Source organism: Melospiza melodia, chromosome 5 (assembly GCF_035770615.1).
Source record: "Melospiza melodia melodia isolate bMelMel2 chromosome 5, bMelMel2.pri, whole genome shotgun sequence".
NCBI lineage: Eukaryota > Metazoa > Chordata > Aves > Passeriformes > Passerellidae > Melospiza > Melospiza melodia.
Genome location: NC_086198.1, coordinates 96,990,414 through 97,278,771, shown reverse-complemented (window position 1 = coordinate 97,278,771; position 288,358 = coordinate 96,990,414). Strand labels below are relative to the sequence as shown.

The 288,358-nt window shown below is 44.6% G+C and overlaps 4 protein-coding genes and 7 long non-coding RNA genes across 32 annotated transcripts; 3 read left to right on the top strand and 8 right to left on the bottom strand.

Annotated features, from left to right (window-relative positions):
* Positions 1-7,185: 7,185 nt before the first annotated feature.
* Positions 7,186-9,076, bottom strand: LOC134419113 (uncharacterized). The gene is made up of 4 exons (XR_010027982.1): positions 9,057-9,076; positions 8,935-8,975; positions 7,349-8,853; positions 7,186-7,237 (listed from the first exon to the last, which is right to left on the bottom strand). It is a non-coding gene; the product is annotated as an uncharacterized LOC134419113 (long non-coding RNA).
* A 22,322-nt stretch (positions 9,077-31,398) lies between these two features.
* Positions 31,399-53,372, bottom strand: LOC134418939 (uncharacterized). Of its 5 annotated transcripts, XR_010027892.1 has the most exons (9): positions 53,187-53,372; positions 35,478-35,542; positions 34,948-35,034; positions 34,796-34,859; positions 34,425-34,503; positions 34,030-34,105; positions 33,601-33,910; positions 33,143-33,260; positions 31,399-31,997 (listed from the first exon to the last, which is right to left on the bottom strand). It is a non-coding gene; the product is annotated as an uncharacterized LOC134418939 (long non-coding RNA). The 5 variants fall into 5 exon arrangements; XR_010027891.1 differs by lacking the exon at positions 53,187-53,372 and having other exon boundaries at positions 35,478-35,851; XR_010027889.1 differs by lacking the exon at positions 34,948-35,034 and having other exon boundaries at positions 31,401-31,997; positions 53,187-53,369.
* LOC134418940 (uncharacterized) lies at positions 42,311-49,911 on the bottom strand. 3 transcript variants are annotated; one of them, XR_010027895.1, is made up of 4 exons: positions 47,261-49,606; positions 46,880-47,139; positions 46,371-46,771; positions 42,312-45,227 (listed from the first exon to the last, which is right to left on the bottom strand). It is a non-coding gene; the product is annotated as an uncharacterized LOC134418940 (long non-coding RNA). The 3 variants fall into 3 exon arrangements; XR_010027894.1 differs by adding an exon at positions 49,639-49,911 and having other exon boundaries at positions 42,318-45,227; positions 46,371-47,139; positions 47,261-49,111; XR_010027893.1 differs by having other exon boundaries at positions 42,311-45,227; positions 46,371-47,139; positions 47,261-49,611.
* A 21,351-nt stretch (positions 53,373-74,723) lies between the features above and the next one.
* Positions 74,724-78,723, bottom strand: LOC134418938 (uncharacterized). The gene is made up of 3 exons (XR_010027887.1): positions 77,637-78,723; positions 76,733-77,516; positions 74,724-75,588 (listed from the first exon to the last, which is right to left on the bottom strand). It is a non-coding gene; the product is annotated as an uncharacterized LOC134418938 (long non-coding RNA).
* A 9,345-nt stretch (positions 78,724-88,068) lies between these two features.
* Positions 88,069-95,602, bottom strand: LOC134418936 (uncharacterized). Its single transcript, XR_010027885.1, has 4 exons — positions 92,939-95,602; positions 92,542-92,817; positions 92,034-92,151; positions 88,069-90,889 (listed from the first exon to the last, which is right to left on the bottom strand). It is a non-coding gene; the product is annotated as an uncharacterized LOC134418936 (long non-coding RNA).
* A 9,588-nt stretch (positions 95,603-105,190) lies between these two features.
* On the bottom strand, positions 105,191-114,202 carry LOC134418934 (uncharacterized). Of its 2 annotated transcripts, XR_010027877.1 has the most exons (4): positions 114,037-114,202; positions 108,100-109,949; positions 107,195-107,978; positions 105,192-106,050 (listed from the first exon to the last, which is right to left on the bottom strand). It is a non-coding gene; the product is annotated as an uncharacterized LOC134418934 (long non-coding RNA). The 2 variants fall into 2 exon arrangements; XR_010027876.1 differs by lacking the exon at positions 114,037-114,202 and having other exon boundaries at positions 105,191-106,050; positions 108,100-110,443.
* Positions 114,203-118,566: 4,364 nt separating this feature from the next.
* LOC134418937 (uncharacterized) lies at positions 118,567-126,114 on the bottom strand. The gene is made up of 4 exons (XR_010027886.1): positions 125,816-126,114; positions 123,040-125,286; positions 122,532-122,649; positions 118,567-121,387 (listed from the first exon to the last, which is right to left on the bottom strand). It is a non-coding gene; the product is annotated as an uncharacterized LOC134418937 (long non-coding RNA).
* A 10,163-nt stretch (positions 126,115-136,277) lies between these two features.
* TACC3 (transforming acidic coiled-coil containing protein 3) lies at positions 136,278-222,896 on the bottom strand. 10 transcript variants are annotated; one of them, XR_010027879.1, is made up of 20 exons: positions 219,098-219,551; positions 218,813-218,958; positions 215,388-216,470; positions 214,149-214,248; positions 213,503-213,695; positions 212,478-212,524; positions 211,496-211,629; positions 210,765-210,876; positions 209,915-210,064; positions 207,608-207,684; positions 207,474-207,517; positions 206,465-206,625; positions 205,023-205,129; positions 204,698-204,818; positions 192,731-192,793; positions 139,404-139,467; positions 138,638-138,713; positions 138,210-138,519; positions 137,752-137,869; positions 136,278-136,583 (listed from the first exon to the last, which is right to left on the bottom strand). XR_010027879.1 is itself a non-coding variant. In XM_063157964.1 (17 exons), the coding sequence occupies exons 1-16, from the start codon at positions 219,275-219,277 to the stop codon at positions 139,453-139,455; spliced, it is 2,733 nt and encodes a 910-aa protein (XP_063014034.1). In that variant the 5' UTR covers positions 219,278-219,551; the 3' UTR covers positions 139,015-139,111; positions 139,404-139,452. The 10 variants fall into 10 exon arrangements, 3 of the variants coding, with proteins under 3 accessions (XP_063014034.1, XP_063014035.1, XP_063014037.1); XR_010027881.1 differs by having other exon boundaries at positions 138,659-138,713; XR_010027878.1 differs by lacking the exons at positions 136,278-136,583; positions 137,752-137,869; positions 138,210-138,519; positions 138,638-138,713; positions 139,404-139,467 and adding exons at positions 187,725-189,524; positions 190,361-191,357; positions 192,054-192,117; positions 222,805-222,896 and having other exon boundaries at positions 219,098-219,278.
* Positions 222,897-224,432: 1,536 nt separating this feature from the next.
* On the top strand, positions 224,433-234,371 carry TMEM129 (transmembrane protein 129, E3 ubiquitin ligase). The gene is made up of 4 exons (XM_063157963.1): positions 224,433-224,834; positions 225,945-226,419; positions 228,603-228,762; positions 231,255-234,371. Exons 1-4 carry the CDS (start codon positions 224,630-224,632, stop codon positions 231,501-231,503), a joined length of 1,089 nt encoding a protein of 362 aa, XP_063014033.1. The 5' UTR covers positions 224,433-224,629; the 3' UTR covers positions 231,504-234,371.
* A 1,591-nt stretch (positions 234,372-235,962) lies between these two features.
* LOC134418930 (uncharacterized) lies at positions 235,963-253,432 on the top strand. Of its 6 annotated transcripts, none has more exons than XM_063157960.1 (19): positions 235,963-236,026; positions 237,539-237,655; positions 238,895-238,999; positions 239,375-239,494; positions 240,257-240,406; positions 241,220-241,354; positions 241,965-242,084; positions 242,483-242,590; positions 244,365-244,481; positions 245,720-245,824; positions 246,189-246,308; positions 247,071-247,220; positions 248,031-248,168; positions 248,779-248,898; positions 249,297-249,404; positions 249,803-249,898; positions 250,225-250,338; positions 251,081-251,271; positions 252,136-253,432. In XM_063157960.1, the coding sequence occupies exons 1-17, from the start codon at positions 235,974-235,976 to the stop codon at positions 250,328-250,330; spliced, it is 1,968 nt and encodes a 655-aa protein (XP_063014030.1). In that variant the 5' UTR covers positions 235,963-235,973; the 3' UTR covers positions 250,331-250,338; positions 251,081-251,271; positions 252,136-253,432. The 6 variants fall into 6 exon arrangements, with proteins under 6 accessions (XP_063014030.1, XP_063014031.1, XP_063014028.1 ...); XM_063157961.1 differs by having other exon boundaries at positions 241,217-241,354; positions 248,034-248,168; XM_063157958.1 differs by having other exon boundaries at positions 241,217-241,354; positions 251,130-251,271.
* A 3,002-nt stretch (positions 253,433-256,434) lies between these two features.
* SLBP (stem-loop histone mRNA binding protein) lies at positions 256,435-264,155 on the top strand. The gene is made up of 8 exons (XM_063158078.1): positions 256,435-256,679; positions 257,194-257,325; positions 259,446-259,550; positions 260,066-260,125; positions 260,372-260,503; positions 261,086-261,235; positions 262,386-262,470; positions 263,173-264,155. The coding sequence occupies exons 1-8, from the start codon at positions 256,636-256,638 to the stop codon at positions 263,287-263,289; spliced, it is 825 nt and encodes a 274-aa protein (XP_063014148.1). The 5' UTR covers positions 256,435-256,635; the 3' UTR covers positions 263,290-264,155.
* The last annotated feature ends 24,203 nt before the right edge of the window (positions 264,156-288,358 follow it).

Below are 288,358 nucleotides of genomic sequence, written 5' to 3'. Positions count from 1 at the left end.
TTGGGTCCGGGAGGGATCCTGCGCGATACAGAATTTCACCAGACAGCCGTCCACAAAGGGCCCCTGCGCCCTGGACACAAATGCCACCCGTTACCCCAGGTAAGTGTAACTCACCAGCTCGGGTTCTTCATGGAAGATTGCTGGGGACATTCTGAACCTTCAAACCAGCCTGACTTTGCGGTGCAGGCAGCTAGGGTCTGGGAGGCATACTGTGCGATGCAGAATTTCAGATGGCAGACAGCCAGCCCCTCTGGACCAGAGGCTCCTAAACACTAGTGCTGTCCCTTTTCCCAGCTAAGCAAAACTCAGCCCCCCAGGTTCCTTGTTGCAGATTAGTGGAGGCACTTGGGACTCTCAAATGAGCTCGACGCGAGTGAGGTGGCAGCTTTGGTCGGGGAGGCATCCTGAGCGATGCAGAACTTCAGCAGGCAGACAGCCGGCTGCTCCGGGCCACGGGATCCTTAAAATTAGTCCTGTCCCTTTTCCCAGATAAGGAAAACTCAGCCACCCAAGTTCCTGGTGGCATATTGTTCGAGGCGCTTGGGACTCTCAAAAAGATCAACTAGGCACAGGTGGCAGCTTGGGGCTGGGACGCATCCAGACCAATGCAGAATTTCAGGACACAGCAGGCCACTACGGGCCACTAAGGGCCCCGGACACCAATGCTGCCCATTACACAGGGAAGTGTAACTCAGCATCTCAGGTTCCTGAAGGAAGATTGCTGGAGCCACTTGGGACTCCCAAACCAGGTTGACTTTGCGGTGGTGGCAGCTGGGGTGCGGGAGGCATCCTGCCCAATGTGGAATTTCACCAGGCGGCCGGCCGCTAAGGGCCCCTGGGCACTGGACAAAAATGCCGCCCGTTACGCAGGGAAATGTAACCCAGCCACCTGGGTTCCTGATGGCAGATGGCAGGAGACACGTGCCGAGGACAAAGCAGCTGGAGTTGGAACTGGTGCCGGCTTCGGTCTGGGAGGCACGTTTGGCAAAGCAGAAATATCAGCAGGCAGCCAGCCAATCCAGTCAGGGCCTCCTGAACACAAATGCCAGCCCTGTCCCAGAAGAAGAAAACTCAGCACCCCAAGTTCCTGATGGGAGATTGCTGAAGCCATTTGGGAGCCTCAAAGCCTCCTCACTCTGCAGCAGTGGCAGCTTGGGTCAGGGTGGCATCCTGCGTAATGCAGAAATTCAGCACACAGCAGGTCACTAAGGGCCCCTGGGCCCTGAAAAAAGATGCTGCCCTTTACACAGGGAAGTGTAACTCACCAGCTCAGGTTCTTGATGGCAGATTTCTGGGCCCATTTGGGACCCTCAAACCAGCCTGACTCTGCGGTGGAGGCACCTTGGTCCGGCAGGCATCCTGCGCAATGCGGAATTTCAGCAGGCAGACAGCCACTCCAGGCAAGACCTCCGGAACACCACTGCCAGCCCTTTCCCAGAAGAAGAAAACTCAGCAGCCCAGGTTCCTGATGGCATATTGCTGTAGGAGCTTGGGAGTCTCAAACAAGTTCGACTCAGGTGAGGTGGCAGCCTCGGTCTGGGAGGGATCCTGCGCATTGCAGAATTTCAGAATGCAACCGGCCACTAAAGGCCCCTGGGCCCGGTATACCAATAATGCCCTTTACACAGGGAAGTGGAACTCACCAGCTCCGGTTCCTGATGTCAGATTGGTGGAGCCATTTGGGACCCTCAAACCAGCCTGACTTTTAGGTGGTGGCAGCTTGGGTCTGGGAGGCATCCTGTGCAATGTGAAATTTCAGCAGCCATCCGGCCACTCCTGTCCCCAGCCTCCTGAAGACACATGCTGACCCTTTACCCAGGTGAGCAAAACTCAACCCCCAGGTTCCTAGTTGCAGATTGGTGGAGGCGCTTGGGACTCTCAAACCAGCTCGACTCGGCTGAGGTGGCAGTTTGGGTCTGGGAGGCATCCTGCGCAATGTGGAATTTCAGAAGTCAGCCGGCCACTAAGGGCCCCTGGGCCCTGAAAACCAAAGCCGCCCTTTACACAGGGAAGTGTAACTCGCCAGCACAGGTTCCTGATGGCAGATTGCTGGAGTTACTTGGGACTCTCAAACCAGCCTGACTTTACGGTGGGGGCAGCTTGGGTCTGGGAGGCATCCTGCGCAATCTTAAATTTCAGAAGGCAGCCGGCCCCTCCGGTCCCCAGGCTCCTGAACAGTCATGCTGACCCTTTCCTCAGGTAAGCAAAAGTCAGGAGCCCAAGTTCCTGGTGGCATATTCCTCGAGGCGCTTGGGACTCTCAATCGAGCTCAACTCGGCTGTTGCAGCAGCTTGGGTCTGGGAGGCATCCTGCGCAATGTGGAATTTCAGAAGTCAGCCGGCCACTAAGAGCCCCCAGGCCCTGAAAACCAAAGCCGCCCTTTACACAGGGAAGTGTAACTCACCAGCTCAGGTTCCTGATGGCAGATTGCTGGGCCCATTTGGGACCTTCAAACCAGCCTGACTTTGCGGTGGTGGCAGCTTTGGTCGGGGAGGCATCCTGCGCAGTCTTAAATTTCAGAAGACAGGCGGCCCCTCCGGTCCCCAGGCTCCTGAACAGTCATGCTGACCCTTTCCCCAGGTAAGCAAAAGTCAGCAGCCCAAGTTCCTGGTGGCATATTCCTCGAGGCGCTTGGGACTCTCAAACAAGCTCGACTCAGCTGAGGTGGCAGCTTGGATCCGGGAGGCATCCTGCGCAATGGAGAACTTCAGCAGGCAGACGGCCGGCCACTCAGACCACAGGCCCCTGATCATTAGGGCTGACCCTTTCCCCACGTAAGCAAAAGTCAGCAGCCCAAGTTCCTGGTGGCAGATTGCTCAAGGCGCTTGGGACCCTCAAATGAGCTTGACTCAGGTGAGGTGGCAGCTTGGCTCTGGGAGGAATCCTGAGCCATGTGAAATTTCAGCAGGCAGCCGGCCACTCCAGGCCGCAGGTTCCTGAAAACTAATGCTGCCCCTTACCCAGGTAAGAAAACCTCAGCCCCCCATGTTCCTAGTTGCAGATTGGTGGAGGCGCTTGGGACTCTCAAACGAGCTCGACTCGGCTGAGGTGGCAGCTTGGCTCTGAAAGGCAGCCTGCGCAATGCAGAATTTCAGCAGACAGCCGGTCACTAAGGGCCCCTGAGTCCTCAACACCAATGCTGCCCTTTACACAGGTAAGTGTAACTCACCAGCTCAGGTTCCTGATGGCAGATTGCTGGACACATTTGGGGGCCCTCAAAGCAGCCTGACTCTCCAGTGCTGGCAGCTTGGGTCTGGGAGGCATACTGCGCAATGCAGAATTTCAGCAGGCAGACGGCTGGCCACTCCGGGCCACAGGCTCCTGAACACTAGTCCTGTCCCTTTTCTCAGGTAAGCAAAACTCAGCCGCCCAGGTTCCTTGTTGCAGATTGCTGGTGGTACTTGGGACTCTCAAATGAGCTCGATTTGGCTGAGGTGGCAGCTTACATCTAGGAGGCATCCTGTGCAAGGCAGAATATCAGAAGTCACACAGACAGCCACTCCGGGCCACCGGCTCTCTAAAACTAATGCTGACCCTTTGCCCAGGTAAGCAAAACTCAGCCCCCCAGGTTCCTTGTTGCAGATTGATGGAGCTGCTTGGGACTCTCAAACGAGCTCGTCTCAGGTGAGGTGGCAGCTTGGGTCTGGGAGGCATCCAGGTGTTCCCCCCGACCCTGTGAGAAGCTCTCGCAGTCCTTCCATGAGACAGTGCCGGGAGCGGCCCATAAACCCCTCCACTCAGCAACTCCATGCAAAAGGGAGCTGAGGCAAAGCCTCCCCCTAAAACAGCCTCACCCCGGCAGGAGCCGCCCCCTCATCATCCTCACACTCACACCTGGGCTGCTCCGAGCCCCCATCATCCTAACAGCTCATACCTGGGCTGCTCCCAGCCCCCATCATCCTCACACTCACACCTGGGCTGCTCCGAGCCCCCATCATATATTTTTCATATTTATATTCACATGTATATTTAGAATTTATATTACTGTATAATAAAAATTATATTATATATTGCATCTCTTCATGTTACTTACATAGATTTCTATTTCTATTTCTATTCATAGTTTGGTATTATATAATAAATATATAGAGATATAAAGATATATTTCTGTATGTCGATTTACATTTCTATAGTACTTATATTATTTAAAATAAAACCCCTGCCTCTAATGACATAAAAAGCTAAGACACCCCTTTCTTTAAATCACATTTAAAATTTTAAAAATAATTTTGTTTGTCATAATTCTATTCACATCTATATTTGTAATTTTCATTTGTTATATTTATAGATATTATATATATTGGAGAGAATACCTTTTTATATAATAATAGATACATTCTTTTGACACAATATATTTCTTTTACTTATATAAATATATATTAAATATTTATTGATATCGACATATATCTGATATATTTGCATTTCTAGTTTTATATTTTTTATGAAATCTCCAGCCCATACCCCAATAAAAGCCAAACAATCCCCAATTCATTTAAACTGTATTTAAACATAAATCCTGTCACAGCTGCGTTGCTCAGCAGTGCCCCAAGCTAATCTGACACTTGTTCATCTCCTGGACCTGAATCTGAACCCGCTCACCTTGATCGCACCTGGCAGAACCATTTTCGTACCTTTTTCTGGCATGTCTTGTTTTTGTTTTTTTTTGTCTTGAGTTTTTGTGCCCTTTATTGCCTCTCTTTCTTGCCTTGTTTCTTGGGGCTTTTACTCCCTTTTTCCTTGATTTTTTTCTGGCATTTCTTGGGGTTTTTTCTTCGTTTCTTCTTGCCCATTTTGGTGTTTATTCTGGTTTTTCCTTGCCCCCCTTGGGGTTTTTTTTTCAGTTTGTTTTTTTTTTTTTTTCCTTCCCCATCTTGGTTTTTTGTTGTGATTTTGTTTCTTGCCCATCTTGGGGATTTTCTCTGGTCTGTTTTCAGGGATTTTTCTTGCCCATCTTGGTTTTCTTCTGTGGGTTTGTTTTTTGTTGTTTTTTTTTTTCTTTTCTTTTTCTTTTTTTTCCCCCTAGGTTTCTCCTTGCCCTCCTTGTTTTTGGTTTTTTTTGTCTGTCTGCCTTCCTTCTTTCTTCCTTTCAGTTCCTTTCCTTATTTTCTTTTTTTCTTTCCCTGTATTTCTAATCTTGGTTTTCATTTCTAGCTTTAGAATAAAAAAGCAGCAGTAGAAACTTTCAGGCTATCTGGGATTAAAAAAACTCCAAAATGAAAATGATTTAAAGAAAACTATTTATTTCCTGGGAACCTGAAATTTTCTACTGCTGCACGTGACATAGAGCGTTGATTCCTTCTTATAGATAGTTGATATTTCATACTTACTTTATACAGCGCTCCCTGCTGTCTGCACAGGCGCACTGCAGGCACAGCGGTGCGGCGACGTTGAGTTCAGTTTAATGAAACTCGGCTTGGTTCAGCTTGGTTCGGCTCTTAGTCGAAACTCATTTAAGTTCGGCTCTTCGGAACAATTCGCACAGTAACGCTTTCGGCACCTTTTACGACAGTCGCGCTTTACGACACCTTTTACGACAGTCGCGCTTTACGGCACCTTTTACGACAGTCGCGCTTTACTGCACCTTTTACGACAGTCGCGCTTTACTGCACCTTTTACGACAGTCGCGCTTTACGGCACATTTTACGACAGTCGCGCTTTACGGCACCTTTTACGACAGTCGCGCTTTACGGCCGTATTTACGACAGTCGCGCTTTACGGCAGTCTTTACGACAGTCGCGCTTTACGGCCGTATTTACGACAGTCGCGCTTTACGGCAGTCTTTACGACAGTCGCCCTTTACGGCACCTTTTACGACAGTCGCCCTTTACGGCAGTCTTTACGACAGTCGCGCTTTACGGCACCTTTTACGACAGTCGCGCTTTACGGCACCTTTTACGACAGTCGCCCTTTACGGCACCTTTTACGACAGTCGCCCTTTACGGCAGTCTTTACGACAGTCGCGCTTTACGGCAGTCTTTACGACAGTCGCGCTTTACGGCACCTTTTACGACAGTCGCGCTTTACGGCACCTTTTACGACAGTCGCGCTTTACGGCAGTCTTTACGACAGTCGCGCTTTACGACACCTTTTACGACAGTCGCGCTTTACGGCACCTTTTACGACAGTTTTGCTTTACGGCACCTTTTACGACAGTCGCGCTTTACGGCAGGCTTTACGACAGTCGCGCTTTACGGCACCTTTTACGACAGTCGCGCTTTACGGCATCTTTTACGACAGTTTTTTTTCTTGCCCAGTTTGGAGTTTTTCCTGGGTTTTTTTGCCAGTCTTGCGGGGTTTTTTCCAGGTTTATTCTTGCCCATCTTGAATTTTTTTTTCTGGGTTTTTTTCTGGGTTTTTTCTTGCCCATCTTGGTGGTTTTTTTCCTTTTTTTTTTTCTTGGCTTTTTCAGGTTTTTTTCTGGTCCATCTTGCTTCTTTTCTTGCCCATCTTGGGGGGATTTTCTGTGATTTTTCTGGGTTTTTTGAGGATCTTCTCCTTGCCCATCTTGGTTTTTTTTTTTTGCGTTTTTTTCCTGCCAGTCTGGGGTTTTTGTTCTTGGTTTCTTTCTGGGTTTTTCCTTGCCCATCTTGGGATTTTTTTTCCGTTTTTTTTTCCTGGTTTATTTTTCCTGGTTTTTCCTGGTCCATCTTGTGGGGGTTTTTTGGGATTCTTCTTGCCCATCTTGAGGTTTTTTCCTGGTTTTCTGTGGGTGTTTTCTGCGTTTTTTCTTGCCCATCTTGGGGTTTTTTTCTGGGTATTCTCGCCCATGTTTGGTTTTTTTCCTTGGTTTTTTCTGGGTTTTCCTTGCCCACCTTGGGAGTTCTTCCGGTTTCTTTTTCCTGGTTTTTTTTTTTTTTTTTTTTCTGGGTTTTTTCTGGGCTTTTCTTGCCCATCTTGGGGTTTTTAGCTTTTTTTCCCGGGTTTGCTCTTGCCCCTCTTGAGATTTTTTCCCTGGGATTGTTCTGGGTTTTTTCTTGATTTTTTTCTTCCCCATCTTGCAGTTTTTTTCCTGGATTTTTGTGGGGTTTCTTTGTTGCCCATTTTGGGGTTTTTTCTGCTTTTTTCTGGGTTTTTCTTGCCCATCTTGGGTTTTTTTACTGGGTTTTTTGGGCCTTTTCTAGCCTATCTTGGAGTATTTTTCTGGGTTTTTACTTGGCCGGGACCAAAAAAAAAAAACAGCCAGGGTGGAAGGCAGCTGGGGATTTTTTATTCTCAATTTAACAATGAGTTGCAAAACCTGAAAAGCAAAAGTCATATACACAAGGTTAAATCCAGTCAGCATGCGCTCACACACGCAGAGACGAGCAGACAGACACAGCCACGTGCTCTCACACACACTCCTTCTTACACGCTCACTGTGGCCCTTCCCTGAGATGCTGAAGAAGGTGCTTTGACACATCTTCTGGCTGCCGCTCCTTGAGCTAAATGGCAGATCCTGGGGAAATCAGCAGCCTCGGCGACCTGTGAGACAACAGGAAGGGTCAACAAGTGGCTATCTGACAGCTAGGACTTGTCCCCACTCTGGACTGATGAATTTTCTACCCAAAATCCCACAAAAGACAGATGAACAGTAAAGTTGTTATAACTGTTCTACCTAACTGTGACTATGTGCCAGGGCAGGGCAGCTCCGATCATAAGTGGTACAGTCTACACACAATGTAAGCTGACGCATACAGTGCAAGTGTACACAGAGTGTAAGTACACACAATATAAGGCGACATGCTTACATGCAGTGTAAGTACAGACAATATAAGGCAATGCACTTACATTGCATGTACCTATGCTGGCTTATACTGTACGTACTTATACTGTATGTAAGTACATACAATATAAGCCAACATAGGAACATACAATATAAACCACGACTTAAGAAAACTCTCTGGAAGATTACTTATTGAGCCCTGTACCCTTTGAGAAGATGGAACCTATAGAACTACTGCAGTCACGTGAGGAGGGTGTAAGATGCTCCCTCTAGAAGTCCAAGAAAATGGAAAAAAAAGCACTACCAAAGCTGATAGTGAGAAGGAAGATGGATGAGAACATCTTGTCCCTGTGAGACATTCCTGTCTCAAAGAGTAAAAATGTAAAGATGCTGGAATAAGGGATATCCGGCAAGGAATGTGAGTAGAACATGGCACAGAAGAGAGCCGATAAAGCATTGAGATGTAACAAAGGCCTATGCCGTGGAAGACAATGGACACACACACCATAACATAGACACAGATGACATAACACAGAGACAAGTTGCAACTGCTTGGCACTTTCCCTTTAGGGACCCGAGAGTCCTAGCACAAGACGAGCCAGAGGCCAATGAGGCCAAGGGAAAGGAAGCCCTATGACAACAGCACGTGATGATGAAATGCAACTCATTAAAGGAAGTTAGGGCCAAAGCAGTTAGGAGGATGCTCGAGAGGCTCAGCAAGCCTAGAGAAGGAAGCGGACTGCCAGGTGACTGCAGCTACAGCTCCGGACCTGAAGGCGAGCTCCACGGGGGAAAGAGCCGTGACGACGTCAAGTCGAAGAAGGCTGATGACACAAAGTTCACGAGAATGTGGAGATGGGTAGGAATTGCCCTGCCTGGCAAAGGCTCTGGTGAGGCTGAGGAGAAACCCTCTCCCTTTACTTCCAGGGAGCCTGTCCCACTACAGACCTCTCCGCTAAGCTGACATCAGATTGCCTCCTGTGATAGTAAAGGCTTTTCCCCTTCTCCCAACCACTGGCCCCGACACTTAGCTTTTGGAAGACAAGCAGACAAAATCCATCCTCGGTCGGACGTGGACGTTGAGACGTTCTCAATGTGTGCGCTTCGGTGCTGCCGCTTCCAAGCTGTGGCTACAAGCCTGCCCAGGGTACCTAAGGCAAAACAGAAAACGTGACTATTGCCCTCAAAAACAGTAATCCCCGGGACTCCTTCGCACCCCTGCCCCAGCTCACCTCAAGTCTTGATTTGACTCCAGAGGCCGCCCGGAAGATACCTGCAAAAAGAAAATGTACACACTTAGCATGCTGCTGCATAACACTCACCTAGGAATCAGCCCGCCTAAACTCCGAGTCACCTGCCCTCCTCTCTTCCCCGCATGCCTAGGGCAGCGACAGCACCTGCAAAGAAACAAAGCAGAAAAGCATGCTGAGATACTGTGAAAACACAACCTCCCAACCCTGACAAGTATGCTACACTGATACCTTAAGCTTGAACCCACCTGGCATGGGCATGCTGGGCTAGGATAGATGGCAAGCAGTCCATCTAAAATAAAAAGAGGAATAATACGTACCTAGAGCTGCACCAGAAACTGAGACCTCAGCAATAACAACTGTTTCGGTACCCTACTCAATGCTCACCTTGCCCACTCAGCCTTGACAGCTGCTCTCTGCCTTGACTTCCTAAAAATAAAGACAAAGAGCAGAGCTGCAGCAGCCACAATTTATGCTTCCTCTGCAGAGACAAACAGTGACTGACCTTCACAGGGGAATCCCCTCACCCAGAATGGGGGGCTCTGCCCTGGATTTATCCTTCTGCAACTAAAAGAAAGTTAGGATGAAAGTGAAAGGGCTGCAGGATAACTTATGGGCTCCACGTATCCTGTGTCCATCTACAAATCCCATCTAGAATCCAACTACACATTACAAATTCCAAGTCCCTGAGACTTCTCATATTGCACCAGGATATGCAGCAGGGCAGAACAGCAGCTCCAGCACAAATGTGTGCAGACACCCGTGACACAGGACAGACAAGACGTGACAAACACTGGGGACACAACAGGAACGGAAATCTCTTAGCAAGGAAAATGGCTGCAAGGACTGAGAGAATGCAAAAGAAGAAGAGTTGAAGCTGATGGCGAGCTGATGAGGCTCAGAGAACCCTGGAGGAAGAAGATGCAAACAGAATGATTTATTCCAAAAACTGCAAAGATGGATGCCCGAGAATCCTACAGTCAGAATCCTCTCCCTAACCTCACATCCTTACAAGTCCTACTCTGCTATAATGGATCATTGCGCAGCACGGTTGTCCGTACAGCTCAGAACAAGACATGACAAGACATCTGACTGGACGCTTCTAAAGAGAGATGCATTTCTGATGCCTGTGTGAGCTCCCAAGTCAAAAGATCTATGGCATGGGTGCCAGGGCGAGGAATGCTGAGATCACGGATGCTAGGAAAGGGTTCTGAGAGGCCCCTCACAGGGCTAAGATAAGAGACATGAGATATCCAGGCAACACACAATACACAAAAGACGAGTGACACGAGACACACCGGGACTGCTCTGCCATGCTGCGCACCTCAGCACTGTGACCAAAAGGGAGACTTTGCTTTTATGGGGCCTAAGGGGCAACATCTTGGCTAACCTCATTGCCAGAGCCAACTCAGACCCCCACCTCAGGGAGTCCTGAAAAAGCACCCCACGTTCATCCCCTCTGAGGGTTGCAGCCCTCTGCTTATCTCTCAGACATCAGGGGATGCCTGTGTCAGGTGCAAAGAAAGGCCACCTCGTCACCTGGGAAGGTCCTGCTGGCACCGGGCTGGTGTCCCTCAGACAGCTAGATTAAAGAGAACCAAACATCAGTGCCTGACCTTGGCACCGCATCGGCCAAAACCCCACCACTCTGCTACTCACTATGCTCCTAGGAATGCCCAGCACCTCCTAACCCTGACCCTCTGCCATGGATGCAATGCATCCACACCTGAAAGAAAGTTAGAACATATGTCACGCACCTCCACAATAACTTTAACTTTCAAGCTGGAAACACCTTATGTAAACCTAGGAATAGCACCTAGAGCCCAAGTACAGCCCACATCACAAATTCCAACTCCCCAGGGTTTGTCCTACTGAAGCACGCCATGCAGCAGGGCAGAACAGCTCCGGCACAAATACCTGCAGACACCAGTGACACAGAACGTGACAAACAGGGGGACACCAAACACAACACATCATGCTTGTGGTGAGGGCATCGAGGGAAGAGGGCAAAAGGGACCCCAAAGACACACTAGGGAACACAGCACACCAGACAACAGGACACAGACCGGAGCTGTTCTGCACTGCCCGCCTGAAAGCTGCCATCAAAAGAAGAGCCTCTCCCTTTAGCTGTCCTAACAGGCCCTTGGAGAAGAATGCTTTTCCCTCTGCTGGTTTTTAACTCTGCCCCAAGAACTCCCAACCTGCTACACTCCCATCGCCAGGCCATGGCCCCAAACTTATCTTTTGGATGATTGGTGAGGGGAATCCACGCTGCACCTGAAATGAGTCTGCCTCGGAGGGCTCTGTGATGGCCTGTTAGCCTCCCAGTCAGCTACAATAAAGAAAACCAAAACCAAAGTATGAGTTCAGACTTATGTGGGCCAAATCCCTGCAAGGCAGCTACTTGCCCTTTCCTGAGCGTGCCTGGCTCCCTCAGGCTCCAGCTTCATCCTGATTCCAAGGATGTGGCCTTCATTAGGGGTGGTACCTGGGTTAGAGAAAGGCAAAGTTAAATGGCATTCCTGTGAGTGCAGTGGATGACCTTGTGTGCTGTAAGACATGGCAATGCCTCTGCTAGGCTTCTGAACAGCCTTGGGGGGAGGGGCCCTCAAACAAACAAATAAACACCCTTTCTCACCCTGCTGCCTGCAAACCCCCTCCCAAGAACTCCTAACTGGATACCTGAACACCCTCCCTCTCCCAGTCACAATCCTCAACTCACCTGAAGCCTCAATCTCAAACATCATCCTTGACACTGGGCAGATCCCTCTTGTGACATGATGAATCTCCTGAAAAATGGTTGTGCTTCAGAGCTGAGCGATAACAACCACTTCTCTCCCCTGCCCACCTTGACTGCTGGCATCCAGATTGACTTCCTAAAAAGAAAGACAAAGAACAGAGCTGTAACACAGTCACCATACACACTTCTGCTGCAGAAACAAATGGGGCCTCACCTGCTCGGGGCAATCCCCTCACCCGGGACGGGGCCCTCTGGCACAGATTTAATCCATCTGAATCTGAAAAAAAAGGTAGGACAAGAGTCAAACTGTTGCAGGATAACTGAGGAGCTCCAGATATGATGTGTCCATCTACAAATCCCACCTACAGTCCAACTACACCCCGCATTACACATTCCAAGTCCCCAGGACTTCTCCTATCGCAGCTGGCTATGCCGCAGGGCAGAGCAGCCCCGGCACAAATGTGTGCAGACACCCGTGACACAGGACAGACAAGACAGGACAGACAACGGGGACACAACAGGAACAGAAATCTCTTGGCAAGGAAAATGGCTGCAAGGACTGAGAGAACGCAAAAGGAGATGACCGAGCTGAGACCGATGGTGAGCTGATGAGGCTCAGAGAACCCTGGAGGAAGAAGATGCTAACTGAAGGATTTATTCCAAGAACAGCAAAGATCGATGCCTAGGAATCCTATGGTCAGAATCCTCTGCCTGCCCTCACATTTTTTACAAGTCCTAATCCACCATAATGGATCCAGGTGGGGCATAGCTGTCCGTACAGCTCAGAACAAGACCTGACAAGACACCTGACTGGATGCTTCCAAAGACAGAAGAGAGTCGGATGCCTGTCTGAGCTCCCCAGTCAAAAGTTCACTGGCCCAGGTGCCAGGCCAAGGAATGCAGTGATCACAGATGCTAACAAGGATGCCAAGGTTTCTGACAGGCCCCCCTAAGGTAAAAGACATGGGATACACAAACAACACATAATGCACAACAGACAAGTGACACGAGACACACCGGGACTGCTCTGCCCTGCACACCTCAGCACTGGGATCAAAAGTGAGACTTGGCTTTTATGGGGCCTAAGGGGCCACTTCATGAACACACTACCCCCCCCCCCCCCCAAATTGGACTCAAAAACCCCTCCCAGTCATTCCCAAACCAGCACCATGCCTTCATCCCCACTGTGGGTCACAGCCCTCTACTTATCTCTCAGACATCTGGGGATGCTGGTCCCTGTCAGGTGCATAGAAAGGCCACCTCGTCACCTGGGAAGGTCCTGCTGGCACCGGGCTAGTGTCTCTCAGATAGCTAGATTAAAGAGAACCAAACATCAGTGCCTGACCTTGGCACCGCATCGGCCAAAACCCCACCACTCTGCTACTCACCGCGCTCCTAAGAAGGCCCGGAACCTCCTAACCCTGACCCTCTGCCACACATGGAATGCAGCTGCACCTGAAAGAAAATTAGAACATATGTCAAACACCACCAGGGTAACTCACAAGCTGCAAACACCTTATGTCAATCTAGGAATAGCATCTAGAGCCCTAGTACAGCCCACATTACAAATTTCAACTCCCCAGGGTTTGTCCTACTGAAGCACGCCATGCAGCAGGGCAGAACAGCTCCGGCACAAATGTGAGCACACACCCGTGAAACGGAACGCGACCAACAGGGGGGACAAGAAACACGACACATCATGCTTGTGGTGAGGGCCTCGAGGGGAGAAGGCAAAAGGGACCCCAAAGACACACCAGGTAACACAGCACACGAGACAACACCAGACAGACCAGAGCTGTTCTGCACTGCCCGCCTGACATCTGCCATCAAAAGTAGAGCCTCTCCCTTTACCTGTCCTAAGAGGCCCTTGGAGAAGAATGCTTTTCCCACTGCCAATTTTATTTCTGGCACAAGAACTCCCAACCTGATACACTCCCATCTCCAGGCCGTGGCCCCAAACTTATCTTTTGGATGATAGGCGATGGGAATCCACGCTGCACCTGAAATGAGTCTGCCTCGGAAGGCTCTCTGATGGCCTGTTAGCCTCTCAGTCAGCTACAATAAAGAAAACCAAAACCAAAGTGTGAGTCCAGAGTTATGTGGGCCAAATCCCACCAAGGCAGCTACTTGCCCTTTCCTGAGCGTGCCTGGCTCCCTCAGGCTCCAGCTTCATCCTGATTCCAAGACTGCGGCCTTCCTTAGGAGTGGCACCTGGGTAAGAGAAAGGCAAAGTTAAATGGCATTGCTGTGAGTGCAGTGGATGACCTTGTGTGCTCTAAGACATGGCAATGCCTCTGCTAGGCTTCTGAACAGCCTTGTGGCGGGAGGGCCCCTCAAATCAACACCCTTTCTCACCCTGCTGCCTGCAAACCCCCTCCCAAGAACTCCTAACTGGATACCTGAACACCCTCCCTCTCCCAGTCACAATCCTCAACTCACCTGAAGCCTCAATCTCAAACATCATCCTTGACACTGGGCAGATCCCTCTTGTGACACGATCAATCTGCTGAAAAATTGTTGTGCTTCAGAGCTGAGCAATAACAACCACTTCTCTCCGCTGCCCACCTTGGCTGCTGGAATCCAGATTTATTTCCTAAAAAGAAAGACAAAGAACAGAGCTGTAACACAGTCATCATACACACTTCTGCTGCAGAGACAAATGGGGCCTCACCTGCTCGGGGCAATCCCCTCACCCGGGATGGGGCCCCCTGGCAAAGATTTAATCCATCTGATTCTGGAAAAAAAGTTAGGACAAGAGTCACACTGTTGCAGGATAACTGAAGAGCTCCAGATATGATGTGTCCATCTACAAATCCCATCTAGAGTCCAACTACACCCCACATTACAAATTCCAAGTCCCCAGGACTTCTCCTATTGCACCAGGCTGTGCGGCAGGGCAGAGCAGCCCCGGCAAAAATGTGTGCTGACACCCGTGACACAGGACAGACAGGACAGGACAGACAACGGGGACACAACAGGAACAGAAATCTCTTGGCAAGGAAAATGGCAGCAAGGACTGAGAGAACGCAAAAGGAGATGACTGTGTTCAAACTGACGGTCAGCTGATGAGGCTCAGAGAACCCTGGAGGAAGAAGATGCTAACTGAAGGATTTATTCCAAGAAGAGCAAAGATCGATGCCTAGGAATCCTATGGTCGGAATCCTCTGCCTGCCCTCACATTCTTACAAGTCCTAATCCACCATAATGGATCCAGGTGGGGCATAGCTGTCCGTACAGCTCAGAACAAGACCTGACAAGACACCTGACTGGATGCTTCCAAAGACAGAAGAGAGTCTGATGCCTGTCTGAGCTCCCCAGTCAAAAGTTCACTGGCCCAGGTGCCAGGCCAAGGAATGCAGTGATCACAGATGCTAACAAGGATGCCAAGGTTTCTGACAGGCCCCCCTAAGGTAAAAGACATGGGATACACAAACAACACATAATGCACAACAGACAAGTGACACGAGACACACCGGGACTGCTCTGCCCTGCACACCTCAGCACTGGGATCAAAAGTGAGACTTTGCTTTTATGGGGCCTAAGGGGCCACTTCATGAACACACTACCCCCCCTCCCCCAAAATTGGACTCAAAAACGCCTCCCGGTCATTCCCAAACCAGCACCATGCCTTCATCCCCTCTGTGGGTCACAGCCCTCTACTTATCTCTCAGACATCTGGGGATGCTGGTCCCTGTCAGGTGCAAAGAAAGGCCACCTCGTCACCTGGGAAGGTCCTGCTGGCACCAGGCTGGTGTCTCTCAGACAGCTAGATTAAAGAGAACCAAACATCAGGGCCTGATCTTGGCACCGCATCACCCAAAACCCCACCACTCTGCTACTCACCGCGCTCCTAAGAAGGCCCGGCACCTCCTAACCCTGACCCTCTGCCACACATGGAATGCAGCTGCACCTGAAAGAAAGTTAGAACATATGTCAAACACCACCAGGATAACTCACAAGCTGCAAACACCTTATGTCAATCTAGGAAGAGCATCTAGAGCCCAAGTACAGCCCACATTACAAATTCCAACTCCCCAGGGTTTGTCCTACTGAAGCACGCCATGCAGCAGGGCAGAACAGCTCCGGCACAAATACCTGCAGACACCCGTGACACAGAACGTGACAAACAGGGGGACATGAAACACGACACATCATGCTTGTGGTGAGGGGAGAAGGCAAAAGGGACCCCAAAGACACACCAGGTAACACAGCACACGAGACAACACCAGACAGACCAGAGCTGTTCTGCACTGCCCGCCTGACATCTGCCATCAAAAGTAGAGCCTCTCCCTTTACCTGTCCTAAGAGGCCCTTGGAGAAGATTGCTTTTCCCACTGCCAATTTTTAAATCTGGCACAAGAACTCCCAACCTGATACACTCCCATCTCCAGGCCGTGGCCCCAAACTTATCTTTTGGATGATGGGTGATGGGAATCCACGCTGCACCTGAAATGCGTCTGCCTCGGAAGGCTCTGTGATGGCCTGTGAGCCTCTCGGTCAGCTACAATAAAGAAAACCAAAACCAAAGTGTGAGTCCAGAGTTATGTGGGCCAAATCCCACACAGGCAGCTACTTGCCCTTTCCTGAGTGTGCCTGGCTCCTTCAGGCTCCAGCTTCATCCTGATTCCAAGGCTGTGGCCTTCCTTAGGAGTGGCACCTGGGTAAGAGAAAGGCAAAGTTAAATGGCATTCCTGTGAGTGCAGTGGAGGACCTTGTGTGCTGCAAGACATGGCAATGCCTCTGCTAGGCTTCTGAACAGCCTTGTGGGGGGGGGCCTCAAATAAACAAACAAACAAACACCCTTTCTCACCCTGCTGCCTGCAAACCCCCTCCCAAGAACTCCTAACTGGATACCTACTCACCCTCCCTCTCCCAGTCACAATCCTCAACTCACCTGAAGCCTCAATCTCAAACATCATCCTTGACACTGGGCAGAACTCTCTTGCGACACGATGAATCTCCTGAAAAATTGTTGTGCTTGAGAGCTGATCAATAACAACCACTCCTCCCCGCTGCCCACCTTGACTGCTGGCATCCAGATTGATTTCCTAAAAAGAAAGACAAAGAACAGTGCTGTAACAGTCACCATACACACTTCTGCTGCAGAGACAAATGGGCCTCACCTGCTCGGGGCAATCCCCTCACCCGGGATGGGGCCCTCTGGCACAGATTTAATCCATCTTAATCTGAAAAAAAAGGTAGGACAAGAGTCACACTGTTGCAGGATAACTGAAGAGCTCCAGATATGATGTGTCCATCTACAAATCCCATCTAGAGTCCAACTACACCCCAAATTACAAATTCCAAGTCCCCAGGACTTCTCCTTTCGCACCAGGCTGTGCGGCAGGGCAGAGCAGCCCCGTCCCAAATGTGTGATGACACCCGTGACACAGGACAGACAGGACAGACAACGGGGACACAACAGGAACAGAAATCTCTTGGCAAGGAAAATGGCTGCAAGGACTGAAGGGCCTGACCTTGGCACCGCATCGGCCAAAACCCCACCACTCTGCTACTCACCGCGCTCCTAAGAAGGCCCGGCACCTCCTAACCCTGACCCTCTGCAACACGTGGAATGCATCTGCACCTGAAAGAAAGTTACAACATATGTCAAACACCACCAGGGTAACTCACAAGCTGCAAACACCTTACGCCAATCTAGGAATAGAATCTAGAGCCCAAGTACAGCCCACATCACAAATTCCCACTCCCTATGGTTTGTCCTACTGCAGCAGGCCATGGGCAGGGCAGAACAGCTCCGGCACAAATGTGAGCACACACCCGTGACACAGAACGTGACAAACAGGGGGACAAGAAACACGACACATCATGCTTGTGGTGAGGGCCTCGAGGGGAGAAGGGACAAAGAGACCCCAAAGACACACTAGGGAACACGGCACACGAGATAACACCAGACAGACCAGAGCTGTTCTGCACTGCCCGCCTGAAAGCTGCCATCAAAAGTAGAGCCTCGCCCTTTAGCTGTCCTAAGAGGCCCTTGGAGAAGATTGCTTTTCCCACAGCCAAATTTTAATTCTGGCACAAGAACTCCCAACCTGATACACTCCCATCTCCAGGCCGTGGCCCCAAACTTATCTTTTGGATGATGGGTGATGGGAATCCACGCTGCACCTGAAATGAGTCTGCCTCGGAAGGCTCTGTGATGGCCTGTGAGCCTCTCGGTCAGCTGCAATAAAGAAAACCAAAACCAAAGTGTGAGTCCAGAGTTGTGTGAGTCCAGAGTTATGTGGGCCAAATCCCTGCAAGTCAGCTACTTGCCCTTTCCTGAGCGTGCCTGGCTCCCTCAGGCTCCAGCTTCATCCTGATTCCAAGGCTGTGGCCTTCATTAGGGGTGGCACCTGGGTAAGAGAAAGGCAAAGTTAAATGGCATTCCTGTGAGTGCAGTGGAGGACCTTGTGTGCTGCAAGACATGGGAATGCCTCTGCTAGGCTGCTGAACAGCCTTGTGGGGGGGGGGCCTCAAATAAACACCCTTTCTCACCCTGCTGCCTGCAAACCCCCTCCCAAGAACTCCTAACTGGATACCTGATCATCCTCCCTCTCCCAGTCACAATCCTCAATCACCTGAAGCCTCAATCTCAAACATCATCCTTGACACTGGGCAAATCCCTCTTGTGACATGATGAATCTCCTGAAAAATGGTTGTGCTTGAGAGCTGAGCAATAACAACCACTTCTCTCCCCTGCCCACCTTGACTGCTGGCATCCAGATTGACTTCCTAAAAGAAAGATAAAGAACAGAGCTGTAACACAGTCACCATACACACTTCTGCTGCAGAGACAAACGGGGCCTCACCTGCTCGGGGCAATCCCCTCACCCGGGACGGGGCCCTCGGGCACAGATTTAATCCATCTCAATCTGAAAAAAAAGTTAGGACAAGAATCAAACTGTTGCAGGATAACTGAGGAGCTCCAGATATCCTGTGTCCATCTACAAATCCCACCTAGAGTCCAACTACACCCCACATTACAAATTCCAAGTCTCCGAGACTTCTCCTATTGCACCAGGCTGTGCGGCAGGGCAGAGCAGCCCCGGCAAAAATGTGTGCTGACACCCGTGACACAGGACAGACAACACAGGACAGGCAACGGGGACACAACAGGAACAGAAATCTCTTGGCAAGGAAAATGGCTGCAAGGACTGAGAGAATGCAAAAGGAGATGACCGAGCTGAGACCGATGGTGAGCTGATGAGGCTCAGAGAACCCTGGAGGAAGAAGATGCGAACTGAAGGATTTATTCCAAGAACAGCAAAGATCGATGCCTAGGAATCCTATGGTCAGAATCCTCTGCCTGCCCTCACATTTTTTACAAGTCCTAATCCACCATAATGGATCCAGGCGGGGCATAGCTGTCCGTACAGCTCAGAACAAGACCTGACAAGACACCTGACTGGATGCTTCCAAAGACAGAAGAGAGTCTGATGCCTGTCTGAGCTCCCCAGTCAAAAGTTCTGTGGTCCGGGTGCCAGGCCACGGAATGCAGAGATCACAGATGCTAACAATGATGCCAGGGTTTCTGAAAGGCCCCCCTAAGGTAAAAGACATGGGATACACAAACAACACATAATGCACAACAGACAAAGGACACGAGACACACCGGGACTGCTCTGCCCTGCACACCTCAGCACTGGGATCAAAAGTGAGACGTGGCTTTTATGGGGCCTAAGGGGCCACTTCATGAACACCCCCCACCTCCAAATTGGACTCAAAAACCCCTCCCAGTCATTCCCAAACCAGCACCATGCCTTCATCCCCTCTGTGGGTCACAGCCCTCTACTTATCTCTCAGACATCTGGGGATGCTGGTCCCTGTCAGGTGCAAAGAAAGGCCACCTCGTCAGCTGGGAAGGTCCTGCTGGCACCGGGCTGGGGTCTCTCAGAAAGCTAGATTAAAGAGAACCAAACATCAGGGCCTGACCTTGGCACCGCATCAGCCAAAACCCCACCACTCTGCTACTCACCACGCTCCTAAGAAGGCCCGGCACCTCCTAACCCTGACCCTCTGCCACACGTGGAATGCATCTGCACCTGAAAGGAAGTTACAACATATGTCAAACACCACCAGGGTAACTCACAAGCTGCAAACACCTTATGCCAACCTAGGAATAGCATCCAGAGCCCAAGTACACCCCACATTACAAATTCCCACTCCCTATGGTTTGTCCTACTGCAGCAGGCCATGGGCAGGGCAGAACAGCTCCGGCACAAACGTGTGCACACACCCGTGAAACAGAACGTGACAAACAGGGGGACACCAAACACGACACATCATGCTTGTGGTGAGGGCCTCGAGGGGAGAAGGGAAAAGGGACCCCAAAGACACACCAGGGAACAGGGCACACGAGACAACACCAGACAGAGCAGAGCTGTTCTGCACTGCCCGCCTGAAATCTGCCATCAAAAGTAGAGCCTCGCCCTTTAGCTGTCCTAATAGGCCCTTGGAGAAAATTGCTTTCTCCTCTGCTCATTTTTAAATCTGTCCCAGGGATTCCCAACCTGCTACTCCACCATCTCCAGGCCGTGGCCCCAAACTTATCTTTTGGATGATGGGTGATGGGAATCCACGCTGCACCTGAAATGAGTCTGCCTCGGAGGGCCTCGTTAGCGCCTATGAGCCTCTCAGTCAGCTACAATAAAGAAAACCAAAACCAAAGTGTGAGTCCAGAGTTATATGGGCCAAATCCCTGCAAGGCAGCTACTTGCCCTTTCCTGAGCGTGCCTGGCTCCCTCAGGCTCCAGCTTCATCCTGATTCCAAGGCTGTGGCCTTCATTAGGGGTGGTACCTGGGTAAGAGAAAGGTAAAGTTAAATGGCATTGCTGTGAGTGCAGTGGATGACCTTGTGTGCTGTAAGACATGGCAATGCCTCTGCTAGGCTTCTGAACAGCCTTGGGGGGGGGGGGGGGGGGGGCCTCAAATAAACAAATAAACACCCTTTCTCACCCTGCTGCCTGCAAACCCCCTCCCAAGAACTCCTAACTGGATACCTGCTCACCCTCCCTCTCCCAGTCACAATCCTCAGCTCATCAGAAGCCTGAGTCTCAAACATCATCCTTGACACTGGGCAGATCCCTCTGAAGACATGATGAATCTGCTGAGAATCTGTTGTGCTTCACACAGCTTGGAATTTCAGGGAGTCTCACTCCTCCATTAAAGGAAAAAAAAAACAAAAAAAAAAACCAATAACAACAACAACAACAAAAAAAAACTAAACCAGAAAACAAAAATAAAAAAACCCAAAACACCTAAATCCCCCCCCCCAAAAAAAATACAGAAACCACCAAAAAATCAAAGAAAGCAACGAAAACCAACCAAAAACCCCAAAAAGAAAACCTAAGAAACCAAAATTTCCACCAAAAAAAAATCCAACAACAAAAAAAAAAACAGAGCAAAACCAAAAATTACAAAGGCACTTTACCACCCCTAAACACAAAACCCAGAATCACAAACCTAAATATCCCCTGTGTTCTATGCTGGTTTCTTCACAGAATCTTCCAAGCCTCTGTGCTTTAGATGCCCAGAAACACCTGCTGAAAAGAAGCTGAGACGAGCTGAAAAAGCCTCTTCGCTGAAATGGGAGGAGAGCTCTTACCCCAGCACATCCCCGAGAGGGAATGAAGCCCCTCAGCCACGGCTGGGGTTAATATACCCCTGATTGTGCCCCGCCTCTCGTTCCCATGGCACCCAGGAAAAGGGAGGGGGCGAATCCCACCAAGCCCTCAGAGCAGCTGCAGCTGTTTAGCTCTGACTCACATTCAAGGGCAGTAAAGGGCTTGTTATAGAAGAAAACTCTTCAGAAAAGTAACAGTGCTTTCTTTTTTACAACAACTACTTGGAGCAGAAGAACAGAAAACTGGCAAGATATAAAACTTTGTGGTAAGGTTACATAGCTGGATAAATTGGGTAATTGGGTAATTTGCTGTTACCTTATATAATTATTCTGTGTTTAACAAAAGCCATCTAATAAATTCACACCCAAAACTCCAGCAGCCCAACTGGCCCTACCAAATCTCTATGTTTATGCATACAGTAAACAAAACCAAAATCCCAGTAATACCGATCAGAAGTCTGTGAAAGAAACCTATTGAAATTGATCCTACCTCAAATACAAAACAACCCATCCAAAGTTAGCTTCACTCAAAAAACAATTTACACAGAGTTAATAACACCAAGAAATAAAACAACACACGATATACCACCAATGAATATAATAGTGAAGAAAAAAGAAACCACTTTTTTTTTTTTTTTTTTTTTTATTTAAACTAACTTCTTTTATTATCTAGAACAAAAGCTTTTCCCAGGACTGTAACAACTTCTTCTCCTTCTTCTTCTTCTAAAATGTCCCTTCTCATTCCCAAATTCCTTACAACTTCTGAATTTACATCCAAGCAAAAAGCAAAATTGGTGCACTTGTGCATTCGATGCTCCTGTCAGATTCTCTGTTTCTCTCCACATCTTCTTACACTTTCAGTCTTCACGCTGTCCTGCCGTGATGAGTTTGACGGACGAATTGGTAAACGTTAGGAGAGGATTTCCCTGCCTCCCTCCCCAGAGCTGGTTTCCTTAGTGCATTTCACTCAATCCCAAGCCGGCAATGATGCACGCTCACCTCAAGGCTCACAGCTGCTCGGCTAAATTCGGCTGTAATCAGCTAAACTCGGCCACTGTCATCTGCATTCGGCTGGACTCTACCCTTCGGCACGGCTCGGCTCGCTTCGGCCCAACTCGGAGCCGCTCTGTGCGCTCGGCACGGCTCGCCTCGCTTCGGCCGAACTCGGAGCCGCTCTCTGCGCTCGGCGCGCCTCGGCTCGCTTCGGCCCAACTCGGAGCCGATCAGTGCGCTCGGCGCGCCTCGGCTCGCTTCGGCCGAACTCGGAGCCGCTCTGTGCGCTCGGCGCGCCTCGGCTCGCTTCGGCCGAACTCGGAGCCGCTCTGTGCGCTCGGCGCGCCTCGGCTCGCTTCGGCCGAACTCGGAGCCGCTCTGTACAATCGGCGCGCCTCGGCTCGCTTCGGCCGAACTCGGAGCCGCTATCTGCGCTCGGCGCGCCTCGGCTCGCTTCGGCCCAACTCGGAGCCGATCAGTGCGCTCGGCGCGCCTCGGCTCGCTTCGGCCCAACTCGGAGCCGATCAGTGCGCTCGGCGCGGCTCGCCTCACTTCGGCCCAACTCGGAGCCGCTCTGTGCGCTCGGCGCGGCTCGCCTCGCTTCGGCCGAACTCGGAGCCGCTCTGTACAATCGGCGCGGCTCGGCTCCCCTCGCTTCGGCCGAACTCGGAGCCGCTCAGTGCGCGCGGCGCGGCTCGCCTCGCTTCGGCAGAACTCGGAGCCGCTCTGTACAATCGGCGCGGCTCGCCTCGCCTCGCTTCGGCCGAACTCGGAGCCGCTCAGTGCGCGCGGCGCGGCTCGCCTCGCTTCGGCAGAACTCGGAGCCGCTCTGTACGTTCGGCGCGGCTCGGCTCGCCTCGCTTCGGCCGAACTCGGAGCCGCTCTCTGCGCTCGGGGCGCCTCGGCTCACTTCGGCCCAACTCGGAGCCGCTCTGTGCGCTCGGCGCGGCTCGCCTCGCTTCGGCCGAACTCGGAGCCGCTCTGTACAATCGGCGCGGCTCGGCTCCCCTCGCTTCGGCCGAACTCGGAGCCGCTCAGTGCGCGCGGCGCGGCTCGCCTCGCCTCGCTTCGGCCGAACTCGGAGCCGCTCTGTACGTTCGGCGCGGCTCGCCTCGCCTCGCTTCGGCCGAACTCGGAGCCGCTCAGTGCGCGCGGCGCGGCTCGCCTCGCTTCGGCAGAACTCGGAGCCGCTCTGTACGTTCGGCGCGGCTCGGCTCGCCTCGCTTCGGCCGAACTCGGAGCCGCTCTCTGCGCTCGGGGCGCCTCGGCTCACTTCGGCCCAACTCGGAGCCGCTCTGTGCGCTCGGCGCGGCTCGCCTCGCTTCGGCCGAACTCGGAGCCGCTCTGTACAATCGGCGCGGCTCGGCTCCCCTCGCTTCGGCCGAACTCGGAGCCGCTCAGTGCGCGCGGCGCGGCTCGCCTCGCTTCGGCCGAACTCGGAGCCGCTCTGTGCGCTCGGCGCGGCTCGCCTCGCCTCGCTTCGGCCGAACTCGGAGCCGCTCAGTGCGCGCGGCGCGGCTCGCCTCGCTTCGGCCGAACTCGGAGCCGCTCTGTACGTTCGGCGCGGCTCGGCTCGCCTCGCTTCGGCCGAACTCGGAGCCGCTCTGTACGTTCGGCGCGGCTCGGCTCGCCTCGCTTCGGCCGAACTCGGAGCCGCTCAGTGCGCTCGACACGACTCCGCTCGGCTCCCTGAGGGCGGGCAAGCGGCGGCGCCTCACGTTAAACTCGCCCGGTTCGGGGCTCTCCTGCTGCCGCGTCCCGCGGGCGGCCCGGCCATCGCACGGACACGATCGGGAGCGCGGCGTGGCACAGGAGCTTATTAGGCTGTGACCGCACTCGCGCTAATTAGCGCGCACGAGAGCAGCGGGCTCGGTTCGGCTGAGCTCGGCTCCGTTCAGGCAGCCTCGCAAGCCTGGCCTCGGTTCGCTCGAGGCCGTCAGGTTCGGCCGGTCTCGCCTTGGTTCGGCTGAGCTCGTTCCATTCGGCCGAAGGCGGCGTCGTTCGCTCGTGTTTTTACAAATATCTTTCTATATTGACTGTATATTTCTATCTTTAGTTTTGTACTTCTATAATACTTCCATTATTCCAAATAAAAACCCCGTCCCTAACCAAATAAATAAAAAAACCCCTTCTTTTAAAGGATATTGAAATATTTTTTATTTATACTTTGTATAATTATACATTCATATTTTAATTTATCGTTTCTTTGGATGTATTACATTAATAATGATATATATTATATATATAAAATTTTAAAATAGATTTAAATTATTATTTAAATTATGTATAATATCTACTGCTACAATTAATTTTTTCTTATATTTTTAATTTTTATATTTATCTGTATGTATTTATTATATATTTCTAAACTTAGATTTCTACCTTTATTTGTATTTATAATTCTTACAATCAAAACCCTGCCTATGGACCAATAAAGAAAACCCGCTTTATTTAAGTATTTTTAAAATATTTTCCTGCTAATAATTGTCATATTTATATTTAAAATTTGTTCAATATTAGATGAGAACACACCTGCTCCTGCACCCCAGTGGGGCTCCTTCTCCTGGGGACCTTGGGGCGCCCCAACGGCATCAGAGCCCCGAGTCTTCACCCCCTTCTCCTCTATTTAGAAACTACACTGGAACTTCTTTCTGGAAACAAAGACATTACCTAAATCCTCTCCCCGTGTCCCAGACAGATAGATATTCAGTTATTAGTTGGCTGGGCAGCAGTTTCTTAAATAGAATGATAAACAAGATGTGAACATTTCAGCTACAAGCAAATAGGCAAATCTGAACAAGGTACTGATGGCCAGCCACTGAACTTATTTTGAAGCAATTTTTTAAACAACAAAATACTGATACCACAAAAATAAAGCAAAAAGCTAACTACTGGCTAAGAAAAAATTAACTTTTGACAGCAACAACATTCCAAATACACAGGCTTTTTCCCGATGTCATACCTTATAACTACCTCTCTTGGGAATTCTCATCATGTATCCCAAAAGGAATAAATACCTCAGAGCGTCCTAAAGCAAAAAGTAGCACACATGAGCTCCTCACACTCCCGGGAGGCCGGCACAGCGTGCACTGAGTCTGCAATGAATTCTGCTCAGTGAGGGTCTGCAAACAAAGGTTCAACTGATGAACTGAACTGATTTTAAAGGGAGGTTTTCTAAGCACAGAAGCACAACAAAGAACAAGCAAAAACAATTCTTAAAAAAACCCGTAGGAGAGCAGAAAAGAAGGGGCGCTCCCCAAATGAAAGCCTTCGACTGATGGGAAAGGACAATTTCGACCTCCATTCAAACCCTTGAAAAGGAGGGACACCAGGGCTGCCCCCTCCATTTAAACCCGAGGGTGTTGAAAATGGGGTGGCTGCCTTCAAATCAAACCCATAATACCACAAGAATACTTTTCCCATTCCCCTTAGAATAGAACGCAGGGATTCCCTGTCACCCCCGGGATACCCCGAACAGCCTGGAAAAGGCAGCTTTTCCTGCAATCAACACCCTTAAAACCACAAGTCAAGAGGGATCCCCTCAGTTCAAACACAGACAATAAGAGAAGAGGAGCTGCTTCCTTCTCCTTAATCCCTTTTGTCCTCATAAGCTCCACTTTTGTTCCTGGGGATCCGGGGAGGGACTGGCAAGATGAAATTGGAAAGGGGAAGGAGAAAAGTCCCCGCTCCGAACCCACACGGGCTCACCTGTTGGGCTGCTGCTCCCCGGCACAAAGATTCGTCCCTCGGCGCCTCCTTTAAGCGATGCTCCACGTACCCAAGCGCGGATCCAGGTGGTGCCCCCGACCCTGTGGGAAGCTCCCGCAGTCCTTCCATGAGACAGCGCCGGGAGCGGCCCATAAACCCCTCCACTCAGCAGCTCCGTGCAAAAGGGAGCTGAGGCAAAGCCTCCACCTAAAACAGCCTCGCCCTGGCAGGAGCCGGCCCCTCATCATCCTCACACTCACACCTGGGCTGCTCCAAGCCCCCATCATCCTCACACTCACACCTGGGCTGCTCCGAGCCCCCATCATCGTCACAGCTCACACCTGGGCTGCTCCGAGCCCTCATCATCGTCACAGCTCACACCTGGGCTGCTCCGAGCCCTCATCATCCTCACACTCACACCTGGGGTGCTCCGAGCCCCCATCATATATTTTTCATATTTATAGTCGCATGTATATTTAGAATTTATATTACTGTATAATAAAAATTATATTATATATACCTCTCTTCATGTTACTTTACATAGATTTCTATTTCTATTTCTCTTCATAGTTTGGTATTATATCTTTATATCTCTATATATTTATTATATATTTCCGTATGTCGATTTACATTTGTATAGTACTTATATTATTTAAAATAAAACCCCTGCCTCTAACGAAATAAAAAGCAAAGACACCCCTTTCTTTAAAACACATTTAAAAGTTTAAAAATAATTTTGTTTGTCATAATTCTATTCACATCTATATTTGTAATTTCCATTTGTTATATTTATAGATATTATATATATTGGAGAGAATACCTTTTTATATAATAATAGATACGTTCTTTTGACACAATATATTTCTTTTACTTATATTTTTATGTATTAAATATTTATTGATATCGACATATATATGATATATTTGCATTTCTAGTTTTATATTTTTTATGAAATCTCCAGCCCATACCCCAATAAAAGCCAAACAATCCCCAATTTATTTAAACTATATTTAAACATAAATCCTGTCACAGCTGCATTGCACAGCAGTGCCCCAAGCTAATCTGACACTTGTTCGTCTCCTGGACCTGAAACTGAACCCGCTCACCTTGATCGCACCTGGCAGAACCATTTTCGTACCTTTTTCTGGCATGCCTTGTTTTTGGTTTTTTTTGTCTTGAGTTTTTGTGGCCTTTATTGCCTCTCTTTCTTGCCTTGTTTCTTGGGGCCTTTACTCCCTTTTTCCTTGATTTTTTTCTGGCATTTCTTGGGTTTTTTCTTTGTTTCTTCTTGCCCATTTTGGTGTTTTTTCTGGTTTTTCCTTGCACCCCTTGGGTTTTTTTTTTCTGTTTTTTTTTTTTTTTTTTTTCTTTTCCTTCTGGGTTTTTCTTTGCCATCTTGGTTTTTTGTTCTGATTTTTTTTTCTTGCCCATCTTGGGTTTTTTCCCTGGTCTGTTTTCAGGGATTTTTCTTGCCCATCTTGAGGTTATATTCTGGGCTTTTTCTTGCCCATCTTGGGGTTTTTTTTGCGGAAGGGGTGTGGTTTTCCTGCCCATCTCGAGGTTTTTTTCTGTGGGTTTGTTTTTTGTTGGGTTTTTTTTCTTTTCTTTTTTTTCCCCCTAGGTTTCTCCTTGCCCTCCTGGTTTGTTTTCTTTCTTTCTTTCTTTGTCTGTCTTTCTTTCTTTCTTTCTTTCTTTCTTTCTTTCTTTCTTCCTTCCTTCCCTTCCTTCCCTTCCTTCCTTCCTTCCTTTCCTTCCCTTCCTTCCTTTCCTTCCTCCCTTCCTTTCTCCTTTCCTTCCTCCCTTCTTTCTTTCTTTCCCTGTATTTCTAATCTTAGTTTTCCTTTCTAGCTTTAGAAGAAAAAAGCAGCAATAGTAACTTTCAGGCTACCTGGGATTAAAAAAACTCCAAAACAAAAATGATTTAAAGAAAACTGTTTATTCCCTGGGAGCCTGAAATTTTCTACTGCTGCACGTGATATAGAGCTTTTATTTCTTCTTATAGATAGTTGATATTTTATACTTTATACAGCGCTCCCTGCCGTCTGCACCAGTGCACTGCAGGCAGAGCGCTGCGGCGTCGTTCGGTTCTGTTTAATGAAACTCGGCTGAATTCGGCTTGGTTCGGCTCTTGGTCTAAACTCGTTTAAGTTCGGCTCTTCGGCCGAACTTGGCACGGTTGGCTAAACTTGGTCATATTCGGCGCATTGTGTAAATGCGGCTCAAGTCGGCTACACACGGCTATCGGTTCCAGTCGGCTATGATCGGCTCTTGGTGTAAACTCGGCTTTTTCCAGGCACACTCGGCTCTTCGGGGAAACTCGGCTCTTTCCGGCCACACTCGGCTCTTCGGGGAAACTCGGCTCTTTCCGGCCACACTCGACTCTTCGGCTCTTCGGAACTATTCGGCCCGGCTCGGCTCCCTCAGGGCGGGAAAGCGGACGTGAGAGGACCCCGGCACAGCGAGGCGTTTACCCAGATGCCTCTCACAAACCCGCCAAAATACGCCCGCCCGCGGAGCCCCTGAGCCCACAGCATGTCTCGGGTACACATGAAGCGCCACAGAAAAATCCGTCGGGGCCGCCATGACGTCGGTATTCCGTGCAGGCAGTGCAGTTAAACACCCACACGGTCCTCCACTTCCCCGCCCTTTTCGCCGCCATGCTGAGAAGGTCAAACAAAACTCCGCGACATCGCCCACGCGCCACTCCCAAGCTGGCCGCCTCTAGCTGCACGGCTGCAGTACCGCGCTCTGCCCACAAGGCGGCAGCACTGCCGCCCGCCCCAGCCGGGGGCGCAGCGCGCCTCGGGGCTGCGGCAGCGAAGGCGGCAAAAAAGAACAGGGGCGACCCCCGCCGAAAACTGCTCTGAAATAAATGCCCCAAAACAACAGGGAAGAGGGAAAAAAACCGTCTGCCTCTAATCTAATAGGATAAAAGACAAAACAAAACAAAACACAACACAAAAAAAATTATTAAAAAAAATATTTAAATATTTTTAAAAATATTTTTTCATATTAATATTCACATTTCTATTTACAACGTATATTGATGTACACTGTCCATTTATACATTTCTTTTTATAAATACATTTCTATTCCATATTGCATATATCCCTAAAACTTAAATTTATTTGTATATTTTTATAAATATTTTCACATAGTAAGTATACATTTCTGTTACGATTTTTACTTCGGTAACACTTGGATTATTTAAAATAAAACCTTTGCCTCCATCCACATTAAAGCCAAAAAGAACCCCTTTCTTCAAAACTGTACTTAAATATCTTTTAAATTCTATTTTTCAGGTTCATATTCACATTTACATTTAAAATGTATACTTATGTATACTGTTATTTGTATTCTTCATTACATCTCTTCCTATTATTTGTATTTATTTATATTTTGTGTTTATATATATATTTATATCTTAATTGTATATCTCAATATTTAGAAATATATAACAATAATATCTACATTCATATTATTTAAAATAAAAACCCTGCCTCTAACACAAGAATAAAAAAAACCCAACCCTTTGTTTTAAACAATATTTAAATAGATTTTATCCTCATGTTCAATTTTTATATTCATATTTGTATTTATAATGTATATTAATGTATATTGCTTACTTATACACTTATCTTTACCAATGTCAATTTATAAATAAATTTATATTCTATATTACCTGCGGTGTGAGTAGGTATTTATATTTTTTATATATTTATATTCATATTTTTTATATTGATTAAATATTTCTGCGTCAAGATTTTTACTTCTGGAACACGTATAATATTCAAATTAAAAACCCTGCCTCTACTTAAATAAAAGCCAAAACATTCCATTTCTTTTAAACGATATTTACATATTTTTATATTTATATTCCCATTTATAATTTATATTGCCATTTAATGTTATTTATATTCCATGCCACAACTCCTCATATTACTTACATATATTTATATTTAAATTTATATTCATAGTTTAGCAATTTCTCTTTATATATTTATTATATATTTCTATCTTAAGATCCACATTTCTATATTGCTTATATTATTTAAAATAAAACTCCTGCCTCTAACCAAATAAAAACCAAGGACACCCCTTTATTTGAACCAGATTTAAAATTTACGAAGTAAATTTATTTTTCAAAATTATAATGATATTTATATGGATATTTTTATTTATTTTATGCATAGATTTTATCTATATTAGAGGGAATACCTTCTAATATAATCATAGAAATATATTTTCTGTATTATACATATTTTCTTACTTATATTTGTTTAAATTAAGTATGTATAGATATTTGTATTTCTATATATATTTGTATATCTGAATTTATATTTTATTGCTATCATTTAAAAACCCCAGCCTATACCCTAATAAAACTGCCCAATTTACTTTAACTCTATTTAAATATTTTTATATTTACAATCTATATTTATATATCTTTGTGTATATATATATAAAATAGACTATCATTTATCTATATGATAACATGTTACAATTATATACCATATATTATAGTTTTATGTATGTATCTGTTATCTATATTTATGTTTACCACTCTAATTTTATATTTATTTTTAAATGTATATTTATTTCTATTTTCATCTCTACATTAAACCATGTCAGTTCATTAACCCGACGCACCAGAGCCACAACAATACTGTACCTTTGTCAGCACCGGCACGCAGCACACGCCCATCCCATCGCAGCACAGCAAAACAAAACCTATTTCTGTTACTAACGGAACAAACATCCCACAACGTCACTGAACCCTAATAAAAACTCAAATAAACCTAACTGTAAATAAATTTTAAATCCCACTATAAAGTAGCCCAAAACCTCCGCACATGCTCATCATAAACTTCCTCCTAAACCAGTATCTCAAAAACCCCAAAAAACTCAAACACACCTTGAAAATGACACAACTGCTAATAAAAACAAACACCCATTAAAAATTAAATCAAACCAACGCACTAGACTCAAAACTGCACAACTGACCCTAAACATTACTAAAAAAAGTCCCCAAAGCTCTACCTTTATGTTAATGCACAAATAATAACATGTAATCTATAAAAGTTATTTCAAAAAATTAAAAAAATAATTAAAACCATGAAAATAAAAAACCTAAACTATTAAAATATTAAAAAATATCACTACCTAAATTAAAAAACATATTGCCTATAAAAACCCACCATATAAATGCCCCTGTCCCAAAAAATAAAAATAAAAAAAGCTATTGAACCACAAAGAAATCAGAACTTAGGAACACCAAAACCATAATGTTCAAAAAGTCACACCACATCCCTTATCATACACCAACTACAAACAACAGAAAACAATACAATGAATTCTTAAAAACCACCTTAAAACCACTACATTGAAAAACATTTCAAAAATTAAAAACTGCATCTAACAAAAGCCATCTAATAAATTCACACCCAAAACTCCAGCAGCCCAGCTGGCCCTACCAAAGCTCTAGGTTCATACATACAGTAAACAAAACCAAAATCCCAGTAATACCCATCAGAAATCTATGAAAGAACCCTACTGAAATTAATCCTGCCTCAAATACAAACCAACCCATCCAGAAAGTCAGCTTCACTCAAAAAACAATTTACACAGAGTTAATAATACCAAGAAATGAAACAACACACCATATACCACCAATGAATATCATAGTGAAGGAAAAAAAAAACACTACATTTTTTCCTTTTTGTTTTTTAAACTAACTTCTTTTATTAGCTAGAACAAAAGATTTTGCCAGGACTGTAACAACAACAACAACCTCTTTTTCTTCTTCTCCTTCTGAGATGTCCCTTCTCACTCCCAAATTCCTCTCAACTCCTGAGTTTACATCCAAGCAAAAAGCAAAATTCGTGCACTCGTCCCTCCGATGCTCCTGTCAGATTCTCTCTTTCCCTCCACATCTTCTTACACTTTCAGTCTTCACGCTGTCCCGCCGTGATGAGTCTGACAGAAGAATTGGCACATGTTAACAGAGCATTTCCCTCCCTCCCTCTGCTTTCCTCAGCGCATTTCAATCCATCCCAGGCCTGCAGTGATGCACGCTCACCCCATCGCTCACAGCAAGCGTGCAGCAGCTCAGGCTCACTCGGCTCCAGGGCCCAGAGCCTGCAGGCCCTGCAGCTGCCACACGGATGGACCTGGTTCCCTCCCCGGGTGCCCAGAGGGAAACCTGAGGGCAGGCGTCCACCCCGAGGGGGCACCCGCAGCCCCGGGCAGGCATGGAGTCGCCGGCTGCTCTCTGGGGACGACACCCTCCCTGCAGGCCACACTGCCTCGGCCTCTCCCTCCCTGGGGGACAGGCACCTCCAGGGTCTGTGACCAGCCCCCTTCCGTCAGCATCCAGGGGCTCTGTCAGAGCCAGAGGGCTCAATTCGTGGTGAGTACCGATGGCACACAAACGGCAGCCCGAGGAAATCGTGTTCTGGTCTCTAAGTGCTTGGGACAGGGTCTGATTTTTTGTTTTGTACTTGTATGAAGATTAGTACAACAGGGCTCTGATGGATGACATGGCAACACAGAACTAAACACTCCTCGATAGGATTACATCGACTTCTAGGAAAAGACAAAAGCTTAGGACCCTTCTGAAATCTACTTTTAATCCAAAGCACGGGGATTGTCAGCATGCTGCACCTTCCAGCTTTTCAAAGCAGCTTCCCTCTCAAGACCAGGAAACATTGATTTCTACAGAAACAATGGGCAACCCCCAGGCTAATCTCAGCACTACTGTTTAATAGGGGACCTGCCAGCGTGCCAGTCCAGCTTCAAGTGTGCTTTACTTCAGTCTAACGTCCCCACAAAATTCTTCTCACATCTTCCAACCCTGAAATCTTATTTTCCCCTAAAGCTTCTCTTCATTAGCAATTTCCAAGTAACATGGTATTTTTACAACATTCAAAAATGTCATGCTGGACTGTGCTAGAGAGCAATCTGCAAATATAAGCTTAGCAAAGTTTGAATTGACTTGTCCAGAGATAAAACCTACAAGTGAACACCTACACCTGCCTACAAAGAGCTAACAAGCCCCTGGCAGCTGCCAGCATCAAAGCACAGCGGATGTTTCTAATACAGGGTAAGGATAACAACATCACCTTCTGTTCTCTCCAGCTTCTTTTCCCTGCAGTCATATTTTGCTTCTTATGATTTTTTTAGTCCCCGTATCTTCTTGGACAGCACCGAGCCCGACGACAAGGATACGAGAGTCTTTCCCTGCCGGACAGAGAGAACCAGGAAAACAGTTAAAATAAGAACAGGGCAGTTTGAAATTCATACTTGCAACGAGAAGCAGCGCCTAACCAACAGAACAAAAGTAAACAAAGCACGACACCTCCCTGGGGACAGAAGACTCACAAACTCTCCAGGATTCACAATTCTAGCGACCAAACCCTTCAGGACAGCAGCCAAGTGTCCCATGGGGTGGTGCTGCACCAAAGAACCATCTGAGAGGTTCCAAAGAGTGAAATGCACAATATTTTGCAAAGACAAAAAATGTTGCAAAATAACAAAAATACAATAGATGTAAACTACAGGGCAAGAGTACAAGTGTTACCTTTGGGAGCTGGAACCATCCAGGTGAGCCCCTGATAACTGGATCCTCACCAGAGTTTGAACCCTTCAGGACACAGAAGGGTTTTCCCCAGGAATTTCACAGACTGAGTTTTGACAGAAGCACGCTCGCCGGATCCTCAGAAACGTCACCCATTCTCCAGGTGTCTGGAGAGAACTGCAAATGGCTCTCACGTAGTTGGAGCTGGTTCTGTAAGGTCTCAGGGTGAATTTCACCAGATGCAACCAAACTGGGCAACTCCCAGTGGGACAGAAGGAACCCAAAGCTTGGGTAAGCAGAGCTGCAGCAAATACTGAGGAAACAAACATAACAGCGTAAAAAATAATAAACCATCCTTTTTTTTCTCTTGCTTTTGTTTTTTTTTTCTTATTCAGATCAGCATAGCAATTAAAGAGAAGGTGAAAAACTCACCATTACTGAACATTTCATCACCTGTAAGCTGAGCATCCTTAGCATAGGGGACTCCAAAGTTAAAATTCACCGATCCCTGGGAAATAAAGCCAAATATCGTATGGTAAAAAATCAAACAGCAGACATAAAAATTTGTTTCCGCTAAGGACTTTCAGGTACGTATGTATCTTTGCATTACACATTAGAACATACACTTTATACCATCACCTAATACATAATAATTTACCTTTAAATTTTGATAGTATAGCATGAATTTTTAACTTAAACTGGTGATCTATTATTATTCAGTTGGTGCCTAAAGTTATTTCTGCTGTCACGTTCAAAAAAACATGAATTTTTTTTACTGGAATGAGCAATTGATTTCAAAGTCATCACAAGCCCACCAAAACACAAACCTGGGTTCACCGGACGGGCCTGTGAGCTAGAAGTAGTTAGGCTTGTACTTCCCTCTTGTTCTTCCAGAACCAATAAATCCTGTCAACAAAACCAGGATCTTTAGCCCGCTGCTGTGAAAGATTCTACAAGGATGATGGTTTGATTTGTGTTTAGAAGTTTTGATTTGAAATGGCCAGTTCAATGGATAAAGACAGTTTACGTAGTATTACATTACTATTATTATTATTTCTATTATTATTTTTACTAGTACTACTGCTATTGTTATCACCTGCTACTGGAAGAAACAAACCAGTAGTACCTATACTTAATTACTTTTATTTCCAGAAAATAATAAAGAAAAAGAACCAAACCAAAAAAAGTCACTTCCTACCTTTTATATCAAGGGATGAAAAATTTCTCTTGGGCTCTTCTCCAATTTATCAAGACTCATAGCACTGAAAGGCAAACAAAACAGTGCTTTATAGAAGGCCAAGTGCACGTTTCAAGGCTGAACCACTAACTGATTGCAGTGACAGCACTTACAACATGAATCGTTCCCAGAGCCTCTGTGAAATGGAATGTTCTGTGGAACTGCCGTTTCTTTCCCAAAACACTAACTTCCAACACTTCCTAATCGTATTTTGTATTTTAAAACAAAAGAAGTTAGTGAGACTCTGTGAGGAGGTCAGGTTTAAATTTATTTCCTTCCAAAGCTCAGAGCTCTGTTCCATCACCCTTCCCTTTGGCTCTACACTGGATCATGGTGAGCAGTTGAGGAGTGCTCAAGAACCAATTCTATTTCTCTCTTTTTCTAGTTCTCTCTATTCCTAAATCATTCAAGACAAGTCAAATGAAAAATGACAAGTTCAGCATCAAAGTCACACTTTTCCCCTTTGTCTGGTCAACAACAGGCTCTAAATCCACTTATTGCTGCCTTCAAGGTTTAAGACTTGCAAAACCATTTTTACATGTTTTACAGGTTTATCATAAAACCCACAGAACGCAAGCTCTGAATTACAGGAAAAGGTACACAGGCAAATATCTAAAGGGATCACTTATTTGTAAATACATACCTTGATAGAGAGCGCACTGAGAACCTTTCCGCGGGACTCTAAGGGAGACGTATTTTCTCAGTACCCTGTAAACAAGAAAAGCTACGATATATTACAGGACATCCCCACTTTTTCTACATATTCAAATAGGATTTTTAATAAAAACAGTTCAGTTACAAAAGAAGGAAGAAAACCAAGCTAATTTTACTCAGCTGTATTTACTGCCGATTTAGAGAAAAATGCCGGGCCGCGTCGCCCGTTGCGTCACACGCCGCGCCAGCAGCAGGGCCTGCCGGGAGTTGGAGTCTCGGGCTGACAGCCACTCATGTGCCGCGATAGCCGTTGCGTCACACGCCGCGCCGGCAGCACGGCCTGCCGGGAGTTGGAGTCTCGGGCTGACAGCCACCGCTCCGTCCCCCGGGAGCCACCGGGACCTACACTCCCTCCTGGGCATCAAACGGCTCCTTCGCCCCAGGGCGGGGAAGGACCTGAGGCAGCACCGCTCCTCCCCAATGCCCTCTCTTTTTCCCTCCAACTCTTTTTACTTTTTTCACCCTGTTTTTCACCACTTCCCTTCCCTCTTCCTCTCCTGCTTCCCTTCCTTCCCTTCCCCTTCCCCTTTCTTGTATTTCTGATCTTGGTTTTCCTTTCCACCTTTAGAATAAAAAACCAGCAGTAGAAACTTTCAGGCTACCCGGGAGTAAAAAAAAAAAAATCCAAAACGAAAATGATTTAAAGAAAACTATTTATTCCCTGGGAGCCTGAAATTTTCTACTGCTGCACGTGACACAGAGCTTTTATTCCTTCTTATAGATAGTTGATATTTTATATATATTTATCGTTTATATTGATGTATTGTATTAATAACTATATATAATATGCACCTTATTCAAAAAATATACGGGAAATATTTTTTAAATTATTTACCATATCTACTGCTACAACTTATTTTTCCTTATATTTCTAATTTTTATATAAATCTTTAACGTGTTTATGATATATTTCTATACTCATATTTCTACCTTTATATTATTTGTATTTGTAATTTTTACACGAAAACCCCTGCTTTGGCAAAGAAAAAACAAAACCATCCATTATTTTAAACTACCTAAATGTTTTTTTATATTTGTATTTATCATAATATACAACAAATGATAGATAGAGATAGATAGATAGATAGATATATCACATCCGTATTTATATCTATTTTATATCCATTTCCTATAATATTTTTCATAAAATATATGCAGTATCACTTGTATTATATATTGTATCAATTTATGTTATTTTATATTTACAATTTATTATTAATTTTTGATATATCTGCATATAGTTGCAATACATTTATATATTTGTATTTTTGTTTGGGTTGTATTTACATTTATATTCTCTATTCATATATCTATAAACATACACAATACTCTATTAAAATTAGAATAACTTATTGTAACATATAATGACTCATGTTACATGTTAAATTTTAGAAATTGACCGAATATATAAAAATAAAATTGGCTCATTCCCATTGCTACACATCTATTTCTTTTGTTTCAATACAGTTAGAGTCATAACTGCATATTTAAAATCCAATTCCTAAATGAAATGACAGAACAAACAGCATCAAATTCCCACCAATATCTTCCAAAAACATCAAGATACCTCCAACAGCCAAACAAGTGTCAGCGAAAAAACAAAGAACACTCTTTTCAATAACAATTCTCATCACGACAGAAAAATGGAACCAAAATAAAAGAAAATCCTATAGAAACACACACAGCAAATTACAAAAAGTACTAAAAAAAAGTCAAACCAATCTACTAAACTCAAGACAGTGCCACTCACCCTGAACGACGTTACTAAAAAAAAATAAAAAACAACAAAATTCTACCTCTACACTAACTCAAGGAATAAACAATCCTCTGTAAAAATAACTTTAAAACCTGAACTAATTAACAAAATGGAAAAACATCTCAACCACTAAAAACTAAGAAATTAACTACCCAAATAAATAAATACTTTAAAAACCCACCATATAAATACCCAAAAAAACCCCTGATAAACAATACGCAAATACATTAAAAGACAACAACAACAACAACAACAAAAAAGGAAAATAAAGAAAGCAACAACAAGAATAATACCAAAAACCAAATAAACTGAAATCTGCAACAAAAAACTTATTCCCAACTGAATAAACCCATAGTGCCTCAAGCTATCAAAATAAAAATACCACCTAGAAACAAACACAAAGACTAAAGACAAACGTAACCATAAACAATGTCCCCCAAATTACCCGTAACCATAAAACATACACTACAATCAAACAAACCAAACAAATAAAAGCCCTGGAAGACGATAAACACACATGCAATTATCGAGATTAAAAACCCGCTGCTATGAAGGACAGGACGCTTCCCCAAGCCCCCCAAAACAAACACTACACACTCACGCTAATAAAAGCCACCGCAACAGAATTAAAATGCGAACCGCTGCTTCGCGCTACGACCCGTAAAAAACATTGCGCGCCCTTCTAAACATAATACCCCGGCAAAAAAATATATATCCGACTACAAAACTCAATCCAAAACAAACCATTATCATCCCTACCGGCACCGAGAACCGTGCCCACTCAGGAAGAACACCGTATCCCTTAGCGGACACCCGCTGCAAACCGAACCCAGCGATGCCATCAACGCCTCCAAAGCGCCTCCGAGCCACGGCACCGCCGAACTTGGAGCGGCCGAACCCCGCGCTCGCTGCCGGCCCCGGACGGAGCGCGGCTCCCGGCAGGAAAGCGGCTCCTGCGGCGGCTGCTCCGGCACGCGGGGCCGGCGCCGTCCCGGGGAGCCCCGCCCGCTGCCCCTGCCCGGCGGGGCCGGCACCGGGCCCGGGGCTACCGGCGGCGCCCGAGCCCCGCGCCCGGAGCGGACGGAGCGGCCGGCACCGCCCGGGCCGGCGCAGCAGCGCCCGCGCCGCCTCTGCCGCCCTTGGCCGGCCCGGCCCGGCTCCGCTCGGCTCCGCACGGCTCGCACCGGCGCGGCTCCGCCACTGCCGCCCTCGGCCGGCCCGGCCGCGCCGAATCCCCCGTGCGCCCCGGCAGCTGCCCGGGCCGTGCCAGCAGCGCTCCCGAGCGGGAACGTTCCGGGCCGGGCCGCGGGCACGAGGAGCGCCCTCCAATGCAGCGGCACAGCCCCATTGCAGCCCTGCAAACGCTGCCGGAGCTGCGGCTTCCCGCAACCAACCCCGAAACCGCAGACGGGGCGCACCTCACTTCAACAAGGGCAAAGAAATGTGTTCTCCCCTAAAATTTCACCCCCTAGAAGAGCAGAAAAGTAGGGGCGCTCCCCAAATGAAAGCCTTCGACTGATGGGAAAGGGCGATTTCGACCTCCATTCAAACCCTTGAAAAGGAGGGACACCAGGGCTGCCCCCGCCATTTAAACCCGAGGGTGGTGCAAATGGGGTGGCTGCCTTCAAATCAAACCCATAATGCCACAAGAATACTTTTCCCATTCCCCTTAGAATAGAACGCAGGGATTCCCTGTCACCCCCGGGATACCCCAACAGCCTGCAAAAGGCAGCTTTTCCTGCAATCAACACCCTTAAAACCACAAGTCAAGAGGGATCCCCTCAGGTCAAACGCAGACAATAAGAGAAGAGGAGCTGCTTCCTTCTCCTTAATCCCTTTTGTCCTCGCAAGCTCCATTTTTGTTCCTGGGGATCCGGGGAGGGACTGGCAAGATGAAATTGCAAAGGGGAAGGAGAAAATTCCCCGCTCCAAACCCACACGGGCTCACCTGTTCGGCTGCTGCTCCCCGGCACAAAGATTCGTCCCTCGGCGCCTCCTTTAAGCGATGCTCCACGTACCCAAGCGCGGATCCAGGTGGTGCCCCCGACCCTGTGGGAAGCTCCCGCAGTCCTTCCATGAGACAGCGCCGGGAGCGCCCCATAAACCCCTCCACTCAGCAGCTCCGTGCAAAAGGGAGCTGAGGCAAAGCCTCCCCCTAAAACAGCCTCGCCCCGGCAGGAGCCGGCCCCTCATCATCCTCACACTCACACCTGGGCTGCTCCGAGCCCCCATCATCCTCACAGCTCATACCTGGGCTGCTCCGAGACCCCATTATCCTCACACTCACACCTGGGCTGCTCCGAGCCCCCATCATATATTTTTCATATTTATATTCGCATTTATATTTAGAATTTATATTACTCTATAATAAAAATTATATTATATATTGCATCTCTTCATGTTACTTGCATAGATTTCTATTTCTATTCATAGTTTGGTATTATATCTTTATATCTCTATATATTTATTATATATTTCTGTATGTCGATTTACATTTCTATAGTACTTATATTATTTAAAATAAAACCCCTGCCTCTAACGAAATAAAAAGCAAAGACACCCCTTTCTTTAAAACACATTTAAAAGTTTAAAAATAATTTTGTTTGTCATAATTCTATTCACATCTATATTTGTAATTTTCGTTTGTTATATTTATAGATATTATATATATTGGAGAGAATACCTTTTTATATAATAACATATAGATTCTTTTGACACAATAGATTTCTTTTACTTATATTTATATGTATTAAATATTTATTGATATCGACATATATATGATATATTTGCATTTCTAGTTTTATATTTTTTATGAAATCTCCAGCCCATACCCCAATAAAAGCCAAACAATCCCCAATTTATTTAAACTATATTTAAACATAAATCCTGTCACGGCTGCATTGCACAGCAGTGCCCCAAGCTAATCTGACACTTGTTCATCCCCTGGACCTGAAACTGAACCCGCTCACCTTGATCGCACCTGGCAGAACCATTTTCGTACCTTTTTCTGGCATGTCTTGGTTTTGTTTTCTTTTGTCTTGAGTTTTTGTGGCCTTTATTGCCTCTCTTTTTTTCTGGCACTTCTTGGGGTTTTTTCTTCGTTTCTTCTTGCCCATCTTGGTGTTTTTTCTGGTTTTTCCTTGCCCCCCTTGGGGGTTTTTTTCAGTTTTTTTTTTTTTTTCCTGGGTTTTCCTTTTCTGGATTTTTTCTTTGCCATCTTGGTTTTTTGTTGCGATTTTTTTTTCTTGCCCATCTTGGGGTTTTCCTCTGGTCTGTTTTCAGGGATTTTTCTTGCCCATCTTCGTTTTTTTTTTTTTTTTTTGTTGGTTTTTCTTTTCTTTTCTTCTTCTATTTTTTTTCCCCCTAGGTTTCTCCTTGCCCTCCTGGTTTTTGGGTTTTTTTATCTTCTTATCTTCCTTCCTTCCTTCCTTCCTTCCTTCCTTCCTTCCTTCCTTCCTTCCTTCCTTCCTTCCTTCCTTCCTTCCTCTCCTTCCTCTCCTTCCTTCCTCTCCTTCCTCTCCTTCCTTCCTCTCCTTCCTTCTTTTTTCCTTTCATTTCCTTTCCTTATTTTCTTTTTTTCTTTTTCTTTCTTTCTTTCCCTGCATTTCTAATCTTGGTTTTCCTTTCTAGCTTTAGAATAAAAAAGCAGCAGTAGTAACTTTCAGGCTACCTGGGAGTAAAAAAACCTCCAAAACGAAAATGATTTAAAGAAAACGATTTATTCCCTGGGAGCCTGAAATTTTCTACTGCTGCACATGACATAGAGCTTTTATTCCTTTTTATAGATAGTTGATATTTTATACTTTATACAGCGCCCCCTGCCGTGTGCACCGGCGCTCTGCAGGCACAGCGATCCCTGCCGTCTGCACAGGCGCACTGCATGCAGAGCGCTGCGGCGTCGTTCGGTTCTGTTTAATGAAACTCGGCTGAATTCGGCGTGGTTCGGCTCTTGGTCTAAACTCGTTTCAGTTCGGCTCTTCGGCTAAACTCGGTCGTATTCGGCACATTGTCTAAATGCGGCTCAAGTCGGCTACACTCGGCTATCGGTTCCAGTCGGCTATCATCGGCTCTTGGTGTAAACTCGGCTGTTTTCGGCCGCACTGGGCTCTTCGGCTCAACTCGGCTGTTTTCGGCCACACTCGGCTCTTCGGTGAAACACGGCTGTTTTCGGCCGCACTCGGCTCTTCGGGGAAACTCGGCTTTTTCCGGCCACACTCGGCTCTTCGGGGAAACTCGGCTCTTTCCGGCCACACTCGGCTCTTCGGGGAAACTCGGCTCTTTCCGGCCACACTCGGCTCTTCGGGGAAACTCGGCTCTTTCCGGCCACACTCGACTCTTCGGCTCTTCGGAACTATTCGGCCCGGCTCGGCTCCCTCAGGGCGGGAAAGCGGACGTGAGAGGACCCCGGCACAGCGAGGCGTTTACCCAGATGCCTCTCACAAACCCGCCAAAATACGCCCGCCCGCGGAGCCCCTGAGCCCACAGCATGTCTCGGGTACACATGAAACGCCACAGAAAAATCCGTCGGGGCCGCCATGACGTCGGTATTCCGTGCAGGCAGTGCAGTTAAACACCCACACGGTCCTCCACTTCCCCGCCCTTTTCGCCGCCATGCTGAGAAGGTCAAACAAAACTCCGCGACATCGCCCACGCGCCACTCCCAAGCTGGCCGCCTCTAGCTGCACGCCTGCAGTACCGCGCTCTGCCCACAAGGCGGCAGCACTGCCGCCCGCCCCAGCCGGGGGCGCAGCGCGCCTCGGGGCTGCGGCAGCGAAGGCGGCAAAAAAGAACAGGGGCGACCCCCGCCGAAAACTGCTCTGAAATAAATGCCCCAAAACAACCGGGAAGAGGGAAAAAAACCGTCTGCCTCTAATCTAATAGGATAAAAGACAAAACAAAACAAAACACAACACAAAAAAAATTATTAAAAAAAATATTTAAATATTTTTAAAAATATTTTTTCATATTAATATTCACATTTCTATTTACAACGTATATTGATGTACACTGTCCATTTATACATTTCTTTTTATAAATACATTTCTATTCCATATTGCATATATCCCTAAAACTTAAATTTATTTGTATATTTTTATAAATATTTTCACATAGTAAGTATACATTTCTGTTACGATTTTTACTTCGGTAACACTTGGATTATTTAAAATAAAACCTTTGCCTCCATCCACATTAAAGCCAAAAAGAACCCCTTTCTTCCAAACTGTACTTAAATATTTTATAAAATTCTATTTTTCAGGTTCATATTCACATTTACATTTAAAATGTATACTTATGTATACTGTTATTTGTATTCTTCATTACATCACTTCCTATTATTTGTATTTATTTATATTTTGTGTTTATATATATATTTATATCTTGATTGTATATCTCAATATTTAGAAATATATAACAATATCTACATTCATACTATTTAAAATAAAAACCCTGCCTCTAACACAACAATAAAAAAAAACCGAACCCTTTCTTTTAAAAAATATTTAAATAGATTTTATCCTAATGTTCAATTGTTATATTCATATTTGTATTTATAATGTATATTAATGTATATTGCTTACTTATATATTTATCTTTACCAATGTCAATTTATAAATAAATTTATATTCTATATTACATCCGATGCGAGTAGGTATTTATATTTTTTATATTTTTTTATTCATATTTTTATATGGATTAAATATTTCTGCGTCAAGATTTTTACTTCTGGAACACGTATAATATTCAAATTAAAAACCCTGCCTCTACTTAAATAAAAGCCAAAACATTCCATTTCTTTTAAACGATATTTACATATTTTTATATTTATATTCCCATTTATAATTTATATTGCCATTTAATGTTATTTATATTCCATGCCACAACTCCTCATATTACTTACATATATTTATATTTAAATTTATATTCATAGTTTAGCAATTTCTCTTTATATATTTATTATATATTTCTATCTTAAGATCCACATTTCTATATTGCTTATATTATTTAAAATAAAACTCCTGCCTCTAACCAAATAAAAACCAAGGACACCCCTTTATTTGAACCAGATTTAAAATTTACGAAGTAAATTTATTTTTCAAAATTATAATGATATTTATATGGATATTTTTATTTATTTTATGCATAGATTTTATCTATATTAGAGGGAATACCTTCTAATATAATCATAGAAATATATTTTCTGTATTATACATATTTTCTTACTTATATTTGTTTAAATTAAATATGTATAGATATTTGTATTTCTATATATATTTGTATATCTGAATTTATATTTTATTGCTATCATTTAAAAACCCCAGCCTATACCCTAATAAAACTGCCCAATTTACTTTAACTCTATTTAAATATTTTTATATTTACAATCTATATTTATATATCTTTGTGTATATATATATAAAATAGACTATCATTTATCTATATGATAACATGTTACAATTATATACCATATATTATAGTTTTATGTATGTATCTGTTATCTATATTTATGTTTACCACTCTAATTTTATATTTATTTTTAAATGTATATTTATTTCTATTTTCATCTCTACATTAAACCATGTCAGTTCATTAACCCGACGCACCAGAGCCACAACAATACTGTACCTTTGTCAGCACCGGCACGCAGCACACGCCCATCCCATCGCAGCACAGCAAAACAAAACCTATTTCTGTTACTAACGGAACAAACATCCCACAACGTCACTGAACCCTAATAAAAACTCAAATAAACCTAACTGTAAATAAATTTTAAATCCCACTATAAAGTAGCCCAAAACCTCCGCACATGCTCATCATAAACTTCCTCCTAAACCAGTATCTCAAAAACCCCAAAAAACTCAAACACACCCTGAAAATGACACAACTGCTAATAAAAACAAACACCCATTAAAAATTAAATCAAACCAACGCACTAGACTCAAAACTGCACAACTGACCCTAAACATTACTAAAAAAAGTCCCCAAAGCTCTACCTTTATGTTAATGCACAAATAATAACATGTAATCTATAAAAGTTATTTCAAAAAATTAAAAAAAATAATTAAAACCATGAAAATAAAAAACCTAAACTATTAAAATATTAAAAAATATCACTACCTAAATTAAAAAACATATTGCCTATAAAAACCCACCATATAAATGCCCCTGTCCCAAAAAATAAAAATAAAAAAAGCTATTGAACCACAAAGAAATCAGAACTTAGGAACACCAAAACCATAATGTTCAAGAACTCACACCACATCCCTTATCATACACCAACTACAAACAAGATAAAGCAATACAATGAATTCTTAAAAACCACCTTAAAACCACTACATTGAAAAACATTTCAAAAATTAAAAACTGCATCTAACAAAAGCCATCTAATAAATTCACACCCAAAACTCCAGCAGCCCAGCTGGCCCTACCAAAGCTCTAGGTTCATACATACAGTAAACAAAACCAAAATCCCAGTAATACCCATCAGAAATCTATGAAAGAACCCTACTGAAATTAATCCTGCCTCAAATACAAACCAACCCATCCAGAAAGTCAGCTTCACTCAAAAAACAATTTACACAGAGTTAATAATACCAAGAAATGAAACAACACACCATATACCACCAATGAATATCATAGTGAAGGAAAAAAAAAACACTACATTTTTTCCTTTTTGTTTTTTAAACTAACTTCTTTTATTAGCTAGAACAAAAGATTTTGCCAGGACTGTAGCAACAACTTCTTTTTCTTCTTCTCCTTCTAAAATGTCCCTTCTCACTCCCAAATTCCTCTCAACTCCTGAGTTTACATCCAAGCAAAAAGCAAAATTCGTGCACTCGTCCCTCCGATGCTCCTGTCAGATTCTCTGTTTCCCTCCACATCTTCTTACACTTTCAGTCTTCACGCTGTCCCGCCGTGATGAGTCTGACAGAAGAATTGGCACATGTTAACAGAGCATTTCCCTCCCTCCCTCTGCTTTCCTCAGCGCATTTCAATCCATCCCAGGCCTGCAGTGATGCACGCTCACCCCAACGCTCACAGCAAGCATGCAGCAGCTCAGGCTCACTCGGCTCCAGGGCCCAGAGCCTGCAGGCCCTGCAGCTGCCACACGGATGGACCTGGTTCCCTCCCCGGGTGCCCAGGGGAAACCTGAGGGCAGGCGTCCACCCCGAGGGTGCACCCGCAGCCCCGGGCAGGCATGGAGTCGCCGGCTGCTCTCTGGGGACCAGACCCTCCCTGCAGGCCACACTGCCTCGGCCTCTCCCTCCCTGGGGGACAGGCACCTCCAGGGTCTGTGACCAGCCCCCTTCCGTCAGCATCCAGGGGCTCTGTCAGAGCCAGAGGGCTCAATTCGTGGTGAGTACCGATGGCACACAAATGGCAGCCTGAGGAAATCGTGTTCTGGCCTCTAAGTGCTTGGGACAGGGTCTGATTTTTTGTTTTGTACTTGTATAAGATTAGTACAACAGGGCTCTGATGGATGACATGGCAACAGAGAATTAAAAACTCCTCGACAGGATTACATCAACTTCAAGGAAAAGACAAAAGCTTAGGACCCTTCTGAAATCTACTTTTAATCCAAAGCACGGGGATTGTCAGCATGCTGCACCTTCCAGCTTTTCAAAGCAGCTTACCTCTGAAGACCAGGAAACATTGATTTCTACAGAAACAATGGGCAACCCCCAGGCTAATCTCAGCACTACTGTTTAATAGGGGACCTGCCAGCGTGCCAGTCCAGCTTCAAGTGTGCTTTACTTCAGTCTAACGTCCCCACAAAATTCTTCTCACATCTTCCAACCCTGAAATCTTATTTTCCCCTAAATCTTCTCTTCATTAGCAATTTCCAAGTAACATGGTATTTTTACAACATTCAAAAATGTCATGCTGGACTGTGCTAGAGAGTAATCTGCAAATATAAGCTTAGCAAAGTTTGAATTGACTTGAACAGAGAAAAAACCTACAAGTGAACACCTACACCTGCCTACAAAGAGCTAACAAGCCCCTGGCAGCTGCCAGCATCAAAGCACAGCGGATGTTTCTAATACAGGGTAAGGATAACAACATCACCTTCTGTTCTCTCCAGCTTCTTTTCCCTGCAGTCATATTTTGCTTCTTATGATTTTTTTAGTCTCTGTATCTTCTTGGACAGCACCGAGCCCGATGACAAGGATACGAGAGTCTTTCCCTGCCGGACGGAGAGAACCAGGAAAACAGTTAAAAAAAGAACAGGGCAGTTTGAAATTCGTACTTGCAACGAGAAGCAGCGCCTAACCAACAGAACAAAAAGTAAACAAAGCATGGTACCTCCCTGGGGACAGAAGACTCACAAACTCTCCAGGATTCACAATTCTAGCGACCAAACCCTTCAGGACAGCAGCCAAGTGTCCCATGGGGTGGTGCTGCACCAGAGAACCATCTGAGAGGTTCCAAAGAGTGAAATGCACAATATTTTGCAAAGACAAAAAATCCTGCAAAATAACAAAAATACAATAGATGTAAACTACAGGGCAAGAGTACAAGTGTTCACTTTAAGAGCTGGAACCATCCAGGTGAGCACCTGATAACTGGATCCTCACCAGAGTTTGAACCCTTCAGGACACAGAAGGGTTTTCCCCAGGAATTTCACAGACTGAGTTTTGACAGAAGCACGCTCGCCGGATTCTCAGAAATGTCGCCCATTCTCCAGGTGTCTGGAGAGAACTGCAAATGGCTCTCACGTAGTTGGAGCTGGTTCTGTAAGGTCTCAGGGTGAATTTCACCAGATGCAACTGAATTGGGCAACTCCCAGTGAGACAGAGGGAACCCAAAGCTTGGGTAAGCAGAGCTGCAGCAAATACTGAGGAAACAGACATAACAGGGTAAAAATAATAAAACTATTGCTTTTTCTTTAATCTTGCCTTTTTTTTTTTTTTTTATTCAGATGAGCAAAACAATGAAGGAGAAGGTGAAAAACTCACCATTACTGAACATTTCATCATCTCTAAGCTGAGCATCCTTAGCATAGAGGACTCCAGAGTTAAAATTCACTGATCCCTGGGAAATAAAACCAAATATATGACAAACAGTCAAACAGAAGGCGTAAAAATTTGTTTCCTCTACGGACTTTCAAGTACGTATCTTTGTATATATCCTACACATTACAACATACACTTTACACCATCTCCTAATATATAATAATTTACCTTTAAACTTTGATAGTATAGTGTGGAGAAATGGCTCCATGACAGAGGTCACGCAGACATTCGCTCGTTAGCCGACCAGGAGCTGGGAAAGTACCGAACACAGGTATTTTTGAGTTTTGCACCTGCAAGATAGCGTGTGCCTGGGCCTAGCTGGGTAGGATAACAAGTAGACAGAGAGACGTGGGAAATAGGGAATGTAGGCCCAAAGGAATGAGGAAGAGTTGATGGTATAGTTTAACCAATAGATTGCTTGGCTTACAGAATATTCATAAGCTTATTATGTGCTGTATAAGTGTCTGATACTCTCTGCAATAAACATAGCTTGCTGATCTCATATTGAGTGTCCGAGTCTTCCCTCACCCAAGAGTATAGCATAAAATTATTAACTAAAATTGGTGATCTATTATTATTATTAAGTTGTGCTTAAAGTTATTTTTGCTGTCATGTTCAAAACAATTTTTTTTTTTTTTACTGTAATGAATGAGCAATTGATCTCAAAGTCATCACAAGCCCATCAAAAAAACAAAGCTCTATTCACCGGGCAGGTCTGTGAGCTAGAGGGTAGTTAGGCTTGTACTTACCTCTTGCTGTTCATGAACCAATAAATCCTGTCAACAAAACCAGGATCTTTAGCCCACTCCTATTAAAGATTCTACAAGGATGATGGTTTGATTTGTGTTTAGAAGTTTAGATTTAAAATGGCCAGTTCAATGGATAAATAAAGACAGTTGAAGTAGTATTACTTTACTATTATTATTATTATTATTATTGGTATTAGTATTATCAGCTACTGGAAGAAACAAACCAGTAGTATCTATACTTAATTACTTCTATTTCCAGAAAACAATAAAGAAAAAGAACCAAACCAGAAAAAGTCACTTCCTACCTTTTGTATCTCAGGATGATGAATTTCTCTTGGGCACTTCTCCAATTTATCAAGACTCATAGCACTGAAAGGCAAACAAAACAGTGCTTTATAGAAGGCCAAGTGCACGTTTCAAGGCTGAACCACCAACTGATTGCAGTGACAGCAGTTACAACATGAATCAGTCCAAGGGCCTCTCTTAAATGGAATGGAATGTTTTGTGGAACTGCCATTTCTTTCCCAAAATACTAACTTCCAACACTTCCTAAACTTATTTTGCATTTTAAAAACAGAAATTAGTAAGACTCTGTGTGGACATCAGGTTTATTTCCTTCTAATGCACAGAGCTCTGTTCCATCATCCTTCACTTTGGCTCTACACAGAATCATGGTGAGCTTTTTAGGAGTGCTCAATAATCAATTCTATTTCTTTTCCTAGTTCTCTCTCTTCTTCAATAATTAAAGGCAAGTCAAATGAAAAATGACAAGTTCAGCATCAGAGTCACACTTTTCCCCTTTGTCTGCTCAAGAACAGGCTTTAAATCCACTTATTGCTGCCTTCAACGATTCAGACTTGCAAAACCATTCTTACATGTTTTACAGGTTTATCATAAAACCCACAGAACACAAGCTCTGAATTACAGGAAAAGGTACACAGGCAAATATCTAAACTGATTACTTATTTGAAAACACATACCTTAATTCAGATTGCACCCAGAATGTTTCTGTGGGACACTAAGGGAGACATATTTTGTGAGTACCCTGTAAACGAGAAAAGCTAGCATAGATTACAGGACATACTCACTTTTTCTGCATATTCAGATAGAATTATTAATAAAAACAATTAAGCTTAAAAAGAAGGAAGATAACCAAGGTAATTTTACTCAGCTATATTTACTCCCGATTTAGAGAAAAAAAAAAAGGCCCGGGTGCTGCAAAGAAAAAAAAAGTGAACCACAAACGCTTACAGTAGAATTTTAAAACAATCGCTTGGATAAAAGAATCTTATGGAACGTGAAGTAGAAAAAAAGTGAAACCACTATCAGACCTGCCTATTTTCTCACCAGTGTACAAGAAAATCCTAAAAGCAGTATGAAGTCACTGCCTAAAACCGGTCATGGGATGTAACCAAGAACAATTTAGGCATTTGCTAATCTAGACAGAAACCTTTTCTGCATGCTAGTGTCAAATCACAAGTTTTGTCTCTCAAACTCGACAATGCTGGAAAGCATTTTCCCCGGGGCTCGGGAGGGCAGGGGCGGAAGGGGGGGTGGCTTTGCAGCTCGCACCTGCGCCATCCGAAGCACACAGCCCGCCCGCTCCCTGCGCTGGGCATTCTCCCGGCCATCTCTGGGTGTCCCGCTCAGCGCCGCTCCATCCGCTGTCACGGCACAAGGAACCACGAGCACTAACGCAGGCAGCAGCCCCGCCATGCCGGCGATACCGCAGCGCTCCCTGCTCGCAGCGCCCAACACGCGGCGGAGCCGCCTCCGCCCGCAGCACCGGCAGCAGCCCGAGGGAGACGGCTGCAGCTCGGGGGCTCCTCCGGCGCCTCCGCCAGCCCGAGGGCGGCCGCCCCACCGGGACCGCGGGAGCACCCGGCGCCGCTCGCCCGGGGCGGCTCCTGCAGCTCCCGGCCCGCGGCAGCAAAGCACCGCCTCCCCCTCCGCCATCGGCGGGCGGCAGCGCCCCCGCCCCCGGCACCGCTGTGTGCGGCCGAGGAACCGGGCGGACGCTCCTTCCGCGCTGCTCAGCTCCGCGCGGGCGGCCAGACGGAGGCTGCGCCCCTCCAGCGTCGCTGTCCCGCGCGGGAGAGGCGCCGGCAGCTGCGCGCGCACAGCCCCGCGCGACCGCCTGGCACGCCAGCCACTCATGTGCCGCGTCGGCCGTTGCGTCACACGCCGCGTCGGTAGCACGGCCTGCCGGGAGTTGTAGTCTCGGGCTGACAGCCACCGCTCCGTCCCCCGGGAGCCACCGGGACCTGCACTCCCTCCTGGGCATCAAACGGGTCCTTCGCCCCAGGGCGGGGAAGGACCTGAGGCAGCACCGCTCCTCCCGAATGCCCTCTCTTTTTCCTTCCAACTCTTTTTACTTTTTTCACTCTGTTTTTCACCACTTCCCTTCCCTTTTCCTTTTCCCTTTCCCTTCCCTTTCCTTTCCCCTTTCTTGTATTTCTAATCTTGGTTTACCTTTCCACCTTTAGAATAAAAAAGCAGCAGTAGAAACTTTCAGGCTACCCGAGAGTAAAAAAAAAACTCTGCAAAACGAAAATGATTTAAAGAAAACTATTTATTCCCTGGGAGCCTGAAATTTTCTACTGCTGCACGTGACACAGAGCTTTTATTCCTTCTTATAGATAGTTGATATTTTATATAAATTTATAGTTTATATTGATGCATTATATTAATAACTATATATAATATGCACCTTATTCAAAAAATATACGGGAAATATTTTTTAAATTATTTACCATATCTACTGCTACAACTTATTTTTCCTTATATTTCTAATTTTTATATAAATCTTTAATGTGTTTATGATATATTTCTATACTTATATTTCTACCTTTATATTATTTGTATTTGTAATTTTTACACTAAAACACCTGCTTTGGCAAAGAAAAAACAAAACCATCCATTATTTTAAACTACCTAAATTTTTTTTATATTTATATTTATCATAATATACAACAAATGATAGATATAGATAGATAGATACATATATCACATACATATTTATATCTATTTTATATCCATTTCCTATAATATATTTAATAAAATATATGCAGTATTACGTGTATTATATACTTTACAATTCATGTTATTTTACATTTACAATTTATTATTAATTTTTGATATATCTGCATATAGTTGCAATACATTTATATATTTGTATTTTTGTTTGGGTTGTATTTACATTTATATTCTCTATTCATATATCTATAAACATACACAATACTCTATTAAAATTAGAGTAACTTATTGTAACATATAGTGACTTATGTTACATGTTAAATTTTAAAAATTGACCGAATATATAAAAATAAAATTGGCCCATTCCCATTGCTACACATCTATTTCTTTTGTTTCAATATAGTTAGAGTCATAATTGCATATTTAAAATCCAATTCCTAAATGAAATGACAGAACAAACAGCATCAAATTCCCACCAATATCTTCCAAAAACATCAAGATACCTCCAACACCCAAACAAGTGTCAGCGAAAAAACAAAGAACACTCTTTTCAATAACAATTCTCATCACGACAGAAAAATGGAACCAAAATAAAAGAAAATCCTATAGAAACACACACAGAAAATTACAAAAAGTACTAAAAAAAAGTCAAACCAATCTACTAAACTCAAGACAGTGCCACTCACCCTGAACGACGTTACTAAAAAAAAATAAAAAACAACAAAATTCTACCTCTACACTAACTCAAAGAATAAACAATCCTCTGTAAAAATAACTTTAAAACCTGATCTAATTAACAAAATGGAAAAACATCTCAACCACTAAAAACTAAGAAATTAACTACCCAAATAAATAAATACTTTAAAAACCCACCATATAAATACCCATGTTTCCAAAAAAAACCCTGATAAACAATACGCAAATACATTAAAAGACAACAACAACAAAGGAAAATAAAGAAACCAACAACAAGAATAATACCAAAAAACAGATAAATCTGCAACAAAAAAATTATTCCCCACTGAATAAACCCATAGTGCCTCAAGCTATCAAAATAAAAATACCACCTAGAAACAAACACAAAGACTAAAGACAAACGTAACCATAAACAATGTCCCCCAAATTACCCGTAACCATAAAACATACACTACAATCAAACAAACCAAACAAATAAAAGCCCTGGAAGACGATAAACACACATGCAATTATCGAGATTAAAAACCCGCTGCTATGAACGACAGGACGCTACCCCAAGCCCCCCAAAACAAACACTACACACTCACGCTAATAAAAGCCACCGCAACAGAATTAAAATGCGAACCGCTGCTTCGCGCTACGACCCGTAAAAACCATTGCGCGCCCTTCTAAACATAATACCCCGGCAAAAAAATATATATCCTGTTATGAACAAAAACTCGGTTAATATTTTTTATGAGAAAAAGTTTCAAAAAGGCAGCCAGACCACTGGCCCTGCCCAAGTTCTGTGTGTTTTGTTATTGTAATCACGGGTCGTTGTCGTTAATGGTTGTTTTTGTATTAGTAAAAGCCCTGGCCGGGGCGAGGTAATGGCCCTTCTCCTGGGTGGGGACCTTGCCCGAAGCTAAGTTGTACCTTTCCCAGAATAGTGAAGACACCTGAGAAGGTGGGGGGGGGGTTATGCAAAGTGACTCGCAAGACCAGAATGCTTTGTGAGACCCCCATCTCCAAACTCATGGAGAAACCCCAAAAACAACGAGCCACCTAAGAGTTGAGAGACTAGAGTGATGTCTGGACGTGAGGAACCGAGTGCTGAGCCTGCAGAGACGCAGAACACCTTCGGACCCTCTCGCCCTGACCATGGGAGTTGACCCCGGAGCTGAGACCAGGCCGACTGAGTGAGAGAAACCAACATCTGACACCATCTTATGGGATCAGGAGACCCAAAAAGGCTCCCAAGAGGATGTGATCCCCAGCTCTGCCCCTGGTGGACAGAGCTGCGCATATCCTCCTCCTCTGAGTCGCCCTGGGAGACGACGGACGCTGCAGACCCGTCGAGCCGCCCAATCCTGAGCTGATCACTTTTTAATAAAGGCATTACACAGGAGAAGAAGTCTCCTGGCCCTGTTTATTTCATATCCGACTACAAAACCCAATCCGAAACGAACCTTTATCATCTCTACCGGCACCGAGAACCGTGCCGCTCAGGAAGAACACCATATCCCTTAGCGGACACCCGCTGCAAACCGAACCCAGCGATGCCATCAACGCCTCCAAAGCGCCTCCGAGCCACGGCACCGCCGAACTTGGAGCGGCCGAACCCCGCGCTCGCTGCCGGCCCCGGACGGAGCGCGGCTCCCGGCAGGAAAGCGGCTCCTGTGGCGGCTGCTCCGGCACGCGGGGCCGGCGCCGCCCCGGGGAGCCCCGCCCGCTGCTCCTGCCCGGCGGGGCCGGCACCGGGCCCGGGGCTACCGGCGGCGCCCGAGCCCCGCGCCCGGAGCGGACGGAGCGGCCGGCACCGCCCGGGCCGGCGCAGCAGCGCCCGCGCCGCCTCTGCCGCCCTTGGCCGGCCCGGCCCGGCTCCGCTCGGCTCCGCACGGCTCGCACCGGCGCGGCTCCGCCACTGCCGCCCTCGGCCGGCCCGGCCGCGCCGAATCCCCCGTGCGCCCCGGCAGCTGCCCGGGCCGTGCCAGCAGCGCTCCCGAGCGGGAACGTTCCGGGCCGGGCCGCGGGCACGGGCAGCGCCCTCCAATGCAGCGGCACAGCCCCATTGCAGCCCTGCAAACGCTGCCGGAGCTGCGGCTTCCCGCAACCAACCCCGAAACCGCAGACGGGGCGCACCTCACTTCAACAAGGGCAAAGAAATGTGTTCTCCCCTAAAATTTCACCCCCTAGGAGAGCAGAAAAGTAGGGGCGCTCCCCAAATGAAAGCCTTCGACTGATGGGAAAGGGCGATTTCGACCTCCATTCAAACCCTTGAAAAGGAGGGACACCAGGGCTGCCCCCGCCATTTAAACCCGAGGGTGGTGCAAATGGGGTGGCTGCCTTCAAATCAAACCCATAATACCACAAGAATACTTTTCCCATTCCCCTTAGAATAGAACCCCCGGGATACCCCTAACAGCCTGCAAAAGGCAGCTTTTCCTGCAATCAACACCTTTAAAACCACAAGTCAAGAGGGATCCCCTCAGGTCAAACGCAGACAATAAAAGAAGAGGAGCTGCTTCCTTCTCCTTAATCCCTTTTGTCTTCATAAGCTCCATTTGTGTTCCTGGGGAACCGGGGAGGGACTGGCAAGATGAAATTGCAAAGGGGAAGGAGAAAATTCCCCGCTCCGAACCCACACGGGCTCACCTGTTCGGCTGCTGCTCCCCGGCACAAAGATTCGTCCCTCGGCGCCTCCTTTAAGCGATGCTCCACGTACCCAAGCGCGGATCCAGGTGGTGCCCCCGACCCTGTGGGAAGCTCTCGCAGTCCTTCCATGAGACAGCGCCGGGAGTGCCCCATAAACCCCTCCACTCAGCAGCTCCATGCAAAAGGGAGCTGAGGCAAAGCCTCCCCCTAAAACAGCCTCGCCCCGGCAGGAGCCGGCCCCTCATCATCCTCACACTCACACCTGGGCTGCTCCGAGCCCCCATCATCCTCACACTCACACCTGGGCTGCTCCGAGCCCCCATCATCCTCACACTCACACCTGGGCTGCTCCGAGCCCCCATCATCATTACAGCTGACACCTGGGCTGCTCCGAGCCCCAATCATATATTTTTCATATTTATATTCGCATTTATATTTAGAATTTATATTACTCTATAATAAAAATTATATTATATATTGCATCTCTTCATGTTACTTGCATAGATTTCTATTTCTATTCATAGTTTGGTATTATATCTTTATATCTCTATATATTTATTATATATTTCTGTATGTCGATTTACATTTCTATAGTACTTATATTATTTAAAATAAAACCCCTGCCTCTAACGAAATAAAAAGCAAAGACACCCCTTTCTTTAAAACACATTTAAAATTTTAAAAATAATTTTGTTTGTCATAATTTTGTTCACATCTATATTTGTAATTTTCATTTGTTATATTTATAGATATTATATATATTGGAGAGAATACCTTTTTATATAATAATAGATATATTCTTTTGACACAATAGATTTCTTTTACTTATATTTATATGTATTAAATATTTATTGATATCGACATATATATGATATATTTGCATTTCTAGTTTTATATTTTTTATGAAATCTCCAGCCTATACCCCAATAAAAGCCAACCAATCCCCAATCTATTTAAACTATATTTAAACATGAATCCTGTCACGGCTGCATTGCACAGCAGTGCCCCAAGCTAATCTGACACTTGTTCATCTCCTGGACCTGAATCTGAACCCGCTCACCTTGATCGCACCTGGCAGAACCATTTTCGTACCTTTTTCTGGCATGTCTTGGTTTTGTTTTCTTTTGTCTTGAGTTTTTGTGGCCTTTATTGCCTCTCTTTTTTTCTGGCACTTCTTGGGGTTTTTTCTTCGTTTCTTCTTGCCCATCTTGGTGTTTTTTCTGGTTTTTCCTTGCCCCCCTTGGGGGTTTTTTTCAGGTTTTTTTTTTTTTTTCCTGGGTTTTCCTTTTCTGGATTTTTTCTTCGCCATCTTAGTTTTTTGTTGCGATTTTTTTTCTTGCCCATCTTGGGGTTTTCCTCTGGTCTGTTTTCAGGGATTTTTCTTGCCCATCTTCCTTTTTTTTTTTTTTTTGTTGGTTTTTCTTTTCTTTTCTTCTTCTATTTTTTTTCCCCCTAGGTTTCTCCTTGCCCTCCTGGTTTTTGGGTTTTTTTATCTTCTTATCTTCCTTCCTTCCTTCCTTCCTTCCTTCCTTCCTTCCTTCCTTCCTTCCTCTCCTTCCTCTCCTTCCTCTCCTTCCTCTCCTTCCTCTCCTTCCTCTCCTTCCTCTCCTTCCTCTCCTTCCTCTCCTTCCTTCCTCTCCTTCCTTCTTTTTTCCTTTCATTTCCTTTCCTTATTTTCTTTTTTTCTTTTTCTTTCTTTCTTTCCCTGCATTTCTAATCTTGGTTTTCCTTTCTAGCTTTAGAATAAAAAAGCAGCAGTAGTAACTTTCAGGCTACCTGGGAGTAAAAAAACCTCCAAAACGAAAATGATTTAAAGAAAACGATTTATTCCCTGGGAGCCTGAAATTTTCTACTGCTGCACATGACATAGAGCTTTTATTCCTTTTTATAGATAGTTGATATTTTATACTTTATACAGCGCCCCCTGCCGTGTGCACCGGCGCTCTGCAGGCACAGCGATCCCTGCCGTCTGCACAGGCGCACTGCATGCAGAGCGCTGCGGCGTCGTTCGGTTCTGTTTAATGAAACTCGGCTGAATTCGGCGTGGTTCGGCTCTTGGTCTAAACTCGTTTCAGTTCGGCTCTTCGGCTAAACTCGGTCGTATTCGGCACATTGTCTAAATGCGGCTCAAGTCGGCTACACTCGGCTATCGGTTCCAGTCGGCTATCATCGGCTCTTGGTGTAAACTCGGCTGTTTTCGGCCGCACTGGGCTCTTCGGCTCAACTCGGCTGTTTTCGGCCACACTCGGCTCTTCGGTGAAACACGGCTGTTTTCGGCCGCACTCGGCTCTTCGGGGAAACTCGGCTTTTTCCGGCCACACTCGGCTCTTCGGGGAAACTCGGCTCTTTCCGGCCACACTCGGCTCTTCGGGGAAACTCGGCTCTTTCCGGCCACACTCGGCTCTTCGGGGAAACTCGGCTCTTTCCGGCCACACTCGACTCTTCGGCTCTTCGGAACTATTCGGCCCGGCTCGGCTCCCTCAGGGCGGGAAAGCGGACGTGAGAGGACCCCGGCACAGCGAGGCGTTTACCCAGATGCCTCTCACAAACCCGCCAAAATACGCCCGCCCGCGGAGCCCCTGAGCCCACAGCATGTCTCGGGTACACATGAAACGCCACAGAAAAATCCGTCGGGGCCGCCATGACGTCGGTATTCCGTGCAGGCAGTGCAGTTAAACACCCACACGGTCCTCCACTTCCCCGCCCTTTTCGCCGCCATGCTGAGAAGGTCAAACAAAACTCCGCGACATCGCCCACGCGCCACTCCCAAGCTGGCCGCCTCTAGCTGCACGCCTGCAGTACCGCGCTCTGCCCACAAGGCGGCAGCACTGCCGCCCGCCCCAGCCGGGGGCGCAGCGCGCCTCGGGGCTGCGGCAGCGAAGGCGGCAAAAAAGAACAGGGGCGACCCCCGCCGAAAACTGCTCTGAAATAAATGCCCCAAAACAACCGGGAAGAGGGAAAAAAACCGTCTGCCTCTAATCTAATAGGATAAAAGACAAAACAAAACAAAACACAACACAAAAAAAATTATTAAAAAAAATATTTAAATATTTTTAAAAATATTTTTTCATATTAATATTCACATTTCTATTTACAACGTATATTGATGTACACTGTCCATTTATACATTTCTTTTTATAAATACATTTCTATTCCATATTGCATATATCCCTAAAACTTAAATTTATTTGTATATTTTTATAAATATTTTCACATAGTAAGTATACATTTCTGTTACGATTTTTACTTCGGTAACACTTGGATTATTTAAAATAAAACCTTTGCCTCCATCCACATTAAAGCCAAAAAGAACCCCTTTCTTCCAAACTGTACTTAAATATTTTATAAAATTCTATTTTTCAGGTTCATATTCACATTTACATTTAAAATGTATACTTATGTATACTGTTATTTGTATTCTTCATTACATCACTTCCTATTATTTGTATTTATTTATATTTTGTGTTTATATATATATTTATATCTTGATTGTATATCTCAATATTTAGAAATATATAACAATATCTACATTCATACTATTTAAAATAAAAACCCTGCCTCTAACACAACAATAAAAAAAAACCGAACCCTTTCTTTTAAAAAATATTTAAATAGATTTTATCCTAATGTTCAATTGTTATATTCATATTTGTATTTATAATGTATATTAATGTATATTGCTTACTTATATATTTATCTTTACCAATGTCAATTTATAAATAAATTTATATTCTATATTACATCCGATGCGAGTAGGTATTTATATTTTTTATATTTTTTTATTCATATTTTTATATGGATTAAATATTTCTGCGTCAAGATTTTTACTTCTGGAACACGTATAATATTCAAATTAAAAACCCTGCCTCTACTTAAATAAAAGCCAAAACATTCCATTTCTTTTAAACGATATTTACATATTTTTATATTTATATTCCCATTTATAATTTATATTGCCATTTAATGTTATTTATATTCCATGCCACAACTCCTCATATTACTTACATATATTTATATTTAAATTTATATTCATAGTTTAGCAATTTCTCTTTATATATTTATTATATATTTCTATCTTAAGATCCACATTTCTATATTGCTTATATTATTTAAAATAAAACTCCTGCCTCTAACCAAATAAAAACCAAGGACACCCCTTTATTTGAACCAGATTTAAAATTTACGAAGTAAATTTATTTTTCAAAATTATAATGATATTTATATGGATATTTTTATTTATTTTATGCATAGATTTTATCTATATTAGAGGGAATACCTTCTAATATAATCATAGAAATATATTTTCTGTATTATACATATTTTCTTACTTATATTTGTTTAAATTAAGTATGTATAGATATTTGTATTTCTATATATATTTGTATATCTGAATTTATATTTTATTGCTATCATTTAAAAACCCCAGCCTATACCCTAATAAAACTGCCCAATTTACTTTAACTCTATTTAAATATTTTTATATTTACAATCTATATTTATATATCTTTGTGTATATATATATAAAATAGACTATCATTTATCTATATGATAACATGTTACAATTATATACCATATATTATAGTTTTATGTATGTATCTGTTATCTATATTTATGTTTACCACTCTAATTTTATATTTATTTTTAAATGTATATTTATTTCTATTTTCATCTCTACATTAAACCATGTCAGTTCATTAACCCGACGCACCAGAGCCACAACAATACTGTACCTTTGTCAGCACCGGCACGCAGCACACGCCCATCCCATCGCAGCACAGCAAAACAAAACCTATTTCTGTTACTAACGGAACAAACATCCCACAACGTCACTGAACCCTAATAAAAACTCAAATAAACCTAACTGTAAATAAATTTTAAATCCCACTATAAAGTAGCCCAAAACCTCCGCACATGCTCATCATAAACTTCCTCCTAAACCAGTATCTCAAAAACCCCAAAAAACTCAAACACACCTTGAAAATGACACAACTGCTAATAAAAACAAACACCCATTAAAAATTAAATCAAACCAACGCACTAGACTCAAAACTGCACAACTGACCCTAAACATTACTAAAAAAAGTCCCCAAAGCTCTACCTTTATGTTAATGCACAAATAATAACATGTAATCTATAAAAGTTATTTCAAAAAATTAAAAAAATAATTAAAACCATGAAAATAAAAAACCTAAACTATTAAAATATTAAAAAATATCACTACCTAAATTAAAAAACATATTGCCTATAAAAACCCACCATATAAATGCCCCTGTCCCAAAAAATAAAAATAAAAAAAGCTATTGAACCACAAAGAAATCAGAACTTAGGAACACCAAAACCATAATGTTCAAGAACTCACACCACATCCCTTATCATACACCAACTACAAACAAGATAAAGCAATACAATGAATTCTTAAAAACCACCTTAAAACCACTACATTGAAAAACATTTCAAAAATTAAAAACTGCATCTAACAAAAGCCATCTAATAAATTCACACCCAAAACTCCAGCAGCCCAGCTGGCCCTACCAAAGCTCTAGGTTCATACATACAGTAAACAAAACCAAAATCCCAGTAATACCCATCAGAAATCTATGAAAGAACCCTACTGAAATTAATCCTGCCTCAAATACAAACCAACCCATCCAGAAAGTCAGCTTCACTCAAAAAACAATTTACACAGAGTTAATAATATCAAGAAATGAAACAACACACCATATACCACCAATGAATATCATAGTGAAGGAAAAAAAAAACACTACATTTTTTCCTTTTTGTTTTTTAAACTAACTTCTTTTATTAGCTAGAACAAAAGATTTTGCCAGGACTGTAACAACAACAACAACCTCTTTTTCTTCTTCTCCTTCTGAGATGTCCCTTCTCACTCCCAAATTCCTCTCAACTCCTGAGTTTACATCCAAGCAAAAAGCAAAATTCGTGCACTCGTCCCTCCGATGCTCCTGTCAGATTCTCTGTTTCCCTCCACATCTTCTTACACTTTCAGTCTTCACGCTGTCCCGCCGTGATGAGTCTGACAGAAGAATTGGCACATGTTAACAGAGCATTTCCCTCCCTCCCTCCGCTTTCCTCAGCGCATTTCAATCCATCCCAGGCCTGCAGTGATGCACGCTCACCCCAAAGCTCACAGCAAGCGTGCAGCAGCTCAGGCTCACTCGGCTCCAGGGCCCAGAGCCTGCAGGCCCTGCAGCTGCCACACGGATGGACCTGGTTCCCTCCCCGGCGGCCCAGAGGGAAACCTGAGGGCAGGCGTCCACCCCGAGGGGGCACCCGCAGCCCCGGGCAGGCATGGAGTCGCCGGCTGCTCTCTGGGGACGACACCCTCCCTGCAGGCCACACTGCCTCGGCCTCTCCCTCCCTGGGGGACAGGCACCTCCAGGGTCTGTGACCAGCCCCCTTCCGTCAGCATCCAGGGGCTCTGTCAGAGCCAGAGGGCTCAATTCGTGGTGAGTACCGATGGCACACAAACGGCAGCCCGAGGAAATCGTGTTCTGGCCTCTAAGTGCTTGGGACAGGGTCTGATTTTTTGTTTTGTACTTGTATAAGATTAGTACAACAGGGCTCTGATGGATGACATGGCAACAGAGAATTAAAAACTCCTCGACAGGATTACATCAACTTCAAGGAAAAGACAAAAGCTTAGGACCCTTCTGAAATCTACTTTTAATCCAAAGCACGGGGATTGTCAGCATGCTGCACCTTCCAGCTTTTCAAAGCAGCTTACCTCTGAAGACCAGGAAACATTGATTTCTACAGAAACAATGGGCAACCCCCAGGCTAATGTCAGCACTACTGTTTAATAGGGGACCTGCCAGCGTGCCAGTCCAGCTTCAAGTGTGCTTTACTTCAGTCTAACGTCCCCACAAAATTCTTCTCACATCTTCCAACCCTGAAATCTTATTTTCCCCTAAATCTTCTCTTCATTAGCAATTTCCAAGTAACATGGTATTTTTACAACATTCAAAAATGTCATGCTGGACTGTGCTAGAGAGTAATCTGCAAATATAAGCTTAGCAAAGTTTGAATTGACTTGAACAGAGAAAAAACCTACAAGTGAACACCTACACCTGCCTACAAAGAGCTAACAAGCCCCTGGCAGCTGCCAGCATCAAAGCACAGCGGATGTTTCTAATACAGGGTAAGGATAACAACATCACCTTCTGTTCTCTCCAGCTTCTTTTCCCTGCAGTCATATTTTGCTTCTTATGATTTTTTTAGTCTCTGTATCTTCTTGGACAGCACCGAGCCCGATGACAAGGATACGAGAGTCTTTCCCTGCCGGACGGAGAGAACCAGGAAAACAGTTAAAATAAGAACAGGGCAGTTTGAAATTCGTACTTGCAACGAGAAGCAGCGCCTAACCAACAGAACAAAAGTAAACAAAGCACGACACCTCCCTGGGGACAGAAGACTTATAAACTCTCCAGGATTCACAATTCTAGCCACCAACCCCTTCAGGACAGCAGGCAAGTGTCCCCTGGGGTGGTGCTGCACCAAAGAACCATCTGAGAGGTTCCAAAGAGTGAAATGCACAATATTTTGCAAAGACAAAAAATCCTGCAAAATAACAAAAATACAATAGATGTAAACTACAGGGCAAGAGTACAAGTGTTCACTTTAAGAGCTGGAACCATCCAGGTGAGCACCTGATAACTGGATCCTCACCAGAGTTTGAACCCTTCAGGACACAGAAGGGTTTTCCCCAGGAATTTCACAGACTGAGTTTTGATAGAAGCACGCTCGCCGGATTCTCAGAAATGTCGCCCATTCTCCAGGTGTCTGGAGAGAACTGCAAATGGCTCTCACGTAGTTGGAGCTGGTTCTGTAAGGTCTCAGGGTGAATTTCACCAGATGCAACTGAATTGGGCAACTCCCAGTGAGACAGAGGGAACCCAAAGCTTGTTTTACCCAAACCTTGGGTAAGCAGAGCTGCAGCAAATACTGAGGAAACAGACATAACAGGGTAAAAATAATAAAACTATTGCTTTTTCTTTAATCTTGCCTTTTTTTTTTTTTTTTAATTCAGATGAGCAAAACAATGAAGGAGAAGGTGAAAAACTCACCATTACTGAACATTTCATCATCTCTAAGCTGAGCATCCTTAGCATAGAGGACTCCAGAGTTAAAATTCACTGATCCCTGGGAAATAAAACCAAATATATGACAAACAGTCAAACAGAAGGCGTAAAAATTTGTTTCCTCTACGGACTTTCAAGTACGTATCTTTGTATATATCCTACACATTACAACATACACTTTACACCATCTCCTAATATATAATAATTTACCTTTAAACTTTGATAGTATAGTGTGGAGAAATGGCTCCATGACAGAGGTCACGCAGACATTCGCTCGTTAGCCGACCAGGAGCTGGGAAAGTACCGAACACAGGTATTTTTGAGTTTTGCACCTGCAAGATAGCGTGTGCCTGGGCCTAGCTGGGTAGGATAACAAGTAGACAGAGAGACGTGGGAAATAGGGAATGTAGGCCCAAAGGAATGAGGAAGAGTTGATGGTATAGTTTAACCAATAGATCGCTTGGCTTACAGAATATTCATAAGCTTATTATGTGCTGTATAAGTGTCTGATACTCTCTGCAATAAACATAGCTTGCTGATCTCATATTGAGTGTCCGAGTCTTCCCTCACCCAAGAGTATAGCATAAAATTATTAACTAAAATTGGTGATCTATTATTATTATTAAGTTGTGCTTAAAGTTATTTTTGCTGTCATGTTCAAAACAATTTTTTTTTTTTTACTGTAATGAATGAGCAATTGATCTCAAAGTCATCACAAGCCCATCAAAAAAACAAAGCTCTATTCACCGGGCAGGTCTGTGAGCTAGAGGGTAGTTAGGCTTGTACTTACCTCTTGCTGTTCATGAACCAATAAATCCTGTCAACAAAACCAGGATCTTTAGCCCACTCCTATTAAAGATTCTACAAGGATGATGGTTTGATTTGTGTTTAGAAGTTTAGATTTAAAATGGCCAGTTCAATGGATAAATAAAGACAGTTGAAGTAGTATTACTTTACTATTATTATTATTATTATTATTGGTATTAGTATTATCAGCTACTGGAAGAAACAAACCAGTAGTATCTATACTTAATTACTTCTATTTCCAGAAAACAATAAAGAAAAAGAACCAAACCAGAAAAAGTCACTTCCTACCTTTTGTATCTCAGGATGATGAATTTCTCTTGGGCACTTCTCCAATTTATCAAGACTCATAGCACTGAAAGGCAAACAAAACAGTGCTTTATAGAAGGCCAAGTGCACGTTTCAAGGCTGAACCACCAACTGATTGCAGTGACAGCAGTTACAACATGAATCAGTCCAAGGGCCTCTCTTAAATGGAATGGAATGTTTTGTGGAACTGCCATTTCTTTCCCAAAATACTAACTTCCAACACTTCCTAAACTTATTTTGCATTTTAAAAACAGAAATTAGTAAGACTCTGTGTGGACATCAGGTTTATTTCCTTCTAATGCACAGAGCTCTGTTCCATCATCCTTCACTTTGGCTCTACACAGAATCATGGTGAGCTTTTTAGGAGTGCTCAATAATCAATTCTATTTCTTTTCCTAGTTCTCTCTCTTCTTCAATAATTAAAGGCAAGTCAAATGAAAAATGACAAGTTCAGCATCAGAGTCACACTTTTCCCCTTTGTCTGCTCAAGAACAGGCTTTAAATCCACTTATTGCTGCCTTCAACGATTCAGACTTGCAAAACCATTCTTACATGTTTTACAGGTTTATCATAAAACCCACAGAACACAAGCTCTGAATTACAGGAAAAGGTACACAGGCAAATATCTAAACTGATTACTTATTTGAAAACACATACCTTAATTCAGATTGCACCCAGAATGTTTCTGTGGGACACTAAGGGAGACATATTTTGTGAGTACCCTGTAAACGAGAAAAGCTAGCATAGATTACAGGACATACTCACTTTTTCTGCATATTCAGATAGAATTATTAATAAAAACAATTAAGTTTAAAAAGAAGGAAGATAACCAAGGTAATTTTACTCAGCTATATTTACTCCCGATTTAGAGAAAAAAAAAAAGGCCCGGGTGCTGCAAAGAAAAAAAAAGTGAACCACAAACGCTTACAGTAGAATTTTAAAACAATCGCTTGGATAAAAGAATCTTATGGAACGTGAAGTAGAAAAAAAGTGAAACCACTATCAGACCTGCCTATTTTCTCACCAGTGTACAAGAAAATCCTAAAAGCAGTATGAAGTCACTGCCTAAAACCGGTCATGGGATGTAACCAAGAACAATTTAGGCATTTGCTAATCTAGACAGAAACCTTTTCTGGATGCTAGTGTCAAATCACAAGTTTTGTCTTTCAGAAGCTCGACAATGCTGGAAAGCATTTTCCCCGGGGCTCGGGAGGGCAGGGGCGGAAGGGGGGGTGGCTTTGCAGCTCGCACCTGTGCCATCCGAAGCATACAGCCCGCCCGCTCCCTGCGCTGGGCATTCTCCCGGCCATCTCTGGCTTTACCGCCCAGCGCCGCTCCATCCGCTGTCACGGCACAAAGAGCCACGAGCACTAACGCAGGCAGCAGCCCCGTCATGCCGGCGATACCGCAGCGCTCCCTGCTCGCAGCGCCCAACACGCGGCGGAGCCGCCTCCGCCCGCAGCACCGGCAGCAGCCCGAGGGAGACGGCTGCAGCTCGGGGGCTCCTCCGGCGCCTCCGCCAGCCCGAGGGCAGCCGCCCCACCGGGACCGCGGGAGCACCCGGCGCCGCTCGCCCGGGGCGGCTCCTGCAGCTCCCGGCCCGCGGCAGCAAAGCACCGCCTCGCCCTCCGCCATCGGCGGGCGGCAGCGCCCCCGCCCCCGGCACCGCTGTGTGCGGCCGAGGAACCGGGCGGACGCTCCTTCCGCGCTGCTCAGCTCCGCGCGGGCGGCCAGACGGAGGCTGCGCTCCTCCAGCGTCGCTGTCCCGCGCGGGAGAGGCGCCGGCAGCTGCGCGCGCACAGCCCCGCGCGACCGCCTGGCACGCCAGCCACTCATGTGCCGCGTCGGCCGTTGCGTCACACGCCGCGTCGGTAGCACGGCCTGCCGGGAGTTGTAGTCTCGGGCTGACAGCCACCGCTCCGTCCCCCGGGAGCCACCGGGACCTGCACTCCCTCCTGGGCATCAAACGGGTCCTTCGCCCCAGGGCGGGGAAGGACCTGAGGCAGCACCGCTCCTCCCGAATGCCCTCTCTTTTTCCTTCCAACTCTTTTTACTTTTTTCACTCTGTTTTTCACCACTTCCCTTCCCTTTTCCTTTTCCCTTTCCCTTCCCTTTCCTTTCCCCTTTCTTGTATTTCTAATCTTGGTTTACCTTTCCACCTTTAGAATAAAAAAGCAGCAGTAGAAACTTTCAGGCTACCCGAGAGTAAAAAAAAAACTCTGCAAAACGAAAATGATTTAAAGAAAACTATTTATTCCCTGGGAGCCTGACATTTTCTACTGCTGCACGTGACACAGAGCTTTTATTCCTTCTTATAGATAGTTGATATTTTATATAAATTTATAGTTTATATTGATGCATTATATTAATAACTATATATAATATGCACCTTATTCAAAAAATATACGGGAATTATTTTTTAAATTATTTACCATATCTACTGCTACAACTTATTTTTCCTTATATTTCTAATTTTTATATAAATCTTTAATGTGTTTATGATATATTTCTATACTTATATTTCTACCTTTATATTATTTGTATTTGTAATTTTTACACTAAAACACCTGCTTTGGCAAAGAAAAAACAAAACCATCCATTATTTTAAACTACCTAAATTTTTTTTATATTTATATTTATCATAATATACAACAAATGATAGATATAGATAGATAGATAGATAGATACATATATCACATACATATTTATATCTATTTTATATCCATTTCCTATAATATATTTAATAAAATATATGCAGTATTACGTGTATTATATACTTTACAATTCATGTTATTTTACATTTACAATTTATTATTAATTTTTGATATATCTGCATATAGTTGCAATACATTTATATATTTGTATTTTTGTTTGGGTTGTATTTACATTTATATTCTCTATTCATATATCTATAAACATACACAATACTCTATTAAAATTAGAGTAACTTATTGTAACATATAATGACTTATGTTACATGTTAAATTTTAAAAATTGACCGAATATATAAAAATAAAATTGGCCCATTCCCATTGCTACACATCTATTTCTTTTGTTTCAATATAGTTAGAGTCATAATTGCATATTTAAAATCCAATTCCTAAATGAAATGACAGAACAAACAGCATCAAATTCCCACCAATATCTTCCAAAAACATCAAGATACCTCCAACACCCAAACAAGTGTCAGCGAAAAAACAAAGAACACTCTTTTCAATAACAATTCTCATCACGACAGAAAAATGGAACCAAAATAAAAGAAAATCCTATAGAAACACACACAGAAAATTACAAAAAGTACTAAAAAAAAGTCAAACCAATCTACTAAACTCAAGACAGTGCCACTCACCCTGAACGACGTTACTAAAAAAAAATAAAAAACAACAAAATTCTACCTCTACACTAACTCAAAGAATAAACAATCCTCTGTAAAAATAACTTTAAAACCTGAACTAATTAACAAAATGGAAAAACATCTCAACCACTAAAAACTAAGAAATTAACTACCCAAATAAATAAATACTTTAAAAACCCACCATATAAATACCCATGTTTCCAAAAAAAACCCTGATAAACAATACGCAAATACATTAAAAGACAACAACAACAACAACAAAGGAAAATAAAGAAACCAACAACAAGAATAATACCAAAAAACAGATAAATCTGCAACAAAAAAATTATTCCCCACTGAATAAACCCATAGTGCCTCAAGCTATCAAAATAAAAATACCACCTAGAAACAAACACAAAGACTAAAGACAAACGTAACCATAAACAATGTCCCCCAAATTACCCGTAACCATAAAACATACACTACAATCAAACAAACCAAACAAATAAAAGCCCTGGAAGACGATAAACACACATGCAATTATCGAGATTAAAAACCCGCTGCTATGAACGACACGACGCTACCCCAAGCCCCCCAAAACAAACACTACACACTCACGCTAATAAAAGCCACCGCAACAGAATTAAAATGCGAACCGCTGCTTCGCGCTACGACCCGTAAAAACCATTGCGCGCCCTTCTAAACATAATACCCCGGCAAAAAAATATATATCCTGTTATGAACAAAAACTCGGTTAATATTTTTTATGAGAAAAAGTTTCAAAAAGGCAGCCAGACCACTGGCCCTGCCCAAGTTCTGTGTGTTTTGTTATTGTAATCACGGGTCGTTGTCGTTAATGGTTGTTTTTGTATTAGTAAAAGCCCTGGCCGGGGCGAGGTAATGGCCCTTCTCCTGGGTGGGGACCTTGCCCGAAGCTAAGTTGTACCTTTCCCAGAATAGTGAAGACACCTGAGAAGGTGGGGGGGGGGTATGCAAAGTGACTCGCAAGACCAGAATGCTTTGTGAGACCCCCATCTCCAAACTCATGGAGAAACCCCAAAAACAACGAGCCACCTAAGAGTTGAGAGACTAGAGTGATGTCTGGACGTGAGGAACCGAGTGCTGAGCCTGCAGAGACGCAGAACACCTTCGGACCCTCTCGCCCTGACCATGGGAGTTGACCCCGGAGCTGAGACCAGGCCGACTGAGTGAGAGAAACCAACATCTGACACCATCTTATGGGATCAGGAGACCCAAAAAGGCTCCCAAGAGGATGTGATCCCCAGCTCTGCCCCTGGTGGACAGAGCTGCGCATATCCTCCTCCTCTGAGTCGCCCTGGGAGACGACGGACGCTGCAGACCCGTCGAGCCGCCCAATCCTGAGCTGATCACTTTTTAATAAAGGCATTACACAGGAGAAGAAGTCTCCTGGCCCTGTTTATTTCATATCCGACTACAAAACCCAATCCGAAACGAACCTTTATCATCTCTACCGGCACCGAGAACCGTGCCGCTCAGGAAGAACACCATATCCCTTAGCGGACACCCGCTGCAAACCGAACCCAGCGATGCCATCAACGCCTCCAAAGCGCCTCCGAGCCACGGCACCGCCGAACTTGGAGCGGCCGAACCCCGCGCTCGCTGCCGGCCCCGGACGGAGCGCGGCTCCCGGCAGGAAAGCGGCTCCTGTGGCGGCTGCTCCGGCACGCGGGGCCGGCGCCGCCCCGGGGAGCCCCGCCCGCTGCCCCTGCCCGGCGGGGCCGGCACCGGGCCCGGGGCTACCGGCGGCGCCCGAGCCCCGCGCCCGGAGCGGACGGAGCGGCCGGCACCGCCCGGGCCGGCGCAGCAGCGCCCGCGCCGCCTCTGCCGCCCTTGGCCGGCCCGGCCCGGCTCCGCTCGGCTCCGCACGGCTCGCACCGGCGCGGCTCCGCCACTGCCGCCCTCGGCCGGCCCGGCCGCGCCGAATCCCCCGTGCGCCCCGGCAGCTGCCCGGGCCGTGCCAGCAGCGCTCCCGAGCGGGAACGTTCCGGGCCGGGCCGCGGGCACGGGCAGCGCCCTCCAATGCAGCGGCACAGCCCCATTGCAGCCCTGCAAACGCTGCCGGAGCTGCGGCTTCCCGCAACCAACCCCGAAACCGCAGACGGGGCGCACCTCACTTCAACAAGGGCAAAGAAATGTGTTCTCCCCTAAAATTTCACCCCCTAGGAGAGCAGAAAAGTAGGGGCGCTCCCCAAATGAAAGCCTTCGACTGATGGGAAAGGGCGATTTCGACCTCCATTCAAACCCTTGAAAAGGAGGGACACCAGGGCTGCCCCCGCCATTTAAACCCGAGGGTGGTGCAAATGGGGTGGCTGCCTTCAAATCAAACCCATAATACCACAAGAATACTTTTCCCATTCCCCTTAGAATAGAACCCCCGGGATACCCCTAACAGCCTGCAAAAGGCAGCTTTTCCTGCAATCAACACCTTTAAAACCACAAGTCAAGAGGGATCCCCTCAGGTCAAACGCAGACAATAAAAGAAGAGGAGCTGCTTCCTTCTCCTTAATCCCTTTTGTCTTCATAAGCTCCATTTGTGTTCCTGGGGAACCGGGGAGGGACTGGCAAGATGAAATTGCAAAGGGGAAGGAGAAAATTCCCCGCTCCGAACCCACACGGGCTCACCTGTTCGGCTGCTGCTCCCCGGCACAAAGATTCGTCCCTCGGCGCCTCCTTTAAGCGATGCTCCACGTACCCAAGCGCGGATCCAGGTGGTGCCCCCGACCCTGTGGGAAGCTCTCGCAGTCCTTCCATGAGACAGCGCCGGGAGTGCCCCATAAACCCCTCCACTCAGCAGCTCCATGCAAAAGGGAGCTGAGGCAAAGCCTCCCCCTAAAACAGCCTCGCCCCGGCAGGAGCCGGCCCCTCATCATCCTCACACTCACACCTGGGCTGCTCCGAGCCCCCATCATCCTCACACTCACACCTGGGCTGCTCCGAGCCCCCATCATCCTCACACTCACACCTGGGCTGCTCCGAGCCCCCATCATCATTACAGCTGACACCTGGGCTGCTCCGAGCCCCAATCATATATTTTTCATATTTATATTCGCATTTATATTTAGAATTTATATTACTCTATAATAAAAATTATATTATATATTGCATCTCTTCATGTTACTTGCATAGATTTCTATTTCTATTCATAGTTTGGTATTATATCTTTATATCTCTATATATTTATTATATATTTCTGTATGTCGATTTACATTTCTATAGTACTTATATTATTTAAAATAAAACCCCTGCCTCTAACGAAATAAAAAGCAAAGACACCCCTTTCTTTAAAACACATTTAAAATTTTAAAAATAATTTTGTTTGTCATAATTTTGTTCACATCTATATTTGTAATTTTCATTTGTTATATTTATAGATATTATATATATTGGAGAGAATACCTTTTTATATAATAATAGATATATTCTTTTGACACAATAGATTTCTTTTACTTATATTTATATGTATTAAATATTTATTGATATCGACATATATATGATATATTTGCATTTCTAGTTTTATATTTTTTATGAAATCTCCAGCCTATACCCCAATAAAAGCCAACCAATCCCCAATCTATTTAAACTATATTTAAACATGAATCCTGTCACGGCTGCATTGCACAGCAGTGCCCCAAGCTAATCTGACACTTGTTCATCTCCTGGACCTGAATCTGAACCCGCTCACCTTGATCGCACCTGGCAGAACCATTTTCGTACCTTTTTCTGGCATGTCTTGGTTTTGTTTTCTTTTGTCTTGAGTTTTTGTGGCCTTTATTGCCTCTCTTTTTTTCTGGCACTTCTTGGGGTTTTTTCTTCGTTTCTTCTTGCCCATCTTGGTGTTTTTTCTGGTTTTTCCTTGCCCCCCTTGGGGGTTTTTTTCAGGTTTTTTTTTTTTTTCCTGGGTTTTCCTTTTCTGGATTTTTTCTTCGCCATCTTAGTTTTTTGTTGCGATTTTTTTTCTTGCCCATCTTGGGGTTTTCCTCTGGTCTGTTTTCAGGGATTTTTCTTGCCCATCTTCCTTTTTTTTTTTTTTTTTGTTGGTTTTTCTTTTCTTTTCTTCTTCTATTTTTTTTCCCCCTAGGTTTCTCCTTGCCCTCCTGGTTTTTGGGTTTTTTTATCTTCTTATCTTCCTTCCTTCCTTCCTTCCTTCCTTCCTTCCTTCCTTCCTTCCTTCCTTCCTCTCCTTCCTCTCCTTCCTCTCCTTCCTTCCTCTCCTTCCTCTCCTTCCTTCCTCTCCTTCCTTCTTTTTTCCTTTCATTTCCTTTCCTTATTTTCTTTTTTTCTTTTTCTTTCTTTCTTTCCCTGCATTTCTAATCTTGGTTTTCCTTTCTAGCTTTAGAATAAAAAAGCAGCAGTAGTAACTTTCAGGCTACCTGGGAGTAAAAAAACCTCCAAAACGAAAATGATTTAAAGAAAACGATTTATTCCCTGGGAGCCTGAAATTTTCTACTGCTGCACATGACATAGAGCTTTTATTCCTTTTTATAGATAGTTGATATTTTATACTTTATACAGCGCCCCCTGCCGTGTGCACCGGCGCTCTGCAGGCACAGCGATCCCTGCCGTCTGCACAGGCGCACTGCATGCAGAGCGCTGCGGCGTCGTTCGGTTCTGTTTAATGAAACTCGGCTGAATTCGGCGTGGTTCGGCTCTTGGTCTAAACTCGTTTCAGTTCGGCTCTTCGGCTAAACTCGGTCGTATTCGGCACATTGTCTAAATGCGGCTCAAGTCGGCTACACTCGGCTATCGGTTCCAGTCGGCTATCATCGGCTCTTGGTGTAAACTCGGCTGTTTTCGGCCGCACTGGGCTCTTCGGCTCAACTCGGCTGTTTTCGGCCACACTCGGCTCTTCGGTGAAACACGGCTGTTTTCGGCCGCACTCGGCTCTTCGGGGAAACTCGGCTTTTTCCGGCCACACTCGGCTCTTCGGGGAAACTCGGCTCTTTCCGGCCACACTCGGCTCTTCGGGGAAACTCGGCTCTTTCCGGCCACACTCGGCTCTTCGGGGAAACTCGGCTCTTTCCGGCCACACTCGACTCTTCGGCTCTTCGGAACTATTCGGCCCGGCTCGGCTCCCTCAGGGCGGGAAAGCGGACGTGAGAGGACCCCGGCACAGCGAGGCGTTTACCCAGATGCCTCTCACAAACCCGCCAAAATACGCCCGCCCGCGGAGCCCCTGAGCCCACAGCATGTCTCGGGTACACATGAAACGCCACAGAAAAATCCGTCGGGGCCGCCATGACGTCGGTATTCCGTGCAGGCAGTGCAGTTAAACACCCACACGGTCCTCCACTTCCCCGCCCTTTTCGCCGCCATGCTGAGAAGGTCAAACAAAACTCCGCGACATCGCCCACGCGCCACTCCCAAGCTGGCCGCCTCTCGCTGCACGGCTGCAGTACCGCGCTCTGCCCACAAGGCGGCAGCACTGCCGCCCGCCCCAGCCGGGGGCGCAGCGCGCCTCGGGGCTGCGGCAGCGAAGGCGGCAAAAAAGAACAGGGGCGACCCCCGCCGAAAACTGCTCTGAAATAAATGCCCCAAAACAACCGGGAAGAGGGAAAAAAACCGTCTGCCTCTAATCTAATAGGATAAAAGACAAAACAAAACAAAACACAACACAAAAAAAATTATTAAAAAAAATATTTAAATATTTTTAAAAATATTTTTTCATATTAATATTCACATTTCTATTTACAACGTATATTGATGTACACTGTCCATTTATACATTTCTTTTTATAAATACATTTCTATTCCATATTGCATATATCCCTAAAACTTAAATTTATTTGTATATTTTTATAAATATTTTCACATAGTAAGTATACATTTCTGTTACGATTTTTACTTCGGTAACACTTGGATTATTTAAAATAAAACCTTTGCCTCCATCCACATTAAAGCCAAAAAGAACCCCTTTCTTCCAAACTGTACTTAAATATTTTATAAAATTCTATTTTTCAGGTTCATATTCACATTTACATTTAAAATGTATACTTATGTATACTGTTATTTGTATTCTTCATTACATCACTTCCTATTATTTGTATTTATTTATATTTTGTGTTTATATATATATTTATATCTTGATTGTATATCTCAATATTTAGAAATATATAACAATATCTACATTCATACTATTTAAAATAAAAACCCTGCCTCTAACACAACAATAAAAAAAAACCGAACCCTTTCTTTTAAAAAATATTTAAATAGATTTTATCCTAATGTTCAATTGTTATATTCATATTTGTATTTATAATGTATATTAATGTATATTGCTTACTTATATATTTATCTTTACCAATGTCAATTTATAAATAAATTTATATTCTATATTACATCCGATGCGAGTAGGTATTTATATTTTTTATATTTTTTTATTCATATTTTTATATGGATTAAATATTTCTGCGTCAAGATTTTTACTTCTGGAACACGTATAATATTCAAATTAAAAACCCTGCCTCTACTTAAATAAAAGCCAAAACATTCCATTTCTTTTAAACGATATTTACATATTTTTATATTTATATTCCCATTTATAATTTATATTGCCATTTAATGTTATTTATATTCCATGCCACAACTCCTCATATTACTTACATATATTTATATTTAAATTTATATTCATAGTTTAGCAATTTCTCTTTATATATTTATTATATATTTCTATCTTAAGATCCACATTTCTATATTGCTTATATTATTTAAAATAAAACTCCTGCCTCTAACCAAATAAAAACCAAGGACACCCCTTTATTTGAACCAGATTTAAAATTTACGAAGTAAATTTATTTTTCAAAATTATAATGATATTTATATGGATATTTTTATTTATTTTATGCATAGATTTTATCTATATTAGAGGGAATACCTTCTAATATAATCATAGAAATATATTTTCTGTATTATACATATTTTCTTACTTATATTTGTTTAAATTAAGTATGTATAGATATTTGTATTTCTATATATATTTGTATATCTGAATTTATATTTTATTGCTATCATTTAAAAACCCCAGCCTATACCCTAATAAAACTGCCCAATTTACTTTAACTCTATTTAAATATTTTTATATTTACAATCTATATTTATATATCTTTGTGTATATATATATAAAATAGACTATCATTTATCTATATGATAACATGTTACAATTATATACCATATATTATAGTTTTATGTATGTATCTGTTATCTATATTTATGTTTACCACTCTAATTTTATATTTATTTTTAAATGTATATTTATTTCTATTTTCATCTCTACATTAAACCATGTCAGTTCATTAACCCGACGCACCAGAGCCACAACAATACTGTACCTTTGTCAGCACCGGCACGCAGCACACGCCCATCCCATCGCAGCACAGCAAAACAAAACCTATTTCTGTTACTAACGGAACAAACATCCCACAACGTCACTGAACCCTAATAAAAACTCAAATAAACCTAACTGTAAATAAATTTTAAATCCCACTATAAAGTAGCCCAAAACCTCCGCACATGCTCATCATAAACTTCCTCCTAAACCAGTATCTCAAAAACCCCAAAAAACTCAAACACACCTTGAAAATGACACAACTGCTAATAAAAACAAACACCCATTAAAAATTAAATCAAACCAACGCACTAGACTCAAAACTGCACAACTGACCCTAAACATTACTAAAAAAAGTCCCCAAAGCTCTACCTTTATGTTAATGCACAAATAATAACATGTAATCTATAAAAGTTATTTCAAAAAATTAAAAAAATAATTAAAACCATGAAAATAAAAAACCTAAACTATTAAAATATTAAAAAATATCACTACCTAAATTAAAAAACATATTGCCTATAAAAACCCACCATATAAATGCCCCTGTCCCAAAAAATAAAAATAAAAAAAGCTATTGAACCACAAAGAAATCAGAACTTAGGAACACCAAAACCATAATGTTCAAGAACTCACACCACATCCCTTATCATACACCAACTACAAACAAGATAAAGCAATACAATGAATTCTTAAAAACCACCTTAAAACCACTACATTGAAAAACATTTCAAAAATTAAAAACTGCATCTAACAAAAGCCATCTAATAAATTCACACCCAAAACTCCAGCAGCCCAGCTGGCCCTACCAAAGCTCTAGGTTCATACATACAGTAAACAAAACCAAAATCCCAGTAATACCCATCAGAAATCTATGAAAGAACCCTACTGAAATTAATCCTGCCTCAAATACAAACCAACCCATCCAGAAAGTCAGCTTCACTCAAAAAACAATTTACACAGAGTTAATAATACCAAGAAATGAAACAACACACCATATACCACCAATGAATATCATAGTGAAGGAAAAAAAAAACACTACATTTTTTCCTTTTTGTTTTTTAAACTAACTTCTTTTATTAGCTAGAACAAAAGATTTTGCCAGGACTGTAACAACAACAACAACCTCTTTTTCTTCTTCTCCTTCTGAGATGTCCCTTCTCACTCCCAAATTCCTCTCAACTCCTGAGTTTACATCCAAGCAAAAAGCAAAATTCGTGCACTCGTCCCTCCGATGCTCCTGTCAGATTCTCTCTTTCCCTCCACATCTTCTTACACTTTCAGTCTTCACGCTGTCCCGCCGTGATGAGTCTGACAGAAGAATTGGCACATGTTAACAGAGCATTTCCCTCCCTCCCTCTGCTTTCCTCAGCGCATTTCAATCCATCCCAGGCCTGCAGTGATGCACGCTCACCCCATCGCTCACAGCAAGCGTGCAGCAGCTCAGGCTCACTCGGCTCCAGGGCCCAGAGCCTGCAGGCCCTGCAGCTGCCACACGGATGGACCTGGTTCCCTCCCCGGGTGCCCAGAGGGAAACCTGAGGGCAGGCGTCCACCCCGAGGGGGCACCCGCAGCCCCGGGCAGGCATGGAGTCGCCGGCTGCTCTCTGGGGACGACACCCTCCCTGCAGGCCACACTGCCTCGGCCTCTCCCTCCCTGGGGGACAGGCACCTCCAGGGTCTGTGACCAGCCCCCTTCCGTCAGCATCCAGGGGCTCTGTCAGAGCCAGAGGGCTCAATTCGTGGTGAGTACCGATGGCACACAAACGGCAGCCCGAGGAAATCGTGTTCTGGCCTCTAAGTGCTTGGGACAGGGTCTGATTTTTTGTTTTGTACTTGTATAAGATTAGTACAACAGGGCTCTGATGGATGACATGGCAACAGAGAATTAAAAACTCCTCGACAGGATTACATCAACTTCAAGGAAAAGACAAAAGCTTAGGACCCTTCTGAAATCTACTTTTAATCCAAAGCACGGGGATTGTCAGCATGCTGCACCTTCCAGCTTTTCAAAGCAGCTTACCTCTGAAGACCAGGAAACATTGATTTCTACAGAAACAATGGGCAACCCCCAGGCTAATGTCAGCACTACTGTTTAATAGGGGACCTGCCAGCGTGCCAGTCCAGCTTCAAGTGTGCTTTACTTCAGTCTAACGTCCCCACAAAATTCTTCTCACATCTTCCAACCCTGAAATCTTATTTTCCCCTAAATCTTCTCTTCATTAGCAATTTCCAAGTAACATGGTATTTTTACAACATTCAAAAATGTCATGCTGGACTGTGCTAGAGAGTAATCTGCAAATATAAGCTTAGCAAAGTTTGAATTGACTTGAACAGAGAAAAAACCTACAAGTGAACACCTACACCTGCCTACAAAGAGCTAACAAGCCCCTGGCAGCTGCCAGCATCAAAGCACAGCGGATGTTTCTAATACAGGGTAAGGATAACAACATCACCTTCTGTTCTCTCCAGCTTCTTTTCCCTGCAGTCATATTTTGCTTCTTATGATTTTTTTAGTCTCTGTATCTTCTTGGACAGCACCGAGCCCGATGACAAGGATACGAGAGTCTTTCCCTGCCGTAGGGAGAGAACCAGGAAAACAGTTAAAATAAGAACAGGGCAGTTTGAAATTCGTACTTGCAACGAGAAGCAGCGCCTAACCAACAGAACAAAAGTAAACAAAGCACGACACCTCCCTGGGGACAGAAGACTTATAAACTCTCCAGGATTCACAATTCTAGCCACCAACCCCTTCAGGACAGCAGGCAAGTGTCCCCTGGGGTGGTGCTGCACCAAAGAACCATCTGAGAGGTTCCAAAGAGTGAAATGCACAATATTTTGCAAAGACAAAAAATCCTGCAAAATAACAAAAATACAATAGATGTAAACTACAGGGCAAGAGTACAAGTGTTCACTTTAAGAGCTGGAACCATCCAGGTGAGCACCTGATAACTGGATCCTCACCAGAGTTTGAACCCTTCAGGACACAGAAGGGTTTTCCCCAGGAATTTCACAGACTGAGTTTTGATAGAAGCACGCTCGCCGGATTCTCAGAAATGTCGCCCATTCTCCAGGTGTCTGGAGAGAACTGCAAATGGCTCTCACGTAGTTGGAGCTGGTTCTGTAAGGTCTCAGGGTGAATTTCACCAGATGCAACTGAATTGGGCAACTCCCAGTGAGACAGAGGGAACCCAAAGCTTGTTTTACCCAAACCTTGGGTAAGCAGAGCTGCAGCAAATACTGAGGAAACAGACATAACAGGGTAAAAATAATAAAACTATTGCTTTTTCTTTAATCTTGCCTTTTTTTTTTTTTTAATTCAGATGAGCAAAACAATGAAGGAGAAGGTGAAAAACTCACCATTACTGAACATTTCATCATCTCTAAGCTGAGCATCCTTAGCATAGAGGACTCCAGAGTTAAAATTCACTGATCCCTGGGAAATAAAACCAAATATATGACAAACAGTCAAACAGAAGGCGTAAAAATTTGTTTCCTCTACGGACTTTCAAGTACGTATCTTTGTATATATCCTACACATTACAACATACACTTTACACCATCTCCTAATATATAATAATTTACCTTTAAACTTTGATAGTATAGTGTGGAGAAATGGCTCCATGACAGAGGTCACGCAGACATTCGCTCGTTAGCCGACCAGGAGCTGGGAAAGTACCGAACACAGGTATTTTTGAGTTTTGCACCTGCAAGATAGCGTGTGCCTGGGCCTAGCTGGGTAGGATAACAAGTAGACAGAGAGACGTGGGAAATAGGGAATGTAGGCCCAAAGGAATGAGGAAGAGTTGATGGTATAGTTTAACCAATAGATCGCTTGGCTTACAGAATATTCATAAGCTTATTATGTGCTGTATAAGTGTCTGATACTCTCTGCAATAAACATAGCTTGCTGATCTCATATTGAGTGTCCGAGTCTTCCCTCACCCAAGAGTATAGCATAAAATTATTAACTAAAATTGGTGATCTATTATTATTATTAAGTTGTGCTTAAAGTTATTTTTGCTGTCATGTTCAAAACAATTTTTTTTTTTTTACTGTAATGAATGAGCAATTGATCTCAAAGTCATCACAAGCCCATCAAAAAAACAAAGCTCTATTCACCGGGCAGGTCTGTGAGCTAGAGGGTAGTTAGGCTTGTACTTACCTCTTGCTGTTCATGAACCAATAAATCCTGTCAACAAAACCAGGATCTTTAGCCCACTCCTATTAAAGATTCTACAAGGATGATGGTTTGATTTGTGTTTAGAAGTTTAGATTTAAAATGGCCAGTTCAATGGATAAATAAAGACAGTTGAAGTAGTATTACTTTACTATTATTATTATTATTATTATTGGTATTAGTATTATCAGCTACTGGAAGAAACAAACCAGTAGTATCTATACTTAATTACTTCTATTTCCAGAAAACAATAAAGAAAAAGAACCAAACCAGTAAAAGTCACTTCCTACCTTTTGTATCTCAGGATGATGAATTTCTCTTGGGCACTTCTCCAATTTATCAAGACTCATAGCACTGAAAGGCAAACAAAACAGTGCTTTATAGAAGGCCAAGTGCACGTTTCAAGGCTGAACCACCAACTGATTGCAGTGACAGCAGTTACAACATGAATCAGTCCAAGGGCCTCTCTTAAATGGAATGGAATGTTTTGTGGAACTGCCATTTCTTTCCCAAAATACTAACTTCCAACACTTCCTAAACTTATTTTGCATTTTAAAAACAGAAATTAGTAAGACTCTGTGTGGACATCAGGTTTATTTCCTTCTAATGCACAGAGCTCTGTTCCATCATCCTTCACTTTGGCTCTACCCAGAATCATGGTGAGCTTTTTAGGAGTGCTCAATAATCAATTCTATTTCTTTTCCTAGTTCTCTCTCTTCTTCAATAATTAAAGGCAAGTCAAATGAAAAATGACAAGTTCAGCATCAGAGTCACACTTTTCCCCTTTGTCTGCTCAAGAACAGGCTTTAAATCCACTTATTGCTGCCATTCAACGATTCAGACTTGCAAAACCATTCTTACATGTTTTACAGGTTATCATAAAACCCACAGAACACAAGCTCTGAATTACAGGAAAAGGTACACAGGCAAATATCTAAACTGATTACTTATTTGAAAACACATACCTTAATTCAGATTGCACCCAGAATGTTTCTGTGGGACACTAAGGGAGACATATTTTGTGAGTACCCTGTAAACGAGAAAAGCTAGCATAGATTACAGGACATACTCACTTTTTCTGCATATTCAGATAGAATTATTAATAAAAACAATTAAGTTTAAAAAGAAGGAAGATAACCAAGGTAATTTTACTCAGCTATATTTACTCCCGATTTAGAGAAAAAAAAAAAGGCCGGGTGCTGCAAAGAAAAAAAAAGTGAACCACAAACGCTTACAGTAGAATTTTAAAACAATCGCTTGGATAAAAGAATCTTATGGAACGTGAAGTAGAAAAAAAGTGAAACCACTATCAGACCTGCCTATTTTCTCACCAGTGTACAAGAAAATCCTAAAAGCAGTATGAAGTCACTGCCTAAAACCGGTCATGGGATGTAACCAAGAACAATTTAGGCATTTGCTAATCTAGACAGAAACCTTTTCTGGATGCTAGTGTCAAATCACAAGTTTTGTCTTTCAGAAGCTCGACAATGCTGGAAAGCATTTTCCCCGGGGCTCGGGAGGGCAGGGGCGGAAGGGGGGGTGACTTTGCAGCTCGCACCTGTGCCATCCGAAGCACACAGCCCGCCTGCTCCCTGCGCTGGGCATTCTCCCGGCCATCTCTGGGTGTCCCGCTCAGCGCCGCTCCATCCGCTGTCACGGCACAAAGAGCCACGAGCACTAACGCAGGGAGCAGCCCCGTCATGCCGGCGATACCGCAGCGCTCCCTGCTCGCAGCGCCCAACACGCGGCGGAGCCGCCTCCGCCCGCAGCACCGGCAGCAGCCCGAGGGAGACGGCTGCAGCTCGGGGGCTCCTCCGGCGCCTCCGCCAGCCCGAGGGCAGCCGCCCCCACCGGGACCGCGGGAGCACCCGGCGCCGCTCGCCCGGGGCGGCTCCTGCAGCTCCCGGCCCGCGGCAGCAAAGCACCGCCTCGCCCTCCGCCATCGGCGGGCGGCAGCGCCCCCGCCCCCGGCACCGCTGTGTGCGGCCGAGGAACCGGGCGGACGCTCCTTCCGCGCTGCTCAGCTCCGCGCGGGCGGCCAGACGGAGGCTGCGCTCCTCCAGCGTCGCTGTCCCGCGCGGGAGAGGCGCCGGCAGCTGCGCGCGCACAGCCCCGCGCGACCGCCTGGCACGCCAGCCACTCATGTGCCGCGTCGGCCGTTGCGTCACACGCCGCGTCGGTAGCACGGCCTGCCGGGAGTTGTAGTCTCGGGCTGACAGCCACCGCTCCGTCCCCCGGGAGCCACCGGGACCTGCACTCCCTCCTGGGCATCAAACGGGTCCTTCGCCCCAGGGCGGGGAAGGACCTGAGGCAGCACCGCTCCTCCCGAATGCCCTCTCTTTTTCCTTCCAACTCTTTTTACTTTTTTCACTCTGTTTTTCACCACTTCCCTTCCCTTTTCCTTTTCCCTTTCCCTTCCCTTTCCTTTCCCCTTTCTTGTATTTCTAATCTTGGTTTACCTTTCCACCTTTAGAATAAAAAAGCAGCAGTAGAAACTTTCAGGCTACCCGAGAGTAAAAAAAAAACTCTGCAAAACGAAAATGATTTAAAGAAAACTATTTATTCCCTGGGAGCCTGAAATTTTCTACTGCTGCACGTGACACAGAGCTTTTATTCCTTCTTATAGATAGTTGATATTTTATATAAATTTATAGTTTATATTGATGCATTATATTAATAACTATATATAATATGCACCTTATTCAAAAAATATACGGGAATTATTTTTTAAATTATTTACCATATCTACTGCTACAACTTATTTTTCCTTATATTTCTAATTTTTATATAAATCTTTAATGTGTTTATGATATATTTCTATACTTATATTTCTACCTTTATATTATTTGTATTTGTAATTTTTACACTAAAACACCTGCTTTGGCAAAGAAAAAACAAAACCATCCATTATTTTAAACTACCTAAATTTTTTTTATATTTATATTTATCATAATATACAACAAATGATAGATATAGATAGATAGATAGATACATATATCACATACATATTTATATCTATTTTATATCCATTTCCTATAATATATTTAATAAAATATATGCAGTATTACGTGTATTATATACTTTACAATTCATGTTATTTTACATTTACAATTTATTATTAATTTTTGATATATCTGCATATAGTTGCAATACATTTATATATTTGTATTTTTGTTTGGGTTGTATTTACATTTATATTCTCTATTCATATATCTATAAACATACACAATACTCTATTAAAATTAGAGTAACTTATTGTAACATATAATGACTTATGTTACATGTTAAATTTTAAAAATTGACCGAATACATAAAAATAAAATTGGCCCATTCCCATTGCTACACATCTATTTCTTTTGTTTCAATATAGTTAGAGTCATAATTGCATATTTAAAATCCAATTCCTAAATGAAATGACAGAACAAACAGCATCAAATTCCCACCAATATCTTCCAAAAACATCAAGATACCTCCAACACCCAAACAAGTGTCAGCGAAAAAACAAAGAACACTCTTTTCAATAACAATTCTCATCACGACAGAAAAATGGAACCAAAATAAAAGAAAATCCTATAGAAACACACACAGAAAATTACAAAAAGTACTAAAAAAAAGTCAAACCAATCTACTAAACTCAAGACAGTGCCACTCACCCTGAACGACGTTACTAAAAAAAAATAAAAAACAACAAAATTCTACCTCTACACTAACTCAAAGAATAAACAATCCTCTGTAAAAATAACTTTAAAACCTGAACTAATTAACAAAATGGAAAAACATCTCAACCACTAAAAACTAAGAAATTAACTACCCAAATAAATAAATACTTTAAAAACCCACCATATAAATACCCATGTTTCCAAAAAAAACCCTGATAAACAATACGCAAATACATTAAAAGACAACAACAACAACAACAAAGGAAAATAAAGAAACCAACAACAAGAATAATACCAAAAAACAGATAAATCTGCAACAAAAAAATTATTCCCCACTGAATAAACCCATAGTGCCTCAAGCTATCAAAATAAAAATACCACCTAGAAACAAACACAAAGACTAAAGACAAACGTAACCATAAACAATGTCCCCCAAATTACCCGTAACCATAAAACATACACTACAATCAAACAAACCAAACAAATAAAAGCCCTGGAAGACGATAAACACACATGCAATTATCGAGATTAAAAACCCGCTGCTATGAACGACAGGACGCTACCCCAAGCCCCCCAAAACAAACACTACACACTCACGCTAATAAAAGCCACCGCAACAGAATTAAAATGCGAACCGCTGCTTCGCGCTACGACCCGTAAAAACCATTGCGCGCCCTTCTAAACATAATACCCCGGCAAAAAAATATATATCCTGTTATGAACAAAAACTCGGTTAATATTTTTTATGAGAAAAAGTTTCAAAAAGGCAGCCAGACCACTGGCCCTGCCCAAGTTCTGTGTGTTTTGTTATTGTAATCACGGGTCGTTGTCGTTAATGGTTGTTTTTGTATTAGTAAAAGCCCTGGCCGGGGCGAGGTAATGGCCCTTCTCCTGGGTGGGGACCTTGCCCGAAGCTAAGTTGTACCTTTCCCAGAATAGTGAAGACACCTGAGAAGGTGGGGGGGGGGTTATGCAAAGTGACTCGCAAGACCAGAATGCTTTGTGAGACCCCCATCTCCAAACTCATGGAGAAACCCCAAAAACAACGAGCCACCTAAGAGTTGAGAGACTAGAGTGATGTCTGGACGTGAGGAACCGAGTGCTGAGCCTGCAGAGACGCAGAACACCTTCGGACCCTCTCGCCCTGACCATGGGAGTTGACCCCGGAGCTGAGACCAGGCCGACTGAGTGAGAGAAACCAACATCTGACATCATCTTATGGGATCAGGAGACCCAAAAAGGCTCCCAAGAGGATCTGATCCCCAGCTCTGCCCCTGGTGGACAGAGCTGCGCATATCCTCCTCCTCTGAGTCGCCCTGGGAGACGACGGACGCTGCAGACCCGTCGAGCCGCCCAATCCTGAGCTGATCACTTTTTAATAAAGGCATTACACAGGAGAAGAAGTCTCCTAGCCCTGTTTATTTCATATCCGACTACAAAACCCAATCCGAAACGAACCTTTATCATCTCTACCGGCACCGAGAACCGTGCCGCTCAGGAAGAACACCATATCCCTTAGCGGACACCCGCTGCAAACCGAACCCAGCGATGCCATCAACGCCTCCAAAGCGCCTCCGAGCCACGGCACCGCCGAACTTGGAGCGGCCGAACCCCGCGCTCGCTGCCGGCCCCGGACGGAGCGCGGCTCCCGGCAGGAAAGCGGCTCCTGTGGCGGCTGCTCCGGCACGCGGGGCCGGCGCCGCCCCGGGGAGCCCCGCCCGCTGCCCCTGCCCGGCGGGGCCGGCACCGGGCCCGGGGCTACCGGCGGCGCCCGAGCCCCGCGCCCGGAGCGGACGGAGCGGCCGGCACCGCCCGGGCCGGCGCAGCAGCGCCCGCGCCGCCTCTGCCGCCCTTGGCCGGCCCGGCCCGGCTCCGCTCGGCTCCGCACGGCTCGCACCGGCGCGGCTCCGCCACTGCCGCCCTCGGCCGGCCCGGCCGCGCCGAATCCCCCGTGCGCCCCGGCAGCTGCCCGGGCCGTGCCAGCAGCGCTCCCGAGCGGGAACGTTCCGGGCCGGGCCGCGGGCACGGGGAGCGCCCTCCAAGGCAGCGGTACAGCCCCATTGCAGCCCTGCAAACGCTGCCGGAGCTGCGGCTTCCCGCAACCAACCCCGAAACCGCAGACGGGGCGCACCTCACTTCAACAAGGGCAAAGAAATGTGTTCTCCCCTAAAATTTCACCCCCTAGGAGAGCAGAAAAGTAGGGGCGCTCCCCAAATGAAAGCCTTCGACTGATGGGAAAGGGCGATTTCGACCTCCATTCAAACCCTTGAAAAGGAGGGACACCAGGGCTGCCCCCGCCATTTAAACCCGAGGGTGGTGCAAATGGGGTGGCTGCCTTCAAATCAAACCCATAATACCACAAGAATACTTTTCCCATTCCCCTTAGAATAGAACCCCCGGGATACCCCTAACAGCCTGCAAAAGGCAGCTTTTCCTGCAATCAACACCTTTAAAACCACAAGTCAAGAGGGATCCCCTCAGGTCAAACGCAGACAATAAAAGAAGAGGAGCTGCTTCCTTCTCCTTAATCCCTTTTGTCTTCATAAGCTCCATTTGTGTTCCTGGGGAACCGGGGAGGGACTGGCAAGATGAAATTGCAAAGGGGAAGGAGAAAATTCCCCGCTCCGAACCCACACGGGCTCACCTGTTCGGCTGCTGCTCCCCGGCACAAAGATTCGTCCCTCGGCGCCTCCTTTAAGCGATGCTCCACGTACCCAAGCGCGGATCCAGGTGGTGCCCCCGACCCTGTGGGAAGCTCTCGCAGTCCTTCCATGAGACAGCGCCGGGAGTGCCCCATAAACCCCTCCACTCAGCAGCTCCATGCAAAAGGGAGCTGAGGCAAAGCCTCCCCCTAAAACAGCCTCGCCCCGGCAGGAGCCGGCCCCTCATCATCCTCACACTCACACCTGGGCTGCTCCGAGCCCCCATCATCCTCACACTCACACCTGGGCTGCTCCGAGCCCCCATCATCCTCACACTCACACCTGGGCTGCTCCGAGCCCCCATCATCATTACAGCTGACACCTGGGCTGCTCCGAGCCCCAATCATATATTTTTCATATTTATATTCGCATTTATATTTAGAATTTATATTACTCTATAATAAAAATTATATTATATATTGCATCTCTTCATGTTACTTGCATAGATTTCTATTTCTATTCATAGTTTGGTATTATATCTTTATATCTCTATATATTTATTATATATTTCTGTATGTCGATTTACATTTCTATAGTACTTATATTATTTAAAATAAAACCCCTGCCTCTAACGAAATAAAAAGCAAAGACACCCCTTTCTTTAAAACACATTTAAAATTTTAAAAATAATTTTGTTTGTCATAATTTTGTTCACATCTATATTTGTAATTTTCATTTGTTATATTTATAGATATTATATATATTGGAGAGAATACCTTTTTATATAATAATAGATATATTCTTTTGACACAATAGATTTCTTTTACTTATATTTATATGTATTAAATATTTATTGATATCGACATATATATGATATATTTGCATTTCTAGTTTTATATTTTTTATGAAATCTCCAGCCTATACCCCAATAAAAGCCAACCAATCCCCAATCTATTTAAACTATATTTAAACATGAATCCTGTCACGGCTGCATTGCACAGCAGTGCCCCAAGCTAATCTGACACTTGTTCATCTCCTGGACCTGAATCTGAACCCGCTCACCTTGATCGCACCTGGCAGAACCATTTTCGTACCTTTTTCTGGCATGTCTTGGTTTTGTTTTCTTTTGTCTTGAGTTTTTGTGGCCTTTATTGCCTCTCTTTTTTTCTGGCACTTCTTGGGGTTTTTTCTTCGTTTCTTCTTGCCCATCTTGGTGTTTTTTCTGGTTTTTCCTTGCCCCCCTTGGGGGTTTTTTTCAGGTTTTTTTTTTTTTTTCCTGGGTTTTCCTTTTCTGGATTTTTTCTTCGCCATCTTAGTTTTTTGTTGCGATTTTTTTTCTTGCCCATCTTGGGGTTTTCCTCTGGTCTGTTTTCAGGGATTTTTCTTGCCCATCTTCCTTTTTTTTTTTTTTTGTTGGTTTTTCTTTTCTTTTCTTCTTCTATTTTTTTTCCCCCTAGGTTTCTCCTTGCCCTCCTGGTTTTTGGGTTTTTTTATCTTCCTTCCTTCCTTCCTTCCTTCCTTCCTTCCTTCCTTCCTTCCTTCCTTCCTTCCTTCCTTCCTTCCTTCCTTCCTTCCTTCCTTCCTTCCTTCCTTCCTTCCTTCCTTCCTTCCTTCCTTCCTCTCCTTCCTCTCCTTCCTCTCCTTCCTTCCTCTCCTTCCTCTCCTTCCTCTCCTTCCTCTCCTTCCTCTCCTTCCTCTCCTTCCTCTCCTTCCTCTCCTTCCTCTCCTTCCTCTCCTTCCTTCCTCTCCTTCCTTCCTCTCCTTCCTTCCTCTCCTTCCTTCTTTTTTCCTTTCATTTCCTTTCCTTATTTTCTTTTTTTCTTTTTCTTTCTTTCTTTCCCTGCATTTCTAATCTTGGTTTTCCTTTCTAGCTTTAGAATAAAAAAGCAGCAGTAGTAACTTTCAGGCTACCTGGGAGTAAAAAAACCTCCAAAACGAAAATGATTTAAAGAAAACGATTTATTCCCTGGGAGCCTGAAATTTTCTACTGCTGCACATGACATAGAGCTTTTATTCCTTTTTATAGATAGTTGATATTTTATACTTTATACAGCGCCCCCTGCCGTGTGCACCGGCGCTCTGCAGGCACAGCGATCCCTGCCGTCTGCACAGGCGCACTGCATGCAGAGCGCTGCGGCGTCGTTCGGTTCTGTTTAATGAAACTCGGCTGAATTCGGCGTGGTTCGGCTCTTGGTCTAAACTCGTTTCAGTTCGGCTCTTCGGCTAAACTCGGTCGTATTCGGCACATTGTCTAAATGCGGCTCAAGTCGGCTACACTCGGCTATCGGTTCCAGTCGGCTATCATCGGCTCTTGGTGTAAACTCGGCTGTTTTCGGCCGCACTGGGCTCTTCGGCTCAACTCGGCTGTTTTCGGCCACACTCGGCTCTTCGGTGAAACACGGCTGTTTTCGGCCGCACTCGGCTCTTCGGGGAAACTCGGCTTTTTCCGGCCACACTCGGCTCTTCGGGGAAACTCGGCTCTTTCCGGCCACACTCGGCTCTTCGGGGAAACTCGGCTCTTTCCGGCCACACTCGACTCTTCGGCTCTTCGGAACTATTCGGCCCGGCTCGGCTCCCTCAGGGCGGGAAAGCGGACGTGAGAGGACCCCGGCACAGCGAGGCGTTTACCCAGATGCCTCTCACAAACCCGCCAAAATACGCCCGCCCGCGGAGCCCCTGAGCCCACAGCATGTCTCGGGTACACATGAAACGCCACAGAAAAATCCGTCGGGGCCGCCATGACGTCGGTATTCCGTGCAGGCAGTGCAGTTAAACACCCACACGGTCCTCCACTTCCCCGCCCTTTTCGCCGCCATGCTGAGAAGGTCAAACAAAACTCCGCGACATCGCCCACGCGCCACTCCCAAGCTGGCCGCCTCTCGCTGCACGCCTGCAGTACCGCGCTCTGCCCACAAGGCGGCAGCACTGCCGCCCGCCCCAGCCGGGGGCGCAGCGCGCCTCGGGGCTGCGGCAGCGAAGGCGGCAAAAAAGAACAGGGGCGACCCCCGCCGAAAACTGCTCTGAAATAAATGCCCCAAAACAACCGGGAAGAGGGAAAAAAACCGTCTGCCTCTAATCTAATAGGATAAAAGACAAAGCAAAACAAAACACAACACAAAAAAAATTATTAAAAAAAATATTTAAATATTTTTAAAAATATTTTTTCATATTAATATTCACATTTCTATTTACAACGTATATTGATGTACACTGTCCATTTATACATTTCTTTTTATAAATACATTTCTATTCCATATTGCATATATCCCTAAAACTTAAATTTATTTGCATATTTTTATAAATATTTTCACATAGTAAGTATACATTTCTGTTACGATTTTTACTTCGGTAACACTTGGATTATTTAAAATAAAACCTTTGCCTCCATCCACATTAAAGCCAAAAAGAACCCCTTTCTTCCAAACTGTACTTAAATATTTTATAAAATTCTATTTTTCAGGTTCATATTCACATTTACATTTAAAATGTATACTTATGTATACTGTTATTTGTATTCTTCATTACATCACTTCCTATTATTTGTATTTATTTATATTTTGTGTTTATATATATATTTATATCTTGATTGTATATCTCAATATTTAGAAATATATAACAATATCTACATTCATACTATTTAAAATAAAAACCCTGCCTCTAACACAACAATAAAAAAAAACCGAACCCTTTCTTTTAAAAAATATTTAAATAGATTTTATCCTAATGTTCAATTGTTATATTCATATTTGTATTTATAATGTATATTAATGTATATTGCTTACTTATATATTTATCTTTACCAATGTCAATTTATAAATAAATTTATATTCTATATTACATCCGATGCGAGTAGGTATTTATATTTTTTATATTTTTTTATTCATATTTTTATATGGATTAAATATTTCTGCGTCAAGATTTTTACTTCTGGAACACGTATAATATTCAAATTAAAAACCCTGCCTCTACTTAAATAAAAGCCAAAACATTCCATTTCTTTTAAACGATATTTACATATTTTTATATTTATATTCCCATTTATAATTTATATTGCCATTTAATGTTATTTATATTCCATGCCACAACTCCTCATATTACTTACATATATTTATATTTAAATTTATATTCATAGTTTAGCAATTTCTCTTTATATATTTATTATATATTTCTATCTTAAGATCCACATTTCTATATTGCTTATATTATTTAAAATAAAACTCCTGCCTCTAACCAAATAAAAACCAAGGACACCCCTTTATTTGAACCAGATTTAAAATTTACGAAGTAAATTTATTTTTCAAAATTATAATGATATTTATATGGATATTTTTATTTATTTTATGCATAGATTTTATCTATATTAGAGGGAATACCTTCTAATATAATCATAGAAATATATTTTCTGTATTATACATATTTTCTTACTTATATTTGTTTAAATTAAATATGTATAGATATTTGTATTTCTATATATATTTGTATATCTGAATTTATATTTTATTGCTATCATTTAAAAACCCCAGCCTATACCCTAATAAAACTGCCCAATTTACTTTAACTCTATTTAAATATTTTTATATTTACAATCTATATTTATATATCTTTGTGTATATATATATAAAATAGACTATCATTTATCTATATGATAACATGTTACAATTATATACCATATATTATAGTTTTATGTATGTATCTGTTATCTATATTTATGTTTACCACTCTAATTTTATATTTATTTTTAAATGTATATTTATTTCTATTTTCATCTCTACATTAAACCATGTCAGTTCATTAACCCGACGCACCAGAGCCACAACAATACTGTACCTTTGTCAGCACCGGCACGCAGCACACGCCCATCCCATCGCAGCACAGCAAAACAAAACCTATTTCTGTTACTAATGGAACAAACATGCCACAACGTCACTGAACCCTAATAAAAACTCAAATAAACCTAACTGTAAATAAATTTTAAATCCCACTATAAAGTAGCCCAAAACCTCCGCACATGCTCATCATAAACTTCCTCCTAAACCAGTATCTCAAAAACCCCAAAAAACTCAAACACACCTTGAAAATGACACAACTGCTAATAAAAACAAACACCCATTAAAAATTAAATCAAACCAACGCACTAGACTCAAAACTGCACAACTGACCCTAAACATTACTAAAAAAAGTCCCCAAAGCTCTACCTTTATGTTAATGCACAAATAATAACATGTAATCTATAAAAGTTATTTCAAAAAATTAAAAAAAATAATTAAAACCATGAAAATAAAAAACCTAAACTATTAAAATATTAAAAAATATCACTACCTAAATTAAAAAACATATTGCCTATAAAAACCCACCATATAAATGCCCCTGTCCCAAAAAATAAAAATAAAAAAAGCTATTGAACCACAAAGAAATCAGAACTTAGGAACACCAAAACCATAATGTTCAAGAACTCACACCACATCCCTTATCATACACCAACTACAAACAAGATAAAGCAATACAATGAATTCTTAAAAACCACCTTAAAACCACTACATTGAAAAACATTTCAAAAATTAAAAACTGCATCTAACAAAAGCCATCTAATAAATTCACACCCAAAACTCCAGCAGCCCAGCTGGCCCTACCAAAGCTCTAGGTTCATACATACAGTAAACAAAACCAAAATCCCAGTAATACCCATCAGAAATCTATGAAAGAACCCTACTGAAATTAATCCTGCCTCAAATACAAACCAACCCATCCAGAAAGTCAGCTTCACTCAAAAAACAATTTACACAGAGTTAATAATACCAAGAAATGAAACAACACACCATATACCACCAATGAATATCATAGTGAAGGAAAAAAAAAACACTACATTTTTTCCTTTTTGTTTTTTAAACTAACTTCTTTTATTAGCTAGAACAAAAGATTTTGCCAGGACTGTAACAACAACAACAACCTCTTTTTCTTCTTCTCCTTCTGAGATGTCCCTTCTCACTCCCAAATTCCTCTCAACTCCTGAGTTTACATCCAAGCAAAAAGCAAAATTCGTGCACTCGTCCCTCCGATGCTCCTGTCAGATTCTCTCTTTCCCTCCACATCTTCTTACACTTTCAGTCTTCACGCTGTCCCGCCGTGATGAGTCTGACAGAAGAATTGGCACATGTTAACAGAGCATTTCCCTCCCTCCCTCCGCTTTCCTCAGCGCATTTCAATCCATCCCAGGCCTGCAGTGATGCACGCTCACCCCAAAGCTCACAGCAAGCGTGCAGCAGCTCAGGCTCACTCGGCTCCAGGGCCCAGAGCCTGCAGGCCCTGCAGCTGCCACACGGATGGACCTGGTTCCCTCCCCGGCGGCCCAGAGGGAAACCTGAGGGCAGGCGTCCACCCCGAGGGGGCACCCGCAGCCCCGGGCAGGCATGGAGTCGCCGGCTGCTCTCTGGGGACGACACCCTCCCTGCAGGCCACACTGCCTCGGCCTCTCCCTCCCTGGGGGACAGGCACCTCCAGGGTCTGTGACCAGCCCCCTTCCGTCAGCATCCAGGGGCTCTGTCAGAGCCAGAGGGCTCAATTCGTGGTGAGTACCGATGGCACACAAACGGCAGCCCGAGGAAATCGTGTTCTGGCCTCTAAGTGCTTGGGACAGGGTCTGATTTTTTGTTTTGTACTTGTATAAGATTAGTACAACAGGGCTCTGATGGATGACATGGCAACAGAGAATTAAAAACTCCTCGACAGGATTACATCAACTTCAAGGAAAAGACAAAAGCTTAGGACCCTTCTGAAATCTACTTTTAATCCAAAGCACGGGGATTGTCAGCATGCTGCACCTTCCAGCTTTTCAAAGCAGCTTACCTCTGAAGACCAGGAAACATTGATTTCTACAGAAACAATGGGCAACCCCCAGGCTAATGTCAGCACTACTGTTTAATAGGGGACCTGCCAGCGTGCCAGTCCAGCTTCAAGTGTGCTTTACTTCAGTCTAACGTCCCCACAAAATTCTTCTCACATCTTCCAACCCTGAAATCTTATTTTCCCCTAAATCTTCTCTTCATTAGCAATTTCCAAGTAACATGGTATTTTTACAACATTCAAAAATGTCATGCTGGACTGTGCTAGAGAGTAATCTGCAAATATAAGCTTAGCAAAGTTTGAATTGACTTGAACAGAGAAAAAACCTACAAGTGAACACCTACACCTGCCTACAAAGAGCTAACAAGCCCCTGGCAGCTGCCAGCATCAAAGCACAGCGGATGTTTCTAATACAGGGTAAGGATAACAACATCACCTTCTGTTCTCTCCAGCTTCTTTTCCCTGCAGTCATATTTTGCTTCTTATGATTTTTTTAGTCTCTGTATCTTCTTGGACAGCACCGAGCCCGATGACAAGGATACGAGAGTCTTTCCCTGCCGGACGGAGAGAACCAGGAAAACAGTTAAAATAAGAACAGGGCAGTTTGAAATTCGTACTTGCAACGAGAAGCAGCGCCTAACCAACAGAACAAAAGTAAACAAAGCACGACACCTCCCTGGGGACAGAAGACTTATAAACTCTCCAGGATTCACAATTCTAGCCACCAACCCCTTCAGGACAGCAGGCAAGTGTCCCCTGGGGTGGTGCTGCACCAAAGAACCATCTGAGAGGTTCCAAAGAGTGAAATGCACAATATTTTGCAAAGACAAAAAATCCTGCAAAATAACAAAAATACAATAGATGTAAACTACAGGGCAAGAGTACAAGTGTTCACTTTAAGAGCTGGAACCATCCAGGTGAGCACCTGATAACTGGATCCTCACCAGAGTTTGAACCCTTCAGGACACAGAAGGGTTTTCCCCAGGAATTTCACAGACTGAGTTTTGATAGAAGCACGCTCGCCGGATTCTCAGAAATGTCGCCCATTCTCCAGGTGTCTGGAGAGAACTGCAAATGGCTCTCACGTAGTTGGAGCTGGTTCTGTAAGGTCTCAGGGTGAATTTCACCAGATGCAACTGAATTGGGCAACTCCCAGTGAGACAGAGGGAACCCAAAGCTTGTTTTACCCAAACCTTGGGTAAGCAGAGCTGCAGCAAATACTGAGGAAACAGACATAACAGGGTAAAAATAATAAAACTATTGCTTTTTCTTTAATCTTGCCTTTTTTTTTTTTTTTAATTCAGATGAGCAAAACAATGAAGGAGAAGGTGAAAAACTCACCATTACTGAACATTTCATCATCTCTAAGCTGAGCATCCTTAGCATAGAGGACTCCAGAGTTAAAATTCACTGATCCCTGGGAAATAAAACCAAATATATGACAAACAGTCAAACAGAAGGCGTAAAAATTTGTTTCCTCTACGGACTTTCAAGTACGTATCTTTGTATATATCCTACACATTACAACATACACTTTACACCATCTCCTAATATATAATAATTTACCTTTAAACTTTGATAGTATAGTGTGGAGAAATGGCTCCATGACAGAGGTCACGCAGACATTCGCTCGTTAGCCGACCAGGAGCTGGGAAAGTACCGAACACAGGTATTTTTGAGTTTTGCACCTGCAAGATAGCGTGTGCCTGGGCCTAGCTGGGTAGGATAACAAGTAGACAGAGAGACGTGGGAAATAGGGAATGTAGGCCCAAAGGAATGAGGAAGAGTTGATGGTATAGTTTAACCAATAGATCGCTTGGCTTACAGAATATTCATAAGCTTATTATGTGCTGTATAAGTGTCTGATACTCTCTGCAATAAACATAGCTTGCTGATCTCATATTGAGTGTCCGAGTCTTCCCTCACCCAAGAGTATAGCATAAAATTATTAACTAAAATTGGTGATCTATTATTATTATTAAGTTGTGCTTAAAGTTATTTTTGCTGTCATGTTCAAAACAATTTTTTTTTTTTTACTGTAATGAATGAGCAATTGATCTCAAAGTCATCACAAGCCCATCAAAAAAACAAAGCTCTATTCACCGGGCAGGTCTGTGAGCTAGAGGGTAGTTAGGCTTGTACTTACCTCTTGCTGTTCATGAACCAATAAATCCTGTCAACAAAACCAGGATCTTTAGCCCACTCCTATTAAAGATTCTACAAGGATGATGGTTTGATTTGTGTTTAGAAGTTTAGATTTAAAATGGCCAGTTCAATGGATAAATAAAGACAGTTGAAGTAGTATTACTTTACTATTATTATTATTATTATTATTGGTATTAGTATTATCAGCTACTGGAAGAAACAAACCAGTAGTATCTATACTTAATTACTTCTATTTCCAGAAAACAATAAAGAAAAAGAACCAAACCAGAAAAAGTCACTTCCTACCTTTTGTATCTCAGGATGATGAATTTCTCTTGGGCACTTCTCCAATTTATCAAGACTCATAGCACTGAAAGGCAAACAAAACAGTGCTTTATAGAAGGCCAAGTGCACGTTTCAAGGCTGAACCACCAACTGATTGCAGTGACAGCAGTTACAACATGAATCAGTCCAAGGGCCTCTCTTAAATGGAATGGAATGTTTTGTGGAACTGCCATTTCTTTCCCAAAATACTAACTTCCAACACTTCCTAAACTTATTTTGCATTTTAAAAACAGAAATTAGTAAGACTCTGTGTGGACATCAGGTTTATTTCCTTCTAATGCACAGAGCTCTGTTCCATCATCCTTCACTTTGGCTCTACCCAGAATCATGGTGAGCTTTTTAGGAGTGCTCAATAATCAATTCTATTTCTTTTCCTAGTTCTCTCTCTTCTTCAATAATTAAAGGCAAGTCAAATGAAAAATGACAAGTTCAGCATCAGAGTCACACTTTTCCCCTTTGTCTGCTCAAGAACAGGCTTTAAATCCACTTATTGCTGCCTTCAACGATTCAGACTTGCAAAACCATTCTTACATGTTTTACAGGTTTATCATAAAACCCACAGAACACAAGCTCTGAATTACAGGAAAAGGTACACAGGCAAATATCTAAACTGATTACTTATTTGAAAACACATACCTTAATTCAGATTGCACCCAGAATGTTTCTGTGGGACACTAAGGGAGACATATTTTGTGAGTACCCTGTAAACGAGAAAAGCTAGCATAGATTACAGGACATACTCACTTTTTCTGCATATTCAGATAGAATTATTAATAAAAACAATTAAGTTTAAAAAGAAGGAAGATAACCAAGGTAATTTTACTCAGCTATATTTACTCCCGATTTAGAGAAAAAAAAAAAGGCCCGGGTGCTGCAAAGAAAAAAAAAGTGAACCACAAACGCTTACAGTAGAATTTTAAAACAATCGCTTGGATAAAAGAATCTTATGGAACGTGAAGTAGAAAAAAAGTGAAACCACTATCAGACCTGCCTATTTTCTCACCAGTGTACAAGAAAATCCTAAAAGCAGTATGAAGTCACTGCCTAAAACCGGTCATGGGATGTAACCAAGAACAATTTAGGCATTTGCTAATCTAGACAGAAACCTTTTCTGGATGCTAGTGTCAAATCACAAGTTTTGTCTTTCAGAAGCTCGACAATGCTGGAAAGCATTTTCCCCGGGGCTCGGGAGGGCAGGGGCGGAAGGGGGGGTGGCTTTGCAGCTCGCACCTGTGCCATCCGAAGCATACAGCCCGCCCGCTCCCTGCGCTGGGCATTCTCCCGGCCATCTCTGGCTTTACCGCCCAGCGCCGCTCCATCCGCTGTCACGGCACAAAGAGCCACGAGCACTAACGCAGGCAGCAGCCCCGTCATGCCGGCGATACCGCAGCGCTCCCTGCTCGCAGCGCCCAACACGCGGCGGAGCCGCCTCCGCCCGCAGCACCGGCAGCAGCCCGAGGGAGACGGCTGCAGCTCGGGGGCTCCTCCGGCGCCTCCGCCAGCCCGAGGGCAGCCGCCCCACCGGGACCGCGGGAGCACCCGGCGCCGCTCGCCCGGGGCGGCTCCTGCAGCTCCCGGCCCGCGGCAGCAAAGCACCGCCTCGCCCTCCGCCATCGGCGGGCGGCAGCGCCCCCGCCCCCGGCACCGCTGTGTGCGGCCGAGGAACCGGGCGGACGCTCCTTCCGCGCTGCTCAGCTCCGCGCGGGCGGCCAGACGGAGGCTGCGCTCCTCCAGCGTCGCTGTCCCGCGCGGGAGAGGCGCCGGCAGCTGCGCGCGCACAGCCCCGCGCGACCGCCTGGCACGCCAGCCACTCATGTGCCGCGTCGGCCGTTGCGTCACACGCCGCGTCGGTAGCACGGCCTGCCGGGAGTTGTAGTCTCGGGCTGACAGCCACCGCTCCGTCCCCCGGGAGCCACCGGGACCTGCACTCCCTCCTGGGCATCAAACGGGTCCTTCGCCCCAGGGCGGGGAAGGACCTGAGGCAGCACCGCTCCTCCCGAATGCCCTCTCTTTTTCCTTCCAACTCTTTTTACTTTTTTCACTCTGTTTTTCACCACTTCCCTTCCCTTTTCCTTTTCCCTTTCCCTTCCCTTTCCTTTCCCCTTTCTTGTATTTCTAATCTTGGTTTACCTTTCCACCTTTAGAATAAAAAAGCAGCAGTAGAAACTTTCAGGCTACCCGAGAGTAAAAAAAAAACTCTGCAAAACGAAAATGATTTAAAGAAAACTATTTATTCCCTGGGAGCCTGACATTTTCTACTGCTGCACGTGACACAGAGCTTTTATTCCTTCTTATAGATAGTTGATATTTTATATAAATTTATAGTTTATATTGATGCATTATATTAATAACTATATATAATATGCACCTTATTCAAAAAATATACGGGAATTATTTTTTAAATTATTTACCATATCTACTGCTACAACTTATTTTTCCTTATATTTCTAATTTTTATATAAATCTTTAATGTGTTTATGATATATTTCTATACTTATATTTCTACCTTTATATTATTTGTATTTGTAATTTTTACACTAAAACACCTGCTTTGGCAAAGAAAAAACAAAACCATCCATTATTTTAAACTACCTAAATTTTTTTTATATTTATATTTATCATAATATACAACAAATGATAGATATAGATAGATAGATAGATAGATACATATATCACATACATATTTATATCTATTTTATATCCATTTCCTATAATATATTTAATAAAATATATGCAGTATTACGTGTATTATATACTTTACAATTCATGTTATTTTACATTTACAATTTATTATTAATTTTTGATATATCTGCATATAGTTGCAATACATTTATATATTTGTATTTTTGTTTGGGTTGTATTTACATTTATATTCTCTATTCATATATCTATAAACATACACAATACTCTATTAAAATTAGAGTAACTTATTGTAACATATAATGACTTATGTTACATGTTAAATTTTAAAAATTGACCGAATATATAAAAATAAAATTGGCCCATTCCCATTGCTACACATCTATTTCTTTTGTTTCAATATAGTTAGAGTCATAATTGCATATTTAAAATCCAATTCCTAAATGAAATGACAGAACAAACAGCATCAAATTCCCACCAATATCTTCCAAAAACATCAAGATACCTCCAACACCCAAACAAGTGTCAGCGAAAAAACAAAGAACACTCTTTTCAATAACAATTCTCATCACGACAGAAAAATGGAACCAAAATAAAAGAAAATCCTATAGAAACACACACAGAAAATTACAAAAAGTACTAAAAAAAAGTCAAACCAATCTACTAAACTCAAGACAGTGCCACTCACCCTGAACGACGTTACTAAAAAAAAATAAAAAACAACAAAATTCTACCTCTACACTAACTCAAAGAATAAACAATCCTCTGTAAAAATAACTTTAAAACCTGAACTAATTAACAAAATGGAAAAACATCTCAACCACTAAAAACTAAGAAATTAACTACCCAAATAAATAAATACTTTAAAAACCCACCATATAAATACCCATGTTTCCAAAAAAAACCCTGATAAACAATACGCAAATACATTAAAAGACAACAACAACAACAACAAAGGAAAATAAAGAAACCAACAACAAGAATAATACCAAAAAACAGATAAATCTGCAACAAAAAAATTATTCCCCACTGAATAAACCCATAGTGCCTCAAGCTATCAAAATAAAAATACCACCTAGAAACAAACACAAAGACTAAAGACAAACGTAACCATAAACAATGTCCCCCAAATTACCCGTAACCATAAAACATACACTACAATCAAACAAACCAAACAAATAAAAGCCCTGGAAGACGATAAACACACATGCAATTATCGAGATTAAAAACCCGCTGCTATGAACGACACGACGCTACCCCAAGCCCCCCAAAACAAACACTACACACTCACGCTAATAAAAGCCACCGCAACAGAATTAAAATGCGAACCGCTGCTTCGCGCTACGACCCGTAAAAACCATTGCGCGCCCTTCTAAACATAATACCCCGGCAAAAAAATATATATCCTGTTATGAACAAAAACTCGGTTAATATTTTTTATGAGAAAAAGTTTCAAAAAGGCAGCCAGACCACTGGCCCTGCCCAAGTTCTGTGTGTTTTGTTATTGTAATCACGGGTCGTTGTCGTTAATGGTTGTTTTTGTATTAGTAAAAGCCCTGGCCGGGGCGAGGTAATGGCCCTTCTCCTGGGTGGGGACCTTGCCCGAAGCTAAGTTGTACCTTTCCCAGAATAGTGAAGACACCTGAGAAGGTGGGGGGGGGGTTATGCAAAGTGACTCGCAAGACCAGAATGCTTTGTGAGACCCCCATCTCCAAACTCATGGAGAAACCCCAAAAACAACGAGCCACCTAAGAGTTGAGAGACTAGAGTGATGTCTGGACGTGAGGAACCGAGTGCTGAGCCTGCAGAGACGCAGAACACCTTCGGACCCTCTCGCCCTGACCATGGGAGTTGACCCCGGAGCTGAGACCAGGCCGACTGAGTGAGAGAAACCAACATCTGACACCATCTTATGGGATCAGGAGACCCAAAAAGGCTCCCAAGAGGATCTGATCCCCAGCTCTGCCCCTGGTGGACAGAGCTGCGCATATCCTCCTCCTCTGAGTCGCCCTGGGAGACGACGGACGCTGCAGACCCGTCGAGCCGCCCAATCCTGAGCTGATCACTTTTTAATAAAGGCATTACACAGGAGAAGAAGTCTCCTGGCCCTGTTTATTTCATATCCGACTACAAAACCCAATCCGAAACGAACCTTTATCATCTCTACCGGCACCGAGAACCGTGCCGCTCAGGAAGAACACCATATCCCTTAGCGGACACCCGCTGCAAACCGAACCCAGCGATGCCATCAACGCCTCCAAAGCGCCTCCGAGCCACGGCACCGCCGAACTTGGAGCGGCCGAACCCCGCGCTCGCTGCCGGCCCCGGACGGAGCGCGGCTCCCGGCAGGAAAGCGGCTCCTGTGGCGGCTGCTCCGGCACGCGGGGCCGGCGCCGCCCCGGGGAGCCCCGCCCGCTGCCCCTGCCCGGCGGGGCCGGCACCGGGCCCGGGGCTACCGGCGGCGCCCGAGCCCCGCGCCCGGAGCGGACGGAGCGGCCGGCACCGCCCGGGCCGGCGCAGCAGCGCCCGCGCCGCCTCTGCCGCCCTTGGCCGGCCCGGCCCGGCTCCGCTCGGCTCCGCACGGCTCGCACCGGCGCGGCTCCGCCACTGCCGCCCTCGGCCGGCCCGGCCGCGCCGAATCCCCCGTGCGCCCCGGCAGCTGCCCGGGCCGTGCCAGCAGCGCTCCCGAGCGGGAACGTTCCGGGCCGGGCCGCGGGCACGGGCAGCGCCCTCCAATGCAGCGGCACAGCCCCATTGCAGCCCTGCAAACGCTGCCGGAGCTGCGGCTTCCCGCAACCAACCCCGAAACCGCAGACGGGGCGCACCTCACTTCAACAAGGGCAAAGAAATGTGTTCTCCCCTAAAATTTCACCCCCTAGGAGAGCAGAAAAGTAGGGGCGCTCCCCAAATGAAAGCCTTCGACTGATGGGAAAGGGCGATTTCGACCTCCATTCAAACCCTTGAAAAGGAGGGACACCAGGGCTGCCCCCGCCATTTAAACCCGAGGGTGGTGCAAATGGGGTGGCTGCCTTCAAATCAAACCCATAATACCACAAGAATACTTTTCCCATTCCCCTTAGAATAGAACCCCCGGGATACCCCTAACAGCCTGCAAAAGGCAGCTTTTCCTGCAATCAACACCTTTAAAACCACAAGTCAAGAGGGATCCCCTCAGGTCAAACGCAGACAATAAAAGAAGAGGAGCTGCTTCCTTCTCCTTAATCCCTTTTGTCTTCATAAGCTCCATTTGTGTTCCTGGGGAACCGGGGAGGGACTGGCAAGATGAAATTGCAAAGGGGAAGGAGAAAATTCCCCGCTCCGAACCCACACGGGCTCACCTGTTCGGCTGCTGCTCCCCGGCACAAAGATTCGTCCCTCGGCGCCTCCTTTAAGCGATGCTCCACGTACCCAAGCGCGGATCCAGGTGGTGCCCCCGACCCTGTGGGAAGCTCTCGCAGTCCTTCCATGAGACAGCGCCGGGAGTGCCCCATAAACCCCTCCACTCAGCAGCTCCATGCAAAAGGGAGCTGAGGCAAAGCCTCCCCCTAAAACAGCCTCGCCCCGGCAGGAGCCGGCCCCTCATCATCCTCACACTCACACCTGGGCTGCTCCGAGCCCCCATCATCCTCACACTCACACCTGGGCTGCTCCGAGCCCCCATCATCCTCACACTCACACCTGGGCTGCTCCGAGCCCCCATCATCATTACAGCTGACACCTGGGCTGCTCCGAGCCCCAATCATATATTTTTCATATTTATATTCGCATTTATATTTAGAATTTATATTACTCTATAATAAAAATTATATTATATATTGCATCTCTTCATGTTACTTGCATAGATTTCTATTTCTATTCATAGTTTGGTATTATATCTTTATATCTCTATATATTTATTATATATTTCTGTATGTCGATTTACATTTCTATAGTACTTATATTATTTAAAATAAAACCCCTGCCTCTAACGAAATAAAAAGCAAAGACACCCCTTTCTTTAAAACACATTTAAAATTTTAAAAATAATTTTGTTTGTCATAATTTTGTTCACATCTATATTTGTAATTTTCATTTGTTATATTTATAGATATTATATATATTGGAGAGAATACCTTTTTATATAATAATAGATATATTCTTTTGACACAATAGATTTCTTTTACTTATATTTATATGTATTAAATATTTATTGATATCGACATATATATGATATATTTGCATTTCTAGTTTTATATTTTTTATGAAATCTCCAGCCTATACCCCAATAAAAGCCAACCAATCCCCAATCTATTTAAACTATATTTAAACATGAATCCTGTCACGGCTGCATTGCACAGCAGTGCCCCAAGCTAATCTGACACTTGTTCATCTCCTGGACCTGAATCTGAACCCGCTCACCTTGATCGCACCTGGCAGAACCATTTTCGTACCTTTTTCTGGCATGTCTTGGTTTTGTTTTCTTTTGTCTTGAGTTTTTGTGGCCTTTATTGCCTCTCTTTTTTTCTGGCACTTCTTGGGGTTTTTTCTTCGTTTCTTCTTGCCCATCTTGGTGTTTTTTCTGGTTTTTCCTTGCCCCCCTTGGGGGTTTTTTTCAGGTTTTTTTTTTTTTTCCTGGGTTTTCCTTTTCTGGATTTTTTCTTCGCCATCTTAGTTTTTTGTTGCGATTTTTTTTCTTGCCCATCTTGGGGTTTTCCTCTGGTCTGTTTTCAGGGATTTTTCTTGCCCATCTTCCTTTTTTTTTTTTTTTTTGTTGGTTTTTCTTTTCTTTTCTTCTTCTATTTTTTTTCCCCCTAGGTTTCTCCTTGCCCTCCTGGTTTTTGGGTTTTTTTATCTTCTTATCTTCCTTCCTTCCTTCCTTCCTTCCTTCCTTCCTTCCTTCCTCTCCTTCCTCTCCTTCCTTCCTCTCCTTCCTCTCCTTCCTTCCTCTCCTTCCTTCTTTTTTCCTTTCATTTCCTTTCCTTATTTTCTTTTTTTCTTTTTCTTTCTTTCTTTCCCTGCATTTCTAATCTTGGTTTTCCTTTCTAGCTTTAGAATAAAAAAGCAGCAGTAGTAACTTTCAGGCTACCTGGGAGTAAAAAAACCTCCAAAACGAAAATGATTTAAAGAAAACGATTTATTCCCTGGGAGCCTGAAATTTTCTACTGCTGCACATGACATAGAGCTTTTATTCCTTTTTATAGATAGTTGATATTTTATACTTTATACAGCGCCCCCTGCCGTGTGCACCGGCGCTCTGCAGGCACAGCGATCCCTGCCGTCTGCACAGGCGCACTGCATGCAGAGCGCTGCGGCGTCGTTCGGTTCTGTTTAATGAAACTCGGCTGAATTCGGCGTGGTTCGGCTCTTGGTCTAAACTCGTTTCAGTTCGGCTCTTCGGCTAAACTCGGTCGTATTCGGCACATTGTCTAAATGCGGCTCAAGTCGGCTACACTCGGCTATCGGTTCCAGTCGGCTATCATCGGCTCTTGGTGTAAACTCGGCTGTTTTCGGCCGCACTGGGCTCTTCGGCTCAACTCGGCTGTTTTCGGCCACACTCGGCTCTTCGGTGAAACACGGCTGTTTTCGGCCGCACTCGGCTCTTCGGGGAAACTCGGCTTTTTCCGGCCACACTCGGCTCTTCGGGGAAACTCGGCTCTTTCCGGCCACACTCGGCTCTTCGGGGAAACTCGGCTCTTTCCGGCCACACTCGGCTCTTCGGGGAAACTCGGCTCTTTCCGGCCACACTCGACTCTTCGGCTCTTCGGAACTATTCGGCCCGGCTCGGCTCCCTCAGGGCGGGAAAGCGGACGTGAGAGGACCCCGGCACAGCGAGGCGTTTACCCAGATGCCTCTCACAAACCCGCCAAAATACGCCCGCCCGCGGAGCCCCTGAGCCCACAGCATGTCTCGGGTACACATGAAACGCCACAGAAAAATCCGTCGGGGCCGCCATGACGTCGGTATTCCGTGCAGGCAGTGCAGTTAAACACCCACACGGTCCTCCACTTCCCCGCCCTTTTCGCCGCCATGCTGAGAAGGTCAAACAAAACTCCGCGACATCGCCCACGCGCCACTCCCAAGCTGGCCGCCTCTCGCTGCACGGCTGCAGTACCGCGCTCTGCCCACAAGGCGGCAGCACTGCCGCCCGCCCCAGCCGGGGGCGCAGCGCGCCTCGGGGCTGCGGCAGCGAAGGCGGCAAAAAAGAACAGGGGCGACCCCCGCCGAAAACTGCTCTGAAATAAATGCCCCAAAACAACCGGGAAGAGGGAAAAAAACCGTCTGCCTCTAATCTAATAGGATAAAAGACAAAACAAAACAAAACACAACACAAAAAAAATTATTAAAAAAAATATTTAAATATTTTTTAAAATATTTTTTCATATTAATATTCACATTTCTATTTACAACGTATATTGATGTACACTGTCCATTTATACATTTCTTTTTATAAATACATTTCTATTCCATATTGCATATATCCCTAAAACTTAAATTTATTTGTATATTTTTATAAATATTTTCACATAGTAAGTATACATTTCTGTTACGATTTTTACTTCGGTAACACTTGGATTATTTAAAATAAAACCTTTGCCTCCATCCACATTAAAGCCAAAAAGAACCCCTTTCTTCCAAACTGTACTTAAATATTTTATAAAATTCTATTTTTCAGGTTCATATTCACATTTACATTTAAAATGTATACTTATGTATACTGTTATTTGTATTCTTCATTACATCACTTCCTATTATTTGTATTTATTTATATTTTGTGTTTATATATATATTTATATCTTGATTGTATATCTCAATATTTAGAAATATATAACAATATCTACATTCATACTATTTAAAATAAAAACCCTGCCTCTAACACAACAATAAAAAAAAACCGAACCCTTTCTTTTAAAAAATATTTAAATAGATTTTATCCTAATGTTCAATTGTTATATTCATATTTGTATTTATAATGTATATTAATGTATATTGCTTACTTATATATTTATCTTTACCAATGTCAATTTATAAATAAATTTATATTCTATATTACATCCGATGCGAGTAGGTATTTATATTTTTTATATTTTTTTATTCATATTTTTATATGGATTAAATATTTCTGCGTCAAGATTTTTACTTCTGGAACACGTATAATATTCAAATTAAAAACCCTGCCTCTACTTAAATAAAAGCCAAAACATTCCATTTCTTTTAAACGATATTTACATATTTTTATATTTATATTCCCATTTATAATTTATATTGCCATTTAATGTTATTTATATTCCATGCCACAACTCCTCATATTACTTACATATATTTATATTTAAATTTATATTCATAGTTTAGCAATTTCTCTTTATATATTTATTATATATTTCTATCTTAAGATCCACATTTCTATATTGCTTATATTATTTAAAATAAAACTCCTGCCTCTAACCAAATAAAAACCAAGGACACCCCTTTATTTGAACCAGATTTAAAATTTACGAAGTAAATTTATTTTTCAAAATTATAATGATATTTATATGGATATTTTTATTTATTTTATGCATAGATTTTATCTATATTAGAGGGAATACCTTCTAATATAATCATAGAAATATATTTTCTGTATTATACATATTTTCTTACTTATATTTGTTTAAATTAAGTATGTATAGATATTTGTATTTCTATATATATTTGTATATCTGAATTTATATTTTATTGCTATCATTTAAAAACCCCAGCCTATACCCTAATAAAACTGCCCAATTTACTTTAACTCTATTTAAATATTTTTATATTTACAATCTATATTTATATATCTTTGTGTATATATATATAAAATAGACTATCATTTATCTATATGATAACATGTTACAATTATATACCATATATTATAGTTTTATGTATGTATCTGTTATCTATATTTATGTTTACCACTCTAATTTTATATTTATTTTTAAATGTATATTTATTTCTATTTTCATCTCTACATTAAACCATGTCAGTTCATTAACCCGACGCACCAGAGCCACAACAATACTGTACCTTTGTCAGCACCGGCACGCAGCACACGCCCATCCCATCGCAGCACAGCAAAACAAAACCTATTTCTGTTACTAACGGAACAAACATCCCACAACGTCACTGAACCCTAATAAAAACTCAAATAAACCTAACTGTAAATAAATTTTAAATCCCACTATAAAGTAGCCCAAAACCTCCGCACATGCTCATCATAAACTTCCTCCTAAACCAGTATCTCAAAAACCCCAAAAAACTCAAACACACCTTGAAAATGACACAACTGCTAATAAAAACAAACACCCATTAAAAATTAAATCAAACCAACGCACTAGACTCAAAACTGCACAACTGACCCTAAACATTACTAAAAAAAGTCCCCAAAGCTCTACCTTTATGTTAATGCACAAATAATAACATGTAATCTATAAAAGTTATTTCAAAAAATTAAAAAAATAATTAAAACCATGAAAATAAAAAACCTAAACTATTAAAATATTAAAAAATATCACTACCTAAATTAAAAAACATATTGCCTATAAAAACCCACCATATAAATGCCCCTGTCCCAAAAAATAAAAATAAAAAAAGCTATTGAACCACAAAGAAATCAGAACTTAGGAACACCAAAACCATAATGTTCAAGAACTCACACCACATCCCTTATCATACACCAACTACAAACAAGATAAAGCAATACAATGAATTCTTAAAAACCACCTTAAAACCACTACATTGAAAAACATTTCAAAAATTAAAAACTGCATCTAACAAAAGCCATCTAATAAATTCACACCCAAAACTCCAGCAGCCCAGCTGGCCCTACCAAAGCTCTAGGTTCATACATACAGTAAACAAAACCAAAATCCCAGTAATACCCATCAGAAATCTATGAAAGAACCCTACTGAAATTAATCCTGCCTCAAATACAAACCAACCCATCCAGAAAGTCAGCTTCACTCAAAAAACAATTTACACAGAGTTAATAATACCAAGAAATGAAACAACACACCATATACCACCAATGAATATCATAGTGAAGGAAAAAAAAAACACTACATTTTTTCCTTTTTGTTTTTTAAACTAACTTCTTTTATTAGCTAGAACAAAAGATTTTGCCAGGACTGTAACAACAACAACAACCTCTTTTTCTTCTTCTCCTTCTGAGATGTCCCTTCTCACTCCCAAATTCCTCTCAACTCCTGAGTTTACATCCAAGCAAAAAGCAAAATTCCTGCACTCGTCCCTCCGATGCTCCTGTCAGATTCTCTGTTTCCCTCCACATCTTCTTACACTTTCAGTCCTCACGCTGTCCCGCCGTGATGAGTCTGACAGAAGAATTGGCACATGTTAACAGAGCATTTCCCTCCCTCCCTCTGCTTTCCTCAGCGCATTTCAATCCATCCCAGGCCTGCGGTGATGCACGCTCACCCCAACGCTCACAGCAAGCGTGCAGCAGCTCAGGCTCACTCGGCTCCAGGGCCCAGAGCCTGCAGGCCCTGCAGCTGCCACACGGATGGACCTGGTTCCCTCCCCGGGTGCCCAGAGGGAAACCTGAGGGCAGGCGTCCACCCCGAGGGGGCACCCGCAGCCCCGGGCAGGCATGGAGTCGCCGGCTGCTCTCTGGGGACGACACCCTCCCTGCAGGCCACACTGCCTCGGCCTCTCCCTCCCTGGGGGACAGGCACCTCCAGGGTCTGTGACCAGCCCCCTTCCGTCAGCATCCAGGGGCTCTGTCAGAGCCAGAGGGCTCAATTCGTGGTGAGTACCGATGGCACACAAACGGCAGCCCGAGGAAATCGTGTTCTGGCCTCTAAGTGCTTGGGACAGGGTCTGATTTTTTGTTTTGTACTTGTATAAGATTAGTACAACAGGGCTCTGATGGATGACATGGCAACAGAGAATTAAAAACTCCTCGACAGGATTACATCAACTTCAAGGAAAAGACAAAAGCTTAGGACCCTTCTGAAATCTACTTTTAATCCAAAGCACGGGGATTGTCAGCATGCTGCACCTTCCAGCTTTTCAAAGCAGCTTACCTCTGAAGACCAGGAAACATTGATTTCTACAGAAACAATGGGCAACCCCCAGGCTAATGTCAGCACTACTGTTTAATAGGGGACCTGCCAGCGTGCCAGTCCAGCTTCAAGTGTGCTTTACTTCAGTCTAACGTCCCCACAAAATTCTTCTCACATCTTCCAACCCTGAAATCTTATTTTCCCCTAAATCTTCTCTTCATTAGCAATTTCCAAGTAACATGGTATTTTTACAACATTCAAAAATGTCATGCTGGACTGTGCTAGAGAGTAATCTGCAAATATAAGCTTAGCAAAGTTTGAATTGACTTGAACAGAGAAAAAACCTACAAGTGAACACCTACACCTGCCTACAAAGAGCTAACAAGCCCCTGGCAGCTGCCAGCATCAAAGCACAGCGGATGTTTCTAATACAGGGTAAGGATAACAACATCACCTTCTGTTCTCTCCAGCTTCTTTTCCCTGCAGTCATATTTTGCTTCTTATGATTTTTTTAGTCTCTGTATCTTCTTGGACAGCACCGAGCCCGATGACAAGGATACGAGAGTCTTTCCCTGCCGTAGGGAGAGAACCAGGAAAACAGTTAAAATAAGAACAGGGCAGTTTGAAATTCGTACTTGCAACGAGAAGCAGCGCCTAACCAACAGAACAAAAGTAAACAAAGCACGACACCTCCCTGGGGACAGAAGACTTATAAACTCTCCAGGATTCACAATTCTAGCCACCAACCCCTTCAGGACAGCAGGCAAGTGTCCCCTGGGGTGGTGCTGCACCAAAGAACCATCTGAGAGGTTCCAAAGAGTGAAATGCACAATATTTTGCAAAGACAAAAAATCCTGCAAAATAACAAAAATACAATAGATGTAAACTACAGGGCAAGAGTACAAGTGTTCACTTTAAGAGCTGGAACCATCCAGGTGAGCACCTGATAACTGGATCCTCACCAGAGTTTGAACCCTTCAGGACACAGAAGGGTTTTCCCCAGGAATTTCACAGACTGAGTTTTGATAGAAGCACGCTCGCCGGATTCTCAGAAATGTCGCCCATTCTCCAGGTGTCTGGAGAGAACTGCAAATGGCTCTCACGTAGTTGGAGCTGGTTCTGTAAGGTCTCAGGGTGAATTTCACCAGATGCAACTGAATTGGGCAACTCCCAGTGAGACAGAGGGAACCCAAAGCTTGTTTTACCCAAACCTTGGGTAAGCAGAGCTGCAGCAAATACTGAGGAAACAGACATAACAGGGTAAAAATAATAAAACTATTGCTTTTTCTTTAATCTTGCCTTTTTTTTTTTTTTTAATTCAGATGAGCAAAACAATGAAGGAGAAGGTGAAAAACTCACCATTACTGAACATTTCATCATCTCTAAGCTGAGCATCCTTAGCATAGAGGACTCCAGAGTTAAAATTCACTGATCCCTGGGAAATAAAACCAAATATATGACAAACAGTCAAACAGAAGGCGTAAAAATTTGTTTCCTCTACGGACTTTCAAGTACGTATCTTTGTATATATCCTACACATTACAACATACACTTTACACCATCTCCTAATATATAATAATTTACCTTTAAACTTTGATAGTATAGTGTGGAGAAATGGCTCCATGACAGAGGTCACGCAGACATTCGCTCGTTAGCCGACCAGGAGCTGGGAAAGTACCGAACACAGGTATTTTTGAGTTTTGCACCTGCAAGATAGCGTGTGCCTGGGCCTAGCTGGGTAGGATAACAAGTAGACAGAGAGACGTGGGAAATAGGGAATGTAGGCCCAAAGGAATGAGGAAGAGTTGATGGTATAGTTTAACCAATAGATCGCTTGGCTTACAGAATATTCATAAGCTTATTATGTGCTGTATAAGTGTCTGATACTCTCTGCAATAAACATAGCTTGCTGATCTCATATTGAGTGTCCGAGTCTTCCCTCACCCAAGAGTATAGCATAAAATTATTAACTAAAATTGGTGATCTATTATTATTATTAAGTTGTGCTTAAAGTTATTTTTGCTGTCATGTTCAAAACAATTTTTTTTTTTTTACTGTAATGAATGAGCAATTGATCTCAAAGTCATCACAAGCCCATCAAAAAAACAAAGCTCTATTCACCGGGCAGGTCTGTGAGCTAGAGGGTAGTTAGGCTTGTACTTACCTCTTGCTGTTCATGAACCAATAAATCCTGTCAACAAAACCAGGATCTTTAGCCCACTCCTATTAAAGATTCTACAAGGATGATGGTTTGATTTGTGTTTAGAAGTTTAGATTTAAAATGGCCAGTTCAATGGATAAATAAAGACAGTTGAAGTAGTATTACTTTACTATTATTATTATTATTATTATTGGTATTAGTATTATCAGCTACTGGAAGAAACAAACCAGTAGTATCTATACTTAATTACTTCTATTTCCAGAAAACAATAAAGAAAAAGAACCAAACCAGAAAAAGTCACTTCCTACCTTTTGTATCTCAGGATGATGAATTTCTCTTGGGCACTTCTCCAATTTATCAAGACTCATAGCACTGAAAGGCAAACAAAACAGTGCTTTATAGAAGGCCAAGTGCACGTTTCAAGGCTGAACCACCAACTGATTGCAGTGACAGCAGTTACAACATGAATCAGTCCAAGGGCCTCTCTTAAATGGAATGGAATGTTTTGTGGAACTGCCATTTCTTTCCCAAAATACTAACTTCCAACACTTCCTAAACTTATTTTGCATTTTAAAAACAGAAATTAGTAAGACTCTGTGTGGACATCAGGTTTATTTCCTTCTAATGCACAGAGCTCTGTTCCATCATCCTTCACTTTGGCTCTACCCAGAATCATGGTGAGCTTTTTAGGAGTGCTCAATAATCAATTCTATTTCTTTTCCTAGTTCTCTCTCTTCTTCAATAATTAAAGGCAAGTCAAATGAAAAATGACAAGTTCAGCATCAGAGTCACACTTTTCCCCTTTGTCTGCTCAAGAACAGGCTTTAAATCCACTTATTGCTGCCTTCAACGATTCAGACTTGCAAAACCATTCTTACATGTTTTACAGGTTTATCATAAAACCCACAGAACACAAGCTCTGAATTACAGGAAAAGGTACACAGGCAAATATCTAAACTGATTACTTATTTGAAAACACATACCTTAATTCAGATTGCACCCAGAATGTTTCTGTGGGACACTAAGGGAGACATATTTTGTGAGTACCCTGTAAACGAGAAAAGCTAGCATAGATTACAGGACATACTCACTTTTTCTGCATATTCAGATAGAATTATTAATAAAAACAATTAAGTTTAAAAAGAAGGAAGATAACCAAGGTAATTTTACTCAGCTATATTTACTCCCGATTTAGAGAAAAAAAAAAAGGCCCGGGTGCTGCAAAGAAAAAAAAAGTGAACCACAAACGCTTACAGTAGAATTTTAAAACAATCGCTTGGATAAAAGAATCTTATGGAACGTGAAGTAGAAAAAAAGTGAAACCACTATCAGACCTGCCTATTTTCTCACCAGTGTACAAGAAAATCCTAAAAGCAGTATGAAGTCACTGCCTAAAACCGGTCATGGGATGTAACCAAGAACAATTTAGGCATTTGCTAATCTAGACAGAAACCTTTTCTGGATGCTAGTGTCAAATCACAAGTTTTGTCTTTCAGAAGCTCGACAATGCTGGAAAGCATTTTCCCCGGGGCTCGGGAGGGCAGGGGCGGAAGGGGGGGTGACTTTGCAGCTCGCACCTGTGCCATCCGAAGCACACAGCCCGCCTGCTCCCTGCGCTGGGCATTCTCCCGGCCATCTCTGGGTGTCCCGCTCAGCGCCGCTCCATCCGCTGTCACGGCACAAAGAGCCACGAGCACTAACGCAGGGAGCAGCCCCGTCATGCCGGCGATACCGCAGCGCTCCCTGCTCGCAGCGCCCAACACGCGGCGGAGCCGCCTCCGCCCGCAGCACCGGCAGCAGCCCGAGGGAGACGGCTGCAGCTCGGGGGCTCCTCCGGCGCCTCCGCCAGCCCGAGGGCAGCCGCCCCACCGGGACCGCGGGAGCACCCGGCGCCGCTCGCCCGGGGCGGCTCCTGCAGCTCCCGGCCCGCGGCAGCAAAGCACCGCCTCGCCCTCCGCCATCGGCGGGCGGCAGCGCCCCCGCCCCCGGCACCGCTGTGTGCGGCCGAGGAACCGGGCGGACGCTCCTTCCGCGCTGCTCAGCTCCGCGCGGGCGGCCAGACGGAGGCTGCGCTCCTCCAGCGTCGCTGTCCCGCGCGGGAGAGGCGCCGGCAGCTGCGCGCGCACAGCCCCGCGCGACCGCCTGGCACGCCAGCCACTCATGTGCCGCGTCGGCCGTTGCGTCACACGCCGCGTCGGTAGCACGGCCTGCCGGGAGTTGTAGTCTCGGGCTGACAGCCACCGCTCCGTCCCCCGGGAGCCACCGGGACCTGCACTCCCTCCTGGGCATCAAACGGGTCCTTCGCCCCAGGGCGGGGAAGGACCTGAGGCAGCACCGCTCCTCCCCAATGCCCTCTCTTTTTCCTTCCAACTCTTTTTACTTTTTTCACTCTGTTTTTCACCACTTCCCTTCCCTTTTCCTTTTCCCTTTCCCTTCCCTTTCCTTTCCCCTTTCTTGTATTTCTAATCTTGGTTTACCTTTCCACCTTTAGAATAAAAAAGCAGCAGTAGAAACTTTCAGGCTACCCGAGAGTAAAAAAAAAACTCTGCAAAACGAAAATGATTTAAAGAAAACTATTTATTCCCTGGGAGCCTGAAATTTTCTACTGCTGCACGTGACACAGAGCTTTTATTCCTTCTTATAGATAGTTGATATTTTATATAAATTTATAGTTTATATTGATGCATTATATTAATAACTATATATAATATGCACCTTATTCAAAAAATATACGGGAATTATTTTTTAAATTATTTACCATATCTACTGCTACAACTTATTTTTCCTTATATTTCTAATTTTTATATAAATCTTTAATGTGTTTATGATATATTTCTATACTTATATTTCTACCTTTATATTATTTGTATTTGTAATTTTTACACTAAAACACCTGCTTTGGCAAAGAAAAAACAAAACCATCCATTATTTTAAACTACCTAAATTTTTTTTATATTTATATTTATCATAATATACAACAAATGATAGATATAGATAGATAGATAGATACATATATCACATACATATTTATATCTATTTTATATCCATTTCCTATAATATATTTAATAAAATATATGCAGTATTACGTGTATTATATACTTTACAATTCATGTTATTTTACATTTACAATTTATTATTAATTTTTGATATATCTGCATATAGTTGCAATACATTTATATATTTGTATTTTTGTTTGGGTTGTATTTACATTTATATTCTCTATTCATATATCTATAAACATACACAATACTCTATTAAAATTAGAGTAACTTATTGTAACATATAATGACTTATGTTACATGTTAAATTTTAAAAATTGACCGAATACATAAAAATAAAATTGGCCCATTCCCATTGCTACACATCTATTTCTTTTGTTTCAATATAGTTAGAGTCATAATTGCATATTTAAAATCCAATTCCTAAATGAAATGACAGAACAAACAGCATCAAATTCCCACCAATATCTTCCAAAAACATCAAGATACCTCCAACACCCAAACAAGTGTCAGCGAAAAAACAAAGAACACTCTTTTCAATAACAATTCTCATCACGACAGAAAAATGGAACCAAAATAAAAGAAAATCCTATAGAAACACACACAGAAAATTACAAAAAGTACTAAAAAAAAGTCAAACCAATCTACTAAACTCAAGACAGTGCCACTCACCCTGAACGACGTTACTAAAAAAAAATAAAAAACAACAAAATTCTACCTCTACACTAACTCAAAGAATAAACAATCCTCTGTAAAAATAACTTTAAAACCTGAACTAATTAACAAAATGGAAAAACATCTCAACCACTAAAAACTAAGAAATTAACTACCCAAATAAATAAATACTTTAAAAACCCACCATATAAATACCCATGTTTCCAAAAAAAACCCTGATAAACAATACGCAAATACATTAAAAGACAACAACAACAACAACAAAGGAAAATAAAGAAACCAACAACAAGAATAATACCAAAAAACAGATAAATCTGCAACAAAAAAATTATTCCCCACTGAATAAACCCATAGTGCCTCAAGCTATCAAAATAAAAATACCACCTAGAAACAAACACAAAGACTAAAGACAAACGTAACCATAAACAATGTCCCCCAAATTACCCGTAACCATAAAACATACACTACAATCAAACAAACCAAACAAATAAAAGCCCTGGAAGACGATAAACACACATGCAATTATCGAGATTAAAAACCCGCTGCTATGAACGACAGGACGCTACCCCAAGCCCCCCAAAACAAACACTACACACTCACGCTAATAAAAGCCACCGCAACAGAATTAAAATGCGAACCGCTGCTTCGCGCTACGACCCGTAAAAACCATTGCGCGCCCTTCTAAACATAATACCCCGGCAAAAAAATATATATCCTGTTATGAACAAAAACTCGGTTAATATTTTTTATGAGAAAAAGTTTCAAAAAGGCAGCCAGACCACTGGCCCTGCCCAAGTTCTGTGTGTTTTGTTATTGTAATCACGGGTCGTTGTCGTTAATGGTTGTTTTTGTATTAGTAAAAGCCCTGGCCGGGGCGAGGTAATGGCCCTTCTCCTGGGTGGGGACCTTGCCCGAAGCTAAGTTGTACCTTTCCCAGAATAGTGAAGACACCTGAGAAGGTGGGGGGGGGGTTATGCAAAGTGACTCGCAAGACCAGAATGCTTTGTGAGACCCCCATCTCCAAACTCATGGAGAAACCCCAAAAACAACGAGCCACCTAAGAGTTGAGAGACTAGAGTGATGTCTGGACGTGAGGAACCGAGTGCTGAGCCTGCAGAGACGCAGAACACCTTCGGACCCTCTCGCCCTGACCATGGGAGTTGACCCCGGAGCTGAGACCAGGCCGACTGAGTGAGAGAAACCAACATCTGACATCATCTTATGGGATCAGGAGACCCAAAAAGGCTCCCAAGAGGATCTGATCCCCAGCTCTGCCCCTGGTGGACAGAGCTGCGCATATCCTCCTCCTCTGAGTCGCCCTGGGAGACGACGGACGCTGCAGACCCGTCGAGCCGCCCAATCCTGAGCTGATCACTTTTTAATAAAGGCATTACACAGGAGAAGAAGTCTCCTAGCCCTGTTTATTTCATATCCGACTACAAAACCCAATCCGAAACGAACCTTTATCATCTCTACCGGCACCGAGAACCGTGCCGCTCAGGAAGAACACCATATCCCTTAGCGGACACCCGCTGCAAACCGAACCCAGCGATGCCATCAACGCCTCCAAAGCGCCTCCGAGCCACGGCACCGCCGAACTTGGAGCGGCCGAACCCCGCGCTCGCTGCCGGCCCCGGACGGAGCGCGGCTCCCGGCAGGAAAGCGGCTCCTGCGGCGGCTGCTCCGGCACGCGGGGCCGGCGCCGCCCCGGGGAGCCCCGCCCGCTGCCCCTGCCCGGCGGGGCCGGCACCGGGCCCGGGGCTACCGGCGGCGCCCGAGCCCCGCGCCCGGAGCGGACGGAGCGGCCGGCACCGCCCGGGCCGGCGCAGCAGCGCCCGCGCCGCCTCTGCCGCCCTTGGCCGGCCCGGCCCGGCTCCGCTCGGCTCCGCACGGCTCGCACCGGCGCGGCTCCGCCACTGCCGCCCTCGGCCGGCCCGGCCGCGCCGAATCCCCCGTGCGCCCCGGCAGCTGCCCGGGCCGTGCCAGCAGCGCTCCCGAGCGGGAACGTTCCGGGCCGGGCCGCGGGCACGGGGAGCGCCCTCCAAGGCAGCGGTACAGCCCCATTGCAGCCCTGCAAACGCTGCCGGAGCTGCGGCTTCCCGCAACCAACCCCGAAACCGCAGACGGGGCGCACCTCACTTCAACAAGGGCAAAGAAATGTGTTCTCCCCTAAAATTTCACCCCCTAGGAGAGCAGAAAAGTAGGGGCGCTCCCCAAATGAAAGCCTTCGACTGATGGGAAAGGGCGATTTCGACCTCCATTCAAACCCTTGAAAAGGAGGGACACCAGGGCTGCCCCCGCCATTTAAACCCGAGGGTGGTGCAAATGGGGTGGCTGCCTTCAAATCAAACCCATAATACCACAAGAATACTTTTCCCATTCCCCTTAGAATAGAACCCCCGGGATACCCCTAACAGCCTGCAAAAGGCAGCTTTTCCTGCAATCAACACCTTTAAAACCACAAGTCAAGAGGGATCCCCTCAGGTCAAACGCAGACAATAAAAGAAGAGGAGCTGCTTCCTTCTCCTTAATCCCTTTTGTCTTCATAAGCTCCATTTGTGTTCCTGGGGAACCGGGGAGGGACTGGCAAGATGAAATTGCAAAGGGGAAGGAGAAAATTCCCCGCTCCGAACCCACACGGGCTCACCTGTTCGGCTGCTGCTCCCCGGCACAAAGATTCGTCCCTCGGCGCCTCCTTTAAGCGATGCTCCACGTACCCAAGCGCGGATCCAGGTGGTGCCCCCGACCCTGTGGGAAGCTCTCGCAGTCCTTCCATGAGACAGCGCCGGGAGTGCCCCATAAACCCCTCCACTCAGCAGCTCCATGCAAAAGGGAGCTGAGGCAAAGCCTCCCCCTAAAACAGCCTCGCCCCGGCAGGAGCCGGCCCCTCATCATCCTCACACTCACACCTGGGCTGCTCCGAGCCCCCATCATCCTCACACTCACACCTGGGCTGCTCCGAGCCCCCATCATCCTCACACTCACACCTGGGCTGCTCCGAGCCCCCATCATCATTACAGCTGACACCTGGGCTGCTCCGAGCCCCAATCATATATTTTTCATATTTATATTAGCATTTATATTTAGAATTTATATTACTCTATAATAAAAATTATATTATATATTGCATCTCTTCATGTTACTTGCATAGATTTCTATTTCTATTCATAGTTTGGTATTATATCTTTATATCTCTATATATTTATTATATATTTCTGTATGTCGATTTACATTTCTATAGTACTTATATTATTTAAAATAAAACCCCTGCCTCTAACGAAATAAAAAGCAAAGACACCCCTTTCTTTAAAACACATTTAAAATTTTAAAAATAATTTTGTTTGTCATAATTTTGTTCACATCTATATTTGTAATTTTCATTTGTTATATTTATAGATATTATATATATTGGAGAGAATACCTTTTTATATAATAATAGATATATTCTTTTGACACAATAGATTTCTTTTACTTATATTTATATGTATTAAATATTTATTGATATCGACATATATATGATATATTTGCATTTCTAGTTTTATATTTTTTATGAAATCTCCAGCCTATACCCCAATAAAAGCCAACCAATCCCCAATCTATTTAAACTATATTTAAACATGAATCCTGTCACGGCTGCATTGCACAGCAGTGCCCCAAGCTAATCTGACACTTGTTCATCTCCTGGACCTGAATCTGAACCCGCTCACCTTGATCGCACCTGGCAGAACCATTTTCGTACCTTTTTCTGGCATGTCTTGGTTTTGTTTTCTTTTGTCTTGAGTTTTTGTGGCCTTTATTGCCTCTCTTTTTTTCTGGCACTTCTTGGGGTTTTTTCTTCGTTTCTTCTTGCCCATCTTGGTGTTTTTTCTGGTTTTTCCTTGCCCCCCTTGGGGGTTTTTTTCAGGTTTTTTTTTTTTTCCTGGGTTTTCCTTTTCTGGATTTTTTCTTCGCCATCTTAGTTTTTTGTTGCGATTTTTTTTCTTGCCCATCTTGGGGTTTTCCTCTGGTCTGTTTTCAGGGATTTTTCTTGCCCATCTTCCTTTTTTTTTTTTTTTGTTGGTTTTTCTTTTCTTTTCTTCTTCTATTTTTTTTCCCCCTAGGTTTCTCCTTGCCCTCCTGGTTTTTGGGTTTTTTTATCTTCCTTCCTTCCTTCCTTCCTTCCTTCCTTCCTTCCTTCCTTCCTTCCTTCCTTCCTTCCTTCCTTCCTTCCTTCCTTCCTTCCTTCCTTCCTTCCTTCCTTCCTTCCTTCCTTCCTTCCTTCCTTCCTTCCTTCCTTCCTTCCTTCCTTCCTCTCCTTCCTCTCCTTCCTTCCTCTCCTTCCTCTCCTTCCTCTCCTTCCTCTCCTTCCTCTCCTTCCTCTCCTTCCTCTCCTTCCTCTCCTTCCTCTCCTTCCTCTCCTTCCTCTCCTTCCTCTCCTTCCTTCCTCTCCTTCCTTCCTCTCCTTCCTTCCTCTCCTTCCTTCTTTTTTCCTTTCATTTCCTTTCCTTATTTTCTTTTTTTCTTTTTCTTTCTTTCTTTCCCTGCATTTCTAATCTTGGTTTTCCTTTCTAGCTTTAGAATAAAAAAGCAGCAGTAGTAACTTTCAGGCTACCTGGGAGTAAAAAAACCTCCAAAACGAAAATGATTTAAAGAAAACGATTTATTCCCTGGGAGCCTGAAATTTTCTACTGCTGCACATGACATAGAGCTTTTATTCCTTTTTATAGATAGTTGATATTTTATACTTTATACAGCGCCCCCTGCCGTGTGCACCGGCGCTCTGCAGGCACAGCGATCCCTGCCGTCTGCACAGGCGCACTGCATGCAGAGCGCTGCGGCGTCGTTCGGTTCTGTTTAATGAAACTCGGCTGAATTCGGCGTGGTTCGGCTCTTGGTCTAAACTCGTTTCAGTTCGGCTCTTCGGCTAAACTCGGTCGTATTCGGCACATTGTCTAAATGCGGCTCAAGTCGGCTACACTCGGCTATCGGTTCCAGTCGGCTATCATCGGCTCTTGGTGTAAACTCGGCTGTTTTCGGCCGCACTGGGCTCTTCGGCTCAACTCGGCTGTTTCCGGCCACACTCGGCTCTTCGGTGAAACACGGCTGTTTTCGGCCGCACTCGGCTCTTCGGGGAAACTCGGCTTTTTCCGGCCACACTCGGCTCTTCGGGGAAACTCGGCTCTTTCCGGCCACACTCGGCTCTTCGGGGAAACTCGGCTCTTTCCGGCCACACTCGACTCTTCGGCTCTTCGGAACTATTCGGCCCGGCTCGGCTCCCTCAGGGCGGGAAAGCGGACGTGAGAGGACCCCGGCACAGCGAGGCGTTTACCCAGATGCCTCTCACAAACCCGCCAAAATACGCCCGCCCGCGGAGCCCCTGAGCCCACAGCATGTCTCGGGTACACATGAAACGCCACAGAAAAATCCGTCGGGGCCGCCATGACGTCGGTATTCCGTGCAGGCAGAGCAGTTAAACACCCACACGGTCCTCCACTTCCCCGCCCTTTTCGCCGCCATGCTGAGAAGGTCAAACAAAACTCCGCGACATCGCCCACGCGCCACTCCCAAGCTGGCCGCCTCTCGCTGCACGCCTGCAGTACCGCGCTCTGCCCACAAGGCGGCAGCACTGCCGCCCGCCCCAGCCGGGGGCGCAGCGCGCCTCGGGGCTGCGGCAGCGAAGGCGGCAAAAAAGAACAGGGGCGACCCCCGCCGAAAACTGCTCTGAAATAAATGCCCCAAAACAACCGGGAAGAGGGAAAAAAACCGTCTGCCTCTAATCTAATAGGATAAAAGACAAAGCAAAACAAAACACAACACAAAAAAAATTATTAAAAAAAATATTTAAATATTTTTAAAAATATTTTTTCATATTAATATTCACATTTCTATTTACAACGTATATTGATGTACACTGTCCATTTATACATTTCTTTTTATAAATACATTTCTATTCCATATTGCATATATCCCTAAAACTTAAATTTATTTGCATATTTTTATAAATATTTTCACATAGTAAGTATACATTTCTGTTACGATTTTTACTTCGGTAACACTTGGATTATTTAAAATAAAACCTTTGCCTCCATCCACATTAAAGCCAAAAAGAACCCCTTTCTTCCAAACTGTACTTAAATATTTTATAAAATTCTATTTTTCAGGTTCATATTCACATTTACATTTAAAATGTATACTTATGTATACTGTTATTTGTATTCTTCATTACATCACTTCCTATTATTTGTATTTATTTATATTTTGTGTTTATATATATATTTATATCTTGATTGTATATCTCAATATTTAGAAATATATAACAATATCTACATTCATACTATTTAAAATAAAAACCCTGCCTCTAACACAACAATAAAAAAAAACCGAACCCTTTCTTTTAAAAAATATTTAAATAGATTTTATCCTAATGTTCAATTGTTATATTCATATTTGTATTTATAATGTATATTAATGTATATTGCTTACTTATATATTTATCTTTACCAATGTCAATTTATAAATAAATTTATATTCTATATTACATCCGATGCGAGTAGGTATTTATATTTTTTATATTTTTTTATTCATATTTTTATATGGATTAAATATTTCTGCGTCAAGATTTTTACTTCTGGAACACGTATAATATTCAAATTAAAAACCCTGCCTCTACTTAAATAAAAGCCAAAACATTCCATTTCTTTTAAACGATATTTACATATTTTTATATTTATATTCCCATTTATAATTTATATTGCCATTTAATGTTATTTATATTCCATGCCACAACTCCTCATATTACTTACATATATTTATATTTAAATTTATATTCATAGTTTAGCAATTTCTCTTTATATATTTATTATATATTTCTATCTTAAGATCCACATTTCTATATTGCTTATATTATTTAAAATAAAACTCCTGCCTCTAACCAAATAAAAACCAAGGACACCCCTTTATTTGAACCAGATTTAAAATTTACGAAGTAAATTTATTTTTCAAAATTATAATGATATTTATATGGATATTTTTATTTATTTTATGCATAGATTTTATCTATATTAGAGGGAATACCTTCTAATATAATCATAGAAATATATTTTCTGTATTATACATATTTTCTTACTTATATTTGTTTAAATTAAATATGTATAGATATTTGTATTTCTATATATATTTGTATATCTGAATTTATATTTTATTGCTATCATTTAAAAACCCCAGCCTATACCCTAATAAAACTGCCCAATTTACTTTAACTCTATTTAAATATTTTTATATTTACAATCTATATTTATATATCTTTGTGTATATATATATAAAATAGACTATCATTTATCTATATGATAACATGTTACAATTATATACCATATATTATAGTTTTATGTATGTATCTGTTATCTATATTTATGTTTACCACTCTAATTTTATATTTATTTTTAAATGTATATTTATTTCTATTTTCATCTCTACATTAAACCATGTCAGTTCATTAACCCGACGCACCAGAGCCACAACAATACTGTACCTTTGTCAGCACCGGCACGCAGCACACGCCCATCCCATCGCAGCACAGCAAAACAAAACCTATTTCTGTTACTAATGGAACAAACATGCCACAACGTCACTGAACCCTAATAAAAACTCAAATAAACCTAACTGTAAATAAATTTTAAATCCCACTATAAAGTAGCCCAAAACCTCCGCACATGCTCATCATAAACTTCCTCCTAAACCAGTATCTCAAAAACCCCAAAAAACTCAAACACACCTTGAAAATGACACAACTGCTAATAAAAACAAACACCCATTAAAAATTAAATCAAACCAACGCACTAGACTCAAAACTGCACAACTGACCCTAAACATTACTAAAAAAAGTCCCCAAAGCTCTACCTTTATGTTAATGCACAAATAATAACATGTAATCTATAAAAGTTATTTCAAAAAATTAAAAAAAATAATTAAAACCATGAAAATAAAAAACCTAAACTATTAAAATATTAAAAAATATCACTACCTAAATTAAAAAACATATTGCCTATAAAAACCCACCATATAAATGCCCCTGTCCCAAAAAATAAAAATAAAAAAAGCTATTGAACCACAAAGAAATCAGAACTTAGGAACACCAAAACCATAATGTTCAAGAACTCACACCACATCCCTTATCATACACCAACTACAAACAAGATAAAGCAATACAATGAATTCTTAAAAACCACCTTAAAACCACTACATTGAAAAACATTTCAAAAATTAAAAACTGCATCTAACAAAAGCCATCTAATAAATTCACACCCAAAACTCCAGCAGCCCAGCTGGCCCTACCAAAGCTCTAGGTTCATACATACAGTAAACAAAACCAAAATCCCAGTAATACCCATCAGAAATCTATGAAAGAACCCTACTGAAATTAATCCTGCCTCAAATACAAACCAACCCATCCAGAAAGTCAGCTTCACTCAAAAAACAATTTACACAGAGTTAATAATACCAAGAAATGAAACAACACACCATATACCACCAATGAATATCATAGTGAAGGAAAAAAAAAACACTACATTTTTTCCTTTTTGTTTTTTAAACTAACTTCTTTTATTAGCTAGAACAAAAGATTTTGCCAGGACTGTAACAACAACAACAACCTCTTTTTCTTCTTCTCCTTCTGAGATGTCCCTTCTCACTCCCAAATTCCTCTCAACTCCTGAGTTTACATCCAAGCAAAAAGCAAAATTCGTGCACTCGTCCCTCCGATGCTCCTGTCAGATTCTCTGTTTCCCTCCACATCTTCTTACACTTTCAGTCTTCACGCTGTCCCGCCGTGATGAGTCTGACAGAAGAATTGGCACATGTTAACAGAGCATTTCCCTCCCTCCCTCCGCTTTCCTCAGCGCATTTCAATCCATCCCAGGCCTGCAGTGATGCACGCTCACCCCAAAGCTCACAGCAAGCGTGCAGCAGCTCAGGCTCACTCGGCTCCAGGGCCCAGAGCCTGCAGGCCCTGCAGCTGCCACACGGATGGACCTGGTTCCCTCCCCGGCGGCCCAGAGGGAAACCTGAGGGCAGGCGTCCACCCCGAGGGGGCACCCGCAGCCCCGGGCAGGCATGGAGTCGCCGGCTGCTCTCTGGGGACGACACCCTCCCTGCAGGCCACACTGCCTCGGCCTCTCCCTCCCTGGGGGACAGGCACCTCCAGGGTCTGTGACCAGCCCCCTTCCGTCAGCATCCAGGGGCTCTGTCAGAGCCAGAGGGCTCAATTCGTGGTGAGTACCGATGGCACACAAACGGCAGCCCGAGGAAATCGTGTTCTGGCCTCTAAGTGCTTGGGACAGGGTCTGATTTTTTGTTTTGTACTTGTATAAGATTAGTACAACAGGGCTCTGATGGATGACATGGCAACAGAGAATTAAAAACTCCTCGACAGGATTACATCAACTTCAAGGAAAAGACAAAAGCTTAGGACCCTTCTGAAATCTACTTTTAATCCAAAGCACGGGGATTGTCAGCATGCTGCACCTTCCAGCTTTTCAAAGCAGCTTACCTCTGAAGACCAGGAAACATTGATTTCTACAGAAACAATGGGCAACCCCCAGGCTAATGTCAGCACTACTGTTTAATAGGGGACCTGCCAGCGTGCCAGTCCAGCTTCAAGTGTGCTTTACTTCAGTCTAACGTCCCCACAAAATTCTTCTCACATCTTCCAACCCTGAAATCTTATTTTCCCCTAAATCTTCTCTTCATTAGCAATTTCCAAGTAACATGGTATTTTTACAACATTCAAAAATGTCATGCTGGACTGTGCTAGAGAGTAATCTGCAAATATAAGCTTAGCAAAGTTTGAATTGACTTGAACAGAGAAAAAACCTACAAGTGAACACCTACACCTGCCTACAAAGAGCTAACAAGCCCCTGGCAGCTGCCAGCATCAAAGCACAGCGGATGTTTCTAATACAGGGTAAGGATAACAACATCACCTTCTGTTCTCTCCAGCTTCTTTTCCCTGCAGTCATATTTTGCTTCTTATGATTTTTTTAGTCTCTGTATCTTCTTGGACAGCACCGAGCCCGATGACAAGGATACGAGAGTCTTTCCCTGCCGGACGGAGAGAACCAGGAAAACAGTTAAAATAAGAACAGGGCAGTTTGAAATTCGTACTTGCAACGAGAAGCAGCGCCTAACCAACAGAACAAAAGTAAACAAAGCACGACACCTCCCTGGGGACAGAAGACTTATAAACTCTCCAGGATTCACAATTCTAGCCACCAACCCCTTCAGGACAGCAGGCAAGTGTCCCCTGGGGTGGTGCTGCACCAAAGAACCATCTGAGAGGTTCCAAAGAGTGAAATGCACAATATTTTGCAAAGACAAAAAATCCTGCAAAATAACAAAAATACAATAGATGTAAACTACAGGGCAAGAGTACAAGTGTTCACTTTAAGAGCTGGAACCATCCAGGTGAGCACCTGATAACTGGATCCTCACCAGAGTTTGAACCCTTCAGGACACAGAAGGGTTTTCCCCAGGAATTTCACAGACTGAGTTTTGATAGAAGCACGCTCGCCGGATTCTCAGAAATGTCGCCCATTCTCCAGGTGTCTGGAGAGAACTGCAAATGGCTCTCACGTAGTTGGAGCTGGTTCTGTAAGGTCTCAGGGTGAATTTCACCAGATGCAACTGAATTGGGCAACTCCCAGTGAGACAGAGGGAACCCAAAGCTTGTTTTACCCAAACCTTGGGTAAGCAGAGCTGCAGCAAATACTGAGGAAACAGACATAACAGGGTAAAAATAATAAAACTATTGCTTTTTCTTTAATCTTGCCTTTTTTTTTTTTTTTAATTCAGATGAGCAAAACAATGAAGGAGAAGGTGAAAAACTCACCATTACTGAACATTTCATCATCTCTAAGCTGAGCATCCTTAGCATAGAGGACTCCAGAGTTAAAATTCACTGATCCCTGGGAAATAAAACCAAATATATGACAAACAGTCAAACAGAAGGCGTAAAAATTTGTTTCCTCTACGGACTTTCAAGTACGTATCTTTGTATATATCCTACACATTACAACATACACTTTACACCATCTCCTAATATATAATAATTTACCTTTAAACTTTGATAGTATAGTGTGGAGAAATGGCTCCATGACAGAGGTCACGCAGACATTCGCTCGTTAGCCGACCAGGAGCTGGGAAAGTACCGAACACAGGTATTTTTGAGTTTTGCACCTGCAAGATAGCGTGTGCCTGGGCCTAGCTGGGTAGGATAACAAGTAGACAGAGAGACGTGGGAAATAGGGAATGTAGGCCCAAAGGAATGAGGAAGAGTTGATGGTATAGTTTAACCAATAGATCGCTTGGCTTACAGAATATTCATAAGCTTATTATGTGCTGTATAAGTGTCTGATACTCTCTGCAATAAACATAGCTTGCTGATCTCATATTGAGTGTCCGAGTCTTCCCTCACCCAAGAGTATAGCATAAAATTATTAACTAAAATTGGTGATCTATTATTATTATTAAGTTGTGCTTAAAGTTATTTTTGCTGTCATGTTCAAAACAATTTTTTTTTTTTTACTGTAATGAATGAGCAATTGATCTCAAAGTCATCACAAGCCCATCAAAAAAACAAAGCTCTATTCACCGGGCAGGTCTGTGAGCTAGAGGGTAGTTAGGCTTGTACTTACCTCTTGCTGTTCATGAACCAATAAATCCTGTCAACAAAACCAGGATCTTTAGCCCACTCCTATTAAAGATTCTACAAGGATGATGGTTTGATTTGTGTTTAGAAGTTTAGATTTAAAATGGCCAGTTCAATGGATAAATAAAGACAGTTGAAGTAGTATTACTTTACTATTATTATTATTATTATTATTGGTATTAGTATTATCAGCTACTGGAAGAAACAAACCAGTAGTATCTATACTTAATTACTTCTATTTCCAGAAAACAATAAAGAAAAAGAACCAAACCAGAAAAAGTCACTTCCTACCTTTTGTATCTCAGGATGATGAATTTCTCTTGGGCACTTCTCCAATTTATCAAGACTCATAGCACTGAAAGGCAAACAAAACAGTGCTTTATAGAAGGCCAAGTGCACGTTTCAAGGCTGAACCACCAACTGATTGCAGTGACAGCAGTTACAACATGAATCAGTCCAAGGGCCTCTCTTAAATGGAATGGAATGTTTTGTGGAACTGCCATTTCTTTCCCAAAATACTAACTTCCAACACTTCCTAAACTTATTTTGCATTTTAAAAACAGAAATTAGTAAGACTCTGTGTGGACATCAGGTTTATTTCCTTCTAATGCACAGAGCTCTGTTCCATCATCCTTCACTTTGGCTCTACCCAGAATCATGGTGAGCTTTTTAGGAGTGCTCAATAATCAATTCTATTTCTTTTCCTAGTTCTCTCTCTTCTTCAATAATTAAAGGCAAGTCAAATGAAAAATGACAAGTTCAGCATCAGAGTCACACTTTTCCCCTTTGTCTGCTCAAGAACAGGCTTTAAATCCACTTATTGCTGCCTTCAACGATTCAGACTTGCAAAACCATTCTTACATGTTTTACAGGTTTATCATAAAACCCACAGAACACAAGCTCTGAATTACAGGAAAAGGTACACAGGCAAATATCTAAACTGATTACTTATTTGAAAACACATACCTTAATTCAGATTGCACCCAGAATGTTTCTGTGGGACACTAAGGGAGACATATTTTGTGAGTACCCTGTAAACGAGAAAAGCTAGCATAGATTACAGGACATACTCACTTTTTCTGCATATTCAGATAGAATTATTAATAAAAACAATTAAGTTTAAAAAGAAGGAAGATAACCAAGGTAATTTTACTCAGCTATATTTACTCCCGATTTAGAGAAAAAAAAAAAGGCCCGGGTGCTGCAAAGAAAAAAAAAGTGAACCACAAACGCTTACAGTAGAATTTTAAAACAATCGCTTGGATAAAAGAATCTTATGGAACGTGAAGTAGAAAAAAAGTGAAACCACTATCAGACCTGCCTATTTTCTCACCAGTGTACAAGAAAATCCTAAAAGCAGTATGAAGTCACTGCCTAAAACCGGTCATGGGATGTAACCAAGAACAATTTAGGCATTTGCTAATCTAGACAGAAACCTTTTCTGGATGCTAGTGTCAAATCACAAGTTTTGTCTTTCAGAAGCTCGACAATGCTGGAAAGCATTTTCCCCGGGGCTCGGGAGGGCAGGGGCGGAAGGGGGGGTGGCTTTGCAGCTCGCACCTGTGCCATCCGAAGCATACAGCCCGCCCGCTCCCTGCGCTGGGCATTCTCCCGGCCATCTCTGGCTTTACCGCCCAGCGCCGCTCCATCCGCTGTCACGGCACAAAGAGCCACGAGCACTAACGCAGGCAGCAGCCCCGTCATGCCGGCGATACCGCAGCGCTCCCTGCTCGCAGCGCCCAACACGCGGCGGAGCCGCCTCCGCCCGCAGCACCGGCAGCAGCCCGAGGGAGACGGCTGCAGCTCGGGGGCTCCTCCGGCGCCTCCGCCAGCCCGAGGGCAGCCGCCCCACCGGGACCGCGGGAGCACCCGGCGCCGCTCGCCCGGGGCGGCTCCTGCAGCTCCCGGCCCGCGGCAGCAAAGCACCGCCTCGCCCTCCGCCATCGGCGGGCGGCAGCGCCCCCGCCCCCGGCACCGCTGTGTGCGGCCGAGGAACCGGGCGGACGCTCCTTCCGCGCTGCTCAGCTCCGCGCGGGCGGCCAGACGGAGGCTGCGCTCCTCCAGCGTCGCTGTCCCGCGCGGGAGAGGCGCCGGCAGCTGCGCGCGCACAGCCCCGCGCGACCGCCTGGCACGCCAGCCACTCATGTGCCGCGTCGGCCGTTGCGTCACACGCCGCGTCGGTAGCACGGCCTGCCGGGAGTTGTAGTCTCGGGCTGACAGCCACCGCTCCGTCCCCCGGGAGCCACCGGGACCTGCACTCCCTCCTGGGCATCAAACGGGTCCTTCGCCCCAGGGCGGGGAAGGACCTGAGGCAGCACCGCTCCTCCCGAATGCCCTCTCTTTTTCCTTCCAACTCTTTTTACTTTTTTCACTCTGTTTTTCACCACTTCCCTTCCCTTTTCCTTTTCCCTTTCCCTTCCCTTTCCTTTCCCCTTTCTTGTATTTCTAATCTTGGTTTACCTTTCCACCTTTAGAATAAAAAAGCAGCAGTAGAAACTTTCAGGCTACCCGAGAGTAAAAAAAAAACTCTGCAAAACGAAAATGATTTAAAGAAAACTATTTATTCCCTGGGAGCCTGACATTTTCTACTGCTGCACGTGACACAGAGCTTTTATTCCTTCTTATAGATAGTTGATATTTTATATAAATTTATAGTTTATATTGATGCATTATATTAATAACTATATATAATATGCACCTTATTCAAAAAATATACGGGAATTATTTTTTAAATTATTTACCATATCTACTGCTACAACTTATTTTTCCTTATATTTCTAATTTTTATATAAATCTTTAATGTGTTTATGATATATTTCTATACTTATATTTCTACCTTTATATTATTTGTATTTGTAATTTTTACACTAAAACACCTGCTTTGGCAAAGAAAAAACAAAACCATCCATTATTTTAAACTACCTAAATTTTTTTTATATTTATATTTATCATAATATACAACAAATGATAGATATAGATAGATAGATAGATAGATACATATATCACATACATATTTATATCTATTTTATATCCATTTCCTATAATATATTTAATAAAATATATGCAGTATTACGTGTATTATATACTTTACAATTCATGTTATTTTACATTTACAATTTATTATTAATTTTTGATATATCTGCATATAGTTGCAATACATTTATATATTTGTATTTTTGTTTGGGTTGTATTTACATTTATATTCTCTATTCATATATCTATAAACATACACAATACTCTATTAAAATTAGAGTAACTTATTGTAACATATAATGACTTATGTTACATGTTAAATTTTAAAAATTGACCGAATATATAAAAATAAAATTGGCCCATTCCCATTGCTACACATCTATTTCTTTTGTTTCAATATAGTTAGAGTCATAATTGCATATTTAAAATCCAATTCCTAAATGAAATGACAGAACAAACAGCATCAAATTCCCACCAATATCTTCCAAAAACATCAAGATACCTCCAACACCCAAACAAGTGTCAGCGAAAAAACAAAGAACACTCTTTTCAATAACAATTCTCATCACGACAGAAAAATGGAACCAAAATAAAAGAAAATCCTATAGAAACACACACAGAAAATTACAAAAAGTACTAAAAAAAAGTCAAACCAATCTACTAAACTCAAGACAGTGCCACTCACCCTGAACGACGTTACTAAAAAAAAATAAAAAACAACAAAATTCTACCTCTACACTAACTCAAAGAATAAACAATCCTCTGTAAAAATAACTTTAAAACCTGAACTAATTAACAAAATGGAAAAACATCTCAACCACTAAAAACTAAGAAATTAACTACCCAAATAAATAAATACTTTAAAAACCCACCATATAAATACCCATGTTTCCAAAAAAAACCCTGATAAACAATACGCAAATACATTAAAAGACAACAACAACAACAACAAAGGAAAATAAAGAAACCAACAACAAGAATAATACCAAAAAACAGATAAATCTGCAACAAAAAAATTATTCCCCACTGAATAAACCCATAGTGCCTCAAGCTATCAAAATAAAAATACCACCTAGAAACAAACACAAAGACTAAAGACAAACGTAACCATAAACAATGTCCCCCAAATTACCCGTAACCATAAAACATACACTACAATCAAACAAACCAAACAAATAAAAGCCCTGGAAGACGATAAACACACATGCAATTATCGAGATTAAAAACCCGCTGCTATGAACGACACGACGCTACCCCAAGCCCCCCAAAACAAACACTACACACTCACGCTAATAAAAGCCACCGCAACAGAATTAAAATGCGAACCGCTGCTTCGCGCTACGACCCGTAAAAACCATTGCGCGCCCTTCTAAACATAATACCCCGGCAAAAAAATATATATCCTGTTATGAACAAAAACTCGGTTAATATTTTTTATGAGAAAAAGTTTCAAAAAGGCAGCCAGACCACTGGCCCTGCCCAAGTTCTGTGTGTTTTGTTATTGTAATCACGGGTCGTTGTCGTTAATGGTTGTTTTTGTATTAGTAAAAGCCCTGGCCGGGGCGAGGTAATGGCCCTTCTCCTGGGTGGGGACCTTGCCCGAAGCTAAGTTGTACCTTTCCCAGAATAGTGAAGACACCTGAGAAGGTGGGGGGGGGGTTATGCAAAGTGACTCGCAAGACCAGAATGCTTTGTGAGACCCCCATCTCCAAACTCATGGAGAAACCCCAAAAACAACGAGCCACCTAAGAGTTGAGAGACTAGAGTGATGTCTGGACGTGAGGAACCGAGTGCTGAGCCTGCAGAGACGCAGAACACCTTCGGACCCTCTCGCCCTGACCATGGGAGTTGACCCCGGAGCTGAGACCAGGCCGACTGAGTGAGAGAAACCAACATCTGACACCATCTTATGGGATCAGGAGACCCAAAAAGGCTCCCAAGAGGATGTGATCCCCAGCTCTGCCCCTGGTGGACAGAGCTGCGCATATCCTCCTCCTCTGAGTCGCCCTGGGAGACGACGGACGCTGCAGACCCGTCGAGCCGCCCAATCCTGAGCTGATCACTTTTTAATAAAGGCATTACACAGGAGAAGAAGTCTCCTGGCCCTGTTTATTTCATATCCGACTACAAAACCCAATCCGAAACGAACCTTTATCATCTCTACCGGCACCGAGAACCGTGCCGCTCAGGAAGAACACCATATCCCTTAGCGGACACCCGCTGCAAACCGAACCCAGCGATGCCATCAACGCCTCCAAAGCGCCTCCGAGCCACGGCACCGCCGAACTTGGAGCGGCCGAACCCCGCGCTCGCTGCCGGCCCCGGACGGAGCGCGGCTCCCGGCAGGAAAGCGGCTCCTGTGGCGGCTGCTCCGGCACGCGGGGCCGGCGCCGCCCCGGGGAGCCCCGCCCGCTGCCCCTGCCCGGCGGGGCCGGCACCGGGCCCGGGGCTACCGGCGGCGCCCGAGCCCCGCGCCCGGAGCGGACGGAGCGGCCGGCACCGCCCGGGCCGGCGCAGCAGCGCCCGCGCCGCCTCTGCCGCCCTTGGCCGGCCCGGCCCGGCTCCGCTCGGCTCCGCACGGCTCGCACCGGCGCGGCTCCGCCACTGCCGCCCTCGGCCGGCCCGGCCGCGCCGAATCCCCCGTGCGCCCCGGCAGCTGCCCGGGCCGTGCCAGCAGCGCTCCCGAGCGGGAACGTTCCGGGCCGGGCCGCGGGCACGGGGAGCGCCCTCCAAGGCAGCGGTACAGCCCCATTGCAGCCCTGCAAACGCTGCCGGAGCTGCGGCTTCCCGCAACCAACCCCGAAACCGCAGACGGGGCGCACCTCACTTCAACAAGGGCAAAGAAATGTGTTCTCCCCTAAAATTTCACCCCCTAGGAGAGCAGAAAAGTAGGGGCGCTCCCCAAATGAAAGCCTTCGACTGATGGGAAAGGGCGATTTCGACCTCCATTCAAACCCTTGAAAAGGAGGGACACCAGGGCTGCCCCCGCCATTTAAACCCGAGGGTGGTGCAAATGGGGTGGCTGCCTTCAAATCAAACCCATAATACCACAAGAATACTTTTCCCATTCCCCTTAGAATAGAACCCCCGGGATACCCCTAACAGCCTGCAAAAGGCAGCTTTTCCTGCAATCAACACCTTTAAAACCACAAGTCAAGAGGGATCCCCTCAGGTCAAACGCAGACAATAAAAGAAGAGGAGCTGCTTCCTTCTCCTTAATCCCTTTTGTCTTCATAAGCTCCATTTGTGTTCCTGGGGAACCGGGGAGGGACTGGCAAGATGAAATTGCAAAGGGGAAGGAGAAAATTCCCCGCTCCGAACCCACACGGGCTCACCTGTTCGGCTGCTGCTCCCCGGCACAAAGATTCGTCCCTCGGCGCCTCCTTTAAGCGATGCTCCACGTACCCAAGCGCGGATCCAGGTGGTGCCCCCGACCCTGTGGGAAGCTCTCGCAGTCCTTCCATGAGACAGCGCCGGGAGTGCCCCATAAACCCCTCCACTCAGCAGCTCCATGCAAAAGGGAGCTGAGGCAAAGCCTCCCCCTAAAACAGCCTCGCCCCGGCAGGAGCCGGCCCCTCATCATCCTCACACTCACACCTGGGCTGCTCCGAGCCCCCATCATCCTCACACTCACACCTGGGCTGCTCCGAGCCCCCATCATCCTCACACTCACACCTGGGCTGCTCCGAGCCCCCATCATCATTACAGCTGACACCTGGGCTGCTCCGAGCCCCAATCATATATTTTTCATATTTATATTCGCATTTATATTTAGAATTTATATTACTCTATAATAAAAATTATATTATATATTGCATCTCTTCATGTTACTTGCATAGATTTCTATTTCTATTCATAGTTTGGTATTATATCTTTATATCTCTATATATTTATTATATATTTCTGTATGTCGATTTACATTTCTATAGTACTTATATTATTTAAAATAAAACCCCTGCCTCTAACGAAATAAAAAGCAAAGACACCCCTTTCTTTAAAACACATTTAAAATTTTAAAAATAATTTTGTTTGTCATAATTTTGTTCACATCTATATTTGTAATTTTCATTTGTTATATTTATAGATATTATATATATTGGAGAGAATACCTTTTTATATAATAATAGATATATTCTTTTGACACAATAGATTTCTTTTACTTATATTTATATGTATTAAATATTTATTGATATCGACATATATATGATATATTTGCATTTCTAGTTTTATATTTTTTATGAAATCTCCAGCCTATACCCCAATAAAAGCCAACCAATCCCCAATCTATTTAAACTATATTTAAACATGAATCCTGTCACGGCTGCATTGCACAGCAGTGCCCCAAGCTAATCTGACACTTGTTCATCTCCTGGACCTGAATCTGAACCCGCTCACCTTGATCGCACCTGGCAGAACCATTTTCGTACCTTTTTCTGGCATGTCTTGGTTTTGTTTTCTTTTGTCTTGAGTTTTTGTGGCCTTTATTGCCTCTCTTTTTTTCTGGCACTTCTTGGGGTTTTTTCTTCGTTTCTTCTTGCCCATCTTGGTGTTTTTTCTGGTTTTTCCTTGCCCCCCTTGGGGGTTTTTTTCAGGTTTTTTTTTTTTTTTCCTGGGTTTTCCTTTTCTGGATTTTTTCTTCGCCATCTTAGTTTTTTGTTGCGATTTTTTTTCTTGCCCATCTTGGGGTTTTCCTCTGGTCTGTTTTCAGGGATTTTTCTTGCCCATCTTCCTTTTTTTTTTTTTTTTTGTTGGTTTTTCTTTTCTTTTCTTCTTCTATTTTTTTTCCCCCTAGGTTTCTCCTTGCCCTCCTGGTTTTTGGGTTTTTTTATCTTCCTTCCTTCCTTCCTTCCTTCCTTCCTTCCTTCCTTCCTTCCTTCCTTCCTTCCTTCCTTCCTCTCCTTCCTCTCCTTCCTTCCTCTCCTTCCTCTCCTTCCTTCCTCTCCTTCCTCTCCTTCCTTCCTCTCCTTCCTTCTTTTTTCCTTTCATTTCCTTTCCTTATTTTCTTTTTTTCTTTTTCTTTCTTTCTTTCCCTGCATTTCTAATCTTGGTTTTCCTTTCTAGCTTTAGAATAAAAAAAGCAGCAGTAGTAACTTTCAGGCTACCTGGGAGTAAAAAAACCTCCAAAACGAAAATGATTTAAAGAAAACGATTTATTCCCTGGGAGCCTGAAATTTTCTACTGCTGCACATGACATAGAGCTTTTATTCCTTTTTATAGATAGTTGATATTTTATACTTTATACAGCGCCCCCTGCCTTGTGCACCGGCGCTCTGCAGGCACAGCGATCCCTGCCGTCTGCACAGGCGCACTGCATGCAGAGCGCTGCGGCGTCGTTCGGTTCTGTTTAATGAAACTCGGCTGAATTCGGCGTGGTTCGGCTCTTGGTCTAAACTCGTTTCAGTTCGGCTCTTCGGCTAAACTCGGTCGTATTCGGCACATTGTCTAAATGCGGCTCAAGTCGGCTACACTCGGCTATCGGTTCCAGTCGGCTATCATCGGCTCTTGGTGTAAACTCGGCTGTTTTCGGCCGCACTGGGCTCTTCGGCTCAACTCGGCTGTTTCCGGCCACACTCGGCTCTTCGGTGAAACACGGCTGTTTTCGGCCGCACTCGGCTCTTCGGGGAAACTCGGCTTTTTCCGGCCACACTCGGCTCTTCGGGGAAACTCGGCTCTTTCCGGCCACACTCGGCTCTTCGGGGAAACTCGGCTCTTTCCGGCCACACTCGGCTCTTCGGGGAAACTCGGCTCTTTCCGGCCACACTCGACTCTTCGGCTCTTCGGAACTATTCGGCCCGGCTCGGCTCCCTCAGGGCGGGAAAGCGGACGTGAGAGGACCCCGGCACAGCGAGGCGTTTACCCAGATGCCTCTCACAAACCCGCCAAAATACGCCCGCCCGCGGAGCCCCTGAGCCCACAGCATGTCTCGGGTACACATGAAACGCCACAGAAAAATCCGTCGGGGCCGCCATGACGTCGGTATTCCGCGCAGGCAGTGCAGTTAAACACCCACACGGTCCTCCACTTCCCCGCCCTTTTCGCCGCCATGCTGAGAAGGTCAAACAAAACTCCGCGACATCGCCCACGCGCCACTCCCAAGCTGGCCGCCTCTCGCTGCACGCCTGCAGTACCGCGCTCTGCCCACAAGGCGGCAGCACTGCCGCCCGCCCCAGCCGGGGGCGCAGCGCGCCTCGGGGCTGCGGCAGCGAAGGCGGCAAAAAAGAACAGGGGCGACCCCCGCCGAAAACTGCTCTGAAATAAATGCCCCAAAACAACCGGGAAGAGGGAAAAAAACCGTCTGCCTCTAATCTAATAGGATAAAAGACAAAGCAAAACAAAACACAACACAAAAAAAATTATTAAAAAAAATATTTAAATATTTTTAAAAATATTTTTTCATATTAATATTCACATTTCTATTTACAACGTATATTGATGTACACTGTCCATTTATACATTTCTTTTTATAAATACATTTCTATTCCATATTGCATATATCCCTAAAACTTAAATTTATTTGTATATTTTTATAAATATTTTCACATAGTAAGTATACATTTCTGTTACGATTTTTACTTCGGTAACACTTGGATTATTTAAAATAAAACCTTTGCCTCCATCCACATTAAAGCCAAAAAGAACCCCTTTCTTCCAAACTGTACTTAAATATTTTATAAAATTCTATTTTTCAGGTTCATATTCACATTTACATTTAAAATGTATACTTATGTATACTGTTATTTGTATTCTTCATTACATCACTTCCTATTATTTGTATTTATTTATATTTTGTGTTTATATATATATTTATATCTTGATTGTATATCTCAATATTTAGAAATATATAACAATATCTACATTCATACTATTTAAAATAAAAACCCTGCCTCTAACACAACAATAAAAAAAAACCGAACCCTTTCTTTTAAAAAATATTTAAATAGATTTTATCCTAATGTTCAATTGTTATATTCATATTTGTATTTATAATGTATATTAATGTATATTGCTTATTTATATATTTATCTTTACCAATGTCAATTTATAAATAAATTTATATTCTATATTACATCCGATGCGAGTAGGTATTTATATTTTTTATATTTTTTTATTCATATTTTTATATGGATTAAATATTTCTGCGTCAAGATTTTTACTTCTGGAACACGTATAATATTCAAATTAAAAACCCTGCCTCTACTTAAATAAAAGCCAAAACATTCCATTTCTTTTAAACGATATTTACATATTTTTATATTTATATTCCCATTTATAATTTATATTGCCATTTAATGTTATTTATATTCCATGCCACAACTCCTCATATTACTTACATATATTTATATTTAAATTTCTATTCATAGTTTAGCAATTTCTCTTTATATATTTATTATATATTTCTATCTTAAGATCCACATTTCTATATTGCTTATATTATTTAAAATAAAACTCCTGCCTCTAACCAAATAAAAACCAAGGACACCCCTTTATTTGAACCAGATTTAAAATTTACGAAGTAAATTTATTTTTCAAAATTATAATGATATTTATATGGATATTTTTATTTATTTTATGCATAGATTTTATCTATATTAGAGGGAATACCTTCTAATATAATCATAGAAATATATTTTCTGTATTATACATATTTTCTTACTTATATTTGTTTAAATTAAATATGTATAGATATTTGTATTTCTATATATATTTGTATATCTGAATTTATATTTTATTGCTATCATTTAAAAACCCCAGCCTATACCCTAATAAAACCCCCCAATTTACTTTAACTCTATTTAAATATTTTTATATTTACAATCTATATTTATATATCTTTGTGTATATATATATAAAATAGACTATCATTTATCTATATGATAACATGTTACAATTATATACCATATATTATAGTTTTATGTATGTATCTGTTATCTATATTTATGTTTACCACTCTAATGTTATATTTATTTTTAAATGTATATTTATTTCTATTTTCATCTCTATATTAAACCATGTCAGTTCATTAACCCGACGCACCAGAGCCACAACAATACTGTACCTTTGTCAGCACCGGCACGCAGCACACGCCCATCCCATCGCAGCACAGCAAAACAAAACCTATTTCTGTTACTAATGGAACAAACATGCCACAACGTCACTGAACCCTAATAAAAACTCAAATAAACCTAACTGTAAATAAATTTTAAATCTCACTATAAAGTAGCCCAAAACCTCCGCACATTCTCATCATAAACTTCCTCCTAAACCAGTACCTCAAAAACCCCAAAAAACTCAAACACACCTTGAAAATGACACAACTGCTAATAAAAACAAACACCCATTAAAAATTAAATCAAACCAACGCACTAGACTCAAAACTGCACAACTGACCCTAAACATTACTAAAAAAAGTCCCCAAAGCTCTACCTTTATGTTAATGCACAAATAATAACATGTAATCTATAAAAGTTATTTCAAAAAATTAAAAAAAATAATTAAAACCATGAAAATAAAAAACCTAAACTATTAAAATATTAAAAAATATCACTACCTAAATTAAAAAACATATTGCCTATAAAAACCCACCATATAAATGCCCCTGTCCCAAAAAATAAAAATAAAAAAAAATATTGAACCACAAAGAAATCAGAACTTAGGAACACCAAAACCATAATGTTCAAGAACTCACACCACATCCCTTATCATACACCAACTACAAACAAGATAAAGCAATACAATGAATTCTTAAAAACCACCTTAAAACCACTACATTGAAAAACATTTCAAAAATTAAAAACTGCATCTAACAAAAGCCATCTAATAAATTCACACCCAAAACTCCAGCAGCCCAGCTGGCCCTACCAAAGCTCTAGGTTCATACATACAGTAAACAAAACCAAAATCCCAGTAATACCCATCAGAAATCTATGAAAGAACCCTACTGAAATTAATCCTGCCTCAAATACAAACCAACCCATCCGGAAAGTCAGCTTCACTCAAAAAACAATTTACACAGAGTTAATAATACCAAGAAATAAAACAACACACCATATACCACCAATGAATATCATAGTGAAGGAAAAAAAAAACACTACATTTTTTCCTTTTTGTTTTTTAAACTAACTTCTTTTATTAGCTAGAACAAAAGCTTTTGCCAGGACTGTAGCAACAACTTCTTTTTCTTCTTCTCCTTCTGAAATGTCCCTTCTCACTCCCAAATTCCTCTCAACTCCTGAGTTTACATCCAAGCAAAAAGCAAAATTCGTGCACTCATGCGTTCGCTGCTCCTGTCAGATTCTCTCTTTCCCTCCACATCTTCTTACACTTTCAGTCCTCACGCTGTCCCGCCGTGATGAGTCTGACAGAAGAATTGGCACATGTTAACAGAGCATTTCCCTCCCTCCCTCCCTCTCTCCCTCCCTCCCTCCCTCCGCTTTCCTCAGCGCATTTCAATCCATCCCAGGCCTGCAGTGATGCACGCTCACCCCAAAGCTCACAGCAAGCATGCAGCAGCTCAGGCTCACTCGGCTCCAGGGCCCAGAGCCTGCAGGCCCTGCAGCTGCCACACGGATGGACCTGGTTCCCTCCCCGGGTGCCCAGAGGGAAACCTGAGGGCAGGCGTCCACCCCGAGGGTGCACCCGCAGCCCCGGGCAGGCATGGAGTCGCCGGCTGCTCTCTGGGGACGACACCCTCCCTGCAGGCCACACTGCCTCGGCCTCTCCCTCCCTGGGGGACAGGCACCTCCAGGGTCTGTGACCAGCCCCCTTCCGTCAGCATCCAGGGGCTCTGTCAGAGCCACAGGGCTCAATTCGTGGTGAGTACCGATGGCACACAAATGGCAGCCTGAGGAAATCGTGTTCTGGCCTCTAAGTGCTTGGGACAGGGTCTGATTTTTTGTTTTGTACTTGTATAAGATTAGTACAACAGGGCTCTGATGGATGACATGGCAACAGAGAATTAAAAACTCCTCGACAGGATTACATCGACTTCTAGGAAAAGACAAAAGCTTAGGACCCTTCTGAAATCTACTTTTATTCCAAAGCACGGGGATTGTCAGCGTGCTGCACCTTCCAGCTTTTCAAAGCAGCTTACCTCTGAAGACCAGGAAACATTGATTTCTACAGAAACAATGGGCAACCCCCAGGCTAATCTCAGCACTACTGTTTAATAGGGGACCTGCCAGCGTGCCAGTCCAGCTTCAAGTGTGCTTTACTTCAGTCTAACGTCCCCACAAAATTCTTCTCACATCTTCCAACCCTGAAATCTTATTTTCCCCTAAAGCTTCTCTTCATTAGCAATTTCCAAGTAACATGGTATTTTTACAACATTCAAAAATGTCATGCTGGACTGTGCTAGAGAGTAATCTGCAAATATCAGCTTAGCAAAGTTTGAATTGACTTGTCCAGAGATAAAACCTACAAGTGAACACCTACACCTGCCTACAAAGAGCTAACAAGCCCCTGGCAGCTGCCAGCATCAAAGCACAGCGGATGTTTCTAATACAGGGTAAGGATAACAACATCACCTTCTGTTCTCTCCAGCTTCTTTTCCCTGCAGTCATATTTTGCTTCTTATGATTTTTTTAGTCCCCGTATCTTCTTGGACAGCACCGAGCCCGACGACAAGGATACAAGAGTCTTTCCCTGCCGGGCGGAGAGAACCAGGAAAACAGTTAAAAAAAGAACAGGGCAGTTTGAAATTCGTACTTGCAACGAGAAGCAGCGCCTAACCAACAGAACAAGAGTAAACAAAGCATGATACCTCCCTGGGGACAGAAGACTCATAAACTCTCCAGGATTCACAATTCCAGCCACCAACCCCTTCAGGACAGCAGCCAAGTGTCCCATGGGGTGGTGCTGCACCAAAGAACCATCTGAGAGGTTCCAAAGAGTGAAATGCACAGTATTTTGCAAAGACAAAAAATCTTGCAAAATAACAAAAATACAATAGATGTAAACTACAGGGCAAGAGTACAAGTGTTACCTTTGGCAGCTGGAACCATCCAGGTGAGCACCTGATAACGGGATCCTCGCCAGAGTTTGAACCCTTCAGGACACAGAAGGGTTTTCCCCAGAAATTTCACAGACTGAGTTTTGATAGAAGCACGCTCGCCGGATCCTCAGAAACGTCACCCATTCTCCAGGTGTCTGGAGAGAACTGCAAATGGCTCTCACGTAGTTGGAGCTAGTTCTGTAAGGTCTCAGGGTGAATTTCACCAGATGCAACCAAACTGGGCAACTCCCAGTGGGACAGAAGGAACCCAAAGCTTGGGTAAGCAGAGCTGCAGCAAATACTGAGGAAACAAACATAACAGCGTAAAAAATAATAAACCATCCTTTTTTTTCTCTTGCTTTTGTTTTTTTTTCTTATTCAGATCAGCATAGCAATTAAAGAGAAGGTGAAAAACTCACCATTACTGAACATTTCATCACCTGTAAGCTGAGCATCCTTAGCATAGTGGACTCCAAAGTTAAAATTCACCGATCCCTGGGAAATAAAGCCAAATATCGTATGGTAAAAAATCAAACAGCAGACATAAAAATTTGTTTCCTCTAAGCACTTTCAGGTACGTATGTATCTTTGCATTACACATTAGAACATACACTTTATACCATCACCTAATACATAATAATTTACCTTTAAATTTTGATAGTATAGCATGAATTTTTAACTTAAACTGGTGATCTATTATTATTCAGTTGGTGCCTAAAGTTATTTCTGCTGTCACGTTCAAAAAAACATGAATTTTTTTTACTGGAATGAGCAATTGATTTCAAAGTCATCACAAGCCCACCAAAACACAAAGCTGGGTTCACTGGACGGGTCTGTGAGCTAGAAGTAGTTAGGCTTGTACTTCCCTCTTGTTCTTCCAGAACCAATAAATCCTGTCAACAAAACCAGGATCTTTAGCCCGCTGCTGTGAAAGATTCTACAAGGATGATGGTTTGATTTGTGTTTAGAAGTTTTGATTTGAAATGGCCAGTTCAATGGATAAAGACAGTTTACGTAGTATTACATTACTGTTATTATTATTTCTATTGTTATTTTTACTAGTACTACTGCTATTGTTATCACCTGCTACTGGAAGAAACAAACCAGTAGTACCTATACTTAATTACTTTTATTTCCAGAAAATAATAAAGAAAAAGAACCAAACCAAAAAAAGTCACTTCCTACCTTTTATATCAAGGGATGAAAAATTTCTCTTGGGCTCTTCTCCAATTTATCAAGACTCATAGCACTGAAAGGCAAACAAAACAGTGCTTTATAGAAGGCCAAGTGCACGTTTCAAGGCTGAACCACCAACTGATTGCAGTGACAGCACTTACAACATGAATCGTTCCCAGAGCCTCTGTGAAATGGAATGTTCTGTGGAACTGCCGTTTCTTTCCGAAAACACTAACTTCCAACACTTCCTAATCGTATTTTGTATTTTAAAACAAAAGAAGTTAGTGAGACTCTGTGAGGAGGTCAGGTTTAAATTTATTTCCTTGCAAAGCACAGAGCTCTGTTCCATCACCCTTCCCTTTGGCTCTACACTGAACCATGGTGAGCAGTTGAGGAGTGCTCAATAATCAATTCTATTTCTCTCTTTTTCTAGTTCTCTCTATTCCTAAATCATTCAAGACAAGTCAAATGAAAAATGACAAGTTCAGCATCAAAGTCACACTTTTTCCCTTTGTCTGGTCAAGAACAGGCTCTAAATCCACTTATTGCTACCTTCAAGGTTTAAGACTTGCAAAACCATTTTTACATGTTTTACAGGTTTATCATAAAACCCACAGAACGCAAGCTCTGAATTACAGGAAAAGGTACACAGGCAAATATCTAAAGGGATCACTTATTTGTAAATACATACCTTGATAGAGAGCGCACTGAGAACCTTTCCGTGGGACTCTAAGGGACGCATGCTTTCTGAGCACCCTGTAAACAAGAAAAGCGACGATATATTACAGGACATCCCCACTTTTTCCACATATTCAAATAGGATTTTTAATAAAAACAGTTCCGTTACAAAAGAAGGAAGAAAACCAAGCTAATTTTACTCAGCTGTATTTACTGCCGATTTAGAGAAAAATGCCGGGCCGCGTCGCCCGTTGCGTCACACGCCGCGCCAGCAGCAGGGCCTGCCGGGAGTTGGAGTCTCGGGCTGACAGCCACTCATGTGCCGCGATAGCCGTTGCGTCACACGCCGCGCCGGCAGCACGGCCTGCCGGGAGTTGGAGTCTCGGGCTGACAGCCACCGCTCCGTCCCCCGGGAGCCACCGGGACCTACACTCCCTCCTGGGCATCAAACGGCTCCTTCGCCCCAGGGCGGGGAAGGACCTGAGGCAGCACCGCTCCTCCCCAATGCCCTCTCTTTTTCCCTCCAACTCTTTTTACTTTTTTCACTCTGTTTTTCACCACTTCCCTTCCCTTTTCCTTTTCCTTTTCCCTTTCCCTTCCCTTTCCTTTCCCCTTTCTTGTATTTCTAATCTTGGTTTACCTTTCCACCTTTAGAATAAAAAAGCAGCAGTAGAAACTTTCAGGCTACCCGAGAGTAAAAAAAAAAATCTGCAAAACGAAAATGATTTAAAGAAAACTATTTATTCCCTGGGAGCCTGAAATTTTCTACTGCTGCACGTGACACAGAGCTTTTATTCCTTCTTATAGATAGTTATATTTTACATATATTTATAGTTTATATTGATGCATTATATTAATAACTATATTTAATATGCACCTTATTCAAAAATATACGGGAATTTTTTTTTTATTATTTACCATATCTACTGCTACAACTTATTTTTCCTTATATTTCTAATTTTTATATAAATCTTTAATGTGTTTATGATATATTTCTATACTTATATTTCTACCTTTATATTATTTGTATTTGTAATTTTTACACTAAAACCCCTGCTTGGGCAAAGAAAAAACAAAACCATCCATTATTTTAAACTACCTATTTTTTTTTTTATATTTATATTTATCATAATATACAACAAATGATAGATATATATAGATAGATAGATCACATCCATATTTATATCTATTTTATATCCATTTCCTATATTATTTTAAAAAAATATACACAGTATTACTTGTACTATATATTGTATCAATTTATGTTATTTTACATTTACAATTTATTATTAATTTTTTATATATCTGCATATAGTTGCAATACATTTATATATTTGTATTTTTGTTTGGGTTGTATTTACATTTATATTCTCTATTCATATATCTATAAACATACACAATACTCTATTAAAATTAGAATAACTTATTGTAACATATAATGACTCATGTTACATGTTAAATTTTAAAAATTGACCGAATATATAAAAATAAAATTGGCCCATTCCCATTGCTACACATCTATTTCTTTTGTTTCAATATAGTTAGAGTCATAATTGCATATTTAAAATCCAATTCCTAAATGAAATGACAGAACAAACAGCATCAAATTCCCACCAATATCTTCCAAAAACATCAAGATACCTCCAACAGCCAAACAAGTGTCAGCAAAAAACCAAAGAACACTCTTTTCAATAATAATTCTCATCACGACAGAAAAATGGAACCAAAATAAAAGAAAATCCTATAGAAACACACACAGCAAATTACAAAAAGTACTAAAAAAAAGTCAATCACATCTACTAAACTCAAGACAGTGCCACTCACCCTGAACGACGTTACTAAAAAAAATAAAAAACAACAAAATTCTACCTCTACACTAACTCAAAGAATAAACAATCCTCTGTAAAAATAACTTTAAAACCTGAACTAATTAACAAAATGGAAAAACATCTCAACCACTAAAAACTAAGAAATTGACTACTCAAATAAATAAATACTTTAAAAACCCACCATATAAAAACCCACGTTCCCAAAATAAACCATGATAAACAATACGCAAATACATTAAAAGACAACAACAACAACAACAAAAAAAGAAAATAAAGAAAGCAACAACAAGAATAATACCAAAAAACACAGATAAACTGAAATCTGAAACAAAAAACTTATTCCCAACTGAATAAACCCATAGTGCCTCAAGCTATCAAAATAAAAATACCACCTAGAAACAAACACAAAGACTAAAGACAAACGTAACCATAAACAATGTCCCCCAAATTACCCGTAACCATAAAACATACACTACAATCAAACAAACCAAACAAATAAAAGCCCTGGAAGACGATAAACACACATGCAATTATCGAGATTAAAAACCCGCTGCTATGAACGACACGACGCTACCCCAAGCCGCCCAAAACAAACACTATACGCTCACGCTAATAAAAGCCACCGCAACAGAATTAAAATGCGAACCACTGCTTCGCGCTACGACCCGTAAAAAACATTGCGCGCCCTTCTAAACATAATACCCCGGCAAAAAAATATATATCCGACTACAAAACTCAATCCGAAACAAACCATTATCATCCCTACCGGCACCGAGAACCGTGCCCGCTCAGGAAGAACACCGTATCCCTTAGCGGACAGCCGCTGCAAACCGAACCCAGCGATGCCATCAACGCCTCCAAAGCGCCTCCGAGCCACGGCACCGCCGAACTTGGAGCGGCCGAACCCCGCGCTCGCTGCCGGCCCCGGACGGAGCGCGGCTCCCGGCAGGAAAGCGGCTCCTGTGGCGGCTGCTCCGGCACGCGGGGCCGGCGCCGCCCCGGGGAGCCCCGCCCGCTGCCCCTGCCCGGCGGGGCCGGCACCGGGCCCGGGGCTACCGGCGGCGCCCGAGCCCCGCGCCCGGAGCGGACGGAGCGGCCGGCACCGCCCGGGCCGGCGCGGCAGCGCCCGCGCCGCCTCTGCCGCCCTTGGCCGGCCCGGCCCGGCTCCACTCGGCTCCGCACGGCTCGCACCGGCGCGGCTCCGCCACTGCCGCCCTCGGCCGGCCCGGCCGCGCCGAATCCCCCGTGCGCCCCGGCAGCTGTCCGGGCCGTGCCAGCAGCGCTCCCGAGCGGGAACGTTCCGGGCCGGGCCGCGGGCACGGGCAGCGCCCTCCAATGCAGCGGTACAGCCCCATTGCAGCCCTGCAAACGCTGCCGGAGCTGCGGCTTCCCGCAAGCCAACCCCGAAACCGCAGACGGGGCGCACCTCACTTCAACAAGGGCAAAGAAATGTGTTCTCCCCTCCAATTTCACCTCCTAGGAGAGCAGAAAAGTAGGGGCGCTCCCCAAATGAAAGCCTTCGACTGATGGGAAAGGGCGATTTCGACCTCCATTCAAACCCTTGAAAAGGAGGGACACCAGGGCTGCCCCCGCCATTTAAACCCGAGGGTGGTGCAAATGGGGTGGCTGCCTTCAAATCAAACCCATAATACCACAAGAATACTTTTCCCATTCCCCTTAGAATAGAACCCCCTGGATACCCCTAACAGCCTGGAAAAGGCAGCTTTTCCTGCAATCAACACCCTTAAAACCACAAGTCAAGAGGGATCCCCTCAGGTCAAACGCAGACAATAAAAGAAGAGGAGCTGCTTCCTTCTCCTTAATCCCTTTTGTCTTCATAAGCTCCATTTGTGTTCCTGGGGAACCGGGGAGGGACTGGCAAGATGAAATTGCAAAGGGGAAGGAGAAAATTCCCCGCTCCGAACCCACACGGGCTCACCTGTTCGGCTGCTGCTCCCCGGCACAAAGATTCGTCCCTCGGCGCCTCCTTTAAGCGATGCTCCACGTACCCAAGCGCGGATCCAGGTGGTGCCCCCGACCCTGTGGGAAGCTCCCGCAGTCCTTCCATGAGACAGCGCCGGGAGCGCCCCATAAACCCCTCTGTTGTGGTGTGCTGTAATGTCCCATTTTGGCCTTCCAGGTCACTTTCCCAGGTGTGCCTATGTCTCTCTCCCTTCCCCCTTACCCCCATGCTGAGTGAGTCCTGTCACTCAGACCTAACGTTCCAGCAAGGCGTCGTGTGGTTGGTCAAGTTTAAAGGATGCCCCTATGCCCAGAGGTCATTGGCCTGTCTGGGTGTCATCTTCCCCTGAGACCCTGCCCCTCTCACCTGGTTGGTGGCTCACCTGTACCTCCCCTCCCCCTGTCCCTGAGCTTAAAAAGGTGATCAGACCATGCGGTCTTGGTTCTGTTGGAGCAGGTCCTCACGTTCAGACCTCTGTAACCATGGAATAAACCTCTGGACATGAAACCCTCCAGCAGAATCCTCTCCTTTTTCTCTTCACCATCGCCTGAAGCTATCCTCCTGAGGTAACGGGGTCCCTTACAAGCCTGGACTTGTTCGGTGCCCAGCTGCAACCACCAGCAAGCTAAGGTATCTCTGCAGTGACACACCGCAGTTGCTGCCTTTGGCCCAGCAGCGAGGGTCAGACTGGCCCAGGCACAATCTAACTGGTAATATTGGGAGCCACTTTTTCTCCAATATTTGGCGTCCCTGAGGCGGGCAAAGCGACTCTGCAGCCGAAGACAGACCTGCAGTGCCTTGGAGAAGCTTCTGGCAGCCGTGCATCCAGCTGAAAGGGGCTTTGGTTTATTCGCCCTCGGCTAGAGACTTAGGGAATATTCCCAGAAGAAGTTTCGTGGACTGTTCGGCGCCTCTGGAAAGCCCAGCTCCTTTCTGGTGAGCAGATTTTCCAGAGGGAGGACAGGGTAGCCTCTCTCGCCCAAGAGAGGTCCTGTTCCGGTGAAGAGACCTGCCTGTACCCAGCCAGCTACAGCTTCCATTTTGGGTGAGTATCTCTGCTCTCGGTAGGGCAGGATCTCAAAAACAGACTCTGCCGTGAGTTCTGTTCCTTTTTGCATTTGCATTTTTGGCTGCGCAGCCCCACAGACGGGAATTCATTGATTTCTAGCTATTAGCTTTCTGCCGCGTGTTTTGCTGTCTTTTCGAATTCGCGCGGGAGCTCTCTCTCTCTTCCTTTTGGCTCTGCAAGCTCGGCTCTCTCCACGTGGTCGGGAGATCTTTCTCTCTCTCTCTGTGCGGGGGAGGGGGGTGTTCTCTGCACACGCGGCGCGGGGGGCCCCGGTTTCGGCTTGCCGCGTGGCGTGGCTGCTCTCTCTGCTCCGCGGGGGGGTGCATTCCACGGCGGGGGAGGCTTTGTTTCTGCCTCTGCTCGGCAGGGCGTGCCCTGCTGCTGCTGCCCGGGAATTTGAAAAGCAGTATATACAGCTGCATTGTGAAGCTTTTGTCGGCTCGTTATCCCTTTCCATCTGTGGTTTTTTTTTTTTTGAAATCGGTAGCTGATTTTCGCTTTGTTTTTGGTCAGGCGGGATTTAGTACTTTGCTTTTTACATCTAACATGGGTTTGAAACTCAGCATTGTACAAAAAGGAGTGTATTATAATATTGTTAGCATTTTAAATAGTAGTAATGTGAAGTTCTCAAAGGGAAAATTGAAACAGTTTATAAGATGGCTTTTCCTCCACTTCCCACAAATCTCCCCTGAAGAAATCCACAACATTCAATTCTGGGATAAAGTTGCAAATGAATTGATAACCTTAGGACAATCTGGCAATGCCCCCTCGGCTAAATTTGTGTTTTGGAGTTTACAAATTCGTACAGCATTGCTCAAACAAAAGGAAATGGAGAAAAAGCCAAATGTAAAGCCATGTACCTCTACTCTCCCTGTTTCTCCCTCTCCTAGTTCTAAAACCCCTAAACCTCTTTCCCCAAAACTTAGTATTTTAAACAGATCAAACTCATTGGGAAGTCGACGCCCAAATTCTGTTGAAATGCCTGAGTTGCCCTCTCCACAAGGCCCTGGCCAGCCTGCGTGGAATCTTTCCCAATCCCTTGTGTCCCCTCCTCTGAAACCCACAGCACGTGGTAGCTTTGCAGAGAGTAGTGTTACCCAAAATGGCCCCCAGTCCCTAGGGGGTCCACAAGATGGTGGATGCCACGTGGCATCTTCCCAAACCTGGTCTTCTTCTTCCCAAAATCCCCTTAAGCATCCCAAAACTCCAGCCCCATCCCCCTCTCCTCCTGTTCCTCGTGACACCTTTCCCCCTCCCCCTCCCTTTCCTGCAATACCCTCAGCTCCGCCCCTCTACTCCTCCCAGGGGGCGTCTGCTGACGTGATGTCACCAGGTGTCCCCGCCCCCTGCCTGCCCCTTGACCCCGCCCCCTGTTCCCACGGTTTCCCCGCCCCTTGCCGGCCCCCTGTCCCCGCCCCCTGTCCCCGTTGCGTCTCCGCCCCCTCCCCGGGTTCCCACGGTGGGGACACACCCACTGCCATCCCCCAAACCTGTGTCTGTGATCCCAATGCTTCTGTTTCAAGGGATACAGAGCAGGGAACAGCAGACCCAATGCATAGTCCCATGTTGTCACTGGCTCCTGTTACCTTTCAGACTGCTGCTCAGGGGGGAGCAGTTCCAACTGCTAATTGGAGTTCTTTTGGACGGCAATTGATTAAAGAGATCTGTAAGTCTCACAAAGAATATGGTCCACACAGTCCATATTTCCGTGGCCTTTTAAATTCTGAATTGAGTAGGACTGTAGTGATTCCACATGATTTAAAACAGCTTTTTTCCTGTCTAATGACCTCCACGGAATTTAAATTATGGGAAATAGCATGGAAACAAATGCTAAAAGATGCTCTCCCAGGCTTGCATGCTGATCCAAACACAGCCAAAGACAACAGTGGTAACCCTATCACCATTGAGCTCCTCTGTGGTGAGGGCCAATGGTCTTCTCCCTCGATCCAAGCTACTGCAATTCCTGCAGAAACACTCGAAAAAGTAAAGGAAGCAGCTGAAAAAGCATTCTTTTCCCTACAACCTGAGGGGCCTTTTGAGCCCTATAGTAAAATTAAACAGCTACCATCAGAGCCTTTTTTGAAATTTGTAGAAAGGTTAACTAGAGCTATTGAAATACAAGTTAAAAAAGAGAATGCTAGGGAAGCAATTTTAGAGGAATTGGCGTTTACAAATGCAAATGAACCGTGTCAAGCGGCAATCCTGAGCCTTCCTCTCGAACCTACCCCTACGTTAAAGGACATGCTTCTAGTGTGTAACAGGAAAGTGCCTCTGATGACTGTGGCTGAAGACACCAGACCAAGGCTGCTGCCAAGACCACCTCAGCGTGTCGCCGTTGCCAGCCCTGCGCCTTTTCCCTCAGCACATCAGTACCCTGGGCAGCAGCGGAGACCAGCAATGGTTGAGCCCACAAAACCATGCCTGCTTTGTAACAACCTAGGGCACTGGAGTAACCAGTGCCCCCTGAAAAGGGAATTTGATGAATTTAGAAATGGCAGGGGAGGAGAACTACAAGCCCTCCCTGGGGGTCAACAACAACAAAAAAACTGAAGAGCCAGCGCCGGCCTGCCAGGCGCATAGACACAAAAAGAGCAGGCCAAGGGAATAAGGGTAGCAAAACAAATCAAGCGCGCGATAATATTAATGATTGTGTAAGTGAAGCAGGTGCTTCAAAGACTGTGTATGATTTAAGTGATCCTGTGTTAACCACATCTTCTGTCAATGAGCCTTACAGGTTGCAGCTGACTGAGTCACTCCATCTGGAGGACACTGATTGGCATTTTGTGTCTGTAAATCCTGAACAGAAAGGTACTTGGAGCCGGATTCGTTGTAAGTACATCGTCATTGGGGACACCAAACACACACCACAAGAGATCGAAATTGCTCCGGGAATGACAACATCAGATCCTGAGCAATTCGTTCTCGGCCTGCATTGTTTCCACCCACCCCTGTTTCTTCCCAAGGGACAAATTGTTGCACAAGCTATCCCTGTGCCATCTTTACCTGAAAATATCAAAAAACAAGGGCCCACAGTCGCCCGGGTCCAAGTTATTGGAAAAGACAAACCCAAATTATGGTGTAATGTCAGTGGGGGTGGGGAGTCTAAACGCATTGAGATGCTTGTAGACACAGGTGCAGACTGCACAGTAATTCCGGTACAAGACTGGCCAGCACATTGGCCTTTGCAAAATGTTGCCGGTCACCTTCAAGGAGTAGGAGATCTGCAATTGGCAAGACAATCCAAAAGCATTATTCAATTTGAGGGACCAAACGGACAATTGGCTAATATCCGTCCATTTGTGTTGGATTATTCAGAACCTTTGTTAGGGAGAGATTTAATGGCCCAGTGGGGTGTCACAATTGATATTCCAGACTCTCCACAGCATATTTGTACAGCAGTCACTGAACAACAGCGCCCCACCCCAAAACTGAAGTGGATAACAGACAAACCAGTTCAGGTGAAACAGTGGCCGCTAAGTAAACAAAAAATAAAGGTGCTTGAAGAACTAGTGGAAGAGCAACTAAAAAAGGGCCACATTGTGGAGACCATGTCCCCATGGAACTCTCCAGTGTTTGTCATCCAAAAAGCTGACAAAAAGAGATGGCGGCTCCTCTGCGACCTCCGACAAATTAATAATGTAATTGAAGATATGGGTTCTCCCCAGCCTGGTATGCCATCCCCAACAATGCTTCCCCAAGATTGGAAATTAGCTGTTATTGATATTAAGGATTGTTTTTTCCAAATCCCCTTGCACCCTGACGATGCACCGCGTTTTGCATTCTCAGTCCCTTCTATTAATATGGAATCCCCTATGAAAAGGTACCATTGGACCGTTCTTCCTCAGGGATTAAAGGTATCTCCAGCTATTTGCCAGTGGTATGTGTCTTCCCTGCTTTCCCCAGTACGTGCAGCCGCAGAGAAGGCCATCATCTATCATTATATGGATGATATCCTTGTGTGTGCCCCCAATGATGATTTACTCACGCATGCGCTTGACCTAACGATCGATGCATTGATTGTTGCAGGGTTCGAGCTCCAGGAAAAGAAAATTCAAAAGATGCCACCTTGGAAGTATTTGGGCTTAGAAATTGGAAATAGGACCATTGTTCCTCAAAAATTAGAAATCAATCCAAAGATCAAGACCCTTGCGGATGTCCACAAGTTGTGTGGGTCTTTGAATTGGGTAAGACCATGGCTCGGTCTGACTAATGAAGACCTTGCCCCTCTTTTCAATTTATTGAAAGGGGGAGAGGACCCAGGTGCTCCTAGGTCTATTACCCCAGAGGCACAGAAAGCTCTAGAAAAGGTTCAGATTGCAATGTCCACAAGACAGGCCAACCGATGCCAGCCTGACCTGCCATTCAAATTTATCATTCTAGGTAAGTTGCCACACCTCCATGGAATTATTTTCCAGTGGGAGGAAAAACAAACACCTAAGGCAAAGAACACACCAAAAAAGGACCGGGACCAGAGGGACCCTCTCTTGATCATAGAATGGGTTTTCCTCAGTCACAAAAGGTCCAAGAGACTGACAAAGCCTCAGGAGCTGGTAGCAGAACTGATCCGGAAAGCAAGGACCCGGATCAGGGAGTTAGCAGGATGTGATTTTAAGTGCATTCACATTCCAGTTGAGTTAAAATCAGGTCAAAATACTATGAAAATACTGGAACAATTGTTTCAAGAAAATGAAGTGTTGCAGTTTGCTCTGGATTCCTACTCAGGACAAATTTCGGTAGCGCGGCCCGCTCACAAATTGTTCGAACAAGATGTTCAATTTACCTTAAAACTGAGAAGTGCTCTAAGTAGGAGACCTTTAAAAAGGGCTCTAACTGTCTTCACAGATGCATCCGGGAGGTCCCACAAGTCTGTTATGACTTGGAAGGATCCTCAAACCCAGACAGACATTGCTGAGGTGGAAGGTTCACCTCAGGTTGCTGAATTGGCTGCGGTTGTTAGGGCCTTTGAAAGGTTCTCAGAACCATTTAATCTGATTACAGACTCTGCATATGTGGCAGGAGTAGTATCCAGGGCAGATCAAGCAATACTGCAAGATGTGTCTAACATCGCACTTTTCGAATTGCTCTCAAAGCTGGTAAAGTTAGTCACTCACCGAGAGCAACCATTTTATGTGATGCATGTCAGATCACACACTGACTTGCCGGGGTTTATCGCTGAAGGCAACAGAAGGGCAGATGCTCTTGCTGCACCTGCAGTGATGGCCACTCTCCCAAATGTTTTTGAACAGGCAAAAATCAGCCACCAGCTTTTCCACCAAAATGCACCTGGCCTGGTTCGTCAGTTTAACATCACTCGAGAACAGGCCAAAGCGATTGTGGCCACATGCCCAAATTGCCAACAACATGCACTCCCTACAGTGAGTACGGGAGCAAACCCAAGGGGACTGAACAATTGTGAACTGTGGCAAACAGATGTAACACACATACAGTCTTTTGGACGGCAGAAATATGTGCATGTTAGTGTAGATACCTTTTCTGGAGCGGTCTATGCTTCTGCCCACACAGGAGAATCATCTATTGATGCTACTAAGCACCTCTTGCAGGCTTTTTCTTTCATGGGCATCCCCAAGGAGCTGAAAACTGATAATGGGCCTGCTTACAAATCCAAGGAATTTGGGAGCTTCCTGCAGCAATGGGGAGTAGAGCACAAAACTGGCATCCCCTACTCCCCTACAGGTCAAGCCATTGTAGAAAGAACTCACCGTGATATTAAAAGGGTCCTGGACCAGCAACAACAGGTTCTGAAGGTAGAACCTCCCCACATCCGGTTATCCAGGGCGCTATTCACAATAAATTTTCTGAATTGTTCTTTTGACAGCCTGAACCCACCCATCCTACGCCACTTTGGGGGGAGCAATCATAGGTTAATTAAGGAAAAACCTCCAGTTTTAGGAAAGGACCCTGAGACTTGGAAAATGGTGGGACCTTACAAATTGGTTACTTGGGGACGTGGATATGCCTGTGTGTCCACCCCCTCTGGTTTAAGGTGGGTTCCTTCCAAATGGGTAAAGCCCTATGTTCCCAAGGTATCAGAGAAATCTACAGAAGCACCCCAGGTTGCTCATGCTGCCTGGAGAAGAAAACGCCGCACGCGTTCTCTGGAGGAAATTCCATTTAAGCCTCCTATCTGGAATAGTTTATAATATATATTTGTTTCAAGTTTTTGTGGCAGTTTAGATCCCACTGTTCGTGTGTAGCCTCGAGACACCATGAGACCGAGCCTGCTTCTCGTCCTACTCGTGATCATCCCACCTGTGACCTCCTGCATAGTGCCTCAGCCCAAACCACATATGGACTACCTTGACAAAGGCTCTCAGACATCAACAGAGAAACTGACAACAGGCTGAGTGGACTGTTCAAGGGCTGGGGACTCTCGGGCTGGTTGGGATCTATTCTGAAAACTGTGTTTTTAGTGCTGTTTATTTTAGGTATAGTTATTGTAGTTTTTAGCATTGTTTTTGGACTAATCAAACGCATGGTTCTCAAGTTAGTTTCAAGCTCATCTCCCCCTCCTGAGGTCTACCATTTGGAAGCCCTCCGTGCTCCAATGGATGACCTAGAAGCCTCAGTGGAAAACACTGACCCTCCTGTAGAGGAAGAACTGATTTACCAACCATGGTTTGGCAATCATTCTGCACCACAAACATAGTCCTCTTCTTTTTAAACAAAACTAGGGGGAGATGTTGTGGTGTGCTGTAATGTCCCATTTTGGCCTTCCAGGTCACTTTCCCAGGTGTGCCTATGTCTCTCTCCCTTCCCCCTTACCCCCATGCTGAGTGAGTCCTGTCACTCAGACCTAACGTTCCAGCAAGGCGTCGTGTGGTTGGTCAAGTTTAAAGGATGCCCCTATGCCCAGAGGTCATTGGCCTGTCTGGGTGTCATCTTCCCCTGAGACCCTGCCCCTCTCACCTGGTTGGTGGCTCACCTGTACCTCCCCTCCCCCTGTCCCTGAGCTTAAAAAGGTGATCAGACCATGCGGTCTTGGTTCTGTTGGAGCAGGTCCTCACGTTCAGACCTCTGTAACCATGGAATAAACCTCTGGACATGAAACCCTCCAGCAGAATCCTCTCCTTTTTCTCTTCACCATCGCCTGAAGCTATCCTCCTGAGGTAACGGGGTCCCTTACAAGCCTGGACTTGTTCGGTGCCCAGCTGCAACCACCAGCAAGCTAAGGTATCTCTGCAGTGACACACCGCAGTTGCTGCCTTTGGCCCAGCAGCGAGGGTCAGACTGGCCCAGGCACAATCTAACTGGTAATATTGGGAGCCACTTTTTCTCCAATACCCCTCCACTCAGCAGCTCCATGCAAAAGGGAGCTGAGGCAAAGCCTCCCCCTAAAACAGCCTCGCCCCGGCAGGAGCCGGCCCCTCATCATCCTCACACTCACACCTGGGCTGCTCCGAGCCCCCATCATTCTAACAGCTCACACCTGGGCTGCTCCGAGCCCCGATCATCCTCACACTCACACCTGGGCTGCTCCGAGCCCCCATCATCCTCACACTCACACCTGGGCTGCTCCGAGCCCCCATCATCATTACAGCTCACACCTGGGCTGCTCCGAGCCCCAATCATATATTTTTCATATTTATATTCGCATTTATATTTAGAATTTATATTACTCTATAATAAAAATTATATTATATATTGCATCTCTTCATGTTACTTGCATAGATTTCTATTTCTATTCATAGTTTGGTATTATATCTTTATATCTCTATATATTTATTATATATTTCTGTATGTCGATTTACATTTCTAAAGTACTTATATTATTTAAAATAAAACCCCTGCCTCTAACGAAATAAAAAGCAAAGACACCCCTTTCTTTAAAACACATTTAAAAGTTTAAAAATAATTTTGTTTGTCATAATTCTATTCACATCTATATTTGTAATTTTCATTTGTTATATTTATAGATATTATATATATTGGAGAGAATACCTTTTTATATAATAATAGATACATTCTTTTGACACAATAGATTTCTTTTACTTATATTTATATGTATTAAATATTTATTGATATCGATATATATATGATATATTTGCATTTCTAGTTTTATATTTTTTATGAAAACTCCAGCCCATACCCCAATAAAAGCCAAACAATCCCCAATTTATTTAAACTATATTTAAACATAAATCCTGTCACAGCTGCATTGCACAGCAGTGCTCCAAACTAATCTGACACTTGTTCATCTCCTGGACCTGAAACTGAACCCGCTCACCTTGATCACACCTGGCAGAACCATTTTCGTACCTTTTTCTGGCATGCCTTGTTTTTGGGTTTTTTTGTCTTGAGTTTTTGTGACCTTTATTGCCTCTCTTTCTTGCCTTGTTTCTTGGGGCTTTTACTCCCTTTTTCCTTGATTTTTTTCTGGCACTTCTTGGGGTTTTTTCTTCGTTTCTTCTTGCCCATCTTGTTGGGTTTTTTTAGTTTTTCCTGTTTTTCCTTGCCCCCCTTGGGGTTTTTTTTTTTCAGGTGTTTTGTTTTTTGGTTTTTTTTCCTTGGATTTTCTTGGCCTTCTTTTTTTTTCTTTTCTGGATTTTTTCTTCCCCATCTTGGTTTTTAGTTCTGATTTTATTTCTTGCCCATTTTGGGGTTTTTCTCTGGTCTGTTCTCAGGGATTTTTCTTGCCCATCTTGGGTACTTTTCTGTTTTGTTTTGGTTTTTTTTTTTTTTTTCTCTGCCTTTCTTACGTTTTTTTCTGGTTTATTTTTTTTTCTGGGATTTTTCTCGCCCATCTTGGGGGTTTATTCTGGGCTTTTTCATGCCCATCTTGGGGTTTTCTTCTGCGTTTTTTTCTTGCCCATCTTGTTCTTGTTTTTCGGGGTTTTTTTTCTTTTTTTTTTTTTTTTTTTTTTTTTTTTGTCTTTATTTTGTTTTATTCCTGTTTTTATTTCTGTGGTATTTCTGGGATTTTTCTTGCTCATCTTAGATTTTTCAGGGAGGGAGGTTTCTCACCCATCTCGAGGTTTTTTTTTTTTTATGTGGGTTTGTTTTTTTTTGTTTTTATTTTTTTTTTCCGTAGGTTTCCCCTTGCCCTCCTGGTTTTTGGGTTTTTTGTCTGTCTTCCTTCCTTCCTTCCTGTCCTTCCTTCTTTCTTCCTTTCATTTCCTTTCCTTATTTTTTTTTTCTTTTTCTTTCTTTCTTTCCCTGCATTTCTAATCTTGGTTTTCCTTTCTAGCTTTAGAATAAAAAAGCAGCAGTAGTAATTTTCAGGCTACCTGGGAGTAAAAAAAACTCCAAAACGAAAATGATTTAAAGAAAACGATTTATTCCCTGGGAGCCTGAAATTTTCTAATGCTGCACATGATATAGAGCTTTTATTCCTTCTTATAGATAGTTGATATTTTATACTTTATACAGCGCCCCCTGCCGTGTGCACCGGCGCACTGCAGGCACAGCGATCCCTGCCGTCTGCACAGGCGCACTGCAGGCACAGCGCTGCGGCGTCGCCTTTTACGACAGTCGTGCTTTACAGCAGTCGCGCTTTACGACAGTCGCGCTTTATGGCACCTTTTACGACAGCGCTTCTTTACGGCACCTTTTACGACAGTTTTGCTTAACGGCACCTTTTACGACAGTCGCGCTTTACGACAATCTTTACGACAGTCGAGTCGCGCTTTACGGCACCTTTTACGACAGTTGCGCTTTACGGAACCTTTTACGACAGGTCTGCTTTACGGCACCTTTTGCAACAGTTCTGCTTTACGGCACCTTTTACGACAGTCGCGATTTACGACACCTTTTACGACAGTCTTGCTTTACGGCACCGTTTATGACAGTAGCGCTTCATGGCACCTTTCACGACAGTCACGCTTTACGACACCTTTTACGACAGTCGGGCTTTACGGCACCTTTTACGACAGTCGCGCTTTACGGCACCTTTTACGACAGTCGCGCTTTACGGCCGTATTTACGACAGTCGCGCTTTACGGCACCTTTTACGACAGTCGCGCTTTACGGCACCTTTTACGACAGTCGCGCTTTACGGCACCTTTTACGACAGTCGCGCTTTACGGCCGTATTTACGACAGTCGCGCTTTACGGCACCCTTTACGACAGTCGCGCTTTACGGCCGTATTTACGACAGTCGCGCTTTACGGCGGTATTTACGACAGTCGCGCTTTACGGCCGTATTTACGACAGTCGCGCTTTACGGCCGTATTTACGACAGTCGCGCTTTACGGCACCTTTTACGACAGTCGCGCTTTACGGCCGTATTTACGACAGTCGCGCTTTACGGCCGTATTTACGACAGTCGCGCTTTACGGCCGTATTTACGACAGTCGCGCTTTACGGCCGTATTTACGACAGTCGCGCTTTACGGCACCTTTTACGACAGTCGCGCTTTACGGCACCTTTTACGACAGTCGCGCTTTACGGCCGTATTTACGACAGTCGCGCTTTACGACACCTTTTACGACAGTCGCGCTTTACGGCCGTATTTACGACAGTCGCGCTTTACGGCACCTTTTACGACAGTCGCGCTTTACGGCCGTATTTACGACAGTCGCGCTTTACGGCACCTTTTACGACAGTCGCGCTTTACGGCCGTATTTACGACAGTCGCGCTTTACGGCCGTATTTACGACAGTCGCGCTTTACGGCACCTTTTACGACAGTCGCGCTTTACGGCAGTCTTTACGACAGTCGCGCTTTACGGCCGTATTTACGACAGTCGCGCTTTACGGCGGTATTTACGACAGTCGCGCTTTACGGCCGTATTTACGACAGTCGCGCTTTACGGCCGTATTTACGACAGTCGCGCTTTACGGCACCTTTTACGACAGTCGCGCTTTACGGCAGTCTTTACGACAGTCGCGCTTTACGGCACCTTTTACGACAGTCGCGCTTTACGGCCGTATTTACGACAGTCGCGCTTTACGGCACCTTTTACGACAGTCGCGCTTTACGGCACCTTTTACGACAGTCGCGCTTTACGGCACCTTTTACGACAGTCGCGCTTTACGGCCGTATTTACGACAGTCGCGCTTTACGGCCGTATTTACGACTGTCGCGCTTTACGGCACCTTTTACGACAGTCGCGCTTTACGGCCGTATTTACGACAGTCGCGCTTTACGGCACCTTTTACGACAGTCGCGCTTTACGGCCGTATTTACGACAGTCGCGCTTTACGGCCGTATTTACGACAGTCGCGCTTTACGGCCGTATTTACGACAGTCGCGCTTTACGGCACCTTTTACGACAGTCGCGCTTTACGGCCGTATTTACGACAGTCGCGCTTTACGGCCGTATTTACGACAGTCGCGCTTTACGGCCGTATTTACGACAGTCGCGCTTTACGGCCGTATTTACGACAGTCGCGCTTTACGGCTGTATTTGCGACAGTCGCGCTTTACGGCAGTCTTTACGACAGTCGCGCTTTACGGCCGTATTTACGACAGTCGCGCTTTACGGCCGTACTTACGACAGTCGCGCTTTACGGCCATATTTACGACAGTCGCGCTTTACGGCCGTATTTACGACAGTCGCGCTTTACGGCACCTTTTACGACAGTCGCGCTTTACGGCCGTATTTACGACAGTCGCGCTTTACGACACCTTTTACGACAGCCGCGCTTTACGGCCGTATTTACGACAGTCGCGCTTTACGGCCGTATTTACGACAGTCGCGCTTTACGGCCGTATTTACGACAGTCGCGCTTTACGGCCGTATTTACGACAGTCGCGCTTTACGGCACCTTTTACGACAGTCGCGCTTTACGGCCGTATTTACGACAGTCGCGCTTTACGACACCTTTTACGACAGTCGCGCTTTACGGCACCTTTTACGACAGTCGCGCTTTACGGCCGTATTTACGACAGTCGCGCTTTACGGCCGTATTTACGACAGTCGCGCTTTACGGCCGTATTTACGACAGTCGCGCTTTACGACACCTTTTACGACAGTCGCGCTTTACGGCACCTTTTACGACAGTCGCGCTTTACGGCCGTATTTACGACAGTCGCGCTTTACGGCCGTATTTACGACAGTCGCGCTTTACGGCAGTCTTTACGACAGTCGCGCTTTACGGCACCTTTTACGACAGTCGCGCTTTACGGCCGTATTTACGACAGTCGCGCTTTACGGCCGTATTTATGACAGTCGCGCTTTACGGCCGTATTTACGACAGTCGCGCTTTACGGCACCTTTTACGACAGTCGCGCTTTGCGGCCGTATTTACGACAGTCGCGCTTTACGGCCGTATTTACGACAGTCGCGCTTTACGGCACCTTTTACGACAGTCGCGCTTTACGGCCGTATTTACGACAGTCGCTCTTTACGGCACCTTTTACGACAGTCGCGCTTTACGGCCGTATTTACGACAGTCGCGCTTTACGGCACCTTTTACGACAGTCGCGCATTACGGCCGTATTTACGACAGTCGCGCTTTACGGCACCTTTTACGACAGTCGCGCTTTACGGCCGTATTTACGACAGTCGCGCTTTACGACACCTTTTACGACAGCCGCGCTTTACGGCCGTATTTACGACAGTCGCGCTTTACGGCCGTATTTACGACAGTCGCGCTTTACGGCACCTTTTACGACAGTGGCGCTTTACGGCCGTATTTACGACAGTCGCGCTTTACGGCCGTATTTACGACAGTCGCGCTTTACGGCACCTTTTACGACAGTCGCGCTTTACGGCAGTCTTTACGACAGTCGCGCTTTACGGTCGTATTTACGACAGTCGCGCTTTACGGCCGTATTTACGACAGTCGCGCTTTACGGCCGTATTTACGACAGTCGCGCTTTACGGCACCTTTTACGACAGTCGCGCTTTACGGCCGTATTTACGACAGTCGCGCTTTACGGCCGTATTTACGACAGTCGCGCTTTACGGCCGTATTTACGGCAGTCGCGCTTTACGGCCGTATTTACGACAGTCGCGCTTTACGGCACCTTTTACGACAGTCGCGCTTTACGGCCGTATTTACGACAGTCGCGCTTTACGACACCTTTTACGACAGTCGCGCTTTACGGCCGTATTTACGACAGTCGCGCTTTACGGCCGTATTTACGACAGTCGCGCTTTACGGCCGTATTTACGACAGTCGCGCTTTACGGCCGTATTTACGACAGTCGCGCTTTACGGCCGTATTTACGACAGTCGCGCTTTACGGCCGTATTTACGACAGTCGCGCTTTACGGCCGTACTTACGACAGTCGCGCTTTACGGCCGTATTTACGACAGTCGCGCTTTACGGCCGTATTTACGACAGTCGCGCTTTACGGCACCTTTTACGACAGTCGCGCTTTACGGCCGTATTTACGACAGTCGCGCTTTACGACACCTTTTACGACAGTCGCGCTTTACGGCCGTATTTACGACAGTCGCGCTTTACGGCCGTATTTACGACAGTCGCGCTTTACGGCCGTATTTACGACAGTCGCGCTTTACGGCCGTATTTACGACAGTCGCGCTTTACGGCACCTTTTACGACAGTCGCGCTTTACGGCCGTATTTACGACAGTCGCGCTTTACGACACCTTTTACGACAGTCGCGCTTTACGGCACCTTTTACGACAGTCGCGCTTTACGGCCGTATTTACGACAGTCGCGCTTTACGGCCGTATTTACGACAGTCGCGCTTTACGGCCGTATTTACGACAGTCGCGCTTTACGACACCTTTTACGACAGTCGCGCTTTACGGCACCTTTTACGACAGTCGCGCTTTACGGCCGTATTTACGACAGTCGCGCTTTACGGCCGTATTTACGACAGTCGCGCTTTACGGCAGTCTTTACGACAGTCGCGCTTTACGGCACCTTTTACGACAGTCGCGCTTTACGGCCGTATTTACGACAGTCGCGCTTTACGGCCGTATTTATGACAGTCGCGCTTTACGGCCGTATTTACGACAGTGGCGCTTTACGGCACCTTTTACGACAGTCGCGCTTTGCGGCCGTATTTACGACAGTCGCGCTTTACGGCCGTATTTACGACAGTCGCGCTTTACGGCACCTTTTACGACAGTCGCGCTTTACGGCCGTATTTACGACAGTCGCGCTTTACGGCACCTTTTACGACAGTCGCGCTTTACGGCCGTATTTACGACAGTCGCGCTTTACGGCACCTTTTACGACAGTCGCGCATTACGGCCGTATTTACGACAGTCGCGCTTTACGGCACCTTTTACGACAGTCGCGCTTTACGGCCGTATTTACGACAGTCGCGCTTTACGACACCTTTTACGACAGCCGCGCTTTACGGCCGTATTTACGACAGTCGCGCTTTACGGCCGTATTTACGACAGTCGCGCTTTACGGCACCTTTTACGACAGTGGCGCTTTACGGCCGTATTTACGACAGTCGCGCTTTACGGCCGTATTTACGACAGTCGCGCTTTACGGCACCTTTTACGACAGTCGCGCTTTACGGCAGTCTTTACGACAGTCGCGCTTTACGGTCGTATTTACGACAGTCGCGCTTTACGGCCCTATTTACGACAGTCGCGCTTTACGGCACCTTTTACGACAGTCGCGCTTTACGGCCGTATTTACGACAGTCGCGCTTTACGGCACCTTTTACGACAGTCGCGCTTTACGGCCGTATTTACGACAGTCGCGCTTTACGGCCGTATTTACGACAGTCGCGCTTTACGGCACCTTTTACGACAGTCGCGCTTTACGGCCGTATTTACGACAGTCGCGCTTTACGGCCGTATTTACGACAGTCGCGCTTTACGGCACCTTTTACGACAGTCGCGCTTTACGGCCGTATTTACGACAGTCGCGCTTTACGGCCGTATTTACGACAGTCGCGCTTTACGGCCGTATTTACGACAGTCGCGCTTTACGGCACCTTTTACGACAGTCGCGCTTTACGGCCGTATTTACGACAGTCGCGCTTTACGGCCGTATTTACGACAGTCGCGCTTTACGGCACCTTTTACGACAGTCGCGCTTTACGGCCGTATTTACGACAGTCGCGCTTTACGGCACCTTTTACGACAGTCGCGCTTTACGGCCGTATTTACGACAGTCGCGCTTTACGGCCGTATTTACGACAGTCGCGCTTTACGGCACCTTTTACGACAGTCGCGCTTTACGGCCGTATTTACGACAGTCGCGCTTTACGGCACCTTTTACGACAGTCGCGCTTTACGGCACCTTTTACGACAGTCGCGCTTTACGGCACCTTTTACGACAGTCGCGCTTTACGGCCGTATTTACGACAGTCGCGCTTTACGGCCGTATTTACGACAGTCGCGCTTTACGGCACCTTTTACGACAGTCGCGCTTTACGGCTGTATTTACGACAGTCGCGCTTTACGGCCGTCTTTACGACAGTCGCGCTTTACGGCCGTATTTACGACAGTCGCGCTTTACGGCACCTTTTACGACAGTCGCGCTTTACGGCCGTATTTACGACAGTCGCGCTTTACGACACCTTTTACGACAGCCGCGCTTTACGGCCGTATTTACGACAGTCGCGCTTTACGGCCGTATTTACGACAGTCGCGCTTTACGGCCGTATTTACGACAGTCGCGCTTTACGGCCGTATTTACGACAGTCGCGCTTTACGGCACCTTTTACGACAGTCGCGCTTTACGGCCGTATTTACGACAGTCGCGCTTTACGGCACCTTTTACGACAGTCGCGCTTTACGGCCGTATTTACGACAGTCGCGCTTTACGGCCGTATTTACGACAGTCGCGCTTTACGGCACCTTTTACGACAGTCGCGCTTTACGGCCGTATTTACGACAGTCGCGCTTTACGGCACCTTTTACGACAGTCGCGCTTTACGGCACCTTTTACGACAGTCGCGCTTTACGGCCGTATTTACGACAGTCGCGCTTTACGGCCGTATTTACGACAGTCGCGCTTTACGGCACCTTTTACGACAGTCGCGCTTTACGGCACCTTTTACGACAGTCGCGCTTTACGGCCGTATTTACGACAGTCGCGCTTTACGGCAGTCTTTACGACAGTCGCGCTTTACGGCCGTATTTACGACAGTCGCGCTTTACGGCAGTCTTTACGACAGTCGCGCTTTACGGCCGTATTTACGACAGTCGCGCTTTACGGCCGTATTTACGACAGTCGCGCTTTACGGCACCTTTTACGACAGTCGCGCTTTACGGCACCTTTTACGACAGTCGCGCTTTACGGCCGTATTTACGACAGTCGCGCTTTACGGCCGTATTTACGACAGTCGCGCTTTACGGCACCTTTTACGACAGTCGCGCTTTACGGCCGTATTTACGACAGTCGCGCTTTACGGCCGTATTTACGACAGTCGCGCTTTACGGCACCTTTTACGACAGTCGCGCTTTACGGCCGTATTTACGACAGTCGCGTTTTACGGCACCTTTTACGACAGTCGCGCTTTACGGCCGTATTTACGACAGTCGCGCTTTACGGCACCTTTTACGACAGTCGCGTTTTACGGCACCTTTTACGACAGTCGCGCTTTACGGCCGTATTTACGACAGTCGCGCTTTACGGCACCTTTTACGACAGTCGCGCTTTACGGCCGTATTTACGACAGTCGCGCTTTACGGCCGTATTTACGACAGTCGCGCTTTACGACACCTTTTACGACAGCCGCGCTTTACGGCCGTATTTACGACAGTCGCGCTTTACGGCCGTATTTACGACAGTCGCGCTTTACGGCCGTATTTACGACAGTCGCGCTTTACGGCCGTATTTACGACAGTCGCGCTTTACGGCACCTTTTACGACAGTCGCGCTTTACGGCCGTATTTACGACAGTCGCGCTTTACGGCACCTTTTACGACAGTCGCGCTTTACGGCCGTATTTACGACAGTCGCGCTTTACGGCCGTATTTACGACAGTCGCGCTTTACGGCACCTTTTACGACAGTCGCGCTTTACGGCCGTATTTACGACAGTCGCGCTTTACGGCACCTTTTACGACAGTCGCGCTTTACGGCACCTTTTACGACAGTCGCGCTTTACGGCCGTATTTACGACAGTCGCGCTTTACGGCCGTATTTACGACAGTCGCGCTTTACGGCCGTATTTACGACAGTCGCGCTTTACGGCACCTTTTACGACAGTCGCGCTTTACGGCCGTATTTACGACAGTCGCGCTTTACGGCAGTCTTCACGACAGTCGCGCTTTACGGCCGTATTTACGACAGTCGCGCTTTACGGCAGTCTTTACGACAGTCGCGCTTTACGGCCGTATTTACGACAGTCGCGCTTTACGGCCGTCTTTACGACAGTCGCGCTTTACGGCCGTATTTACGACAGTCGCGCTTTACGGCACCTTTTACGACAGTCGCGCTTTACGGCACCTTTTACGACAGTCGCGCTTTACGGCCGTATTTACGACAGTCGCGCTTTACGGCCGTATTTACGACAGTCGCGCTTTACGGCCGTATTTACGACAGTCGCGCTTTACGGCACCTTTTACGACAGTCGCGCTTTACGGCCGTATTTACGACAGTCGCGCTTTACGGCCGTATTTACGACAGTCGCGCTTTACGGCCGTATTTACGACAGTCGCGCTTTACGGCACCTTTTACGACAGTCGCGCTTTACGGCCGTATTTACGACAGTCGCGCTTTACGGCCGTATTTACGACAGTCGCGCTTTACGGCACCTTTTACGACAGTCGCGTTTTACGGCACCTTTTACGACAGTCGCGCTTTACGGCCGTATTTACGACAGTCGCGCTTTACGACACCTTTTACGACAGTCGCGCTTTACGGCCGTATTTACGACAGTCGCGCTTTACGGCCGTATTTACGACAGTCGCGCTTTACGGCACCTTTTACGACAGTCGCGCTTTACGGCCGTATTTACGACAGTCGCGCTTTACGGCACCTTTTACGACAGTCGCGCTTTACGGCCGTATTTACGACAGTCGCGCTTTACGGCCGTATTTACGACAGTCGCGCTTTACGGCCGTATTTACGACAGTCGCGCTTTACGGCACCTTTTACGACAGTCGCGCTTTACGGCCGTATTTACGACAGTCGCGCTTTACGGCCGTATTTACGACAGTCGCGCTTTACGGCAGTCTTTACGACAGTCGCGCTTTACGGCCGTATTTACGACAGTCGCGCTTTACGGCAGTCTTTACGACAGTCGCGCTTTACGGCCGTATTTACGACAGTCGCGCTTTACGGCCGTATTTACGACAGTCGCGCTTTACGGCCGTATTTACGACAGTCGCGCTTTACGGCACCTTTTACGACAGTCGCGCTTTACGGCCGTATTTACGACAGTCGCGCTTTACGGCCGTATTTACGACAGTCGCGCTTTACGGCACCTTTTACGACAGTCGCGCTTTACGGCCGTATTTACGACAGTCGCGCTTTACGGCCGTATTTACGACAGTCGCGCTTTACGGCACCTTTTACGACAGTCGCGCTTTACGGCCGTATTTACGACAGTCGCGCTTTACGGCACCTTTTACGACAGTCGCGCTTTACGGCCGTATTTACGACAGTCGCGCTTTACGGCCGTATTTACGACAGTCGCGCTTTACGGCACCTTTTACGACAGTCGCGCTTTACGGCACCTTTTACGACAGTCGCGCTTTACGGCCGTATTTACGACAGTCGCGCTTTACGGCAGTCTTTACGACAGTCGCGCTTTACGGCCGTATTTACGACAGTCGCGCTTTACGGCAGTCTTTACGACAGTCGCGCTTTACGGCCGTATTTACGACAGTCGCGCTTTACGGCCGTATTTACGACAGTCGCGCTTTACGGCCGTATTTACGACAGTCGCGCTTTACGGCACCTTTTACGACAGTCGCGCTTTACGGCACCTTTTACGACAGTCGCGCTTTACGGCCGTATTTACGACAGTCGCGCTTTACGGCACCTTTTACGACAGTCGCGCTTTACGGCCGTATTTACGACAGTCGCGCTTTACGGCACCTTTTACGACAGTCGCGCTTTACGGCCGTATTTACGACAGTCGCGCTTTACGGCACCTTTTACGACAGTCGCGCTTTACGGCCGTATTTACGACAGTCGCGCTTTACGGCCGTATTTACGACAGTCGCGCTTTACGGCACCTTTTACGACAGTCGCGTTTTACGGCACCTTTTACGACAGTCGCGCTTTACGGCCGTATTTACGACAGTCGCGCTTTACAGCCGTATTTACGACAGTCGCGCTTTACGGCACCTTTTACGACAGTCGCGCTTTACGGCACCTTTTACGACAGTCGCGCTTTACGGCAGTCTTTACGACAGTCGCGCTTTACGGTCGTATTTACGACAGTCGAGCGTTACGGCCGTATTTACGACAGTCGCGCTTTACGGCACCTTTTACGACAGTCGCGCTTTACGGCCGTATTTACGACAGTCGCGCTTTACGGCCGTATTTATGACAGTCGCGCTTTACGGCCGTATTTACGACAGTCGCGCTTTACGGCACCTTTTACGACAGTCGCGCTTTGCGGCCGTATTTACGACAGTCGCGCTTTACGGCCGTATTTACGACAGTCGCGCTTTACGGCACCTTTTACGACAGTCGCGCTTTACGGCCGTATTTACGACAGTCGCTCTTTACGGCACCTTTTACGACAGTCGCGCTTTACGGCCGTATTTACGACAGTCGCGCTTTACGGCACCTTTTACGACAGTCGCGCATTACGGCCGTATTTACGACAGTCGCGCTTTACGGCACCTTTTACGACAGTCGCGCTTTACGGCCGTATTTACGACAGTCGCGCTTTACGACACCTTTTACGACAGCCGCGCTTTACGGCCGTATTTACGACAGTCGCGCTTTACGGCCGTATTTACGACAGTCGCGCTTTACGGCACCTTTTACGACAGTGGCGCTTTACGGCCGTATTTACGACAGTCGCGCTTTACGGCCGTATTTACGACAGTCGCGCTTTACGGCACCTTTTACGACAGTCGCGCTTTACGGCAGTCTTTACGACAGTCGCGCTTTACGGTCGTATTTACGACAGTCGCGCTTTACGGCCGTATTTACGACAGTCGCGCTTTACGGCCGTATTTACGACAGTCGCGCTTTACGGCACCTTTTACGACAGTCGCGCTTTACGGCCGTATTTACGACAGTCGCGCTTTACGGCCGTATTTACGACAGTCGCGCTTTACGGCCGTATTTACGGCAGTCGCGCTTTACGGCCGTATTTACGACAGTCGCGCTTTACGGCACCTTTTACGACAGTCGCGCTTTACGGCCGTATTTACGACAGTCGCGCTTTACGACACCTTTTACGACAGTCGCGCTTTACGGCCGTATTTACGACAGTCGCGCTTTACGGCCGTATTTACGACAGTCGCGCTTTACGGCCGTATTTACGACAGTCGCGCTTTACGGCCGTATTTACGACAGTCGCGCTTTACGGCCGTATTTACGACAGTCGCGCTTTACGGCCGTACTTACGACAGTCGCGCTTTACGGCCGTATTTACGACAGTCGCGCTTTACGGCCGTATTTACGACAGTCGCGCTTTACGGCACCTTTTACGACAGTCGCGCTTTACGGCCGTATTTACGACAGTCGCGCTTTACGACACCTTTTACGACAGTCGCGCTTTACGGCCGTATTTACGACAGTCGCGCTTTACGGCCGTATTTACGACAGTCGCGCTTTACGGCCGTATTTACGACAGTCGCGCTTTACGGCCGTATTTACGACAGTCGCGCTTTACGGCACCTTTTACGACAGTCGCGCTTTACGGCCGTATTTACGACAGTCGCGCTTTACGACACCTTTTACGACAGTCGCGCTTTACGGCACCTTTTACGACAGTCGCGCTTTACGGCCGTATTTACGACAGTCGCGCTTTACGGCCGTATTTACGACAGTCGCGCTTTACGGCCGTATTTACGACAGTCGCGCTTTACGACACCTTTTACGACAGTCGCGCTTTACGGCACCTTTTACGACAGTCGCGCTTTACGGCCGTATTTACGACAGTCGCGCTTTACGGCCGTATTTACGACAGTCGCGCTTTACGGCAGTCTTTACGACAGTCGCGCTTTACGGCACCTTTTACGACAGTCGCGCTTTACGGCCGTATTTACGACAGTCGCGCTTTACGGCCGTATTTATGACAGTCGCGCTTTACGGCCGTATTTACGACAGTGGCGCTTTACGGCACCTTTTACGACAGTCGCGCTTTGCGGCCGTATTTACGACAGTCGCGCTTTACGGCCGTATTTACGACAGTCGCGCTTTACGGCACCTTTTACGACAGTCGCGCTTTACGGCCGTATTTACGACAGTCGCGCTTTACGGCACCTTTTACGACAGTCGCGCTTTACGGCCGTATTTACGACAGTCGCGCTTTACGGCACCTTTTACGACAGTCGCGCATTACGGCCGTATTTACGACAGTCGCGCTTTACGGCACCTTTTACGACAGTCGCGCTTTACGGCCGTATTTACGACAGTCGCGCTTTACGACACCTTTTACGACAGCCGCGCTTTACGGCCGTATTTACGACAGTCGCGCTTTACGGCCGTATTTACGACAGTCGCGCTTTACGGCACCTTTTACGACAGTGGCGCTTTACGGCCGTATTTACGACAGTCGCGCTTTACGGCCGTATTTACGACAGTCGCGCTTTACGGCACCTTTTACGACAGTCGCGCTTTACGGCAGTCTTTACGACAGTCGCGCTTTACGGTCGTATTTACGACAGTCGCGCTTTACGGCCCTATTTACGACAGTCGCGCTTTACGGCACCTTTTACGACAGTCGCGCTTTACGGCCGTATTTACGACAGTCGCGCTTTACGGCACCTTTTACGACAGTCGCGCTTTACGGCCGTATTTACGACAGTCGCGCTTTACGGCCGTATTTACGACAGTCGCGCTTTACGGCACCTTTTACGACAGTCGCGCTTTACGGCCGTATTTACGACAGTCGCGCTTTACGGCCGTATTTACGACAGTCGCGCTTTACGGCACCTTTTACGACAGTCGCGCTTTACGGCCGTATTTACGACAGTCGCGCTTTACGGCCGTATTTACGACAGTCGCGCTTTACGGCCGTATTTACGACAGTCGCGCTTTACGGCACCTTTTACGACAGTCGCGCTTTACGGCCGTATTTACGACAGTCGCGCTTTACGGCCGTATTTACGACAGTCGCGCTTTACGGCACCTTTTACGACAGTCGCGCTTTACGGCCGTATTTACGACAGTCGCGCTTTACGGCACCTTTTACGACAGTCGCGCTTTACGGCCGTATTTACGACAGTCGCGCTTTACGGCCGTATTTACGACAGTCGCGCTTTACGGCACCTTTTACGACAGTCGCGCTTTACGGCCGTATTTACGACAGTCGCGCTTTACGGCACCTTTTACGACAGTCGCGCTTTACGGCACCTTTTACGACAGTCGCGCTTTACGGCACCTTTTACGACAGTCGCGCTTTACGGCCGTATTTACGACAGTCGCGCTTTACGGCCGTATTTACGACAGTCGCGCTTTACGGCACCTTTTACGACAGTCGCGCTTTACGGCTGTATTTACGACAGTCGCGCTTTACGGCCGTCTTTACGACAGTCGCGCTTTACGGCCGTATTTACGACAGTCGCGCTTTACGGCACCTTTTACGACAGTCGCGCTTTACGGCCGTATTTACGACAGTCGCGCTTTACGACACCTTTTACGACAGCCGCGCTTTACGGCCGTATTTACGACAGTCGCGCTTTACGGCCGTATTTACGACAGTCGCGCTTTACGGCCGTATTTACGACAGTCGCGCTTTACGGCCGTATTTACGACAGTCGCGCTTTACGGCACCTTTTACGACAGTCGCGCTTTACGGCCGTATTTACGACAGTCGCGCTTTACGGCACCTTTTACGACAGTCGCGCTTTACGGCCGTATTTACGACAGTCGCGCTTTACGGCCGTATTTACGACAGTCGCGCTTTACGGCACCTTTTACGACAGTCGCGCTTTACGGCCGTATTTACGACAGTCGCGCTTTACGGCACCTTTTACGACAGTCGCGCTTTACGGCACCTTTTACGACAGTCGCGCTTTACGGCCGTATTTACGACAGTCGCGCTTTACGGCCGTATTTACGACAGTCGCGCTTTACGGCACCTTTTACGACAGTCGCGCTTTACGGCACCTTTTACGACAGTCGCGCTTTACGGCCGTATTTACGACAGTCGCGCTTTACGGCAGTCTTTACGACAGTCGCGCTTTACGGCCGTATTTACGACAGTCGCGCTTTACGGCAGTCTTTACGACAGTCGCGCTTTACGGCCGTATTTACGACAGTCGCGCTTTACGGCCGTATTTACGACAGTCGCGCTTTACGGCACCTTTTACGACAGTCGCGCTTTACGGCACCTTTTACGACAGTCGCGCTTTACGGCCGTATTTACGACAGTCGCGCTTTACGGCCGTATTTACGACAGTCGCGCTTTACGGCACCTTTTACGACAGTCGCGCTTTACGGCCGTATTTACGACAGTCGCGCTTTACGGCCGTATTTACGACAGTCGCGCTTTACGGCACCTTTTACGACAGTCGCGCTTTACGGCCGTATTTACGACAGTCGCGTTTTACGGCACCTTTTACGACAGTCGCGCTTTACGGCCGTATTTACGACAGTCGCGCTTTACGGCACCTTTTACGACAGTCGCGTTTTACGGCACCTTTTACGACAGTCGCGCTTTACGGCCGTATTTACGACAGTCGCGCTTTACGGCACCTTTTACGACAGTCGCGCTTTACGGCCGTATTTACGACAGTCGCGCTTTACGGCCGTATTTACGACAGTCGCGCTTTACGACACCTTTTACGACAGCCGCGCTTTACGGCCGTATTTACGACAGTCGCGCTTTACGGCCGTATTTACGACAGTCGCGCTTTACGGCCGTATTTACGACAGTCGCGCTTTACGGCCGTATTTACGACAGTCGCGCTTTACGGCACCTTTTACGACAGTCGCGCTTTACGGCCGTATTTACGACAGTCGCGCTTTACGGCATCTTTTACGACAGTCGCGCTTTACGGCCGTATTTACGACAGTCGCGCTTTACGGCCGTATTTACGACAGTCGCGCTTTACGGCACCTTTTACGACAGTCGCGCTTTACGGCCGTATTTACGACAGTCGCGCTTTACGGCACCTTTTACGACAGTCGCGCTTTACGGCACCTTTTACGACAGTCGCGCTTTACGGCCGTATTTACGACAGTCGCGCTTTACGGCCGTATTTACGACAGTCGCGCTTTACGGCCGTATTTACGACAGTCGCGCTTTACGGCACCTTTTACGACAGTCGCGCTTTACGGCCGTATTTACGACAGTCGCGCTTTACGGCAGTCTTCACGACAGTCGCGCTTTACGGCCGTATTTACGACAGTCGCGCTTTACGGCAGTCTTTACGACAGTCGCGCTTTACGGCCGTATTTACGACAGTCGCGCTTTACGGCCGTCTTTACGACAGTCGCGCTTTACGGCCGTATTTACGACAGTCGCGCTTTACGGCACCTTTTACGACAGTCGCGCTTTACGGCACCTTTTACGACAGTCGCGCTTTACGGCCGTATTTACGACAGTCGCGCTTTACGGCCGTATTTACGACAGTCGCGCTTTACGGCCGTATTTACGACAGTCGCGCTTTACGGCACCTTTTACGACAGTCGCGCTTTACGGCCGTATTTACGACAGTCGCGCTTTACGGCCGTATTTACGACAGTCGCGCTTTACGGCCGTATTTACGACAGTCGCGCTTTACGGCACCTTTTACGACAGTCGCGCTTTACGGCCGTATTTACGACAGTCGCGCTTTACGGCCGTATTTACGACAGTCGCGCTTTACGGCACCTTTTACGACAGTCGCGTTTTACGGCACCTTTTACGACAGTCGCGCTTTACGGCCGTATTTACGACAGTCGCGCTTTACGACACCTTTTACGACAGTCGCGCTTTACGGCCGTATTTACGACAGTCGCGCTTTACGGCCGTATTTACGACAGTCGCGCTTTACGGCACCTTTTACGACAGTCGCGCTTTACGGCCGTATTTACGACAGTCGCGCTTTACGGCACCTTTTACGACAGTCGCGCTTTACGGCCGTATTTACGACAGTCGCGCTTTACGGCCGTATTTACGACAGTCGCGCTTTACGGCCGTATTTACGACAGTCGCGCTTTACGGCACCTTTTACGACAGTCGCGCTTTACGGCCGTATTTACGACAGTCGCGCTTTACGGCCGTATTTACGACAGTCGCGCTTTACGGCAGTCTTTACGACAGTCGCGCTTTACGGCCGTATTTACGACAGTCGCGCTTTACGGCAGTCTTTACGACAGTCGCGCTTTACGGCCGTATTTACGACAGTCGCGCTTTACGGCCGTATTTACGACAGTCGCGCTTTACGGCCGTATTTACGACAGTCGCGCTTTACGGCACCTTTTACGACAGTCGCGCTTTACGGCCGTATTTACGACAGTCGCGCTTTACGGCCGTATTTACGACAGTCGCGCTTTACGGCACCTTTTACGACAGTCGCGCTTTACGGCCGTATTTACGACAGTCGCGCTTTACGGCCGTATTTACGACAGTCGCGCTTTACGGCACCTTTTACGACAGTCGCGCTTTACGGCCGTATTTACGACAGTCGCGCTTTACGGCACCTTTTACGACAGTCGCGCTTTACGGCCGTATTTACGACAGTCGCGCTTTACGGCCGTATTTACGACAGTCGCGCTTTACGGCACCTTTTACGACAGTCGCGCTTTACGGCACCTTTTACGACAGTCGCGCTTTACGGCCGTATTTACGACAGTCGCGCTTTACGGCAGTCTTTACGACAGTCGCGCTTTACGGCCGTATTTACGACAGTCGCGCTTTACGGCAGTCTTTACGACAGTCGCGCTTTACGGCCGTATTTACGACAGTCGCGCTTTACGGCCGTATTTACGACAGTCGCGCTTTACGGCCGTATTTACGACAGTCGCGCTTTACGGCACCTTTTACGACAGTCGCGCTTTACGGCACCTTTTACGACAGTCGCGCTTTACGGCCGTATTTACGACAGTCGCGCTTTACGGCACCTTTTACGACAGTCGCGCTTTACGGCCGTATTTACGACAGTCGCGCTTTACGGCCGTATTTACGACAGTCGCGCTTTACGGCACCTTTTACGACAGTCGCGCTTTACGGCCGTATTTACGACAGTCGCGCTTTACGGCACCTTTTACGACAGTCGCGCTTTACGGCCGTATTTACGACAGTCGCGCTTTACGGCCGTATTTACGACAGTCGCGCTTTACGGCACCTTTTACGACAGTCGCGTTTTACGGCACCTTTTACGACAGTCGCGCTTTACGGCCGTATTTACGACAGTCGCGCTTTACAGCCGTATTTACGACAGTCGCGCTTTACGGCACCTTTTACGACAGTCGCGCTTTACGGCACCTTTTACGACAGTCGCGCTTTACGGCAGTCTTTACGACAGTCGCGCTTTACGGTCGTATTTACGACAGTCGAGCGTTACGGCCGTATTTACGACAGTCGCGCTTTACGGCACCTTTTACGACAGTCGCGCTTTACGGCCGTATTTACGACAGTCGCGCTTTACGGCCGTATTTATGGCAGTCGCGCTTTACGGCACCTTTTACGACAGTCGCGCTTTACGGCCGTATTTACGACCGTAAAGTCGCGCTTTACGGCCGATCAGCACCCCCTCAGGACCATCGCAGCATCTACTCAGCACCATCTCAGCAACCATCACAGCAACCATTCAGCAGCATCTCAGCAGCATCTCAGCAACCAATCAGAACCCAATCAGGACCATCTCAGCAACCAATCAGCACCCACTCAGCACCATCACAGCACCATCTCAGCAACGATTCAGCACCCACTAAGCACCATCTCAGCAACCATTCAGCACCATCTCAGCACCATCTCAGACACCAATCAGGACCCACTCATACCAATCTCAGCAACCAATCAGGACCCACTCATAACAATCTCAGCAACCAATCAGAACCCAATCAGGACCCACTCATACCAATCTCAGCAACCAATCAGGACCCACTCATAACAATCTCAGCAACCAATCAGCAACCACTCAGCACCATCTCAGCAACCAATCAGCACCCACCCAGGACCATCGCAGCAACCAATCAGCACCCATTCAGCACCATCTCAGCACCCACTCAGGACCATCTCAGCAATCAATCAGCACCCACCCAGGACCATCGCAGCAACCAATCAGCACCCATTCAGCACCATCTCAGCACCCACTCAGGACCATCTCAGCAACCAATCAGCACCCACCCAGGACCATCGCAGCAACCAATCAGCACCCATTCAGCACCATCTCAGCACCCACTCATGACCATCTCACCACCAATCAGTACCATCTCAGCACCATCTCAGCAACCAAGCAGCACCCTCTCAGCACCATCTGAGCAACCAATCAGAACCGGCTCAGCACCATCTCACCACCAATCAGCAATATCTCAGCACCATCTCAGCAACCAATCAGCACCCACTCAGCACCATCTCAGCAACCATCACAGCAACCACTCAGCAGCATCTCAGCAACCAATCAGAACCCAATCAGGACCATCTCAGCAACCAATCAGCACCCACTCAGCACCATCTCAGCACCATCTCAGCAACCAACCAGCACTCGCTCAGCACCATATCAGCACCAATCCACACCATCTCAGCACCCACTCAGCACCATCTCAGCAACCATCTCAGCAACGAATCAGCACCCCCTCAGAACCATCTCAGCAACGAATCAGCACCCACTAAGCACCATCTCAGCAACCATTCAGCACCATCTCAGCACCATCTCAGCAACCATCACAGCAACCATTCAGCAGCATCTCAGCAGCATCTCAGCAACCAATCAGAACCCAATCAGGACCATCTCAGCAACCAATCAGCACCCACTCAGCACCATCGCAGCACCATCTCAGCAACGAATCAGCACCCACTAAGCACCATCTCAGCAACCATTCAGCACCATCTCAGCACCATCTCAGACACCAATCAGGACCCACTCATACCAATCTCAGCAACCAATCAGGACCCACTCATAACAATCTCAGCAACCAATCAGCACCCACCCAGGACCATCGCAGCAACCACTCAGCACCATCTCAGCAACCAATCAGCACCCACCCAGGACCATCGCAGCAACCAATCAGCACGCATTCAGCACCATCTCAGCACCCACTCAGGACCATCTCAACAACCAATCAGCACCCACCCAGGACCATCGCAGCAACCAATCAGCACCCATTCAGCACCATCTCAGCACCCACTCAGGACCATCTCACCACCAATCAGTACCATCTCAGCACCATCTCAGCAACCAAGCAGCACCCTCTCAGCACCATCTGAGCAACCAATCAGAACCCGCTCAGCACCATCTCACCACCAATCAGCAATATCTCAGCACCATCTCAGCAACCAATCAGCACCCACTCAGCACCATCTCAGCAACCATCACAGCAACCATTCAGCAGCATCTCAGCAACCAATCAGCACCCACCCAGGACCATCGCAGCATCAACTCAGCACCATCTCAGCAACCAATCAGCACCCACCCAGGACCATCGCAGCAACCAATCAGCACCCATTCAGCACCATCTCAGCACCCACTCAGGACCATCTCAGCAACCAATCAGCACCATCTCAGGACCTTCGCACCACCCACTCAGCACCATCTCACCACCAATCAGTACCATCTCAGCACCATCTCAGCAACCAAGCAGCACCCTCTCAGCACCATCTGAGCAACCAATCAGAACCCGCTCAGCACCATCTCACCACCAATCAGCAATATCTCAGCACCATCTCAGCAACCAATCAGCACCCACTCAGCACCATCTCAGCAACCATCACAGCAACCATTCAGCAGCATCTCAGCAACCAATCAGCACCAATCCGCACCATCTCAGCACCCACTCAGCACCATCTCAGCAACCATCTCAGCAACGAATCAGCACCCCCTCAGAACCATCTCAGCAACGAATCAGCACCCACTAAGCACCATCTCAGCAACCATTCAGCACCATCTGAGCACCATCTGAGCACCATCTCAGCAACCATCACAGCAACCATTCAGCAGCATCTCAGCAGCATCTCAGCAACCAATCAGAACCCAATCAGGACCATCTCAGCAACCAATGAGCACCCAGTCAGCACCATCGCAGCACCATCTCAGCAACGAATCAGCACCCACTAAGCACCATCTCAGCAACCATTCAGCACCATCTCAGCACCATCTCAGCAACCATTCAGCACCATCTCAGCAACCAACCAGGACCCACTCATAACAATCTCAGCAACCAATCAGGACCCACTCAGCACCATCTCAGCAACCAATCAGCACCCACCCAGGACCATCGCAGCAACCAATCAGCACCCATTCAGCACCATCTCAGCACCCACTCAGGACCATCTTAGCAACCAATCAGCACCATCTCAGGACCTTCGCACCACCCACTCAGCACCATCTCACCACCAATCAGTACCATCTCAGCAGCATCTCAGCAACCAATCAGAACCCAATCAGGACCATCTCAGAAACCAGTCAGCACCCACTAAGCACCATCTCAGCAACCAACCAGCACTCGCTCAGCACCATATCAGCACCAATCCACACCATCTCAGCACCCACTCACCACCATCTCAGCAACCATCTCAGCAACGAATCAGCACCCCCTCAGAACCATCTCAGCAACGAATCAGCACCCACTGAGCACCATCTCAGCAACCATTCAGCACCATCTCAGCACCATCTCAGCAACCAACCAGGACCCACTCATACCAATCTCAGCAACCAATCAGGACCCACTCATAACAATCTCATCAACCAATCAGCACCCCCTCAGGACCATCACAGCAACCATTCAGCAGCATCTCAGCAACCAATCAGAACCCAATCAGGACCATCTCAGCAACCAATCAGCACCCACTCAGCACCATCTCAGCACCATCTCAGCAACCAACCAGCACTCGCTCAGCACCATATCAGCACCAATCCACACCATCTCAGCACCCACTCAGCACCATCTCAGCAACCAATCAGCACCCACCCAGGACCATCGCAGCAACCAATCAGCACCCATTCAGCACCATCTCAGCACCCACTCAGGACCATCTCAGCAACCAATCAGCACCATCTCAGGACCTTCGCACCACCCACTCAGCACCATCTCACCACCAATCAGTACCATCTCAGCACCATCTCAGCAACCAAGCAGCACCCTCTCAGCACCATCTGAGCAACCAATCAGAACCCGCTCAGCACCATCTCACCACCAATCAGCAATATCTCAGCACCATCTCAGCAACCAATCAGCACCCACTCAGCACCATCTCAGCAACCATCACAGCAACCATTCAGCAGCATCTCAGCAACCAATCAGCACCAATCCGCACCATCTCAGCACCCACTCAGCACCATCTCAGCAACCATCTCAGCAACGAATCAGCACCCCCTCAGAACCATCTCAGCAACGAATCAGCACCCACTAAGCACCATCTCAGCAACCATTCAGCACCATCTGAGCACCATCTGAGCACCATCTCAGCAACCATCACAGCAACCATTCAGCAGCATCTCAGCAGCATCTCAGCAACCAATCAGAACCCAATCAGGACCATCTCAGCAACCAATGAGCACCCAGTCAGCACCATCGCAGCACCATCTCAGCAACGAATCAGCACCCACTAAGCACCATCTCAGCAACCATTCAGCACCATCTCAGCACCATCTCAGCAACCATTCAGCACCATCTCAGCAACCAACCAGGACCCACTCATAACAATCTCAGCAACCAATCAGGACCCACTCAGCACCATCTCAGCAACCAATCAGCACCCACCCAGGACCATCGCAGCAACCAATCAGCACCCATTCAGCACCATCTCAGCACCCACTCAGGACCATCTTAGCAACCAATCAGCACCATCTCAGGACCTTCGCACCACCCACTCAGCACCATCTCACCACCAATCAGTACCATCTCAGCAGCATCTCAGCAACCAATCAGAACCCAATCAGGACCATCTCAGAAACCAATCAGCACCCACTAAGCACCATCTCAGCAACCAACCAGCACTCGCTCAGCACCATATCAGCACCAATCCACACCATCTCAGCACCCACTCACCACCATCTCAGCAACCATCTCAGCAACGAATCAGCACCCCCTCAGAACCATCTCAGCAACGAATCAGCACCCACTAAGCACCATCTCAGCAACCATTCAGCACCATCTCAGCACCATCTCAGCAACCAACCAGGACCCACTCATACCAATCTCAGCAACCAATCAGGACCCACTCATAACAATCTCATCAACCAATCAGCACCCCCTCAGGACCATCACAGCAACCATTCAGCAGCATCTCAGCAACCAATCAGCAACCACTCAGCACCATCTCAGCAACCAATCAGCACCCACCCAGGACCATCGCAGCAACCAATCAGCACCCATTCAGCACCATCTCAGCACCCACTCAGGACCATCTCAGCAATCAATCAGCACCCACCCAGGACCATCGCAGCAACCAATCAGCACCCATTCAGCACCATCTCAGCACCCACTCAGGACCATCTCAGCAACCAATCAGCACCCACCCAGGACCATCGCAGCAACCAATCAGCACCCATTCAGCACCATCTCAGCACCCACTCATGACCATCTCACCACCAATCAGTACCATCTCAGCACCATCTCAGCAACCAAGCAGCACCCTCTCAGCACCATCTGAGCAACCAATCAGAACCGGCTCAGCACCATCTCACCACCAATCAGCAATATCTCAGCACCATCTCAGCAACCAATCAGCACCCACTCAGCACCATCTCAGCAACCATCACAGCAACCACTCAGCAGCATCTCAGCAACCAATCAGAACCCAATCAGGACCATCTCAGCAACCAATCAGCACCCACTCAGCACCATCTCAGCACCATCTCAGCAACCAACCAGCACTCGCTCAGCACCATATCAGCACCAATCCACACCATCTCAGCACCCACTCAGCACCATCTCAGCAACCATCTCAGCAACGAATCAGCACCCCCTCAGAACCATCTCAGCAACGAATCAGCACCCACTAAGCACCATCTCAGCAACCATTCAGCACCATCTCAGCACCATCTCAGCAACCATCACAGCAACCATTCAGCAGCATCTCAGCAGCATCTCAGCAACCAATCAGAACCCAATCAGGACCATCTCAGCAACCAATCAGCACCCACTCAGCACCATCGCAGCACCATCTCAGCAACGAATCAGCACCCACTAAGCACCATCTCAGCAACCATTCAGCACCATCTCAGCACCATCTCAGACACCAATCAGGACCCACTCATACCAATCTCAGCAACCAATCAGGACCCACTCATAACAATCTCAGCAACCAATCAGCACCCACCCAGGACCATCGCAGCAACCACTCAGCACCATCTCAGCAACCAATCAGCACCCACCCAGGACCATCGCAGCAACCAATCAGCACGCATTCAGCACCATCTCAGCACCCACTCAGGACCATCTCAACAACCAATCAGCACCCACCCAGGACCATCGCAGCAACCAATCAGCACCCATTCAGCACCATCTCAGCACCCACTCAGGACCATCTCACCACCAATCAGTACCATCTCAGCACCATCTCAGCAACCAAGCAGCACCCTCTCAGCACCATCTGAGCAACCAATCAGAACCCGCTCAGCACCATCTCACCACCAATCAGCAATATCTCAGCACCATCTCAGCAACCAATCAGCACCCACTCAGCACCATCTCAGCAACCATCACAGCAACCATTCAGCAGCATCTCAGCAACCAATCAGCACCCACCCAGGACCATCGCAGCATCAACTCAGCACCATCTCAGCAACCAATCAGCACCCACCCAGGACCATCGCAGCAACCAATCAGCACCCATTCAGCACCATCTCAGCACCCACTCAGGACCATCTCAGCAACCAATCAGCACCATCTCAGGACCTTCGCACCACCCACTCAGCACCATCTCACCACCAATCAGTACCATCTCAGCACCATCTCAGCAACCAAGCAGCACCCTCTCAGCACCATCTGAGCAACCAATCAGAACCCGCTCAGCACCATCTCACCACCAATCAGCAATATCTCAGCACCATCTCAGCAACCAATCAGCACCCACTCAGCACCATCTCAGCAACCATCACAGCAACCATTCAGCAGCATCTCAGCAACCAATCAGCACCAATCCGCACCATCTCAGCACCCACTCAGCACCATCTCAGCAACCATCTCAGCAACGAATCAGCACCCCCTCAGAACCATCTCAGCAACGAATCAGCACCCACTAAGCACCATCTCAGCAACCATTCAGCACCATCTGAGCACCATCTGAGCACCATCTCAGCAACCATCACAGCAACCATTCAGCAGCATCTCAGCAGCATCTCAGCAACCAATCAGAACCCAATCAGGACCATCTCAGCAACCAATGAGCACCCAGTCAGCACCATCGCAGCACCATCTCAGCAACGAATCAGCACCCACTAAGCACCATCTCAGCAACCATTCAGCACCATCTCAGCACCATCTCAGCAACCATTCAGCACCATCTCAGCAACCAACCAGGACCCACTCATAACAATCTCAGCAACCAATCAGGACCCACTCAGCACCATCTCAGCAACCAATCAGCACCCACCCAGGACCATCGCAGCAACCAATCAGCACCCATTCAGCACCATCTCAGCACCCACTCAGGACCATCTTAGCAACCAATCAGCACCATCTCAGGACCTTCGCACCACCCACTCAGCACCATCTCACCACCAATCAGTACCATCTCAGCAGCATCTCAGCAACCAATCAGAACCCAATCAGGACCATCTCAGAAACCAGTCAGCACCCACTAAGCACCATCTCAGCAACCAACCAGCACTCGCTCAGCACCATATCAGCACCAATCCACACCATCTCAGCACCCACTCACCACCATCTCAGCAACCATCTCAGCAACGAATCAGCACCCCCTCAGAACCATCTCAGCAACGAATCAGCACCCACTGAGCACCATCTCAGCAACCATTCAGCACCATCTCAGCACCATCTCAGCAACCAACCAGGACCCACTCATACCAATCTCAGCAACCAATCAGGACCCACTCATAACAATCTCATCAACCAATCAGCACCCCCTCAGGACCATCACAGCAACCATTCAGCAGCATCTCAGCAACCAATCAGAACCCAATCAGGACCATCTCAGCAACCAATCAGCACCCACTCAGCACCATCTCAGCACCATCTCAGCAACCAACCAGCACTCGCTCAGCACCATATCAGCACCAATCCACACCATCTCAGCACCCACTCAGCACCATCTCAGCAACCAATCAGCACCCACCCAGGACCATCGCAGCAACCAATCAGCACCCATTCAGCACCATCTCAGCACCCACTCAGGACCATCTCAGCAACCAATCAGCACCATCTCAGGACCTTCGCACCACCCACTCAGCACCATCTCACCACCAATCAGTACCATCTCAGCACCATCTCAGCAACCAAGCAGCACCCTCTCAGCACCATCTGAGCAACCAATCAGAACCCGCTCAGCACCATCTCACCACCAATCAGCAATATCTCAGCACCATCTCAGCAACCAATCAGCACCCACTCAGCACCATCTCAGCAACCATCACAGCAACCATTCAGCAGCATCTCAGCAACCAATCAGCACCAATCCGCACCATCTCAGCACCCACTCAGCACCATCTCAGCAACCATCTCAGCAACGAATCAGCACCCCCTCAGAACCATCTCAGCAACGAATCAGCACCCACTAAGCACCATCTCAGCAACCATTCAGCACCATCTGAGCACCATCTGAGCACCATCTCAGCAACCATCACAGCAACCATTCAGCAGCATCTCAGCAGCATCTCAGCAACCAATCAGAACCCAATCAGGACCATCTCAGCAACCAATGAGCACCCAGTCAGCACCATCGCAGCACCATCTCAGCAACGAATCAGCACCCACTAAGCACCATCTCAGCAACCATTCAGCACCATCTCAGCACCATCTCAGCAACCATTCAGCACCATCTCAGCAACCAACCAGGACCCACTCATAACAATCTCAGCAACCAATCAGGACCCACTCAGCACCATCTCAGCAACCAATCAGCACCCACCCAGGACCATCGCAGCAACCAATCAGCACCCATTCAGCACCATCTCAGCACCCACTCAGGACCATCTTAGCAACCAATCAGCACCATCTCAGGACCTTCGCACCACCCACTCAGCACCATCTCACCACCAATCAGTACCATCTCAGCAGCATCTCAGCAACCAATCAGAACCCAATCAGGACCATCTCAGAAACCAATCAGCACCCACTAAGCACCATCTCAGCAACCAACCAGCACTCGCTCAGCACCATATCAGCACCAATCCACACCATCTCAGCACCCACTCACCACCATCTCAGCAACCATCTCAGCAACGAATCAGCACCCCCTCAGAACCATCTCAGCAACGAATCAGCACCCACTAAGCACCATCTCAGCAACCATTCAGCACCATCTCAGCACCATCTCAGCAACCAACCAGGACCCACTCATACCAATCTCAGCAACCAATCAGGACCCACTCATAACAATCTCATCAACCAATCAGCACCCCCTCAGGACCATCACAGCAACCATTCAGCAGCATCTCAGCAACCAATCAGAACCCAATCAGGACCATCTCAGCAACCAATCAGCACCCACTCAGCACCATCTCAGCAACCAACCAGCACTCGCTCAGCACCATATCAGCACCAATCCACACCATCTCAGCACCCACTCAGCACCATCTCAGCAACGAATCAGCACCCACTAAGCACCATCTCAGCAACCATTCAGCACCATCTCAGCACCATCTCAGGATCATCCCAGACACCAATCAGGACCCACTTATACCAATATCAGCAACCAATCAGGACCCACTCATAACAATCTAAGCAACAAATCAGCACCCACCCAGGACCATCGCAGCATCCACTCAGCACCATCTCAGCAACCAATCAGCACCCACCCAGGACCATCGCAGCAACCAATCAGCACCCATTCAGCACCATCTCAGCACCCACTCAGGACCATCTTAGCAACCAATCAGCACCATCTCAGGACCTTCGCACCACCCACTAAGGACCATCTCAGCAACCAATCAGCACAATCTCAAGACCCATTCAGCACTAATTCAGCACCCATTCATCACCGTCTCAGCACCAACCCGCACCATCTCAGCAACCAATCAGCACCCAATTAGGACCATCTCAGCAACCAACGAGCACCCATTCAGCACCATCTCAGCACCCACTCAGGGCCATCTTGGCAACCTGTCAGCACCATCTCAGGACCTTCTCAACATCCACTCAGCACCATATCACCACCAATCAGCACCATCTCAGAACCATCTCAGCAACCAATCATCACCCACTCATAACAATATCAGCAACCAATCCGGACCCACTCATAACAATCTCAGCAACAAATCAGCACCCCCTCAGGACCATAGCAGCATCCACTCAGCACCATCTCAGCACTGACTCAGGACCATCTCAGCAACCAATCAGAACACACTCAGCATCATCCCAGCAACCAATCAGCACCCACTCAGGATCACCCCAGCAACCAATCAGCACCAATTCAGCACCATCTCAGAACCGACTGAGGACCATCTCAGCAACCAATCAGCACTCACTCAGAACCATCCCAGCAACCAATCCGCACCAACTCAGGACCATCTCAGCACCGACTCAGGACCATCTCAGAAACCTAGAACCGTACCTAGCACGTACCGGGAACGTACTGGAAATACAATGCGCCCCAAGAGGTGCCATCACAGGCGCAGGCAATATTCTGCCATCGACGGGGTTTTCAGGCGCCACCTTGCAGCCCCCTTTCGCCACCCCGCACATCCTGTTCTACTATTAGTGGCAATACCCGGCCCCTGCATCCATGTCACAGGCCTACAGTGATCTCGGCGCAAGAACACTACAGTCTCAGGTACCAGCCCTAAGGTTAATGTGATGTGTTAAGGCGCAATTCCAGTCCCAGAATGAAGACCAGGCCCAGTGATCTCAGCTCTTTTAGTTCTTGACCCAGAAGCTTTATTTTACTGCCAGCTCTCTTCTTCCAGCTCCAGCTCTGAGTTTTTCCAGCTTCAAATGCCAGCATCTGGCTCTTGGCTCCAGCTTGGAAACAATTCAGCTCCCGCACGAGCCTCCGAAAGCCCACCCCCCACCATCCATATGCTAGCCCTGCAGTGATTTTAGCCCCCACCCAGCAGTCCCCAGTCACTTTGCCACCCCCTGCGTAAGTTCTCCTGGATGCCCACAGCCCCGTTCACAGGTCTAGTGCCTTTGCCATTTTCATTCAAGTTGCCAGCCCCGCAGTCCACTTCCCAGCCCCACAGTGCGCCCCAAGAGGTGCCATCACAGGCGCAGGCAATATTCTGCCATCGACGGGGTTTTCAGGCGCCACCTTGCAGCCCCCTTTCGCCACCCCGCACATCCTGTTCTACTATTAGTGGCAATACCCGGCCCCTGCATCCATGTCACAGGCCTACAGTGATCTCGGCGCAAGAACACTACAGTCTCAGGTACCAGCCCTAAGGTTAATGTGATGTGTTAAGGCGCAATTCCAGTCCCAGAATGAAGACCAGGCCCAGTGATCTCAGCTCTTTTAGTTCTTGACCCAGAAGCTTTATTTTACGGCCAGCTCTCTTCTTCCAGCTCCAGCTCTGAGTTTTTCCAGCTTCAAATGCCAGCATCTGGCTCTTGGCTCCAGCTTGGAAACAATTCAGCTCCCGCACGAGCCTCCGAAAGCCCACCCCCCACCATCCATATGCTAGCCCTGCAGTGATTTTAGCCCCCACCCAGCAGTCCCCAGTCACTTTGCCACCCCCTGCGTAAGTTCTCCTGGATGCCCACAGCCCCGTTCACAGGTCTAGTGCCTTTGCCATTTTCATTCAAGTTGCCAGCCCCGCAGTCCACTTCCCAGCCCCACAGTGCGCCCCAAGAGGTGCCATCACAGGCGCAGGCAATATTCTGCCATCGACGGGGTTTTCAGGCGCCACCTTGCAGCCCCCTTTCGCCACCCCGCACATCCTGTTCTACTATTAGTGGCAATACCCGGCCCCTGCATCCATGTCACAGGCCTACAGTGATCTCGGCGCAAGAACACTACAGTCTCAGGTACCAGCCCTAAGGTTAATGTGATGTGTTAAGGCGCAATTCCAGTCCCAGAATGAAGACCAGGCCCAGTGATCTCAGCTCTTTTAGTTCTTGACCCAGAAGCTTTATTTTACGGCCAGCTCTCTTCTTCCAGCTCCAGCTCTGAGTTTTTCCAGCTTCAAATGCCAGCATCTGGCTCTTGGCTCCAGCTTGGAAACAATTCAGCTCCCGCACGAGCCTCCGAAAGCCCACCCCCCACCATCCATATGCTAGCCCTGCAGTGATTTTAGCCCCCACCCAGCAGTCCCCAGTCACTTTGCCACCCCCTGCGTAAGTTCTCCTGGATGCCCACAGCCCCGTTCACAGGTCTAGGTCCTTTGCCATTTTCATTCAAGTTGCCAGCCCCGCAGTCCACTTCCCAGCCCCACAGTGCGCCCCAAGAGGTGCCATCACAGGCGCAGGCAATATTCTGCCATCGACGGGGTTTTCAGGCGCCACCTTGCAGCCCCCTTTCGCCACCCCGCACATCCTGTTCTACTATTAGTGGCAATACCTGGCCCCTGCATCCATGTCACAGGCCTACAGTGATCTCGGCGCAGGAACACTACAGTCTCAGGTACCAGCCCTAAAAGGTTAATGTGATGTGTTAAGGCGCAATTCCAGTCCCAGAATGAAGACCAGGCCCAGTGATCTCAGCTCTTTTAGTTCTTGACCCAGAAGCTTTATTTTACGGCCAGCTCTCTTCTTCCAGCTCCAGCTCTGAGTTTTTCCAGCTTCAAATGCCAGCATCTGGCTCTTGGCTCCAGCTTGGAAACAATTCAGCTCCCGCACAAGCCTCCGAAAGCCCACCCCCCACCATCCATATGCTAGCCCTGCAGTGATTTTAGCCCCCACCCAGCAGTCCCCAGTCACTTTGCCACCCCCTGCGTAAGTTCTCCTGGATGCCCACAGCCCCGTTCACAGGTCTAGTGCCTTTGCCATTTTCATTCAAGTTGCCAGCCCCGCAGTCCACTTCCCAGCCCCACAGTGCGCCCCAAGAGGTGCCATCACAGGCGCAGGCAATATTCTGCCATCGACGGGGTTTTCAGGCGCCACCTTGCAGCCCCCTTTCGCCACCCCGCACATCCTGTTCTACTATTAGTGGCAATACCCGGCCCCTGCATCCATGTCACAGGCCTACAGTGATCTCGGCGCAAGAACACTACAGTCTCAGGTACCAGCCCTAAGGTTAATGTGATGTGTTAAGGCGCAATTCCAGTCCCAGAATGAAGACAAAGCCCAGTGATCTCAGCCCTTTCAGTTCTTGACCCACAAGCTTTATTTTACTGCCAGCTCTCTTCTTCCAGCTCTGTGTCCCATTCCGCGTTTAGTCCTGAGATCCACAGTGAGTATCCCTTGTAGCAGTGACTCTTTCTGCAGCACTGCCGTCCCCACCCCGGCCCCAGTGATTTCAGCTCCAGTCCCACAAGCTTTATTTAACTGCCAGCTCTTCTTTTGCACTTTCTGCTCAAAATCTTCACAGTAGTGCCACACAATACTACTTGTGCCTCTCAGGACAGGATCTTTGTTTTAGCTCTAGTTCTTGAGCTCTGATCACAGCCCTTACAGCAATTTCAATTCCAACCATGCAGTTCACCTCCCCACTCCACAATCCCTATCCCAGCCCCACAGAGGTTTTACATCAAACCCTACCATATTTCTGTCTCCTCCAGCTCTGCTGCCTCAGCTCCAGCTCCTCAGCTTCCTACTGGCTGCAGCTAAAAGCTGCTCATGCTTCTCATTGCACCTTGGGGCTGTTGATAAGGCCACAAATCAGTTACTGCCATCATTACAATTTCAGTATCTCTAGAAGCTCTCCCATCCACCCACCCAGCCCTAAGTGGCAACCCTAAGTGGCATCCCAACTCTGGGGACACTGGAAGCCTGAAGCTCAACATCCACCCTCCCCCTCACCCTGGCTCTCAGCCCAGCACCTGCACAAAGGCCCCCTCACCTCCCCTCAGGCAGCTCCGGGGGCTGGGAACAGCCACTGGACTCCTGCCCCCCCATCCCAAAAGGCACTCTTGGGCTGGTTCTTGGGCCCTAGAACCCTCTGAGCCCCCACACCCTCAGCCCCTCGTTGGTACCACAGGGCAGGGGCTGGGAACCCCCAGGCATAACCTGCAGGCCCTGTGCTGCAGCTCCATGCCTTCCTCCCATGGCATTTATCTAGCCTCAGCATTTCCACCACCCCACATTGTTTTGGGCCTGACTCATGCCAAAATCATTATTCCACACCCTGGGGTTTTATGTCCCCACTGCTCTCACAACTGGTGTTTCAGCCCCAGTCCCACAACCCTTACCAAATTAACATGACACATCTAGTAAAGAAAACAAATCAAACCAAAAAGATGTATTAAAACGGGCAATAATAAAATAACACAATTAAGAAAAAAAACATTACAAAAAAAAACAAAATAAAGTAATAAAAATACAAAAAGCAAGCTTTATCCCTCGTATTCTGAACATTTCTTTAAATCCAGAAACCGCGAAGCAGCTACTTCCCAGCCCCCAGTGACAGCAGACGGTGCCCCCCCCACCGCGCCACTCCAGGCCCCACACCAGCCGCCGGCTACCCGCGCCACGCAGGGCGCGGCAGAAAGAACTGGACACGGCCGGCCCCAGATACTGCCGCAGGCGTCGCGCCCGTACTCACCAGCGCTCCCCGGATCAGCTGCCGCGGGGGTCCCGTCCTGCCGCAGCGCCGCTCCTCGGACCGCGCATCCGCAGCTCCCGTCGCTCCCAGCTTCGCCGCCGAACTGACGCCGCTGGCGCCCCAACGCCCGCTATTTATGCCCCACGGGCGGACAGCCAGGCAATCACAACCCGAGGCAGCGCCTGCCGGCTCCACCAATCCCAGCCCGCCCATTCCCGCCGCGCTCGGATCCGCGACTCCCCGCGGTCCCCTCAAGCGCTGCTCCCGCCGCCGCCATTGCTGTGGCCGCGTCCGCCCGCTGCCCGCCGCCTGCCCGCTTCCCTGGACCAGAACCTGATCCCGACCAGGACCTGAACTGGAAGCTCCCGGCCGCCCTTGCCGTCCGCAACAGCGCCTGCCGAGGCAGCGGCAGCAGGGACGCTGCTCCGCCGGCTCCCAAAGCGGCGGTGGCGGGAGCGGCGCCTCAGGCGTACGGGCGAGCGGGGCCAGTCTGAGGCGGCGAGCCGCGACTGAGCGGGCTGAGATTGGCGGGACCGCTTCCGGTTTGAAAGGGCGGCTGTGATTGGACAGGGCGGACGGAGAAAGGCGGGCCGTGATTGGCAGGCTTAGGAGCCGTCAGGCTGCGGCCCGTGGGAGCGTGGGGCGGAGCTCGGGCTGCCCGAAGGGCTCGCAGGCGGCGGCGGCGGCGGCGGCGCTCCCGCTCGCCAAACCCCCGTCCCCTTCTCCGGCCCTCTCTCGTGCCCAGGTCCCGGCGAAAGGACCCCCGCAGAGCCCCTACCGGAGCGCCCCTTCGGCACTCGGGGCAGGAGGCGGAGAAGAGTGTAGCCCGGGAGGGGTTCCGGGTCGTCTTTGCGACAGCAGGGCGGACTAGGGAGCGGCGGCGATTTGGTGAGGAGAGGGCTCGGGAGCGGGGAGGGCGTGCAGCGCCCGCTGCGGGCTCTGGGTGCCTCTTCTACCGCAGTGCTTCCGCTTCTGCGGGGACTTGGCCTGCCCCGACTGGCCGAGATCAGCACCCTGGCCAAAGTTAAGTGCCCGCGTCCCCCTGCCCGCCCTCCGCCTGCTGCGGGCCCGCTGCTCACCCTCGTCGTCGGATGTTATAGATGATAAAACAATACTGGCTTTCACATTCATAGATTAGCTTTTTGCATTACAAGTATTTTGATGTGGTAAAACTTATTCTTACTTTGAACTGCTTTGTATAGTGTAATATGCCAGTTTATGTATGCACTGTATATTTCATATGAATAGTAGCGTGATAAATATATGGTAGGCTTTAGCAAAATGTTAAAATAGAAACTAAAATACTTCTATGTAACTAACTCAGAAAATGGTGTAAAGCAATTATTCTGCTTCTTATAACTGCAGACTGCCCCTACCAAGTGATAAGATAATAGTGACACAAAAAGAGCTTAAGCATCCAGGAAGGATTTATCGACTCTTACCAGTGTTATCAGGGAGTGTGAAGCAACAGGATAAAACTACAGGAAGAAATAAAATATGTAGACCTAATTTACAGACCGTTCTGCAGACAAGTCAGAGGTTAAAACCAAACAAGAGAGTTCCTGGAACATCAAAAAGTCAAAGGAATGTTTGAATAATGTGTAAGTTAATGAATATGCCTGTAACCTCAGCAGTGTAACAGTATATAGTGAACATGTTTTTAAGCTACCTCTGTGCTCTTTGGCTGTGTGCTAAAAGCATCCCAGTGCTGGATTATTTTGTCCTTTTATCCTTTATTAAAATTTTAAAAATGATAAAGAGTGAACTCTGTTTATCACATCAGTGAAGCTTAAGCTGATCTGCATCCAGGTGTTTTGGGACCTGCTGGGGCAGGCCATCGAGGTAAGCGTGGGGCTACCGCAGTGGAGGCCAAGTATTTCAACACAATAGCATAATCAGCAACGTTAATTAATTTTGTATTCTTCATGCAAGCCTCAGCCTAAAGAACGCTACCAGCCTCTACTAGGATTAATAATACGCATAGTAAGTGTTACTAGTATTAATATTTAGGTAAGAACTGTTAGTGTTAACACTGGCAGTCAGTGTGTTAGCTGGTGTTTACTGTGAAGCTCTGCTCTCCCACAGTATGACAAGATCCTGAAGCTGTCCTCAGGTGCACAGTTAAGTGAGCACTGCTGTCCTTACCACGGTCCCCCAATGGAGCCACGCTCCAGAGACGGGCAGCAGTGACTCTGCAGACACCTTCCCAAGGTGACAGAGCTTGCCCTCCTTCCCATCTGCAGTCAGGGGATGTGAAGGCAACCATTGCTGTCCTCGGCTTCATCATCTCCAGTGCAGCCAAGCACAGTATAGACAATGAGTCTCTGTCAAGTGAGCTGCAGCAGCTGGGACTGCCCAAAGGCAGGGGAAGCCCTCAGGGTGGCACCATCAGCCAGACCTGCTGGGATGTTGCTTACAGTTCCCAGCCCTGCCTTCTTCACACCCAGATGGAGGGCAGGCTGCCTGCTGTGCTGTCCTCCATCACCTCCCTTCTGTACCATCAGTCCCTGGGGGCTCCTCAGGTGCTTTGGTGAGGTTTGGCAGCTGCAGGTCTGGTGTGAGCAGAGGGATTCTTCTCTTGTCTCCCCTCATGAGCAAAGCATGCCAGCCAGCTGTGCTGTTTTACATGTGACTGACCCACAAAATTGCAGGAGACTGAGGACTCGTAACAGGTGCAGGACAGGTTCAAAAGCAACTTGGGACAAAACCTCTGTCTTTGTCAGTCCAAAGGGACAGCAGAGCTCACATCTGCTCACAATAATCCTCTGGGGAGTGGAGCAATGTCTGTATGGAAAGATGACTGGGGGTAAAATCAGTGGAAACCGAGAAGTTACATTTGTATCCTAACAGGAGCTATAATGGGACAGAAATTTTAGGGTAAAATACAGGTGCTGTTCCCAGGATGGAGCTGGGTTGGCATGCTCCACGATGATTCCCCATGCAACCATAAGGACCTGCTAAGGGTGGTGGAGTGGAGTGGGGCACCACAACCAGGCTCTGCCAAAATCTTTGCAGGGGCAGCAACTCCATGGTAATTTGAAGCTTATTAATTGCATAGCAAGGGCTATTTGGCATATGTAGGAACACTTTCCAACCTAGCGTCTGAAGACCAATTTAGAGGAGGCGCCTCTAAGTCAAAAGCCAGCCAGACCTTATGTTCTTAGCACCATTCATTTAGAAGAAATCCTGTGACATTTGCAAATTTAAGAGGTGACACCCCCATTCAGACCATGGCTCCTGGGTGCGAACAATAGCTCTTTTCAACAGCAGGGAAATCTGCATGCCCTAGTGTCTCAAGGTCACTTCACCTGAGAGTCCAGAGACCCAAATCCAGCCAGAGTCCTAGTTCCCAAAAAACTTCTGCTATAAGAAATCCTTCAAAGTGTGCAATTCTAGGAGTGGAAATCCTACAGGAAACACGAGGCTTCAGGCTCCAAATGGGATCTCTTTTCCACACAATGGAAAACTCAGCAAGCCCTTCTGGCAAGACCAGTTCACAGGAGGCCCACAATTCTCAAGGGCCAGGCTTGAGAGATCCGACTCCATGGAAGCTTTAATCTGAGAAAAATCCTGTGATGTTGGTACTTTTAAAAGGCAGAATGGCACATTTAGACCCTGGCTGATGCTTTGGAGAGTGATTCTTTTACACAGTAAATAATGATTTCATTCCAATGTCTGTAGGTCACTTTGGAAACAGCCCCTGAAACCCAAGACCAAGAAGAGCCATACTTCATGACAGCTGCCATCTGGGAGGAATCCTATGACATTTGTGATTCAAGAAATTGAACCCAAAATTTCAACAGCTGATATGCAGATGCAAAAGACTGCTGTTTTCCTGAGATAAGAAATACTCCAAACCTAACATTCTGAAGGAGTTCAGAATACACACCCAGGACTGCCATACCCCCCAAAGCGCTACCTCCTGGCAGATTGTCTCTATGGTAAACCCTGTCACACTAGAAATGTTAGGAAGCAGAATCCAAACTACAGCACAAGCACCTGTAAGGAAAAGGTACCTCTGTTCATGAGATAGAACCCTTTCTGTTCCCTTCAGCCCCTACAGCTGTTCTCATGCTTTCAGGGCACTTGATTGGTTCATTCCTAGATAAAACTTATGTCTTTATTTTCAAACATATTACCCATCTCTAGTCAGAGTTTCCTACATTCCTGTATACAAATAAGTGGATAGAGAGAGGGTTTCTTTCCAAATGAATTTAGAGATAAATTCCTTTTCTTTGCCAATACCTATAAAAATGAAAACCTTGACAGGTTTTAGTATTCTACACCCATCCCTCCCTGTGAAATTTATGGCAGTTTTGGGTCCCTCTGGGAGACGACATCCAGCATGTCATGCTGGACTGTTCTAGAGAGTAATTTTCAAATGTAAGCTTAGCAAAGTTTGAATTGACTTGAACAGAGAAAAAAACTACAAGTGAACACCTACACCTGCCTACAAAGAGCCAACAAGCCCCTGGCAGCTGCCAGCATCAAAGCACAGCGGATGTCTCTAATACAGGGTAAGGATAACAATATCACCTTCTGTTCTCTCCAGCTTCTTTTCCCTGCAGTCGTATTTTGCTTCTTATGATTTTTTTAGTCTCTGTATCTTCTTGGACAGCACCGAGCCCGACGACAAGGATACGAGAGTCTTTCCCTGCCGGACGGAGAGAACCAGGAAAACAGTTAAAATAAGAACAGGGCAGTTTGAAATTCATACTTGCAACGAGAAGCAGCGCCTAACCAACAGAACAAAAGTAAACAAAGCACGACACCTCCCTGGGGACAGAAGACTCACAAACTCTCCAGGATTCACAATTCTAGCGACCAAACCCTTCAGGACAGCAGCCAAGTGTCCCATGGGGTGGTGCTGCACCAAAGAACCATCTGAGAGGTTCCAAAGAGTGAAATGCACAATATTTTGCAAAGACAAAAAATCTTGCAAAATAACAAAAATACAATAGATGTAAACTACAGGGCAAGAGTACTAGTGTTAGCTTTGGGAGCTGGAACCATCCAGGTGAGCACCTGATAACTGGATCCTCGCCAGAGTTTGAACCCTTCAGGACACAGAAGGGTTTTCCCCAGAAATTTCACAGACTGAGTTTTGATAGAAGCACGCTCGCCGGATCCTCAGAAACGTCACCCATTCTCCAGGCGTCTGGAGAGAACTGCAAATGGCTCTCACGTAGTTGGAGCTGGTTCTGTAAGGTCTCAGGGTGAATTTCACCAGATGTAACCGAATTGGGCAACTCCCAGTGAGACAGAAGGAGCCCAAAGCTTGTTTTACCCAAAGTTTGGGTAAGCAGAGCTCCAGCAAATACTTAGGAAACAGACATAACAGGGCAAAAAATAATAAACCATCTTTTGTTTTTCTCTTGCTTTTGTTTTTTTTTTTTTTGTTGTTTTTTTTTTTTTATTCAGATGAGCAAAAAATTAAGGAGAAGGTGAAAAACTCAGCATTACTGAACATTTCATCATCTGTAAGCTGAGCATCCTTAGCATAGAGGACTCCAAAGTTAAAATTCACCGATCCCTGGGAAATAAAACCAAATATTATATAATAAACAGTCAAACAGCAGACATAACAATTTGTTTCCTCTAAGGACTTTCAGGTATGTATGTATCTTTGTATATATCCTACACATTAGAACATACACTTTATATACCATCTCCTAATGCATAATAATTTACCTTTAAACTTTGATAGTATAGCATAAAATTATTAATTTAAATTGGTGATCTATTATTATTAAGTTGGTGCTTAAAGTTATTTCTGCTGTCATGTTCAAAAAAACATGAATTATTTTTACTGAGCAATTGATTTCAAAGTCATCACAAGCCCACCAAAACACAAAGCTGGGTTCACTGGATGGGTCTGTGAGCTAGAAGTAGTTAGGCTTGTACTTCCCTCTTGTTCTTCCAGAACCAATAAATCCTCTCAACAAAACCAGGATCTTTAGCCCACTGCTGTGAAAGATTCTACAAGGATGATGGTTTGATTTGTGTTTAGAAGTTTTGATTTGAAATGGCCAGTCCAATGGATAAAGACAGTTTAAGTAGTATTATATTACTATTATTATTATTATTTCTATTATTATTTTTACTATTACTAATACTATTATTATCACCTGCTACTGGAAGAAACAAACCAGTGGTATCTATACTTATTTACTTTTATTTCAAGAAAATAATAAAGAAAAAGAACCAAACTAAAAAAGTCAATTCCTACCTTTTGTAGCTCAGCAGGAAAAGTTTCTCTTGGGCTCTTCTCCCATTTATCAAGACTCATAGCACTGAAAGGCAAACAAAACAGTGCTTTATAGAAGGCCAAGTGCACGTTTCAAGGCTGAACCACCAACTGACTGCAGTGACAGCACTTACAACGTGAATCGTTCCCAGAGCCTCTGTTCAATGGAATGTTCTGTGGAACTGCCATTTCTTTCCCAAAATACTAACTTCCAACACTTCCTAAACGTATCTTGTATTTTAAAACCACAGAAGTTAGTGAGACTCTGTGTGGAGGTCAGGTTTAAATTTATTTCCTTCTAAAGCACAGAGCTCTGTTCCATCACCCTTCCCTTCGGCTCTACACTGGATCATGGTGAGCATTTGCGGAGTGCCCAATAATCAATTCTATTTCTCTCTTTTTCTAGTTCTCTCTCTTCTTCAATCATTCAAGGTGAGTGAAATGAAAAATGACAAGTTCAGCATCAAAGTCACACTTTTTCCCTTTGGTCAAGAACAGGCTTTAAATCCACTTATTGCTGCTTTCAACGATTGAGACTAGCTAAACCATTTTACATGTTTTATAGCTTTATCATAAAACCCACAGAACACAAGCTCTGAATTACAGGAAAAGGTACACAGGCAAATATCTAAAGAGACCACTTACTTGTAAATACATACCTTGATAGAGATCGCACTGAGAACGTTTCTGTGGGACTCTAAGGGAGACAATTTCTGAATACCCTGTAAACAAGAAAAGCTACGATATATTACAGGACATCCCCACTTTTTCTACATATTCAAATAGGATTTTTAATAAAAACAATTCAGTTAAAAAGAAGGAAGAAGACCGAGGTAATTTTACTCAGCTATATTTACTCCCGATTTAGAGAAAAAAAAAAGTCATGGGTGCTGCAAAGAAAAAAAAAGTGAACCATAAACGCCTACAGTAGAATTTTAAAACAAGTGCTTGGATAAAAGAATCACATGGAACGTGAAGTAGAAAAAAAGAAAATTTGGGAAATATAGTGACTCTAAGAAAATGGCCCGGGATTATATCAGGTTCAGTGCAAAGGACCAAAACATGATAAAACTAAGCTCACAGATGTTGCAAAAGCAGGGGAAAAAGTCAAGGAGGAAGACACAACTTAGGGGGGAAGATATGAGGGAAATGGCATGAATACTTTAAACAAAAAAAAAAAAGAAAAAAGAAAAAAAACTTGCCCAAAGTCAAAGCCATCAAAATGCAGGCAGGCCATATGCCAGCAAGTGCAGGCACATGCAGCAAAGCTTGCCAAAATTGATCCCCACTGAAGGCCAAAACAGAAAAGAAGGACTTACAAACATGCTGGAATGGAGACACCATCAAAGGAATTGCAATTGGAGGAGAAAAAAAGAAAATTTGTGAAACTTAGTGAGTCTAAGAAAATGGCCCAGGATTATATCAGGTGCAGTGCAAAGGACCAAAAGATGCCAAAACTAAGCTCACAGATGTTGCAAAAGCAGGGGAAAAAGTCAAGGAGGAAGACAAAACTTGGAGGCAAAGGCATAAGGGACATGGCATGGATACTTAAAATCAAAAAAAAACCTAAAAATAAAATCTTTCACAAAATCCCAATTTATTGGCTGTTTTAAAATGAGCTGCATTGCAAAGGACCAAAACATGATAAAACTAAGCTCAGAGATGTTGCAAAAGCAGGGGAAAAAGTCAATGAGGAAGATGAAATCTGGAGGAGAAGATATGAGGGACATGGCTTGGATACCTAAAAAAACAATTCACAAAGTCAAAAGAAATCGGTTGTGATAATATGGGCTGCATTGCAATGGACCAAAACATGCTCGATATAAGCTCAGAGATGTTGCAAAAGCAGGGGAAAAAGTCAAGGAGGAAGACAAACCTTGAAGGGAAAGATATAAGGGACATTGCATGGATATTATTAAAAAAAAAAAAAAAAAAAAAAAAGAAAAATTTCCCTAAGTCAAAGCCATCAAAAGGCATGGCATGCCATCAAGTGCAGGGACGTGCACCAAAGATTCCTCTATTGGTCCTCATTGAAATCGCAATATTCCTTTTCCCTTTCCGAAAGGAAATTAAATTTTGACCCCAATTGGCCCAAGGCTATTCCCCACCACATAGATGGCATCAGGCTCAGGATATATGGAGGAGGATGGGGGGGTTTGGAGTGGTGGCATTTGTCTTCACAAGTCAGCATTACACATGATGGAGCCCAGCTACCCTGGGCATGGCTGAACACCTGCCTGGGGAAGTGCTGAGTTTGTTCCTTGTTCTGCTTTGTTGCATGCACTGCTTTTGCTTTACCCATTACACTTGCATTATCCCTGCCTATGAATTGTCTCACTTTTGTTGCCATCATAGTGCAAGTGTTCAATTGTCATTACATTGCAAAGGTTCCACGTTATTAAAGTTTCATACCTCCTTGGTGTTTGTTGTAGGCAGCTTCTCCAGGCACTGACTCCTCCTTGTCCTCACAACAGCCAACTGACTCCAGTTTCCACCAATCCACTCTTTTATAACACTCTTCTGATTGGCTACAGGTGTGGCTTGTTAAAGTCAGGTCTGCTCTTAATCCTTAATAATTGGCTCAGCTGCAACTCTTTAGGGGGTAAGATTACTTTCTATACCACCTTTATTTACCCACACTGTATCCCCCTACACTTTCATTCTTCTGATTCTTCTCCCAAACCCGCTGGAGGGGTGAGGGAGCAGCTGCCTAGGGCTGAGTAGCCAGCTGGGGTTGAACACCACAGCAGGATTTCTGGGAGCTGGTGAGCCCCAGTGGGGCTGTGAGGGCACTTCACATCCCTGGCAGTGCAGGGCGTGGGGGGCTGAGAGCAGGCTGCCTCCAAGATAAACTTATCATCACCTGCCTGTGAACCTCTCTCCTCCACAGCACACAAAGATTTTGGGATATCACTTGTAGGGTCAAGAACCTTGGCTACTTGTACTCAGGAGACCCTGAGACTCAGTTGGACCCTGACTAGAAGTTGCACACCTATTTTTCACAGAGGGCTTTTTGAAACTCTCTTCTTGTGCAAAGGGGAATAGTCAATTCTCTGCAGCCAGGCTCATGCTCAGAGATCCCGCAAAAACAACACCAGAGACCAGCAGCTCCAGCTCTGATTGCACTTGCCACGAGGCAAACATACTGCCAATATTTCCAGCTGCAGTTCTTTTCCTGACCAAGTTATCATAGATGCTCAGACCATATCTAATCCTGGAAATTAGGATTAGGTACTGCTAACCCCAAAGGTCTCTGGGAGACTCATTTCCTTCCAGATGGGATTCTTCCTCTCTCAGGAGCCAGCCAAAAAAATATCAATGTTTACTCTCAAGTGTACACAGATACTTCTTAATTTATTTTTTTGTATATGTGGTCTGAATGGACATAATCTTCTCAGTCCAGACCAAGGACAGCTCATGGCACGTTCACACCTGGTACAGATATTTATCACACACACATTTCTCCGTCACCTCATTCCACATCACCAGCTGGTGTCACCAGCATCCTCCTCCTGCATCTGAGCTCTGTCAATATCCAAGTGCTTTCCCAGGGCTCCTCAAATGGGTTTTATGCTACAACAGGACAGCAGCACTCGGAAGAATGAATTACACATCCCGGCCAGACAAAGAGACTCCGGGCTGCACTTTGCATAATTGCCACTGCAGGGGCCTCAGGCTGCAGAAGGAGGTTAATAACAACTCTCACTGCTTGTGAAGAGCCACTCCAAGCACTGGAATATCCTGAGCTGGAGTCACGGATTTGTCAGTACCAGCTGCTCTGGGCTCTGCAAAGGGATGCCCATGAGGAGCTTCTGCCTTACTCAGGGCCCTAACAGCAGCCACACCTTACAATCTCTTAAAAACACTCATTTTAGAGAAAACATGGAGCTGTTTCCACTTTAATTTTGAAACATCACATTTTGCACATTATAAATATGTGATGTTTTACCACATGCTCTAAGAACAGACAGAGCTCCTCCATGGCTTGTCACAGGTAATGCACAAAGCACCCAAAAAATTAAGATCAGGTTTCCCTTTGGAAGGGGGAGTTCTGGGCATCAACTGTCTTAAAGAGTTAAATCCACAGCAAATCTACCAGCCCTGGTGTCCTAGATTCCAGTCATACTAGATCTGGTCTGGAGACTTCAGATTTGGGACTCAGATTTGAGTTCTATTGTTTGGAAACCAACTGCTGGGGAAAACACTCTTTGGAAAGGATTACATTTATTTACAGAAATCTCCATAGAAACTACAGCAGAGATTTTTCAACCAGATGTGATGCTTCATTGTTAATTAGTTCATCTATTGGAACAACAGCTTTCCTATCATGAGATCTGGGCAGCTCAAATTTGAAGTGCTAACTCCAGGCTGCCCTTCAGATGGAAAATATGAGCAACACACTCAGCTTTTGGAACTGAAAACATCAAGTGTGTGGTGTACAAGCAGCAGACACTGTTAATCTCCAGACACCTCCATGGAAAAGAGAGGGGCAGAGCACCAAAGTGATTTCTCCCAGAGCATGTTACTACTCAGGTCCCTGTGCTCCAATTCACCTCCTATCACCTCAGTCATGACACCCTGAAATGAACTAAACCCCATCTTCACTGCAACACTCAATAAACAGCATTATTTACTGATATTATGGATTATGCATCTAAACTCTGGGGGCCAGGGTGAATACCATGGAAAAAGATCAGAGTAACAGCAGATGATGCAGTGATTGGGAAAACAAAGCAGTCATTGCATCTGAGTCTCCTCAGTTTAGGAGCCAGGCTGGATGTATTTTTAGACCAACATTTACCTCTCTTCCAACCCAAACATAGCTCTATGTAACACCAACAATGCCTTCAAACAGAACAGTGGAGTGTGGTGCCATGATCATAAATAAAATTATCACCTGTCAGGCACAAGCTCTCACAAAACTCCTCAGTGTAAGCCAGGGGAGCTCTTGTCACTTGCCTTCCAGGCCAGTTGGCTTTGCCAATGGAAAGAGAGGCAGGGAATGGTGTTTAAAATGCCAAGAGACAGACAACCAATGGAACTTCCTGCATATTAAAATGTTGCACAACTAACTCTCCCAAAAATGTTCAATTCCTGGATCTACCATTCATTGCTGGTTTGTTCAATTTTTGTTTCTTTATTGCTACCTGTCCATTAAATTGGAGACAAATCCCAGACATTAAATTCATGGGAAACATTTGGTTTTCCTCTCCACCTTGACTGGCACCTTCCTGAGCTCCAGGAAGCATAGCCTGTTCACACTGACTAATGTGGGCTGCTTGATCCCCAAAGCTTTCAGTTAGCTTTGTTCTCTTCTTAGCTGGTGCATTCCCCAGAGGAGATAATGGATAACTGGTTTCAAGAACTTATTCTAAAGGAAATGGTTCATTGAATTTGACACACACATTAGTTGTATTGGGAGGGGGTGATTTAGGCTCTTGATTTAGAGAAAAAAATTATATGGCACTGGAGAGAAGGTATTAGAAGGAATGAAGAAGTAAAAAGGTAAAGTAGTTAACTGGGCTCCAGGATGCAATGTTGCTTAGCAAGCTTGGAAAAGAGAGATAAAAGAAAAAATTAAATTACTCATTAACTAATTCAGTTCCATCCTGCACCATTTCCTCCAGAAGAATCTGAAATTGATCCTGGCATTGTACAAAAGTCACCAAGTTTGGTGCTGAGGTGATACAGAAGTCAGTACTGGAAGGGTTTGATCTCCCCACAGTCTTGTGCTGCAAGTCCAAATGGATTTAAAGAGAAGGAGGGAGGAAGATTCACCACATTTGTGTCCCCAGTGGCTCTTGCCTCAAGCCAAACAAGCCACACAGCACCAGTGAGCACCCCACATCCTGTGTCAGCCCACTGAAGAGCCCCAGCAGCTCCTGGAACACTGACCCATCACTCACACAGCCAGGCTGCTCCCAGCCCCAGCAGCTCCCGGGACACTGACCCATCACTCACACAGCCAGGCACGCTGCTCCCAGCCCCAGCAGCTCCCGGGACACTGACCCATCACTCACACAGCCAGGCACGCTGCTCCCAGCCCCAGCAGCTCCTGGAATACCGGGACCCATCACTCACACAGCCAGGCTGCTCCCAGCCCCAGCAGCTCCTGGAATACCGGGACCCATCACTCACACAGCCAGGCTGCTCCCAGCCCCAGCAGCTCCCGGGACACTGACCCATCACTCACACAGCCAGGCTGCTCCCAGCCCCAGCAGCTCCTGGAACACTGACCCATCACTCACACAGCCAGGCTGCTCCCAGCCCCAGCAGCTCCTGGAACACTGGGACCCATCACTCACACAGCCAGGCACGCTGCTCCCAGCCCCAGCAGCTCCCGGGCCACTGGGACCCATCACTCACACAGCCAGGCACGCTGCTCCCAGCCCCAGCAGCTCCTGCAGTGGGTGACAGGGAGCACACCCAAGGGACTGTCCCCTTACACACCCAGACCAGCAGAGAGAATAAAGTTACACCACAAACCTCTTGAGGACAGCAGAACTTCATTGTGAAACCCTCTCACAACAAGGAAGAAAAAAAATGTCAGGGTTTGACACAGGTTCTGTCTGCAAACTACAAGAGAGACTTTGTAACAGCAAAGAAATCACCAGCAAAAATCTGGTAGCAGGAGCTGAAAAGCAAATAGCTGGTGTAAATTGCTGGTAATTTTACATGCACTATCATCAAAAATAGGACAAAATTCACAAGGAACTTCCTTCCCCATGACCAATACAGAGGATTTAGTTTGTCTGTATTAGATGTGCTGGAGAGGAAAAGAAATCTGTAAGAAAGTAGGTGCTGTGACTGATCAATTTGTCAAAGTCAAACCACACAGATTCTTTCAAAACCATAAAAGGATTATTCATGTCATGATCTAATGACTTTTAAGAGATGGAGAGTCCTCATACAGCCAAAGATAACATGCTGAAATTAAACACTTTTACCATTTGTTTTCTAATGGAAAAGTAGCACTAATTCCCCTTTTCTGTTTTAAGATATTCTGTTGGTTTTTGTTCAGGTAATAAATTCATCCTCCAAACTGAGTAAAAAAAGGACACTGTTCATTATTTCTCTGATTTTCTTCTGTGTTTTAATTTTTACACCAGGGAGGAGAAAAATACTTGATTTGGAGGTTTAACTTGCAACGTAAAAAGTAGAGTTGTATGTTTACAAGTCCAGCTGAAGTCAGTTTGATTCAGCCCTTGCCTGGTTTTAATTTCACACCAAGATGACTCCTGAAACTCCCTCATGTCAAACTGTGGTGTTTCTTTACATACTCTGTGCTGTCAAAGCTGCACAACAGGACTGGAAAATTCGTCACCATATAACCCACTGACTCTAGAATCAACCTGGAGAGATTCCCTGACTCCAAAGAGATTTAAGCCACAATTTCTGAACAGAAGTCTTTAACTGTGCAAGAAACTAAAGTCTGTGCTTGGACCATGATGCATGTTCTGCTGAAATTTGGTTTTGGTGGAACAGGAATAGAAATGGCTGGGAAGAAGGTCCAGTGCCTTTGCTCCGCCTGAATCAGCTGTGAGATAAAATACATCCTCTCAAGTATTTCAGCTGGAAACAGGCTGTCTGGAGCAGGAACAGCTCCTCTGTTTGTACAGCACCTGACAGTTTTTCATGTAAGTAATAAATAAAACTAAGTGGGCAGAAGCACCAAGTAGTATCACTTTTCTGTCCTATAACTGCTTGCAGAGCAGTCAGTTCATCAGTAAGCAAATGGCAATAATGAAAAAACAAGACAGCTCAGTTCTTATCTTAGTACAAAAACACTAATCCTACTGAAACCCATTAGTATTTTCTATACAACTATTCACACAAAGTGACTAACATGTATTAGGCACCTCCATTGTACACCAGAAAGGTGAGTTCTGAGAGGACTATCCAGCATTAGGATAGTAACAAGAGCAATTCTTTAAATAAGGAAGGCAATACTTAAATGATGCTTTCAGGTAGGAATTACAAAACACTAAACTTTTACAGATGGTGGGAGTGTTAAGTTGGTGGTACACATTGCAGGGAAAAATCAACCATCCTTTCTGAGCAGTTTAAAATGCAGAGGCCTTGCCTGCCCCACAGCCTTTGGCAAGGAAAAGAATTGTCCAAGGCAGTGCATTGAAGTCAAACCTCAGGGGCTCATACATACAAAAGCTGCTCACTTGCCCTGCTCAGTGCCCTGGCATTTTACAGCCATCTCCATTCAAGCATTGCTTTCCATGTACTGTCAATTTTCTTGTAGGTACTGACACAAGCAGCAAACAAGAGAGCCCCAGGCAGATTTCCCAGGTGGGGTCACAGATTACAGTAGGAATATGCCAATTTCCAGTTTTTATTATCAACAGGCAGTCACTGGACACACTAGGCGTAACTCTTAATAAAACTTTTAATATCAGACAAGAATTTTCAGGCACCAAAACAACACTTGCACCTGTATCTGGCATCCTGGTCTCTACTGGCCTTCTGTATTCCCCTCCATCAACACACTGGGGGTGGTGGTGTCTGTACAGCTGCTATATTCAAGAAACAACAAATACATTTTAAGTCTCCCCTCTCTTCACCCAGCAAACTGGACCAAAGATATGCTGCATAAATAACAGAAAACCAGGGAGAAGAGTAGAAAGTCATTTTACCCTGAAAGAATACAGGAAGGTAAGAAAGAGCCCAGTGCTCCCTGATGCATCAGTTTCCTAAAGGTACACACAAGTTGTGGAATGCTTTGGCACCTGTAGCACAAAAACTCCAGAGAATTGTCACTACTTACAGTTTACTATTTATCATACATCCCTGTGCAGCTCTTTATCCATTCCAACAGAAATCCATAAAAACAATTGTCTTAGTAGCATTAAGCACAACTCGAATAGAGGGACACCCTCCAGCTCTGGAAGTGCTGAAGCACTATCCCATAAAGCCCCTATTTCAAAGAGCAGCAGCTACATCTTGTGGAAATATTTATGATTGCAGGTTTTATCCCTAATAAATATCCATTTTTTTCCTGAAATGCTCAGCCCTTTGCTGCCCTCTTTTTATGCACAATGTACAAAGTGAGCCTGCACCACACATTGATCTATTGTAGAGCAGCAGCTTCAGCCAATCAATCAATCAATCCCCCGGAGCAGTCTGGCTCATCACACCACAGCCACGATCCAGCACCAGGGAGCAAAGCTCAGGCCTGGCCTCTGGGAGTGAACGCTGAGCCCTTGCTAATTGTAGCCTAATAGCAGCAGCAGCTCCAGCGCCAGCCTCGTGTGCTGCCCAGGGAATCTGTGGATAATTCACCCTGCAAGTGGTCAAGGCCAGGCTGGATGGGGCTCCAAGCACCCTGGTCTCATGGAAGGCATCCCTGCCCATGACCAGGGGTTGGAACGAGATGATCTTGATGTCCCTTTTAAACCATTTTATTGCAAATCTAGTGAAAATTTGTTTCCATAACTAAGACATTTCCCAAATTAGACCAAGTACAATATTTCTCATTGTTGGAACCCAGGACATTCCTTTGGCTGCCCTGGAGGATTTGAGACCCTGGCATGGAGTCAAAGACACCTCTGCCTTTGATTTTAGCCCATGGAAAAAATTACCAACTTTGTGTGAGGAGTTACAAGCCACAAGGGTTTGAGTAGAATGCTAGTGAATTTATCACAGGGTGGTAAAGTTGAATTTTGGGGCTTTTAGAATGGGGGTCCAAGAGGCAAAGATGGAGGAATCTGAGCATGTCCTGTCTTTCTCCTTCTGGTCCTCCATCTTCTGCTGTGATGGTAGCACTTTTGGATTGGTTTAGAGATGAGACAGACTGTCTAACATAGGTGATAGGTATTAGAAAATGGTTGTAAATAAAGTACACATAGTTTTTAGTATAAAACGATAACACTGCCCTGAGGGCGTTCAGTGTGCCTCAACCCAACCCACCAGACAGACCTCAGCAGGTCAGAAAGACAATGTCTTAGGTAAGAGCAAATAAACAACCTTGGGAATGAGAGCCAAGGAATCTCAACAACTTCTTTGGTCTTGAGTCCGGGAAAAAGAGACTTTCTAACACCTCTGGGTCATCTCATCAATATCGTTATTTACAGAGGAACAGCCCAAGGGCATCTTACAAGCTGAAGTTGAGGCAGGGGATAGTGAACTTTGGTTTTGTGTACTCTTCTATGGCTATTTCTTCTCCTCTTCCACCTGCCACTTCCCTAAGCTGTAAGTTAGAAAGTACAGCACAACTTCCACAAGAGCCAGGCATTTAATATCATTGCCACTGCTGTCCCCCTCTCACATTAGTGCAGGAATCACAAAGAAAACCCCACAAATCACAAACCCGAAGCATGTTTATTAATTAACTTTGATCTATAGGGAGTTCCTGCTACGTACACTGAGCAGGAGCTGCCTCACAGAGGAGTGGATTCTGGACTTGAAGACGTTGCTGCTCATTTCCCACCTGCCCAGGCATAGCGCAAGGTCAGATTTAAGGGAAGGGCTCCAAGTGCAGCTCAGCACACTCAGCAGCAACAGCCCTTCTGAGGGAGATGCACCTACAAGTCAGGGAAGTGAGGGAATAACCTCCCAAGTAATTTCAGGTAATAACAGACAGACAGCAGGACTGATCTTATCCAAGTGTCTGCTATTGCCTAGGGCTGACTTCATCATGGCCTGTGACCTGCAGCCCAAGGCTCTCAAGGTTCTCCACTATGGGCAGGGCCAGGGAGATTGACTGACCATTTTATAGCCAATAGTGTCAGACAGACTAATGACATGAAAAACCCCAGAGAAGGAGAGCAGCCATCAGTCCTGCCATTAAACCCTCTGCTTAGCCGATCTGCAAAAACAAAATCACTCCAGCTCCTCCTAATTATAAAAACCCAAACCCACAAACCAAAGCCAAAGTTAAAATTCCAAATCTTTTTACATTACTAAACACTTGACAGCATTTGTGCAGGTTCAGTTTTACTTCAATCCGGTAACTCTGGAATGACTTCACTTAAGTGAGAGAGCAGCAAGAGCAAAATGGAGATAGTGCCCATGGCAACTCTCCCCAGCAAAGCCAGGTCAGGAGTATAGAACTCTGAAGTTATTACACAGGGCACAGACTGAAGGTACACTGATTAAGAGTTTTTTCTTTGAGCAATATGTGAAAATGCTATGAAAGACATTGTTAACTGGAAGCAGCAATTTAACATAAGTTAATAGATGTTTCCTACAAAAGATACAGCCAACAATATGGAAGTGTGAATCAAGAATTTTATTTTTTCCCCACATACGTTAAAAAAGTGAATGAACACACAAGACAGCAAGTCAGAGAAAATAAACATATTTACAAGACAGTTAAGATATCAATTTTTTTCAATCTTCAAGATCAAGTCATCACAGATTTTTGTTAATTCATCATTTTCTTTAGTCTGTGGAAGAAAGAAAAGAGTGAGTTTCAGGTATGTCCAAACTATGTTAGAACCTTGTAGTGAGCTGATTGCAGTAAGTCCTGTTTGCCAGTACATGCAATTGGAAGTCCATTTACATGATAGTGGCTCATGCAAATTTAATGTAAAGGAGAGTCTACTATGCCAAAGATCACATGGCATCCTTAGGAGCCTCAGGAAATGAGAAATGAAATCCAGTATATTGTTTCTGCTTTTTCCAGAGACATTCCCATAACACATGGAGACCAACTGATCCAGGGAAACAAGGCTTTTGGGGCTCAGCCTCTGTTAGATACACCAAAACTCAGGACATGGACAACCTAGATTTTAGTCTTCACAAGAAGGACTCTGTAAAATGATGCCTTGATACTTTTACTGACATGTGAAAATTTCCAGTTTGTAGAAATTTCCATTCCTTATGGAACAATTAAACCATTTCAATAAGAACTCTTATAGTGTTACTGTATTTATGACAAGACCAAACCTAGTTCTGTGTTAAATGGTTTGTCTCATCTCTCCAGTTGCAGGCCTACTGTTTCCTCTGCTACGCAAACTTCAGCCATAAACCTGAAGACTCACAAATATGGGTTTTTTCCATAACAGGAATCTGTCAGCATTATCAACTTTTGAGTCTTCAATACTGGCAGCAACAAAAACACAGTAAAACTAAGAGCATGCACTTCCAGCAGTGACTTTTAATCTTCAGAAAGCTTATTCCTTTGAAGGCTTCCAACAAAGGATATGCCTTCACAAAACATTCTGAGACTTCGCCTATTCAATATGAAACAATACAAAGTACAAGGACTAATGGCCTGAACAACACTGAAAACTTGAGTCACATACAGTTAAATATGTGCTAACAGTTTACAAGTCATGCTCACGAACAAGCTGAGCCAGACAGTTATTCAAATTTACTCCCAGATTCTGCTCTGCACCATATGTAACTGTAATCACCACCTCCTTCAGTAACCTCCTGACACAGGAGCCCAGACTGGTTTGGAAATGAACCTTGTGCTCCAAAAAAATCTAAACATACAGACAAGTCCTGACACGACACTTATATCAGGTCTCAATGGTAAGTTCCCGAAACCTGCCAGGAGAGCAGCCATCCAAACCAGCACAGCCAGCAAGGCTCCTCCTAGCCCTGATACCAGGGAGTTCTTAGGCCAAGGCAATAGCTTGAGCAGACTCACCCATGGTGCTGTGACTGACCTTTTGTTCAAGGCTCCTCTCTAGAGACTGGATCCTCATCTGCTCCTTGCGCAGAGTGGCTTGCAGTGCTGCAGTCTCTGACTTGGCTTTGCTGCGGACCTGGGCAATTTCCTCATTGGCCCTGAAACAGGCACAACATGGTGCTTACATTCCCCTCAGACAGCACAGCAGAACTCTCAGAATCACACTAGAGCTTGTACTTGAGATTAATTACTAGATGAAGTATATTTAAGCCTGGTTTTGGCACTATTGAACCACATTCTGCAGCTACAGTGAAAACTGTGTGTGCCATTCCTGGTACCTGGCTTTTTTACATGGTACTTACTGCTGCAGCTTTTCTTCAGCATGGGCTTTCAGTGCCTGGTATCTCTGCTCCTCTTTTTTAATTCTAGCCAAGTAATCTTCTGCACATTTCTTCAGAACTTCTTCATTCTGACCCAAAACCCAAAGAAGTTCAGTTAGTTGTTTAAGCTAGTAGAGGAAGGGGTTTCCCCACTTGACAATGGGGTTATTTGACTACACCTGAGGGGCAGTATTTGCTCACTGCAGTTCCAGAAACAACTATGAAATCCCACATGCCTATATGGACTAAACTGCTTCCTTTCAACTATCTTAACCTTGCAAACATTTATTCATCATATTTGCCCCCAACAAATTATTCAGTAGCAAACTCTAGTAAAGAAGGCCACTAAAACAACAGTCACTGATGGGTTTTGATTGGTTTGCTCCAATTTTTTTAAAATCAGCTTTGTATTAAGTTACAATTGCCACAAGAATAGCTAGAAATCCAACTTCACCAAAGAACCCACAGAAAGATTCAGGCTTTGGACCATGATGTAAAGAAACCCAACACTAACAGCAAGAACATTACCCTGGTAACTCCATAGCTCCCACTATGAACATATTTTATTAGCCATTGTAGGAAGCTGAAACTGTTTGAAACAATTGCTAAGACTCTACTAATTGCAGGTCTTGAATTTAGTAATTGTGTTTCCAAGCAATGTTTATCTCTGTGCTAAGGAAAGGGCTTCTGAACTTAGAGTGGAGAGGGAAGGGACACAAGATGAAGGAAGCCTGACATGTTAGCAAAGAAGAAACTGAAGTTTTAACAGACACTATACCTGTTTCTAAAACCTAGACTAGCATGACACTTCTAAGGGACTAGTTTCTGAGTTTTTTAGTAAACAGGGACATTAAGATAATTGAACGAAAAAAATCTGAAGGCACTTTTTAAAGCACCAACTGAATCAATTTTCATGCATTTCATGGAGTAAGAAACCATAGCTTACACTCCTTACCTTCTTTCCTCCAGCCTCTGAAGAAGCTGCAGAACAAAGCCTTGACTTTAGCTTTAGAAAAAAGCCACAAGCATCTTAGTAGGGAGCACCTAATAACCTATTATTCTGACTTGTAATTGCACATCCTCTCCAGCATCCATTCAATATGGTGTAGGGAAAACAAGCTGCTCTTATGCAGCAGCTGCCACATGAGAGTCTTTATGATTAGCAAAAGAGATGTGCTGCAGCAAGAAAACAGCTCACTTCTGTTTGAAGAAACTTTGCCTTCTAAGATATTATCTTACTTTAAGTCAGTCACTAAATACAACAAATTAGTTTTTTAATAATCTTTAAATAAACAACTTAGCACCTGGTTTTACAGGTAGTCCTTATACTACCTAATTAATGGCTGCTCTAGAAATTACACCATTTCCTCTCCCAAAATAAATGAGATTTAGTGAAGGGTATTATTTGCATTAAATCATCTTACTTTGTGGTAACCCTCTAACACCTCTTTCTGTTTCTCAAGTCGTTTGAAGATTTCAGAGAAGGACTTCTCCATAGAGTTCAGATCTGAAATAGCTTGCTGCTTCTCTTCCATCAGCTTCTGTATTTCTTTCCTTGAGGCTTCCTTCTGCTTCTGAGCATCCTCTAGAGAGTGGAGTTAACCCATGATAGTTATTGCTTTAGCATAAAACCAGTTCCATAGTACAGACAATAACCACCACACCTTCAATTCTTCCCCTTAGGAAGGTTTCATAAAATAGCCTCTCACCTGTAAGGACACCCCGTCTGTGCTCTTAAGAAGTCTTTGTATCTTTGTTACACATTACCTCACACCAAACTTAAAGCCATTCAACACCATGACCATGTGCTTGCCAAAAGCATTTTTTTTCCTGCTCCACTAGAGTTTACTGTTACAGGAGCCTTGAATGTTGTGATAGAAGCAAGAATCCAAAAATATTTTTCATTAAACATGCACAACAGCTGGAAGATCTGGAGGAGACTGGGATAACAAGTCAGACTAGCACAGCAAACTTTCAGAAGAGGTTTGGGTTAGTACACCCAAGTTATGTTTCCCATTGCCTTAGAGGAGCACAGAAAAGCTGGCTCAGATGTGCCTAATTCAGCTTTGAGCTAAGAAAGTGAACTATACAAGAGCTTCACTGGATGTCTTTCCTAGTTTTGAAGCCACAAACTTGACTAAAGCAAAAGGCCAAATCCTCCAGCAACAACTTCTAGTGATACCTTGCCACTTAAATGATGCCAGAGAATGAACAATTAAACACAGAGTGCTGACAACTGGATCTGCCAGTTTTAAAAGACCAACAGCTCCAGTGAAGATTAAGAAAAAGTTGTGTTCATGCCTGATTCAAAAAGTCATCATTACCTATCAAGTGATATCATGTCTATGAATATGCATAAAATTGTGAGTCTATCTTGTCTTAAACCTTACATCCCAGCCCCAAACACACTCCAAGTCTAAATATGGAACTTACCCATAATTTGTGTTATTGTCTGTTCAAATTCAGCAACTATTTTTCTAAAAACCATGAAAAAGAAAAGTTGAACATACATTAGAAAAAGCATCTGGAATAACTAAGTAGATATAAAAGTCAGGACAGATTCATACCCCATTTCTTTGTACTCCGTATGAAGCTTATTATACTTCTGATTCCATTTCTCAATCTCCAGCTCTTTCTCTTGAACCTTTGAGGGTGAAAAGGTAAGCCTTTACTTTTTGCACAACAAGAGATAAAAGATTTAATACTAAAAACAGTCTGAAGGGCAACTTGAAATTAATACAGAGAGAGAAATGAGTTCTAATTTCTAAACAGAATCAAAATTGTTTAATTACAAACTTGACTCAAATAAAATTTAGATTAATACATAGATTTTGCATATATGATTCCCAGCACATTGCTAGTATCTTGTTAAGTGGCAAGATCAGAGTCAACTCAGCTATAACCTCTGAGAGAACACAATGGACCAAGGAACATTCTGGCAAGTGACACACATTTCCCTCTTATTTACAGGGCAGACAAAAAAAAGCACTTCATAAACCTGCTAATATTAACATATGAGAGAACAAATACCAGAAGGTAGTTCAAGATCAAAATGCTGTTTGCAGTAACTTTTACTCAACACTAAATTAGGGGAAGTGGAAAGGGGGAGGATTAAAAGATGCCTCAATTCATTTGAGAATAATGATAGCTAAACTAAAGCAGAGGTCACAGTAACAGAATTAAGCAGCACAAATACTCTTTGCTAAACACTTTGTGCAAGTTCCATAACAAGTTAAGAGCTGTAACCACAGAGCTGACTGCACTGTGGGAGGCCTTCAAAGACAAGAGGCTCAAAATACATAAAATAACCTGGAATTTAAAAAAAAAATAAAAGAGAAAGTAGAAGCACATGATTATTGCTAGTTTGCTGGTTTTGTCACAAAACTACACAGTAAACTGTAGTACACTGATTTTTCAGTATTTTGGAGGAATCGAATTTTAAATATATTGCAATATTTCAGGTGACAGGAAGCAGGATACTAGCAAAAATAGAACGTACTATTAAGACAAGTAGTGATAGCTAAGCTAGGAAAAAATATTACAAAAGCAAAGTGAAAGTGGAAACAAATTGGAAACTGGCACTTGCAAGCTCAAAACGGGTTCAGTAGAATCCAAAAAAGCAGGCTTCCCTAAGTGCTCTATTTGCTGAGAAGGAAAACAGGTTTTCACTTTCCTCCTATTCCTGAGCTGTTTCACAGATAGGAAAAAAAAATAAAATTTAGCCTGTCTTCCTTTCAGGTTGATATTGTAATTCCAGGCATTTTTATTTAAGTGACACAGCTGGAGTCATCCAGTCACACCTACAACAGTGTTTGCAGGTTTAAAGTAGCTCTTTCCAACATGAAAGAGCAGCATTTTAATGATATTACAAGTTTAACTCCCCGCTATTATATAGGTTCTTAGTTTTAGATCAATGCAATAAAAGCTGTCCCCTGCCAAAGCTACATTTATTTTCTTGTACTAGACAATATGCTGAGTGAAGGTCACCTCCTAAATGACACAAAGTAAAAGTCATTCCTACAAAAGCCACTATTTCTGCGCTCTAAAACAAAAGAAGAACTTAAGCAGCAAATAATCACAGGTCATCTTTGTTTGGTGCCCCTAATGCCACCGCGTACAGTACAGCAGTCAGGAATTTTGGAAGCTCCATCTTTTGCTGAAGTGATACAAGTAGCTTTAAGGATATTTATACTTAAATGCTCCTCTTACATTATTTAGTGTTTGTAAGGTAACATATCTCAGAAGTCATAATGAATCAAGTACTCCAGTTGTTGAAGTAAGTGGATATGTAAGTCTTCTTGCATCAGTCAGAAGATGGGCTTTTAAAGGCAATTTCTGCAATTACAGAACAGGCTTAAAATCTTACCAACTACTTCTTCCCTCCTTCACTAATGTTTTTATCCTCTGGAGTGAGCTCCAGACCTCACCTTCACTTTCTCAGCTGGACATGCTCTTATGCATTCAGGTCCCACAAGAAAAGAACTGATCATAGCACTGAACTGGCACTACAGCTTTATCTTTTCTTAGGGAAGTTACATAAGTCACTCTCTTCCACTGGCATGAAAACATATTCCTGCTTGTTGAGTAAAAAGTACCCAGATCACTGATATTAAGCCTAACTATCCCATCTGATAACAGGTGCCTTCTAATAGTGACCAGATACAAGGCAGAACCTGACTAACAATGAAGTTTGTCCTATGTCCCTAAGTGTTAGCTCTAAAAAGTTGTATACCTACAGCACCCATCAAGTCCACAGCAAGCTTTTCAGAATGAGATACTTATGTCAAGTATGATGAGAAACACTATCCCAGATAATCCAAACAAAAGAACCTTCCAAGGCTATGCCAAGTTCTCCTTTGGAAGGGCCACCATACCTCTCTCTTCACCAGTTCAACAGCTGCATCCATGTCTTTTTGGCTATATTTTAGCACATCTATAATAGCATCCACTGCAGTGTTTGTGGAAGTAGCAAAAGGGACTGGAGGAACATCACTACTCAGGGAGTCTGGAATTAGGGGATCAGCCTGTAAAGAAAAGAAAAATGCAAAGTTTAAACAGATTCTTACTGTCATACCACTGATAAGGTGCATGCATGTTATTTGAAGTCAGTGTATCTCACTTAAACACACCAGATACCTGCACAACTTTGTTAGCATAAAACTTTCTTACCTTGAAGCTGACCACTTAGCTCTAAGAAATACCTAAGAGGTAGAACCAAAACCGCTATCCACCAAATACATCTATCAGAAGCAAAGCAGATGACATCATGCAGTTCCTCACAAGCAAGAGATCATTTCAGGATGAGCTGCTGCAGGCAGATCTGTTCAAACTGTAAACCATAGCTGCAAGAGCATCCAGCTTAACCTAAGTGCTTTTCATACCACCAACGCAATTACAAAATATAGCTTGCCTTTTGAAGCTTGACTTGCATTTAAAAAGATTGCTTGACTAGAGCATTCTTAAAAACAGCTCAAATTCCCTTAGACTATGTGAAAGGCATCAGCTTCCACAAAAAAATACTTTTAATACTTAAGAAAATGTTCATCACATTGTTCAACTTCAATATAAATGGGTATCCAACCTGATTTAAAACAACCATTTAAGTAAACATTTATCAGATTCTGCAATCCCTAAAATACCTGCCTAAGTCTTAAATTCAGAACCTAGTCTATCCCCTTCCTAAACTATCAACATCAAGCCTGATAGCATTCCAGACACCCTTACAGAAGTTGTAAAAGTCCCCAGAAGATCTAGTCCTTTTGGTTTTTCTTCACTCTCAAGACTCACTAGAGGCTTTCCAGCTTCCTCAGGCACTGCACTTAAATCAACAACAGGCCTAAAAATGAACAAACATAACACCATTAAATTCAAGTGCTGTCTTTCTTTGCAAAGCTCCTGTACCAGCAGCAGTCAGTCCAGAGGCTGGGCAGTGATTGTCTCCCTGTACCCAGCACTGGTGAAGCCACACATTGAATCCTGTGTTCACTTTCAGGCCTCTCACTATAAGGTCAAGAGGTGCTGGAGCATGTCCAGAGGAGGGCACAGAGCTGGGGAAGGGTCTGGAGCACAAATCTGATGAGGGGCAACTGACAGGGCTCAGCCTGGAGAAAAGGAGGCTCAGGGGAACCTTCTCACTCTCTACAACCTGAGGGGAGTTTGTAGTGACATGACGGTCAGTCTCCCAAGGAACAAGTCTGGATGAAAGAAACAGCCTCAAATTGCACCAGGGGAGGTTTAGATGGGATATTAGGGGAAATTCTTCACTGAAAGGGTGGTCAAGCATTGGAACAGGCAAGTCACCAGACCTGCAGTTATTTAAAAGATGTGTGTATGTTGCACTTGGGGACATGGCTCAGTGGGGAACTTCGCAATGCTGGGTTAACTGTTGGACTTGACAATCTGAAAAATCTTTTCCAAGCTAAACAACTCTGATTTTATGTAAAGTCAATACCTACCCAGGCTGAGATGAAGCTGTGATGATACTCTCATTTAATTCAATAGTACCATAAACTGGTTTTCTTGGACTGTCTCTCAACAGAGGGTCAAACTTCAAATACAGTGACTGTTTCCTCAAGGCTGATTCTTTGAACTGAAGGGGGGAAAGAGGCATAAACTGACAGATCTGCTTCAGAGCTCAACACACACATCCCATCCACACACAAATAATCCTCTGAAGAGTGGGTGAGCCTATTCTTCAGTGGCTAGAGCACTGTTCTCAGGAGGAAAATTACATAAGAGAACTCCATGCCCACATGCTTAAGTCCTTATGTAATATGAAGAGAGCTCAATCTGCTCACAGACTGAATCAAAAGAGCAAACATTAATGAATTATTCCCAACCAGAAGACACAGGGAAATAGTATTATAAGCTGAAAAAACAGTGTATGCCATTTTCTCTTCACTTATAAAATCATATGGACAAACACAGCATGACTAAAACAATTTCAATTCAGTGCATTCACTGCTCAGATATTCTCCTGCTTGGGTCCAGAATAATAGTAAGAATAACTAAACTAATTAAAACATGACAAGCCTCACTTAGAGACAGATTTTCTGAAACTGGCTGTAAAGCAAAAGAGCTTAGAAAAACTTTCTAAAACAATGATCCTGCACTTTTAAAGCATCATCTTCTAGCAGTTTGGGCCAGAAGTGAAACATCATTCACCTCAGTTTCAGTGCTATTAAAGAAAAATAACACCTCAGCACACTGACAGCCAGAGACCTTTGATTTTTAGTTAAATTGCTTATAACTACATTTCCTTGCACCATCACCCCTTCCCCAGCCTTGTCATCACATTCCTTTGGAATACCTGACAATTTCTGTGGGCAATTCAAAGTGAAGTTAATTCATTAAAACATTTAAGGCTTGACACTTTCATCTTTGCTTTCCTCACCACACTGACAGGAAGGTAAACAAAATATTTAACATCATACTTACTGATGAAGACCCAAACTGTTCCAGATAGTCTATGCCCATTCCAAAAACTGGAAAATGAAGAAACAATGCAATGAAGATGCAATACTGCCAAATTGTTCTACCACAGACAGAAACAAACACATGTGCATAAAACAAATAAATCCCTGCTCTCAGTCTCAACTTCCAGCTCTTCATTGGTTAAAATGTCTTTCTAGCCAGACCTGAAAAAAGCAAAGATCTCCTAGCTATGCAAACTTAAAACTTCCATTTGTTCCCAAGTACTTGTAGGAACACATAGGGTTTAACACACAGTTGAAGGACTGTTGTTCTATGGCTAAAGCCACAGCTCCGATATTCTGTTACACACAAGGCCCCATGAAAGAGCAAGATTGCCAATCTCACCACTAAAATTAGCACACAGCTCATATTTGAAGGATAAATTATAACCATTTCCCAAATCAGTGATTCCACTCCAGTGTGAAGGTTAAATGACAGACTGCACTGCAGCCAAACCATTTGCTCATCCTTCCACACAACGCTCCTACCAGGAATAGCCCTTCCAAGGAGTTAAATCACAGCCATGTAAGGAAGCTCTCAAGACAAGCATCCTTGTCAGGAAGATCACTCAGCACTACTGGTTTCATATTATGGTGTAAGGCCTGCAGTAACCTACAAGTCTCACAAACACAGGTGTACAGCTCTCAAGCTCTCAGTTTACAAAGCCCTTAACACCAGAAATTATTTTAAGGGAGCAATTTTTCAGCCCAGAAACTGCCATTGATAAAAAGACAGCTTTTGTACCAGCCTAAAATCAATCCCCACAGACCACTGAATTCTAATAGCCAGCTTTCTCGACTTAGCTTAAACCAGAGGAAGTTCGAAATAGGCTTAGATACATTTCCCAGCACTGCTAGTCTTTGTGGGGTCTGGAGTCCTTTCAGAAGGGCAAAATGAGAGAAAAAACTATCCATAATAGAACTTAGGTAGAAAATTATCTATACACTCAAACAATACATTTTCAGTCTGTCTAAAAGAAACGCCCTTACCTTCTGATGATGGTCTGAAGAGCTCTTCAGGTTCAGCACCAGCTGTCTCATCTGCTGTGCCTTCAATTCCAGGGGAACTAGGTTTAATTTCTTCTGCAGAGATTGACTTTTTTCCACTGTCAGTAGAGACCAAATTATCTTGAGAGGAAGCAACCTTAGCTGGAGATCTTTTAGATGGGCTCATTTGCTTCTCCTGGTAAGAAAAACAAAATCCTTATAATTGTTAAAATAATTATTTTTAAATGCAATGAGAACTATTTTAATGATCAAATTGGTTTGTCATAAACTAACTGGGTAGCCAGTATAATAAAACAAAAATTCACAGGCATAAAAATTAAACTACCAACAGTGAGCACAGCTCAGAAGCCACTTTTCTAGAAGCCACACCTTTATGTTTGTCCTTACATGCAATTGCTGATCAAAAAAGATACTAAATACCAAGGCACCAATTTGGCTGTCTCTGATGTTACCTTCAAAACACAGGTCTGCACAGCTGACATTCCTTCTAGAGCTGCTAAAGATGCAAAAACCCACTAATTCTTAGACAAAATATCAGAAATAGGTTTCACAAGATTAAGTTTTAAGCCAGAGAACTCTGTTTCATGGAACAACTTTGTAAGATCTGTCTGTCTTTCCTATACCTTACCACTTCTCTTTTTCCTGGAAATTCAGTTTCTGCTTGACCTCCTGGCTTCTCGTCTTGAACTTTTAGCACATCTTGTACCACACTCTGCTCAACAATTTCCCTAAAGAAAACAAACAAACAAAATAAAAAATATCAGTATTTACATCACACAGTTCAAATTCTGTATTATCAGATGAACTGAACAAAGGCAGCTTCTTTGAGAGATTCTACTGCAACAGCACAGGAAACTTTAAAGATGGTGGGGATGTAAATTTACTGTCTTGCCTGGTGACAACTTAGGTGACAGAAAGCTCTCCCACCATGAGAAGTAATGTCTCCTGGGAAGCAGAAAGTAACAGCAGCATCATTTATTTCTATTCACTTAACACTGCTCTCTTATTTTTATTTTCATTTGTTAGGCTCTTTGCTTTTTTTAAGTTAAAGATAGGCTCTTTGTTTAATTAAGAACAGAATTACAAGCACCCTGCTCCCCTCTCCATGGCAAAGTTGTGATTATTGGTTTGAACTTCATTAGGGAAGTCCAATGCTCCACTGGTGCTGTCAGCAGTAAGTAAACTTTTCACCTTGGTAAACACTAACTGATCACGTTACACAGGGAGCAAGAGTGCAAACACTTCTGTCAAATGAACAATTTGTGCCAGTCTAGTTCTGGCAAGCACCTGACTGTCTATAGCAACATTAATAACTAGACTTTCTAGGAAAGGTAACAACATATTCCATCACCAAGTAAGAAGGCTGTGTGCTGCCAAGAAAAATGCAGCTTCAGAGCCAGGTCTTTTTACTAGAGATAGCATTTAGATACAAAGAACATGCAAGGAAGAAACAGCAGAGTTCAGCAGAGAACAAAACTGCCTGATCCCTTCCCATGCTGCACCACGCACAGCACTGCTGCTTACTTCCCTGTTTTATTTAAAGACAGTAGCAGTCTGATTCTCCACACTTTAATCTTGGAGAAGTGGGGAAAGCACTTCTTGAACAATGCTCTTTCCACCTAAGCCTGTTCTCTCCCATTCTCCAGACTTAAGAACACCTTTTGCCTAAAGATAGTCATCTCAGGAGTTCCCTTCCCCAGTTATGATCTTCCCTGTTGCAACATTAATTGTGTTACAGATTACAACAGACTGTGCCAGCCTGGGAGGGACACTGTCTAAGAAGCAGGAATGGACTCATTTTAGATACTATCTAACTTTGCTCACATGAATTCAAGGTGCTCCTGCATTCAGCCACAGATTCACTTACAGATTTTTGGGTTCTTCTTTCTCAGGAGTCTCACAGGTACTTGGCCTGTTATCCTGCTCCACTGGAAGAGGTTCCCTTCTTGGTGAGGCACTCTCCTGTTCCTCCGGCAGGCGAACTTTCTGAGGGCTGGGTTTAGAACGCTTGGGTGAGGTGGAAATTTTAGAGCCTCCTCCAAATGGATTAAAGTTTGGATCATCAAGCTTGTCCCAGTCAAACTGATAAGATGCTTTAGGAACAGGGATTTCATCCTCCACATTACTTTTATTTTGCTCTTCAATGTTATCTGGTTTTGTTTTGGTAATAGGAATTTTTTTGGAAGGTGGCTTAATTCCAGGTCTTTTACCTAGTTTCTTAGGAGGTGGTTTTCTAGCAGTGGCATTATCAAAGTCAAATTCCAGTTTTACTGGTCCAGCCTTGGTGACATCAGGATTTTCTGCAGGTTTCTCTTTGGAGACACTCAGCTCTTCATCAGGCTTTGATACTTGTGCAGAGGCTTGTTCTGCTACTGAAACATTCTGAAGTTTTGATTCCCCAGTTTTAAGAGAGTTGCTCACATCAGAACTACTGGGCCCTAAGCTGCCAGGTGACTGCACAGCAGGTGTAGGTATCTCTGCTAATACCACTGAATTATCAGCTTGGCTTGCATCTGTGGAAGCAGACTTCACACCCTGCTCAGAGTCACCAACTACTTGCTTAGGTGACACCTTGGATTTGTTAGACTCCAGCTCACTCAGTGCAGATTCTTTTTCAGAGATGAGAGCTTTGTCTTCACTTAAACACTCTGTACTTGCTGTGGTTGAAGCAAAAGGAGCTGCATCATCCCACAGAAGAGAATCATTACTTTTTTCAATGGTTTTCTCAGGGCTGTTGGATACTTTTACAGGAGACTTTTGCAGATTTCCAGGAGAATGAGGCAACTGTACTGAACCTTGAAAAGGATTGATGTCGTTTAAGTTATCAAAATCAAGACTGTAGGAACCTCGACTCTTCACTGGCATCTCATCATCTGGGTAAGCAGCCACGCTGACCTTCTCTGGCATTTGTGTATTGCTTGTTTCAGCTTCAGGCTTTTGTTGACATGTGCTGCATTAAAAAAAAAAAGACAGTTACTTTGCAGGCATAGTTTGAAATTAGAAAAATTTGCACAAGTAGATTTGCATGGTCAGAGTAATCAGTTTGGTTTTTGGGTTTTTTTTGTGGTTTTTTTTTTTTTTTTTTTTTTGCAATATGACAGCTGACAGCAAAATAAAACAGCAAAAATTCAGTTGTCACCTAAACATCCAAGGCTTAAGAGCTCTGGTACTTATGAAGCATAGGGAGATCAACCCCTGAAGTTAACCAGGGCTCTTAAGCTACCTGCTCTACAGAGCCTTGATTCCTTATGCCAGTCATCCCTGGACACTGCTGTACTCAGCACAGCATTTGGACATTGCCATTTGGACACTGCCCTTTCACTAGGCAGTGAAACACTCACTGCTTAGGAGGAGTTATTGACAGTCAGCAGCTCAAACACAAACACAACTTGTGGTACCATCTTCATGCAGATTCATCTGAGTCATGACAGACTCAAGTCTGGGACCAAACAAAGTCATGATTCAGGTCCTCCCACACTAGTCATTACTCTGTCTGGACATTCTGGGAAGTATTTCCCCCCCGAAAACATGCACCACCATTTGATTTTGGAGGACCTACATACAAAACCAGACCCTGAACTTCAGGCACTCTAAATTCTGTACAACAGCAGATGTGAAGAGCAGAGCAATACACAAGAAAACACTTCTCCAGTAAGAGACCATGCAAGATTTTCTAGTGCAAGATACAGGTTAAAGTGTTTATGTACTCACTATTGCTAAATATTCTACCAGTTACTGCTGCCCACTTTATTTCCCCAAACTCCACACAACTTCTGAAAGCTTAGCCTCAGACTACAGAGAGTTAAGCCATTACTTCCTGAAAGAGGATTTCCTCCCATTGTTTTGTCCCTCCATAAAGTTACTATTTTTATATGCCATCCTTATCTGCTGCAGAACAGAACATGATTAAAAGGCACTCACTAGAAACTCCACTTTGCTAAACTCGAAAGCAGAGGCGGGAGATAAGAGCTGAAGAAGTTGTTCTCACCCAGTTTGAGCACCTCTTCCCGGCAATAGCTCAGCCCCAGGCTGCGACTACTCAGGTCCCTCCCACTTTCCTTCAGCGTTTAACCTAATAAATGCCAGGCAGGAGCGAGACACCTGCTCGGAGCGTCAGTCGCTTGTGACCAGTCCAAAGTGACCCCGTTCAGCAACACGGAGCCTTTTCACCGATTTGTTACAAACAAATCCCCACATTTTAAAACTAGACACGTTCAGCACAAGCAGTGCATTCATACAATCGTGCCCTAACTAAAACAATTCAGTGCTGATCTTTTAAACTCACTTGAACTTCATAAGTACTAAGTCTTTGCTTATTTGTGCAAGCAATGAATTTGGGGCATAAATACCATAGCATTATTTAGTTGTGGTGATTAGTTCAGAAATAGCCTTCTGAACTAGACTGTACATGGAAATAAACAGTTGAAGCAAACACACTTAAACATTAAAGTGTTGCCACCTTTTTGCCTTTCTCCCCCTTCCAACAACAAAAACAGGGATCAAACAAAAGTGCTGGGTAGTTAAAAACAAATAAAACGGTGTATTTGCTTGGAGAAGGCAAAATTAAGACCTGAAACTTCTTGCTGGTGAGAATTACACGTGTATACTAGTTTAAAGGGGGGCTAAAAGGCAGTAACAAAATTTGCATTTAATATTGTCATGACACCCCCAAATTGAAACATTACAGATTTTATGCTCTTCTACAAACAGCTACTATGAGCCACTTTGAGACTCAGGCTGCTAGACTATAAAGGCACATAAACATGTTTACACTTGTGACTGATGGTATATTCACTTTGTGCTGCTAGATTAAAGAAAATCTTAATATCCCCTGGCTCAAGGTGTCAAATCAATCTAACCCTTCAGAAGATTTATCTCTTTAGATTTTAGTCCTCAAGATACAACAGTACTTCACATACAAGATAAGATATTTTAAGGCTTAGCTTCAGAATAGTTCCATTCTCACACAGAAACCTTACATCAAGTAGAGAATACAAAACTGTTTCTTACAGTATCTCTTCTCAAGCTATTTATCCATACCATTAGTTACCTTAATGAAATCAGTTACAGAGGAGTTAGGAATAAAGTTCAATAATTAATATTACACTCAAGATAAAATTTTCTTAAAAGTAATGACAGTTATCTTTGGAAAAGTTCATGCATTTGCCAATATTAATTTTGCTCCTCTTGCATAGTTTACATCTTGTTATAGAATATTATACTTTAACTATACAGGATTACATTAGGGAAAGTTAACTCGAGCATGCCCCGTAAGGGTAACACACTACTCACTCAGCATCAGAGGGTGCAAATAAAACATCATCTGCCGCATCTTCACGGCAGTCGTCAAGTGCAAAAGCAGTCTGAAGTTTGTCTGTCATAGCAGGACTCAGGATTTTTCTAGTGTGAGGATCTCTTTGAGGAGTTTGAAAGGTTACCTTTAAGAAAGGGGTGGGGGGGGAAAGAAAAAGGAAAAACATGAGCGCAGTACTTCTCAAGTACCAAACAGCACATGCATTCAGTGGCAACTATCATAGAAGGAGAAAGAATAGAAATAATACAGAACCAGAAGTTTACCTTCATCGCTTTTCCCCCACTTTTTGGCGGCAAGTTTTCTTTCTGGGACAGGCGGAGAATAGAAGGTCTCCCTGTGGGTTCCGGTGGCGCAAAGAAAAAGTCGCAGTCTTCCGCTGCTAAATCATCCTTAAGGCTTCCTCCATTTTCTCCATTTTCTGTATTTAAAATCTGCAGACTCATTCTAGAACATCAACACACACAGCAGCGCAGCATGAATGAGAGGGTGTGGTCAGCCAGATGCACTTTGAGATAATGGAAGAAGTTGGCAGCCTGGCACTGGCTAGCCAGGACTAACAGCTTCAAAGGGAAAGTTGGAAGCATGGAAAGGCTTCACAGGGAAAGGTCTATCTCAGGAGACTCTGAAGGATCTGAAAGCAGCAGTGCACAGCCCCTCTGCTTTTCGTAGGGGCTTGAGAAACTAATTGTGCCTTCCCCAGCTCACACTCTAGCCTGCCTGTCCTCTACAGGCAGCTGACACCTGCAGCGTTTCCTCCCTCCCAGCCCCTTCAGCAGTGGCCTTCAGCCGTGTCTCCCGGAACAGGGCACCCGGCTGAGCAACACAACTGCTCCTGCAAGGGCCACATGAGACAGATGACAGTCACCTGTTCACTCCCACGGCCTCATGACTACATTGCACACCAGCTAACAGCAGAAACGAATGTGGTTAGTTAGGGTGTGTTTGGGATCAGAGTCCTGGATCAAATCAGCCTTTTCCTGCACTGTCTGAGCATATGCTGCTCTTGTAAAGCACAGAGTACTTAGGAATCCTTTGTAGAAGAGACATTATTGGTATGCAAATGATAAAAGTCAACATTAGAAAGGTATTTCTGAAATATTCTTCTTACACTGGACATGCACAAGCTTTAGTAGATTGTTAAATACTGATCTACCTGTATTAGTGTGAAGGACTTGACACTAAAGCCTGGGCTGCTACCAAGAGTAAGGATGAAAATAACTTAGAGAAAAAGCACATTTAAAACACACCAGGCAAGACACTATGTAGTTCAAGACACTTGAACTCTACCTGCTTTTTATTCCCATTGGAGCCATTGCTGTTTTAAAGGTTTAACAATAACACTCAGGGATGCGCAGCTGCTTTTGAAAAAAGAGCTAGACAGAAGGCAAGGAAGATCTAAACATAAGCACTGTCCATGAAGGATGACACCTGAGAAGTGCAGTTATTCATCTGGAAAACTGCTATCAAAGCAATTTATTTCATATGAGCTGATGTATTATCTTTTGTCACCTGTGCAAGATAGCCAGTATCAAGTGGAAGAGACCCTGGGTTTCTGCAATGTGTAACCATTCTAAGGGATCTCAAATGCTTGATTTGACCAAACATGTCATCCGTAGCCCCTTTTTCCATCATATATTCAGGATTAATCTATACGTACATTTGTGTTAAGTGTCAAAGTGGTAACAAGAACACTTGGACTGAAAATTTTAAGTCATGTTTTCAATCTCCATACCCCTCTGTATTTAAATTTCTGTACAGAAGCCTCCAAAGATTTCTGCGCATTAATGTAGGCATTAGTCCTTATGGGAAAATTTGCTTCCTACTCTCCACAGAACTCAGCTGCTTTGTCTGCAAGCCTGACAGCAGCACTTTCAATGAGCAATGGAATGCAAACAATAGCTGCAGAAGCAAAGGCACGCAAAGCACGCCAGTATTAGCTATTCCTTCATTCCTTCTTTATTCATCATATTGATGCTTCAGTTCCGTTTAGTTTTTGGATTAAGTATTTTTACATTAACTACTTGTAGAACTTGAAGTGAACTTCATTGCTTTCGTTATTCCAACCTAAAATTGAGACAACAGATGAAGCAAATCTTCACAAACTGTATTTTTTACTGTAATTACTTTAGAAGCAAGCCTAGGATGTGGTAAAGTTGTCAACACCTTCCAAAACAAGCTCCATAAACAGGGGAGGTTTGTTTGGAGACTTTTTCAGCTTTGTCATTGAGCTACTTGTGCACCATTGCTAAAACATAAATTGACACCATATACATATACCACTTTAAATATTAAGTCTAAAAATCAAATTTCTTTCTAGGATTAAAAGACTAAAAGTAATTAATAATTTTACTTTAAAAGTTTGCAGTCAAATTTTGATCCAAATAATATTTCACAAGTTCATTAGTTAGCAGCTGTGATAAAGTGAAAGGGTGGCCTTACTGATATCTTTGTTTGAAGTAATCAGCGTCCAAGGCACAGAACTATTATGAAAAGCAGAAAGTTTTCCCACTATTGCAAAACAGAGCTCAAGGCCAGGCTGCATGGGGCTGGGAGCAGCCTGGTCTATTGGAAAGCATCCATGTCCCTTTGAGGGAGGTTGGATCTAGATGATATTCAAGGTCCCTTTCAACCCAAACTTTTCCATGGATCTATCAAAGTTCACAAAAATGGAAATGCTCCTCATTTTAGAAGGATATTGTTGTGGGCACATGCAGGAACCTGCCATTCTACAGTTAAGAATTGACATGAACTTAGTGACATGACATCAGGTAATTAATCCTCAGTTAACCATCATTTGTAAAGTGCTTCAGCCTAACCTGTTGTTTAACAAATTCCAGGACACAATATCCAAAACACCAACGTGGTCTCAAATGCCTGAAAAGCCACTGAACATGCAGGGCAGAGATGGAATTTTTCTACTTAATTATCCTTCTGAACTCCTCCAGCAGCCGATGTGCAAAGCACTCGCTGAAGGCAAAGCAAATTGGTACTTAGCAAAAGGCAAAGCAAATGTGCTGTGAATATTTCCACACAAACTGACACATAGCTGACTGCTGTATATATATGTATTTATTTCAGTGCAAATATCTCACTTCAGAACAAACAAACACTCTCCTGAGAAGCAACTCTCATAATCACCTTCTCCTGACTGCAGGGGAGGAGCAGCAGGTCCATCCCTGCCCATCACGGCACCAAGACATGTTTTAAATCAAAACAACAAACTCAAAAAAAAAAACCCCAAAAACCCAGACCCAACCCTGCCTCGGTCCCTCTTTATTCCTGACTCAACCCGGGCTCCCCATCAATCCTGCAAACACACAGAGATGCTCCCAAAATCCTCACCTCGCCCCCCACTTCAGTGGGGCAGAGCACCTGAGCTCCACCCATTACCCCCAAGTTCCTGACTTCATCCTTAAATTGACAGAAATAACCCTCAAATATCTTAATCTGAAGCTCTCAGAGCTGCCCCAGACACCCCTAGAAAAGGGGATAGCCCCGGTCCCACAGCACTCAAGCGTGAATTTCACAAAGGAGTCGCTAAACTCCCCAAACACCTCAAGCTCACTGAGGGGCCCTCAGCCAGGCCCCCAAAAATTCGAACCATCCCAACATCAGAGGGGTCACCAAGCCTTCCTCCAAACTCACAGAACAACCCCGGCACTGCAGGGTCACAGAAAGGCCCCTGAACCCTCCCCCAACGCCAAGCTCCCAAAGGGGCCCCACAGCTCACCCCTATAACACCCCAAGCTCCCAGAGCGGTCCCCGAGCCCTCCAATCTCACAAAGAAGTCCCGACACAGCCCCTCCCAGCTCCAAAGCGCTTACAGAGCCCGAACTTCCCCGGGCCTGTCCCTCCCCCTCCCTCACAGAGGGCTCACCGAGACTGCAGCGCCCAATCTCACAAAGGGAAGCCCAAACACTTCGCCCCAGCCTCACACCACCTCACAGCGGGGTCCCCAAGCTCCCCGTACCTGCCGGCAGATCCCGGGACGAGCCCTGAGGACGCCCAGCTGAGAGAACACGCAATACCAACTGCAGCCCCTCCGCCGCCGCCTCACGATTTCAAACCCAACGGAAGCCCCGGCCCGCCAATGAGGGAGCGGCGTTGGGGGCGCGCCCGCCAATCAGAAGAGCGTCCTGCGGGAGGGGGCGGGGCCAGCGCCACGCGTGACCGTTGCGTCCCCCCGAGTCCGAGCCCGCCCCCGCGCGGGGCAGAGCGAGGCGGTGCGGGCAGAGCGGCTCCGCCCGGGACAAGCCCCGCTGGCTGAACCGTGTCGTCCCCGTGTCCCCACGGACAGACCCGCACCGGAGGCTGCCCTACCCCCGGCAGCGTTCAGGGCCGCGCTGGATGGGGCGCTGAGCAACCTGGGCTAGTGGAAAGTGTCCCTGCCCATGATGGCGGGTAGGAATGAGATAAGTTTTAAGGTTCCTTCCAACACAAACGTTTCTATGATTCTGCAGTCTCGGCTGTTGTGCTTCATTCTTTTGCATGAAATCACAGAAAGAAAGCTTGCTGCTTCAACAAGCCGTTTTTTATTACTGGACTTCACAGTCTATTTAGCACATTAAAACAGTCCTTACTGTTGAGTCATCAGACAGCAACAACTAAGTGATTGTTAGAACAATAAAGTTGTTAACAAGGATGTCTTTTAGAATGAAGTAAGATGCACAGAATCCAAGCATGATTTTACTGATGTAACCATCCTCAAGAGTCACTAAACCACCATGAATTCCCGATCTCCATCACAGCAGTAGCACATCAGCCATCTGCCAGCATTAGAATGTCACACTCCATGGGTGGCATTTACTATTGACTTGGTTTTCCATCATTAGTAGCATGTAACATCACATGCTGTTTTCTGTGCTGTGCTTTTCCAGTTATACAATCTCCTCTTTCTCTAAAAGAGAGAAATATGGAAGTTTGTGGTTATAACAGGGTGTGTGCAGGGCGCTTCCTACATTCTGTAAGAAACAGCAAATCTTGTGGTTATTGGCTATTGTTTTTACTTCAATAGTAACAAGACATTCCTGTCAGGCTTCTCCCTTTACTGTGTGGGGGTGTACGAAGATACCTTGAAACACACCTCCCTTTAAGGCATTTTAAGATGATACATCCCTGTCTTATTAAAAAATATTAGAAAACATTACATAAAATACACAAGGAAAAGCAAAGAGAAGCTTTTCCCGACGCTTAAATAAAACAGGTCGTTTCCCTGCTTCAGAAAGACGCTGCCCTCATCCAGCAGAGCTCTTTTACATTCATAAAGAACTGGAATCAGTTCCCTCTGCCAGGCCTGTGGAGCATGACCTCGAGCACGGACAGTGCTTGGGGCCACGGGCAGGGGCTGCGCGTCCCGGCCGGGCCGGGCTGGGCTGGGCGGGCGCGGGGTGCGGGCTCAGCCCGGCCCCGGCCGGAACGGGGACGTGGCTCGGGGCTGGCGGCCGGGCAGGCGCGGAGGGGCGGGAGGAGACGGAGGGAGGGGCGGGGACCATCCGTGCGAGGAGAGGCGGGTCCCGCCCCGGCGGCCCTGCCGGCCCGGCAGCGCCCGCGCCGCGCATCCGGGGGTGCGGCGGGAACTGCCGCTGGAGCGGGGGGAGCTGCCGCTGGAGCATCCGGGGCTGCGGGGGAACCACCGCTGGAGCATCCGGGGCTGCCGGGGAACCACCGCTGGAGCATCCAGGGCTGCGGGGGGAGCTGCCGCTGGAGCGGCGGGAAGCACCGCTCCCCACTGGAGCATCCGGGGCTGCGGCGGGAACCACCGCTCCCGGGGACCCCGGCGCCCCACGGGGCGCAGCATGGAGAGCCCCGCGGTGACCTTCACGCTGGCCTACCTGGTGTTCGCCGTGTGCTTCGTGTTCCCGCCCGACGAGGTGCGCTCGGCGGGGCTGACGGTGCAGAGCCTGCTGTCCGCCTGGCTGGGCAGCGAGGACGCGGCCTTCGTGCAGTACCACCTGCGGCGCAGCACCGGCACACTGCTGGCGCACTCCCTGCTGCCCCTCGGTGAGTGTGCCCCGGCTCCCCTGGAGTGAGCGCCCCGAGCTTTGTAACCAGCGGGCTGCACCGCTGCACATGCACTCACAAAGGAATTGGGGTTTGAGTACGGACTCGGGAGTGCGGGGCTGGAGGGCAGTGCCAGGGAAAGGGACCTGGGGCTCTGGGCAGGGGAAAGCTGAAGGTGAGCCAGCAGGGCCCTGGCAGCCAGGAGGGACATCCCTGTGCTGGGGACATCAGGCCCAGCATGGCCGGCCGGGCAGGGCAGGGATTGTCCCGCTCTGCTGGGGCTGGGGCGGCCTCACCTCCAGTGCTGGGGCAGCTCTGGGTGCCACAAGGTAACAAAAACATCAAACTGTCAGAGAGTGCCCAAAGGAGGGCACGGGGAGGGTGAAGGGCCCTGAGGGGAAGCCGTGTGAGGAGAGGCTGAGGGCACTGGGGCTGTTCAGCCTGGAGGGACAGAGAGGAGACCTCAGTGCAGTCACAAATTCCTCCTGAGGGGAACGGGAGGGACAGACGCTGATCCCTGCTCTGTGGTCACGGTGCCAGCACTGAGGGAACGGCCTGAAGCTGTGCCAGGGGAGGTTTGTGTGCGATATCAGGAAAAGGTTCTGCCCCAGAGGGTGGCTGGGCCCTGCCCAGGCTCCCCAGGGCCGTGGGCACAGCACCAGCCTGGCAGAGCTCAGGGGGTGTTTGGACAATGCTCTGGGGCACAGGGGATGACTCTGGGGTGTCCTGTGCAGGGCTCAGTGTTGGACTTGATGGCCCTTGTGAGTTCCTTCCAGTGCATCATCTTCTGTGATTAACCAAGGAATGCAAATTGATTTCCTTTAGCCATATAATTCTCCTAAAACTTAGTAGCATCTTGCAGGTAATTTTATTCAACAACCGAATTCAGATCACTTTCCTTTAGGTATGTAATTCTGATAAAAATCACTGATGCCTAAGAATTTATCTCAGCTTGCTTGAGACAAGAGGCTTGAATTTGAAGTCATCCAGAAATACAATACCTCTCTTGGAGGTGAGCCCACTGGTTAGATAACCATATGGTTATGGGGTATCTGCTTTTGCAGGTGCTTAATTGTTTTCTGAAAGTAAGGGGTTTTTTTTCCTTTTCAGGTTATTACCTTGGTATGTGCTTTGCTGCACCTGAAAAACATCTTTGTTTTTTCTACCTGGCTTCAAAAGAGTGGAAAACTTTCTTCTTCTTTGCCGTTCTCCTGCCAGCAATCACCAGTGCCCTGGCATATTACTGGTCACGGAAAGGTTGGAATAATCATCCACTAGCCCGGACACTCGCTGTTCATGCCCTCCCACAGTCAGGCTGGAGGGCAGTGGCTTCTTCCATCAACACAGAATTCAGGAGAATCGACAAATTCGCTACGGGAGCGCCAGGAGCCAGGGTGATTGTCACGGACACGTGGGTGATTAAAGTGACCACCTACTGTTTACATGTTGCCCAGCAGCAGGACATTCACTTGACGGTGACAGACTCCAGACAGCACGAGCTCACCCCAGACTCCAACGTGCCCGTGCAGTTCCTGACCATCCGCGTTGCCAGCGTTAATCCCTACGTCAAGGCGTTCGATATCCGGTAAAACAACTGCTGAACCCGTTCTGTTACCTGTGTGCTGTTTGATGGTGCTGAGGGAGCACTTCTGTGACCAATCTGGAGACTCATCCCTTCCTTTCTGGTCCCTGCCTGGTGTTCAGTGCTGCTCTGTGTGCACTTCTGCCATGCAGTGTAGGGAAGGTTGTTTAGTGCAACACTGAATACACAACGGATAAACAAAGGGATTGGCCTCTGATCCATTCTTAGGGAGAGGATTGTGCTGGATGCAGAAAAAAGTAACTGGATAAAATTAGGTGAGAGATGGACAACAGGAATGAAAGGTAGAATTTTTAGTCTTTTAAATTTTGGGTGAGGAGAAATAGCTATTTTGTCTAAAACTGTCTGTTGTTCATCCACGACTTTGGATTTTTCTTTGTGTTTAAGGCTCACAATTTCATCACTGCTCAGAAGAGCTCTCACTGAGCTATTGCAAACCAACTGCCCCTAAAACAAGGAAGAAATTTTGGTCCCTTTCTGACTTATGTGTTCTCATAGGAGTAAATCATAATAATTGTGAACTGTTAGGGCTTGTTTTGCAAGGGCCCATGGTGTTTATCTCATTGGTCTCTGTGTAACCAGGCTAAAGTACAAGTTCAGCAGAAACCTCTGTGTGCTAAAGTCTTTGTTGTTGTGTTGTTAAAAACCATCTTAGTTCTCCTAAAATTATATTTGAAAAGGTATCTTTTTGCTGTAAATTTGTACGTCAGGAGCATTTATTAGGTAATTAAAAGCATGCAGATCACCAGACTTGTAGGTGTGCAAATGGGGCAAGCACAAGGAAGGCAAAGAGGTGATTATGGTAGAGATCTAGGTGAACAGAACTCAGGACAAGAGGGTGGTTAAGGTAAGCATGACAATGCAAAGAAAAGAGACTTTTATAGACCTGTGACAGTGATGACCAAATTAGTATTAAACAACTAATGATTTTCTTCTGCAAGCACTTCAGTGCCAGAGTACACCACAGCTGAGAAAAACATGACTTGTTTGACAATTCCTTTTATGGAAAAAAAGTCCTAAGCCCAAACTGTATTTTGTGACTAAACAGAATAGCATCAAGAACAGTGTTTAAAAGCTGTTCTAATAAGATGTCAGTGATAGTAAATCTCTGCTAGAATGTAGCAGAATCATACAGGGTTATTCTATATATCCAGAATCAAATACAGTGAGATGTTTCTGGAAGAACAATGCTTTTGTGCAGGTGGGCCACATTTCTCTGCGTGTTCTGTGTGAATTGTTCCTCTGGTTATAAATGTCTCTGATTTGCATGGACAGCATCTGTTAAATGACATTATCCTGTAGCAGTAAAAACTAAGCCAGCCTTGCACTGTGCTGGGCTCTGGGAATTCAGAGAGTGGTAGGAAAATGAGGGCAGTCTTCCAGGGACTTCTCCATGAAAGCTGTTTAATGAGTGGAAGCATTCAGTTGGAGAGTTTTGACACTATAGTTCAGAATTCTTAAAAAGGGATGACAACAGGAATATATCACTGTAGGATCCTGTGTGAGGTCTCAGGTGCCACTTGAGTGCTGTGGACATCACTTAAATTTAATTTACAGAAGCAGCTGGTGTGAAACACAGCTTGCTGCAGCCTTAAATCAGCAGTGGTTTGTGACCTTTGTGAAATTTCTGTGATTTAGATTGTATCATAAAATCACAGAACCTGATAGATTGACTTTCCTCTGCTGCTTGTGTAGAACTGTATCACCTTGTGATGTCTGCTGCATGATACAACTAATTTCTCCTAATTAAATTCTCCAGGAGTTTATAATTGAGAATTTAGAAATTGTCTAAGTAAAGAGGCATTAAAAAGGTGGCAGAAATGGTGCAAACAGCACTTTGCAGTTAATGCATGATTTACATACCTACATGGCTTTTCTTCATGCTGATTACTTCAAAATCCTTTATTTTTGTATGATGTTTTAGCTGATCTCTGACATACCCTGCTGGCAATCTTACATAGGTATGAATGGGGACAGCATGTTCTGTTGACCAAGTTGTGCCAAAACCAATAACTAAATAGCAGAAGAAAACAAGAATATGCAATTCTGTGTACTTATTCTGACGAATAAATGCCAGCTTTTCTGTGGATTCACTTCAGATGTTAACTTCTGCAAGGTATTTGGGTGGATAATCATGGTAACATTTTGCTCCATCTTCTCTTCTTCAGGTTGAACTCCACAGAGTATGGGGAGCTCCGGGAGAAGCTCCGTGCTCCGATCATCAATGCAGCTAATGTTGTCATCCATCAAAGCCTTAGTGATTTATTTTTAGAAACCTTTACATCTCTGGTGGAAATAAACCAGACATACCACGTTCCAAGCACTCAGGTGAAACTTTCTATCCATGTGAGACTAACAATTATACTTTCAATATGGATGAGCCTGTGATTACTGTGTAAATGATAAATGTTTACCTAGGGCTGTCTCCAGTGAATTATTAAGAGAATTCATTGTTGTGAGATTAACAAAAAGGTTTTTTTAAAATATGGATTAAATGACAAATTATGATTAAATTATATTTATCATGTGATTACCGCTTAATAATCCTCATTTAATAATCAAGCAATATTCAGCCAGTAATTAAATGGTAATTGAACAGCAGTTGAACACCCTGCTACTCTCTACATTTCTAATAATTCAGCTAGCTTGCATACAATATGTTTGAGATCTAATATAAACTGTTACTTACCTTTCTGTAGATAACAGATACCAAGTAAGGGATCTCTTGATCCCTTGAGAGGTCTCCTACCTACCTGAGGCCGCTCTACAGGAGAGCTCCGTGGGCTTGGGGGCTGCAGTCACTCACTTAGAGTCTGACTGGTGGTTAAAGTGCCCCTTGGTGGGGGTGTACAGCTGTAGGACTTACAGTTTCATCTTGTGATACTGATAAGCCCCTGATAAGACATGGCCTAGATTCCTTAACTTCCTGAGGAGATACAGCCAAGCACAATTTTTTTAGGGTCTGCACAGCCAAGGCTGGCTCCAGTCAGGCCTCCTGGTCAGTGATGCCAGGAGCCCAAGTGCTCTTTGCTCAGTCAGGGTGATGCTTCCTTCACAAATGCTCACCTGCTGTGTCAGTAAATTCATCACAAACATTAACTCTGGCTGCTGCTTCTGTTCCTGCTCTACAGGGAGCAAACTGTACTGTGAGCATGATGGTTTTGAGACATAAAGTCCCCCTGTAATAATTGCTACTAAAATGTTACATGAACACATTTGGAAATGATGACCTTGCACTTGCAGAAATGCAGGGTCATCATTTATGGGGAGCCAGAGCCACAGCTGCTGTTGCTGTTCTTTAGGCAGTTTGCTCCAATACAGCTTGCTTTTCTAGACAGCCAGGTTCTGCTGGATCTACTCTGAAACAAACTAATGATTCTTAACTGGGGTTTGTTTTGGTTATAATTATTATGGCTATTATTATATGGTTTTAATTATAACAGCACAGAGTCCTACTTCCAGTAATAGTCACAGAGACCTGGTCATTATTATACTTGTGCAGCAGCTGGAAGTGCAACTGCAGCACTGTCCAGTGCATCAGAGGGAACCAGTTAAACCAGTACTGGTGACCCTGCAGGGAGTCTGTGCCCGCTGGTTCAGCTGATGGAGTGAGGGGTTGGTATCTTTGCCAGTGTTGCGCAGCTTATATGGTTTGTGAACTAGCTAAAATAAAACTGCATCAGGTGTGTCTGCGCATTATGTTGTGTGTGTGATTGCTCTGCCAGCAAAGAGAGACGGTCACAGTAAAGAGAAGATATTAAAGCTGCTTTCTTGCAGAGCATTTAATTTGTGACACATTTAAGTGGCAGCTGAGCTACTGAACTTGGGTTTGACATTGGGTGATAAATTACATCACAGATGATAAGGATGTTAAAAATACTACATTGAATCTTTCCCTATTCTGAAGCTCCATTAATATGTTGAAAAAATTTGTTAATCTTTCTATGCTAGAATTTTTCCTGCTTAAAAGCTAAGGCCTAACTTCACAAGTTAAAGCTCAGAAGCCTGTGTTCATGTGGATCTGCTCCACAGCCCAGCTGACAGGGCAGCTGAGCAGACACTTGAGCTGACAAGGGAAGAGTCACTGGAGATGGGAATTAGAGACCACATAGAGAGCTGATTTTTGTTCCACCAGGAGTATTTTGAACAGATTCAGGTCTCTGTGCCTATTCAGTGTGCTGTCTTTTGAGCTATCAAGTTCTTGGACAGGTAGAAGATGTGGGAAATGCTAATTACTCTTTATTATTTGTAATACACTTCACAACAGGATATTGTCCCCATGTGCAACTGCAAGTTCATGTGGCATAATTAACTGTGGGCAAAATCAGTTATTCCAATTTTATCCAAGAGAAATTAAGTAAATTTCTGGACCTTCAGGTTGTATGTCCTTGTGTTCAGTACAGCCCTGGTTTCTTCATTTATGTCTCTTAATTAGAAAGATGGAAGATAGGAACAGCCATTTGCTGTTTAAGTGTTTGTTTTCCTTACTTTATACTGGTCCATTGTTTTGAAAAATAGTTTGAATGACAAAGCTGACTGCTTGCTTACCTTGCTGTGGCTGCTGGAAGCTCTTCAGAGTGTGAAAGAACATTTATCTTTCAGTCATTTATGCTTAATCATTAGTGTCATGCAGCAGTTCTGGGTTTTCTGTTCAGAGAAAAGTTTTGCTGTCATTTGTTAGAGAGTGTTCTAGTAAAACCATTTGATACTCTCTGATGGGGCAGTCCTGCCACAGATGATTTTCTAAAAGCCTTTGAAAAAGCAGTAACAGGAACCGTTCTGTGCAGTTCCCAACTTTGACGGTGTTTCTCCTCCCTCAGGAGCTGGAGCCCTGCATAGGCTGTATGCAGACTATTGCCAACATCAAGCTCATCAAGAACTGCCAGGAGCCCAACGAGGGGGAATGCCAGCAGTGCTACTGCCGGCCCATGTGGTGCCTCACCTGCATGGGCAAGTGGTTTGCCAGCAGGCAGGACCAGCAGCACCCCGAGACCTGGCTGTCCAGCCAAGTGCCTTGCCCGACTTGCCGAGCCAAATTTTGCATCCTAGATGTTTGCCTAATACGATGAGTAGTGAACTGAGTATGTTTTAACTTTTTAAATTTGACTGTGTTTCATAGTGGCTTTGGTTTCTGAGACTTCATGTTTGACCAGGGTACAAACTCTAAAGGTTTCTTTTACAGTGTTGAAAACAGATGTAAATCTTTTCAGTTCCTTTCCACTTTTACCTTATCTGTGGATTTTACTCACATGATGTCAGCTTCTGGATTTTAATTTTCTTTAAACCCCTGTTTTCCTTTCTTACATTTTGGATGGAATAAGGTTATCCTTCTATATTTGCAGTACTGTTGTTTTTTCAGGTTTTAACGTAGGTTAAATTCTTTATATTTTTAAATTCTTTATATTTTTAAATTTAACTTGGGTTTTGATTCTTTAATAAAGGGCTAACTGAGAAAATTGCTTTGGTTAGACTTCATTGCTACTTTTGTTATTCTTTAATCCAGTTGTAAAATTATTATTAATCTTTGCAGTTGTTTTTCAAACAAGTGCACCAGTTGTGTTCCTTCAGCTGGAAGGAGGTATTTCCACTACATCTACCACAAAGGGTTGCAGTAGGCTGAGAAATGTAATCCCTGAAGATTTACAAGTCCTGTATGGACCTTTTATTCCATTAATTTGCCTCTAGCATACCTTTTGATGGATGACTTTATTTCAAACAGAAAGGATTTGTCAACCCATTTACCTACACTGCTAATACATGGTTAAAATCTATTGGTTTCCAGGAGCTACATTGCTTAGGGTTTCAGTGTTCTTTAGGTGATGGGACTTTTTTTACATACATTTGAAGGGAGTGCAGCAAACATCTGAGCTCTAATTTGTAAATAATTATCACAGGTGGGTCAAACAGAGAAAGGAGTACTTTAAAGCTTTGGTCTACAAGAATAAAACCTCTTAATACCTCTTACCTGAATAATCACAAGGATCTTACCAGTAAATCATGGGCAGAGGTGGCATGCCAGTGATTACCTGACAACCTCTTGATTACCATGACAGGCAACCGGTTTGAGCAGGAACAGGTGGCAGGATGTAAAAATGGTACAAGTATTGGAATCACAACCATGAAACATTTCATGAGTCTCAGCTGAGCTACAGGTGGTGAATGCACCTACCTGCACTTGCAACCAGCCAGGAAATGGTTACAGATGTGGCTGCAAGCAAGAATTCATAGAGGGGTAAAGAACTGAAGACAGATCTGACAGCATTGCTTGAAAACTAACATTTAATTGTTGGATTTTAACTTTGGGATTTTTAAATAATATTCATTTGTAAAAATCCAAACTGGTTGAGGTAAAGAACATTCATTGCTTCAGCATATCTCAGTTGCTTCATATACAACATCTACTATGCAATTAAGTAAATTACCTGTTAATAATAGTGGCTTCTGTTTTCCATTACCTGCTGTTTTGGATTGTATGGATGTACAGAGTGAAAATTTGATACTGAGACAGGTTGTGTGGATTTATCTCCTTTCCCAGAGATCTTCAGTGGCATGTCACTCTTCATCTGAATAGAATTAAATGGAGTTCTGGAGTTTCAGACAGATCTGTTGGTAAATATGAAAAATAATAAAAAAAATGTAGGAGTCAATTAGCAATTGAATTTAAAATATTTTCTTAGTACTTCTGTGGGAAAGTTATTTCCAGATTTAAAATGGTCTCTGCAGGATTTTTTAACCTTTGGAAGGGTCTTGCAGGGCAGGGTGGTGTTGTCTCACATGCACCTATCACTACACAGCAGCCTTCACAAATAAGCATTTTGTAACATTTGCTTCTGGAAAGTTTACATAATGTGGCACTGATACAAGGGATTGGCCCTTGAAATTGTTGCAGAAGAGAGGGTAGGATTTTGGAGATGTAGTTTTCCCACCCCCCATTCAGCTCCCACAGCACTTCGTCTGTTCAGAATACAAATGTTCATTGTAAAGAATGTGAGGCTAAAATCATAAAAGGCCTTGAGAATCTCAGATGCTGGTAGTTGCAGATGGGTTTATAGACTAAAGCCAGGTCAGTTGTCAATAGTATCTCATGTAATAAAAGCTTTAAATGCCTAATTTCTATTATAGTGGAATCTATTCTGAGTTGACTCGAAGTTTTCACTTCAGTGGAATTTTGCTTTTGTTCATCCTACCTCTTTCCTCAATATAAAAGTACAACAGAGTAACAGTCATAAATGTTTCATACCTTTGCATCTTTTAATGCACAGAAGTGCCTCTTAGAAAACTTAGTAATTACCAAAACAAAATTATGATTTATGTTAATGATAGTACCTGACTTATATTCCTTAAAACAAGTCGTTTTCCCTAAGTTTAAGTTCTCAAAGTAATCTGGCATGCCTCTGACATTTGTGAGCTTCTTAAAGGCTGTGTTAAAGAAACAACTTGTTAAAAATCCATATGAAGATGAAAATAATAGAGTACAAAAATAGGCATTTGTTAGTGTGATAACTTCATCTAAAGAGCCACAAAAGCATTTCTTTAAGGTCCCTTCCAACTCAGACCTTTCTCTGATAATATAAAACTTGCTAGACTGCAGCTAAGCACCATTCCCTTCAGGACAAACCTCAGTAAGACTGAGGTTCTCAGTGCCATTTTTAAATTTTTAAATTTTAAATGTTTGTGGACTTTGAGCTGTTTAAGGAGTTGAGATATAAATACTCAAGCTCTTACATGGATTACAAGACATTTTCTTCTGAAGACATCCTGCAGGATTTCTTATTTGTGGTTTTTGGGGTTGGTGGGGTTTTTTTGCTTGATAGCTTGCCTGTTTCAAATGAACAGTATTGTTTGGATAGCCCTTAGGGAAAACGCTTAATGAATACATGCAGTTAATCTTAAAACCCTCTGAAGAGCTCAATAAAAATACAGTCAGTTCTTTGTAAGACTTCTGGTTTTAATTTAAAAGTTATGTTTACCAGGTTAAACTTTATATGGGTGGAAATCAGTCTGGCTTATCTGTATGCAGTGTCTTACCTGAGAGCATGGGAATAGATACAAATAGGGCTTAAATTCTCCTGAAGGTGTTCGTGGTAAGTCCTCCTTGGATGGATTTTCCTACTACAGCCTGAATGCAGAGGGTTGGATGAATGGAAGAAGGTGTGTATGAAATCTCTATAAGAACCTCAGGGGAAAAAAAGCCTCCAAATACTTTTCACAAATACCAGATGGGAAGGGGTGACACTGGATGTCACGAAATCAGCAGGGGCAGTGACTAAAAATTTGTCTTTTCAAGGAAGCGCTGGCATTGTAGCAATGGTGTGTCCTAGATAAAATACTTATTTCATTGTGACCTTGCTCAGATTTATTACCAAGCACCAGCAATAAAGAATCTATCACATTCCTGTATCACATTCCTGTAGTAGTGGACCTATTGGAGTGTATCCAGAGGAGAACCATGAAGGTGTTCAGAGGGCTGGAGCAGCTCTGCTATGGAGACAGGCTGAGAGAGCAGGAAGCATTCAGCCTGCTGCATTCTCTTCACCAAGCCTGGAGGAGAGAAAGCTCCAGGGAGACCTTGGAGCACCTTCCACTACATAAAGGGCTGGAGAGGGACTTTGACAAGCCCATGGCAAGATAGGACAAGAGGGAATGGGTTTAAAACTGAAAGGTATTAGGTTCAGATTAGACACGGGAAGAAATTCTTTACTGTGAGGGAGAGGAGGCACTGGCAGAGGTGACCAGAGAAGCTGTGGCTGCCCCATCCCTGGAAGGGATCCTGTTCATGGCCAGGCTGGATGGGGCTCTGAGCATCCTGCTCCGGGGGAAGGTGTCCCTGCCCATAGCAGGGGAGTTATAAGGAGATGGTCTTCAGTGTCCCTTCCAACCCAAACCATTCTGTGATTTTGTGAAACTAGCTAGCCTGCAGCTAAGTACCATTCCAGTCAGGATAACCTCAGTAAGACTAAAGTTCAGAGTGCTTTTCTAAAGAAATGTTTGTTGACTTTGAGCTATTTAGGGAATTGAGATATAAATATTCGAGCAAGTTATCTTTAGAGTCCTTTTCAAGCCAAACTGTTCTATGATTCCATTAATGGTATGAAATGTGGGACACATTCCTGTAGCGTGTACACTGTGATGGCCACCAAGCCCTCACGACGTCTAGGAGAAAAATTATTTGTCCCAAAACGAACCCTTGGCTATTGCGTGAGGTAACGCCGTGATGTGGGTTTTCCAGGCATTTGCGGGGAGAGTGGGACGGGGATGCAGCCGGAGGGAGGGAGAGGGTGTGAGGACAATGCTGTCCCTGGTGTGAGGGAAGCTGCGCCCGGGCCCTCACAGTGGCGCAGGTCGCTTTTCTCTCCTCCGGACCGAGCAGCGCTCCCTCAGCACCATCGCCGTCCTGGGCTATCCTGGCCGCGCCTGCGCTCCCCGCGGGAGGACGGGCCGCGCCTGCGCTGCCGCTGCAGCCGGGCCGGGCAGGGGGCCGTGTTGGGCCGGGCCGGGGCCGGGTCGGGTCGGGCCGCGCCGCCGCCCCCGCCCCAGCCATGTCCGGCCGGCCGCGCCGCCCGGGAGCAGCGGAGCCGGGCGGGCTGCGCAGGTGGGAGCGGCCGCGGGGGAACGGGAGCCGGAGCGGGAGCGGAGCGGGGCGGGCAGCGCTGGGCGGGCGGGGGTGCGGCGCTGCTCGTCCGGGGCGGCTCCGGAGCCAATGCCGGTGTGCAGCCCGTGCTCCTCCGGCACACGGCCCCTTCTGCGGCCTCGCCCCCCGTGCGGTGGCTCCTGCCTGTCGGTGGCGAGTGAGGGACCAGCAGCCCGGGGCAGGGCGTGTGGGCTCGGCGAGACACCCCAGCCCGGCTGGGAGCGCTGGGGTTGGTGTCAGGCTGGAGTGTCCGCGCAGTGCAAAGCAAATAGGGGAATGTTTCTAAAAGACATAATTTTCGGTCATCATTTCCCCTTTCAAACAGTGTCGTACTTACGGCATGTGTTGTAGTGTACCTAAGCTGGTTTAAAAATTGTTTTCTTTAAGTCGTTAAAGCGAGTAGTTGTTGAAGGTGGTTAGGGAAGGGGTGTAATCGTTCATTGCCTTGGCGAAAACGGAGCGGGTTGGAAAGGGAACCCTTTGCCTGGTCTGTGATTTTGGGGAAGCTGTTTGTGCTGTTTGTGCTGTTTGTGCTGTTTGTGCCGTGTGGTGCTGGTAACTTGAGCCCTCTGGGGAGCAGGAAACTCCCAAAGCCAGCAGGGTGGAGGAGCACGGGAAAGAAAACATGGGTGGTTAACAAGGGAGTAAAACATTAAAAATCCTTTCTTCTCCATTGCTGAGCTAAGGGCAGAGACCTGGCCCGTACACTATGTTTGCTGTTAGTCACACATACAAAAACATGGAACAGGCTGCTGTGCCAGATCCTTCTCTCGGGCAGGTGTGGGGTGGATCTGCAGCTGCCATCCTTAGCCCAGAAGGCAGCTCTGGTGTTGAGAGATGCTACGGTTGTGTTTTGTTCAGTAAGCTGTCATTTAAGGTGTCAAAGCCTCCAGAACCAAGGAGGAGAATGTAGAGAGCTCAAGCCTTAAGCAATCCCTGGCTGACCTGCCAGTGTGTTGTGAGCACTACGGGCTGCTCCCTGTCCCTGGCTTCCTTGTGAGGGCTCCAGAATTTCCTGTGCCAAAGTGTTTCCGCATAGACATTTGACCTGCTTCTCCCTAGCCATTATATTAAAATGTAGTTTCTGGACTTGTCTTTTCTGGGAGTTTACTACCGGATGGGGCAGTAATAAATGTCAAGTCATGCACTGCTGACAGAGGGTGGACATGTCCACAAGTCCATAAACGCTGGTTGCAGTCCTCAATTAGGTTTTTCTTCCCCACCAATTTGTTTGTAAAAAGAGTCTATTTTCTGTTACCAAAATATGAAGTGTTTGTTTGAAAATTTTGATGTCTTAATTGCATTAGTCCAAGATATTTTCTGAGCAGTTGCACCAACACCTTTGTTAAGTATGTGTTGCCTGAGTAAGTGGAAATGAATCACGTATCTGTATGCCAAATCAAATTGTCCATCTTTGATGTTTATAGGCCATGTTCAGTGACTCGATTTCAGATGAAAATTCTTCTTTTCTAGTTCTGTGCAACATCCACACTGCTGGCATCAAGAGCAGGAACATAGAAGCTGCAATGATTCAGATTCTCTGGTGTTGGAGGAATATCAATGTGCCCATTTAGACCTCTGGCTGGAGAGGTAAGGAATAATTGTAAATTATTTTAAATCTCTACTTTGCTGGACTCTTTTTAGGACTCCCAAGAAAAGCATGGACATGTTTAGGTTGAGTGTTCTCTTGTAATGGAGTGCCACAGAGTTAGGAGATGATACCTGCATCATGCCTAAAGCAGATCATCGAGTGTGTCTCATGGAAATACATGCCCCAGTATTAGCAAGTGTCCAAAGTGAAAGGGAGAAGGGCTCTGAGCTGAAGCAGTAGTTTAAGCCCTTTATTGCTGATGTCTTCAATATTAGTATAAAACTCCCAATGAAGGCGTTTGCTGTAATTCTTAGACTTTGCTCATGCATCTTTCTGTGTAAAAGTGGGCAACCATCTTTGTCTCTTCACAGTCCACTTGGTATATTGAGCTGTACTGCAGATTTTAGTGAGCACCTTTTTTTTCCTGTAGTCCACTCCGGAGGACATTTTGAGATGAGATAGAACTCTATACATAGGTAATTCTCTGAATATTTTGCTTGGCTTTTGGATATTCTAGACTAAAGACCCAAGGTGGAGGAAATGGTTGGGACTGATATCATATTGTGTGATAGCAAGGGTGCAAAGTGGTGAGTGCTCAGATATGTGCAGCAAACTGAACACATTATAAGAGGAAAAGTTTTACTAAGGGTACATGAAAATAGTTTTTTTTTATGTAATTCATACATTTCTGAGTATTCCACTGTATGAAGGTGATTTTAATTTTGGATGGCATGTTTAATATTGCTTTGTTAAGGAATGAATGTTTTGAAGAGATTAGGAAAGGCCTTGTATTCAGGAGTGTGTTCTGTGTCTTTGATGTGCTCATAAAAAATACTGAGAGTATGGCAGGAGTGTGAGCCTGAAGTGAATGTGCCAGCAGTGTTTTGTGTTTCTCTTTTGCTGAGTGGATCTGCTCCTTTTCAGTGTGGAATCTTTGTCCTATGTTAGAGTGACATTGTCAGCTTGCATGGTAATTTCATCTGTTGATGTGAAACCATTTAGGGAAAGTAAGACTGTCAGCTAAATCTGCTTCTGTATTACTTACATGACTTGTTAAATGTTGAGGCCTTAAAATTGACAGAAGAGGAGAGGCTGAAGGTGACTTAGGACTGAAATAGAGAAGGAGCGTGCCCATGGTTTTACAGTTGTGGGGCTGGTTTTGTCCATTACTGAAGTTCCTGTTGATTGAATGTGTTACAAGCAGCAAACATTCATGTTGAATTCCCATTATTTTCTAGCTCTACCACATCAGAAAATTCCAGGCCACTTTCCAGTGGCCCCAGCTGGGAAGGTAGACCTGAAGAAGGCAAAACAATGAGGACATCAAATAAAAAATTGTCAAAGTAGGTATTGAGCTATTGCTGCTTGTTGTTACATTGGTTTTAGCAAAAGCATCTGATGATCTTTGATTCGTTCACCTGCATTGATGAAGATTTGAAACAACCCACAGGCTGTTTTGTATCAAGCCTGAAGGATGCCTTAGGGAGGGAGTAGCACTGAGAGGTTTTAGCTCAAAAGCTGCTTCTGTGATTATTTGAGATTCAGATTTGATTAGCACAGCTTTCACTTGTGTGACCTAGTGAGGTAAGGGTTGTGCTTACTGTCTGTCATTAAGAATACAGGGCAGTTCTAGAATATGTGTTTATGGAAATTCCTATAAAGATATTAAGGTTGCTTTCAACCTAATTTTTATTTTTGTTTTCAAATTCTGTTTCAAGCAACTCTGCCAACCCAGCAGAAAGGGAAACTGATGAGGTGGTCCTGAGGAGAAGACAAAAGCAGATCAATTTTGGCAAGAATACCCTGGCCTATGACAGATACCTTAAAGAAGTTCCAAAGTAAGTTGCCCAGTGTTGTTCATTTCCGAATGAACCCTTAGTTGTTCCTGGTGGGTGTTTGTGTGTGTAGAATAGCTCACAGCCTTAGTTCTCTTGAAAGTCTTCCTGTGGTTTTTACTGCTGAGTGTGACATTATATGGTGTGTGATATCTCTGGGTAATTTGAGTCAGCTGTCCCAGCAGTCTTGCCTCTCAATTTGGTGTTCACCCTCACCTTAGTGTCTGTGGGGTGGGGAGAGGAGAAGGCCTTGAAGCTGTGCAAGCCCTGTTCAGTCATGCCCAAAACTCAGTGTGTTTATCAGCACTGTTTTAGTGATTAATGCAAAACACAGCACTAGCGGGGCTGCTGGGGAGGAAGGTAACTCCATCCTTGAGAGACTGAGTACAATACTAAATAAAAGAAGCTGCACTGGACTCAGGAAAAGTAAAGCACGAGGAGCTGGAGGTTAGGATAATATTGAATCAGTATGTTATGCTTCTGTTTCATCTTTGTTCATGGGCACTGGGGCTCCTCTTCTGGCAGCTGTCAGAGTGCTGGGCTGGATGAGCCTCCAGTCTGACTCAGCACGTTATGGTTTGTTGTTGGTTTTGGGATTTATTTTTGGTAACGTCTTATAATATAAACATTTCAGTGAAGTGATTAAAAAACAAACATTTTATTTATTAGACCAGTGATGCTTGTGTGGGCTGATGGACTAAGGATTCTTTTGAAGGAGAGCACTCCTTCTTCTCTGAAATGACAAATGTCACTGTGTGTTTGCAGGAGCCAGCGACTTCCAGGGGTTCACCCTACAACTCCCAACAAGTTCAAGAAGTACAGCCGCAGGTCCTGGGACCGGCAGATCAAGCTGTGGAAGATAGCACTGCATGCCTGGGATCCTCCTGCTGAGGAAACCTGGGATCTGCAGCCCGTGTATGTTCTGTGGGTGAATCAAGTCAGGGCTTAAGGAATGTGAGGTGGGCTCTGTGGTTCCTTTAGAGCATTCCTGACTGGGAGAAAAAGGATCAGACTCAACAATGGGAGTCTGCTTGAATGCTTTGTTTTCCATTAGAATTCTGTTAGTCTTCAAGATATTGCAGTTGTTTAGTCTGAGTTAATCTGCAGTCAGGTGTTATTCAGGGAAAGGCATTTGGTGTGCTGCAGTAGCACATTCCCTTCCCCTTTGTATTTGCACTGCTGGGCACAAGGTACTGTAACTTTTCTGGAGAGCAACAGACACGATCAGAAACTTGGCAATTACTGTTCCTTGACTTTGATAACTTTCCATCATTCCTTTTCCTGAAGTCCGTGGGAACACATGTCTCCTATGCTGACAATATGTGAGAGGATTTGAGATGTTTAAGAAAATGAAAGAGAGAATTCTGTGCTCTCTGTGGGACGGTGGCAACAGTGTTCAAGAAGGAAATAGTTTTATCTTTTCACAACTTTGAATTTCTGTATCAAGGCTGGTTCTGCTACTTAATGCCACCTCATGCTTTCAAGATTAGGACTAGTAAATTGGGAGGAGAAGAGTGAATGGAATTCTCTTAGCTGTGTTACTGCACTGTGTAAATAGTTTTACCTGTGTTGGAATTGATCTGGGGTAGAAATTGCAGTTTTTATACTATTTGGGTGTCATGAAATTAACTGTTAATTCTTAGTGCTGCTGAACTGTTTTCTGTTAGGAGCAGTAAGCCAGATGGATAGTTTTTAAAAGATTTTATTTCTTCCCGCTCTGTTTAGCAGTACAGAACCTTCAGGTAGTTGCCAGGAATGGTTCTGCAAAGATGAGGATGTTCGTGGCTCCTTTGTATTTGAGGAAAAGCAGGCGAGAAATGAGTGTGAAGATGAATGCAGACAGACTGCCCACTCACCTGAGAGGTATGAGAGCAAACTTCTGTGCTTCACTTAGGGAAATAATTCTGTACAGGTCAGTGCTGTCAGGTTATGGTAGGAAATGTTTAGTGTGGAAGGGCAGTTGATACTCAGCTTTGGGGTTTGACACTTGTGCTATTGAATGCAATCCATCAGAGGTACAGAGGAATAAATATGAAGAAGATACCAACAATGCTGAATTACATGATTTAACAGGAGGAAATGCAGTGTTTTTTCAGCTTCTCAGTTTATACAGCCGGGTACTGAGGTTTCTTTAACCATTGCTGGTATGTTCTGAAAATAGAGGAGCTTTTCCAGGAGCAGGAATCCCCATCCTTCATACAGTTGTGCCTTTCTGCAGCAGAGCAGGGAGGCTGAATGTGAAATGCATTTCCCTCTTTACTGAAAAAATCTTGTCCTGGGGGGGATGTGTGTGAAGCTCAAAATGGTTTTGCATCTAAACTGTGAGAGATGTGTTCAGTGTTCCTCTGTGTGACTGAGGAATCCTACCTCAAAAGAAAACTTCCTCAGCTTCATATGCTGTTACTTAGCAGAACAGTGATAAACATCTGAACATAGATCAAAAGTGTTACGTGTGTAAAATCTGTTTTTGTAGTTCCTGTTCTCCCAATTCTTCTCCAGTATGGAAACGCAGAAGAAGAAACAATTCTGAGTCCTCTGAGGTTTCAGAGAGCAAAAACCATTATCTGCAGATGTACCACGCTGCACTGGAAAGGTATGAAATGATTCTCCATGTGGGAAGTCATTGATACCATGAACTGACATTTGGAACATGGCTGGTATTTCCCCCTCCCTTTGTTAATAGCTTTAATTGTGTCTAAATGTGTGCAATGTAATGAGGAAGGGAGATCATGTCAGAATAATTGTGCTGTGTGATAGCAGACATTTACAGTGCTCCGTTGCAAAGTGTCAGTAGACACAGCACAGGTTGTTTTGTGCGTAGATTTGGGCAACACTAAGGATTTGGGCAGTTTAGTAGTCATTTCATACTAACCTTAGTGAAAATGTTCCTGCAGGTATGGTTTCTTCTTTCTGCTTAGCCCCCTTCAGAAGAATGAAGAGGAACTGTGTTACCACAGTGCATGGATTTGGACATTTTCATTTTCTTTCCAGCCTTACTGCCTCAGGACATCAGGATGCTTTTTCCAAGTGCTCAGAGTGGGAAGCCTTTGGTGAAAAAGATGAAGTCATGGCAGTGCAACAGAGTATGGAAATAACAAGGTAAATACCCCAGTGATTTTGTTGTTTTTGTTGCTGATGCTGTAAAGGTGTCCTTTCCTTTCCTTTTTCATCTTTTCCTTCTATCTTTCTTTTTTCCTTCTTTTTTACCTTTCCTCCAGCACGTGGTATGTTTGGTTGTTATTTCTGTTCTTTGAGTTTACTTGGCTTTTTTCAGTCTGACTCTCCATCTTTTGATTTCTGCTGCCTCTGCCATCCCAGGTGATGCTGGAAAATGATGAGCCCCTTTCGAACTCTGTGTTGTGAACAGGAAAGTTTGCCTCTCACTTCCTCAGCCTAAGAGCTGGAAGCTTCCTCTGTCTATCACCCTAAAGATTAAGTTGTTTTGTTGTGACAACAAACTAATAAACAAAAAAACTAAGGAAAGAAACAACAGGCATAAAACCCTAAGTAATGCTAGTGACTAAAATATTTATTTAAAGAATTTCCTTTTTTATTATATTCTGTTTCATTACAGTTGGTACATGCATATTCATGAGGTTATACATATTCAAACATTGTTTTGAATTTAGGTATTCTTTGCCTTGGTTTTAAGTTTTGACCTATCTTCATGCCATCTTGTAGCTTAAACTAATGTGTTTTATTTCTTCTCATGGTTCCATCCTGCTGTATTTTCACTCCCTGATAATGAGATTTAAAAAATTCTTCATTTTTTTGGTCCTCTGCTTTCTATTTCAGTTATCTTGCCTTTTGGATAAGATAGTCCCCAATTGTGGGAAACCACCTAATCATTTTACACCATTTTCTGAATTAGTTACATGAAAAATCACTTCAACATTTCACAGTCTGTGTTATGCTATGGTCTAAAATATTATATTTTACACTACTATTTATAAAAGCTATACAGTGCGTATATAAATTGAGAGATTATACTATATCAAAAGCAGTAATAACAAGTTGTACTATAGCAGGATTTTTCTGATCATTGATAACATGCAAACAAAAGTTAACACATAACTGTGAAAGCCAATAACTACATGTATTATTTATAACACACACACACAGAAACACGATGGATTTACAGTGCAGAGGCTGCCGTGCCAGATCCTTCTCTCGGGCAGGTGTGGGGTGGATCTGCAGCTGCCATCCTTAGCCCAGAAGGCAGCTCTGGTGTTGAGAGATGCTACGGTTGTGTTTTGTTCAGTAAGCTGTCATTTAAGGTGTCAAAGCCTCCAGAACCAAGGAGGAGAATGTAGAGAGCTCAAGCCTTAAGCAATCCCTGGCTGACCTGCCAGTGTGTTGTGAGCACTACGGGCTGCTCCCTGTCCCTGGCTTCCTTGTGAGGGCTCCAGAATTTCCTGTGCCAAAGTGTTTCCGCATAGACATTTGACCTGCTTCTCCCTAGCCATTATATTAAAATGTAGTTTCTGGACTTGTCTTTTCTGGGAGTTTACTACCGGATGGGGCAGTAATAAATGTCAAGTCATGCACTGCTGACAGAGGGTGGACATGTCCACAAGTCCATAAACGCTGGTTGCAGTCCTCAATTAGGTTTTTCTTCCCCACCAATTTGTTTGTAAAAAGAGTCTATTTTCTGTTACCAAAATATGAAGTGTTTGTTTGAAAATTTTGATGTCTTAATTGCATTAGTCCAAGATATTTTCTGAGCAGTTGCACCAACACCTTTGTTAAGTATGTGTTGCCTGAGTAAGTGGAAATGAATCACGTATCTGTATGCCAAATCAAATTGTCCATCTTTGATGTTTATAGGCCATGTTCAGTGACTCGATTTCAGATGAAAATTCTTCTTTTCTAGTTCTGTGCAACATCCACACTGCTGGCATCAAGAGCAGGAACATAGAAGCTGCAATGATTCAGATTCTCTGGTGTTGGAGGAATATCAATGTGCCCATTTAGACCTCTGGCTGGAGAGGTAAGGAATAATTGTAAATTATTTTAAATCTCTACTTTGCTGGACTCTTTTTAGGACTCCCAAGAAAAGCATGGACATGTTTAGGTTGAGTGTTCTCTTGTAATGGAGTGCCACAGAGTTAGGAGATGATACCTGCATCATGCCTAAAGCAGACCATCGAGTGTGTCTCATGGAAATACATGCCCCAGTATTAGCAAGTGTCCAAAGTGAAAGGGAGAAGGGCTCTGAGCTGAAGCAGTAGTTTAAGCCCTTTATTGCTGATGTCTTCAATATTAGTATAAAACTCCCAATGAAGGCGTTTGCTGTAATTCTTAGACTTTGCTCATGCATCTTTCTGTGTAAAAGTGGGCAACCATCTTTGTCTCTTCACAGTCCACTTGGTATATTGAGCTGTACTGCAGATTTTAGTGAGCACCTTTTTTTCCTGTAGTCCATTCTGGAGGACATTTTGAGATGAGATAGAACTCTATACATAGGTAATTCTCTGAATATTTTGCTTGGCTTTTGGATATTCTAGACTAAAGACCCAAGGTGGAGGAAATGGTTGGGACTGGTATCATATTGTGTGATAGCAAGGGTGCAAAGTGGTGAGTGCTCAGATATGTGCAGCAAACTGAACACATTATAAGAGGAAAAGTTTTACTAAGGGTACATGAAAATAGTTTTTTTTTATGTAATTCATACATTTCTGAGTATTCCACTGTATGAAGGTGATTTTAATTTTGGATGGCATGTTTAATATTGCTTTGTTAAGGAATGAATGTTTTGAAGAGATTAGGAAAGGCCTTGTATTCAGGAGTGTGTTCTGTGTCTTTGATGTGCTCATAAAAAATACTGAGAGTATGGCAGGAGTGTGAGCCTGAAGTGAATGTGCCAGCAGTGTTTTGTGTTTCTCTTTTGCTGAGTGGATCTGCTCCTTTTCAGTGTGGAATCTTTGTCCTATGTTAGAGTGACATTGTCAGCTTGCATGGTAATTTCATCTGTTGATGTGAAACCATTTAGGGAAAGTAAGACTGTCAGCTAAATCTGCTTCTGTATTACTTACATGACTTGTTAAATGTTGAGGCCTTAAAATTGACAGAAGAGGAGAGGCTGAAGGTGACTTAGGACTGAAATAGAGAAGGAGCGTGCCCATGGTTTTACAGTTGTGGGGCTGGTTTTGTCCATTACTGAAGTTCCTGTTGATTGAATGTGTTACAAGCAGCAAACATTCATGTTGAATTCCCATTATTTTCTAGCTCTACCACATCAGAAAATTCCAGGCCACTTTCCAGTGGCCCCAGCTGGGAAGGTAGACCTGAAGAAGGCAAAACAATGAGGACATCAAATAAAAAATTGTCAAAGTAGGTATTGAGCTATTGCTGCTTGTTGTTACATTGGTTTTAGCAAAAGCATCTGATGATCTTTGATTCGTTCACCTGCATTGATGAAGACTTGAAACAACCCACAGGCTGTTTTGTATCAAGCCTGAAGGATGCCTTAGGGAGGGAGTAGCACTGAGAGGTTTTAGCTCAAAAGCTGCTTCTGTGATTGTTTGAGATTCAGATTTGATTAGTGCAGCTTTCACTTCTGTGAACTAGCTCTTCTATCTTTCTGTCATTAAGAATACAGGGCAGTTCTAGAATATGTGTTTATGGAAATTCCTATAAAGATATTAAGGTTGCTTTCAACCTAATTTTTATTTTTGTTTTCAAATTCTGTTTCAAGCAACTCTGCCAACCCAGCAGAAAGGGAAACTGATGAGGTGGTCCTGAGGAGAAGACAAAAGCAGATCAATTTTGGCAAGAATACCCTGGCCTATGACAGATACCTTAAAGAAGTTCCAAAGTAAGTTGCCCAGTGTTGTTCATTTCCGAATGAACCCTTAGTTGTTCCTGGTGGGTGTTTGTGTGTGTAGAATAGCTCACAGCCTTAGTTCTCTTGAAAGTCTTCCTGTGGTTTTTACTGCTGAGTGTGACATTATATGGTGTGTGATATCTCTGGGTAATTTGAGTCAGCTGTCCCAGCAGTCTTGCTTCTCAATTTGGTGTTCACCCTCACCTTAGTGTCTGTGGGGTGGGGAGAGGAGAAGGCCTTGAAGCTGTGCAAGCCCTGTTCAGTCATGCCCAAAACTCAGTGTGTTTATCAGCACTGTTTTAGTGATTAATGCAAAACACAGCACTAGCGGGGCTGCTGGGGAGGAAGGTAACTCCATCCTTGAGAGACTGAGTACAATACTAAATAAAAGAAGCTGCACTGGACTCAGGAAAAGTAAAGCACGAGGAGCTGGAGGTTAGGATAATATTGAATCAGTATGTTATGCTTCTGTTTCATCTTTGTTCATGGGCACTGGGGCTCCTCTTCTGGCAGCTGTCAGAGTGCTGGGCTGGATGAGCCTCCAGTCTGACTCAGCACGTTATGGTTTGTTGTTGGTTTTGGGATTTATTTTTGGTAACGTCTTATAATATAAACATTTCAGTGAAGTGATTAAAAAACAAACATTTTATTTATTAGACCAGTGATGCTTGTGTGGGCTGATGGACTAAGGATTCTTTTGAAGGAGAGCACTCCTTCTTCTCTGAAATGACAAATGTCACTGTGTGTTTGCAGGAGCCAGCGACTTCCAGGGGTTCACCCTACAACTCCCAACAAGTTCAAGAAGTACAGCCGCAGGTCCTGGGACCGGCAGATCAAGCTGTGGAAGATAGCACTGCATGCCTGGGATCCTCCTGCTGAGGAAACCTGGGATCTGCAGCCCGTGTATGTTCTGTGGGTGAATCAAGTCAGGGCTTAAGGAATGTGAGGTGGGCTCTGTGGTTCCTTTAGAGCATTCCTGACTGGGAGAAAAAGGATCAGACTCAACAATGGGAGTCTGCTTGAATGCTTTGTTTTCCATTAGAATTCTGTTAGTCTTCAAGATATTGCAGTTGTTTAGTCTGAGTTAATCTGCAGTCAGGTGTTATTCAGGGAAAGGCATTTGGTGTGCTGCAGTAGCACATTCCCTTCCCCTTTGTATTTGCACTGCTGGGCACAAGGTACTGTAACTTTTCTGGAGAGCAACAGACACGATCAGAAACTTGGCAATTACTGTTCCTTGACTTTGATAACTTTCCATCATTCCTTTTCCTGAAGTCCGTGGGAACACATGTCTCCTATGCTGACAATATGTGAGAGGATTTGAGATGTTTAAGAAAATGAAAGAGAGAATTCTGTGCTCTCTGTGGGACGGTGGCAACAGTGTTCAAGAAGGAAATAGTTTTATCTTTTCACAACTTTGAATTTCTGTATCAAGGCTGGTTCTGCTACTTAATGCCACCTCATGCTTTCAAGATTAGGACTAGTAAATTGGGAGGAGAAGAGTGAATGGAATTCTCTTAGCTGTGTTACTGCACTGTGTAAATAGTTTTACCTGTGTTGGAATTGATCTGGGGTAGAAATTGCAGTTTTTATACTATTTGGGTGTCATGAAATTAACTGTTAATTCTTAGTGCTGCTGAACTGTTTTCTGTTAGGAGCAGTAAGCCAGATGGATAGTTTTTAAAAGATTTTATTTCTTCCCGCTCTGTTTAGCAGTACAGAACCTTCAGGTAGTTGCCAGGAATGGTTCTGCAAAGATGAGGATGTTCGTGGCTCCTTTGTATTTGAGGAAAAGCAGGCGAGAAATGAGTGTGAAGATGAATGCAGACAGACTGCCCACTCACCTGAGAGGTATGAGAGCAAACTTCTGTGCTTCACTTAGGGAAATAATTCTGTACAGGTCAGTGCTGTCAGGTTATGGTAGGAAATGTTTAGTGTGGAAGGGCAGTTGATACTCAGCTTTGGGGTTTGACACTTGTGCTATTGAATGCAATCCATCAGAGGTACAGAGGAATAAATATGAAGAAGATACCAACAATGCTGAATTACATGATTTAACAGGAGGAAATGCAGTGTTTTTTCAGCTTCTCAGTTTATACAGCCGGGTACTGAGGTTTCTTTAACCATTGCTGGTATGTTCTGAAAATAGAGGAGCTTTTCCAGGAGCAGGAATCCCCATCCTTCATACAGTTGTGCCTTTCTGCAGCAGAGCAGGGAGGCTGAATGTGAAATGCATTTCCCTCTTTACTGAAAAAATCTTGTCCTGGGGGGGATGTGTGTGAAGCTCAAAATGGTTTTGCATCTAAACTGTGAGAGATGTGTTCAGTGTTCCTCTGTGTGACTGAGGAATCCTACCTCAAAAGAAAACTTCCTCAGCTTCATATGCTGTTACTTAGCAGAACAGTGATAAACATCTGAACATAGATCAAAAGTGTTACGTGTGTAAAATCTGTTTTTGTAGTTCCTGTTCTCCCAATTCTTCTCCAGTATGGAAACGCAGAAGAAGAAACAATTCTGAGTCCTCTGAGGTTTCAGAGAGCAAAAACCATTATCTGCAGATGTACCACGCTGCACTGGAAAGGTATGAAATGATTCTCCATGTGGGAAGTCATTGATACCATGAACTGACATTTGGAACATGGCTGGTATTTCCCCCTCCCTTTGTTAATAGCTTTAATTGTGTCTAAATGTGTGCAATGTAATGAGGAAGAGAGATCATGTCAGAATAATTGTGCTGTGTGATAGCAGACATTTACAGTGCTCCGTTGCAAAGTGTCAGTAGACACAGCACAGGTTGTTTTGTGCGTAGATTTGGGCAACACTAAGGATTTGGGCAGTTTAGTAGTCATTTCATACTAACCTTAGTGAAAATGTTCCTGCAGGTATGGTTTCTTCTTTCTGCTTAGCCCCCTTCAGAAGAATGAAGAGGAACTGTGTTACCACAGTGCATGGATTTGGACATTTTCATTTTCTTTCCAGCCTTACTGCCTCAGGACATCAGGATGCTTTTTCCAAGTGCTCAGAGTGGGAAGCCTTTGGTGAAAAAGATGAAGTCATGGCAGTGCAACAGAGTATGGAAATAACAAGGTAAATACCCCAGTGATTTTGTTGTTTTTGTTGCTGATGCTGTAAAGGTGTCCTTTCCTTTCCTTTTTCATCTTTTCCTTCTATCTTTCTTTTTTCCTTCTTTTTTACCTTTCCTCCAGCACGTGGTATGTTTGGTTGTTATTTCTGTTCTTTGAGTTTACTTGGCTTTTTTCAGTCTGACTCTCCATCTTTTGATTTCTGCTGCCTCTGCCATCCCAGGTGATGCTGGAAAATGATGAGCCCCTTTCGAACTCTGTGTTGTGAACAGGAAAGTTTGCCTCTCACTTCCTCAGCCTAAGAGCTGGAAGCTTCCTCTCTGTCTCCCTAAAGATTAAGTTGTTTTGTAGTGACAGCAATGATAGTTGTTCATTTTTATGCTGTGACTTGATTCCCACCAGTTGTTCTGCGGTATGGAGCAATCCTAAACAGAAGAAACCCAGCTTCTTTCTGCCTGACAGCAAGACTTGCAGAGATGCAAACTTCAGGCTGGAGAGGTATCAAAGGCAGCTCATCAGCTGGGGTTTCAGGGGTATTTTTGCCTATTATTTTAGTAGCTTAGTTGCTTTCTTGCTGTAAGTCAATCCAAGCATTTATTATAAACATATGATTTTTAATTTTTGTTTAGCTATTTTTTACTATTTGTCTTAGGGATATGTTGATCAATATTTATATGTTCTGTGGTAAAATTCTGTCTCTGTTTTCATGTTATAGTCTGTTTTAATGTAAATGGATTGTAGCTGTATTTAGTGTTCAGAAATTGCCATAATAATGCCACTTAGTCTTTGCTTTGTTTTTTTTTTTTTTTTTTTTTCATTTGTAGGCTTAAACTTTGTAGCAGTTTATTGGATGGACATCAGTCAGAATACCCTGACAGGGGATGGGAAAGTGCAAATGCTGAAGATACAATACTGAGGAAAAAAATCTAAATTCCAAGGTGAGTTTGTGCTGACTGCTTACTTGATCTGTTTCAATTGCAGAATGTTTCAGTTTCATTCTGCAGAATGCAACTCTTAAGTTCAGGCAGATCAGTTTATTTTATTTTATTAGTGTTTTATCCATTCCTCTTGCACTTAATACATCACCTTTTATTAAAAGATCCAATGCTTCAGACTTGGTAAGTTGAAAATGTTACCTGTCAGCCAGAAAATGTGTTTTTATCTCTCAAATGAAAAGTGTCAATGTTTTTAAGCATTTCAATAGCACCTTTTCTGTCTCTTAATATTTTTGTGATGAAGTAACAACTTGGCATTTGCAGCAGTAGATTTTAGTGAAAAATTTCTCTTGCGCTGTAGATTCCTGTGGTGCATTAATAAGATGGGTGGTAATCTGGGTTAAACAGATTTTATTAGCAATAAGTCTTTTGTGTAATTAGATTGTCTTTGATCTGCATTTGATGCAGGCTCTGAAACATGGACGAGGATATAAATGTCTGTTAATCAGTGATCTTTGAAAATTTTGCCTTATTAAACTCATTAAGAATATGGCCAAAATTAGTTTTACACTTAGATTTTGGATTATAGCAATGTGAGGAAAAGGCAGCTAGAGCTTTTAAACAATTATGCTGATGACATTTTTCTTTTGACTATTGATTTTTAATTTAAACTCCTTGAACATTAATAAGATTTAACATGCTTTCACTTTTTTAAAGTGCTAATTCAATATTTGAAAATATTTAGTCTCTCTTTGTATATAGAAGTATTGAAGAAGGAATTTCTCCTGTGACAGAATGACTTGAAGAATAGGGATGTAGTCTGAGATCAGCAGATCAAGTCTTGGCAAACTGCTGCTGTCATGTAAGATCTGCACTGAAAGAGGAAGAGATTTGCAGTCAGCATAAGTGCAATCAACATAAGGTGAAATTATTCAGGTAAAAGAAGCATCTCTGGGTCACAGTTAAGGGCCTGTCTGGTTTCCACATAGTTGATACTTAGCATTTTTGCAGTGGTTTTTGTTGTAAATAAGGCTGTATTAAGGAGTGTATATATGCAGTGGGTTTGTAATCACTTGTTCTAATTGAAAAAAAGGCTCTGTTAGTGTAGAATGTGAATGCCTTCTCTGTAGAACAACACATTAATGTTCTGGGATGGAAAGATCAGTATTTAGAGCAGCATTGCCTTTACCCTTGGGGTTAAGTTGTGATGAGCTCTAACTCTCAAGTGTCAGGAACTTTATCTGTGGAAGTTTAATCTTGCTTGAAAACCAGATAGTGGTGTTTACATGGTAGAATTCCACACTACCTTCCCTTTTGCTAAAAGAAAATGTCTGTCTTAAACAGGAATAAATGTGAATATATCTGGTTGATTTCTAGGGAAGAAACCTTTGTCCATAGGACAATTAATCTATGGCAGAAATTTGTTTATTAGAATTGAGATAAAAGTTTGTTTTATAAATTAATAATGACATTTAGACAAATTGATGCAGGGGGTTGGGAAGAATAGGCTCAGCTGCTTCCTTTTCTCTCTGTCAAATACCTCAGGAATGTAGAGAATCTAGTATAGTATTTTTTCAGTAATTTATGTTCTCAAAATGTTCATACTAGTTCTAACACTTTATTTAGTATGGACAGTATGGGTTTCTCCTGTATACTGTGCTATAAGCTCAACCATATGCTCTCTTCCATTTACTGCCACTGTAACACTACAGCTTAAACGAGGAAAAGAAGAGAATATTTTGTTTTTAATGCCTGGATATAGCATGTTTATAAAGTGCTGTTACCTGCTTTTTTGTTTAGGTTTCTCCAGACCTTTATAAGGATAGATTGTTTTCTGCAAGCTGTGCCTCAAGTGTAAAACTCCAGATTTCATGAAACCTGTGCTGCAATGACAATGGATGTTCCTTAAAACTTTTGTGAGAACATTCCTGCTGTGCCTGCACTGGCAGGTGACACATAATATAACGTGCATTAGATTTCAAAGGCTGCTTCAGGTGAAGGATCCTGCCATTCCCTCTGGAGGTCTTGTTCCTCAGAGTGTGCTGATGCTTCACCAGAGAATTGGTCCAGTGTTAAGTCAGACTGAAATCCAACCCCTCCAACCAAGGAACCTCCTCTGCTCCCCTGGACCAGCACTGGACATCCAGTCTGAAGAACTGCTTCAAAAGAATGTAGATCATTTCAGCCTTCTCCAGCCACTAAAGACAAGCTGTTCAAAACTTTTGGATTGGGTGATCACCCATTTGGCCTATGTATTGTTCTCTGAGATGTATTAAGGTGGCATTTGCCTAAATCAGGTGAGAGAAGAGAAAGGAAAGGTGGATGGTTTATCAAAATCAGATCTGTTTCTTGAAGGGGCTGAGTGACTGTTAGAACAGCAGCGCAGCATAAATACCTGGATTTTGCTTTTATGTGTGTTGCAGCCTGACCCAAAGAGCCAGTCTACAGTTAAAAAGTAGGAGAGGATGCATTCAGTGCCTGTTGTTCACACAACTATTGGGGATAAATAGCAGTATTTGCAGGTGTGGAGCTGCTCTTGTCCAGGCTAAGGGTTGTGATGGTGTTGGGATAGACTCTCCTTTTTCTATTCTGCTAGCACTGTGTGCAGAAGTTTGAAGTGAAAGCTGTGGCTACAGTGGTTTGGACTAAAGCCACGTGCCAGTTACAAGAGTTCACAGTCCTTGTGTAGCATGTACTGGGACACCAATGGCTGCTAGAGCTGGGGGTTGTTTCTCTGCAGGAGTTTGGGTTTGCTTTCCCTTGCTATGGGGCTGGCAGTACCCAGAGCCAAGAGCCCATTGTGCTGCTGATTTGGAAGTAAGCTGCTTCCTCAGAAACTACTCTCACTCCCAAAATGTAATTTCCAGGCATGCTCAGGCATTTCTCCCAACACAAGGGTGTATCAGTCACACACCACAGAGCATGTGTGTGTACAAGGGACACATCTGTACAGCACTTTTCTAAGAGGTAATATTTAGAACCTTGTTGTTCCAGTGTGCATGTTTCCTTGTGATTTATGATGATTGTAAATAAGGGAATGTGTTACATTTTTGGCAATTTGCCTTTATGCAGAAGAATTAAAGACTTGAACTTCAAACATCGTTGTTAGTCTGCTTTTGCAGTTGTGTTGTCAGTTTGATTATAAAAGGAATATGTGGGTTCAGTAGTCCTTTCTTGTTTGTTTTAGGGTGTTTACTTGGTTTGGGTAGTGATTTTGGATTTTTAGTCCTTGCTAAAAGTGGAAAAGAGGAGTTTTCAGAGATTAAAATCAGACTCTTGAAGGCAGTTTACAATTCTGGTTTTGTCCACCCCCTCAGTTTTAAGGCGTTTAACTTAGTGTGTGGGAGCAGCTGAAGTCCCAGCACCATTCTGCCATGGAAAGGGGTGCTGCTGGAGAAGATGGAACTGCTAGGTGAGAGTAATGGGCTGTTAAGAAATACTTAAACTCATCTGAAGTATTTTATGAGTATTAAGAGCCCTTAAGCTTTTGCCTGTGATGGACAGGGCCTGCAGTGGATTTAGGGACACATCCATAGGATTTTGCAATTCAGCAGTCCTTAAAAGATTTTTGTATTTCTTGGTTGAAGATATTAGACTAGACATAGCATAACCAGTCTGCCTATGGCAGTTAAATTTTGGGCAGATTTATTCCTTCACCCAGATTCTGTGTGCTTGAGCAAGCTGTGGTAGCACAAGGGAAGGAATGAAACAGCAGATGAAGTTTGAGGTCTGCTAAAGTCATTTCATGCAGTGCTGCCAGTGGATGTAGAATCATCCTGTGTTCTAATTAGTAACCTCATTAGTTTATATAGAGCACTCAAAACTGGAATGCAGCCTGACCATGCACTTGTTTACCTACCCAAGGCTGTCTGACACAGAGCTTGCAACTGAGGTAAGTGAAGCAGAAGTCTGGCACTCCACCCCCAGTTTTTCCTTTAATTTTACCCAACTCAATTAAATCTCCCCTGCATAAATCTGTGCTCAGTTTATAATTAAACCAAAATATACCCTGAACTTCAACAGACAGGTTTCAATTTCTCCCTAGCAGTGACAAGTATCTTCTGTTGGCATGCTTCCACTGGGAGAATCTCCTTATAGATGATACATTATCTGTGTTGGTGGAAACCATCCTTCACTGCCAGTTCTGAAATGCCACGGGTTGTGTGTACTTTACTTTGTATCTAAAACTCCTTTGAGGTCACAGCTGAAGATATCTCCTGCTATCTCCTCCCCTTAAATTCCCACCGTGGTGTGAAACTGCTATTCTGAAGGATTTTTGTTGCTGACAAGGACAGAAAGATGTAGTGCAGCTGTAATCCCAGAGCTGTGTCCCAGCAGATAGTTCTGCTGGATAAACTGAATTTAATTTGTAGATTGTGTTGTGCTAAAAGTACAGTGTGGCTTCCAGGCTGTAGCTGTCCTCTGTCTGCCTTGCTTGGGTGTGTTCAGGTAAACGTGCTGGTCTAGCTTTTGTCATAGCCAGGCTGAAGGGAGGGGAGTTTGTTTGTGCATGTTTTGACCCTCTGCTGTACTTCAAGCATGACCTTGGTGCAAGAACACAGTTCTGTTTTCCATTGTAGTCTGTGGGAAAGGAGGGGTGCCAGCAGAGCAGACTTTTCTGCAGGAATGTGGATGTTCAGTGAAGATGCCCCACAGATCTGTGAGTTTGTACAAAATTTACTATAGTAAGGCCAGGCAACAGGAATGGAATTTTCAAAGTAAATATCTTCATGCATAGCAAGGCTGAAGTTTATTTAAAAAAAATCAAAATCAAAACCAAACACCACCTGTTATTGTGTGCTCAGAAAGTTTCTCCAAAACCATTGCTGCACTTTGATAGTTGCTTTAGTGTTTTAAGCTGATTAGAAAACCGACCAAACAAATTTTTGTTTGCTGCTTCTGCCATCTGTTTTACCAGATGTAGTACTTGGGGACTTGGTTTAGCAACAGACTTAGCAGTGCCTCGTTAATAATGGTTGTACTTGGTCATCTTAGAGGGCTCTTCCAACCTTTATGAAACTGTTACTGTAAGGCTTTTTCAGCCTTCATAATCCTGCCATTGTGAGGCCAGAAGAAAACCATCTCTCTGAAGTGTCCCACCAGTCTTCAGGCTGTAAATGTATTATTGTGTAAAGCTGCTTGTGTTCTGCTGGAGTCCTCCAGGTCGTTTCTAAATTACTGTTCTAAACTGTGAGTGTATGCCCAATAGCAGGACCAATGGGATCTCACTGTGCAAGTAAAAACCCCTGAAAGGTCCACGAACCAACCATCTCATGTTGTTACCCAACCTTCTTCACTATTGATAACTGAATTTGGACAATAAGGATTTAGGACAATACGAGACAGTAAAAACAAAGAGTTACAAACGGCCTGGGCAAAATAAGCCTGAAAAAGAACCCACGTTAACAGAGGATTAACCCTTAAAAACAATAACCTGTTGTATATTCATACACCTCATACATGCTGCATAAATTTAATTCAAACAAAGGATTCTGTCTGGTCAGTGTCAGCTTCTTCCTCTTAATCCTGACGGTGTCTTCAGCTGAGCGAGGCAGGAAGAAGTTAGTTTTTGCTGATTAGTGAGCAATAAATTCTTTTTCTCTGAAAGATTCAGGTGTCCTGTGCCTGCTATCTCTGTGTGAGTCCTCTCTTTAAAAAAAGTATCTTACATAGCATAGTTTCTATTTTAACATTATGTTATAACGTAAAACTATATTTAACACACTACTTAGGAAAATTAGTACAGCATAACTTTGTAACATCACACACATATTCATTTTTATATTTGCGAAAAGCCAGTCATAAAATACTCATTTTTCACACCGCGGACCGTCATCCTTAATATTTAAATCGCGGGAACTTCAATTTTCCTTTTTGTTTGGGCTGGGTTTTTCCCTGTTGTTTCACGGGAGTCCCGCCGCCCCAGCGCGCCAAAACCGCGCGCGCCGCGCTCGATTCTCCCGCCAACACGCCCCGGGGGCGGGGCCGGGCGGAGCGGGCTGAGCCATTACCCTGGCGGGGGGGTGGGGGACGTGTGTGAACGTCTGAGGGTGCGGGGCGGCCGCTGCGCCTTCCCGCTCTCCCCCCCCACTCCGCACCTGTCCCCGTGGAGGCGCCCCGCGGGGAGGCGGAGTGGGCCTGTCGCTCAGCGCCGGCGGGAGATGCGAAGGGGCTGAGCGGGAAGGCAGCGGCGCTCCCTCGGCTCTGCCTCACCGCCCGGCTCTCCTTCCTCCTCCGGCCTCCTCAGCTCCCCGCGCCCGGCTCTGCCTCCAGCCCTCCCTCCCGAGGATTCCCTGCGCCATGTCCTTCAGCCACAGGAGCCCGCACGGCAGCACCAAGAGCAGGTAGGGCCGCCGGGCTGAGGCGGGTGTGGCGGCGCCGGGCCTCGCTCCCCCTGTGCTCTCCGGGCCTCGCTCCCCGGCCTTCGTTCCCCCCTATGCTCCCCGGCCCTCGCTCCCCCCTATGCTCCCCGGCCCTCGCTCCCCCCTATGCTCCCCGGCCTTCGTTCCCCCCTATGCTCCCCGGCCCTCGCTTCCCCGCGCTGCCCGGCCCTCGCTTCCCCGCGCTCCCCGGCCCTCGTTCCCCCCTATGCTCCCCGACCCTCGCTTCCCCGCGCTCCCCGGCCCTCGCTCCCCCCTGTGCTCCCCGGCCCTCGCTCCCGCCGTCCCGCGGCGGAGCTCTCTGAGGGAGTGGGGGGGGGCAGAGCCCCCTCAGAGGGCCCGCAGAGCCCCCTCAGGGTGCCCGCAGCGAGTGGCGTCGCCTCCCTGCGTTCGGTGGGAGTGGAACGGGTGAATAAGCGCGGTGTCCGAAGGAGGTTGAAGCCCTGACGCCCAGCCGGGTTCTCGTGTTTGTCCCCAGCCCGCAGCACCCCCCGCGCTGGGCCCAGGCGCGCAAACGCGGCGCCGATGGGAAGCGGCGGAGGCAGAACGAGCCCGAGTCCTCCGTGTTTGAGGAGAACAAGGCCAGGCCTGAGGACAGCCGGCTGGACAGGTGAGCATGGCGGCAATGGCAGCGGCTCCCTGCTCTTTTGTTCGACCGGAGCTGTTACACTGACCCTTCTGCTCAGCTTTCCTAGCCCTGCCTGCTCATCAGCCACAAATAGCTGGTCCTAAAGGAGGGAAAAGGATCGAGTGCAGTGCTCTTATCTTGGAGTCAGTTCTTAAGAGTCAGCGTTTTTCATTCTTACCTCTTGAAATATGTCCTTGATTATTTATCGAGGACTAATACTGTACAGGCTCATTATGTTTGTAAATACAGGCTGTAGAAACAGTTGTGGTAAAATTGAAGTAAATGACAAAAATTCGGTTTTAGAAATCATCTACTGTCTGTTTCTGAAGGGAGTACAGAGAAGTTGTGTTCTATTTCAGCACATTTGTGGGGGGATCCAGTTTTGAGATCACCCCATGACTCTGCCTTCCATGTTTGTCAGACTTGAGTATCTTATTTTATACTACATTTTCAGTCTGAGCTACTCATGCCACGGTCTCTTTTAATCTCTGTGATCTGTGGATGGGAGTTGTCCCCTCATCCCAGTTGATTGAATCAAGGTTTCTTGAACAGGGGTAGGTTGTGCCCACCCATTTTCCTTCGCTGACAATAAGCAGGAACACGTTGGTCAGTGGCTCAAGTTACATTATCCAGAGTACCTTAAATTAAATCCAGGAAGCATAGTTGAACAGCAGTACAAGGATGAAACTTTACAGATAGTTTCAAGGTAAATAAGCAACACTTCTGTGTGTCTCCCAGTATTGAATTGTGCACACAAACTTCCTGGTTTCAGTTTGGATTGAGCTCTGAAATTGTTCTCTTCCTCTCTGCCAAAACTACTTTTTGTTTATGCCAATCCAACCATGTCAAATTAAAATCCTCAAAAGTAAAGAGGATCGGGGGAGGCTTGGTCATCTTGGTAATCACACCACAGGTACAGAATCAAACAAATATAAAAAGGTGTCACAGCACAGTGTTGAGGAAAAAACTCAATTGGGACCAACTGGGATTCTGCTGTTTGTTCTCTACCACAGGAGAGCAATAACTGAACGTGGTCTGTATTCTCTGCAAATCTAGAAATTGATATAAGCAAAAGTTAACAATCTTTGGAGCTTGAACAGATCTTTGCAGAGGGACCTGTACTGTTTTCTATGGATTTTTAATTTTGCCAAGTTGGTAACTGGATTTCTTCAAAAAATAACTTTTAGTTTGAATTTAACAAACTGCTCAAAGTTGTGCAAACCAATTTAGGAGCAAGGAGGGAGTTTGAGCTGGTTTTAGTGCAGATGGATCTGATTCCAGGGGACATTTGCACAAAACCCTGGAAAATCTCCAGAGCATTTCCAGATCTGCTGAAAAAGCTCTGCTCTGTAGGATACAGTTTTGAGTTTTACTTGGGGAAAATTGGTCATCAGGAAGACAGGCAGGGGAAACACTGAATAATCTGAGTGCAGGCAGCAGTAGATGGTTGGGAAGGGATATGGGCTTATTCCCCACAAGAGTCTGAACCTGCTTGTGATGCTAATGGACTGCAATAAAGGTGTTAAACCAGTTTGCAAAGTCGCAGCAAATCTCCCTTTCCTAGCTAAAATAGGATGGTTTTGTGCCTTTGCCATCTCTACCAGGCATATACTTACATGGAGCAACTCCTGGTGCTATCATGTAATTTTAATTAATTAGCTTTGCAACTTAATTCTGCGCTCCAGTTTTATCTCTTATAAAGCTAATGAGTCTGCAGTCATCAAAGTATAAATAATTGCTGAGTCATTTAGTGGAGTGAAACTAAGTGAGTAAATGAATAAAGTTGATATTTCAGGTGCCATTTTCTGAAGAGCACGAGCTGGAAGTTACTGAAAGCATGGGTTATCAGGCTACAGTGATATGTTTCTATAGACACCTACATCAATTTGAAGAAAACCCAACACAAACCACACAACCTCAAGGTGGAAGTCAGAACTGATGCTTAATTTTACAGTGGTAAAATTTTAATAAAGCACCAGGTTTTCACAGCCATTTTGAGTATTGTAATTAATCATGTTTAAAGGATCAAGCTGTGAGTGGAAAATGCAATAACCCAAACTTTTAACACAGAGCCTTAATTTTTATTTTTTTTTTCTTTCTAGTTTTACAACACCAGAAGGTCCTGGACCCCTTCCCAGGTGTTTAGACTGGGGAACTGCAGTGGAAGAAGATGAAATGAGGACCAATGTTCACAAAGAAATTGCAAGGTACCCCTGGGTGTCTCAGATGAATTGGTAAAAGCAAGAGAAATGGAAGTTATCTTGTAGAATCTGTTTCAGCTTGTATTTTTAACTTCACCATTGTAGTAAAATCAGGCCAACCTTAGCCTCTTGTCTGCTGCTTTTAAATCAGCTTTGGGTTCAGTCCTGCAGGAATGTCATGGGATACTCTTGGAGATTGGATGTGTATCCCTAAATATCTCCCTTTTGGAAGCTTTTCCTGAATCTCTTAGATTAAAATACTTCAAATACCCTCTCACTAATCACTGGTTTTTTTTGTATCATTGCTATAAGAAGTTGCTTTAGGAAAAAATAGTCAGGAAAAGAAAGTCCTTGTATTTTTATTGGTTTTTAAGGGAAAACTGAAATATCCATTTCATAACAGAAAGGTCTTTGCAGAGCTGCTTTTCTGAAAAGTTAGTTCAACTGTGAGCTGTGACAGTGCAGCCTTCATGTTTCTTTTTGTGTATATAATTTCTTTTAAATTATTTGAATTCTTACAGACACAGAAGAAAACTCCTGATAAATGAATTTTCAAGAGAAAGGAAGTCCTCCTCAGGAAGGTAGGTTAAACTTCTGGCTTCACTGAGGAAAATCTTGAAAACAGAATTTTGATTGTACAGTGTTGTTTCTTAAAACACAGTTTAAAATAGTTCATACCAAGTCTGTTCCAAGACCATGGTTTAGTAACACTCTGAGCATTTGTTTGGGAAGTTTTAACATGTTTATTTATAGTCTTTTACAAGTGGGTTTGTTTGAGTGTCACTGGTTTTCTAGCAGTCCCAAACCTGCAATGTTTTTTTCTTCAGTTCTGATTCAAAGGAGTCCACAGTGGCAGTAGAACTCGAGACAGATGAGGTGGTTTTGATGAGACGACAAAAACAGATAAACTATGGAAAAAACACAATTGCATATGATAGATACATTAAAGAAGTTCCTAGGTAAGCTGCTTGACTTTCTGGAAACTAAATGTCCACCTGCAAGTCATACCTGTTCTTTATAAGCACATTAAGGTATTAAACTTGGTATCCAATACACATTTAAATGAAGGCATCTACAAATTAAACTTTTAAGACATTTTTGAACTGTTAGATCACACTAACAGTTAACTGAGGTGTGGTTTAAGGTTTGATTTTAATGAGTCAGTATATAAGAAATACCTCATGCTGCTGAAATGGAAATGAAAGTTCTTTTGGATGTGCTTGTCAATGAGAGGAAATGAAACTGCTTTTTTGCAGTCAGTTTCCTCATGAGTTAACTACAAGACAAAATGGGCTACAGTTGCTGTTGAGTTTGAAATTAATTTTTCAAACCTATGAATGATAATTCTTTATTATTATTATTTCATTTGACTCGGAGTCAGAAAAACTAAGAAGCTTGCATGGAGCTGGCAAACCTTTGCTTGAGTGCTGGAATTGCACATTGGTCTTTTCTCATAAATAATAAATCAGCTAACATTTAAAGGTATGTTACGTATGTGTGAATAAAGCACTGATAATTTTTCATGTCTGATATCTGAACAGATGCCATCGTATCCCAGGAGTTCATCCCAGAACTCCAAACAAATTTAAGAAGTACAGCCGTAGGTCGTGGGACCAGCAGATCAAACTGTGGAAGGTTGCACTGCATTCCTGGGATCCTCCAACTGAAGGAGGGTGTGATCTGCAGGAAATGTATGTACACAGAGTGTTCAGGATGCTGTTATAGAAATTATGACATTTAAGAAGTAAACACCACTCCCAGCATAGTTATTTTTGAGACAAGTCAGTGAGTGCTGAATGTTTTTCTTAATTATCTATCCACACTTAGTGGTGTTCAGTTCCTTCTCAGTCAAAATATCCAACAGCTTTCTGGTCCTTGCCCAGTGCATATACGCATATCTCTCAATTTTTAATGGTGAAAGCAGAGCCAGTTCTGCACTGCTCTGTAAAATAATCACACCATCAACAGGAGCCAGTTCTTTCAGAGCAGTGCTGGAGAGTTCTCACTAATGGCAGGTGTGAATATTGAGCTTGGAACAATCCAGAGTACAGGAACCTGCCTCACTCTTCTCACTTGCTAGTTCAAGAACAGTGGTATAAAACGTTTCTTCTCCAGAGAGGGAGAATTGTCAACTCATCCCAAGCTCAAAGCATGGCCACAAGTGTTCACAGCCCAAGCTCTCTCTAGAAGATGCAGAGTGATGCCACAGTTATTTTCCTCTGTAGAAAGCAATACAGCTGATCAGCATCATGACATAAAACTGGCAGTAGCGAATGCAAGGGACAAAGATGGAACTTAATTCCTCAGCAGGCAGCTTTGTGTTAATAAAGTAGTGTTTTTCCTTAATGGAATGCTGACTTTAAAACTACTGCAGAGCAACAGGATCTAGAAGAAAAGCTTCCTTTTAGCTTCCTTTTACTTTCTATCAGCGTGAGGGGCATTGGTCCTTCAGCCAGAATCCTGCTGTGTGCTTTGGTGTTGAAATGCTACCTTCAGATGCTGTGTATAACAGATATTAAATCTTTACAAAACTGAAAAAAAAATTCATTCCTCTCCTGTAACATTTGCATTGGGGCATTTCTTGAGCACTGGGTTTTTGTCTTTGACAAGTTGCAGTATTCAGTCTCAAGACTTAATTCAGTCCTTGGCCATTTTGGCAGTACTGAGCTGTCCTGCTGTCCTGCAGTTCTGTTTGTCTCCCCAGTTTGCCACCACTGTCCCTGTGATCTCTGTAGGTCTCTTTGCTCTCCTCTGGTCATTTTTTTTTTCAGAACTGCACAACAAAGTTCATCTTAACACTAAAAAATCAATTATGCTGTATTCTTCTGAATGATTTTACAGTTGTCCTGTTGACCTTGGTGAGATGGAGACAGAATCTGTTGGAAGCAATTCTACTGAATCTCAAACGAGCTGTCAAGATAATGATGTAAGCATATCTGTCATTTGCATAACTATTTTTTTATAATTGGTTGGTTGTTTAGAATTAAATCCAGAGCAGCCTGATACCTCACAGATCCCATCACCTGCTTTGTTTAGGGACTGTTTATAAAGCTGAGCAGTTTTGAAACTCAGGTATTTTCCAGCTATAGCCATTATCTGTCTGTAGTCTTGGGTTTAGAGAATTAGAACTTAAATAATCTCAAATTAAAAATATCTCATTTTTTCATAGCCTTCAAAAGAAAATTAATTTGTTGAAAGCAAATCAGTTATGAACTGTAGTGTACAATTGAAATACTACTTTAGATTGCAATATCTAGTATTAAAATAGGGTGGAATTTCCTTGTCACACAGAAGTAGGCTTATTTTATGTCCAGAAAGCACTTGGTACAGCTGAGCATTAAAGATCTAGGAATGCTTTTCTTACGGGATTTATTTTTCAGATATTAAATCTGTATAATGTTTTAATGTTTGCATGTATGGAACACTTGCAAGATATCTCCAAATGTGGTTGGATGGGCAGAAGCCTACATTTCTTTAATATTAAGACTAGCATTGAGTTTTTGTGGCCTTTAAAGCATTTGTAAGCCTTTGTTTTAGGGTGGTCTAAATGAATTACAGAAGCTAATTGAATTACCTGTACTAATAACCTCTACTTAACTAGTAATTATGAATTGCCTTTCCCTTCCAGGATACCTGTTCTGGCACTCCCACCAAAGTTAGACATGTTGACTATCAAGCAGAAGGAGAATTTGACTTGGAAGTGTGTTTGAGTGAGCCACTGAAAGAATTTGATACTGTGAGTTAAATAGTCCTGTGCAACCTGTTTTAGAGAGAGTTTCTTTTAAATTTGAGAGGTTAGCTTGATCCATAACCTGTTCATAGTAAGAAAGCTTAAGCAAAGTTGAAGACTGTTCTCAAAACTGTGATTGGTCTAGGTATTCTCCAGACCAAACTTATGTAAAATTGCAATTAAGTTGTGTGACTTCTTGTTAACTTTTAATTTATGTATATCAGATTTTTTTATAAAACTTCTCAATAGTAAAACTAGCCAATGGCAGTGCTATCCTCTAGTAATTATAAATAGCACAGCAAGATCTTACCAATTTCCCCCACTCCCTCCCCTACTCTGAACATGATTTTAGTTGTCCACCTGTGGATCAAGAGCCAGTTTGGGGGATTTTTTTTTTAATGTTTCCTTGTTTTTACAAATGGCTCTTGTAACACACCTGACCTGACCTGGAGTATGGCACGTGGTGCTGTGCATGTGGCTGATTAGTACTAGTAAGCCCATCTGCTGCAGTCACTGTAAGTTTAACTACCTTACCTTAAAAAAACCACTTTTTTTGCAAAAATTTTTCAGAAACAATTGGAAGTTTAATACCATCAAGAAATTGAAAGTCAACATGGCAAAGTCTATGCAATAATGTTGGGGTTTTTTTTAGAAGTAGTAGCCTTAACTTGAAATTTGTAAATAGTCATCAGTCATTTATTAATGCAGTCAAGAAAACAATGTCTAGGGAAAGTGCTTGATTCTTTCAGTTTTCTGGTTTTAAATGTAAAACTGTTGTAAATGTTGCCAACTGTACAGATTTTCTGCTGAGAGCAGTTCGTGTTTCTACTGCTTTTGCGTGGGATGTTGCTGGAAAATAAACAGAACTGCCTTTACTTTTACACCTGACTTTTCATTTCCTGCTAGCAGTGCTCTGAGCATAATGAAATGCAGGGAAATGCTGAAAGCCAAGTGTCTGATATTGGTACTGAGCCAGGGTAAATCTGTGTTAGCACCATCCTCTGAATTTGAGGAGACCTTAAAATCTATTTACATGGCCACCAGAGTGAATTTGAGACAATTTGGTTTAGTAGATGTTTAGTAGTTGCCAAGTTCTGTTCTCTAGGAAAAGCTGCTAGAAGAGTTGTGTGACACTTCAATGTTCACTTAGAGAACAGCTTTTTACAGTCACCTCACCTGGTTTTATTTCTTAAAATGGAATTTCTGGGTGTTGATGTTACACCCCTTAAACTCACCAACTCAAGGGAGTATCTTAGGTAGTAATATTGCTTATTATTATTGTCTGATTTGTTAGGCACTTTTGAAATCAGCGAAACTTCAAGAGTTTCTACTCTTGGAAGTTTCTACTCTTGCCACTATAGTGGCATTGGGATAAGGTTGGTGCTCAGCTCTGATGCCTTCCTAACATGTATTTTTTCCAGAGAAGGCAACAAAAATGCAGTTGCCTTCTACCTGCACTCTGCACCCTCTATCCTTCCCAATTTGCTTTTCCCATGTCACATTTTCTGGCCACGCTGTTCCTGGTTGTTCTTAACTATTTCCAGTGTGTCAGTCTGTAGCTGAGTGTCAGAACTGCCACTAGAATTGGTTTATTTAAAATAAGTTTTTCTGTCCTACTGTAGCTACCCAGACGGGTTGGATCAGTGGGATATTCAGAGAGTGTTTAGAGGCTTCTGAGGGGTAAGGTTACTTACACCTGCTTTTGAAATAAGGAAGGACATGGGTTGGGACAATCTCTGGAGCACAAATGCAGGCTGGGGGATGAGCAGATGGAGAGCAGCCCTGAGGGGAAGGACCTGGGGCTGTTGGTGGGTGGATGAGAAACTTGAAGTGACTCAGCCATGGGCACTCACAGCTCAGAAAGGCAGCTGTGTCCTGGGCACCAAGAGCAGCGTGGCCACCAGGGCAAGGGAGGGGACCCTGCCCTCTGTGAGACCCCTCCTTGAGTGCTGCATCCAGCTCTGGGCTGGAATGTGGGGAAAACCTTGTGAAGAACACCAAACCCTGGGCACGGCTCAGGCAAACACCTGGGATGCACTTCTCTGTTATAATGGAGCACACAACAAATAATTCTCCTTTGGCAAATGGCTTGAGGTGCTTTTAAATTTCTGCAGAGTAACTTCTCAGTGGTTAGTCCATAATGTGGTATATAATTTGAGATTAGTCCAGCTAACCTGCTACTACTCAGACAAGGTTCCCAGCACAGGCCTTGGGTTCCCAGCACTGCCTGTGCCCACCTGTACGTGACCCTGCCCTGCTGAGGTGGGTGCTGCCCCTCACTGTGCCCACTCTGTTCCATCTCTGCTCTGTTCTGTCACCTTTCAGTGTGCTCTGTCACTTCTGCTTCAGACTGTAACATTCTATGTCACTATTTTTAGGGGGTTTTTTGGCTAGTTTATCCCTTGTTTTCCTGTGGGATGCTCCAGCTTGCTTACAGATATCTAAATTCTGTTGATCTCATTAAAAGCAATCTGAGGTGCTGTTCAGCTTTCAGCTCTGTGCAGCACACTCACCCAGGAACCAGGTGGGTATGATCCAGTCTAGAAGTGTGGCTGGTCTGTGTTCAGTAGCTGTTTGTGAATCTGGCTCAGATTTGTTACTTTGTCCTGAAGGAGCTGGCCACCCACAGCAATATCTTCACTACAACAACTCCCTTTTGTCTCATTACTTAGATCTCTTAGTTTTTATGGTTGGTATTTAAAGAGAGCGCTCAGTTTGGATGTTTTTCCAAAGGTCCTGAGCACCAAATTGGAAAAACCCCAGAGTTTTTGCAGTAGAATTAAGCCCTCTAGTGGTTAAATGTGGGCTAACCCATCCATTTAGGGCAGTATCTGTATTAGAGGAATCTTATGGAAAAACAATGTCCATATGTTCAGTTGTGCATAGTTGCATGCCGTGGAGTTTGCTTCAGATGGAGAACAAGCAAGTACTGCTGTCAAATTTTAGCTTTATTAGGTTAAATTTCTCTAAAAATAAAACCGAGCAGGTTGTTCTGTAGGCAGCAGAACCTGTCAACCCTGCTTTTTATAGAGCTGTGCCTTCTGGTTTGTGTTTCTCTTACTCCCTTCACACCAAGGCCTGTCCCCTCTCATGGCATGCCTGGCTGAGAGCAGCCCTGGCTGTGGCTGATGTAAACTCCATCTGTCTGGGCTGGGCCATTGGTGCTCGAGCGTGGGGAGGGTGGCATTGAAGAGCTGAGCTGCCCCAGCTTGTCCTTCCTTGGGCATTAACTGGGCCTTCCTTCATCACTCAGCTGTTGGCACATAAACCATAAGGGAATATATTTACCTTTCTGTTCAGTACCTGGACAGCCAGTTCAAAAATTACAAGCGACAAGACAGAGATTTTGCGAAAGACTTCCCAGTACAACAGTTTAATGCTCTAAGGAAGCCAAGCTAAAACCAGCTTTCTTCCATATATCCTTTTTCTTTTTAAGTCCAAAATACCATTCAAACAACTTCTGTTTGTGCAGGTATTTACCGGAGTTATTTTCAGGATATCTGTTTTATGGTGTTCCTAGTGTAAATAAGAGTAACTGCATATATCTGAGGATGGATCTGTATGGAAACCAGGGGGATCAGGCACTTCATCAAAACTGGGCTAGTAAAGGACCCCTTTTAAAAGAATTTTGACCTTACTAGAAGTTCTTGCTCTTCTATTTTCTTCTGTATGGTTTCTCATAATGCGAGAAGATTGGTTGCTAGCTGTTGAATACTAAGTTTGAGTGCTTCCTGGCAACTAGGGATAAATTTGCCAAAATATTATATAAATAGTTAAAAGATTGAAGTTACTTTGTGAAGTGTCAAAAATCCATTTCACTTTCAAGGAAAACAGTGTAGTTAGAATGTAATAGCTACACTTTAGTTAGATAAAGTGATAATGCTGAGCAGAATTTACTCCAGTTGTGCACTGTTTAGTTTTGTGGCATTGGGGTAATACCTAAATGCAAAACATGCAAGGAACCAAGATTTAGCAACTGCCTCTGCTGGCCCCCACTGTATTTTTTGATTACCAGTCCTGTTCACTCTGAGCTTGTCACTTACCTCTTGGATTGTGTTCAAGCATGAGAGGAAAGTAATTTATCCAAAAAATGCTGATTCATTTCCACTTTGTGTGGAAATTTAGAACTTGTTTTGTGGGTTAGAGTGGGGCCCAGCTGTCTGTGTTGGGACCTTTCTGTCTATTGAGAAATTTTCTGGGAGGTACAGGAGTGCCTCTCATTATTAGCAAAAACAACGTTCCCTTTTGTGTTTATTTAGAAAGGGGCTGTTCCATTTCTGCTGAGAAATACTTTGTTTTCAGAAATATGAGTGCCATATAGAGATGAAGATTTGGGCCTGCTCTTTCATTCCACTTTCATGTGCTGGAATCAAAGATACTTTGGAGCACTGCAGAGGGCAGTAAAAGTGCATGTTTAATTACAGGCACACAAAAGGGAGCTCTGAGTTGCTTTACATTTGTTGTAAATGCCAGGAATCTAATTATACTTACTGATTCTGACCTCAGGAGCAACCCATAGTCCCAATAAAGCCCCTTCAAGTCTGTCATCTTTCACTGTTCTTTCCATTTCCAGTTTCACTTGATCTTAAGCCCATTATTACAAAGAATGGAAGATAATAGTAACAGCAGACAGAGGAAAAATGGACTTCAGGAGGGGAGAAAAAGTTCTCCTGATAGTACGAGCCTGCTTGCATTTAAAATCCTCAGTGATCTACAGTGGAACTATCTGAAAATGCTTATTTAAGTTGTTTGAGCTTCACTTTTGTGAAGAACAGAAAACTGGTTTTTCCTGAGGAGTTAAGATTTCCCAGGGAAAATGAATTTCAGGATTTTATCCACAGCTGACTAGTTTCAGAATATTCCAGGGTATTGAGTCCATATTCCTTGACATGTGTTACAAAGAGTTTGTCTCACACATCTACGAAGCCCTCACTGCTCTGAAACTGTTGCTGTCTGAGCTAAAATTCCCCCTTGCAGTTGGAGTGTTGGATGTGAAATCATAGCAGGGAATTAGCAGCAATGAAAGGAGCTGTTGGTGAGGTTACCTCGTGTGTGCACAGGAAAGAACATCAGAAAAAGGAACAGAGAGAGAGTCAGTCCCTGGAGACTGCTCATAGCTGAGCAGCTGAATGCTGAATTGCATTCAAGGATATGGCAAAGCTAGAATTGACAGGTGTATCAGGAATAAGAAGCTAGAATTGATAGGTGATCAGGAATAAGAAGCTAGAATTGATAGGTGTATCAGGAATAAAAAGCTAGAATTGATAGGTGTATCAGGAATAAAAAGCTAGAATTGATAGGTGTATCAGGAATAAAAAGCTAGAATTGACAGGTGTATCAGGAATAGAAAGCTAGAATTGACAGGTGTATCAGGAATAAAATGTCGTTTTGGTGGCCCCCTGCACTACAGCACTTATCTTGAAAAGAAAAAGACAAAAAATTAAGACAGCCAGGCTTATCTGGAAGCAGACTCAGGCCTCAATATGCTGCTAAAATTTCTGGAACAATGTACTCCAATGATAAGACTAGTAAGAAATGTGCAGTCTGACATTTGAGAATAAAACTCCTTCCTCTCATTCTTACTGGAGAAACTAAACTGGCAGCAACAACCTTGATGCTGGACCATGTGTAAGGCACAGGGGTGAGGCTTAACCTGATCCTCAATCTATTTGTAATGGATTCTGACCATTCCTTAGAATACTTGTAAAGAAACATTCTGATCTGGTCGTGTTGTCCTCCCAATAGTAAATTTAGATACATCAATTATTGGAATTAAAAAAAATATATATATATAAAAGATATAGATATATGTAATGTTTAAAAAATCTTCTGAATTGTTGGCAGAAGTGTTTCCAGTATGAGTGGATCCCATTATTTCTCTGAATTTTAATAATGCCATGGACCAAGTGAGACCCAGTGCAGTTTTGCTGTTGGGAACTGAGGGGCTGGATGGATGGAATTGCAAGTTTTGCAAATCATAATCCAGTGTGGTTGAAGTAGTTATATTCAAGCAGATGGTGAGCTCCTCAGAACGTGTCTACAACTGGGCAGGGACAACCTTCTCATGGTGTAAAAAATATCTACAGACAAAACTTCTGATTTTAATGAAAAAAGCAAAACTGTCACTAGGGAAGTTGGATTCAGATCCTTGATGTGCCTGCTGTGGGAAATCAGATAAGTTCTTAGCTGGGGACCAGGGTCTCCTCATGGTCAGAAAACATTCCCAAAGCCTGTAAATTACCTGTCTGTAAAAGCATCACAAAGTCTATGTTTATACATCAGTTGATAAATTATTTCTGCTAAGATATTCCCTCAGAAGAATTCCACCGCAAATCTGAGATAAATTTTCAAGCTCCAATTTGAGGAGGTGAAGTAGATTCGAGTAGCATGGAAGAAGATGCACTTTGGCTGCCAGCACAAATCTGCTTCACTGGATCCACAGTTAGAATTTAGGCTGTTTGCTGGAATTCAGCATAAAATTGTTTGTTTGTTTTATATTAATGCAGTCTTTTAAAAAGTTATGAAAACTTGTGTCTCTAAGAACACCAAGAAAATGGGACTTCTTTCGTTGAAGAATGTGGTTTCTCTTGCTTTCATAGCCTTTCTTGGTTTGGCTGTGATGCATTCATAAGGGAACAATACCAGCAGCTTTGGAAAAATGTGTTTTACAAATTAAAATGGGTATTGATGAGGGGAAAAAAAAAATCCACATTCTTGCTGGTCAAGTCAGTATGTCTGACTTAATAACAAAGTAGAGCCCCTGTGTGAACTTTGCTGTAAATCAGCTTATAATATATTAAAGCTGAGAACAGTATTTTGCTTTCAGAGTCTTGCTGCTGTGAGTTCTGCTTTTCATGAGGATGCAGATGAAAAAGGGATGATCCCTTTAAGAGTTTGATAGGTTAAGTCACAAAATTCATATCTCACACATCAGGCAAAAAAATATGCCAGCAACTGCTGGGAAAATAACAACTGCAGTGTCTGATCGCTTGTCAAATCAATGAGGCTTTTCTCTCCTTTTGGTGAGAATTTATTTGCAGGGGTTGGTGAGCTGAGAAAATAAGATTCCTGACCTAATGGTCACCCCCATTGGTATCTCATTGTGGAAAATACTCTCTGCTGCAGTCCATTCAAGTGATTGGCAATGACAGCTTGGATGGATATTGTCAGTTGACAGGGCTTTGCACTCTCTCTGTTTTAAAAATGATGCGAAAGATCCCTTCCCCAGCGTGCCGTGCCACAAGTTGGGTTTATGAATGAATGGATGAATGCATGCTTCTCTTCTGTCATCTGCAGCAACAAAAAAAAATATTCCAATCCCATCCCTGAAATGATATGCTAAGTAAATTCACACACATGCATTTAACACGCAAATGGTGCCCGAAGGCAAGCTGAGCAAGCCCTTCCGAACACTGGGGCTGTATTTTTCTTGTAGTCATTAGGAATTTCATGGAAAATGTGAAACTGCCCGTTTGATATGGAAAATCTCCATGAAAAATGTGAAATTCCAGTGTTTCCAGCGAGGTTTTGCTGACAGCTCATGCATGGAGAATAGCCTGAAAGACATGCATGCAATTAAGGGATCCGCACAGGCAAGCTGGGGAGAACAACACAGGCAGTGGGGGATGTGGCCTTTGCTAGGGCCAGCTGGTGTCTGCTCCTGGGCTCTGCGAGGGCACCAGACCATTGAGAGAAGCGGGGCGAGAGGGGAAAAAAGAGAACACAGAGGCTTCAGAGAAAATGAACCAAGGCTGGGAGAAAATCCCGGAGCTCCTAGGTAACCCTGTCCCTCCCTGCCCCCGCCTCGGGACGCTCCCAGCTCTGTGTGACAGAGTTTCTGTTTCCACAGACGGGACAGCAACCAAATAACAAAGCAAATGACAGAGGTGCTGGGGAGCTCAGCCAGGTGCTGGGCTGGGAAGGTGAGGATCAATGGTTTGGGAGGGAGAGCATCCAGCTTGTGCTCCGTAGTCATGTCAGGCCTGTCAGGCCACTGCTTGTCTGCAGCCTCTCCTTTCTTTGCTCTTTCTGAAAGGTTTAGCCCTTCTGATGCCTTTTCCTGGTCTTAAAAATTGAGAGTTGAGGGATTTTTACCTTGGTATTTTAATAAGGATCCTTATTGGTGCACCACTTTGCCAAGGTGAGATGCACCACAATGCACACACACCATAGATCGCCTATACAATTTATAGACCTTACAAATTAGCTTATCTAACAAGGATGCCCCAATGGGAGGAGGATGAATGGCATGATATTCTCCATTCAAGGAATCCCCCCCTGGATGGGCCAAATCTCTAGTTTACAGGATGTGTTCCAGAGAGGACCTTGGTTTCCCAAGATAGCGTGGGGTTTTCCAGCCTCCTACTATGAGGCCCTTAGGATGTTTGGTCTCGTGGTGTAACAAAATACTAAGTTACCAGACTTAAAGAATTACAAGTATGCATGCTAAGAATACTGAGGATACATAAAAGTTATATAAAAGGTATATAAAAGAAAAGGAAAAAAAAGTCTTGGCATCACTTCCACTCATTGTTCCCATCTGGGTGCTATTCTGCTGTTTTCTCACAAAGCAAATGGGGTTCATTTGTGCTGTTCTGTTTGCACTGGTTAGGGAATGTTCCTGGTGTGCCATGTTTGGGAAAGAAGGTGGGAGATGGGGTCATAAGAAAGGGGAAAATGAAGCATCAGTTGTTGTGTGGGTATTTAGAACTGAGTTCTGCTGTGCAGGCAGGAGAGATTGGCTTGAGAAGAGCCTGACCATGGAAACTTGATTTCTAATTAATAAAGGATAGGAAAACTATGCAGCTTCTGAAATAGAGCAAAATCATCTCAGTTGCCCTCTCACAGCTGCTCTATCAAAGGAATTACATTTAAATGTTCTGTTTGGACTCTTCCCCCTTCCTCCCTCCCCTCCCAAATCCCTGGGCTCTCACTCCCACACACACAGAACATATGAACCATGCAGCAAGGGTATGGGGGTCCTGTGCATGAGCTGTGCAGTTGCAGAGAGGAAGGTGAGAAGCTCTTGCTGTGCTCCAGGGCACTGTTCTTGGAATTGGAACAAATTGTTAACTCACTGACTTGACCAACGTCTTCCAGAGAAACTTGGGCACCCTGGCAGCAGCAGTGCTTTGTTTGTAGGGTCTGTTTGCTTTGCCTGCAGCCCAGGGGAAACGGAAGCAAAGGGGGACTCCTTGTAAGGAGCTGGCTGAGGCTGCAGCACAGCTCATGGCCTTGCTCTGGCTTTTGGGGAGTCACCTGCTTCCACCTCTCTGGTTCTTTCTGCCTTCTTTTAAAGGGGGTGCCTTGTGTGGCCTGAGGACAGCGAGGTGAGAGGGGAGAGCACGCTGCAACACGAGGATGGGAATTACCACACCTACAGGTGTTTCTGGTAAAAGAGAATTATGTGCAATGGAGAAGATGCTGGCTGCTGGAAGGGTCCTTGGGGAGGGGAGTAAATCCAGACATGCCCTCCTCACAGCAGTGTCCCAGTGAACACTCCTGCCCTGTGGGATGCAATGTGCCACGTCTGGAGGATCATGCACTGCCTAGCAGGGAGCAGTGTGCCTTTATTAACGTCACATTCCTCACAGTTTGGAAGGTGAGCATTTGTTTGATCACCATGGATGTGCAAGGCTGTGGTTAACTGTGGGATTGGCTCAAAGTGTAGGTACTGTCAGGGTTTTGACATAGAAAAGCTGTGGAGTGAGGTGGTGGCTTAAATAGGAGTCAGCTGGGCCTTTATCCAGGGTTTGGCTGGGGATTAGTGCACCTCATCAGCTGAGTGTTTTATATTGATAAACAACTCGGTGCTGTTTTGTACTTTTTTCTCATTTTGCTTGCAGAAGACAAACTATCTTTAAAAAGCAAAGAACCCCAGCTCCATAGCTCTGCAATATTAATATTACCTAAATACCTGATTTCTCCTCTTCCATGCAGAAAAGGCACACTTGTACCAAGCAGGGCCAAACAATGAAAAGAAGTGAATTTCCCTTCATCACTTACATGTGCACAACTGGAATAACCCCACACAACACCAGCCTGGTGTAAAGGTTCTTCCACTCTGTAGATAAAAATAATTGTTCTCAGAATAAGTCACTTATGTTCTGTGGCAGAGCCTAGATTCTTCTATAAAAACACACTTTTGCTGTTGCTGCAATAGCAACAGCCACAAATAGATCTATCCAGAACCAGTTGCACCAGCCAAGCCTCTTCCCCTTGATTAGTGGGCAGAATGTGGGTGAAATGATAAGGAGTGCATGGCAAATTGAAATAAAAACGATGCATTGTTCTGTATTTCTGAGGATTCACTTTCTGCATATGTGCTCTTCATGCCATCATCTTTTCGGGGGAAAAATATTCTGATCCCCTCAAAATGCTGGGGGTCCCTCAACCATGGTGAATGTAGTTGAATCTTAAGATTTATGATCACAATCCTGTTATCTGCAGTGTCAGGATGATTATCCCAGCAGTCCTGCAGGATCAACCTAAAAATTGTTGGACAAGAAAATTATTTGTCAGAAATTACACCAAGAAGATGGTTGGTTCTGAATTTGAAACAGACATAGTTATTTGCAGCTGCTCTGGCTGCCCCCTCTCATCTTTCCCCTGCTCTCCAAACAAGATGAGATGCAGGTTCTTGTTTTGTCAGCACGTCATGAAGAAACTTTTTATGTTCTCACTTATTTTCTTTATTTTACAGCTGTGAGTATGTGATAGCTTCACCATATATTAAATACAAATGAAATATATTTTATCTTCTGTGTCCAAGAATTTAATCAATTGTATTGGGGTGGGCATATTTAATACATGAATGAAATACAGAGGGGTCTCTTGTGACTGGAAATCTGAAGTGTCTCTTTGCCATGCAAAGCTTACACTGCCTGAGCTCTGATCTTTAACCAAACGAAAGACAAGCCAGTGACAACTACACTACCTGTTTCAGTATAATTTCTTAAAGCCTCTGTCAACTTTCTGCAGCACTTTCTCAGAAAATAAAAACTGCTCTTCAGACCAATGGAGTACAAAAAGCTATGATTTTCCTGGCTATAGGAGAATCACCTTTATACTTTTAAAAGTAATTTTATTAAGATTCCTTCTCTAAGCACTCTCTCCCTTCAACTATGCCTAGACATCAAACTGGAAATCAGCATAACATCTGTACAAATTTGACCAGGGCAGCAAGTTCTACGGACTTCAAGAACTGAAAGACACTGATTGGTATCCCAATGCTTTTTAAATAACTGGTCTGGTGTGAGATCTGCCGTGAATGGAAACCCCCACTGACCACAGGTGGCTCCCAGATTGGGTGTTTGGGAAGGCCACAAGCAGCACCTGGGACACACAGGTAATTCAGGTGATCTGTGCCAGGTTTCCTGCCTCTGTCTGACTTCTCCCTCTGGGCTACAGCAGTGTGTAACTGAGCTGGGCTGCTTTTCTGAGGACTCACTGAGTGTTTCTGAACACAGGGCTTCGCCAGGCACCCCCCTGGCCCATCTGGGGGCTGACATTTGAATTCTTGGATCTGGCTTTGGCATCTCCATGGACAGCCATGGGTGAGGTGGGGATGGCTGTGCTGCATTCCCAGCAGTGCTCAGCAGACCTGTGGGAAGCCCTGTGAGATCCGTGGGCATCACTTGCTCCTTCATCCTTCGCCTTGGATTGTCAGTAAGTGCAGCAGAGCAGGTTCCTGCTCTGTCCATGTTGCACACTCAGGACTGTGCTGTGCTGAAGGTCAGAGCCACCTGAAAACTGCTCACATAATCACAACCCAGCAGAATTTACAACCTGATATTTGCTCTGGCATTCTTGTGGTCTTCGCTGATCCCTGTACTCTGGCTATGATTTACCACCACATCTGGTTTGGGGAGTGGGGTGGAAGGGTCAAATTCAACAGCTGCAGCAAGGTCTGAGTAATGCCCAACATCATTAAAGGCTGGAGGAGACTCAAGACAGCGCCAGGGCCCTGCTGGTTTTGTGCCACCCCTTGTAGCTGTCAGATCGGGGAGGATAAGGCTGAGAGCACGAGGGCAGCACAGAGCCCTTCAGTGTCCCTTCAGTGCTGGGTGCTGGAACAGAACACAAGGACAGCCCTCAGGCTGGGATTTCTCTGGGATTTCACAACCCCACTCCCCAGCTATCCATGGCTTTAAGGCCTCCTGACTTAGACATCATGCTTTTGTGTTTCATGGCCCTTGGCTTGCCTTCCTCCTGGAAATTTATTTTTCATATCTTTAAACCCATGAAAGCTTCAGCATGATAATTGATAAAAGATCCTTGGATGAAAAGAGCCACAGTGATAAAAAAACAGATCTTGAAGGATTTCTCCAGTATGATGAAAAATTCATGTAAACAACACAAATGGTTTTTCTAGAATATGTGTATATATATATAAATAAAACAAATCCAAAAATATTCAAGTATTGGTAAAATCTATATACCTCTTGCAGAATCATTCCTCTGCTTTTCTCTTCAGGATAATCAGGATTTTGTTCTATTTATGCTGCCCCTACATGGCCTAGGGGGTTCTGCCCATATTAACAGTGACTCTGTCTCTCTTCCCGCTGTGAGCACTCGCAGTGATGGAAATTCAGGAGCTGTGGCTCTGCTAGGGGTGCAGGTACCTTGGTGGGGTGCTACAGGTGCAGCTTTGAAGTGCCAGAAGCAGCCAGCAGCACCTACACCCCAAGGCAGGGAAAAGCCAAATTGTATCATCACCACCAGCAAAACTTCCAGAAACTTCCCAAGCCTAGGACCCACCCAGCAAGGAGCTGAATGCTGAGAATTTCTGCAGGCTTCCAGTGCCCCACTTGCACTTTCCTGATGGAAAATCCTCTGTGTGGCCCATGGCATTGTACGGCACCAACTGCACCATTTTGCACACACACAGGTCTCTTAATATTTTCTTTCTGCCTTCTCTCTTCAGGGAGAGTGAACAACTGGGTAATGGCCAGGTGAATTTACCAGCTGTGTGACTTTGGAACATCAGGAAAGCTGGCTTCAGAAAAGAAACTTCTGCTGTATTTTACTTGAATAAATCAGAATAAGTTGACAGGGACTTGAAGCCACCAGATCGAACCTTCACCCTAGTGAGAAGGCAGATAGCTTCTACATTAGATCAGGCTGTTTGGTGTCTTGTATGGTTTAGTTTTGATTACCTCCATGGATGAAGAACCAGCATCTCTCTGGCCTCCTCTGGTTTAACTGCTCTCATCATTAAGTAACATCTCCATATTGACTGGAATTTTACTGATGGAGATGGGATCTGCTGCCTCTCATCCTCCCCCAGGCACACGTGAGAGGAATCTGCTCCATGTTCTTTGTAGTCCTCATCAAGACTGACAACAGGTGATTTAGTCCTTTCCACTCACTGAAAAGAGGGCAGAGCCATGAAACAAAAATATTCCAGTCCCATCCCTCCCCTCTCTTCTTTTTGGGCTTGTTTTCATTGAATACTGATTTTCTGTGTGACTTTGGCCTGGTGTTCCTTGCAATTCTTTCATTTTTTGGCTCCTGCTGACATTGCAGATTTTTCAGGTGAGCTACACTTTACCTGGCTCCTTAGATAGCCCCTGTTAACCATGAAAGCATGGTATGAGAGCACTGGCGTGGCTCTGTTTTTTTTTTTTGGTGGTTCCAATCTCTGCAGAATGCCTGAGCTTGTCCCTGCAGGGAGTGAGAGCAGGGCTCTCAGTGAGAACTGCCTGGCATCATTTGCATTGCTCTGTGAAACCAGAGCAAACCTGTCCATGGGTGCTCCTGCCTTTGCTTCAGTTTCTCACCAGATTAAAGCAAACCGATAGGAGCCCTGGGTTTAGCACGGGAGCTTCCCTCCCTCTGCTCCGGGGTTTGTATTAGTGTAATGAATTGGTTTAAATTAACATCTGCTTGAATGGGCGCAACTCTTTCATGTAGATGAGGCCTGAGGCTACGAGATAAACAAGAGATGAGGTGAGAAGACCTTTAAATTATTCACAGCCCGGCAGAAACCCGGTATGAATGGACTGAGAGCTATTTTTGTCTTTATTCTCCTACCTTTTAAGAGACATCATAGGATGGCTGGAACAACTCTCGGCAGACAGCCGGGGTGGGGAATGCCAGAAGGTTACGGGTGCAACTTGCGGAGCTCCCACCGGTGAGCGCCTCATCCCAAACAAAGCCAAGGGGCTGCCAGAGAGCCACACATGTGCAGCACATGAATGGGGAAAAAGAGGAAACAGGGAAAGGCTGCAGGGCTAAATCCCAATCCCATTTAGAGTCAGTGGCAGAGCTCCACTGACTAAGATTGGCCCTCAGCCCTGATTCCATTTGTTCTGAGGGTTTCTTGTGCAATTGCTGCTCTGTGCTGATGAGCAATAATTGCTACAGGAAGGGAAAAGTGAGGAGGAGGCAGCACAAAAGCCGTGGAATCTGTCCTGACCCGGCCTGGACTCGGCATTTCACGGCAGGGTTTCACTCTGCTCATGGCCGGAGGGTTTCAGCCTCCCTTTGCCAATGCCACATCAAAGGGCAGAGTGCTGCAGGATTCCAGCATCCCGGGCAGGCAGACGGGAACAGCCTGAGCTGCCTGGGAAATGAGCTGGGAGCTGGCACTCGGCAGGACAGAGGTTCCCTCTGGAGATGGGGAAATGTAAAACCCGACCAGTCCTACGGGGGGATTCAGGGAACCCTCGCTGTAAGGAAGGCGACAGTGTGACAGCCACACCGGGTTTCACGTACCGGTGCTTCCCCAGGAAGGCTGAGATCACCCAGAGGAGTGACAGGAGCCCAGATACCCCTGGCAGGGTCAGACGCAGTCTGGTGGTCGGGGATGATTGCCCTGGATGAGATTGCCCTCCCTCCATTGTGCCGCAGCTCCACCATCCAGCTGGGCTCCTGCACTGGGCTCTGTGTCCATCCCCGGCTGTGCTGGGCCCGTGACACGAATCCATGGCACGGATCCGTGGCCTGGGAGGCAGCAGAGCACAGAGCAGCTGCTCCCCCTCTCCAACCTCCATCCCAAATGTGGAGGAGCTGGCAGGCTCCCATCTTTTATGAATGCCTGAGACTGCATAGCTTCTAATCTTGGATATCTGGTGCATGTTCTTCTCCATATCTTCCCTTCCTCCCTCCAGCCAGCCCGCCTTAACATCTGGAGTGGACTTGGGAAGATTACCAGCGTGCAAAGGCTTGAGATTGCTCCAAACCAGACCATGAGCAAGCTGTCCTGTACTGCTGCTTCCCCTTTTCTCACAAAAACATCCCATCCAGTGCTTGCTGCAAACAGCAGGTGGCTATTTTTGGTCTCTAATGGGACTCCTCATCCAGCCTTTATTTTCAAACTGGAATTAAAATACCAGTATTGCTTTAATTTGCATGAATAATCTCAGCAGCTGAAAGATTGGGCAGAACTTCTGCAAATGTTAGTTCAAAGTGTGTTTTCATACTTTTGGATCTTTAGATAAACACGCAGACCAGGTTTTTCTCATGTCCTCTCTTACTCTCATTTCAAGCATTGAAAACATAATAAATATATAACAAAGAAAATAGAAAGTATAATTTAAAACTGACTCTTTATTAAGTCTAAAACCTTCTGATTTACTCAGAAGAGATCTGCCCACTAAACCAAATTAATGTTTGCATTTTGTATCACACAGTTTAACAGTTAATACTAAACAGCTGTACAGAAGTGTGCCAGAGTTTAAAAATTTTAGTTTTTACATTGGAATTACTTAAAATCTTTGCAGTCTGGTATTTTTTTTTCTTTGTTTCTGTGGTATTACTGTCCTATAACACTTCAGACTCCCAGGCCTGGTGTTTCAGAGCTTCTGACAGTGAGGATGCTGCTCTTGGCTGATGTGGTTTACTTGGCAGTATTAAGGATGTAGAGCAGTGGAGAAAAGACCTGCCGATGATATTTCTGGGTAAATGAGAGGGCAAAAGGGACATTTAAGGGGGTAGAAAAATGAGACAGAATGGGCTTCCAACAGCCATGGAGGGCAGAGCAAGGAGGAAGATGTCAGTCATTTGGAAAACTGCAAGCTGGAGAAACAGTGAGGAACTGGGTTCAGCTCCTGGGCATCCTTGCAGAGGCTGGCAGCTTTTAAAAAATGGGAAACATGCTTTCCTCATTGCCTGTTCTTCACTTCCACCTCCTCCTGCTCTTGTGCAATAGGAATTGTTTTTCACTGAATGCACTGACCAAAAGTAAGGACTTTTCCTGGATGGATTGCTTTAAATCTTGTGATCTGGGCCCTTCTTACTCTTCTTACTCTGAAGGTGTATAACCTAGTAAGGTTGGCCCACTCAGTTAGTGAAATTGTCCTTTTGTTATACACAACTGAGCATTTTCAGAGAAACTTCAATAATTCCTAGTAATAAGAAAAACCCCCTCGAGCTCAGTTCAAGTTGTACTTCTCTTCCATTTGTTCTCCAATGTGCTGTTTCCCTCTTTGTGCACCTCTTTCAAACCTGAGCTAATCCTTCAAAGGCTCATCGGCGTCTCTGTTGCAGTGGTCAGTGTTGGTCAGGTGAGATCTCATTTTCCTCTGCAGCAGTTGGAAAATGCAAATCAAAATGGGAGGACCTGGAGCTCCTGTGATCTCCTGCTTTGATTGAAGTCTGAGTGGTTTTGCAGCTTTTATTCCTTTACACACTTTGTTTTTCCTTGCCTGGTTACAGCTGAGGGGCAGAGGCAATGCAGTGCCCAAGTGCATGCGAAGGAGCAGGTGTGACGGAGGTAAAGGTTACAATCCATCTCCAGAGCAATCCAGCTCTGGATGGATGAGGACATCCCTCACACAGTAACCACACAAGGCATTAGTAGGCTAATGGCTCTCTGTCATTTAGTAGCAGCATTATAAAATATTTTTTTTTACTTTTCTATTCATCTAAGACTACTTTTGTGCCATCAGCCATTCCCATCCATCTTCTAACCTCCCTGTTCTCTCTGCCTCAACCAACAGAAGAGACCAACTCTTACACTGTGATTTTTTAGTGTTCCAGATTCAGACTTTTCTCCCTGGTAAGTCCTAGGAGGTGAAAATGTTCCTTTCCAGGTGACAGCTATGTTCAGCCCCAAAGAAAGCCAGTCATGTACAGAAGGTCTGTGGTGCTGTGGTTTCCCATGTGTGGCCTTTAGGCCTAAGACACAAAGTGTCCAAAACCCCCTGTCTGTGCCGTGCATCCCATGCAGATGGCATTTCACAGCGTGGAACTGCAGGTGTGTGTTGGGTGAGCCCTGGTGTGCAGCATGGGGAGCGACCTGACATCCCTGAGGATGCAAAGGCTGCTCAGGCAGGAGGAGGAGCATGGAGGGAGCAGAGCTGGCCCTGTTCTGTCCATTCTGCCTCTCAGGAATTCCTGCTATTCCCCAGCCATGCCAGGCATTCTCTGGGAGGGGCACAGGGCACAGCTTTATGATGAAAGGCACTGCCAGATTAGCAGGGTGCACAGTTAATAGTCCAGAGCTGAAGTTTGATTTGATTCTGGAATTAAACACACCTGATCTATCTCCAGTAGAGGTGATAGTTATTGTCTGTGATGTGATTTTGGGGTGAATTCATCACATGTAATGTTTTGTTAGTGGTACAGACTGACCCAGAGTATACAGCTCATCACAGGTATTGTGACATTTCTGTGGTCAGCCTGTGACGGAAGAGAGGTTTCATGGAGGGATTTTTTTTCAGGCTTGCTCAACACCTCCAGCTGCTCCAAAAAACTGCTGAAGTTGTAGGGCATGGCAATTCTGAGGACTGGGCCTGAAGAAATTATTGTTAAGCATTTTGCTATGGAAGGGAAGAAAAAGGGAGGGGATGGGAAAAGTGAGATAAGGTTTGTCATTCAAACGAAACACAGAATAGCCTCACCTTAAATCTTTAAATCTGCATCAATTATAATGCCTTGTTCACTTGCAAATTTCACTTTAAGATAAAGAATCACGGCTGGCTTGTTTGCCATTCCTATAGCCAGAGACAAGCTTCACTTACTCCCCTTTTATTTTCAACGACTAAGACTGAAAGAGCTAAATTACATTTCCTCCCGCTATGGAAACCTGATGAACCAGTGTGAACCTGCACCTGAGGAGCCCCGGAACGCCAGGCTTTGGCCACACAGATCGGACACTCGGACGCTTAATTGCGCTCCGGGCACAAAGCCTGCCTCAATGTGCGTCTTTTATCAAGTGTGTGGGAGGCCAGCACAAAAAATGAGACCCCAAAAAGGTGCCAGAAGGAGGGGAGTGGTGCAAAAGCCTTGCAGTGCCTGTCTCGGCCGTGCTGGGAGCAGCACCAAGCTGGCCGTGTCAGAAGCCCTCTGAAAATTGTACAGAGTGTCAGCCGGGAGCTCATGAGAAACACGCAAGGATTTGCTGCAGGTCCTGGGAGAGACCTGGATGAACAGTTATTTATGGAGCTGATAAATAAGGCTGGTGCCAGAAGCAAAAGGAGAGCCAGACCTTAGGGAAAGAGAACCAGAATGGATATGAGGGGACAAGGAGAGCACAGGAGTAGCTGAAGTGTGCTGGGAGCACATACACCCTACAATGGAGGTGATCCCTCAGTAAAAGGATTCACCCAAAAATGGAGGTGAAATTCATTCTTGTGACAGAGAAGTGAAGAACAAGGACTGGCATAATCAGATGAGTTCAGGAAGTGCAAATTTTGTCAGATAAAAGGGCCATGATTTTTCAGTTTGTTCAGTTTTTCATCCACTTCAGGTCTGTGCTTGCACTTTCCCAGGCTTTGCAAAAGTAGATGGTACAGAGCCCTTTTCTGGATGGGAGCCTCCTTAGTCTGTGTGTCCTTTCAGGAATCGCTGTGGATTCCCGTAGCTGGAGCAAGATCTGTGCCTCGCAGACAAAACAGCCCCCGTGTGTGCCCCCTCCTACCGCCTTGGTGAAGACACATTGCAGTGCTGGCACACAGACGCTGGTTCTTGCTTCAGTCACCTACCAGCACAGTGTGGTATAAACAGGCACGTTAATATTTTGAGTTTCAGGACCTTTTCAATCACCTCCTCATTATATTTCGTAGTCACAACCCAGCTGAAGCACAAAAAGCCAGTATAGTTGGTGTCCAATATATCTTACGGTGCTCACTCGGGATTTGTAACTCGGGGCCGTCCTTGGACTCTAAATCAGGACGTGAGCGAAGCGCCCTGAATGATCCCATTAATATAAATAGGGCCCAAGTTGAAAGCGGGGCTCGGTGCGAGCGCTTTTGATGCAGCGCCTGCCGCCGGCCCGGGCCTGCAGGCGGCACCGCGGGACCATCGGGGCCCGGAGCGCGGCCCGGGCCTGCGGGCGGCACCGCGGGACCATCGGGGCCCGGAGCGCGGCCCGGGCCTGCGGGCGGCACCGCGGGACCATCGGGGCCCGGAGCGCGGCCCGGGCCTGCGGGCGGCACCGCGGGACCATCGGGGCCCGGAGCGCGGCCCGGGCCTGCGGGCGGCACCGCGGGACCATCGGGGCCCGGAGCGCGGCCCGGGCCTGCAGGCGGCACCGCGGGACCATCGGGGCCCGGAGCGCGGCCCGGGCCTGCAGGCGGCACCGCGGGACCATCGGGGCCCGGAGCGCGGCCCGGGGCGCTCGGGGAGCCGGCGGGAACCGCCCGGCAGCGCACAATGAGCGCTCCCAATTAGCGCCCCGGCCATTGTCTGCCGCGGGTCAAGGGCTGGCCTCGCTCAAATCCTTCAACATCGGCGCTCCGTGCCTTTCATACGGCTGAAAACTCGCTCGGCCCTGCGCTGGGCAGAGCCAGCCTTTCCTCTGCCCTTCCCCCGAATTCCCCAGGCTGGACATACGTGCTGGGAAAGCTCAGCGAGGGAGGAACCTGGCTTTTTAATCTGCTACCGCCTCCCTCCCTGTAGGTATTGTGGAAGAATTGAGTTGTTGGCAGGGCGGTAGAAAAGGAGGTGGTTTGGCAAAGTGGGCCAGGGGAGGGTGTTTGGGACTGGGTTTGTTTTACCATCTCCCAAGAGATTTTCTTTATAGCTCTGGTGGTACATGTTTTTACAGCTTACTACTTTTAGTATCTGTCACTTGAAAAGAATAGATGGTCTAGATACATGGGGAAAAAAACATGTGCAAGCAGCAACACGTAACCAACAAAAAGGAAACTTTCCCATGAAATATCCGAGTGATACAGATGTTGCAGGGTGCTTAAGGAACCGCGGGTTAGGGAAAGACTCAGCGCTTCTGGCTGGCTCCTGCATCCAGAGGCTGCAGATGAGAGCATTCCGGCTCGTTCGGGTCGGATGCCAGATGATCCATCAGCCCAAAGACCATGCCAAGACATGGCATCTTCCAGCAGCTGGCAAGGATCTCTTCCCAGACTCCAAAGCAGAAACTGGAACTCCCCGTGTGCCTTTAGCCCCAGCTGTAATTCACTGCTGCATGGAGGAGCATTGCCGGGGGGATCCTGGTGACACAGGGGTTTGGGTGGGCACGGAGGCAGAGCTGAATCCCCTCCCTCAGTTCCCAGGGGAGATGAACTCCTGGTGTCACCCCTTTTGCCCCTTCATTTGGGGACAGCCCTTACCAAAGCAGATGGTGGCTTTGGTTCCCAGGCCGCAGTGATCAGTGACTGCGTTGTCCCCGCGGGCTCTGGGCTACAGTGTCCCCTTGGGGCTGCAAATTCAGCCTTTAAACCCCTGCACAGGAGCTGCCCTTTGTTTCCACCACTGGCACAATTGGGGTGGACTCAGGGTGGTCCTGGGGAGACCTCAGCCTCCCTGTAATTGCTGGTGACAACAACCACAGGCCAGCCTGGACGTGGCCCACATTCTTGCGTTGTCACCACCGTGCTGTGTGACTTTGTGAGGACGTTTTCCAGTGGGCATTGGCCGGGAGCCAGACCACAGCCCGAGTTACTGGTTAAACTCATGGTTTTAATGTGCTAATCCCCGAGTTTGAGCTACACGTAGTGTGTGTCTGTGTGTGTGGTCTCCAAAACTCACCAGTCTACTTGCAAATTGAAAAAAAACCACTATAATATTTGCCCATTTGTTGCCATGGTGATGAAGGAGCGTGGGACAAAAGAAAGATATTCCGGTTGCCCCCGGGCCTGTGAACAAGCAGAATCAGAGAGAGTGGGTGAGAATGTGCTGTTAATTGTAAAATTGTAACCAGAAATGTAGTAGGTCAGCCACCATCACTGCAAAGTGTTCTTCAAACCTCCTTTCACGTCCCAAAATGACATCCTGTAAAAGCCGGTGAAAGCACCCACAGCGGGACTCCCCTTGTACCAGGCAGACCTGGCCCCTAAATCAGGCACACGGAAAGCCCGGCCGCGCTCCCTGCAGGCGTTCGGGGTCCTGCCTGTATCGACAGCCGGGCAGGAGCCGCTCTCGGGCCCAGTGTTACCGGGGCGCTGCCGGGGCGCTGCCTTGTCCGCCGTGCCTTGCGCTGCGAGCCCTCGGACGCTGCCGGGCCCGTGGCTGTCCCACCCGCACGCCTTCCTGCCAGCCTGGACAAACGCCGGGAAAGAAACCCCGGGCATTTCACAACAGCGCTGAAAAAATGCACAACCCCCTATAAAACCCCTTCCCCCATGCAGTTGTGCTAAGGAGGCACGTTGCTGCTTCTTGCGTACACAACATGGGCTCAGAAATTTACTGTAAGCCTTGGTTCTCGTTCTGTACGTGCACAGCCTTTGGCATGAAAAGCGTCTGCATCTTCTGTAAATCCCTCTTCAATTATGTGGAAGTGTTGAGTTTAATTTAAACCATGTCTGCTCCCACCAAGCTTAAAAATAAAATGACATAAAAACAGAACCACCCAAATCAGTCATAGTATCTTGGTCATGTTTTGTTATATATATATTGTTAAATTTGCTCCTGTATAAATGGAAACCTGAAGCCCACTCTCAGAGCTACCTAGTTTGTAAAGTTTCAAGAGGCTATTGGATCCATGTGTAGTTGGTTCTTTTGAGAAATTATTTCCCTGTCTCAACCTACATTCTTCTATTTGCAAGAACCCAGAAGGTAATGCAACCTTCAGACCAATTCCACAACCACAAAAAAGCCAGCACCCTTGGTTCGTGGCCATAAGGATGTCCAGGTACAGTATTTTTAGAGGCAGAATTACATAGCTCTTGCTAGGTAAAATGGATATTTCAGAAGTGAAAGAGCATTAAAAATGTGCCCAAATTAAATGCAGTCTTATTGATGTAGTTTTAAAACACAAAGCTGGTCAATATAAAGATCACAGGACCTGGCTTCCAGTCATCAGAGATGGAAAAACACCTATCAGACAAAGCTCTACAAGGGCAGAATCTGGTCCCTCCTAAAAGAGCCCTGGCTCTCATCTTTCACTGTTCTTTCTTCCATTAACTTGATCTTTGATCTTTGATAGTTCCTGTTGGAAATATCCGTAAACAGTGATGAAGTCCTAGGCCATTAACCAGATGTTTAACATAGTGAGAAGATCCCTGCACCAGACCATCTGATAAAGAAGACAGATACAAGAACTATTATTATTATTATTATTATTACTACTACTACTACTACTACTACTACTACTACTACTACTACTACTACTACTACTACTATTATTTTCAGGAAAGAAGACACAGCATTTTCATTTCCTGAAGGATTTGTCTGTCACCTTTGGAGCAAATCAGGCTGCTGGAAGTGTGGTTCACATTGCAAAACCATCTTTTTCAGAATCATCAGGCTCAAGGATCCAAAGCCAAGCTAATATTTTAGTTTAACAAATATAAGAGTTCAGTTCAACTCTATTAATTTGGCACTCAATCCAGCACCAAGTTCTTGACCTAAAAGGTACATGAATACTGAATACAGATATTACATAAACTGACCTTGTAATGGGGTGCTGCAATTATTTTGGTTTAGCCTCAGTCGATAAAGGGTTGGAATCCCTGAAGCTTGCAGCCCCACACAGGTGACAAGCTGGGAGCTCCTGGACCATGCTGTGGGAAGATGTGTTCCCAGGAGAGCAGCCTGGAAAGCCTTCCCAGAAACCATCCACCTCAGCCCAGGCTGATGGTGCTCAGGGAAAGATGCAAAGTGCATTTTGAAATTCACAAAGTCTTCCCCTGATCAAACTGATGCATAAACACACACTGGCAGTGCTCCCCACTGAGGAAGGAAACAAGGAAAAAAGCCAACAGTTTTCCTTTATGTTTTTATAGCCCAGTAATTTTGTACAGCATGTAGGAAATACATGAAGGAAAGGTGTGTGGAACCATCAGGTTAGAGAAGTAAATTCTATGTATTACATAGCCATGATTTATAAGCTATGGCTAAGGCAGTATTTAGTCCCATTCACAGTCCTGAGCATTTAAAAGTTAAAGCCTATGGCTGCAAAAATGAGGCAGAGAAGGCGATCTGCTTTAAATGTACTCCTAATTACTGCTAGAGAGCTTTTATGAAGACCAGACCACAGCACTTCCTATTGTTTTACATTTTGTCCTGTTTTAGAGCCTCAAGAGTGATGTCATAACAGGGGGAAACTTGTCATGGACACACATTAAACCCTGGACACAAGGAGAAGACCTTTGATAACAGATATTCAGATACAGAAATGGGTAATTCAATAAGGGGAGAAAATGCTGAATTAAAGGCATTTTTAAAGTTACTTATATGCATGTCTCAGAAATTCTACCTCTGTTCAGAGGCACATGCTGAACTGCAATCAAATTGCTATGTCCAGCTCTGCAATTTCAATCATTTATCCCATTTATAGGGGTCTTTTTGTCTTGAATTAGGCAAAATGTGAGCCCAACAGGAAATTAAGCAACTAAGCAAAATCAGGAAATTCACTCAAGTGGCTTAGTCAGTGGAATGTCACTGCTATCTTCAAACTAAAACTCCAAAGAGGTTCAACTGCAGTTGGATTTATTTTCAAAGTGGCTAATGTGCTTTTAATTTGCACAAGGTTGGTAACCAGGAAAAAAATACATTGCTCTCATGAAGCTTGCCTTTAATTTTTTTCACAGAAGGCCTCAGCATACAGACATACATAATGAGTTTAAAAATGTAAAAAAATCAGAACAGCTATTTTAATGACACAGTTTGAGATGCTTATTTTAAATAAGTACCCACTGTCTTTAGAACGTTAAAAAAGAACCGAAACAGAAAAAATACACTCAAAGATGATTCTTCTTCCTCAAAACACACATTTGATGATAGCTCTTGGGGTGAGGAGAGCAGAATTCTTTTAGCTGCTTACAGTGCTTCCCTGCATTTGGGATCGACAGATCTGCATGCAGAGTATTTTAAGTGATTTTTCTGAGAGGACAAACCACAGTTTTTGCTTCATAGAAAGCACTCCACTGCCCTGAACCCTCAAAACAATATCGTGTTTGCAGGTTACCATTATTATTTACCTACCCAAAGTACCTAGGAACTCCTGTGATGGTGCAGGTCCTTGTTGTGCTGGGCGGTGCACCAACACACAATGAGTGCAGAATCCTTGCCAAGAGGCACACAGAAGCTGAGAGGTGCCTTTTTGTAGTTTAAAAAGAAGACAGAGGTACGACGGCTGATCTTTATTATAATTCTGGTGGTCCTCACTCTGTTGATCTACTGGAGTTTGAAATCAGACATTTTCTGGTGATTTAAAATAATTCTTGCTGCTTACACAGCAATGCAGTGCACTTGCCTTTGATTTAAACGAAGCCATGGGATGTTTCATTAGCTTCAAGAGGAAAGCATGGAGCCTCGCCCTGTGGGTAACAGGTTTGGAGCTGAAGGGTTTCAGTGCTGCTTTCTGAGCCCAGTACCTGTGCCTCACTCTTCCTGCTCAGTTCCCTCCTTCTCAGAGTAAGTCCTTGTGGGGAGCCTTTGCTGGGCTTGTAACAACTCCTGTTCAGTATTCAGATAACAACTATAATTGAATCTTCTACTTCTAACCAATAGTATTAGAGATGAGGGAGGAAAAAAGAATAGATGTAGGGGTATCAGTTGTGGGTTTCTCTGGGTCTGGATTGAAGGCACTTGAGACAGTAGTTCATGTTCAGACTCAGGTGTTTATTATTTCTGATCAGTAAAACAGTCTCACTGCTGTTGAGTTCTGCAGCCTTTCATTAGAAGGCACAAAATGGCCAACAATCTCTTGTTATAAGGTCTTTTAAGACTAAACTAT

Bases quoted from the DNA above. Each gene is read 5' to 3' on its own strand.
- TMEM129 (XM_063157963.1), top strand. From the start codon at position 224,630: ATGGAGAGCCCCGCGGTGACCTTCACGCTGGCCTACCTGGTGTTCGCC. The intron at 226,420-228,602 runs GTAAAACAACTG...TCTCTTCTTCAG, and splicing joins GTCAAGGCGTTCGATATCCG to GTTGAACTCCACAGAGTATG. The intron at 228,763-231,254 runs GTGAAACTTTCT...CTCCTCCCTCAG, and splicing joins ACCACGTTCCAAGCACTCAG to GAGCTGGAGCCCTGCATAGG.
- SLBP (XM_063158078.1), top strand. From the start codon at position 256,636: ATGTCCTTCAGCCACAGGAGCCCGCACGGCAGCACCAAGAGCAG. The intron at 256,680-257,193 runs GTAGGGCCGCCG...GTTTGTCCCCAG, and splicing joins CACGGCAGCACCAAGAGCAG to CCCGCAGCACCCCCCGCGCT. The intron at 260,504-261,085 runs GTAAGCTGCTTG...ATATCTGAACAG, and splicing joins TACATTAAAGAAGTTCCTAG to ATGCCATCGTATCCCAGGAG.
- LOC134418930 (XM_063157958.1), top strand. From the start codon at position 235,974: ATGTCCGGCCGGCCGCGCCGCCCGGGAGCAGCGGAGCCGGGCGGGCTG. The intron at 241,355-241,964 runs GTATGAGAGCAA...CTGTTTTTGTAG, and splicing joins ACTGCCCACTCACCTGAGAG to TTCCTGTTCTCCCAATTCTT. The intron at 242,085-242,482 runs GTATGAAATGAT...TTTTCTTTCCAG, and splicing joins TACCACGCTGCACTGGAAAG to CCTTACTGCCTCAGGACATC.
- TACC3 (XM_063157964.1), bottom strand. From the start codon at position 219,277: ATGAGTCTGCAGATTTTAAATACAGAAAATGGAGAAAATGGAGGAAGC. The intron at 205,130-206,464 runs GTAAGATGATTT...GTTTTGGGTCAG, and splicing joins TGTTAGAGGGTTACCACAAA to AATGAAGAAGTTCTGAAGAA. The intron at 204,819-205,022 runs GTAAGTACCATG...TGCCTGTTTCAG, and splicing joins GCTGAAGAAAAGCTGCAGCA to GGCCAATGAGGAAATTGCCC.